Raw genomic sequence first — 235,824 nt, 5'->3', positions numbered from 1 at the left:
CTGCAGGTTGACGATGACATGATCAAAACGAAAGGGCCAATTTTCCTGGAGATGACTACAGTACAAATACGGACGACAATAAGAAAGGGAAATCTCCCCAGGAAATTTTAAAAAAGGAACATGGAGGAGGAGAAAGTAGAAACCTGAGTAATGCCTTGTTTATGTAATATAATGTATGGGGATGAGTAACAGGTACAACTAATAAATTCATGGTCCACACAAGCTTAATTTTGGACTTATGCATCTACTATTATTTATGTTAGTTATATAAGTGTTAAAAAACAGTCCACATAATAATATCTACGAGTTGCTCTGTTGACTTTTAGAGGACGTTTTTTTTTTTTTTGAAATTGTTCTTCAAGAATGAAGTTTGATAATTAATTTCCCATAAAATGTATTTTTAATGGATATAGACTACATTGTGTGAAAGCACTTTGAAGTATAAATCTATCGGTGCAGGTCTATGCACTAAACACATTTGTAATTGAGCTATTTGTCGATCAAAATCCACAGAGTTTGACTTTTCAAAATTAAAATGTCTTAACAAAATTCAATACAGGGAGAATATATATTAGAAAAATATTGAGAGCATTATATATCGTATTGAAGCACAGTGGCAGTCGTTTTACTTTTATAGAGAAAAACCGACACATGGATATATACCACGGCCATTGGTAAGTGTAGGCTAATCTCACACGTTATTTTTGTTCTATGATAGTGTATATCCATTCCCGGGTACTTGTCACCACATACTATTTATACTCAAATTTTGACCACAACTATTCTAGCAGCTAAATTGTAAATATTTGAAATTATACCATAGTATTGAAGCATGTTGCATGCTAAATATATAATCATCTAACTTCCACGCATAAAATTTGACATTTGAGAAATATTTGAGAACGAAGCGAACATTAGAGTGCGGTGAAAACGACTTGTAAGAAAAAGTATGGTAAAAAGACCTGGTTCAATCCTATGTCCTAAGTACCATGTTAATGAGAGAAGAATATACGGTTTGACACATGTGGAAATTTTAAAAGTATGGCGGGGGATTAAATTATAATGGTGTAAATTAAAACAAAAGACACATGTGGAAATACAATTTAGAAAAAAAAGGTGATACTGTTTAAAAAATAATCTTGACTATACACCTAGACAATATAATTAATAAATATACCATAGAGGAGTTCATGTCAAAACAACGCATCAACAATGGAATTTTTGTTTGGATTATTGGAAGATAAAGATAGAACTAGTAGTTTGCTCACTGGATAAATTCCAAAGTAAATAAAATACTTTTGATTCTTGAAATACAAATATACTTTAAATCAAAACCAGCTGCCCAAACGTTGGCCACTAAAAGCTGAAGCAAATAGCATACCCTTCCATTTGGCAAACGTCCAGATCATGATCTGATTATTAGCCTATAGGCAACCAATTGAACCAAAGATGCCCCGTAATATCACCCCCTAATTCTCAGATCGAGCACCGGGACGACACTTAACTGACGTAATCGGTAGAAAAATAAACTATTACAACTATAGCAACCCAACTAACTACAAACACAGGTGAGGTGATCACCGGCATGAGAAATTTGAAATGGAAAATAAAAATAGTGCCATGTGTTGATCCGTCCCAGTACACCAATTTCAGAAGCTTGGGTGTTATGCCCCCAAATCGTCACTTCCCCCTGATTCACAAGCAAGCCCCAAATCATCAGTGTGTGACAGAAAGAAAAACCCCCCTTAAAAACGTCCGTGCGGTGGGCGTAGGTTAAGAGAGACCGTGCGCGCGCGAAATCTCTCACACGCCCACAGCTCAAACGCGCGCGCGAGAGGAGGGGAGGGGTTTGGTTTGCTTGGACACTTTGGTTTGGTCGGGTAGCTCACCTCACTCTCATCCGACCAGCGACTCTCTCCCTCCTCCTCGCTTGCACACTTCGTACTCTCTCTAGTCCCCCGCATACATGTCGTCCGCGGCCGTGGCGTCTCCGAGGGAGACGGTGTCGCCGCCCATGTCGCTGGGGAAGGTTGGTGTCGCCGTCGTCGGCGGCGGGAGGAGGAGGTCGAGGTACCGCCTCGAGACGAGGGGGTTGTCGTACGTGCTCCCGGCGAGGGGGGCGGCGGCGAGGTTGTTTCTTGGAGGCGGTGGGGAGGAGAGGTTGCTGCTGAGGGGCGTGACGTGCGAGGCGCCGCCCGGGGAGGTGGTGGCGATCGTCGGGCCGAGCGGGGCCGGGAAGACGACGCTGCTGTCCGTGCTGGCCGGGTCGGCCGACCCGGCGAGGGTGGTCGCCGGCGAGGTGCTGGTGAACGGGCGCGCCATGGACGCTGCGAGGTTCCGGCGGGTGTCCGGGCACGTCCCGCAGGACGACGCGCTGTTCCCGATGCTCACCGTGGAGGAGTCGCTGGTGTACAGCGCGCGGCTGAGGCTGCGCGGGGCGGGCGGCGGGAATGGCGGGGCGGCGGTGGCGAGGGCGAGGGAGCTGATGGCGGAGCTCGGGCTGCGGCACGTGGCCGGGTCGAGGGTGGGGAGGGTGTCCGGCGGCGAGCGGCGGCGGGTGTCGATCGGCGTCGACCTCGTGCACGACCCGGCCGTGCTGCTGCTCGACGAGCCCACCTCGGGCCTCGACTCCGGCTCCGCGCTCCACATTGTCAAGATGCTCAGGGACATGGCCGCCGCGCACGGCAAGACCGTCGTGCTCACCATCCACCAGCCCGGGTTCCGCATCCTCGAGCTGCTCGACCGCGTCGTCCTCCTCGCCGACGGCGCCGTCCGCCACCACGGCTCCCTCGGCTTCCTCGAGGCTCGCCTCGCCGCCTCCGGCCACGGCATCCCTCCCCACGTCAACGTCCTCGAGTACGCCATGGAGTGCATCGACTCCCTCAAGCCCGACGTCACCACGGCGGACGCGAGCCACGCGGACGCCGCGTCGGGGTCGTCACGGCGGCGCGCGAGCTCCGCGCCGTACGCGAACTCGGCGGCGGCGGAGGTGTGCATCCTGTCGGCGCGGTTCGCGAAGACGGTGCTGCGGACGCCGCAGCTGTTCGCGGCGCGGATGGCGCAGTCGCTCCTCGCCGGCGCGTTCCTCGGCACCGTCTTCCTGGGCGCCGGCGACCTCCAGTCGAGGCTGGGCTTCTTCGCCTTCACCCTCACCTACGTCCTCTCCTCCACCACCGAGGGCCTCCCAGTGTTCCTCCAGGAGCGGCGCATCCTGGAGCGCGAGACGTCCCGCGGCGCGCACCGCGTCGCCTCCTACGTCGCCTCCAACGCCGCCGTGTTCCTCCCGCTCCTCCTCGCGTCGGCGCTGCTGTACGCCGCGCCGGTGTACTGGCTCGCCGGCCTCGCCAGGGAGCCCGGCCGGTTCGCCTACTTCTCCCTCGTCGTCTGGCTCGTCATGCTCACCGCCAACTCGTTCGTCGCGTGCTTCAGCGCGCTGGCGCCCAGCTACATCGTCGCCAACTCCCTCATCGCGGGCCTCATCGGCTGCTTCTTCCTCTTCTCCGGCTACTTCGTGGCGAGCAAGAACATCCCCAGGTACTGGGTGTTCATGCACTACGCCAGCCTGTTCAAGTACCCGTTCGAGGCGTTCCTCGTCAACGAGTACGGCGGCGCGCGCGGCGGCGCCGAGTGCCTCGCCGAGGTCGGCGGGGGGCTCTGCGTGCTCGACGGCGCCACGCTGCTGCGGCAGCAGGGGATGCGGGCGAGCATGCGGTGGAGCAACGTCGCCGTCATGCTCGGCTTCGTCGTCGGCTACAGGCTGCTCTGCTTCGTCTTCCTCTGGTTCAGATGCCACCGCATGAGGAGGTGAAGCGCGCCAAAAAAAAATGCAAATAGTAATTGCTCAACCTGAATTCGACATTTTTTTTCTTCTCTTTTTTTGCTGTGCTTTTTTTTTCTCTGAGACATTTTCATCTTGGGTTCGAGTAGGATAATACGAATATATATATATATGTAATTAAATTGTATGTATGGGAGATATTGATCAAATTCTGGTGGAATTGGATGTTCTTATGTATGAAAAATTGGGAGAAATAATTTGATGGTCAGGTGGTTTTTTGTTTGCTTGTTACTTTATGATTGTGTTTTTCAAGTATTATTAATTTATTTATCATTGCCCTTTTTGTTTGTGTCCTTTTCCAAGTATAGGGAAGAAACTGTCGCATTCGTGTTAGATTTGCCATTTTGATGGTCTCTTCTAGAGGTAGATGGGAAAAGCAAGATTAAGATGCTAATCATATGAGGTGAGACAGTGATGACAAAGGTCAAAGTACATGCAGCAGGTTGGAGGCATGCCTAATTTGCACCTGTTTTATTGAAACAAAAAGGGTAGCTCTGCTAGAAAATCAAGTGCTAATCAATTGTCAGGACGCAGCCATTTTCCTGTTTCTTACCCAAAAATCTTCCATTTCTGCATTCAAAACAAAATAAGCTAATCATATTGTATTCGTTAAGTGGAGGAAATGAATAATGTACTCCTATCAAGGTTTGAGATTCTTGATGTCTTGAGATGTTCTTTTTTTTTTTCAGCTGACGAATTGTTTTCAACTGGGTTTAGTTTTGTGAAGTTGAATTTTGCTCGGTACAATGAAGAACAAGGTGGTGGAAGCTAAAAGCGATGTATGCATAATACGCAACTCCACATTTTATGATAGAGCAACCTTTTAACATAGTACAGCTTTACAAGTTTTACCAAACCTTTGTTAACTTGCACACTCGAATTTAATTACCTTTTGTCCCTACCGTTCCACCAACTACTTTTCTCCCCCACAATCTAAAACCTCATAGCTGGCAATCTAGCATTTTTTTTAACATTATGGATGTAAGCCAACAATTTGACTTAAATTAGATCCATCTACTCCTCCCGATCATGGTAATATGTCATTTAAATATGAAACATTGGTACAATCTTCGAAATTAATTGTAACCATCAATTTCCTATAAAATGTATTTCAAAAATCCATAAAATTACAATATTGTAAGAGTGTATATTTTGAGAAATATATGACCGTATGAGCTTCATGTATCAAATCAAAATATTTTAAGAGAAATATAAGAAATGTTATTGATAAACGTCCAATTCTAAGAAATGCTATCGATAAGTACGAGTTTCATGAAATGCCATCATTCAAGCGACTATGATCTAGAAATATCATCGTTAAGTGCTATAGAATGAACAGTGTATTTAACAATGTGGAATAGACGGAACCCTAACGATGATGATATCTTCGGGACAAAATCGATTGTACTATAACATTTTATGAAACTCACACTCGTCGATACAACTCTTAGATTTGGGTGTTTGTCAATGGCAATTTTTAGATTTTTCTCATGTTTTAAACGATAATTGCTGTCAAATTTTAAAGTTTAACTAAAAACATACAAACGACACGTTCTCAAGGCTAGTGAAAGTAGCTCTTGTGAATCTCAAAGAATTTTCATTCCGAGATACATACGAGAGCCAACAGCCCAATATTAACCAAATAAAAAGGAGGTGTCACTGATGTAGTGATAAAGTTGTATGTAGGTGATTATAGCTTCGTTTATTATTGTTTAAATCTGGATGCTCATAAATATTACGCACATACCGGTGAAGTTTTATTAGAATTTTAGTGATACTAGGTAGTTGCCATAGGTCTCCATCTCTATAAGCGTGTATTACTATATTATGAATGTATTCGTGGGTGCGTGAGTATGGTGTTACGTCTAGTGGTGTGTACGTGCATATGTTTCTTTTGCGCGATCTATGTATTCTATATCGTTGAAATAAAAAACTAAATATGCATTAAGCCACACCACCTAAAAAATCTTGACCTTTGGATCATCAATTAGAGAGCTAGGAGGAATAAGATGATGTGAAACTAAAGAGTTATAAAAGAGTTATAAAGACATTTAGTTCTCTTCGGTTAACATTCATTTTATTGTTGTAATTACGGTACGTTCGTGTAGCTTCAACTTTCAATTGAAAAACTATTGGGCATATAAGTGAAGAGCTTTAAGCCATTTATGGTGCTATTCATTGGTAGTAGAAAGAAATATTAACTATTGACCTTATTTGATCGAAGAGTTTAGATCTATATATATCACCTTAGTTAGAAGTAATAGAAACATAAAGAAACATCATTGTTAAAAAAAGTGTGGAGAGGCATAATCATCATTTAGCAGTGACTAAACATTTTTCCATATTTTTTTAGGCTTTTTCGATGGAATATGAGCGATGCTAGGGTAATGGATTACCACATATCGATCTAGCTGAAAAAATAAACATAAACAACATACTTATCCTTAATCATTGAACTAATAAATTACTGATTTACCTTTATAGTATTATATTACCAGTAGAGAGCACAGTAGCATCGCTCATATTTCTGTTCTTTTGTATATTTTCTATGGCTCGTGTATCTTCAAAAATCATTTATCTTTACATAGTAGCAAAGCACAACATACCATCTATCGAAAAGGAAAAAATAAAACATCAACCAGCTGGGAGGCTTTTGATTGACGCTGGCCAAAAGCACAATCTCTTTTTTTCCTCTCTGAAGCAGCAGAAAGTGAAAGGATTCAGAAAACACACCTTATTGTGTCGTGGGCATGGTGGGGCTGTACCGCACATGTCACACCGTCACCGCAAATGGCATGACCACGTTGAGCTTAAAATTTTGCTACACCAAACATGTCTGCATAAAGCTTTCCAAAACAAATTTTATTCCAAACAGTAATTCATGGAGCTAAATTCATACATTTTGACTTTTGAGTATCCCGTTCCAGTATTTACAAACTACAGGAACATGACAAGATTTTTGTAATCACAAACATACATACGCGTGCTATACTGCATGGGTGGCATGCACTGACATCGATCTCACTCTCGTATTCCCATCCATCCCGAGAAAATGGAAGCATAAACTTCACGTGTAACGTAAAACTAGAAACTACTGTTGAATAAAGAGTACTACCTCCGCCCCAAAATAAGTGCGGCCGTGGATATCCATGCCCAACGTTTGACCGTCCGTCTTATTTAAAAAATTTGTGAAAATATTGAAAATATTTAGTCACACATAAAGTACTATTCATGTTTTATCATCTAATAGCAATAAAAATACTGATCATCAAAAGTTTTCAAATAAGACGAACGGTATATTGAACGTGAATAGTACAAAACTGTATTTATTTTAGGACGAAGGGAATAGATGTTTAAGATTTATCTACATCATGTTTTATCACGAGTAAAAATTTTATTTATTATGATGTGGATAATTTTTAGATGTCTTTTTTTTTAATTCAATGGTCCTTTACATGTTTGCGCTAGCTACTTACGCTATACATATTTCTCCATGCATCTCGACCATCCGGTGCACCGTGCACAGCGTACATCCCAAACATAAGCAGCAGCATCTCTTTTCTTTTTTTTTTTTTTGAAGCAGATCAAATTTTCAAGCAGCATCTCATCAGTGCGCGGCAGCAAGAGAGAACGCGGGGTGCTGCTAACTCGCCGGCTAAAATGTGACCCCGGGTCTCCTGTGAGATACTTTATTCGTTTCAAAATGGTTGACGCCGTTAATTTTTTAAGTACGTGTTTGATCATTTGTCTTATTAAAAAAATTAAGTAATTATTTATTCTTTTCATATCGTTTGATTTATTGTTAAATATACTTTCATGTACACATATAGTTTTACATATTTCACAATTTTTTTTAATAAGATGAACGGTCAAACATGTGCTAAAAAGTCAACAGTATCAAAACATTTTAAAACGGAGGCCGTCGCCCGTCGCCATCGTCGTCGCGATGAAGAATGCGGCGCCGTTGGCTTTGCGGCGGTTGCCCGCCACTACGGCGTGCAAGCATGCATGCAGGCTGGTCGATCGATCGCCCGGCACGCGCGGCGGCGGTGCGCAACAGAAGTAATGCTCCATGCCATGCATGATGCATCGATCCTCTGTACATCATCATCCAGCAGCTAGGATTGCATTCAGAGCGTGGATGAGTGGATCGAATCTCCGAAATGGAACGGGCAGGAGGGGTCCGATGAGGTCGGCGACGATGCATGTTGCTGTCGATCGAGCTAATTTTAGCCGATAATTCCATTGGCCAAACTCCTTGTCTGCACAACCAATGAGCGATCAGTCATCAGTTGGCTGTGTTCGTTTTGGTGTATGGCTCTATATCGTTGCGATCAGATCGATCAAATGATGGATGATGTGAGGAGGAGGGAAAAAAATGGAAAAGGGACCCGAGTCGCTGTCGATATACACCATTATCGATCTATATCTATATCCATAGATCGGCGATGATATCGATCCACCATTGGCTAGCTAGCTCCTTTAAACTTGCATTGCGTTGTACGCTTAAATTACCCGTTTGGTTTCCAACCCAATTATGATGGGAGCAGAATAGCCGATCTGCCTCCCTCTGCTGGTGCGTTGCACACACGAAGGTCAAAAGTTTTGAGCCAGATAAATTGACGGAGATTACGCTGCGTGCGCACTGGCGCGAAAAAAAGAACAGATTGGCCAGAGTGCCAGCCCCAGATAAATAATGGCGCGCTTTTGCGCTTTTTGTTGTGAATGTGATCTATCGAGAGCGAGAAGAAAAGGCGCTTCGCCATTGTAGTCGGCTGAGTGGTGTCTCACACACAATGCTTTCATGTTTCATCAACAACTCGGAGGACATCCGTGTGTGATGAGCAAGATTTATTGATATTCCTTTTTTCTAATTAAAGTATGTTGATCAACTGTAGACTTAACCTGCTATTATTGCACCGTTCCACCTTTACTGTACATCCACCTCAGCATTAGTCACGCTCCATATGATAAATTAAATATTTATAAATATGAAATTAAGAAATATTAGCTCCGAATGGTTCAAGCAACACAATAAGAAAATATTTTTTTTAAAAAAAATAATTTAAGAGACTTGAAGCAAATAATCCGTGATGATAATTTTGTGTAGTAGCTAATTAAAAAGAATGAGGTCGACGAGTGAAATGAGCAACTATAATGTTGTACTCGGTGGGTGTCAATGGGTGTAAAATGAGGATGCGCCATCGGAGAAAATTAATTATTTGTCACTATTGGATTTAACAAATCTTCAAATATTCCTCTCTTAATTTTGTCATAACAAAACTGCCAATAGGTAGAGTTGATTTTTTTAACTATTTGCGAATTTTGCATGTGCAGCTTACCAACGTGAAAAATCAATGTGGGATCCACAAGTTAGCTCTCTCCTTCCCTAAAATCACCCCCACCAGCCACACAAGGTAGAGAGGGCAGCAGTGGTGGAGGCTTGACCCAAAGACAGTTGCTAACTCAGTAGGCGTAGGTAGTGGTGTGGCGAGGGAGATAAGGGTGGTGGTTGTTGGGGGGGGGGGGGGGGGAGATTTACTCAGGCCATCTTAGTGGGAGCAATGAAGCGAGGGAGCCCATGATGCTGGCGATCTCCACATCCCAGCCAGGGACCCGTTGTAGTAGTCTCTAGATGACGGGGCAATAGGGAGCAGGTTAGGGGGTCAGCTTCGTGCAAAGGAGGCCCGACGTGGAGGTAGGGGCCTCCCATTCCGCGATCTGGCAGATGACAATGCAAGGCCACCCTTGAGCAGCGAGCTTGGGAGGCCTTTTCATGTCCCAACAGAGATGATTAGGGCTTTGAGTGAAGATCTATGTGGCACGTCGTGAATAACAGAGGAAGCCAGAGGCAGAGCATGAGAGGCTACAACGGTGGTTAGGGAATGTGGGATGGAGCGGGTGACGTTGACCCAGATCCAAGGACGGTAAGACATTATCTTTCTATTGGTAATTTGATAAGTTTAAAATTGAGGGTCACTTAGAAAGTTGCTAAATTTTGATAGTGACATATAGTTAAATTTCCCTTGTCAGCAAAGCTAAGTTGCCCATCGTCAACATCAGAAAATTTGTAAATGGATTAATTATAAATAACTACAGAAAGATAAAGTTTTGAAAAAAAAAGAAAGAGGAAGGTATACTTTTTTTTTAGAAAATTATAAATTTGCCACTGGTTTGAATCGGTATTATAAAACTGATATAAAAAATTAAAAAATATTACTAAAACTGTCATTCGAGTGGCAATGCCTTTTTTTTAAGAGAAAAGGAGGAATAAGGGATCGAGACAAATTACATTTCTTGGCCTCTTGGGCCTTTTCGGCTTTCCCCTCCCATGGTCTTGAGACTTGAGAGGAGAGGGCAAGCGAGGTTGGGCCGGAAGTATTCACACCAGTTTTGGCCCGTTCCAGCTAGGAAAAAAAGGAAAAAGTACACCGAAGGTCCCTCAACTTATCATCGGGATAAAAACGTCCTTGAACCGCAAAACCAGATATACGAGGTCCCTTAAATATACAAAACCGGTCACCCAAGGTCCTTCGGTGGTTTTGACTCCGGTTTTAGTCTACATGGCGGCTGAGTCAGCGTGGGACCCACGTGGGTCCCACATGTCAGGTGTCCACGTCATCTCTCTTTACTCTCTTATCTTTCCCTTCCTCCCCTCTTTCTCTCTCTCGGGCAGGGCCGATGGTGAGCAGGTTGAGCAGCGGCACTGCGACGGTGGTCGGCGGCGACGGCGGCTGCCGCCGCGCACACCACGCCTACCTCGCCGCTGCCGCCACGAGGCCCGAGGCCCCCATCGCGTCGTCCCCCAATGCCAGGCTCCGCCGCCTCATCACCCGCGACAACCTCGCCGAGGCCACGCGCCTCGTCGACCGCTCACGCGGGGAGGCACCCGACACCGCCGTCGTGAAGACCAACGCCGGCGAAGTCCATGAGCCGAAGCACCAGGCGCACACAGCCATGGACAGCATTGAAGTGGTGAGTGCACTTATCGGCCAGTACTATGACTGGCTGGTGCTGGTGCTGCGGAGAGGCGGCGTCGGCGGGAGAGAGCGGTGTACCACGAGCTCCAACACCAGCTCATTGTAGTACTGGCCGATAAGTACGCTCACCACTTCAACGCCGTCCATGGCTGTGTGCACGGCCACCGCCGCCGTCGCAGTGCCGCTGCTCAACCCGTTCACCATCGGCCCTGCCTGCGAGAGAGAGAGAGAGAGAGAGAGAGAGAGCAGAGAGGGGAGAAAGGGAAAGAGAAGAGAGGAAAGAGAGATGACGTGGACACCTGACATGTGGGACCCACGTGGGTCCCACGCTGACTCAGCCGCCCGTAGACCAAAACCGGAGTCAAAACCACCGAAGGACCTCGGGTGATCGGTTTTGTATAGTTAAGGGACCCCGTATATCTGGTTTTGCGGTTCGAGGACGTTTTTTTATCCCGATGACAAGTTGAGGGACCTTCGGTGTACTTTTTCTGGAAAAAAATTCTGCTAGATGGGCCACATTTTCCCAACAAATATCGGGTTCGGCCTCTAGGCTTCCATCCACGAACGGGGGCTCTCACCGGCCCAGCCGCCGCCGACGCGCTCTGCTCCGCTCACTCTCTCCCCACCGCCCACCGCATCCGAAGCGCGCCCCTCCCTCTCGGCCTCGTCGCCGCCGGTGCGACCGCGATTGTCTCCTCCCCGCTCCACCTCCGCAACACAACCGTCTTCGAGCCTCGGCTTCACGTCGACCTCATCGGCAATTCGGCACCGCACCCTCCCCTCCCCATCGCCGGGTTCGCCTTCTCCGCGCGCAACTCGTCGCGTCCTCGAGCTCGGCTAATTAACAATACTTTTACTGATTACTGAAGCGGTTAACGACAAGTCCAACTAACAAAGTCGTCGGGTTGGTGTCAGTGGCCCAGTGTGCCACCTACTCCTCCTACTCAAAGCCTCACCGCCTCAGCATCGCACGACGCCTAATTAATCAATTCCTCTCCCGCGACACGCGCGCGAGCTCAACTGCCTCGCTTCCTCCCTCCTCCCGATCGACCGCGCCATGGCTGCCGCCGCCGTCACCAAGTCGCCGCCGGCGCTGGTGCCCCTGGCGGGGCCCACTCCGGGCGGCTCCCTCCCGCTCTCCTCCATCGACAAGACCGCCGCCGTCCGCGTCTCCGTCGACTTCATCCAGGTCTTCCCCTCCTCCGCCGAAGCCGCCAAGGACCAGGCCGCATCGGTCGCCGCCATGCGGGAGGGTTTCGCCAGGGCGCTCGTCCACTACTACCCCGTCGCCGGCCGCATCGCGGAGCCGGTCCCCGGGGAGCCCGAGATCGACTGCACCGGGGAAGGGGTGTGGTTCATCGAGGCCGAGGCGAGCTGCTCGCTCGAGGAGGCGCGCAACCTCGAGCGCCCCCTGAACATCCCCAAGGAGGAGCTGCTCCCTCGCCCGCCGCCCGAGGTCCGCGTCGAGGACACCGTGCTCCTCGCGCAGGTACGGATTCCATCACCCATTGTTACTTGAGCTAAATTTTCCACTGCAAATTTGGTCTGGATCTGACTCCTGAGAGGTTGGGGGTTGTGGATCTGTGGGGGTGAGGAGGGTTGGTCACCATTGCTATCGTTGACTCGGTAATGTGGGGATGTCAATGGCGGCAATGGTGTGAAAGGAAAAGGTCTAGCTGAATTTCTAGATTGACTTCCTAAATGTCTGGACACCGGAATTTTCATTTTTGCTTGCTGCTGTTAGTGAATTCCATAGTTCCAAGCTTGCATGTGACGAAGAGATGGTCTCATGATGACATGGCATGCCTGGGCTGATCCAATCTGTTAGGTAGTTCATGAGAATTGATATCCAACCTTGCAAATCATTGCCATGCTTTCTCTTCCAAGCTTGTGAGGATGAGGGTTCACATAGTACTGTCCTTTCTACCTACATAGCTTAATTACATTCAAGGCTGCAAGGATGAGGATGAGGGTTCACATACCCCTAATGCTTTTTGGATACTATGATATGATACTCCCTCCGTCCCAAAATATATTTTGGGACAGAGGGAGTACTTAGTTACAAATAGATTTTGGTTTGATTCACATGATGACATTATGCGTGCTTCTCAATAGGTTGAATGTTTTAACTTTCTGTTCTAAGTTCAGTGAAATTTTTTCATGTTGGATGCTAAAGAGGTACTAAGTCGATGACAATTTTCATGTAAATGTTGTTCATGCCACACATCCTTGGTACCACTACCTGTTAAAATAGTCTGACACTAAGTTGACATTGTAACATGGCCTGTATTAGACTAGTTACTGAATTTGCATGTTCTGTGATTTGAATGATTAGTTTTTCAATTTCCTTTCCTTCAGATTACGAAGTTCACATGCGGTGGATTTGCTGTGGGCATTTGCTTCAGTCACTTGGTGTTTGACGGGCAAGGTGCAGCCCAGTTCCTGAAAGCAGTTGGTGAGATGGCAAGAGGGCTCCCTGAGCCATCACTCAAACCAATTTGGGCCAGGGATGCCATTCCCAACCCTCCCAAACCACCTCTAGGACCACCTCCATCGTTTACTGCATTCAACTTTGAGAAATCCGTCATTGAGATCTCGTTGGATAGCATCAAGCGTGTCAAGGACCAGGTCGCAAGTGAGACCAACCAGAAATGCTCCACCTTCGATGTGGTCACTGCCATGATGTTCAAATCCCGTACTTTGGCTATTGACTTTGCACCTGATGCCGATGTTCGTCTGGGTTTTGCTGCTAGCACACGTCACCTGCTGAACAATGTGCTGCCTTCAGTCGACGGCTACTACGGTAACTGTGTCTACCCTGGTGGCCTCGCCAAAACCAGCCAGGAGGTCAAGGATGCGTCGCTCGTAGAGATTGTGACAGCGATCAGGGAAGCCAAGGATGTGCTCTCGACACGGTTCCTCGATTGGATGAGCGGTGGTGCCAAGGAGAACCATTACAATGTGTCGCTGGATTACGGCACACTAGTCGTCACAGATTGGAGCCATGTCGGGTTCAACGAGGTGGACTACGGGTTTGGCGAGCCGAGCTATGTGTTCACCCTGAATGATGATGTGAACATTGTGCCGTCCGTCGTCTACCTGAAGCCGCCCAAGCCGAAGCAGGGAATCAGGTTGGTGCTGCAGTGCGTGGAGGCTCAGCACTCCAAGGTTTTCGGTGAGGAGTTGCAGAAGCTTGCATAGAGGTAACTTCGTGTTTATACGCCTACACTTCGCAGCGTTGAGAGCTGTTGTATTCTGGTGTGTTGAATAGCCGCTTCTTGAACTTGGTTACAAATAAAACAAGGTGGATCGTGTTTGTATTCTGTATTGTTGTTACCATACTACATTATACATTGATTGACATTGTTGAGGCAGTACTGTTACAGTTGAGAACAAATGATTCCATTGATTTCAAGAATTTGTACAATATAGTCCTACATGAACATTATCTTTCATTTTCCACCTATATGGTCAAGCCTGAGACGGCCTATTTGTCATTCTGTGGATATACGCAGGAAGATATTTCACATGTCGTAGTAACATCATATGCCTATTTACCACCAATCTGTGAAACCTATTCATAACTCTGTGTGATGAAACATTCTCAGTACAGTGCAGTCAGACTAGCATCATGGCTTTGTCTTTTGGCTTATTAGCCACAACAAAAATATTAAAATTTTAAAACTTAATTTTAAAGTCTACCTTTAGGCTTTTCGATTGTTGTTTATTTTCCAGCATTAGTTTTTAAATCACTAAGGATACAGATACACAAGTTTTTTGGTTTAAAGATACACAAGTTTTTTTTTTTTTTGGGTAACGATGAAATCATTAGAGTTTAGAAGACTAGCCCTTGATCATCCAGCTTCAGTAGTGTTCCAAGTTCGTCAGGGCCCGATGGAGCTCAGCACCTGAGCAGATTCAGAAATGAATCTTAGGGGGGAGAACAGTACGAACACATGTATGGTCATGTGAAGTCCACTAATCTTCCAACCACGAGGAGCTACCAACCCACTGAAACACTGTCCTCAGTTTGTCACAGATCAGATCTAATCATCTATACCTAACAAAAATGCCTGAAAATTCCACACGAGAAAAAGAAAGGCAAAAAAGAAGTCAACCACTCTCACTGAGCATTGAGAGCTCGTGCTCGCCACTTAGCAACAACTACTTCCATTCATTGGGGAGGGAAAGCGGCAAAGCACCAGCCCAGCCAGCGCGGCGCCAAACTCCACCTACCGACGAGAGAGAGAGAGAGAGGGAGGCCATGGCCGCCGTCGCCGCCGTCACCGCCGCGGCCGCGGCCGCGGAGCCCACCGTCTCCAAGTCGGCGCCGGAGCTGGTCCCGCCCGCGGGGCCCACCCCGCGCGGCGCGCTGCCGCTGTCGTCCATCGACAAGACCGCCGCGGTGCGCGTCTCGGTGGACTTCATCCAGGTGTTCCCGCCGGCGACCGGCGGGCCCGCGGCGGACGGCCAGGAGGACGCCGTGGCCAGGATGCGCGACGGGTTCGCGAGGGCGCTCGTGCCGTACTACCCGGTGGCCGGCCGGATCGCGGAGCCGGCCCCCGGGGACGTGGTGGTGGACTGCACCGGCGAGGGGGTGTGGTTCGTGGAGGCCACGGCGAGCTGCGCGCTCGCCGACGTGAACAACCTCGAGCGCCCGCTCCTCATCGCCAAGGAGCACCTCCTCCCTCGCCCTCCGCCCGAGGAGAAGCTCGAGGACCTCATCCTCATGGCTCAGGTTCGCACCATCTCCTCCCCAATTCCCAATTCCCACGATGCAGCTGCTCGATCGATTGATGGTTGAATCCAGCGAGAGAAATTTTAGGCGCTGATTAATTCGAGATCTTGTTGCTTTGCACAGGTGACCAAGTTCACCTGCGGCGGATTCGCGGTGGGGATCTGCTTCAGCCACCTGGTGTTCGACGGGCAGGGCGCGGCGCAGTTTCTCAAGGCGGCGGGCGAGATGGCGCGGGGGCTCCCGGCGCCGTCGGTGCCCCCGGTGTGGGACCGCGACGCGATCCCCGACCCGCCGAAGCCCCCGCCGCGCGGGCCGCCGCCGTCGTTCACGGCGTTCAACTTCGTGACCCAGGTGGTGGACGTCTCGCCGGAGTCCATCGCGCGGATCAAGGAGGACTTCAGCGCCTCCCCGACGGGCGGCGGCCAGGCCTGCTCCACCTTCGACGTCGTGACCGCCGTGGTGTTCAGGTGCCGCGCGCTCGCCGCGTCGTCGCTCCCCGACGACGCCGAGGTCCGCCTCGGGTTCGCCGCCAGCACGCGGCACCTGCTCGCCGGCGTTCTCCCGGCGGTGGACGGGTACTACGGCAACTGCGTGTACCCGGTGGGGATCGCCCGTCACCGCGGCGCGGTGCGGGGCGCGGCGCTGGCGGAGGTGGTGGGCGTGGTGCGGGAGGCGAAGGAGGCGCTCGCGGCGCGGTTCACGGACTGGCTCGGCGGCGGCGGCGGCGGCGACCACTACGACGTGCCGCTGGACTACGGGACGGTGACGGTGTCGGACTGGAGCCGCGTGGGGTTCAACGAGGTGGACTACGGGTTCGGCGAGCCCGGGTACGTGTTCACGCTCAACGACGACGTCAACATCGTCGCGTCGGTGATCTACCTCCGGCCGCCGGCGCCCAAGCGCGGCATCCGCCTCATGCTCCGCTGCGTCGAGGAGCCGCACGCCGCCGCCTTCGCCGACGAGCTCGCCAAGTTCGCCTAGATATACGTGCCATATTGCCATGACGATGTGTGTAAGGATCTCATCTCATCTCATTTGGGTCACAAGTTCACAACCCTGCTGCTGCTGGTTTGTGCATGTAAAATTCGATCAACGTTGGAATTCGTGACGTTTATTCGTGTCTTAACGAGACGTTATGTCGTAACTTTGGCGCGAGAGGGAATAAAATCCAGTGAAGTCTCTGGTTTACATCTAGTCGGACTATCACCGTTTGGTATAACCGATTTGAGATATTTTGGTGTGTGATTATGATCGTTCGGACAGCCTATTCTGCGAAAATGCTCAAAATGGGAACCCCCCCCCCCCCCCCCCCCCCGCGCGCGCCCCTCCCACTCGCCTCCACCATTTGCGTCTATTGCAACAAATCTCCCACATATTATGGAAACACCCTATTAAGGAAAATCCCTTTTTTTTTCACCAACAATGTTTTAGCTAATGTACTCGTGATGTTTCATTGTATATGGATGAAATATTACAGTGGATTTTGATATTGTTTCATATTTTCATCTTAATGTACACGTGGTTTGTTGATGTACACGGGGTTTAAGTGTTGCAGTGGCTTTAAATTATTTGTTGCATACGTTGAACCAAATTCTTTTATCCAGTGATCTTACTGTGTTTCACTACTTTTTTTTTAAGAATTAAAACATTTTTTCGCTATTTACTGAAACATTATTTTTATACAGGGTGAAACAACGCTCGATTTTTTAGAAACTGTTGTTTCATACGTTGTACCAAAATGTTTCATAGGATGATTTGGTAATGTTTCAGCTTTTTACAAAATTGAAACATTTTCGACCTACTTAGTAAAACATGTTCGATCTACTTGATGAAACAGCGACCAATTTTTTTTAAAAAAAGAAAATCGGGCGCCTAATTTGTAGGCGCCTCGCCTATTCTGCAATCGCTTGCAATTTTGGGTGGTTGTCAGTCGATTCTGTGCGCCGTGAATTATGCATCCAACGGCATGCTGAAACACAAAAAGGAAAAAAGAGCTTGCGCAAAAAAAAAAAAAAACGAAAGAAGGTTTTGGGCCCATAGTCTTTTTGTTTTGGACTACTTTGGGCTTTGGGCTTTGTGTAGTGTTTTGGGCTAATATCTGGGCCATGTGAGAGAGATGCCCTGTGATCTTCTCTTTGACTGGTTTGCACGCATGTGCCTTTGGGATTTTGTCAAAATATTTTGGGCTTATAATCGTCGGCAGGCTGCCGTGACTTCCGCTCTGAGTGAACAATATAAATCTTTGGCTGAAAAGAACTTTTAATCCATAAAATCGAATTAGTTTTGTTTCATGCATCTGGGCTTTGGGCTTTATGACATTATGTGTTGCCTCTCAAGACAAAGCAAGACACGTGAAGGGTGAAGAGAGGCAGGACCAAAACTCATACCAAGAGACACACCCATATATTCCAGATCAAATGCACTATATTGGATTAGAGGAAGCAAGAGGATCAGGTCGATCGAAACCACAGGGACAAAATCAGTAGAAAATACAAATCATCAGATGTAATTTCTATTTTTTGGTTGATATGTAGCTGCTTGATCTGTCTGCCACCGCTCTTTTTTCTGTTGTAGTTGAAAAAAGTTCCAGTCCTCTGACACCAAAAAAAAAAAGGGACAAAAAATAGTCTCAGTAGTGTTGTTTTGGATTGGATGTCTGATTCCATCAATATATGAAATGACAATGCTTTAGGATCTCATTTGCACTTAGTGGGTCATAACTTTATAGATTGAAGGGATTATGGCTGAAATGACAATGCTAAATGCAAATGATCGTGAGAGATTCATGAAAATATATCTTACAAATTACAATCTCACATGTGCGCATGTTGGCCATGAAACTGTCATACGTACATGCACATACTATCTTCTTTATTTATACCTTCTTTATTTATCACATTACAACATGCATCAGATATATATAAAAAGCAAGGACCTTTCATTATTGTATCATTACACTTATAGCTAGACACAGCTTAAAACTAATTAGCCAATCTTGGGAATCTCGGCCACAGTGTCGACCCAGAGGATGACACGGTTCGGGACGACCACTCCCAGGATGATGGTTCCTACTGGGAGCACCTCAACTTGGAGGTCTGGACGGTCAGCCTTGATTTTCGCCTTGGCCTGCTCGATGGTGAGGCCAACTAGCTCCGGCCACTCCGTCTTAAGACCACCACATGGCTTGCTGTCTGATGAACTCATTCTGGTCACAGCAAATTAATGAAGCAAAATTCCTGCAAATATAGCTAGGATTAATTTGTTGTTGTGTACACGCAAGGCACTTAATTCGAAACACTCTTTCATCAAATTAAGATCAGAACAGGTACTTACAACCAATTGAAACTGCTTGCTATCGAGACTGAAACGGGTGTTATTGTCCAGCAGAATGATAGATGCTCTATTGATCGATTCTCAAGTTGTGTGTGCGTTTGGTGTATGAGGGATGGAGTTGTGTGGTGTATTTATAAGATGAGAAAAGAAGCAAAACGTGCAATTTTTCGGTGCCGTTAGTGGATAGGCTTCCCAGTTTGCTGAGAAGAGATATACTTGTAGACTTATTAATCCTTCTGGACTCAGAAAATTCACGGATGCAAAGGGTGGCACGTGTGTGTGTGGAGACTCTACTAGTCAGAGAAAGAAAGTGTCAATTTGTTAAGCTAGTAATCTTCTGTATATAAACATTTTACAGGTCAAATATATATACAACGTGCAACGAGGATATAAATATGATTCATTGCAGGATCATGCCATTATAACTTCTTCAATACTAAATTATATACCACTACAATTTAAATTTTAGGTATTTCTAAATCTCTATGTCAATTATTTTTTGTTCTACCATGATTATGGTTTCATTAAACCTCTGCGCCACATAGCTACCATTATTTAGCTCGAAATTAAATAAATCTTCCTAGCTCCAAATGCGTTTAGAAGAATCAATTATACCCAGCTCTATATGTGCAAGGTTCATCGTCAAAATTCAAATCTCCAACCCACAAGTAGCCACGCACCATATGGCCAAATGTCCCCATGTCCAAATCGTTGAATATACGTACATCCAACAACCCCTCTACACGTGGGTGCACATGCATGAAGCCTATCCACTAATCCACGTACCGGCCCGCTTCGAAACTTCGTTAATTACGCACGTTGCTCGATACACTGGTGTGCTGTGTTTTTTTTAGACCAAATTGCTCTGTTCATATGCTCCTATAAATGCACGCATATACGTAGAATCCATCCACACATCGCGGTGCAAAAGCAAAACCCCCTGCAGAGAAGCATCGATCAATTGAAGTTACCAAGTACGTGCTCCTGTCTCTACCGTATGTCCCTTCTGTTTAGGTTCTTTATTATTTGAATCTACACATGAGGAGAGGTTCCGTTTTTGGATTAGTGGCGTTTTGGTGCCAAGCGACTTCATAATTAATTAAGGTCCCATTTGCAACAATTTCAAAGAACAAAATATGATTCAACAAGTAATTAATGGAGAAAGGTGTTTCGTTGATGATCTAAAGATGCAGTAATCATGAATTAACCACTAATAATTTGCAGGCAACTTGGATCTTCTCGATTGTTTCCTTGCGAAGATGAGTTCCTCTGAGACCCCCAAGACGGAGTGGCCCGAGCTAGTTTGCCGAACGATCAAGGAGGCCAAGGAGAAGATCAAAGTAGACCGTCCAGATCTCAAGATTGTGGTGGTTCCGGTAGGCACCATCGTCACTCAAGAGTTCGACGAGAATCGCGTTCGCATCTGGGTCGACAAAGTGGCAGAGACCCCCACAATCGGTTAAGCGGAAAGCCCGGTATAGCTAGCAAGTGTCCGTGCAAGTATTTCTGGATATATGGTCCAGTATGATAAATAAATAAATAAATAAAGCTGTGTATGAGCGTGTGTGTTCACGGTTAGAGCAGGTACAATAGCAGGCTATAAGCCGGCTATAACCATATATCGAGAAGAAAAGAGAAGAGAGAGAAGAAAGTGGGCTACAGATTTATAGCCGGCTGCAACACGGGCTCCAAGATGTTATGTGTGTATAAGAGGTGGGACCAGGTATTAATGGTGTAGTATATTTTTATAGTTAACTATTGTATGAATGAGTTATTAGATTGGCTATAGATGTTTTGGAGCCAGTAGTTGGCTATACTATTGACCTTGCTCTTAGCTTGTTATTTTTTTTTCTTGCATCAATAAAAAGTATGGAGTACGTACGTACTCTTTGAACAATGCGTTATACAACAAATGAGATGTGTGTCGTTAATCGTTGTATCTGAAAAGGTATCAGTACAAGTACAAAATTGCTGCTATTTACAACGTTTCTTCCCATCTTTACCTCTTTTTAACTTGTACCGCCTCCTTTCCCACGCACATGTTTCTCAAACGGTTAAACCGTGTGTTTCTCTAAAGGCAACAATAATATATATAACAAAAGTAGTCCATATAGATAGGCCCCTTTTTTTAACAATTTGGTCCTTTAAGAAAACTTATTTCGAAACTAACCCTCGTCAAAAACTTCAACCAAAAATAGGCCATGGGCTCAGCGCCAGTCCCGTTGGCGCTAAGGTCCAACGTCTTAGCGCCAAATAGTACAGCGCTAAAATTTGCCACGCTAGCAGAGTTGATTGTGAACGTGCATGGGTCAGCGCGCAAAGCTCAAGATTCGAACCCAGGTCACCAACTAGCCAAGGGATGGGCTTCACCACTGCACTACACATCACTACTTGATATCAAAATATACTTCATATACTTAACAGCTATACGGGGTCAGCGCCAAATGCATTGGCACTGACCCTACGCCACGTCGTCAATCGGATCGACTGTTGATCCACGTGGGCAAGGGTTCAGCGCCAAAGTCACCGGCGCTGACCCATTGGACCTCAGCGCAGCGCTGAGCCCACAGCCTATTTTTGGTTGAATTTTTTGGCGAGGGTTAGTTTCAAAATAAGTTTTTTAAAAGGATCAAATTGTCAAAAAAAACGGTAGATAGGCCCCACGTATAGAGCTTTTAACCGTGTCCAACTTTGACTGTCTGTCTTATATGAAATTTTTTTATAATTCGTATTTTCATTGTTGTTAGATGATAAAACATGATTAATATTTTATGCGTGACTTGTCTTTTTAATTTTTTTCGTAATTTTTTCAAATAAGACGGACGGTCAAATATTGGGCACGGAAACCAGGGTTTGTCTTTTTTTTTGATGGAGGGAGTAAAATATAAGATATTTTGGATGGATGGGATGTATCCTAATACTATGAACCTATACATACTCCCTGTCTAAATTTATAGTACTAGAATATGTCACATCCAACCAAAATTCCTTATATTTATGGACAACGGGAGTATATAGATAGCAAATAGTATTAGGAGGAGAGAGAAAATAGAGACAAATAACATACTCTCTCTATTTCAAAATATAAGGCACAACCACCCTTAATCCAAAGACCAAGAAACAATTATTATTATCTCCTAGTTTAGAGCATTCTAATAAATATAATGCAGGCATCCAATAGAATAAGAGATCTTAAGGGTAAAGGATTTTAAAAAATAATAATTTAATGGAGAAGAGGTCATAGTTAATTGTATGCATACATGTATGTTTTATATTATGGAACATTAAAAAAAAGTAGTTGTGCCTTATATTATGGAACGGAGGGAATATTTTATTAAGTAAAGTGCATCAGCGGTCCTCAAACTTGTAAGGGTGTGTCATCTAGGTCCCCAAACTCTCAAATCGCATTTACGGGTCCCTAATCTTGCTTAGCCATACATTGCCTGTCCAAACCCCATTTGTCTCGGTCTGCTCGCTGACGTGGCTTGCCAACATGGAGGGGAGGAGACCGCTGGGGTGGTGCATTATGCATTAAGCCCCTTATGTAAGAAACAAATCCTTCACTCTACGGTACAACATGTAAACTTGCAAAATAAATCCTAGCTTTGCCGCGTACGCCAGTCGCCAAAACATGCATCGAACCGAGCTAGCAAATTCCAAAATTTCTACCAACAACAAGGTACATTACTGCCTATTATCGATCTAAACCTACTAACATACAAGGATTAGGGCTTGATTTTACTCACCGTACACAGGCGCGTCTCCGCCTAGTCGACGCAATCTCGCCACCATTCTCCGCTATCGCATCCGTCAATGGGTGCAGACAGAGTCGCTCCCTCGTCCTCTCTACCACTCCTACGATCGATTGGCGTTGGTCACCAGCGATCACCACCTCCTCTCGCTTGAGTCACCCACTTCGCCCTTCTTGCGCGGAGGATAACGAGGAGTCGGGGATTTCATCCTTCCCGCGCCGAGGAAAAAGAAGAGTGGGGGATTTATCGTGCAAGGGCTGGCGAAAAAAATAAGGGGCTTAATGCATAATGCACCACCCCGGCTGTCTCCTCCCCTCCATGTTGGCAAGCCACGTCAGCGAGCAGACCGAGTCAAATGGGGTTTGGACAGGCAATGTACGGCTAAGCAAGATTAGGGACCCGTAAATACGATTTGAGAGTTTCGGGACCTAGATGACGCACCCTTACAAGTTTGAGGACCGTTGGTGCCCTTTACTCTATTTAGGCCCTCTTTGTTTAGGCTTATAAGCCAACTTATAAGTCGAAAAGTCTAAGTCAAAACAAACAAGCAGCTTTTTCATTTGGTTTTTTTTGAAGCCATAAGTCACTCTAACACTATTAAGCCAAAAGCTAGGTTGGAGAAGCTTTTTTTTTTGCTTATATGAGATAGATGTTTGACTCCACCACTAAACTTAGGACATTAAATCCACTGGCTTATAAATCATATAAGCCAATAAGTTGACTTAAAAGTCTAGGCCAATAAACCTAAGCCTAAACAAAGAGGGCCTTATTCTCTATTGGCAGCCCACATGCTTATGGGTAGCTTTTGTTATTTTTTATACTATGGACTAGTTTCACAATATTGTTAGGTGGCTTAATGTAATATTGTAATATTGTATTGCTTATGTATTACTTTTGCACTATGTCGTGGATGCCCTAATAAAGTTTCTATACTAAAGAACTTTAAAAATTCATATTAATCTATTTTTAGGTTTATTTTAACTAAAGCTTAATTTATTTTGTGCTAATTTATTGGATCGTTACATTTTACATGTCTAAACGCAGCCTAAATATTGTGCTATATGATGCACTAGTTGTGACCGCGCGGCGACACGCTGCGCGTAAATAAGGTTCGGTAGAATCATGAAAAGAAAGTAGCCATTGTCTAATCATTTCTCCACGTCTACGGTTCCATCTAATTAGCTTGAAAGAAAAGCCCATGGAAGCGAATTTTTCAGGATTTAACGGTGTTGTGCTTTCAGTAGTAGGCGACGTACCTGTCGACAGCGAGGCGCCTGTGGTGACTTCGTCAATCTCTCCAGAATTTGCCGGCCCAGTTTTCAAAGATGCTCATAGGGGTAGGGTTTGCGTGCGTGTGTTCATAGGGGTGAGTACGCGTACGTTGTGAGTGTCTGCGTTGTACTGTGTAATTCTAAAAAAAAAAGAAGAAAGAAAAGCCCTTGAAACTTGTATACATAATTAACAGGTTGTCAATACGTAAAAATCCTCCTAAACTTGTGTGGATTGAGACTAAGTAATCTCATATGATTCACTAGTTTTCAATTCTTTATTTCATTGGGCCATGTAGGAAAATAATCCTATAAGATTATAATCTAAAAAATACAAAATACCTATAATTTTCCTTCAAATCAAAGGGCCTAAATGTCTTGTAAAATGCACTTGCAGATTATGTTTGGCAAAATTTTGATTTTTTTTCTTTGGTTTATGCAAAAATGATCTTAAAATTAAGGGGCAATTGCTTATTTGACCATGTTTCGATGTCTAACTACCAAATTGACCATACTTTTTTTTAGTTTGCTTATTTGACCCAACTTTTCAAAAATAAATGTACTATCTGATCATAGTTCGTTAAGGTGAGTTAACAATGTTAAGTTATGGATAAATTGTCCCTCTTGTCTTTACTTATTTGACCCTGTTATCAATTTTAAAGAATTGAAGTGAACAATTCAATTTTACAAATTTGATATCAATTTTGACAGATCGTTGACACAATTATGGAAGATTTTTAAAATATTTCAACAGCGTATTATCGTATTTTGTGCATCTAAAATTGCATTCAAGGAAGCATATACACAGTTAAAGTCCAATGCAACAACAAATTATGTCCACAAATTGAAGGAAGCATATACACAGTTGTAGCCAAATGCGCGCTCCCACCACCGCCGCGCGTACCAGCAACCGCCGACATCCCGCCACCGCCATGCGCCACAGCAGCAGCCGCCTCCCACTGCCGCCATGCGCAGCAGCAGCAGCCGAGTCCCACCGCCGTCGCACTCAGCAGTAGCCACAACCGCCTCCCACTGCCGCTACGCGCAGCAGCCGCGGCCGAGTCTCGCCGCCGCCGTGCTCAGCAACAGCCGCAGCAGCCTCCCACCGCCGCCCCGCGTAGCAGCCGCAACTGACTCCCTCCGCTGCGGCATGTAAGCACCGTCGGCGCGGATCCCCTACCTCCCTCCATGGCCTGCCGCTGCAGCAGATGCGTGCCCCTCCCTTCCTCCACGGTCCGCCGCCGCCGCCGCCGATGCTCCCTTTCTCTACCAGCCGGTGCCGCCGCTTACTACCGTGCATCACCGCCGCCACTCGCCGGGAGAGAGAAGGGATACGAGAGAGAGATCGATATGGGATGGGATACACAGAGATGTGGATAAGGTTGGAGGGTATTTCGGTGATTACAGAAAGTTATTATATTTCTTTTTTACAAAAATGATTCTTAACAGTGTTGTAGAAACATGGTCAGACGGGGTATTCGTTTTAAAAAATAGGGTCAATTTGGTAGTTAAATTTTAAAACAGGATCAAATAAGCAATTACCCATAAAATTAAAATTTAAAACCCAACAAATTGTAAACATACTGCCTCACCAGTCACAAATTGTAAACATACTACTACCTCAGCTTGCTAGGCGTATTATATAGCTGCAATCGAACTCTTCCACGAAACGAAACCTCCAAAGTTTTTATACACACGCCAAAGCAACCATTCGATTACAGTTTACAGATTTTAATTTCGAAGGGGAGAGAGAAAAAAAAAAGAAGGGAGAGCTCGCAGTCGCAGCGCCGGCGGAGAGAGAAGACACGGCGGCGATGGCGGCGCGGGCGGAGGCGCCGGCGGCGGCGCCGCGGCCGCTGCAGGCGGCGGCGATCGGCGTCTGCGCGGAGACGGGCTTCTGGGACGCGCTCCGCCGCCTCAAGCTGGACGTCCTCGGCACCGACGACTCCCCCATCCCCATCACCGGTGCGAACCCCCCCCCCCCCCCCCCCCTCCTCTTCCTCCTCCTCCTCCGCTACCTTGCTCTTGTTCTTAGTTCTGATGTTTTGTGCCTCCGAAAACCTGCCGTCTCGAGCGGGGAACGGGAAGCGTGCGCATCCCCGGGTCTCCCCAGGCTTCCCCGATGGAATTCGGACGCGGTGGTGATTCGTCGGAGCGATTGTTAAGAGCCGTATTGTTTGCTTATGGGTAGCGATGCCGAGCGTGGATGATTGAATTGTGAGTCCTGTGCGGATAGATTAGGGGTTTCGCTCGCCTGAATTGGTTGTTTGCAGGCGAAACGTTGTTTAGGGAGAGGTTGCGGCGATACGAGGTTTTCCTGAATGCCACATTGATGAGTTGGTCTCCGTGCGCGAGTTCATGATTTTGTCGTCGTAATAGGTGTATAGTAATTTGGATTTTAGAACTTCTTTTGTTGTTTAAAGACTAGCCCGAAGCCCTACTGTTTGCTGTCATTACTGATTGCTCTTTCTGCACTATTGCTGTTAGCACCCAAACAGTGATGTATTTCAGATTGTCTGTTGAGAATCCTAAGAGAAGTAGCAATTAGCAAATAGAATTCAAATTTTGCTAGGTCATTTTGGTTCTTTAGTTTGGTCGTCCATGTGTTGTCGTGTGAATGGTTTTGTCATGGTTTGATTTCTCAATCAACTGAACAAGTTTGCTGAACTTAATTTTTAGGTTATTATACTCCACGCCAGTATGAGAAAATTGCAAGCCTCTTTAGGATATGCCCAGAATCGATACTGCCACCTTCTGCCAATTCCTTTGGAGATAGGAACAATTGTCCAGTCCCAGGGACCCTACTAAACACTAATAATATGCGAGGATTCCAAAACTTGGACAGAGCACTTCTACTGAAAGCTGAAGCAAAGAAGGTACATGCTTGACATGGAATTTTGCTAGCACTACCATTAACACTACTAGTTTCTTAAAAAAAAAATTAAAGCATGTGATATGTGTTGCAGATCTTGCATGATATTAAATCTGGCAAAGTAGAAGAGAATCCTGCTTTGCTACTAAGGTTCCTTGTGATATCATTTGCTGATCTGAAGAATTGGAAAGTATATTACAATGTCGCATTCCCCTCGTTGATTTTTGACTCCAAGATAACTTTGCTCAGCTTGAAACTTGCCTCACAAGTGCTTAAGCAAGAAGAGGTCATGTTCCTTTGAACCTTATAGAATTACAGTTGACAAAAGATTTTTCTTGTTTTACCATTTCCTTGTTGGCACTAAAGATTGTTCTATTTCTGCAGGCAACATCCTTGTCTAATGCATTTACTGAGTGGCGTAAATCAAGTGAAACAACAGGTTTGAGATGAATACCTAATTGGGATTGTTTTACTTGGTTATGTCACTTGATGCCTAAACTGTATTATATTGAAATTTCTGCAGTTGTTCCATTCATTCTGATCAATATATCGCCAGATTCATCTGCTACTATAAGACAGCTGAAGGATTGGAAAGCTTGCCAGGGCAATGGCCAGAAGGTCTGTTTTGTGCAATACATTTTGTCATTTCATGTTTTTTACCAGATGAGTTCTGACAAGTGATTTAGAAGACTCCTTATTTACCTATCATTCTTCATGTATACCTTTAATTTCATGTGCTAATGGTTGAATTTGCTGATGCAGTTGCTATTCGGATTTTATGATCATGGTAATCGAGGTTTTCCTGGATGGGCTCTTAGAAATTATATTGCATTTGTGAGCCTGCGTTGGAAGATTGAGAAAGTTCATTTTTTCTGCTACCGAGAAAAACGAGGACGTCCTGACATACAGCAGTCCCTTGTTGGCGAAGCATCATTTCCGGCACCTCATGGTAATTTCGTACATCTGAGAAAAAAAAAATAGGGGGAGGGGGGATCCTATCAAAATAACTAGTAATTTTGGAAGCTTTTAAAGCTGACACTGGTTATGCTTTGTAATAGCAGGCTGGGATGAACCTGATTATGTGCCTGAAGCAATTGGATGGGAAGGAGAAACGGCCGGGAAGGAATCGAAAGAGATGAAACCGAAAGAAATTGATCTTTCTTCAATTAATCCAGCAAGGTAGATTAACATTTTTTTCTGGGATTTGGAAATAATCAGTAATTGATTGAATTACCTTTGATTGCTTTAATAAGCACAGTCAAGATGAAGAAAAACAGCTGATGCACTTGAAGCTTATGGGATGGCGCCACTTCCCTGTGAATCTTGACAAGTTATCTGGGGTCCGTTGTCTTTTGTTGGGTGCTGGAACTCTTGGATGTGAAGTCGCACGCCTACTTATGGTTAATGCTTTTATCTGACACAAGATTTATGTTCCATTTTAATAAATCATAACAGGGCATTTAAATGTGCGTATCTTTTCTGCTGTTAATTTATGGGTTTTTTTTTTCAGACCTGGGGTGTTCGGAAACTAACATTGGTTGATGATGATTGCGTTTCCATGTCTGATCTAGTCAAACAATCCCTCTACACGGATAAGGATTGTGGTGTCCCAAGAGTGACTGCAATAGTCCCACATCTAAAAGAAAGATGTTCTGCGGTGGTGAGTCTTTGCAGCTTTATCTTAAAATCTATGTTGTTTACATATTTCTCTCATCGGTAACAATTGCTATCATGCAGGAAGTTGAAGGCATCCAAATGGGAATACCAAAGCTTGAGTATAACATTTCTGCCAGCAAAATATCAAGTATTACTGATGATTGCAAGCGTCTCCAAACATTAGTTGATTCCAATGATGTGGTCTTCTTGTTGAATGAAACATGGGAGGGAATGTGGCTTCCAACTCTTTTATGTGCAGACAAAAACAAGGTAAATCGTAGACAACCACTCTGTTATTAAGGACCTTTTGAGTAGTTCTCATAAGAGAGAAGCGAATATCATGCACTTTTAGGAGATCAGGCTTGAGTGGCAAATCTGTCAATAGATTGACCATGCAACTCAGTTTAGTATTCTTCGCCTTCCATTTTTCATCACATAGAGTGCCCTTGGGAGTTGGAACTAATAATGAGTTGGCTCCGCTGCAGATTGCCATTACTGTGTTGTTAGGATATGACAATTACCTTGTCATGCGACATGGTTCTGGTCCAGGAACAAAAAGTGGAGGTATGGATGAAGTGATTGCTCAGATAGAGAATTTGTCCACACAAGACGCTCTCGGTCGGCAAAGATTGGGCTGCTGTTTCTGCAGTGATACTGCTTCCCTTGTTAATGTATAACTGTGGAAAATTACTTTATTTGTGTTTTATCGCGTGATTTTGCATTTATGACATAATTTTGATATGCTTAATCTTATTCTTTGCAGTCAGATCATAATGGAGCACTGGATCAGCAGTTGGCAGTAATATTACCTGGGCTGACCTCAGTTGCATCTGGCAAAGCAGTAGAGCTCTTTGCTAGGATGTTACATCATCCAGATGAGTAAGTATACCTACATGAAAGATAGGTGTAAAGTGCAACATACATTTGTATAGCATTGTCTGTGATAGTTGAATAGTTGGTTGACCTAGTACATGAGAACATAAAAACAAGATGATGCCTTATAGAATTTTACTTCATGTAGAATTCATGCTCCAGGAGATATTGCTGGTACAGACACTGAGCATCAGCTTGGTCTATTGCCACATCAGATGCAAGGATCGCTCTCAAAGTGTGTCTTGTCAACTGTGCTGTGCAATTCCTCAAGCAACTGTATTGCATGTTCCAATGCTGTAAGTAAAGTAGAACATATGCAGGACTAAATTCTCATAATTCTATTTGTTCTAATGTTTCTGCATGCTATTACAGGTTTTATCAGAATATAGAAGAAGAGGATTTGATTTTGTAACGCAGGCCATCACCTGTCCAACATATTTGAAAGACCTTACAGGCATATCTGATTTGAAAAAACCATTTGCTTCTAAAATTTCGGCCAGCATTCCTGTTTCTAAAACTTCGGCCAGCATTCCTGTAAACCTAGAGAAGCTGTCCAGTGCCCGATGTCTACTTTTAGGTGCTGGAACACTTGGATGTGATGTTGCTCGTATTCTTATGGTTAGTCTTTGTCCAGTTCTACTTTTATGTTGAACTACGGACAGACTTAACAAAACATTTCTTTGACTATGGTGGAAACAAAACTTTTCAGGACTGTGGTGTGCGGAAACTAACAGTAGTTGACAGTGGTCGAGTTGTTGTGTCGAATTTGGCAAGACAGTCACTCTACACATCTGATGATCGTGACAGCCCAAAAGCATCAGCAATACTAGGGCGTTTGAAAGAGAGATGTCCTTCAGTGGTAAATTTCAATTCTGTTCCTTCAAAGCAATCTTCATTTTCTCACATTCTTGCTCCCTTTCATGTCTGAGCATATTTCCCTTGTAGGATGCAAAAGGAATTAAAATGGAAATACCAATGCCAGGCCATCCTGTATCACCTAATGAAGCAGTCAGTGTGCTTGAAGATTGCAAACGCCTCCAGGAGTTGGTATCTTCTCATGATGCTGTCTTCTTGCTGACCGACACAAGGGAAAGTAGGTGGCTTCCAACACTTCTCTGCGCAAATGAAAACAAGGTAATTCTTGTGTGTATTCTTCAATAATGTAGACTTGTGAAGTGTTACATGATAATATCCCTCGCACCGCAGATTGCTATTACTGCAGCATTAGGATATGACAGTTACCTTGTCATGCGACATGGGGCTGGTCCAGGCACGAATTGTGGAAGTCCAGATGTGGTTGCTGCTGCTGATACACTGTCTGCAGAAGATGTTCTTGGTCGTCAGAGACTAGGATGTTATTTCTGCAATGACGTCGTTGCTCCTGTTGATGTAATTTTGCCTAAACTTTGGAAATTATACTCTTTTTACTTAACATGCTACATTCTGCAACCGTCACATCATTTTCCTTAACCATCTTGTGATGCAGTCCGTGTCCAACCGAACACTGGATCAACAATGTACAGTAACACGGCCTGGATTGGCCTCCATTGCATCTGGCTGTGCGGCAGACCTCTTCACAAGAATGTTACATCATCCAGATGGGTAAGTGACTGGATACCTGAACATAATATGAACTTGCGCGATATCATTTCCAGGGAAGATGTTAGCGGCATTTGATGATTGAAAAACCAACTGCATCTAGTTGATCTTTACTACATTCTGCAGGATACATGCTCCAGGAGAGATTGCTGGCACAAGCTGTGAGGGTCCACTTGGTCTATTGCCACATCAGATACGAGGATCACTCTCGCAGTACAACTTACTTACCCTATTGGGCTATTCCTCGAGCAATTGTACCGCATGTTCCAATGCAGTAAGTAAACATTTATGATTGCATGATTTGGAACAATTTCTTTAGGACTTTCTTGTATTATATTGCTTCTTCCTCATGCGATTTGGTGCAAAATATTGCAGGTGTTGTCTGAATACCGTAGGAGAGGGATGGATTTTGTGATGCAGGTGATCAACGAACCAACCTATCTCGAAGACCTCACCGGCCTCACTGACTTGATGAAATCAGCGGCCTATTCTCAGGTCGAGTGGATTGATGAAGCTGACGATGACGACGAGATGGATATCTGATGTTTTGGATGTTTTTTTTTTTCATGATGTTAACACGTGTAAATACAATTCATACGCATACTTAGTCCATCGGATGATGAGAATGGCGTTCTTGAATCTCGAATAGCCTCTTCTTAACCAACTAGCAAATCACAGTGTAAACATTACCAATCTCTGGTGCAACAAACAATTGTAACCTAGGGGAAAAAATGTACACTTTGCTAATATTCAATGCTAATGTTGTTCCCATTCTCAATTCCAAAAGAGAACGTTGTTCCCGACCCGTGGATAATCGCATCGTTTTCTATGTTTCTACACTCGCTGGAGCTGCATGCGCCTCGTTGTGCCGCAAGTACTCGGCGAGGCAGAACCCGAATAACGCAGAAACTCCTGCGACGTCGGCGCCCATGACCAGCACGCCGGCGACGGGGGCGACGGCGACGGCGAGCAGCGCGGCCAGGAAGCCGGCGCCGAAGACGAGCGGGAACGCGAACACGAGCGCCTCCACGGGCACGGCGGCGCCGGCCGCGAGGTTCTGCGTGACGTGGTACGCCCAGAGGTAGAGCAGGAGGCAGAGCACGGAGGCCAGCTCCGACGCGAGCCACAGCGGCGAGCCGCCGTGGCTCAGCAGCATGAGCGCCATCGTCGCCGCCAGGAGCAGCGACAGCGAGCACACGAAGGCGTGCGCGTGCGCCCTCTGCCTCTTCCTCTCTTCCGCTGCCTCCTTGCTCCGGTCGCCGCCGGCGATGCCATCGCCGTCGCCGGCCAGCTGCTGCTTCTTCTTCTCCTCCATCTCCGATACAGGTTGGCTTGGCTCGAGTTGTGCTCGTGCACGAGCTCTTTTATTGATCCGAGTCCGGAGCTGGACTCGAGTCGGATTGCATCCCGACTTCTCTCCAGATTCGGAGGCAAAAATAACTTTGAAGCTTTGAGCAGAAGAACTGGACAGCAACAGCAAAAGAGGAGGTATATTGTGTATCCATCTGTTCTTTTATAGATTATAACAAGATAGTTACTAGCTCTCTGTACTGTACAGCAACTCATGTGCCGGCAGAAGTCACAACTGATGGAACATTGAAAATCAAAGGAGCAATCTGAGTAACATGTGGTATGTACAAGATACATGATTCACCCAGCTGCCTGAAAATCTCCGAAGTCGTCGTCCACGCTCTCTTGAGGGGCCTTCTCTGCTACAGTTGCTTGTTCCTGAGGAGCAGCTTCTGCTTTCGGTGGTGGGGAAGAAGCGACGTTATCCGCGGCTGGTTGTTCATGAGAAGAAGGAAATTCTGCTTTGAAAGGAGTGGTATCAGCTCCAGTATTAGCAGCTGGTTGGTCTTGGGAAGGAAACTCCGCTTTAAATGGAGAAGCCGCGATGCCAGAATCTGTAGGAGAGACCGGTGATGGCGGAGGTGGAGGGAGCTTGAGGGAAACTGGGGCCTCCTTGGAGTTGGCTTTTTCGTTAAATGAGAGCTTGTTGAGGCCTTGCTCAAAAAATGCAGATTTTATCTTTGCGCCGGACTCTTTCTGCACAGAACAAAAGCAAACACAAATATTAAGGAGTGTTGCACAAGAAGCATATAACTACAAAAATCAGAAGAAACGTCAAGAGGTTATTTCTCAAATGATGTGTCAAATCTGGCGTAGGGGCAGTGCAAATATCCTTCAATTAAGTTCAATAAGGCTAAGATGGATCCCTACGTAAGAGCAGCTCAAACTGATATATCTACAAATATGCAGTTTTATTTAACACTACATGGAAAATAGTCTAGAGCAAAATAATCTAATATGAATATTACTGAGAAATAGTAGGATCCTGTAAACCATTATATGGTTAGCTTTAATTCAACAAGACAAGAAACTTATTAAACCAAGTTTGTTTGAATACAAAAGTACTTAAGACATGTTCGTCACACATGCCGTATAAGTGTTGATATCTTCGAGCCATGAATAGGCATTGTCATATGCATGGTAAACTTGGTTGTCATGATATTTTTTTTTACAACTGATAATTCTGAGAATTGGCACAGAAAATATTTTCATCTTAATAAATTTCACGGTTTGACAATTTATGCGTGTCAATGCTTGGAGTGGACACAAAAATTAACTTCATAATAATTATGTTTGTGAAACCAAATGTTGAACTACTTCCTACTCAATATATAAGGCATATTATGAGTGAATACACAGATTAAGAATTTAAAATGGTAATACAATCAAGATAATAAGAACAGACAACAATCGTTCTTAAATACCTAGGGAATTGGAGAAAGAATAGTTAATGAGTACTAAGTATACAAGTAGGACAGAAGTGATAAATGGGTGTAAATAAGGTCAAACATCAGAAAATCCCAGCCAGAAAAAACTGGACCTGGTACCTGGGCCAGGCCGTTCTGGCCAATGGGACCGTTAAAATAGCTGACAAGGGAAAATCCCGGTTCAACCGCCGGTTTCTTAGCCCACCAGACCAACCTAGGCAGGTAACGAGCCATTCAAAATTTGCAAAAGTAGCTAGTGACAACTGGAATTCAAACTCAAAAGATGTTGCTAATTGCTTGCATGAGCAAACCAACTCGGCTAACACCACTTGATTGTTTCTACTAGCTGTTAACACGCCTACAATAGCACAAGAAGTAGTACGCTCATGTGGTCTGAGACCCGTTGACCAAGCGATTCGACCTCTTACTTACTGATCCAAGTCCTCGGACAAGTCAATGTCTGGTCTGGATCTAATAACATTGTGCTCTAGTGGCTTTATGTAGGATGCTAATACTCTAGTACTGAGCTAATAAAACAACAATTACATCATGAAGGCCTACAGAAACAATTTCACATCACCAATCTCTAGTTTGACCACCAAAATATGACACATGAAAACTTACATTTTTTAGCTGCAAAACCAAAGTTTCACCTTCTTTGAGGCTGTAATCCACTGACGATGATTTCTCATAGTGTTGTACCATCTCTTCAGCAGTCTTTTTCTTGTTTAGATATCTTTGATGATGTAAGAAATAACAAATCATACCGGAAAATGGTCTGTTATAAAAAGAACTTATTGGATAAAAATATTACCATACACAACTACAACTGCAAAAAGGAAATACAAATTGAATTCATTGTGGCCAAAAACAGAAACATTTCATCTGACTGACCAAAAGAAACATAATTGGCAAGTAAAAAAGTACATCCTATGAATTGATTGTATGGGTAGAGGATCTTTTTGGGTTCATTTAGACCTTTTTAATAATAAAATGGTTGAACATTCAAAATAATAATCTCACACGTACGCGTGTTAACAGGAATCAATGTCATGTTAGACCATTTTAATGATACTGCATTTGAATCAAATTCACATACAGAGTCCCCAGCCATTGAGTGATTACATGGGAGAATATTCGAATACATATCATGCTTCAAGTAATGAACACAAGGATACTTCATATGGTCATGCAGAGCAGCTTGGAAATCATATGCTTGAGGTCTTTCACGGAAGCCTAAACCAATAAAGGCATGACGCTGACGTCCATCTGCAAATATGTGGTAAGATCTTTTTTAGTAACTTAATATATTTCTACGTATGGATCAATGTGATAACTGATAAGCCACTTCAAACACTATGCTTATCACCTCAACACTAAGTATCAACACTATAATCACCAACTCAATGGAAAAAACATTAAGACACAAGAGGGTCATAAAAATCATGAGAAGATCAGCTTATCACCTATATTCTCTTCAACACGGAGTACAAAATATCTGCAAAAACAATGTTGGAGTAGCAACAATCATTTCAGGTTATCTTTATACAGTCTCTACATAGTAACTTATGCAGAATAGAAACACTAAGGACAAAAGTCGCCACAGGATTAAACCACCATGTGGCAGGGAAAAAATGCAGACCTGCTGCTATCAATAACAGGTTCCACCGGATGTGGTTCGTCTTCTCTGAGGAATGCCCTAGCGTACAGCTCCCCTAAAAATGTGTCCGAGGAATCAACATTGGTGATCACACAAGCACTGACCAACAGCACTACCGTGATTTTTTTTGTACCTGTGTTCTTATCTTCCAGTTTGATGATGCACTCTTCTCCTTTGCTGACAACCTTGAGAGTCCCTTCCCAAGCCCACTTGTTGACGTTCCATTCATCAGCCCTGGTTGATACCCACGGTTTAAAAAATGTGACTCGGGCTCTCGGCTCATAAGGTCATACCAAAATCAGAACAGAACAAGTACAACAATGAAGTGAGCTAATCCAAGATTGCCGCATTCGATAGGGCCAATGGAACGAGAGTTCTCGAAACAGCACGGCCTATAGCTAATTCAGATTGTTATCTTTGATCTGTCTAGCCCCTCACACAGTCAAACCTTCAAACTACATAGCCTTGCTCCCACGGACAAATTGAAATGTGAATCCTACTAAGCCCATTTCTATCGGGATTTTTTTGATGAACCAAGACTAGTATATACCTGTAGGAGGCGGCCGTCTTCCTGGGAGGTATCTGCGTAAAGAGAGAGAGGATTAAAAAAAACATTAGCACGTTCACGCACACATAGTGCTCGACGAATTGCGCGCCCCCAAGAGAACACAAGCACGGGGGCACGAAGCGGGTCACTGACTACACACACCCTAAACCGTCAGACAAACCGGAGGAAGAACAAGGCGGCGAGGGGGGGGGGGGTGCACGGGGCGTACCAGGTAGACGTAGCACTCAGCGACCTGGAACAGCACGAGCTCCACCGCCTCCTCGGCCTCCGCCTTCGCCTGCGACTGCTCGCCGGCGCTCGACATGGAACCGGCGCCGGATCTTACCGAGGAGGGGAGCGGCCGGGGAAAGGAGGGGAGGGGGGAAGGCTGGCCGGATCCGGCGGCGGTGGGCGTCCCCGAATGCGGCGACGCGGAGGCGCGTGAGAGAGGAATGGATTTCTTCCTGGGGGGGGGAGACTGAGAGAGAGAGAGCGGTGGGAGAGGAGGAAGGTGGGGAAGGGAAGAGCCGAAGAGGGGAGAGGTTTGCGTCGGGTTCGGGGTCGGCCACGGCTGTTTGGTGTTGGGTTTAGGTGCGGTGTTGCGGTCGTGTTCGACTGACCCGATCGATCGGTGTTGCTTTCGATTTGGGTTTCATTCCACGTATCCGGTCGGTGTGGCGATCAGGGTCAAGGGTATATATCCTTTGCTTAGATTCGGCTCAATTTGAAATATTAGAGATGTCCGGCTCCATTGGCTTATTCCGAGAATAAACCAAACAATATATATACAAATGAAAAATAATTTATAAATAAAATTTATATATATATATGTATATATATATATATATATATATGCTCTTGACGATCTAAAAGCAACGACTGAAAAATAAACTATGATAAAAAAAAACCCTTATAATCAACTCCAAATTTAAGGTTGAAAAAACAAATTTTGTCTTATAAGCATAAGCGAAAATATGAGGCTGGTTTTTGACTCGCATTGCCCATGACTTGTTTAGAATGTGAGATTTTATAGCTATACAACTTTTCAGTTTATAGCGGGTTAATACCGCACGATAATAAGAAATTACTCTTTTATAATACTGTAAATGATCGTTTTCCATTTGTCGTAAAGTTTATTGACACCTAAAATGCTATCAAGTTGGTTCACACCGAGCTCAATCATCACATACCATCAATCTGGTGCTCAATCCTGATAACTATAGTGCAAGCTTTGACCGCTTCACTCAAGCTCCACACTCACACACACGAGTTCTGTCGGTCCGCACTCACCACTCGAGCTCTATGGTCATGTGGCCGGTCTTTAGATCTGCTAATCTATTTCCCCTAAGCCCTATTATTGTGCTCAAGCTTCATAGCTTTGTGCGCGAGCATCATTGCCTAGCCCTAGACTTGAGTTCTGCTATCCAACATAAGCTTTGAAACCACGTCTGTATACTTTGTTGGTCCCACATCTTATGTCCGGTAGCCCCATCCCCAAGTTTTGCCAACCTTGAAAATGGGCTCTACTACACGCTGAGAGATTGATGAGCAATTGGCGGGAGAACAAGGAAGAAAGATATATCCGTCCTTAGTTGTAGAAGTGTTACTTGTGACAAAAAGAAGTGGACATCTTCTCTATTTTTTTTTTTTACATTTTAGAGTCAATAAACTTTAAGATAAACAGAGATGACCCTCAACTATATTATGGCATAAAATCAATTTTCTCCTTACAGCTTGTTAACTGTAAAGATTATAAAATTTAAAACATTATTGTTAGTTCATTATTAGAAAAGAAAAGGACTGAACTACCCCCTAACTATAGGGACCACACGATTTACCCCACGAAACCACAAAACCAGACACCCTCAAATTTTCCCCCCCAACCCGATTTGATCTAGAGCGGTTTTGGTCCTACTCCTACGTGACGCGCATGTGGCAATCCCGTCAGCATAAAAAGTTTAAAAAACGATGAGCCAGTTAGAGGGTAATTAGGACTTTTTCTTATTAAAAAAATGAAAACAACATTATTAGTAACAAAAAGAGAGTCGAGATTTATCAGTGTCAGCGACGAAACGAGTCCTAAAATCAGGTAAAACGTCAGAGCGCATAAACTTTGCAACCTTAAAATATAGCCAAATGTTGTGTGCACAGTGCACCGTTGTACTACTTTCTTGGTGCTTGAGATTTAATCTATATATAGTAGTCAAATCTACTACAAATATGCTTTTGGAATGCTTTCCTCGCACCTTCAGGAGCAACTACTCTTGGTTTCTTCAAAACCGTTGCAGTCATGGATCTAGCTTGCTATCTTGTTGGGAAGAGAAAGATTTGATTGCCTTTTATAGTTTCATAGTTAGTCCTAGACGAATTTCAAGAGCTTATGTTAATTTGACCATATTCAAGAGGGCCTTTTGCAAAAGTGCTTGCACTCGCAGTTAACTCCCCTCTAGGGATAAACTTCATATGTGTCTAATTATCTATCAATATGTATCTAATATCTATCAATAAAAATGCATGGGTTTTTTGTAAAAAGAAAGTTTACTAACCCAATCATGAATGAAGTTTCTGGTAATGTCCACCCGGCTACCAGTCCTATATCAAAGGTCACGCAAAAGCAACCATGGAAACATACACGGGGAACTTGTAAAGCGTACACAAGACCATCAAGAAGTGTAAAACTCAACCTGTGGATTATCCGAATTAATATGTCAATTGTCCGAGGTGACAAAGGGACAAAAGCACAAAGCATTGTTCTTGAACCAAGAACAGTGCAAAAGTAAAACTCAAAATCTCAAAAACTAAGATTTTGCACCAGCCGGGAATCGAACCCGGGTCTGTACCGTGGCAGGGTACTATTCTACCACTAGACCACTGGTGCCTCTTGTTGTAAATTTAGAAAACAAAGTTTTCATATATAATCAGGCTAGTAAACGAGATTCAGAAACGCTGTGGTCTTGCTGTTGTAGTTCCACACAAGCTACTTGGGTCTATTCAGTCAGCAAGGTAAATCATGGGGAGAATATCATCGACATGTTTGATCTGAAAACTACTGGAGCATATGTTCCTTATTGTTTTAAGAAATTTTGTTAAGGAGTACGATGGAACAGGCAAATACTAAGTTTCAGTAACTGTATCCTTGGTTTCATTAATATATTTGCTGCTCACCTTGGTCGTGATAGTGTTTAGGTGCAAGTAGAAAATTGAACCATCGTTTTCTTGAAACGTCTTCTTTTTTTTTTTTAATGTAAGTCGACCTGTAAATCCCAACCTAACATCCTGGTTTCCTAGTTAACAATTGCCACAATTCTCACTTTTTTAAAGAACAGTCACAATTCTCACTTCCAATGCTTAATCTTTCAACCCCAAACACAAAGTTTCTTTACTGCAAAGTAGAAGAGTTGAAAATTTTCATTTAATATCTACCTTATAACGTCTCATATCTTATCGATATTTTGCCTAGGATTTACAACACCATGGTGGCCATCTTTCTAAGTTCTATGCACGTGATTAAATTTATACTTTAAAACATACTACGTTCTAGAGTCTCCAGAAAAGACAAGTAAAACAACCATAGAAGAACTCCACTACTTCCATGTATGACAAACCACGATAAAATATAATACTATTTATTTTACTAACATTAATATCAATGTACTATTAGGGACGAAGCTATGAATGCGAGCATCTAAGTTTGAACTACGGTGCATATACGAGAAAATAGATAAACTAAAACTTAAAAAAAAATTATACCGATTTTCTAGAGTTCTCATATTCTCGTATATTCCACCCAGGCACTAAAAAAATTTGAGCCTTTTTCAATATGAAATTCAGATAAACAAACTTTATAAGTCAAATAAGGGTAAGAGCAAGTTTAACAATATAGCCAACTACTAGCTCCAATTCATATATAGCCAATCTAATAGCTTATTCATACAATAGTTACATACTACACTATTAATACCTGGTCTCATCTGTCATATACTCACTGCGTCTTGGAGTCCGTGCTACAGCTGGCTATAAATCTGTAGTCCGCTGCTTTTCTCTCTTCTCATTTATTTTCTTAAAATATGTTTGTAGCTAGCTTATAGTTTAATGTTACCTGCTATAATTCCTTTTTTAGACAAGTCATCGACGCGTTCGGCTTGGACACCACGGATGCCCGTGTCCAGAAATCCTGCGGCTGCCGGCCTGACCCGATAAAATCCCTCGACCGATCCCAACCCAACCCAACCCTTGTCGAATCCGAATCCTTCCCCCCCTCCCTTCTCCTCCTCCTCCTCTTCTCCCCCCGCGCCGCCAAGCCCTAGCTAGGGTTTTGCCCCCCCCCCCCCCCCCACCGTCCCCCCCCCCCCATGGATCCCTACCCCAAGAAGCGCAAGCCCGACGAGAACGGCGCGGCCGTGGCCTCCTCCCCGGCCGCGGGCGCCGCCGCGCTCGGCCTCACCCGCGACGACCTCCTCCGCCTCGTCGAGCCGCTCTCCCGGGACCAGCTCGCCGACATCGCCGCCACCGCCGCGCTCGCCTCGGGGGTGGCCCTCGACGCCGTGCGCGCCGCCGCCGACCGGGACCCGGCCCTCCGCAAGCTCTTCGTGCGGGGGCTCGGCTGGGAGACCAACTCCGACTCGCTCCGGGCCATCTTCTCCGCCTTCGGCGACCTCGAGGAGGCCGTCGTCATCACCGACAAGTCCACCGGCCGCTCCAAGGGCTACGGGTTCGTCACGTTCCGCCACGCCGACTCCGCCGTCCTCGCCCTCAAGGAGCCCTCGAAGAAGATCGACGGCCGCATGACCGTCACGCAGCTCGCCGCCGCCGGCGCGGCCGGGGGGGCGTCGGGCGGGGCCGCCGGCGCCGGTGGCGCCCCCGCGGCCGACGTCTCCCTCCGCAAGATCTTCGTCGGGAACGTCCCCGCCGACATGCCGTCGGAGCGCCTCCTTGCGCATTTCGCAGCCTATGGTGAGATTGAGGAGGGGCCTCTAGGGTTCGACAAGCAGACGGGCAAGTTCCGGGGCTTTGCCCTCTTTGTGTACAAGACACCCGAGGGTGCGCAGGCCTCGTTAGTGGACTCGGTGAAGGTGATTGACGGGCACCAGCTTGTCTGCAAGCTAGCGATCGAAGGGAAAAAGGGGAAGCAATCGCAGCAGCAGCAGCAGCAATCTGGACCTGGTGGGGCTCAGCCGCCCCAAATGCTCCAAGGCGGGCCGCCGGACATGCCGGGTTCAGGGCTTGGGCTTGGTGGACCACAAATGGGTGCGCAGTATGGTGGCCCTGGGAGTCTGTCTTCGTATGGTGCATTTGGGGGTGTAGGCGCTGGGCTAGGTGGTCCCAATCCGTATGCGAATTTGCCATCTTCCATGGGTGGCGGCGGAGCTGGGTTGGGTTCATTGGGCAATCAGATGCCTTCTGGGATGGGTGGTGCTGGGGCTGGTGCGTACGGGCCTGGGGGATTGGGTGGTGGTTCATTTGGGGGCTCATCCCAGTTTGGTGCTGGTGGGATGGGGGCTTATGGGGGTCTAGGCATGGGTGGAGCCTCATCACTGTACCGCATGCAACAGGGTTCGGGTGGGCTTCCTTCTGGCGGGTATGGTGAGGGTAATTACCCTCTTCCAGGGCCTGGTTTCCGGGGTCAGGAGGGTGGAATGTCACCTGGACCAGGTGGTAGAGCTCCTATGTACCCCAATATGCCTCCTTATTTCTGAGGTAATTTTTTGCAACCCTTCCGTGTCTTGAATTTTGTACCTGATTCCCTTAGGCTTTTTACACCCAAATGCTTGATAATTGTCTTGTTATGTGGTTATGCCTGAACATTAACTTAATTTGTGTTTGAATTGTGATTGCTGCATGCTGTGTTTGCATTTATGTGAATGTGTATGTGACTGAAATAGTGATATGTAAGAAACTCTCACTGGTTACACACTGACAGTCTGTAGAGATATGGGGCAATAGAGTAGTGCAGAATTTATAGGATGCTACTTCTGACAATATAGGTTTAGTATGTTAATGTGCTCTAGTTGCTGATTACTTCGTTCTGTATATTTTTATGCTGAGAAATCTCTTTGGGTGTTCCTTGTTTTGGTAGCATCAAGGTTCAGTATAGTACATTCATAGTAATATTACACACTCTTGATTGGTAAAATGTTGCTCTTGTTTGTTGTTGCAATAGTTGATTTCAGTGCCTGTGTTGCTTTTATTTGTTCATGTGTTTTTTGTAGTGTTGGACTCTAATTTGCATCCAAAGTGGACTGTCTTGTAATATTCAAGGTATTTGATTTCTTATAATGGTATATCATGCGTACCTGTGTGGTAATTTGCTTGGTCGGACAATGCTGCATTATATACTTGACCACATTTCTTCGAAAGGTTAAAGTGAAGGCAACTGTCTGAAATTTGAGGTTGATCTGCTATTTGAGTATATATAATAAAGTATGATCCTTTTGGCTTAAAACTGTTAATCCTGCCTGTTTGCAGTACATCATATGATTGTTCGTTCTTGGGTACTCTGGCCTGTGGATATTTTTTGTAGGTTACTCCTGAATATGTTTTCGCAATACAAGCACATTTAAAAATCCATTTGCCTGGTTTGCTGTTTGATGATATTCTACCTGTTTCATTTTTTGCCTTCTTTTTTGCTTCATAATTGGCATGCAGCTTATTGTTTTACTCAAAACATTTGCAATTTTGAAGTTGCCATATTTTTATACAAGATAATAAGACTAATCAATATTCTCTATCATGAATCATTTTTTTTGTTATTTCTTTGTTATTTCTTTTTTTTTTTGTTATCAATATTCATGCATCTTTACTTCACTTGATATTTCTTCTCAAGTTTCAAAGTTGTGCTTGATGGCATTCCCCTTTAGGATTAGGCTTGTGATATTTGAGCTTGATGTATTAAACGATACTATATCTTTTATTTTACTTTAAAGTTATATTATCTTAATTTTGTTTGTATATTTGTGAATTGGTGAACTATTGATTGAATTCCAGTGAATGTGTGAATCAGGTGTGTGACAACTCTTGGGAGCATATGCTTTGAATGGTTGTGCTGAATTCAGAAGTTGTCTACTTACATGGATGTCTTGCATATTCTGGCTGCCTCTGATATGGAAATCAGTTTTTTGCTCTCAATTTTTCTGTTACAAGATAATTCAAGCTAGCTTAGTGTTTTCTGAGATCTCTTCATTAGACATGTACTTTCTCATAAATATGTGAGGTGTCGTTTCACATTGTTGTGTAATGCTCATTGTCTTATGATATCCAGTTACTTATGATTACATCTGGTGCTTGGTTTATTTGCGTGCCATGTTATTTGGTGGCAACTTGATTGGCGAACCATTTGTTATCAATATGTGTCTGATGTTTTGTAATAGCTATATATAACAGCAGTTTTACTGAATGACATCAGTATTTTTTTTTATGGTTACCATCTGCAGATACGTGCAGATTTATTAGAAAACCTCCTATATTTTGATATGACTATCTGCTGAGTTGGATCTTTAGTAAGAAAGAATCCATGTTGTACTTTGATCTGTCTTCAGGTTATAATAGTCAGTGGGATATGTATATTGTTTGATTAGAGGACTTACCCACTTCCATCCCCAACTCTTGTACCTAGCATTTGTAGTTTCATCGAGCCATCCTTGTTGCTAGATACTTCATTTTGCTTGGAGTGAGAATTTCCTATATGGTCAGACGCTATATGGTTCTGTTGTGCTCTTGTGATTTGGTTTTCAACATTTCTTGTGTATGTACATCTACATCATTACACGTTTTGCTTCTAGTGATTCTTTCTTAGATAGTTTGACTGTACTACGTTCTTTTGTTGTGCTCCTGCATCATTACACATTTTGCTTCAACTGATAATTTCTCATTTTGTCAGACTGTACTATATATGCTTGTACTGTGCTTTTGTGAGTTAGTTTTCAACATATGTTGTGTACTCCTACATAATTATACATTGCATGCGTTTGTTAGGAGTATTTTCAAGTGTACAATCACATGACTTGTTGCTGTTATGTGAGAGTTTGAACATTTTCTGCCATTGAGCTGAGGGGCATCTTTCTTAGGTCCTTTTCTTGGAGTGTAGCAGCTTGTTCCCCTATTTTTGGGGGTCAAATTTGTGCTTTTGCATTCACTGAAATTATTTTGGCTTGCACTACTGCCTTTGCTATTCGCAATTGCAACTTCTGTATGCAATTCAATCTCCATGATTTTGTTTAGATTCAAAAATTTTTCTTCAAACTTCTAACTTTTCTATCACATCAAATGTTTGTGCACATGCATAGAGCATTAAATGTGGACGAAAAAAAACAATTGCACAGTTTGTATGTAAATCGTGAGACGAATCTTTTGAGCCTAATTACGCCATGATTTTACAATGTGATGCTACAGTAAACATTTGCTAAGGACGGATTAATTAGGCTTAATAAATTCGACTCGTAGTTTATAGGCGGAATCTGTAATTTGTTTTGTTATTAGTTTACGTTTGATACTTCAAATGTGTGTTCGTATACTTCAAAAAAAAATTGGCACACGAACTAAATAATACTCATCGTATGAGAATGCTGCTCCATGTATTCATTGATTCTTGAATTTTGATTCTGTGATAATTAAATAATTGTAATGTGCTAGTTATCTATCATTGTGGCGCTGGTTTGTTTTGTCCACGATTTTGGTGTACCTGTTTGCCGCTACAAACTTACGCAGTGTTGATTCCTGACACACTGACGGGCTTGTTTATTTCTCGTCGTATGAACTTACATGCGAGATGCTGCCTATGCTGTGCTTGTTTAGTTTATCCTCAGCTGTGCCATTCATTACCAGGAATTGCAAAGCTGCAAAACTGTGTATTATCTCTTTTATCCTAAGCTAGTGTACATTAACTGGAGACCTCGCCAAGGAGGCAAGCAAGAGCAGGTTCCAGGTATCAGGCAGCCCCGGTAAGCACCAGTGGCTACAGTCAGCGTACACCAGCGGCTGTTGCCGCTGCTCCGTGCTCAGGGGCTTCCCTTCCCTGGTGATGGTGTACACCGACGGATGCGCGTCGACCCGGAGCTCGGAGAGGCGGGTGATGTTGAGGTACGTGACGGGCGTCCTCGTGCTCCGGATGTTCCTCTCGACGATGGACACCAGGCTCCTCGGGAACCATGGGACGATCTTCGTCTCGTCCGTGATTGGGGACGTCTGGTTGTAGCACCAGTTTTCGCTGCATTTGCAGGTGTTAGATCAGTCATCAGAGGTGTCCATTGTGGCTGGGTGCCGCGGGTGGTGCAAGTTAACTTTTACCTCTTGTGTTCTGGGGAGATGCTTCGGAAGAAGACCCTGGTCCTGGCCGAGTCCACGTTTTGGTCGACCCAGCTCGCCCATGTTCCAAGTGCCTGGTTGAACGCCTCCTCGCCTCCCATCTCGACCGGCTTCCCGTCCGCCTCCAGATGGTCCCACCTGCAGTAACACACTCGGCTTCACTGCCCTGCTGGAGAGAGAGAGAGCCAGAGAGGAGACGCTCTGGAGCGGAGTGGCTTACGCTCTGAGGTTGCCGGTGTGGGTCCACCAGTGGCCGGTGTTGAAGACGAGGACGTCGGCGCCGCGCAGCTTCTCCAGCGTAGCCGGGAGCTGGTCAAGCTTGAGCGCCCTCGTCCGGTCCTGCTTCGTCTCGAGCGTCACCAGGAACGGGCTCCAGAAGAACTCCACCGAGCAGTTGTAGTCCTGTGCATGTTTGAGTCACATATGTAATCAGAACTTTAGAAAGGTCCTGCTTGTCATTCGATGTACGGATTGATAAATAAACGAACACTGGTTAGTTGATACATAGCCTAAGGCCCTAAGGCCCTGTTTAGTTCCAAAGTTTTTTTTTTTCAAACTTTCAACTTTCCATCACATTAAACCTTTCATACACACACAACTTTTCAGTCACATCGTCTCTAATTTTAACCAAATTCTAAACTTTGGGCCGAACTAAACACAGTCTAACTCAAATATATAGCTTTTAAATTGCCACCTAAAAGTTAGGGCCAGTTTGGTTTGGTGCCATACCAAAATCTTGGTAGTGCCAAAGTTTAGGCAACTTTTGGCACTACCAAATTTGGATGGCCAAAACTTTTACTATCTAAAAGATGTGTTGTTAAAATTTGGCACCAAACCAAACAAATAGAAACACTATTGAAAATTGCCAATGAATTGGTAGGGCACAATTTGGAACCAAACCAAACTAGCCCTTAGTACATAACCTGACTTCCCAATTCACACACTAGTAGTTCAATCCGCTAATTTGATACTATTAACTTTCTCCCATCATGTCTCTCACTTTCATCTCCTTTCCTTGTTACTAATATGGTGTCAGTCTCAAAATAAGCGTAGTTTTGCATTCTTCATGTTCAACGTTTAACCGTTAGTCTTATTTGAAATTTTTTTATAATTAATATTTTTATTGTTATTAGATGATAAAACATGAATAATACTTTGTGTAAATAATTTTTTTTAACTTTTATAAATTTTTCTTATTTTTTTAAATAAAATGGATGGTCAAACATTGGACACGGATACCTATAGCTATACTTCTTTGACCGTTCATCACTGTTCATGTCCAACGTTTGACCGTTCGTCTTATTTGAAATTTTTTTTATAATTAATATTTTTATTGTTACTAGATGATAAAACATGAATAATACTTTATATGTGATTATTTTTTTATTTTTTTATAAATTTTTTAAATAAGACGAGCAGCCAAATGTTAGATACGGATTCCCACGGCTGCACTAATTTTGGGACGGAGGGAGTACTTGGCAATTGGCATGCTATTCAACGTCAAGTGTCATCTTAGTTGGAGCATCAGAATTTTCCTAAGCATGTCCAGAATTTGTCTTATTTTCGGTTATTCACTTATGTCTATTTGATACCCGAGGGGGGTCGTAGACTGGTAGCGGATCGAAAATGATAATATAGAGGACATTAATACATGTTTCATACTATTGTTTCAACTTAAGTTGGGCTTCCCTTATCGCAAAGTGTAAACTATTTAACATTTACTGATAAGGCAACATATCATATGCACACAGGCCCTCACGTGTACACACGTGCACACCAACTAAAAAATGTCATAAAAAAATCTAGAAAAAATCATACACATACTTTCAATTGTATTACACCTAGGGTTAAAATCTTAACGTCAAATTCATTATATTTTAGCCGTAACAAAAAAAACAAAAAATCTGACAGTTTTAAGGTTGCAATTTTGTCAGAATTTTATCTTTTTTATTATTCTCTATGTAGAATGAATTTGAAGATGTGACTTTGCACGTAGATGTAATACTATTGAAAGTACATGTATGAATTTTCCTAGAATTTTTTGTGATAATTTTTAGTTGGTGTACACGGTGTGTACACGCGAGGGCTTGTGTGCATAGGATATGCTCCCTACTGATAAAGTAAGGAAAATATGAAGGCCGTTGCATCTCATGGTTTAGTTTTGGATAGTGTTGCGTGTCATGCCTTGTAATAAGAAAACTCGGCCTGTACATATGCACTAACTCTGGGACGTTGTCCAAAGAAAAAACACCCCCGTAATTTCGCATGTACAGCCGACAGAGCATTCTTCCGGTCCACGTGATTTGACTGATTTGTCCCGTAGGTCAACACTACCTCAACTCTGGCGACACAATTGCCAAAACTCATCGGCGGATTAAATCAATCGTGTAATATTCTCCCTCTAGTTTGTGTCTATTTCATACTACAAGTCGTTGGTTTTTTAAGTAAGTTTAATCAATTTTTTTTTAAAAAATATAGCAACACTTTAAAACAAAATAAACATATTATCGAAATATAGTAAAAGTTAATTTTAGTGAAACTAATTTAGTTGTATAAATGTTGCTAAATTTATCAAAAACTTAATTAAATTTTAAAATGTTAAAAAATTAAAATGATTTGTAATATAAAACCGAGTAAATAATATGAAATGGAGGGGTAGTAATTTGTTTGGCGTGCACGTACCATGGCGCGAAAGATCCTGTAGTCGGAGGCGACGTCGAGGACGCGCGACCGCGAGCGGTCGGGCACGGCGGTGTAGAGGAGGCAGGCGAGCGACTCCCACATGTTGCGGTTCAGCGAGTCGCCGACGAACACCACCCTCCGGTTCCGGCACTGCTCCAGCGCCAGCGCCAGCGCCGCCTCCCTACTCCCGCCGCCGCCGCCGCCGCCGCCGCCGCCGCACCCCCGCGGCTCCCACCGCCACTGCTCGTACTCGGCGTCCGGCCGCCCGTTCCGCCGGCACGTCACCTGGTCGCTCAGGAACGGGCACTCCGCCGCCTCGTACAGCGGGTAGCCCCCCGCCGCCGCGCCGTCGCGCACCCACCGCCCCTGGAACAGGTCGCAGCTCTCCTCATCTCCTCCCTCCTCGGCGGTCGGCGAAGGCGCCGGCGCCGGTGCGGTGCTGATGGCATCATCGTCGTCCCCCTCCGCCCCCTCATCCCCGCCAAGATCAGGCGCGCGATCACGGGCACCGCCCGGCGACGCCGCTTGCGCCAGCTTGACGTACCTCTCCCACGGCGCCTCCCCGACCACCTCCCGCTGCTGCTGCTGCTGCTGCGGCGCCGCGAAGAGCGGCCGGCGGAACGGGCGCGTCGAGCCGAGGAGGAGGAGGCCGGCGGAGACGACGAGGGAGAGGCAGAGGAGCGCGCAGAGCGAGGTGGCCAGCGCCCACCTCTGCCGCGACGCCGCCGCGACGGCGAGCGACGGCTTGTTCGCCATGGCGGCGGCGGAATGATCCATCGCTAACGACGAGAGTTTAATCCACAAAGAAGCACACAGGTCAACTGCTCAAAGCGAGGTAGTAATTATTAATTTGTAGGGTTAATTAGCTCGCCGGAGCACGGGATTAATCAAGGCGAGGAAAGCATGGAGGAGGAGGGGTTTTTGGTTTGGTTGCTTTCGGTGAGGAGAGGTTGGGTTTTTGGTTGGGTGTACACACTACACTTCACTTGGGACGCTGCTGTTTTCATGTGCACTTGAAAAAAGTCACTGACTCGCTTCCTCTCCATGTACGCCGTGTTTAGTTTTAAAGTTTTTCTTCAAACTTCTAATTTTTCTATCACATCAAAACTTTTCTACACATATAAACTTTTAACTTTTCCGTCACATCGTTCCAATTTCAACTAAACTTCTATTTTTGATGTGAACTAAACACAGCCCTACTCATGTGAGTGGCAATTATACTGCCGCTGATGCTTAGTGGCAAGCAGTACAGTTTCACCAACTGTAATCATGAAGAACGTTATGTTTATGCCTTCCAGAGTGAAAACGAAGCAATTTTGATGCTAAAATTCCTACTATCAAATACGTGGAGTACTTTTAGGAAAAAAAAGGAGTATATATTTTTACCAGAATATTTATATCTTTCTCGTGTATCCAAATCAGTAATTATGGAGAGTTGGTGATGGATGATAATTGGATAGTTCAATTTGTATTCAAAGTTCGTGATCAAGTTGATGTGGCACGTGAATGCTTCTTGATTCGTTATTCTTCCGATCGATACGACCAAAGTACATACACATAACATAAGCCTTGTGGTAGTACGTATGTAGGTGGACCTGCATCCATGAGTAGTAGTAGGGTAGTAGATGAGCTGTTGTTAGAGTAAAAATTAGAAAAAGCACACGCTTTTAGCCGTCAGCTGAATGGGCACAAGCCTTGTTAATCTTCACAACCTCCTTTTGCCATGGGCATTTTTCTCAATCATCATGAGACTCAGATCGACCACACTACTACCTCCGTCCCACAGTAGATATCGTTTTTAACTTTTTCTTGTAACGTTTGACCATTCGTTTTATTTAAAAAGTTAGTGCAAATATAAAAAAAAGATAATCATACATAAAATATTTTTGATAATAAAGCAAATCACAAACAAAATAAATAATAATTCTAAATTTTTTTAATAAGATATATGATTAAATATTATAAATAGAACTCAAAACGATAAGTAATATGGGACAGAGACAGTAGTAATTATCAGCGTGCCACGGTGTCGGTCTTTTTTCCGGGAGAGACAGAGGCCATCATCTGCATGTTTATAGCAATTAGCAAAGTCGAATGGTGAGAACAAACATAGTAACGGAGTCACGCGACGTGCACGTTGCACGCACGTACGGCGCGCGCGGCCATGGTCAGCGAGCGATCGAGCGTGGCCATCGCGTAAAGAATCGGTGAGATTTGCCGGCCTGGTTGCCTCGTCGATCTCGTCTGCGTACGCGCGTAACGTCGGGCAAAGCGAAGCTCGCGCTCGAGTAGTGGCTGCCCGGCCATCATGTCGGTCGATCATTCCATCGCCTTTGCCGCTTTGCGTAACTTATGTCTATTTAGCACAGCTGTAACTCCACCTTTATTTCTCCCGGAGTTGAAGTCCAGACGCTCCGGACAAAAAAGAGCGGAGCTAGATAGAGCGACTTCCACAACTTCATTACAGACATAACTTCTGGAACTCTTTACTGTGCTGGGCTTTCGAGTCATGGGGAGTTGGAATAAGTTCATATGAGGTCCCTTAACTTTACACCGAGTCCGATTTTCGTCCCTGAATCACAATACCAGATACCATGGGTCCCTCAACTGTCAAAACCGGTGTAGATGAGGTCCTTCAGCGGTTTAGATGGCGGTTTTGACTGATGTGGTGCTGATGTGGCTAGTTTGACTTAGTCCTCATCGTATGTGGCGGTGATGTGGCACTTGGAAGCAAAATAAAAGGTCGGACCCCACGTGTCAGTCATTAAAAATAGTGGGACCCACCCTGCTCTCTATCTCCCCAGCGCCGTCGTCCTTGTCCCTTCTCCCTCCCGGCCATTCTTCATCCTTCCTCGAGCTCCCTAGCCGGCCGGTGAGCGCGCGCGGAGAGGGAGAAGGGCGCCAGCCATCGGGTGGGGAGGCCGGCGAGCGTGCATAGAGAGGGAGTAAGCGGGGAGGCCAACGAGCGGAACGGGTAGGCCGGCGAGCGCGCGGCGGCAGGCGAGAGAGCGGTGGCCGGAGTTGCACGACCTCGCCCCCCCTCCCCCCTCCTCCGGCGCCGCCGCATCGATCTGCACGAGTTGCGGCGACGGCGAGCTCACAGCCGCAGGACACAGTCAGCGTGGCGCTGACGGGGCCCGGGACTCGAGCTCGCAGTCGCAGCCGCCGCTGCCCACTTCCCCAATCCCCTCCATATGCGTCAAAGTTTTTGATATTCATGGCGTTCTGCTCTTGTTCTGGTGGATTGATTGATTGGTGTGCTTGTGCGGATGATTTGTGCGAAGGCGACGCGAAGAACACCCACCTGATGTCTCTGGACGTCGCCGCGGAGAGGCTGCGGCTGTTCAAGGCCGACCTGCTCGACTACGGTAGCGTGGCGGCGGCCATCGCCGGCTGCGACGACGTCTTCCATGTGGCCTGCCCTGTGCTCCTCTCCGCCCCTAACCCAGGGGCACACATCTCTCTTTTTTCAGTAAAATAATTCCTTTTCTTCTCCATTGACTGGTTCAAACTGTAGACTGCGGTTACTGAAAATCGACAAAAATCAACAGTTTCTACTAAAAATGATTTGTCGAAACTGTTGATTTCTCAACAACCAGTAGCAGCTGAAGTCTGTAGAGTTGTAATTAAATCGTCATGTTCTTGTAGCTAAATGAATTGATGTTGCTATAGGTTCATACACTTGCTGCTGCTGTAACGGGCACGACGAATGTGCGGAAGGCTTGTTCAGAAGCAAGGTTGGGACTTGGGAGGGTTGTGGTGGTGTCATATGTCACTGCTGTGATGGTAAATCCTAACTGGCCTGAAGGCAAGGCTGTAGATGAAGATTGCAACTCGTGCAGATCGATGCGGCGGCGCAGCAGGAGTCTTCGTCGGCGGCGGGGCCGAGGTCGTGCAGCTCTGGCCGCCGCTCCTTCCTCTCCCGTCATGCGCACGCCGGCCTACCCTCCCCGCCCGATGGCTGGTGCCCTCCGCACTTCTCCCCACCGGCGCCCTTCTCCCTCTCCGCGCGCTCGCCGGCCGGCGAGGGAGCTCGAGGAAGGATGAAGAATGGCTGGGAGGGAGAAGGGAAAGGACGACGGCACGGTGGAGATAGAGAGCATGGTGGGACCCACTGACATGTGGGTCCACTATTTTTTAGACTGACACATGGGTCCCACCTTTTATTTCGCTTCCAAGTACCACGTCACCGCCACATAGGACTAGGACTAAGTCAAACTAGCCACGTCAGCGCCACATCAGTTAAAACCGCCATCTAAACCGCTGAGGGACCTCATCTACACCGGTTTTGACAGTTGAGGGACCCATTGTATCTGGTATTGTGATTCAGGGACGAATATCGAACTCAGTGTAAAGTTAAGGGACCTTATATGAACTTATTCCTGGGGAGTTTGCCCGCACGGGCCCGAAGCTGGTTGGAAAAAGCAGCATCGCCGACCGGCCCACAACATGTGACGCGACGGCGGCCCATGAGAGAAGCCGGAGCCCAAGCAAAAACCGCTTCTGCTCACTGGGTCCATGTTGTCAGCGACGCATGGGGCCCTCCGGCCTCCGCTGCCACGTGAGGTGCGCCCAATCCCCGGGGAGCTAGGAGCAAGGAGGCGCGCGGCGTTGGGGCAGTGGTACTCGGTGTGACCTGGTGGAGGCCGTGCTCTCCGCCTTTTGGCTGCTTGATGCGTCGCAGCCATCCGATGGCGCAATTGCTCGCCGCCACCACCACCACCACCACGCCACCCTGCGGCGGCCTCCTAACCGCGCGGGCCTCCGCGTCCTCTCGCGGCTGCTTCCTCCGCGCGCTGCCGAGATCCCGCGCCATGGCCTCCGCCTCCGGAGCCGACGCTGCCGCTGCGGCGGTTGCTCCCCCGTCGCTGCTCGTCTTCTCAGGTGCGTCTTGCTCTCTCCCGCTCTCGCCAATTTGGATCGCTTGGAGCGTATGATAGTGCGTGCGCGGGCGCCGGGGGGTCTCGGTGATTTGCTGGGGATTCGATGCGTGCCCATACATTGCTGCGAGTATGGGCACGCGTGATGGATTGGTCGAATTGGCGAGAGGAAGTTCCTGTGATTTGTGATTGGCTGTGATTTGGGCGATTCTGTGCATAATATTTTGTGTGTGACTGAGTATGCGAGTTTGGGAACAAAAATTGTCGAAATTACATTTGTGCATTTTTTTTCCTTACTCAAGCCATGGATCCTTCAGTACTATCTTACTATCTTACCCCTCCTTGGGATATGTATTTTGACGCAATGTGGCAATTTATGATTTGGTATGCTCAACTAGGATGATGGAAAGTGTCCAGTGCTTTATGTGCTCCTTTCTAGCTCACGTTTGGATGTTGAACTAATATGACAATTATGGCATGGATACATATGAACGCTGCTCCGATAGCCCTGGTTTATGTGTTGATAATTGGCACATCTTAAATTCTTGTGATAGCCATGTCTGAAATCCTGGATATTCTACCTGCGAAACGGAACACTCAATGGTGTTTGTCTTGGTGACACTAGGTTCTGCGAAAGCATATCTCCATGCAGCGCTGGATGAAAATAATGAAATGTCATTTAATTTCCATGTCAAAATTTTTTGTTTCATATATCCTGCTTGAATGATGGATTGCACAAACTATACCATGCTCCTAGAGTAGCTGTTTAAACAGTTCTATTTTCTTTCTTATGGATTATGCATTTTGCGACTTTGCGGGATTTCATAAATTGAAATTCGCTTGGCACTTGCAACCTTACCCTATCTGTGTAATGAACAGGTTTCCTTTTTTCCTTTTCTGGTTGGCACAGGAAGGGATGCACTAATGTCATTTACTTCTGTGTTCTAATATTTAACGCTATCCAGGAGGAACCGCTTTTAATGGTGTTGTAGAAGAGCTGAAGAAAGTGACGACTCGAGTTGCACATGTTCTTCCTGTTTCCGATGATGGTGGAAGCACAGCTGAGATTGTGCGAGTGCTTGGTAGGTTGAAATCTCTTGCCACACCACCTGCTACCTGAGATAACAATTTGTATAGTAATTGAAAATCCAACCTGTTCTTAAATGTTAGGTGGACCTGCTGTGGGTGACATTAGATCAAGATGCTTGAGATTGTCTGATGAAAGCACTTCAGAAGCCCTTTCTGTTCGGACATTGCTTGGGCACCGTTTGCCTCTTGATCCTTCAGAAGCAAAGCTTGAGTGGTAGCAATTAGTCTGTCTATTGCATATCAAAACTCACCTTTGTTCATTCAAACTGGATCAAGTAACTGGCTGATGTTTTTTATGTATGAAAAAAGATGTGTGATGTTAGGTTGTGTACTTGACAGGTACCAGATTGTAGAAGGAGAGCACGCTTTGTGGGATGGTGTCTCACAGCCATACAGAGAAACAATACGTGCCTTTTTAGTCTACTTCCATAATGAGGTCAGTTCCTCTGTAGTATTTTCTTTTCATAGCATATTTTTAATTTGCTTAAAGATTTTGCTTTGAGAATTTCAAATGAACAGTTTTCTGACTGGAGAACAGAAGAGAATATGATTTTTCGCCTCCCCCCCCTTCTGTTTTCTTTTTTGCCAAGATTTATTTTCCTGGTATAGAGGGCAGTCTGATGATCAAGCAGTCGTTCCTTGCCCTGACATATAATTGCAGTCGTTTCGTTTGTGCAGATGCTTCGACGGTCAGCTGAAATGTTTTGCTTCACCAATGGCAGGTGATTCTTTTAAGGTGAAATTTGCAGTAAATCATATTCTTGTGATTGCTTTTAACATGACACCCGTTGGTCTCTTGCCACTCCACTTCTTAATTCGATGGCGTGACAGGGATGTCCTTTGTGGCAATACTTATTTCTTGGTATTGGGGCATTTTTTGTGGTCACAACTCATAATAACAATACTCCCATCTTGCCTACATCTGTTATTGACTACAGCTTTTTATTCTTGCAGCATTGGGAATTTCTTTTTTGCTGGGGCACGCATATTCTTCCAGTCTCTGGATGCTGCGATTTTCTTGTTCTCACGTGTGTCACAGATCCCTGCTGAAAGTCTTGTTCTTCCAGTGATATCCACAAATGACAGGCTTACACTGGGATGCGAACTATGGGTAACATCACTTATCAGTATTTTAGTTGCACAATAAAAAAACCAGTAGATTCATTTTTCGGACTGCTCTGGTGATCTGGTCTTCTTGTTCTTATGTTGGTTAATTTTATTGCTTCCATTTATTTATTTATTTTGTTATTTCACTGATAGTTTAATTAGCCCCCCTTATAAACTTTCTTTAATTATTCCAACTTGCTTCTGAAAACTGGCATGATTGTCTTTGTTTTACAATGTTACTCCTATTATTACAAACATTCCCTTACTACAAAATCACATATAATCATCTTGGACATTATTCCATTTTCAGGATGGAACTATCATCCGAGGTCAAAATGAAATATCACATCCAAGCAATGGACGTAAAGAAGTTGTTAACAAGGTACTCCAGTCTATAAATCATTTCAGCATACTCCCAATAGTAGTTAATATGATCTATGTAACATCATTGCAATGAAGGCTCCAAAGCATTTCTGGGGCCACTTCAATATGTTCTATGGAACAACTTTTTTATGTTTTATCTTATAAAAGAAGCTATAGAAGAAAAAAATTTTTTTACTCCTACCTTTAAAATTGTGTTGCCATATCCTTCTCTGGTGGACTGATATTTACAATTGTGCAAACTCCATTTCGTTATGACAATATCGGCTATTTTTGCTTCATTTCCGTTTGTGTTCATGGCATGGTTGTCATTGATTCACATGTTATCTCGAATCTATGTTTTTCTCCTTTTTACCTGGGCATGCTTGTTGATTTCTTATAATATTTGTTTATCTGTCACTGATTTATTTTTTATTTTGCTTTTTATTTTTGGAAAAGGATTGTAATTCATGTAGTGCACTTCCTTCAAGGATTAAGCGTGTCTTTTACATGTCAAGTGAAGGCAGCAACCTGTTGCATGAGGTTAGTACATTCATTTTATCGTAACCACCTAGACTGAACCTTTCATTGCACATCTATCATGAATTCTTGGTTGGGTAAGACTTTGATTTTTGTTAAAACAAAAGCTACTAGTCCCTCTAAGAATTGATTCAGCCTTTCTACTTTAATTTCTCAGCGTAAAATTTTTTTTTCTTGAATACCACACATCTTCATGTTCTTAATAATGATCATGATATGATAATCAGAAAATGTAGTCTATATTTCCATTTATCATGCTTATCTAATCAGTCTCATGGTGTTACTTACAACATTGTGAACTATACCATTCATCAATAGTGGGTTTTTAGCTCTTGGTTAACTTAATTCTTTAAAGAGTACGCTTACTCCTTCTAAGCTTAGTAGGCATGAGAAGGGACAACTCCTTCATATAGTAGGCTGTTATGTTTTGTGAATATCATGGGCTTAAAAGGGTGTGCACTTATAACCATGTAAGCATATTGGGATGACATGTATCAAATTAGCCACTTCACAACAGTATATATGTAAACAACCCTTTTTTATGTTTTAAAACTCCTAACTGTTCCTACTAACCTTGCAATGCAGGTATTTCCTGAAGCTAACCGTACAGTTTTGGAGCAGTTAAGTAAGGTGGACTGCATTGTATATGCTATGGGATCACTCTTTACATCAGTCTGTCCATCATTGGTAACCATGCTGCTCTATTTTTTGTTTGTACATAATTGTATTGACTTGATGGTCTTAAGTCTTAACATGATATCAGATATGTTCATTTTTATACTACATGCAGTACTAAGCAAACATGGGTGCCGTGCACATCTGATTACTGATACTGACTTTAAGCTTTTTTACCTGTGCCTGTTTTCCACATCAGCTTGTCTTCTTCTGAAATTTAAGGCTGTGCAGGTATTGCGTGGCATTGGTGAAACTATAGCATCAAGATCCATTCCGAAGGTAGTCATGTTAAAAAAATATTGTCTTGTTTTCATATGCTTTAATACAATGTTCTGTATTTGTGTTGATTCATTTTTTCTTGATTCCATCATGTAAATAAAAGCATTACTAAGACCTGACATTCTTGTTAAACCATATTGACTTGCTTCATGCTCTTGATTTCATTATGCTAGAATGGGTTTAATAGCAACCTAGAATAGTGGATTCACCTCCATAGTAGTGGACTCATGGGGTTATTTGATGTGTGAAGGGAGTTTTTCTTCACATAAAATGTTGTTTTTCTTGGTTTTTAGCCCCTTGGTTGATCATGCTTGTGGCTATTGGTGCTTTTGTCTAAAATTATTTATTCTGAATCTAGGTACTTCTTTTGAATGGGTCGCATGACAGAGAAACAACTGGGTTGCCTGCTTCTGGCTTTGTGACTGCCATTACTGATTCTCTAAACCGTACATATGGATATCCTGACAAAAGTCTAAAGAATCTTGTAAGTTCGGTGACTGTGCCTTTGAACAGATTTTCAGCTAATGATTGGAGGAATTATGCATCATATCATTTACTAGCTTTAGAGGATGGGAATATCCCACAGATCAGCGTCCCCTGGTCCACATCTTGAATGATTCAGTTAAAGATGTACATATGCCCCTGCCCCTTAACATTATCTGTGTGAAGATTTTCCATCTGACAGCTTCTTTTTCATTTTGTGCAGCCCAAAGACTATGTGAATGCTTTATTGGTACCAAAAGGAGGCCAAATTCCTTTGGATATAAAAAACTTGTCTTCTAAAGGAATCTTTCATGTGGTAAGTGTTTGTGTTTGCTAAAACAGTGATCATTAAGTGTAAAATGTGTGGAAAAATGTTATAGTTATCCATCGAGTCCTTAACTGTGTAATATTTTCGAGAATGGATAGAAAATCCAGCCTCTATATCCATGAATGGATATATACAGCCAAAGGTTACATGAATACTTAGATTCTAGGTCTTTTACTGAGAAACAATCACGAAAAAGAAAATGAATGGTCGAGATGCTCCGAAATTTTAACGCTTCTTTCCTAGTTGGCTTTTCTGTGTGCGATACCATGTTACTTCCGTCATTTCATCCCCAATGAAAGAGGATATCTAGCATCAGCTTATTAATTACTACTACCTCCGTTTCAGGTTATAAGACGTTTTGACTTTGGTCAAAGTACTGTTTCAAGTTTAACTAAATTTGTAGAAAAAAATAAAAATATTTTCAACCCAAGACAAATTTGTTATGAAAATATATTCAATTATTGATTTAATAAAACTAATTTGGTACTATAAATATTACTAATTTTGTCTATAAACTTAGTTAAACTTGAAGTAGTTTGACTTCGACCAAAGTCAAAACGTCTTATAACCTGAAACGGAGGGAGTACATGATAAAACTACAATAATTGCAGATTTTGCACGGTGGGTCACATTGAGCTCTGTAGCCTTGGTTAAACAAGCTTACTTTTGCATACTTAGGCATTTATCCATTACATGTTAGAAAAAAGGCACACTGTTATTTACACAAGATAAATATGAAAACTCAATGTGTAGGTCGGTATTCCAGAAGTACGCGATACTGGTCCACGTTCTTCTGTATTGTAGCTTGTGCATAAACAGTATTGAGATTGTCGTTTTAATGTGCTAACTTATGAAGTATATTGCAGGTTACTGTGGACTCTATACACGATGGAAAGACGGGCATTATTTTTGATCCGCATTCATTGATTCAAGCCCTGACCAGTCTAATATCGGATAGGCGTTTCGTGGAACCTGATCTTCTAACGGAAAATGTAGAGTCTGTATGCTGAAATCTCAGTTCTCAAATGTTAGGTATATATCTCGCTCCTATTTTTTCCCTGTTCAATACATTGTATGGGGAAACTGTAGCATCAGTTGCCCACTTGCACTTCGTCAGCTAGCTTCATTGCTGCATTCATTGAAAACAAAATATACAAAAACAATTGTGCTTATAGTTTAATTTCACCATCGAATCAGATTTCAGTTCTTTTATTTCTTGTGTTATTCAAGGCGATGATAATCTCCCCTGTTCTTTTGTGCTGAGTGGCTGAATGAATAACTAAATGATCTGTGATAATTATTTGAAGGTACGTACGAAAGAATTAAATATTATAAAGTTGATAAAAATAAATTGTAGTATTCTAAGAAATCTATATATAGATTTATTATTATTATTTTGTGTGTGTGTGTAAAAATCGTACCCTTCGGGAGCTCGGGAAGCCCGGGTATTCTTTATTCCATTTCTCTCTAAAAAAACAGGGCCTTACAGTTGAACAAGTAAAACCGGAGGGGTCAAACGACGTCAATGGAGGAGCGATGCGAGACGGGAACCCCACGCGTACGCAGCAGTCGGGGATACGGCCGGCACTAGTCGCTTCCGTCCATTGGCGCTACCCTACCGGGACGGAAACGGCATGGAGCTCGAGAATCAAGATGGCTACAAAGAAGAAAAAAAGAGGAAAAAAACAGAGAGATCGATCGGGCCAGCCAGCAACGTTCCCTCGGTCATCGGTACGATTCAGAGCGTGTGTGTTCAGTTCGGCTTCATCTTCAATTTTGTATGTACCAGTTTGGTCCGGCTCAATTGGCCACAAATTATGAAATTGGTTAATGCACAACACACGAGTACGGTACACACGCACACACCAATTAAATCGAGCAAGGCTTTACCATTACGACCTTGACCATGATGGACAGCGAGAGGCGACGACCTTTGCTTGACTTCTTCACTGACCCATGGTTGGAGCTCGCCTACCCAATCTCCTATATATAAAAAGCTAGAGCTACCCTGCATGCATGCACAGCACAGCCCAAGCGAACCAGCAGTCCAGTCCAGCACGGGCGCACGCTCAAGGACACCCAGTGCACGACGAGAGATGGCCTCTGCTCGCCGCTGGCTCTGCCTGATACTCGCCGCCGCGGCGGCGGCGGCGGCGTCGGGTGCTCCAGCTCCGGAGGACGACCCGGGCATGCCGATGGCGGCGCGGCACCGGTGCTGGATGGCGAGGGTGGGGCGCACGTACGCGGACGCCGCGGAGAAGGCGCGCCGCTTCGAGGTGTTCCGCGCCAACGCGGAGCGGATCGACGCCGCCAACCGCGCCGGCGACCTCACCTACACCCTGGGGCTCACCCCGTTCGCCGACCTCACCGCCGACGAGTTCCGCGCCAGGCACCTCATGCCCGACGCTGACGTCGACGAGCCGGCGACCGCGAGGGTGTTGTTCGAGCAGGAGGAGAAGGCGGCGAAGCAGCATCTCCCTCCCTCACGCCCGCCTGCTGTGTGGGGCAGCAAGGACTGGCGTGACCTCGGCGCCGTCACCCCTGTCCAGGATCAAGACAAGAATAATTGCAGTAAGCACCAATTAAACTGTTTTATTAATAATGAAAATGGATTATATCTTCTGTCTCAGTGAGTACGCAGCCAAAAAAAAGTCGTAGAAACCAAAAAAAAAGTCTTTGAAGTAAAAAGAAAGGAATAAACAAAATGATGTATAGAAAAGATCCCCAACTTTTGCAATGAAAATATTAACTGAAAGGGAAACTCTTTTAAGCATTTAGGTGGACGTCTACTGGTTTCTTACATCCCAACTAAATGTTAGTATGATTTTTTTTAAAAAAAAACTGATAAGACATATTAATAATATATCGCTCCATAAACATGTAAGTTAGAATTAAATTTTTATAAATTATAAAAAAATAAGAAATTTGACTATTGGATGTACATATACTGGAGTTTAATTTGTTATTTTTATTATAATTTGTAGAAGTCGAATTTAAATTTGCATGTTTGTAAAGTGATATACTACCTATTAATCTATTTTATTATTTTTTAATTTTTTTTTAATAATCATTTGATTGGCATGCATGAATCACCCAAGAGATTTACAACCCATCTTCCAACCGAATTACGTTTCCAGAATCACATAAATCTTGCATCTTCATCATGTCGTTCATGGCGGCCGGGGTGATATGAATCTATGATGTGTCGTGTGTGTGTGTGTGTGGTGCAGACAGCTGCTGGGCGTTCGCGGCGGTGGCGGCGACGGAGGGGCTGATCAAGATCGAGACCGGCAACGTGACGCCGTTGTCGGCGCAGCAGGTGCTGGACTGCACCGGCGGGGACAACACGTGCAAGGGAGGCCACATCCACGAGGCCCTGCGCTACATCGCCACCGCCAGCGCCGGCGGCCGGCTGAGCACGGACACGAGCTACCGGCCGTACGACGGGGAGAAGGGCACCTGCGCCGCCGGCTCCGGCTCCGCGTCGTCCTCGTCCGTCGCCGTCGTCATCCGCGGCGTGCAGAAGGTGACGCCGCACGACAAGGACGCGCTGCGCGCCGCCGTGGAGAGGCAGCCCGTGGCGGCGGACATGGACTCGAGCGACCCAGAGTTCAGGGGATTCAAGGGAGGACGCGTGTACCGCGGCAGCGCTGGCTGCGGGAAGAAGCGGAACCACGCGGTGGCGGTGGTCGGGTACGGGACGGCGAGCGACGGCACGCCGTACTGGCTGCTCAAGAACTCGTGGGGCACCGACTGGGGGGAGAACGGCTACATGCGCATCGCCGTCGACGCCGACTGCGGCGTCTCCAGCCGCCCCGCCTACCCCTTCGTCTAATAACTAAGGATACCGTGCGTCGATCGCTGTCGCGTTTCCTTCCTCGTTTCGTACTAAGTTACCGTAATTTCGTCCATTATATTCGTATACATGCTTGAAATTCGGAAGCATGTATATAAGAGTATATCGTAGAGTCAATAACCCATTTGTACTAAGCAAGTGTATGTATATGCATGCGTTGTATCCTTCTTTTTTCCTTGAATACATATCACAGACATTCATGATGCGTAGTGGTAGTAGATTATGCCGCGCTTCTTGCATGTGTACAAAACTGTAACGTGTTAGCCCCAACAGACATTCCAACTCATCTGGACCGTCCCGTCCGTCCCGTGTGGCGTGTGCTCCTGAACGACTGCAACCTTAATTGCCGGCCACAGACGGCCGGGGCTCATTGGAGGAGGATCAGGGGCCAAAAATTAGCGAGGCCCACTACTATTGGAAAAGGCTAAGTACATTTTACGTTCCTCAACTATGGGCTGCGTTATTTGTGACCCTCAACTGTAAAACCGGCTATTGAGTGTTCCCTGTCTTCTAAACTAATGCAAATTGAGTCATTCAATAGTATTGATGGCGGTTTTGGTTGACGTGACATCCTAGATAGAAAAAGAAGAAAATAAGAAACGCATTAGAACCCATGTGGAAACCAAATGTAAGTGGCTACCCCACCTTCCTCTTATCTTCACCCCCCTCTCTCTCTCTCTCTCTCACATTGTGGCTCGCCAGCGGTTGCACCCATGGGAGCTCGATTGAGGAGGGCTGCACCAAATGGAGGAAGGCTGCGAAGACATAGGAGCTCAAAGAGGCTAGCGAGAAGGGAGCTCGATTGAGTAGACACTCACCATGCCATCCCTCGTCTCCCCCATCTCCATCGCCATGTGCGCAAGGAACTTGAAGCTCCTGATAGCCACATCCCATCAGCACGATGACGGACTTCAAGTGGCCACTTGCCCTCTCATGATGTTGACGTCGAAGGCAAAGAGGTTGAAGAGGATGAGAAGGGTGTAGTGCTTGCTGAAGCTAGACGAAGTTAGAGGTAAAGAGGAAAGCAAGGAGCAGCAGAAGAAGCTTAGCCTCCAATTTAGAGAAGCAGCCATGTGCGCCGCCGCATTCGTAGGGAGTGGAACAGGAGACCAAGAAGCAACATGACGGCAATCAAAAAGCAGCCACATCCACCACACCATATCGTTGGCTACCACGAAGCATGATCTACGTGTCGTCCAGATCAGGGTCTGCATCCATGGCTTGCTTGAGGATGCCACCGCCGCTCCATGTAGGCAACCACTTGCATAGGAGAAGCTCGTCGGTAGTTGGGATTGGGAATGTAGAGTCGTGGGGTGAAGCAGCAACACCTATGGAGGCCATGATAGGGAGCTTCTACCTGCTGATGGGAGGTGGCTAGCGGCTAAGGAGCTCAAGCACCCAAAAGCCGCCACCACCACCGGCGCCACGCAAGAGTACTAGACGACTGGTGTAGGAGAGGGTGGTGGTCTTCGGCTGGTGAGGCGGTGGAATTGAGGACGGGTGAGATGGTGGAATTGAGGGGATGTGCGGTGGTCCAAACAACTGGCGGAGAGAGGAGGGGACATCTGCATGTAAATGGAGAAAGAGGGGAAGAGAGGAGAGGGAGAAGGGAAGAGAGATGGGTATGCCACTGATAGATGGGACCCACTAACTATTTTAAATTCTAGGCAAATTTTGCTATACGACACCGTGACTTCGCGTTTTAGCTGTCGGACACAGCACGAAGTAACTTTTGGGGGAAAACACTCCGAAAAGTTGGATATTTGCTGACGGACACCGCATGCATTAAAGTAATAATTTCCGGTTGAAGAGGAGAGAGAAATCGTGTGAAATGTCAAAAATGCCCTTGGGCCCACATGTCAACTTTCCTATCTATCCTCTCTCTATCACTCCTCTTCTCTCTCTATCCCACATGTTAGCGACGATGGTAGGCAGGCGAGGTCCAGTGGCGGTGGTGGCAGAGGCGGAGGCGTGAGGGCAAGGGCAGAGCGGACGCAACCAGCGACGTGCGGAGGAGCGCCGGCGCTGGCCGGACAGCGGGCGAGGTTCGGCGGTGGCATCTGCATGTGGAGGAGCGGCGTCGTGGTTGGACGGCAACGGCTGCAGCGCGCGGAGTGAGGAGCCGTCGCCCACGTAGAGTGAGGAGGGAGGGGCGCCGTCGATGGTCGACGCCGCTGTCTGGGCGTGCCGCTGGCCGGAGCCGTCGTCCTCCCGTCGCCACGGCCACTCCTCCCTCGCCCTCACGCCGCCGCCAGACCTTGCCTGCCCGCCGTCGTCACTGACATGTGGGATAGAGAGAGAAGTGAAGGAGGGGATATAAAGAGAAGAGAGATAGGAGAGCTGATATATATGGGCCCTATTACTGACATTTCATGTGATTTCTCTCTCCTCCCTAACCGGAAATTATTACTTTAATACGTGCGGTGTCGACCAGCAAATATTCAACTTTTGAGAATATCTTCCCCAAAAATCACTTCATGCGGTATCTTATAACTAAAACCGTAAATTCACGACGTACTTTAGCAAAATTTGCCTAAATTTTATAATGGTAATGCTACGTAAGCGTCCCGTAGACACCATGTTAGATGAAAAATCAGATTAACATGCCACGTAGGACGAATCATCCAATTCCAAACCATCGAGACTCGAGAGATTCAATTTATACTGGTGTGATAGTCGGGGACGTAAAGTGGATATACCCTCGTCCCCTGTCATTTGCCTATTTTGATCCGCTCAGCCACTTCTCCATCACCCGCGCCACGCATGTGCCACATGTGCCACTCGCGCATGCAAGTGGCGCTGCTCCTTTGCACCCATGCATGCAGGCCGGAGCGAGCAGTAGTAGTAGTTAGTTATTGCAAGCAACCTCAGCGATCGCATTCGCACGCCGAGTTTTCTTCCAATATCAGGACAACAACTCGTCCACCCTGCCCATTCGCTCGCTCGCTCGCTCGCCGTGCGTAGCTAGCTGCTAGTAGCTCGTTTCATCACGTTGCATTCGCGCCCGATCGAGCGGGCCGGAGCGCGCGTGCCGCCGGTGCCGGCGTGCGCGCCGTCGTCGCGACGGGCCGTGGTTCGATGCACGCCGCCGTGCCGTCACTTGCGAGAGTGGCAGACAGGGACGGCCGGGGCATGCGCAGCGGCAGCTAGCCCATATATGAACGGAGCCCACAACCCAGCATAGTAGTATAATGTAATGTGCCCGCCGCCAAGGAGGAGTGTCATCAGGATTGATCAGGCTAGCAATAATAATGTACAAATGGACTACGCGCGCGCATGCTTAGTCAGGATGGGGATGCATCGATCTGGTGCAAGCAAACGCTGAAACGCAGGAGTGCATCTTCCTATCACCTTAATTGATTGTTACTCCTTTGCTATTCGTCAGGTGACATCGTTTTCAAATTTCTATACTGGGGGAGGCGGGAATATAGGGCAGAGGGAGGGGTATTGCGGACTCGGTGCCGGTGAACCGGCTGGCTTATTTTTATTAGGGTTTTAGGATTGAAGGTGGGAGGGCGTTTGGGAGGCGGAGAGGGCGATTTTAAATAAGTGTTAAGGGTGGTGAAAACCAGCGGCGGACATTAAGGTGCCGGGGCCATGAGAATAGAGGAGGGTGATGAGCGGGGTTTACAGCGGATCTAGCAGTGTGAGCCGCCGGAGCCAGGGATGAGAGGCATGGCCGGAGAAAGGCACCATAGTTGAAAAAAAATGATGAACATACAGTGTTTACGGATCTAATCTTGGGGGAAGGGGGAAAGGAGGAGGGAAGTGCCAAGGAAGTGCGACTGATTGGCCTTGCCGCTAATGTCGATAAGGTGGACGGAGGTGGCGACGGTTGGGTATGGAGGAAACGATGAGAGAGGTGGAGTTTTGGTAATAACGCTTAACATGAATGTTGAATCAATTTGAATTGTTAAAAAATTGATTTATGTTGAAGGAAGAAATTCGTCGGCTGATATATAGTATCCCTTTGTACTAAAATATAGTTAACTTCATATAAAAAAATATAGTTAAATATATGTTTTTTTAAAGTAGCTATTTACTACTCCACCTTCGTCCCAAAATATATTTTTTTCTATGAATGTTTATGTTTTAGGACGGATGAAGTATATCTTTTATAGAAAGGGGTAAGCCTCTAATTGTTGTTATCAGTGTAATAGCCATATAGGGATGGGATGGAATAATCGTGCTGAGCCTGAGATTGAAACCGGCCGTCCACATCAATGGGATCACATCTGTCACCATCGACGGCCGATATATTGTTGCTTCTTCCATCCTCATGGTGACAATAACATGCACTGTGTAGTTTGCCACTCATGGTGATAACGAGATACATTGTTTAGATCGCTGGCTAAAAAAAATCTACGCCGATTTTTGGAATCGGTAATGATCTTGGCCGTGCAGGTTACTGGACTGATTGACGGCTGTGTGCATGCCACCTAAATGATTATGAGGATGGATTCTAATCTCTCGGTGGACGTCCACCCGTTTTTTTGCATGCCACCTAAATGATTATGAAAAAAATCCAAAAAAATTCACAAGATAGGTTAATACGTAATATATCACTTCACAAACATGCAAGTTTAAATTCGACTTTTACAAGTTGTAACAAAAATAACAAATCAAACTCTAACTAGTATACGTATATTCACAGTCAAATTTGTTATTTTTGTTACAATTCGTAGAAGTCGAATTTGAACTTGCATGTTTGTGAAGTGATATATTACATATTAACCTATTATGTCAATTTTTTTGAAAATTTTTCATAACCATTTAGATGACATGCAACAAACGGGTGAACGTCCACCCGAGTGTTTAAAAGAGTTTCCCCAGTGTGCATGTATGGTTGAAGTTGGAGTATTGTGCGTCGGGATAATGGGATTTTTTCGATCGGTTGATTGGCTCCGGCGCTGGTCGGCTTTGTTGCTCCGCTGCCTGCTTGCTTACGGTATGCGTCCCACTTCCTAAGATAGAATCAACTAATCCTTTCTGATAATATATATTAATACTTCTTTTTTTGCAATTGGAGACACTTCGTCAGATGCACGGTGTTTCTTCCTTGCCGAGAATCAATGATCATTTGAGATGTTCCATCACTAATTGCAACATTTGATATGCTTTAACCAGATGCAAAACTCAAAAATATACTAATGCAACATTAAAAAAACCAATACGTACGAGAAACAATCAACAACATGAAGAAAAAGAATTATTGACAATCAACTTCAATATGGTGAGCGCACGCCTTCAATGCGACAATACATATTATTTGCAAGTACAACAATATGTAAAAAAAAAGAGAATATAATAAGATGAAACAAGATAAACAATGAATTATTAGCCTTCTTCCTCTACTCGAGTGGCCGGATCCGCTTTCTTCCTCTACTCTCTAGTGGCTAGATCTAGGCTCCTCATGAAAAACAAGCAGGATTCCTCACTTTGGGTAACCACTCCACTCTCGGACAAACATAGTGAGGGCCGAGGACTTGGAAGATTTGGAAGGCGGAGGTGCAGCCCACCTATGAGTAAGCAAAAGTGTGCGGCCCTCCTATGAGACATATTAATTTATAAATATGCAAAGTTAAATTCACTGTCTACAAGTTATAACAAAAAGAACAATGGTTGGTTTGGTTTGTGGCCTAGATAGGCCTTAACAAATTTTGTCAATGCCAAATTTTGGTAAGTTTTGGCATGACTAATTTTGATAAGGTAAAATTGTGTCTGGATTGAAGCCAAAATAGTCTAAGTTCACTATTGAAATGGCCTATTTTCTTAGGGGGCTTTTAACTATTTGCCACTTTTAGATTTGGCAAATAACTATTTGCCACCTCTATCTCAATGACATGTGAGTCTACATGTGTCTATGACATGTGGGCCTAGTGGCAAAAAGTTAATTGCCACATCTAAATATGGCAAATGGTTAAATATCTCATTTTCTTAGGTATGTCAAAATTTAGCTTTAAACCAAATAGATACTAAACACTATTAAAATTGACAAATATTGGTAAGCCTAATTTAGGCCCTAAACCAAACCTGCCCCAAATCAAAGTGAAACTAATTAATATACATTCACATTTATATTTATTAGTTTAGGTACGACTCGTAAAAGTCGAATGACTCGCATGTACATGTTTGTACAGTGATATAACTCATTAATCTTACTTATTAATTTTTTTTAAATATTTTAATAACTTTTTAGATGATATGTAATAAACCTCTCGAGGATGAAAACTCTTTCCCGGATGCACGCCAATCCACCGGACAGTCAATTCAATGAACCATCCCACTGGACACTGGCGCATCCGCGCATGCACACCAGAGTGCAATATGGACTGACCCGACCATGCATCAACCGTGCGTCGTCTATAAATACGAGGCAAATGCGCCACGATCCTCAGCTCACAAGTCACAAGCAACACAGAGTGAAAAAAAATGGCACGGGTTCCCGTCTATCGCCACCTTCGCGTCGCGCTGCTTGCTCTCCTCGTGGTCGCCGTCGCCGCCGCGGCGGCGGCGCGCGGGGATCAGCCGCGTCGCGGGCATAGCATGGCCGCGCGGCACGAGCGGTGGATGGCCAGGTTCGGGCGCGCGTACGCGGACGCCGCCGAGAAGGCGCGGCGGATGGAGGTGTTCGCGGCCAACGCGGAGCGCGTCGACGCCGCCAACCGCGCGGGCGGCGACCGCACCTACACGCTCGGCCTCAACCAGTTCTCCGACCTCACCGACGACGAGTTCGCGCGGGCGCACCTCGGGTACAGCTGGGCGCCGCCGCCGCCGTCGCACCGGCATGGCCACCGCGCCGAGAATGGCACCGCCGCGGCGGCGGCGGATGACACGGACGTGCCGGACAGCCTCGACTGGAGGGTTCGCGGCGCCGTCACGGAGGTCAAGAACCAACGCAGCTGCGGTGAGAACCACTCCCGAACACAAACACGTCAATGGCATAGCTCACGCAGTGGCGTATGTCGAAAATTGATTCATTGGTATCATAACGTATCTACTAATATCATAATATGCTAATTATATTTAGATCATGGTGTTATAATACATGGATAAACAATTTACCTATAGGTTTTCCGAAAGTCGTCGGTGTCGCCTGGACATCGGCCGTTACACCGTAGATCAGCTCATGTGTACTGTACGGCGTTCGTTGCAGGGAGTTGCTGGGCGTTCGCGGCGGTGGCGGCGACGGAGGGGCTCGTCCAGCTCGCCACGGGCAACCTCGTGTCGCTCTCGGAGCAGCAGGTGCTCGACTGCACCGGCGGCGCCAACACCTGCAGCGGTGGCGACGTGTCCGCGGCGCTCCACTACATCGCCGCGAGCGGCGGGCTGCAGACGGAGGCGGCCTACGCGTACGGCGGGCAGCAGGGCGCGTGCCGCGCCGGCGGGTTCGTCGCGCCGAACTCGGCGGCCGCCGTCGGCGGCGCCCGGTGGGCGCGGCTGTACGGCGACGAGGGCGCGCTGCAGGCGCTCGCCGCCGGCCAGCCGGTGGTCGTGGTCGTGGAGGCCTCCGAGCCGGACTTCCGGCACTACAGGAGCGGGGTCTACGCCGGGAGCGCCGCGTGCGGGCGGCGGCTCAACCACGCCGTCACGGTGGTGGGCTACGGCGCGGCGGCGGACGGCGGCGGGGAGTACTGGCTGGTGAAGAACCAGTGGGGGACGTGGTGGGGCGAGGGCGGCTACATGCGCGTCGCGCGCGGCGGCGCCGGCGGCGGCAACTGCGGCATCGCCACCTACGCCTTCTACCCGACCATGGACAGCTAGCTCAACTGAGCACTGGACAGTGAACACTAGACTGATGCAAATATGTACTAATATTGATAAGAATGTTACGCCTAATGCAAATATGTAATATGTGTGGGCGTCTGGCTTCTAAGTGATAAGCTATTAAGCCATAGTTAAGGAGTATATAGTAGATAAAATGATTATGAAACCAGAACTGTATCGACATATGCAGTTAAAGAAACTGATGTCGGTAATGGATGGAGCAAATAAGCACTTGTACACATTAAGAAAAGATGATTCAGAAAATTCAGGACATGCTTATTGCACACAACATTTTTCTGTCTTTTTACTGTTCCAACGAAGAGGAACTATTCATCGAGATAATATTAGTAACCAACATAAACTGCTGCGTTCACTATATAGCAATCATCGTTTTTATCTCCCATTGCTTCTAGGCATACGCCACTTGAACAGATCATCCCACCGTCCACAACCTCAAAGCTGATAATTTTACCACTGCAAACAATGAGAAAATAGCATAAGGCGGCGCTTTTGCTACGTCATATGTAAACCAAATCAAGATGCACACTATCAGTATCATCAGATTAAGGCTATAAACACGCTGCTAATGATCATTCTGGACAAATGAGATCCATTGAGTATCTCAGACATTGTTTGATTACGAGTTGTTGTTAGCAAAGAAATGCTTTACATCCAAGCAGCTGAGTCCAGGCCATTAATAATTCTGGTGTGTTCTTCCTTTTATATATTTGATCATGCTTACTGCCACATCTAAATATCTAATATTACTGTAAAATGCAACCATGAATACGAGTTCATGGAAACTGTCTGCGCACTCTAAATATTTCTCTTGCTGATATTTCATTTTCAGTAAGTCGTGAAAATCGTATGAGTCCATATGGCTTTCTTTTGTATGGCTGCTTTCTATCTCAGCAAACATCACACAGTACAGTATTGCAACTATTAAACATTCCTACAACGCTAATGTGAATCAATTTGTCATGGCAACATGGATTTACCTGCTTGTTATGCACACTAGTTAGCACAAAATGTTATAGTTTGCCACTTTGGCTTTTGTCTGAGATACTGTAAGCTGAAACCATGTAATACTTTCACATCTGAAGGACATTCTGGAGCACTGGTGTTGAACATTCAAAACCCTCTTATGTAGTAAGTATAGTGCTGACCACACTGTATTGTGTACTTGATAAAAGATGGTATTTATTTGCCTAAGACGCTGTGATGACTTTAAGGATGAAGTTTTTATAGAAATATGATCAAAAGGAAAAGCAGGTGGTGATAGAAAAAATAATCAAATATGCTAAAAGGTGAGACTGTATTGATCGAGGGTCACTGAACTACCCGGTTCTACTTTATTATATACATAAAAAATCTTAGTTAGAGATCACAGCTACACTCAATAAGCATTCAATTTGAAGGTAAACACATTGGATAACCACATCTATCTTTTGTAGTTATGGGAAACTGGTTACAATTTTGAAAGAACTAGAACACATTAAACTTTTTTTTTTCAAATCTAAGCCCTTGACTGCCTCAGATTTTGTTATTAAAGAGCTAAGGGCTCTTTTCAATACAATTAGCTTATGAAAATCATTAGTGTTGGAAATAGTGAGCAACTGAGCAATGTTGGGTAATGAAGAGGATCCGTACTTGATCTTGCCATATGGTTATGAACATAATCACAAGGAACAATTGTACTGAACAAATAAACATGATAGCTCATGTTCCTCTACACCACATTTGTTCACCATGTCCATGAGTTACCTAACCTAGATATTGCCAATCATACCAAGGTTCAAACTTACTACTATAATGCGAGCTAGTATGGTACACAACCGACCAAAACATGCTCAATAAACTTGTAGGGGTACTCATTGCATCCATTTCTGATTCAGCGTTCCAACAAGAAGATCCCAATTTTACTAATAAGCACGAAGAGAACACAGAAAGAGTGCTCACTAGGGGAAGACGGCCTTGACTCTCTCAACGTCCAGCAAGTGCTGCGTTGGCCTCGGCACCCCGAGCTTGATCTGCAGCTTCATCTGCTCCGTGTTCACCCCAGGAATGGATCCTTCATACACCAAAACAGCTCAGTTAATCAACGATAGGAAACAAAAAGAACAGGTGAAGAATTTGGCGTGCGGATGAGGTGTTCGACGGAATGTCTCAGAGACAGGGGAGGCGAGCTGTGGGGGAGGCTACCGCTGCGGAAGGCCGGGATGGAGTTGGAGGTGATGGCGTCCCTGCAGGCGCGCACGGCGGCGGCGGTGACGTCCTGCCCGTGCTGGTCGTACCCGACGCCCATCTCCACGAACAGCAGCCTCATGGCCTCCTGCTGCCCCTCCCCGCCACCGCACGCCTGGGTCTGCGCCGCCTCCATCTCCATGGGAGACGACGAGGAGGCGACCGCTCTCGCTACTCCTGCGGCGGGCGGCGCCGGGTTCTCCGGCCTAAGGGATCTGATCCGGCAGCGAGGCGGCCGGCGGCAGGAGGAGGTGGAGGGGAGCAGCGGTGGTGTTGGTTTGGTCGGGCGGGGGAGGAGGAGGAGGCAGCTGGGGGATGATGCTGCTGACATCATCATCATCATCATCCTTCCGCTGTTTCAATAAGCCGACGAAATATAGCCATCGTGTGACCATTATGATTGTTGATCAAGGTCAAATGGAGTTGCAGAATACACCCTCTGTTTTCAAATTAAGTTCCATCTTATAGTTTTAAAACGAAGGGTGTAGTTGGATCTGCTAAAACATCACTGCTATACTACTTCCGTTTTAAATTACTTGTTATTTTAATTTTTTTTCTTAGCTAAAGTTATGATTTATGACCACTAATTTTTAAAAATTCATATAGTTTAACTATATGTGAAATATGTATTATAAAATTATTTCTCATGACGGATCTTAAAATATAAATCATCTAAATTAAACTATATGTCTTCTAAAAAAATATTAAACTATATGAGTTTATAAAAATTACTAGTTAAAAAATAAAATATTTGATTTAGGACATATCTTAAATGACTGAATACGAAAGTCGCGACAACATGGTATCCAGAAAATTAAGTCACCGATTATGTGCTTACCCGTGTCATGTTAATCATATTGTTATCTCCTACGTACGATTAATAACGAACTAGTGTTGTGGCCTATGCAAACTGCGCGGCTAGCTTCCTTATTTTCTATTCCAAATTTTCATTTATTTCTAAATTGTATTTTTATATAGATTGTAAACTCTTATTTTAGTATTTTTTAATTTTTATTTTTATAAATTAAAGTTATAAATTGTATTTCTATATGGACTCATACGTCTACTTCTATTTTCTTTTTTTAATTTCAAATTTTAGTTAGTTCTAAATTGTATACTGATATGGATTGTTTTTTCTTTCAATATTTTTTTAATTTCGAATTTTGGCTATTTAAAATTGTATTTCTATATTGTCTCTATTATTCTTTTTCTCTGATTCCATATTTTAATTAATTATAAATTGACACCAGTATGAACTCTAGCCTTCTCTTCCAATATTCATTATTTTTTAATTATCTATGTAAATTGTTTTTCTATATGGACTTTAATTAATATGAGAATTTCTAGGGCCAGCAAACGTGGAGTCTAATTTTCTTAGGCTGTGTTTAGATCCAGGGTGAAAATTTTTGCCCTATCACATCGGATATACTGAAACACATTTGAAGTATTAAATGTAGTCTAATAACAAAACAAATTACAGAATCCGCCTATAAAATGCGAGACGAATTTATTAAGCCTAAATAATCCGTCATTAGCAAATGTTTACTCTAGCACCACATTATCAAATCATGTAGCAATTAGGCTTAAAAATTCGCCTCGCAAATTAGTCACAATCTGTGCAATTAGTTATTTTTTTCGCCTATATTTAATATTTCATACATGTGTTAAAACGTTCGATGTGACAGGATGAAAAAACTTGTTAGCGGATCTAAACATGTCCTTATTACTTAAATAAGTTAATGCATTAGTTCTTAATCCAATTGGTTAAATTAGAAATAAACTTTGTGAATGTGGTTTGTTTGGTCATGTCCATCTCAAGCTTTTTTTACTCCGATTCCTATAGTTAGTTTAAGCTTCCGTAAAAAAAATTATATAACTATATAACTATTATGGCCGTGTTTAGTTGTTTAGGTGTAAAAATTTTGAAGTATACGGACACACATTTGAAGTATTAAATATAGACTAACAACAAAACAAATTATAGATTCCGCTTGTAAACTGCAAGACGAATTTATTAAGCCTAATTAATCTGTCATTAGCAAATGTTTACTGTAGCATCACATTATCAAATCATGTTATAATTAGGCTTAAAAGATTCGTCTCGCAATTTACATGCAAATTGTGCAATTGATTTTTTTCATCCGCATTTAATGCTCTATACATGTGTCCAAACATTTGATGTGACGTTTTTGGCAAACAAATTTTGGAATCTAAACACACCCTATATTAAATCTAAACTGTTATAATCTGGATCTACTATGACCCAATGGTTATTTTTTTCTCTTTTTTCTTGATTAAAATTAGAATTTCTATTTTTCTTGTCCGTTTTCACTATTTTCTATCTTTCTTGTTCAATTGGAATTTTTTTTGTCCGTTTCCAAGTTTTTTTTTTGGTCCGTTTCAGCTCTTAGGTTTATCTTTTTTGTCCGTTTCTAAGTTTTTTTGTCCGATTGGAATTTTTTTTTTGTCCGTTTCTAAGTTTGTTTTTTTTGCAAAGTACTCCTTCTATTTTTCTTTTTTTCTTTAAATTAACGTGGGATTTTCTAGACCGTGAGAGCGAATGTGGAGGCTCCTTTTTCTATTACTATATAGATATAATAGATTTAGCTACCTACATCCTCTAAAAAAAGCTACCTACATCAGATCCATGTCATCTAATCCCAGCCTTACCAAATAATTTGGTACTACTAGACTAGTAGTAGAGTTTTAAGTAGGACAATATATTCTATGTGCACACATCCTAATGCAGTTACTACGTTATACACTCACTCACTGGGCACTGGCGACCATAGGATCTCAATCGGATGGATTGGATCCAAACGGGACAATTTCGTAGTAAACTGCCCGCTTCTTCACCTGTCGTTTGTTCCCGAAGCAATCGATTGTTGATGACCTCGGGATGGCAAGCAGCCAGCCAGCCACATTTCACGGCAGACGGCATCCTGCGTCACCGACGCCGTGGTCGGTGGAAAATGGCCGTGGCCGTGGTCGGTGGAAAGCGGCGGCGGATCCCTCTGGCATTTGGATACAAGCGGCAGCGGACAGGCAGACGACGCCCAGCAGCGGACGAGAGAGGCGATAGCTAGCGGGATCGCAAAACAGGAATAGGGGAACGACGGAAAAGAACTGCTAAGAAGAATTGCTTGATTGACAGTTCGTGGATCGATCCAGATCGAGCCGAACCTGGAGCGAGCGCCGCGCATTGACATCTCTCGCGTGAGCCGAGCCGAGCGGGGTGCGGATGGAGCCGTGGGGGCTGGCCGTCGGATGGGCGACTCATCCACGCGTACGTCATGCATCTGCGTAGGGCCGGGTTGAACGGAATGAGGTTTGCACCTCGTATGCACATAATTTTTTTCCGACCATGCAATAGGCCGGAGAGGTCATCACGACGAACCCACTCTGATCCCGCCGATGCCGTCGCCACCGCCGCCGCTGCCACCAGCATCGATCGACAAGAGGAGGCGTGCAACACCTTCGATGAGGACGACACTGACTTCAATCTTCCATTGATTGTGAGCATAGACACCTTCTAACAGGGATTTTGATTGCGGGAGGCATCTTGATTTCTCATTTCATCTTCTTCAAGCAATCTCCCGTGAGCATGGTCTACCGAGAAGATTCAATCCGCCGCCGGCGTCCTGCCGCACGTACGGGGAAGGAGACAATTAAGGTGGGGGAGAAGTAGCAGGAGCCTAGATAAAGAGAAGAGATAAATCTAAGGGTTATTTGCGAAACCACTGGTGAAAAAGCGGGGCGTTTTCTACAAATTGCCCTGATTATATCCTATCCATCCATCCGATTGAGATCCTAGCTACGACTGACAGCGAGTGAGTGCACGAGGCAATGAGACATTTACAGTTTGAAGATGACGATATGCTGTGTGGTAGAACTTCTATAGTGAGGGGGCGAAGGACTTTAAGAGATGCTACGGCGTCCTGATTGTTTGCTTCCGTAGATTTATTCGCATACGCGAATACGGAACAATATATAAATGCATACATTCTTGGTCAATGATAGGAGAGGACGACGGAAGAGGACAGGACGTAGCTCCACTTAGGTAGCAAACACTTCCTCCATTTCTCATTTACTTGAAACATTTGATTGATGCTGTTTTAATAACCTGATCACACTTTCAAATTGTTCTACAGATTCTGATGAACAAAAAAATGTATGATTGTATTACCAATTTACCATGCAATATATTTTGGTTGCATGGTATATTATTTTATATATTTGTAAATTAATTATCGAGATAAGGGGTGATCATTATTTTAATTAATAAGAGAAAACATAGGTGGTGTGATTTTTAGATAATCGATTAAAAATTACACCCTTCACTCACGTAGCTACAACCAATTATTAAAAAAAATCACTCAACGATGAGCACACACCAACAAGTGGTATGGCTAAGATTAGTAGGTTTCTTATGAGGTTAGGGAGTTACTGTTATTTCGTTTTCTTTTTTTCGAGGGATTAGGGCAAAAGCTCTACAAATTTTATTATAGAAGAAGAGAGAATCACAAGGTTCACCTCTTAGAAAGGTGTCACAGCGAAGGACATAAGGGATTACAAGAATTGAGCTTGTCATACGCTTTTCATACATGGCGATGATAGAGTCAACCACCTGCAGAACCGTACTATATGCACCATTGAAAATTCTATCGTTTCTTTGAAGCCAAATACCCCAAGTCATGTAGATGATTAAGCCATTGAAATTTCGTCTTTATTCTTTGATCAGTTCTCTTCGGCAAGCTTCCCACCAGTCCAGCATGTCCCCATTGAAGAGGATGCATTCACGAGATGGCGGGAGTGCGATGCGCATCCACATGCGTGTAATGAGAGAAGAATGGAAGTGAATTTTTTTCCTCGAGGGGACATCCCCTCGTTTTGTGCATGTCATTCAAAAAGTTATCAAAATTCGAAACAAAAATAACAAATTTGACCGTGAATTACGCGTTCTATTCATAGTCAAAATTTTTTATTTTTATTTCTACTTGTATAAGTTGAATTTTAATTGGCATGTTGTAAAGTGACATATCACATATTGATCTATCCTACTAAATTTTTTTAATTTTTTTTATGACTTTTTAAGTGACATGCAAAAATGAGGGGATATCCTCTTATGTCATGATTTGAGTTTTCCGAGAAAAATGAATTAAGATAATACATGATCTCTATTTCTATGGCCCTTTGATGGTACCAGGGTTACCACGCATTTTTTAGCGCTAATTAATTAACCACCATCTGAATAGAAACTGCCAAGTGTTACTTATATATATGTACAATATATAAATATATAATTATTTGAATTTGACACACAAAGGGTAAAAACAAACACAACCTTAATTTTCTCGGTTCTTTTCTCCCTCCTTTTGAACGCTTTTGCCCTTCGTTTTCTCGTTCCAAACGCATGCAAATTCATGAATCCCATATAGGCCCGAACGCCGGGATGCCGGCCTTCCTGCACCCGCTCACCACGTCCCTGCTCCCCTCCGGGTTGCTCGTCACCACCACCACCTCCGCGCCCCACCGCCGCGCCGCCGCCACGGCGAGCTCCCGCACGTCCGGCCGCCCCATCACCGCCGTGTCGTGCACCACCACCCGCCCCGCCATGCTCTTGCCGCCCGCCGCCGCCGCCACCGCCGCCCTGATCTCCTCGCCGTAGTTCGCCTCGACGCCCTTCGCCACCCACACCAGCGACAGCTCCGTCGCCGTCGTCGTGCTCGGCTGCATCAGCAGCGACAGGAACACGCAGATGCCCGACCCCGTCGCCACCATGGTCGCCCGCCGGTACATGCCGATGAGGTACGGGAGGCCGGCGAAGTGGACGCCGCGAACCCAGAGGTGGGTCGGCGGGTCGGCGACGAGGCCACGGGTGAAGTCGCCGACGGCGCCGGCGAGCATCGCGTGGGTGCGCCGCCCGTCGGAGATGATGCCGAAGGCGTGCCACTCGGAGAGCGGCGAGCGGCTGATGCGGCCGAGGAGGCCCGCCCTGACGCCGCCCTGGAAGGTCAGGATCGCCGCGTGGGTGGACGGCGCGGTCACCGTCACCGGCACGCGGCGCACGGTGAGCCACGGGAGGGCGGTGAAGAAGGTGATGGCGGCCGCGAGCCTGAGGTCCTCGCGCCCCGCGAGGACGGCGCCGGCGAGCGGGACGTAGGACCTGGCCTCCCGGTCGTAGCCGGCGGAGAGCACGACGAACGTCCAGAGCAGGGCGAGCGCGCCCCAGCCGGCGAACCGGTGCGTCCGCTCGAACACGTTGTGGTGGAGGTGGCGCACGAGCGGGAACGCCGCCGCGCAGGAGAGCGCGAGCAGGAAGAGGATGGCCGACGCGACGGCGACGATCTCCGGCGGCATCTCGTCGCGGCGCCGGAGCGCCTGGACGAGCGCGTAGGCCAGCCACGCGACGGAGGACACGCCGCAGCCGCTGTGGACGCCGCCGAGGGACTGGAGGATCGCCGTGACGCCCGTCTTGGCGACGACCGGCACCCACGGCCGGCCGAGGAGCGCGACGGCGAGCCAGAACACGACGCGGAGCGCCGCCTCGGAGCGGCACAGCGTGAGCGCCAGGATGTTGCCCATGGCGAAGACGGCGGCGCGCCGCTCCGCGTACGGGAAATGGCCGGACGCCGCGAGCGCGACCGCCGCCGCGTTCAGCGCGACGCAGAGCACGAAGAGGCGCTTGTACACGGTGAACAGTCCCTGGTCGAACAGTATGACGGCGAGCCTCGATCGCCTGGCGGTGGCCGGCGCCGCCGCCGCCGACACGCTCGGCTTCTTCTTCCCTTTCAAATCATCCTCGACGTCGGCAGCTGCGGCCGCGGCGACAGCCATCTCCTCGTCGTGGCCGTCAAAGACGGACACGCCATCATCCTCCTCCTCGTCGCCGGAGACGTCGAGGTCGCAGAAGTGGCTGCTGGCGCGGCTCTGCGACCGTCCAACGCCGCCGTCCGGCTTCGCCGGAATGATCCTAGAGAAGGAGGAGTAACGGCTCGACGACAGTAGAGGCAGCCAGATCCACCTTCCGGTGCTCGGCGCCGCCGGTGGCGGCTTGGCAGGGCATGCGGCGGCGGCGGCGGCGGCGATGGCGAAGGGGCTCGCCGGCGAGGGCTTGGGCTCGAAGGTGACGCCACGGCAGCTCGAGAACTTGATCTCGATGGGCTTCGTTGTCAGCTCGTCTCGCCCATCCATGGCGCGAGGCAGTAAGCCTAAGAAACTGACTTGAATTAACTAGGGTTTGGTTTGAAATCGCCAGTGGTTGTAGAATTGCATGTGTATTTATAAGCAGCTGAAGCAAGCAAGCATCAGCATGAATGCATGGGTAGATAGGCTTGATGAAAGTGTTTTCAACTCTATGTCAAGGGGATATACCAGTATTTTTCGTGCAACTCAAATAGTCATCAAAATATTTTTTAAAAAATAATAAGATAAATTACTATGAGATATGCTCCAAACATACACGTTTAAATTCGACCCATGTAAGTTCAAACAAAAAGAACAAAGCGGACCTCTAAAAATATTATTTTTTAGTTATATTTATTATTTTTATTCTAATATAACTTGTATAGTTCGAATGTAAACTTGCGTATTTATGGAATAATTTATCTCATGGTGATCTATCACATTATATTTTTTTAAAAAAAATAATGACTATTTAGGTGGCATATACAATAAAATATATTCTCCTAAGGAATGAAGATCCATCTGAGCTTGATATTACAAGTTGGCATGAAGGTTGTAAAATATATGGGGAGTCTTTGTACTATATTTTGTACTTTGGACTTTCAACGTACTTTCCAAACGTATACAACTATACTTCAATAACCGTGCGGAGTCTTTTGATAAGGAGTACTACTATCTGTCTATCTTTATCCAATTAGTACTACTGTATTCTCACAGCATTATCAAGCTAGTTCTACTCCCCCATTCCATAATATAAGTCACAACCACTTTTTTAGATGTTCTATAATATAAGGGCACCCGTAATGGTTATCTATAGGCTCTCTACAAGAGATCCATGTCAGCATATTTTCCTACTTGGAAGATTAAATAAAGAGAGAGTAAAACTATCTACTAACCTGGAGATAGGCTATAGTGAAAAAGATGCAATGTATTAGAGAGCTATAGATACCCATGTAGACATACTATTGAGGTGGTTTACTATTAATCTAGTCTATTGCTGAGATGCACATGTTTTATAGAGAGCACCTTACTTTACCATTGTGGGTGCTCTAAGGTATGCATGCATGTAGACAATTAACTATGGCCCCTTCTCCATTAAATTATTACTTTTTTAAATCCTCCACTCTCATGTTCTCTAATTCTATGGGATGCATGAATTGTATTTATTATGATAATCCAAATTACAAGATGATAATAATTATTTCTTGGTCTTTGAGTTAAAGGTGATTATGCCTTATATTTTGGAATGGAGGGAGTATTTTTATTTTTATGAAACGCAATACACAAGCAATGCTCATATAAACATGCTCACGTTTACCTTATCCCTATAAATACCTCCGAAAACTAAACCAACGTATCTTGAGAATCATAAAGTCACCGCAGACGCCTCGCGCTCACCCTATACATATAGACACCTCGGAATGCTGAACCAACATATTTTTGAGATTCATGAATTCATTGCAGACGTCTCGCTGTCGACAAATATGTCACTTACCCCTGAAAGAATAATTAGCCATAAGTGTGGGCATCGTACCAAGTCTTAGAACTTAAACCCGGATGAGTAGATTCCACTACCAGAAACTTAATCAGTTGAGCTAAGTTCACTTTGCGTATTTCATTTATATCTCTTAGCACAAGAGAATGTGTGCAACTGTATGCACAGTTCAATTAAGAAATGATGACATAAACATGAAATGCTTTTGGAAATATTCATTTTTTATTTCACTGAATTAAAAAGGTGATGGACAAATAGTTGCAAGTAGATATAAATATAAAGTATATTTAGGCCTTAAAAGCCCATATGCCCTTGTCTCTCGTAGCATGTCATGCAAAAGGTATTAAAAATATTAAAACCTTTTACAACATAGGTTATATATGATAGTGTACCTTCACAAACATACAAGATTCACTATAAAAAAACCCTAATAGGCATAGTAGAGGACACCTTTATATGTGCCAGTAGCCCGAGACATCTAAAATTGGCACATATGAGGGTTTTTTTTTTCATTCCTCTAACTCCTCATATGGACCTAGAATTTAAAACTAGCACACATAACCCCTTGTAAGTACGTATTAATTAAAAAACCGGCACCAATAATATTTGTACCTGTTTTTTTTTAAAAAATTACACTCATATGAAGGACATTGATGCCGGTTTTTTAAATAAACTGACACCCTCAGTAGGAGTCAAGCTGATGAGCCAACCAACTGCCACGTTTTTAATTTGGCTTGTTGCTCGCTGCTCTCTCGCTCTCTCGAAGAGCGCTGCTATGAGTGTCTCATCCTCCTCGCATCCACCACCGCGCCATGAGCATCGCCACAAGCTTGGAGTCGCTAGATCCGGCCGCCACAAGCTCAAGGGTGGCTACATCCACCGTCGTGAGCTTGGGGACGACACCATCCCCTTCTCCCATTCGGCGGCAGAGCATTGCACTCCCTCGGCCTCCACCTCACCATGGCCTACTAACCACCACGAGCTTGGGGCTGGATCCTTTAAACAGTGGGTGGGACCATGAGACGGAGGCAACCACTAACAGAAGCGACGGCTGATCTTGGGGATTTGGGATTTTTGATGGATCCGGTTCTCTTATATGTTGGATTATTTCCTCTACCTCCCTTGTCGATTCCCTAATTAATGTTGTTTTTCCCTTTGTTGTTGTAGTGGATAGTTAGGTACGAATTGGGTAGTAGATGGATTCTGATTTGAGAAATAATGCATTTGTGCCAAAATTTGTGTTTCACTTGATTTTTTATGTTGAAAATAATTTGTGTTTGATGAAGAACAATTTGGAGAACTTTTGTGGGCAACACATCGGCCTGAATTGAGCCAATCCACTTTTTTTTTAAAATCGTGCACCTCATCGGTGTCGATTCTCAATTAGACACTGATGAGGCCGTCATCAACGCCGCCTTCATGGCGTTGGTTGAGGAATCTGGCACCTATGTAAGGTTTCCACCAGCACCAAAGTGAGGTTTTGTAGTAATGATTAATTTGACTTACACATTTACCAAAAAAAAAACATTGAGTATATGTAAGAGTGCATGTAAACACTCACTGCACCATGCCCCAAAATTCTTTAACTTATTTTCCCACTAGTCAGCAAAGAGGACTTATATGCTGCCAAACTATATGTCGGGAAAGCTTTGGCGATAGATGAAGTCTGTCAGGGTAAGTACGTACTATACTGCTCATCATGTCAAATTTATCCTTTTCTCTCTCTCTTTTTTTTCTCTCTCGATATGCCGATTGGGTTTGGACTTTCAATTCTGTTACTAGATATTATATGTCTGTTGTATCTAGATATTATGAAATAAATTTAGAGATTTTAATATTAATTTGGTTCACACAGAACCATGCGAGAGCACATCTGCACATGCCCTTATATACATAAAAGATATTAAGACGTGAAAATGTAATCAGAAAAAAAAGAAGAAAATATATGTCCAGTATAAAAAAAGACCAACGTACCATGCATGGCCGTTTGCACTTTATGAAGATGATGAATTACAGATTTAATAATTTATGACGTTCATAATTCATACAACTAGACGATCGACACACTTGTTTCACTTGTAAAAAATAATCGGAATAAAATGTTTCCAAACATATTAGTGAGAATAATTAGCAATAACTATACTGAGTGGGTACTTTTTTTTTTACGTCTACGCAAGGGAGAGGGGGATTATTAGCAACAATTAGCAATGTACAAACTATTTTGTACTACGATACATCTAATGTGTGTATGCAGTTTTTCGTAATAACTAGGTTTAAATAAGTTAACCTATTATAAGATGTGACACATCCTAATACTATTTATCTGTATAGAAGCATGTCCATGTTTATAGTACTAGAATATCTCATAGTAGATTAACTTATTTTGAAACAAATGGATCATATAGTAGTTATTAATTAGTGGAGTACAAAATAAGCTAGATACGAGGGATTTATAGTAATAAATAGGGAACAATAATTGCACATAACATATCAATGGTTGAGATCGAGCCTAACTATACATTCGGTCATGAACCTAACAACAATAGGGAACTATAAGCTAGATATGAGATCCAATGTACTCGGCTTCACCCATGTTGAGCTTTCAGTCCCAACTATTTAAAAATAATAATTCATCAAGTAATTGGTTTGTACAAATTAAAGTACTAAGTGTACATCTAAAATAATTCAATCAAAGGCCCACTGCAGCCAAATACAGTTTTGTGGCCTGTCGATGGCACTGCACTGTACTACATGATTACAATGTATAGACGGTTGAAATAATGTGAATTCTATTCCAAGTACTTGAATAAGGACTTAGTTGTAGTGTGCCTAACGATAGAAGGAGATATTATCCATTTCCATTACATTAAAAATGTATTTGAAGAAAAAACATAGAATCCTCTCATCTGCCTTGCCACCGCCGAGCTAACTGCTGGGCGCAACACCAGGGATGGTGGGGGCGGGGTTTTAAGAGATGAACTATGAATAGGCGATGGCATCTGCAAGTGGTGGAGGGTGGCAGCGGCTGAAGCGCCGCCTCAATCGGATGTGGTGCCGCTATGCCAGATCTAGCCAGCTACGACCGAAGCACAACTTCAGAGACCCGATGGTCTTGAGGCTCCATCCCTACGTGCCTCCAGAGGCACTTGTTGAATGTGCATGTGGTGGTGGCTGGTGGTTGACAACATCTTCTGTGCAGTGGCTTCACCACATTCCTCTCATGCTTAGCTTCCTCCAGGGCATGGTCGCGGGGAGCTTCGGGTAGGCAATGTCCAGGCTAGTTATAGATGTGGGGTTGGTAGGGAATTGCTAACGAAAGCCTTGCTATGCTATTGGCCCGCTTCAACGATGGCGACACCCTTAAGTGTCGTTCCCCTCCTTGGAGGCGTCATTAATGTGTTTCTCTCCTCTTCCATACACTTTTGCTTATTACCAAAGAAAAGAAGCTTGTTGAAAGTGCCTGCTTTGTAAAAACAATGCAGAAGGAAGCGGGGAATGTCCTGTCCAATTTTAAGGTGAAAACCTCGCTCCAGCTTTCGGATGAGAGGTGGTGGCGAATCATGTTGTATCTCCCATGGGGGCGTTGCTTTAGAGAACCTTCCTCGTGTAGCGGAGACCGTTAGTGGAATTTTGTGTTGGCCTGGGACTTAGCAGCTGGTTTGCAATTCAGTTACTCTTCGGTGATACCATTCGCTTTAGTTCTTGGTGCTGGCAGTGATGTGTATGGGTTCCGATAGGCAGAACAGTCGGACGCTATTTTAGGGAGTCTATTTTCAGTTTTGAGGAGGATGAGGATTACATACAACCTGCAATCCATTTCTCAAAACAATGGTTATGCAAACTTTTATCATTTGTAGATAGTGTTATATCTGCGTAGGCTGATGATGTTCTAATTAGTTTTCTTGTTACCTATCAAGCTATGATACATAAATTGTGGTTGTTCGAGCTACAATATCTATAATAATTGGTTGTAGCTTATTTGGATCAATAGTTGGAATGAGTTCCATTATCTAAAAATGCAACCATTAATATTGTCATATCTTTTTTAACAACAAGTGGCATATTATGACATGTTTTCACACTTTACTTGATTTGGGCCAAATTAACTAGAATTACACGGACAAAAAGGGTAAGACGAGACTGGATATATTATTGGCTTGTATTTCTGGTCAAGTTTAGCATAATCTACAATCAAAGGATTAGTCGGTTTCATAAAATTAGTAGGTTATTTTAATTAAACTATAGCATTAACAAAACCATTTACTTTACCTCCTAGGTGGTTTTGGCACAGTGCCCCCACCCCACTCTCAAACTAGGTATTCTACCCCTAACCTTTCCAATACCGTGTACTCAACCCCTAAGGTGGTTTCTGAAAGGACCTTGATATCACCTAGAGTGTGTGAATAGGTGTTCCTAAAATTTACTTAAAAATTCCAGCAGTTAAAAACATGGTCCGAAACTTCATGACAGCTTTTCTTGCCGAGCAGAGAAAGCTATCCGAAACTTCTGTGGTTCTTCCTATGAAGTTTCGGGCAATTGTAAGTTACTCTTTCAAGCACCTCACAACGAGTAAATTGATTCAGAAGGAAGCCTAAACCACAAAGATATACAACATGTATCAAACAAGAGTTCGTACTAGATGAGAGTTCCCAACCAGCACATAAGGCATATTTTGTAGTTGTGACAAAATCAGATGACAGATGCGTACTACTATATTCACAAAAAAATAGAATGCATCTTCAGTAAAACGAAATATTCAGGAGCTGAAGTGAAAACAAAATCATTTATTGAAAACACACCTCAATTTACTGAATTAGTATCATAACACGGTACTGTTGCAGAAAATTCAATCCATTTTGTTGTTTCAACTTAGAATTATGTTGAATTAATGACAGCTGTGGCTTGAGTATATTTCTCAAACTCTTTAATATAGCTCCGAAATTGCATAGAAAGACTGCAGCAAGGTACGTATCCATGCATGCGTGCCTGATGGCCCGCCAGATATGACAACGGCGCCAGATCGAGAAGCTTGTGACGGCATGTCGGCATGCTTGTAAACTTGTCCTAGATGGAGCTGTGTAGAAGTTCTAATGTAATCTACAAGTACACAATACATCCAAATGGACATCAATCCAGACTGTACATATCAAAGATGTATCCAGTAAACGTATGAAAGATGCATAAAAACATTCCGTGTATTGTGTATGAACAAGTGGATTAACCCGGACCATAGATCTCGATAAAAGTACAATTGAATTTGGTATACAAGCCTTAAAAATATGTTTACAACTCTCTATTTTTTTACTTAAAAAATAAGAGGTGCTTCCATCGTTCGTCAAAAAAACCGGACGAAAAAACCAAATTTATCAGATAAAAAAACCGGGCGAAGAAAGTGCAAAAAAAAACCAAATCTGTCCGATCCAGAAAAAAGAGGCGAAAAAACAACCAAAATTGTCCCATCTAAAAAACCGGGCGAAAGAAAACGTCAAGAAAAAAGAGGCGGAAAAAACCAGCGGAAAAAAAAAACTAAAATAGTCCGATCAAAAAAACCGGCGGGCGAAAGAAAAAAAGCGAAAATAATAATAATAAAAAAAGTCCGACTCCTATCCGATTCCCTCTCAGAAACGAAAAAAAAGTCTAACTATAGATCCGATTCCCCCTTAAAAACTAAAAATCAATCTATACCGTGATATCTCACACATCTCGGTGAAACAAAATGATGCGCCGGATTGAAGATCTGTTTACAAAAACGGAACCTACAAGTGGAGAGCATTCTATTTTTATATGATTTTAATTTTTGGATTTGTACTTTTACATTTGAGTCCCTATAATTTTTATATTTACATTTGAGTCCATATAATCTTGCAATAAGGTACTTGAGGTTGTTTTTGTTAAAAGTAATAATAAAAGAGAGAGAACAAAAGCAGAAAGGTGCATAAAAAGAAAAAGGAAAGCTGCAAATAAAACAGAAAACAACAACAAAAGTTCTGTTTCCCCTAAGTGGCGGAAAAAAACCGTAGATCCGAACGGAAAAAAATACAATTCCTATAAAAGGCAAAAAAAAAGTGGTGAAAAAAATACTAGATTCGATTCCTTTAAAAACGGGAAAAAAGTCTGGTTCCTATAAAGGCGAAAAAAACCGAAAAAACATCTTAAAAAGTTCGTCCGATTCCCCAAGAAAGTGGCGAAAAAATGGTTCGTAAAAAAAAAATAAAAAGCTGGTTCATATAAAATAAATAATGCACACGAGAAAAAAATGGAAAGGACGAAACAAAGTCTGATTTCTAATCAATATATATCTCTTCTCTATCTCTAATATAATCTAACTATTTAAAAAGAGAGAATGCACGAAAAAATAAAAACGATTCAAAAAAAAACACGTGAGAAAAAAGTCAGAAAAAAGCGCAAAAAAAACATGCTAAAAATGCTTTCCATCTTCCATAAAAAAATAAAAAAAACACGCAAGAAAAATTATTTCCACCGTCGGTGATTTTTTTAAAAAAACATGCGAGGAAAAAACTGTCAGAAAAAAGGCGCCATTTTAAAAAATGGTTTTAAAAAACCGTGCAAGAAAAAAACACAGTCTATTAAAAAATCGCTCTGAGTCGGATAGGATCCATCGATTTTTTGCCACCTACTACATGGCTTTTATTTCATCATATATTCTCCTGTATTGATAAAAGCAAAAAAAAAGAACATTTGAAAAAAAAAACAAGCAAAAAACACGCGAGAAAATAATTGTAAAAAAAGGCAAAAAACACACGAGAAAAGAAAAGCAAAAACGGGAGAAAAATATGGTTTTCGTTGTAAATAAAAAAGAAAAAAAAACATGCTAGAAAAAAAACTTTAGAAAGAAATGCGCCATTTCTGAATGGTTTGAGAAAATCGTGCAAGAAAAAAACATTATTTATAAAAAAACAAGCTGCTCATTAAAATACAAACATTGTCATTGAAATGATTATTCATGAAAAACATATATTATCATTAGAATTTTTTCACCCGTGGCAACGCGCGGGCATTTTTGCTAGTGATGTACAATAGATAAAGTTATAAATTGGATTCCATATACAACTCTTATCATATTGTTCCCATAGATAATTGTATACACTAGTAGGTACTAAAGTTGAATGGATTCCATATTTCATACGTAAATCTTAGCTTCTATTTTATTAGAAAAAATGCCCATGCGTTGTAACGGGTGAAGGCTATTTTAACTTATTATTGTTATACGGTTTAGCTAGGGTGAAATTTACTCTGGAAATTCGCTTGATTTTTTTTTTAGAAAATCATGAGCTGCAATTAGGAGTCTAGACTTTCGTGTCAAGTTAGCATGCAAGTTGACTCCTTTTGTATTCCAAAAACGAACAAATATGAAAACTGACTCAAACATAAATCTATATTTTTAAAATCGAACAAAACTAAAAACCAACTCAAATAAGGATGACATATCCAAGTACCGGCAAAAGCATATATAATTTTTATAATAGTAGAGTTAAATCTAATTGTATTTTCAGTACAAATATATTAATAACCGATCTAATACGAGAACTTACCTATCATGATCAGACAATCAATATATGTATCTGTATTTTTAAAATAAAAGTGAGAATTTCAAGATTCTGAAGTGATCGTGGTGTCGCTTTTTGATATATCTTTATAAGATAATAGATAGATAGACAAGAATAGGTAACATATATTTTCTTATAAAGTTATTTTCCACTAGCTAGGGGGGTGGCCTGGCTTGTGAAACAACACTATTCCTAGCATGTATTATCAAGTTGAGCAGGTTGCCCTAGCGATTTTTCTCTTTTAGGAATTGAACTTCAAACCAAAAGTCTATAGTGTTTTTCTTTCCAGAAAAACATTTGAAATTTCTTCGAAAATCCATCGACACAGCTGAAAAGTCTTTGCTGTGTTGGAAGTGTTGGGACTTATTCCATATACTGGTAAAATGCCATATTTTGCTAGGAACATGAGACAAAGGTATTATAATATTTCATAACAAACTATTTTTTTATCAAATATTTTAGTATCCCTTGTAACCAAATGTTGGAGTAACTCACAATATTAAAATATAGGGAAATTTTGCTACAATACACTGCTTATTTGTGGTTTTAGCCCTAGGACACTGCCCAAACTCATTTTTGGGAGAAAACACTCCATAAATATGGAAATTTGCTAGTGGACACCGCGCTGATTAAAATAATAATTTCCGGATGAAGAGGAGAGAGAAATTGCGTGAAATGTCAAAAATACCTTGGGCCCACATGTCAGCTCTCTTATCTCTCTTCTCTCTCTGTTCCCTCCTCCATGACACCACCGCGCGGGCCTTCTCCCTCGACTAACGCCGCGCGCCGACGCCGCCTGACGAAGCATCGCCACGGCCGCGCCACGCCATCGCCGCCCATCACCTGTGCGTCGTCGCGCCGGCCCCAGCGCGACACCACTCTGCCACACCCACGCTGTGGCGGGGCTCCTCGGCGGCATCCTCACGGGCCTCCTGGCCACCCCGGAGCTCTTCTCCCTCGAGGCCTCGAGTCCATGGTTCCGGGACTCCGCGGCGCGTTCTACGGCGGCGGCATCAAGCAGATCGGCAAGCAGCTCGGCGGCGCTGCGTTTGTGATCGCGTGGAACCTCGTGGTCACCACGGCCATCCTCCTTGGCATCGGCCTGTTCATCCCGCTGCGGATGCCCGACGAGCAGCTCATGATCGGCGACGACGCGGCGCACGGCGAGGAGGCCTACGCGTTGTGGGGCGACGGCGAGAAGTTCAACGCGACACAGCATGACCTATCGAGGGGTGGCGGCGGCGGCGACAGGGACGGCCCCGAGCGGCTCTCCATCCTAGGCGCCAGGGGCGTCACCATCTAGCTCTAGGCGTGCTGCGGCGTTGGTCGGGGGAGAAGGCCCGCACGGTGATGCTCGTCGTGGAGGGAATAGAAAGAGAAGAGAGCTGACATGTGGGCCAAGGGCATTTTAGACATTTCACATAATTTCTCTCTCCTCTCCAATCAGAAATTATTATTTTAATCGGCACGATATCCACTGGCAAATTACCACGTTTATGGAGTGTTTTCCCCCAAAAGTGAGTTTGGGCAGTGTCCTAGGGCTAAAATCACACGTAAACAGTGTCCACAACTAGAGACTTTTAAAGAAACTAGTTGAATGCTTATGCATTGCAATAGGAATTAAATGAGAAGAAAATTCCCTGTGTACCCCTAAAACTTCACCCAATCCCTTTTATGCCCCTAAGATTTGCTCATTCCCTTTCATACCCCTAAATTTCAGTTTGGATCTCTTCTATACCCCTTCTATTAGTTGACCATTAAATTTCTATCATAAAGTCCATTTTACCCTTTGCTATCAACAAAATATAAATTTATGAAGTATATTGATGAATTGTATAAATTTATTGTGTGCGACTATTATATGTATCAGTTTATTTTGTGAGATAATATTTACCAAAAAAATATTTTAGTTTCGCCTTGCGAAGGGAAAACAAAAATAATTTTTATCTATGACAACTCTTTGGTATCAAGAACTATAAATTTATGAAGTATATTGATGGAGTATATAAATTTATTGTATATAATTATTATATTTATGAGTTTATTTTGTGAGATATTTTTAACTAGAGTAATATTTTAGTTTCGCCTCGCGAAAGGAAAACAAAACTATTTTTTATCTATGACAAAATTTATTTTAGATAAAACAAAAAAATATTTTTTTTACCATTAGAAACTGTATATATAGCATAGTTTGTTATAGTAATACGGAATTTTTTATAATATAAATCTTGTTACGTGAGATAAAAGTTATTTTTGTTAAATAATATCTCACAAAATAAACTCATAAATATAATAGTTGTATACAATAAATTTATCCACTCCATCAACATACTTCATAAATTTATATTTTCTTGATACTAAAAGGTAAAATGGACTTTATGATATGAATATAACGGTCAACTAACAGTCAACTGATGAAAGGGGTATAGAAGGGATCCAAATTAAAATTTAGGGGTATAGAAGGGAATGCGCAAATCTTAGGAATATAAAAGGGATTGAGCAAACTTTCAGGGGTATACAAGGAATTTTCTCTTAAATGAGAGAACCCCACCATACACTTTAAAGCCTCAAAAATTAAAATAAAATTTTATTGTAAAATATTGAGGTTATATTATTTGTCATCATTTTTACTCCACGTCAAAAGAAAATTTTTCATGTTTGATGGCTCGAGGCTAGGAAAGGGATAAAATCCACCAACCTTGTTGGGTAATGGGTGGTGACAGACCTACCGATCATCATTATTAGGGTCTTTAAAGGAGTATAGGTATAGAAATTCAGAGGAGACCAAGCTCGTGATCATCTTGAAATCATTCGCTCAAGATCTAGTCGTCTACTCCCTCTGTCCTAAAATATAACAACTTTTATACCTTAGGATTTGTTCCAAAATATAACAACTTCTCCACCAACATTCTCTTCCTAACCAATCACAATCTTCCACCATTCACTTTTCCCATCTACCTCCACTACACATCCAATCACAACCCTCCAACATTTACTTCTACCTACTTTTTTAATAACTGTGTTCAACTATAAAACTTATATTATGGGACGGAGAGAGCAGTTGTGTTGTCAACTCTCAACTGAAATGTAGTAATGTGTTGTTTGCTGCCATTCACTCGTTCAGGACATATGGCTGGCAGAAGTTCTTTGCTGCAAGGAAGCAGCAACTGCAATTTTAATGGTTAATAGGAGTATTTCTACGACGGAGTACATGTATGTGCTTCAGACTTCAGAGCGTACGTTGCAGAACATGAATGCGTGAACGAGCGTGTGATTGACTTCTACATGTAAGAAGTAATCGACGGCGCATCTTTGAAACACGGTTGCTGTCGACCGTTTCAGCTGATGAAACGATGATCTCACACTGACACACACATAATTTATCTCAGCATATCAGTGATATCCCATTTTCTATACATAGAATAATTAATAATCCCTTTAATAATTAAATAAGTGGTGATTAGGATCTAGGAATTAAAAAAATGGGAAGGACGAGGTGAAAAAGAACGTCCCAGATATGGACGCAGTTAAGAGCAGCGTCCAACGCCACGGATCATCTCCGTTTCAGGTTATAAGACGTTTTGACTTTGGTTAAAGTCAAACTGCTTCAAGTTTAACTAAGTTTGTAGAAAAAATAAAAATATTTTCAATTCAAGACAAATTTATTATAAAAATATATTGAATTATTGATTTAATAAAACTAATTTGGTACTATAAATATTACTATTTTTGTCTATAAACTTAGTCAAACTTGAAGTAGTTTGACTTTGACCAAAGTCAAAACGTCTTATAACCTGAAACAGTCAAAACGTCTTATAACCTAAAACAGAGGGAGTAGTATTTAAATTGGCTTGATGGACTAAACAACTAGAAAGAAAAAAAAAGGAATTGCTAAAAAAAACTATTGACATTCTTCCAAAACATATAATTTCATGAACCATCATATTGCATTGAGATTCGCGCAAGAAAGCGGGAAAAAAATGGTGCGACGTTACAAGCGCGGAGCTAGCTATCTGAACAAGTTTTCTATTGACGATTTCTTATTACTTACATATATAAGTTACAATTATAGTATAATTACAGTAGATTTAAAATGTAATTATACTTTAATTACACTATAGTTACATTTAAAAGTTTTCTATCAAAAAGGTTATTATCAAAACTTATGTAGCTCTACAATGTACAATGTAGTTATAATGTAGTTATAGTATAATTATAACAGAGTTACGATGTAATTACACTTTAATTAAAATATAGTTATATTTGAATTTTTTTCATAAAAAATACTACGTACTCCCATTTATCGACATGACTATACATCTGTAATGATAAAACATTCAAAGTTAGTCAAATCTTATGCTATAGGAAGTACTCTCCCCAAGCTGATAATACTCATCGTTTTGGATAAGATTATTATCAAATTTTAAAAACTTTAATTATAAATAACATCTAAATCATTTGTCTTAAAATGCATTTCAAAATAATCATAGATTTATTGATATTTCTATATATATTTTAATAAAAGAATAGTGGTTAAAATTGTTTTTTAAGACCGTGTTCTTTTCAAAAGGACCAGTATTATTAATCTATAGAGCGAGTACCATGTTGTGTCAAACACAACCTTGTCATAATGATCATGGAATCCGGTAGGTCTTTATTTGTAGAGCTTCAGAGACAGTTGGATATTTGCCTCACATGTTAGCACATAAATGGATGAGATATTTGATGTTCTGTAGGCATAAACATATAAGTTATAATAAATTGCGCTGTAGCAAGACAGAAAAACAATGAAATGTAAACGACCACAATACGTTTGGGTTAAGCAAAAAAACATGGGAATATTTTCTCAACTAATGAGTATGGATACACACTCGTTGCCACAATCATGATTCAGAAGAGCAGCAGTACGGCAGAACATTTCACAGGAGAAATATTGGATGTTTACCTTCTTTCTAAGATAGAATTTCAGGATCAAGAATAAATTTCGGGACACGCCTATGGATCGGTCGCCCGATCGATTTGGAGAAAAATCAGGCGCACTAATTTTTCTCTTAAATTATTTATCTAAATCATGATCCGATTGCACCATTAAATTTGTTGCAATTAAATCTTCAAAACAAGACCACACATGAATATATTCCGACAAAAAAAATTAGCTTATTATTGAATTATTTTTAAATGTTGCACGATGTTCCACCAAGCATATCAGAATTGTTTCACTAAGTAGATCGAAAATGTTTCACTCGTTTAAATTGGGTGTTGTTTCACCTTATATAAAAACAATGTTTCAGCAAATAGCGAAAGAATGTTTCAGTTCACTACAACATTAAATCTATACATAGTGAAACATTGTGAGTACACTAGGTGAAACATTTTTTGGTGGAACAAAAAATAAACCAAATTCCCTTAATAGGGGGTTTCCAAAATATGTGGGTTTTTTTTGTTGCAATGGAATGTTTCGTTCACTGTATTAGATCTATAAATAGTGAAACATTGTGAGTACACTAGGTGAAACATTTTTGGTGGAATAAAAAATAAACCAAATTCCCTTAATAGAGAGTTTCCAAAATATGTGGGTTTTTTTGTTAAAAAAGAGTATTTTAATTCACTGCAACATTATATCTATAAATAGTGAAACATTGTAATTACACTATATGAAACATCTTTTGTGGAAAAAAGGAGAGAGAAGTGGGTGGGCCCACACGTGGGGGGAGGAGCGCGCAAGGGGAGCACCCAATCCGGCTCCCCCCGCGCCGGGCGACCGACGTGAATCATTTTCGTAAATTTCGGTTGTCTTCACAAAAAGTCCACGTGTCAAGAAACAAGCCAGTGCAAAAATTAACTTATGCTTTGCATCAATATCGATGAACTAAATACAATGTGAGCGTAGCTTAACTTGTTAGGTTTCTTGTGGTGGAATCAGCTCATGAACTTAACATGGATGTTCACATTTATGACTAATTATTTTTTCATTGATAGACAACATACTCGTCGATAGCGAGACAATTACAGTGACGTTGGCCAGTTTTTTGGAGGTGCTAATAGGGACGAGTGTGCGCGTATTGAGAGTATATGCGTTTGTGCTATGTCTCTAAAAAATTCAAGGAACTAAATGTCAACGTAATCATTCGACAAAGTTTGTCATTCTATATGAAAACCTAAATGGATTGACTATACAACATGTGAGAAAATCCACCCCACAATTTTCGTTTTTTTATCGTTACATCTGCTTTAATATTCGTGTAATTCTTTGACCATAACTCTCTCCTATTCCTCCTATTTCCCTTCATGCACCACCACTTCTCTTTAATCGATCAGTCAGCCTCATCCTCCTCCCAATCCGCCACTGCCCACCACGTCACTACCCAGCCTTGCTAGCATCGGAAACGAGTCAATCGTGCCAACGAGGTCCACCATACCTTCCCCTTCCCCTCCCCTCCCCCCCCCCCCCCCCAAGTTAAGCCATCGGCAGAGAGTACCTACCCGTCATCTTTTCCATCTCCGATAGTCCCCCACCAAAGGCGCCACCTCTGCCCCCTCCTAGCTTTGCTCCCGCTACCAACACCAGTCAACCGCCCTCTCCTGCCCCCGTGGCTTCAGCGGCAACGCTGACGCCACCTCCCCGCTCACCCATTCCACCGCCCACTGTTGGGATGTTGCCTCCACGGGCCACGGTCATCCCTCTAAGACCGGGGAACTCTCCCCCTCTCCCTCCCCCCTTCCAACCCAAACCTCAATCCCGAAACTCTAACTAGTCAGGTTGTGGCCATCTCATCGGAGTTGTGCTAGAGCTAGAGAAGAAGGATTGGAACACGAATCATGGTGTGGATCCAATGATGGAGAATTAGACAGAAAATTCACCCTAAAATTCTACCGAATGATGGTTAGCAATTCCGAAACATAAATGTATCATAGTAAACGGTAAAGACTAAACCGGCTCAGATCAACAATCCGAACGAGTTTTATAACAGAACGAATTTTCTACCTAAAAACCATAGTTGCGAGACATTACGATCTACGACAAAGACATTGTATATGAAGACGGACATATAAGGATTCTAGAAATCCCAATGAAGCACAAAAGTAGCTGAATTTAAATTGCAGACGAGGGATCTGCCAATCTGAATGAAGGCGACCCCCTCGCCTAACCCTGTCAGTCAGTGGGAAAAATATATAGTGGACCATAGGATGTAAAATTAGATGAGATTTATCCACGTCAGTATGAGTAAACTTTTACTTCATGTATGAGGAAAACTTATAATGAAACTTTATTACTATTGTAAAAGTTTTATTTACGGTGACATTGATATGCAGCAAACGTACATTTCCATTACATATGTGGCATTATACATGTTTCCATAGTAAAGCTGGTCTGTTGATGACGATAGGTGGACACGCGTGGACGCGCCTCGCGGCGGCGGAGGATAGATGAGGGGAAAAAATTAGAAATAATACAACTTTAATAGAAAATTACAAAATAAATGTTGGTTGACTGAAATCACAAATTTAGCACCCTGCCAAACAGCCGTAGCTTGACATATCCTATCAAAAAGAGCATGCATGGGAATTGACTTGATTAAAAAAAACGAAAAGAGCAAGCATGCAGGTGGACTATCGAAACCCCAAAGTTCCATAAATCGAACTCCCAAAATTCGATAGGTGTTGCTCACATGTAGCAGTCTACTCAGGGCGTGGCTAATGGGCGGATGATTGCCCACAGTGATCACCCCCCATCCCCCCCCCCCCCCCCCCCCCAAAACGCTCCTCTCCTTCTCTCTCTGCTACACCATAAATTTAAAAAAAATAAAAAAACAAAGCTGAAAAAATTTATGTATAGAAATACTATATAAAAAAAATATTTGAATTTAAATTCAAATTTAAAACGGGTATGTAAATTCTTGACTTATAAACTTTGGGTCTATAAACTAATATTTGAATTCAAATTTAAATTTGAATCGGGTATGTAAACTTTTGACTTACAAATTTTAGATCTATAAACTTTAGGTGTATAAACGTACTATATATAAAAAATATTTGAATTTAAATTCAAATTTGAATCAGATATATAAACTTTTGACTTATAAACTTTGGGTCTCTAAACTTTAGATGTTTAAACTTGAGGTGTACAAACTTTAGGTGTATAAATTTACTAAAATAGAAAAGTAATCGGTGCCAAAAAAAAAAAAGAAACCACGTGGAGAAGGGGACGTGATCGCTAGGGGCAATCGATCGCCTATTAGCCTTTTCGGTCTACTCATATGTATACGCACGCATCCCAATTTCTCCTTTTTTTTAACCGTGCTAACCCTATCAAACAACCGTTGTTCGATAGGTAATTTCAGTCAACCGACATCTATTTTGCCAATTTTTCATTGAAGTTGTATTTATTTCTGAAAAAAAAAGAAATCATCCACGGGAGCTGTCGTGAGGAGCAGCTGAGAGCGGCGGCCCGTGGGCCGCAGCCATGAGGAGATTGGCGCGGTGGACCAGAGACAAGGCTTCCAATTCCGTTTGTGAAACCAGAAAGTGGACGCTGACCAGACCTTGGACGCCGTCGACAATACCAGAAAGTGGTATCGTCCTGCCCATTTTCCTAATTTGTTGCCTCTAATTACTATTCATTTAATTGAAGGATTATTGATTACTATAAATAAAAGAAGTCGGGTGTCAGGGTGAATCATGTAATGACATGTCAGGAACGAAGTATCTGAACAATACCAGGTGCCACCTGACCTGGTTGTGTGAAGTTTGGAACTGCATGTTCATTGGTTTGGCCGACATGGATCCTCTTGAATGGTTCATTCTGTTGCTAGGTAGTACGAGTATGAGACAGTTTCCTGTTCCTGATCAACATGACACCAACAGATGAACCTACTCGGAATATTTGGCAACTAATTGGTCAAAATGATGAAATTAACCGTGCCAGAATTGCTCCATGGAGCCTGACTTTGGACATTGTTAGTTGCCAAACATTCAGAGTTGATTCATGTGCTCGTCTGACAGCTTTAGCTTCTCTCGGAATCAGAACTTCTTCAAACAGTCTACTTCTCATTCAGATTCTGAGAAGTTAAGCTTATAGAATCTAGAAAATGAATTAGAAGACAGAATCCAATTTTCCCAATTTCTACAGATTCACTAGCTGCTTATCATTTTACCATAATCTAAAATTCCTCCGAACAGGCCCAATCTCTTAGAAGACAGGAGGACCAATTTCAGAAATGGAACTGAACATTGCAGGGTGATCATATACAGCAGACTGCTGAACAAGCAAGCATCAAGTATACGCTTTTGTTGTAAGGAAATTAGGCCTACAGTACTGAATACATTGTCCTTTTGGAGATGAATCATGAACCTTGTTTCCTATATAGAGTATACTATATAGCATGGCAACCTGACCATACTAAAAGATAAACTATACGGTGTACTTTCTGTTTCCCGTTGCAGTAAATTTCTGAGAAACTAAATGGGTTGGGCAAAGCCATGGACATGGCAATTGCAAATTTCTGCTCTACAAAATCTCTTTTCTACCTGTAGCAGAAAAATGGATTTGAGAAGTACAAAGATCCCCAACCAATGCTCTTCTCACCTTTGAGAAGTGTCCAAGGGGATGGGGCCTGTTATATCTATATTGCTCCTTAATACTCTACATGCCCTAGAGCTCAGAGGATCAAATAAAAGAGCTCATAGAATCATACGTTACAGTGTTTGTTGGGTTATCTGTACATTGATGAAGTTGTGAGACTTTGTATGCTCCACCCCGACAAGTTTCTGAAAGAGGAGGGTTGGCATATGACCCTAGCACCCCTTGAATGATAATCTTGTAGGTTGCCTCGGTGAAGTGGAGACCATCCCATGAAGTGTACTTTGATGGGTCAGAGCAGACCACAGACCCAGGGTGCCCGCACAATATTGACGGAGAACAATTGTATGGAGCATCACTTCCACAACACGAGTTCAGCGGGACAGTGAAACCTGCAATAGCACAAAACCTTTCTTAGCCCCATTTTTGTCAATAAGAACCAAAAGTTTTATGCGGAATACATAGTTTCCTGTGTTTCTATTTCTGCTTATACTTCTCTTCCATCTGGTAAAAGTGGTCAGTTTGAAAATAGAGAAAAGGGGGGGGGGGGGGGGGGGGGGGGGCGCCGACGAGTTTGTTGACTTTGTATCAAATGCTGGGCCTTATGCTATGAATGCGACTAGTGAACCTTATGTTGTAAACATTGGCTTCTGTATGTGTTACGTGGATAGGTTAAGCATCTTCAAGCTCTGATTTCGATTAATCGCCAGTAGTTATTTAACACTTCAGATGATTAAAAACTACCTCGACCATGTTTAAGAATGCCTATGCATATGAAGATAAGTGCAAGGCTAGTTTAGATCCCTGCTGGTGGGGTGCAGACTGTGCTGCATCATCAAGGTCACAATAAGATCAAGAACAGTGGAGCACGAAATAGGTTTCTGCAACTTATTCAGTAGCATAGGTAAAAGAATACCTATTTTCGCCTATCTGAATTATCTAAGATCATATAGTGTTACTAATAAAAAATATAGCACAAGAATATACCAACTTTACAGACCATTAGTTACTTATACCTAAAGTCAACAAGTTACTCCATCTGTCACCAAAACATGTCTTTGTGGACATGAGGTAACTTTTAGAACATTGAGAATCAATATGGATACATAAAGTTCATATGATATATGCTAGCCATGTTAACAGTTTTAGCAAAATTTAATAGAATAAATTTTAATTGGCTCATGGACTCATCAAGTCTATAGAAGCTCATCGAAGTCAGAAAGCTTTGTATATCATGGAGGGCCAATACAGGCTATATCCAGTAAATACTGACAGGTTTTAGCATATACTATCAGATCCATGTTGACTATAACCATCAGCTTCTTCCTAATTGAAGTTTATTCACGAAATGAATGTAATGCAGGCCAGGTACGCTTGGAAGTTTTGAAGGCTCATGTAAATTGACTAAGGTATGCTTGACCTATAACTAAATCTCAAATATTCTTACCACTTATAAAATGTGCTCTCTGTGTTAATAATTTTTTAGTTGGAAGGTGGAACTCACCAAACTGGAGTGGGGCAAGGAATATATTCAATGCAGCACCATAATAATCAGCATAAATGATGGATATATCGGGGTAAAGATTCCTGAGCTTCTCCAGCTCCTCCTGAAGCAATCGATTATGGTACTCGGTGAATTCATTTAACCATTTAATGCACCCTGTTTTCTCATCATAGTAGTCTTCCTTTTGGCTTGGAAAGATTGAGAGATACAATGGTACACAGCCTATTGGAAAGTTTCCTGGAACAACTAGTTTCTTTGCTCCAAGGTTTATGAGCTCCTGCAAAACTGTAAACTATGAACACGGCTTCATAAAAATTCACCATCGCACATAAATGTAAAGGCAGGTGATATGCATACCGTGATAGCTGAGGTTATGGTACCGACAACCTTAGGAACAAGCTCGTGTAGCTCATCTAGAGATTTCCCCCTGACAATTAGATGGTTGTAATCATTTCCGCCTACCTCTCCCACAAGGAAAAGTGACTTGGTCATGATATCATTGAGTTCTGCACAGAGATAGACAATAATTTAGCGGGCATGTAGCTCGAGATTTAGGTTTTTAAACTTGTGACATCAGAAAAATGAAACGCACAGGTATTTTGGAATCAACTTGTGACTTGTGAGGAGAAACCAAAAATGAAACCCCCCGTATGTTGTTGTAAGGTGGTTCGTTCATAATATTTTGTATGCATAGTATCAAGATGCTGAGAAAGTATTATAATTGGCTTTTGAGTTCCACTATGTGTACTTCATCGATTTTGGAATTATGGACTTGGCTTTTATGTCTCAACCATGCATGTAATTCAGTGCCACTCTAGAACAGTTAGACGAGATGATTTTGCTTTGACAACCCAGTAAAGATTTTCTAACATGTTGCTGCTGGTTAAAACCTGTCAAACCAGCCTGCTGGTTAAACATGGTTCCACAAATATCCTACAATATTTGCACAGCCGGCTATCTCATCACATATAAGGACACAGAATGTTTTCACCTAATCAGAAGGCTCCAAGTAGCAGTTTTGCGGTGCCATTTAACTAGTGAACTTTAGCTTACAAGTCAACTAAAAACAAAGTGCTTGCTTGCAAGTTGCAAACAGGGAAAGGAGCCACTCTACTAAATGCAGCAATTTGCTCGTACTGAACAACCATTCTGGCCAGTAGGTGGCCAGCTCATCTGCACGGTTTTCAGCATGTTTGGACACTATTTACTGTATCCACTGGCATGCTGTGATGCCACGCTCACATGTTTCCTTGGCGTCTACTAACACGGTTAATAACGGCTCATGCATCGATCAGCTTATCCGACATACTAGTAGCAACAGCAAAGAACTCCAGGTCTCAGGAGGGTGACGTACCGGACTCTGACGAGGAGACGGTAGTGAGTAGCTTCTTGAACCACTGCATCTGCTCATCGAGGGAGTGCGGCGTCCATGTCGGCTCCACGCCGCGGTCCCGGAAGAATGATCCGTTGAGGGCGGTGGCGCCGCCGACCGCGAAATTTGCGCCTTGCCGGAAGTCGCCGCCAGCCAGGTACGGCGGCACGAACGGCAGACCAAATGCTTCCGCTGGTCACGCAAAGAAAAAAAAAAAAAGAATGTTAGTGCACGTCATCTCTAAGGACAATGAAGCTAGCGACAGCAGCTGCTAAGATGCAAGAACATGAGGAAGCCAACCCCATGGAACAGATACTATTAGCAAAGGACACAAAATTTGGGAAGACTGCAATAAAAGTGTTGACCACGTGAGTGATGTGAATGCTGATTCAGTGGTGGTTGGAGCTACCGATTTGTGTGCTTGTTCAAGAAGACGATGCCATCATGGTCTGTTGGTTGGGGGAAACTGGGGAAGGTAAGCAGATTTTGCGGATACGCCCTGTATAAGTTGGGTATTTTGCAGTGAAATTTGCTATAACTAGTTCACATCTCTGAACCACACGCGCATTTCAAATTGTTATGATCAGTGAGGCCAATTGATAAATTTGCAGATACAAGTAAATTTGTGGCTTATTCTTGTTCGATGCATTGCAGGCATACAAAAACAGTGGAAATTATCATACTATATCATCGCCACACCGCTTATGCCGGCTCACAAGAAGAAACGATGATGAATTTATTACTTGAAGAAAAATCAAACGCGTGGAGTATTCATCAAGGAGAGAAACCAAGAACCAAAAAGTAGTAACTAATCAATCCAATTACCCGGCTACTACTAATCTTCAAGTAGATTGCTGCATCGATTGATCCATTCATACCACCAAAACGTAGGAGATTTTACCAGAGAGGGACCCGACACCAACAGAATAAACAAAACAAACAGGGAAGCCGAAGGGGGTCCCGGTCCCGGATGGCAGGATGAGAGAAAAAAAATCTGAAGAAAAATGAAATGAAGAGGAGGAGGAGGAGGGGGGTGATACCGAAGAAGTCGAGGAGGTTGCGGCCGTCGGAGTAGCGGCCGGAGGGGCGGCCGAAGAAGGTCTGGCCGTAGGGGAGGCTGCGGGCGGGGTCCGGGAAGTCCTCCGGCACGGAGAGCAGGAAGTTGCCGGTGTCCGTCAGCGAGTCCCCGAAGCTGAATATCCTCTCGAAGCACACCCCCACCCCTCCTCCTCCTCCCCCCTCCCCCTTCCCCTCCGCCGCCACGCCAACGAGGACGAACGCCGCCACCGCCACGACGACGATCCGCGCGTCCCCCGCGAATGCCATCGCCAGCCACCCAAACTCACCGACCAAACCGAGCACCACAATCCGCAGAAGAAGAAGACGACGACGACGAAGAACACGGCGGCGGCGGCCGAGGGCTTTCTCTCTCTAGAGGTGGAGGTGGAGGAGGAGGGGGGTGGCCGCCGTTGACATGGGAGGAGGGAGGAGAGAGAAGGGGAGAAGCAGAGGTGGTCGCGGTTTTAAAGCGGATCCGGACGACTCGCTTTGCTCCGTCCGTCGACTGGGAAACGTTTCGTGTCCTTTAATTTTTTATTCTTTTTTTCCCCCGGGAGATCGGCCCCACCTGGCATACGGCGAGAATGGCCTCTCCGACCGCGCGCGGGTTGTGTCGTGTGTGTGTGGCGGGAGGCGGTTGGGCGGGCGGCCGCGACGTGGTGGATGGAAGAAACCGATCGGTGGGGTTCGGTTCGGGGGGGCTCTCCGCCCATCGTCGTCGACAGCGATTTCCGCCGTGCTCCCGCGTCGTTTTTACGGGTGAGGCCGCGCGCGCGTGCGGCCATGCGCCGCGGCTGGCTGCTGCTCGGCGAGAGGAGAATGCGCGGCGGTTTGGTTTGGCGCCTTGTTCTCTGTTGGTTCCGGGTGTTGTGTTGTGTTGTGTGATGTGTACCAAAGTCGGGAGGTCCAAAACCAAGTGAGATTTGGGGTGTGGGAGACGCGGATCGGCGAGCGTCACACACCACTCGATGACACGAGATGAGATACGCGACGGCGGCTTGTCTCGTTGTCTGTATCGGCGCGCTCCTACGCGAAGGTCCAGTCCAATCCAACAGGAACGGGGACGGCCTCGTCGTTAGTTCGGTGCTCCGCCACCTCCATCTGGCAGTGGTATGGCAGCAGCTTCGTCCGGTGCGGCGGCGTCCCTTTCCCCTGGGTAAACTACTCCATCTGGGACACGTGTACCGTGCACACGTGCTTTAAATATTGTTTGAGACATCGGTAATGTCAAAACATGCCCTATTAATATTTGGGTAGTCTGGATAATGGTTTTTGTTTCAAGTCGAATCATTGGTGTTGTTAATGTCCAATTTAAATTCGGAAACGCTAAAAAAGTGGCGACAGTTTTTCCCTTAAAAATATGTCGGTTTGTGGTGCATTGAATTGACGTCAAAATTGGTGCTAAAACAGCAGTATGCTAAGGCCGGGAGTACAGCATAGCACGCTCATACCAGCTTAGCAAACATCTTTTCTTGAAAAAAAAGACACTTCTCATATATTTATACAAATTTACATAGTAATTACATCCCACTTACACACCACTTACATATGTAATTTTGGAATTTACATATATAATTTTAGGACTTACATATGTAATTTTGAGACTTACATTGTAAATACACTAAAATTACATATGTAATTTAGGGACTTACAATGTAAACACATGCCGACTATTTTTTGATGAAAAATATGGCGTCATAAATATAGCTACTCCCCAAAAATTTTTGATTCTACTCAAAGTTTGACTCTAAATTGACATCAAACCAAATACAATTGCACCCTACTTTAAAAAAGTAGTAATGCTAAATCTTAGCACTACCAATATTGGTATGGTACTGAACTAAACAAGCTCATCATGCTTTAAGAGCATTGATACACGTATCATTACATACATGTATATACATGCATATAAAGTTATAAAATATAATCGGCCACAGGTGTTAAACCTAGAATTTTGAACTTCTTTTCCACCTAATGGAATTGGATATAATAATAAGTACACATGCTTCTTGAGCTTTCAGAAAACTTTCTACATATAATTTTCTCAAAATATTATTCTATATCCTTTCTTTAACTTTATACTAAATACTTCATTTTGTCATGCCCTTGAATCATTTTATTCAGCATTGCATTTTATTTCCTTCAGCCCAGAAGAACACACCCAAGTGTCAACGAATGCACAACCACATTTTCTTTACGTTTTTCTTACCGTGCACGTGCGATCTAACCAATGAGAAAAATCACAGTATCAACTAATTGCACGTCACTATCATTTACGTGCCAGGTGACAGAGCTAGTAGTATAATTTTTTTTTACGTGGATGAGAGGGCTCGTAAATTTGTAATACAGCATTTCCCTTTCTAACTTATCTAATTCTTTACATCGCTCCGTCGTCCCAATTCATACACCGCACACACCTTACCTACTACACTCACATCTGTTCCAAAACTGGACAAAATTATTTGACAATTACATCCGGGGAAATCAAATCTCATACTTATCTTTAGAAGTATTATAATTAATCATTCTTACTACTTAATTTTCGTGCTGTATGAGTGAATCCATCCAGATAGGGATCGAATGGTGTCAAGTGCCATGGATTAAATCGGGTTCGTTAATTAATTATTTCGTGCTGTGCTAATTTTGAGATGAACGGAACATAATAAATGCATAATACTCCACAGCCTATCTGCAGTGTCACGCTACCGAGAATCACTGAATCTTATTTTACAAGCTCACGAAACGTATTGATTTTGTTTATTGACGCACAAGCATACACAACTAGCAACAATAACGCTCCCTCTATTTTTGCAATATTCAACTACAGTTTGTCTGCCTCCGTTTTTTTGGGGGAAAGATTCTAACTATATAATGATGAATATGACTTTTCCAACTTGTGAAGCATATATAGTTTTCCATTAATATTTTTCGTACTACCCATTCCGGTGTTCTTTTGGGCTGAATGATTAATTCGATGGAAGATTTGTACAAAAGTTATTCAATAGCACAAATGAATAAATCAATCATTTTAAAGTTTAAAAATGGATTTGAAACAATATTACAACAAATCATATATGGAAAAAGTTTGCAACAATCGCATGGTTTAGGAGTTCAGGTTACACGCACATTCATCCATTTAGCAGAAAATAACTTTTTTTTTTGGCATTAATACCTGGTTGAGCCAGGTGTATATCTGGGTAAAGGTTAGCTCCACAATTAAGTCCAGAGATCAAGACGACCTCTTGAACAATCTACTCTCTCATACAAAAAATAAATTAGAAATTAAAAACTAATATTACACTATACTATCATGAAAAATATGTTCTGAGAAAAAAATATATAAATATTCTTTTCGAGTACAAGTTAGGCAAACTCAAGGACGCACACATCCACGTGCGTGGCTAACACTCGTCTAGAGAGATATTGGAGGCCTAGGTAGCCTCACGCGTACAACTATCTAAATATGATTACAAAGTTTTAAAGAATTTCATCACATGCTTATGCAATATGTCGAGTATTTTTTGTGACCAATGGAAGCATCACGGAACCGGCAAATAAAGTACGAGTACTAGCTAGTACTCGTAGCAAGGGAGAAAGGTAGAAGGGCATGTTTAGTTCGCTAAAAGAAAATTTTTAGGTGTCACATCGGATATTTAATCGGATGTCGAAAGGAGATTTCGGACATGAATGAAAAAACTAATTTTATAAATCGCCTGGAAACCGTGAGACGAACCTTTTGAGCCTAATTAATCTATCATTAGCACATGTAAGTTACTGTAGCACTTACGACTAATCATGGACTAATTAGACTCAAAAGATTCGTCTCGCGATTTTCTCCCTAACTATGCAATTAGTTTTTGTTTTTATCTATATTTAATACTCCATGCATGTGTTTAAAGATTCGATGTGGTATTTTGAGAAAAAAAGTGGGGAACTAAACCGGGCCGAAGCATCAGGCTGTGTTTTTCGACTGGCTCGTTTTCTGCGCACACGTTTTTGGACGATATGTTTTTTTATAAAATTTTTCTATAGAAAAGTTGCTTTAAAAATTTATATTAATCCACTTCAAAGTTTTTTAAGCTAATATTTATTTAATCATGCGATAATAAGTTTGTTTCGTTTTACATTTCTGGGGAAGAAGTTCCAATCATAACGCAAGAACACAGCCTAAGAGCAGCTCTTCCATCTGGCCATCCATCCCATTTTTAGCGTATGGAGATGAAAAAACACGCTCCAGCAAAGCCTCCATCACACACACCATTTTTAGAGGTCCTTCAAACTGAGCCCTCCCCATGCCAAATTTGGTGTTTCTCTCTCCTCACGCTATCCCCCAACTACTCAGCTCAGATGAACTCGTGCCACCATCTGGATTGTACCATGGGGAATAGAGAGGATGGACATACCGGGTCTGTCGTTGGAGTTCGTCGGAGTGGAGGCCCCGCTATCCGTGCCACCCCCATCGGGATTGCGCCCGCGCTGCTGCTCCTTGCTCGCGTCGCCCGCGCTGCTGCTCCTTGCTCGCGTCGCCTGCCGCCGTCACGATGCGCGGCCTCCTCCGCCCCTCGCCCGCCTGCCGCCGGCTGCCTCCTCCCCGACCATCCACGGCCCTCACCTGCCTGGTCGCTTGCCTCCGCGGCCGCCCCCGCCCCTCGCTCGCCCGGCCGCTCGCCTCCGCCTCCGCCGCCGCCCCCGCCACTCGCCCGCCCGGCCGCCGCCGCCCCTAGGCTGCACGCCTGCCGCCGCTTTCTGCCAGCTCGGCTGCCCCGCTGCCGCCGTCTCCCACGCCGAGAGGAGAGGAGAGGAGAGTTGCGGCAGTCGGCAGAAGAGAGAAGGGGAAAGAATGGAGAAGAGTGTAGAAAGAAGCAGAGAGAAGGAGGAATAGAAAAGGAGAGAAAAAGAGAAATATAGTCTGGGAGAAAGTCACAATTTAATGCATTAAATTATCCATTAAAAATATATAGGTTAAAATACACTTATTTACATTATCGTGATAAATAACACCGTTAAAATTTAGTTGTTCAAGATATAGCCCTTAAAAAATAACACAAATATATGGTTAGTTGGAAGATATTAGTAAAATATAGGAGGTTGTGATATGGAGGATGTAATATGAATGATCTATTGGAATAGGAAGGTATATGAAGAAGGAATCTTTTTTGGATGGCCATCCATATAAGGATATGGAGGATTAAATTTAGATGAGCTGCTGGGATGGGATGCTCTAACTAGTCTAATACCTCGAGTTGTCAAAAGGTTAGAAAAGGGCATCATGCCTTGCCGAAGCTGTCAAGGTTACGGGTAAGGGATACCCTCTACCCTTCGATATACGTCACATATCGATATGGTACCTTTGCACGTATATGGACGTTTTCGGCATACGTTAAGGAAATTTATCATGGAGTTCACAGATGAAAGGAGTCCTACTCGGACGGAACTGGGTCGTCATTGTATCGTGCCGGGTCTGATGTCTCCGTGTCCTACTTGGAGACCAGTTGGCCTGCGATATAAAAGGGACCCCCGGGAGGACCTAAGGCATCGAATCTCATAGCCAACACATCCACCACCACCTACGGAGTTGAAGCCTGCAGGAGCCAAGTCACCGGGAGATTTAATCGAACCTGCTCGATTACGATCTCGGCGGTATCATCAAGTTCCACTTTCCCTTTGTAATCTGTGGTTTCCATCATATAATCCCATATCAACTGGATTAGTGCTATTACCTATCAAGGGATTTTAACCAGTATAATCTTTGTTTTCTGCTTGCTTGATATCGTATTATGTAGATCCTCGTACCAGTGTATCCAAATATCCTCTATATCCGGTCTACGGGTATCCCCGTCGACAGAAGCATGACGTGATCCAAACTGCAAAATACAGGAAATCATCGTATAATCACTTCCGTGGAGATGCAAAAACAGCTAGCCTGACAACATAAACAAATTGTTCCAAGGACTAGGTTTCAACGCTAGAGAGATAAATATATTGCGCCTCATGTTCCTCTCCAGAAAAGAAGAAAAATAAGAGATTACTTCTCATGTTTCTTTCTTTTTTTTTTCAACCGCATGACCGGTTTGAGGCTTTGAGCCTTTTGAGGCAACGGGTGATAGTGGTCTTTTGGTAGTCAACTATAGTATTTGTATTTCAAATTCAGTTTGTTAATTACAATTTTGAAAAGATGTATGAATTCTAGGTGCGAACAAATATTAGAGCAAGTATAATAGAGGGCTATAAAAAGGCTAAATGCTGAGGTGGATAAGAGAGGAAAGGAGAGAGATAAGAAGCAGGATATAAGTTTATAGCTGGCTTAGGCACAGGAACAAAAAAAAATCTGTGAGACAGACAGGTAAACCATATATTCATAGTAAAGAGTTAGCCACTGTATGAGTGAGCTGAGAGATAGGCTATAAGGATCTATACAGTAAGCAGCTGGCTGTATTATTAGTCTTGCTTTTAATCATCTCCATCAGCATAATTGTCTAAGGGTATGCCCAAGGTACAAGTCTCAATGAATTATAGGTGAGCCCAACTTTATATGGAGACGCACAACTTGCAGATACCGGTAGACCATCGCCCATTTGCCCACATGCCACCGAGAAAGCCACTAATCGACAGGCTGCGTCGCTCATCGCCACACGCTCCGCCCCGCCCCTGCGAGGATGCGACGCACGCGCTTTTGTAGGATCATGCACGCGGCATTTCGGACCAACAGCACGGGGTGCACCTACTTGGAATCTCTACCTCCCAATGTTGTGGGGGCAACTGCTCATCGATCGAGAGAGAGACCAGAGAGACTGGTCTTCTGTGCTCTTCTTTTTTTTTCGCCTCTGGCGTCCACGAACTTGAGTGGACGGTGATGGCGATGATACGCAGCATGCGCGCGCGCGCGCGCACACACACAAGAAGAGACGATATGAGATTGGACTTTTGAGAATCGCAGCGGCCGCTCCGGTCGCCGTCGGGGATCAGCGTGAGGCTGCCGCCCCACGCCCAGGCGCGCCGTGCGACGGAAACGTGCGAGACGCGCGCGGCGCACGGGCGGGCGGCTTTGGGTGGGCGACGACGAGACGCGGCAGAGACCGTCACGCCGACGCGGGCGCGCACCGTAGGATGCGTGGGATCGTTGACCGGGCGAACGGAAGCGGAGAGCATCCACATCCACCGTACTTGCCCACCAGAGGGGATATGGGGGGATATTGGGGATGGCGTTTCTGCCGTTGTCCGCCGGCCGGTCCCCACCAACGCGACGATGTGATGTGATCGCGAGAATATCCTTGTGGTGGTAGCGTCAGCCAGCGTGCCGTCCGGTCAGAGCGAGTACAGTAGCAAAGCTATACTCCCTCCGTAAAAGAAAAAAACACTTATAGGGCTGTGTTTAGATTCAAACTTCCAACTTTTTCCATAACATCAACCTGTCATACACACAACTTTCAGTCATATCGTACCAATTTCAACCCAAACTTCCAACTTTTGAAGTAACTAAACACGGCCTGGGTTTAAATCTAAACATAACCAATTTTGCCAAATATAGATATAGTGTATATCCATATTTGAATATAAAAAATAAGTGTTTTAGAACAGAGGGAGTAAGCCATAAAAACTTATTACTTTTATCCTAAAATATAAAAATCTAGGATTGGATAAGCCATTTTCCAGTACAACATATTTAGATAAGAAGTCTATCAAGATACATTATACTAAGAAACGTTTTATCCATCCAGTTATAGGTTATTATCTTTAGGGACGGAGGAAGTATGTAAAAAAAAGGAAAAGAGAAGAGTCAGCTTCCATGCAAAAATTAACTCTTAACATGTTCCAATAAAGATATACTACGTATATTATATAATAAGAGAAAACAATCAGAGATAACCTTATAATTTACTCTCTCCGTTCTAAAATAGTGACCCATCCAGTACAAGGTTGCTATATTTTAGGACGGATGGAGTATCAATTATATATTAGTTCTAATATAAGCTTATAGATAGCTCTTATAACGAGAGCAGTTGTCTCTATTATTAAACTTGCTCTTATAACAGGCAGAGCTCCTCCACAAATTGATTCGTGACAAACTTAACAGCGAGAACGTTTCATGTGACTAAATTTTACTACATTTATTTCAAAATATAAGAAATTTTAAGGTAAGAAATGAGTATTGAGAAGTATTACCTCCGTCCTAGAATATAAAAAGTTTCAGAGTTGGATACGGTTATTAAGAAAGTAGGGAGAATTAAATACGAAGATATTATGATTGGTTGAGAAGTGGAAGTAGTTAAAAAAAGTGAATTGTGGAGGGTTGTGATTGGTTAAGAAGAAAATGTTGTTGAAGAAGTTGTTATATTTTGAGACAAATGTTGAATGCTAAAAGTTGTTACTCCCTCCGTTTCATAATGTAAGTCATTCTAGTATTTTTCACATCCATATTGATGCTAATGAATCTAGATAGGTATATATGTCTAGATTCATTGGCATCGATATGAATATGGAAAATGCTAGAATGACTTACATTATGAAACGGAGGGAGTATATTTTAGGACAGATGGAATAGGTGGGACTAATAAAAAATGTTGTGATTAGTTGGTAAGAGAAAGTAGAGGGGAAATATGAATGGCAAATGGTTGTTATTGATTAAGAAGAGAAAGTAGATAAGAAATGCTATATTTTGAAACAAATTTTAAATGCTGGAGTTGTTTATATATTGGGACAGAGTGAGTATTTGTTAGTAGTGCGTTTTTAATATGTTACTGTTCCCTCTAACCATGAATAAGCACAAAGTTTGAAATTTGTTTGACAATTCTTTATCTATTTTCTAATCTTAACCAATCACAACCTTCTTTTATTTATTTTTCTTTCTTATCGACTTCCACATTTTAATCATTGTAAGCATCCCTCATCTCAACCTAATGGTTTATCTGGATAACGGCACAAGAGGAGTGAGATTGGGGTAGGGGAATCAAGGAATGGGTTGAGGGTTACCATGAAATGAGAGAGGGATAATGGATGACTACGATTTAAACATACTCTTTGATCAGCGCAATATCATTTCCCTAATCCATTAATAAACCTATGTGCTTCCTATGTGCTTCCCCTGTGCAATGGATTCTGTTGGCCCTTCTTCAGACGGCGACGTGCCCTACCTCCACTCCATCGAGGGTGATGCTTTCCATCATAGTCTCATCACTCCAAACGGTGCCTATATGTTGTTGAAACACGCAGAATTTTATTTAAATCTTTTTTGGGCATTTCTATCTAAACCATTTGTGCAATATCGCCATTAGATTGTGTTTAGTCCACGCCAAAATTAAAAGTTTGTTTAAAATTAAAATGATGTGATGGAAAAGTTAAAAGTTTATGTGTGTAGGAAAATTTTGATATGATGAAAAAATTAGAAGTTTAAAAAAAAATTGGAACTAAACACGGTCTAGAACGCTCTTCAAGTTTTTAATGATGCCCGTGAGATTCTTTGTTCCCTAGACTCCAGGAGCCTCGTTGCACACATCATGCACGCGCTGGCACCAATTCGGCTTTCACTTCGTCGTCTCTGAAGGTCGACTTCTGTGTCTCTTACTGGGGTGGAAAGATGCAAATGTTCCTCCGGCGCACCATTTTCTCGACGAAGGGGAAAAAAAAAAGTCCGAATGCCACAAGCAGAAGATCCGACTAACCTGACGCCATGAAAAGAGCGGCAAAATAAAGATAAGACTTTGGGATCACAGGAGCTGATCTTTCTTTTTCTTCTCAATTATGGGGGTTCCTTTCAAGCCTTGGGATAGTGAAGGGTGCAGTCCATTTGTTGTTCTCTTCAGTCTTCAGCTAGTGACAGGAACTTGGCCACCTCATGGAGGAGGTAGGAGAGCCTGTCTCCCTAAACAATACTAGTAGTAGTAGTACCTACCACTACCAATGGCGATGCTCCTTGCCATATCTCACAAGGAATTGAAAATGCTGGCCTGTTCCCTTTCCTCTAGCTTAGTTTATGGGGTTCACAGGGCAAGTAGATAAAAAAGAAGAGAAGAGGAACTTTCTGCAACTGCAAACCACATTCGGTTGAGATCAGGTGTACTTATTTAAATGGCATGGTCCTTGTTTCAAAATTATAATACTTAAAGGATAGAAAAACTAGGGCAGTTTGGGGAAATGATGAGATATGCACATTTGGCAGATGCTAACATAGTTGACTGACGATTCTTATGAGGTTATATCCAATGATCATTGTGTTTGCTTGCAAAGATAGGGCAACTTGTGGCAATATCATACAAGATGTGGGGGGGGGGGGGGGGGGGGGGGCGCAATAATTAGGAGGTTAAAATGAACAAGCAAAGCATAAGTTTTCGTGTCATTAGTTGTTAGGTCAACTGCTTAATTGAACTATACAGATCCCTACTACCCAACTTAAGTTAATAAAACTGTATATGATTGAATAAGTCAAAGCAAGTGCCGAACTATATCAGCGTGTACATATTGGTGCCCTTTATGCACACGCGATTTTCTGCACATATAGAAAGGACGAAATCATCAAAATATATACCTCAGGAATAAAGAATAATATGTGTGTTAAAAATTACCTTGGCTGATCTGAACACGATTTTTCCAATGACAAAGACCAAAACAAAAGCTAAAATGTGTTTATAACCCTTCCAGCATTCTTAGAGTAGATTATCACTACACAACATCCACAGTTGTTTAACAATTACTCCCTCCGTTTCATATTGTAAGATTTTTTGGACTTACCTAGATTCATCCATTGATTAATATATATGTTTTCTACATGTGTCTAGATTCATTAACATTTATATAAATTTGGGTAATGCTAGAAAGTCTTACATTGTGGAACGGAGGAAGTATATAAGAAACAAACATATTTCATAGTCGTAAGAGGTCATCTCTCACTATTGTCATACATACTTTGAAAGTTACAGATTAGAGGCTGATGTGATTTTTCCTGTGACAACGCTGAAATTCGCCTCAAATGGCTGTCAAATAATAAAGAAAAGCGAGGGAGGGGGGGGGGGGGGCAATAACAGATTGATTTATTGACCTCTATGTTTATTTGCTCAAGGTTCATGGCATAATTATACACGACCGTGATTTTGTTATATTATACTCCTTGTGTCCCAAAATAAGCTCATTTTTCACCCATCCCACACATAACAATACAAATTCAGAAATACTATAATACCCACACTTTATAAAATACCAATGCAATTATTCATCTCCTTATCTACTCCCAATGCATTTATCCCTTTTCAAACTCCGATGCAATGATTGCTTAAAAATGAACTTATTTTGGGACAAACGGCAGGGGCAAAAAATAATCTTATGTAGACAGCTATGTTCAAAAACCAACACATTACTGTCTATACCTAAAAGTCCAAGATTTTCAAAACTTGAGAACATGGTAATTAAAGTATTAGTGGTAGTTGGATGACTGTAGAGAATTTTTTTTTACTTTCACCCTGCCAGTTATAATTATGATATACTATCTATTTCAGGGATGGGGCCCTTAAGGATTCACATCAGAACACAGACTTAAGTGACTAATTTGTTACACCATCAGACCTTTTTTTATGTGAATGGAAGTAGTCATGACACAGTGCAGTTTTTATTTCATCAACTAGATGACTGTTGAGCCGATAAGAGTGAACGATGACCGTTCTTGTCCTCACAGGCTCACAGCCACATGATCTGGGGCTCAAAACATTTAATGGAGTGATCCTTCTCAAACCAAATACTGGACTCATGTTAAAGGTTTTAAGGGGTTTCTATCATGTTTTTGATTGTTAGTTGAGCAACACTACTACCTAAAATAATATGCTGAGAAATTAGCTGTCATGACAGTTGATACTGAAAAGCAAAAACAACTAATACTTAGCCATTCTTGTAGCAAAATCTCATTACATATTTACAAGAAAACCCAATGGATCAAAAGAGAATCTCAAGCATCTTATGTCTATCATCTGAATATTCTGCATACATTCAGAAAGCATAATTATATTTCTTCTATACAAACAAAAATGGTAGGGAAAATCAAAGTCCACATTTTATTATACACGTTGGTCTTTGGTTTTAGTTTTTGGCCAGAAATTCCTCCTTACAAGCCTAATTTCTCAACTTCCCCTAAAAAGGCCTAATTCCTCGACACAAACTATCCAATTCAATCACCTATCATTTGCATTTCATCAGCACAAGACCAAGCCACATCTGTAAACACTTGAAACGTCCTCACCAAACTTTAGCAAGAACAGAGACTGACCGTGCGGAAATCCCAGTGGCCAACGATAAGCCAAACGCAAGGACGCATTGCCCCTTCAAGCGTAGCCTTTTCCAAGGCAGTTCAAGCAGCGCTGCACCCTGAAAACATGTTTAAAAAAAAATCAACAAACATCCATAGCAGCATGGTCACAGCAGCACAGCAATTCAAAGGGGCGTGACCAAAGGTCAAGGAAATCTCCGCAAAGGACGGCCAACCTAGTCCCGTCACAGGTAGGGCAGAGGCACGGGTTGACGAACACCGGGTCGTGGAGCGGAGACCACTCGATCGTCGAGCTGCCCCTGCAGAGCCTGCACGCGTAGGTCCCCTTCCCCTCGCAGGCGCCACACGGCGCCGCGAATTTCCTCTGCGCGCAACAGCAGCGCAGCCCAGTTCAGGTCAGGGCAGCGACGGCGGCGGAGGCGGAGGCGGCAAACTGAGCGACAAGGGTTTGGGTGTGTTGTAGTGTGGTACCTGGTTGGCGTCGGAGAGGGAGCGGAGGGAACGGACGGCGGCGGAGGACGCGGCGGAGAGGAGGAGGAAGCCGCCGCCGAGGTACGCCGCGGCGCGCCCGGCCGCCTGCAGCTGCCGCCGCGCGCGGGCGTCGCGTCCGCCGCTGCCGAACTCCATGGGCGAGCCGAGAGGGGGTCTCCGCTCGCTCGCTCGCTTCCCGGCCGCACGTCGTCGGGACGAGACGTGAGCCTTCGTTTTCCTTAGCCGATTGCGCAATCGGCCCATTTAGTTAGGCCCAGTAAAGAATTCGGCCCACATGTTGAGAACTGAGGAGCCATAGTCTTCTCAATCTAATTCTCTGATTACCGATTTTATCTTGGTTTGTGTTAGCAAGTTTTTCAAGCTGCTAAACTGATGGAGGTTGCTTTAAAATATCATATAAATCTATTTTTTTAAGTTTAAAATAATTAAAACTCAATTAATTATGCTCGCATGGTTTTCGCGTTTAGCTAGAGTATGCGATAAACTACTTTGTTTTATGCTAAACTAAAAAAAGCTTAACCGAGGACAAAATTACTGTTTAGATGAGATTTTACCTTAATATCAAGTCAGAAACTATGAGGGTTGTGCCCATTTGCAGGAATCAAATAAAATATCAAATTGTTCTAAAGAGAGCTTTGGTTAAGCTGAAACTTTCCATTATCCACATTGAGTATATTTCCAGATGTTTTCAAAAAAAATTTCGCAGCTCAATTCTTGCCCATACCACAGACCGGACTCTGAAACTAAGTCTGAGCAATCCCTGCAAAAGTGTCTACAGCAATGATGGCCTAAAGCACGATTAGCAGCATGGCTAATTCTCAAGCCTCAACACGTCAGGGGGCAACATGATGGTCACCGCGAAAGAACCATCTGAAAACTACTCTGTTATCATTCATATGACATACGCATATCACCTCCAGATTGAATCGAACTATTTTTCTTTTATTTTCCCTTTCAAAGGAGATCTAGTCGTACTAACAAGGTCACCTTTCCTGTCTACATCAATGAAAAAAAAAACGCTATCTTTGTACACTTTGGCTTGTCCATACCATCTTGAACTTTCATGCCCACACCTCATGACGAAGGGCGAACATTCTGTTCCTTTCATCCACATTAGCATTTGAAGCTTTCTTGGAATCCGATGGGTACATGGGACCAGAACTGATCAGGCTTCAGCTAGCCCTGATGAGTTAGTTCTTGTGGGTTGCTCGATTGATAACCGACGGCGAACATTCCGCTCCTGGAACAAAAGGAACAAAGAATTGAAGGAGATCAATGTATTGGCAAATAGCTGAACAATTATGCACTGCAACGACAGTCTAAGTATCAAGAAATCTACTGAATGAAAGCGTGGGAACAGCAAAGGATTGCAGGCAACCAAAGCTGAAGGCATCAAAGTGGAGTCACAGTCAAAGACAGTTCGTAGTGCTTCAGATCTATCATAGTGCACGGCATGATTATCTGAGACAAGGAGGAAGATAAAAGCTTCATGTGTTGACTGGGATTCAGATAAAGCAAACCATGTCTATTATATATGAAGCACCTGAGCCACGACATTTTATTAAAGGAGCATATTGAGTCATGCTCAGAACATGCTTCAGACTTCAGATCCCTCCTTTCCATCTACCATATATCTATCTGGTTAACCTCCCTCCCTCTATCTGATTAATATGGGGATTTCTAGCCTTTTAGAGCAAATATTGAAGTTTATGTAGTATCACCTTAATATTTGATAAACAATAGGTCTCAGTACAACATGCTTACATAGCAAATAATGCCTGTCAGGATTAGTGATTTAGCTCATATAGCCAACCGGATGCATGGGAAATCTAGAATCTAAGGCAGTCATATTCATTAGAAAGTAAACCAACTCGACCAACATGCACAGTACATAATCAGTTCTCTCTCTCTTTTTTTCAATGTAGCATTACCTTCTTTTTCAACATATTTATCACAAATAAGCACATAAAGCAAGTAAATTTATCACAAGCCATAGTTCACTTACTCCAATTTCAGTGACAAAGAGGCACAACGAGCACTTAACAGCAGGCGCACCAAAAGGATACATCAATAATGTCGCACAGTGTCCACAATGCACCTTACCAACTTCATGAGCTGCAACAAACATAGGGGGAAAACCCATGCAAGGGTAAGAAGATGCATATATACACACATCGGTACATCAGTATTTGGTAAAAGCTATAATACATGGAAATATTAAGGACAGCCGTGCTTCAAAAGGAAAGACAAAGACGAGATAAATTTTGCGCAAATGGCATCCATATTTTGCAGAAGTGTTGCATGAAAAAGCTTTAGAGGGTGTGCATGAACAAATAGTATTATAAAGGCAAGGGCAAAATTCTCCAGTTCTCTATTGAGTGGTCCAATGTTGAAATATGTAACCAACCATACTTCTTACACATAATTTAGACAGTAGCAGAAGGCAAATTTTTGAGAAAAAGCATGCTCAGTATTCAGTAAGTATTTCCACAGAAGTAAGATACAAGATGGCTGATATCTATAGGTGTTGAAAGACAAAATAAAAATTATATGGGGCATAACAAAAGTAAAACACTGTTGGGCAAATGAGAAATAGTACGCACCTTCCAATACATAGTTCATTGTCTGGCAACAAGTACAGTGAACATAACCAGCACCTCTAAAATAAGCAAGAAGAATACGGCAGCTTCCACATACCATTTGACCTACTTCTGTACAAGTTAGCAACAGAGGTTACTTATGCTCAGAGAGAGAGAGAGAGAATTACACCGGATTACTTATATACTAGCCCCAGATTTATTTATGGGTGAAAAGCTGACTTCTTTGGTTCACAACTATGTATGAATTGATATTGAGGGATTGGATAACATCCAAAGAGAAGGTACACAGAAGCATAGTATATTCCTTTCATCTATTGCTCTAAAAAAAAGTTAGTACTATATTTCACAATTGCGATCAAACTTCATCATTTTGGCTGAAACTGTCTTAAGAGGGACCAGGTATACACAAATAGGGGATCAATGGAGATATAAGTGAGCATATTACATGCTTTTTTGAATGAATGAAAGCACATTACATGCTTGGTAAACTTTAAGGACTTAATGCTGATTCCCGCAACTAGTTCATTAAATTTATATCTGCTAACCACAGTTTGCATGAGCATTCTTCTTTCAAAATCATATCAAAGACTGAGAATCACAAAAAACAAGCCAACTTTTTTCACAAATTATAGGAAACTTATATAGTCTAAGATGGGCATATGATTGGTACATGATTAATCAATGGAAAGAAAACTGTTCGTAGAACTCCAAACACGACCCAGTAGCATGAGCACGCAAGGCTGGCCAGGTTGTCCAGTTGTCCTTGAACATCAAGGAAGCCAAGTTAAGAGGTTAGAATAGATAAGATAGAAATGTGTTTCCTGTTAGTGGTAAGAGAATCATATTTAGGATAAGATGTTTCTTTAGCTTAGTGAGCCATGTACGTGGACGTCCTATGTACTCAAGTCAGGGTATCAATGAAATAGACCTTCCTGAGAAACTTGGTCATCTCAGAGCCTCTGCATGGTGTTTGATCCAATCTCACACTGACTCATTTTCACCTTCCAAAGACCCCCAAACTCATCACAAACAATAGCAGTTATATAGACATGGAATTAGAGGAAATGAGATGCAATATACTAACCTTTATTTAGGTAAGGGGAAGGTGGTGGTGGCACCAATGGCACAGAGTCCTGTAAACAAGGTGAATCATGTGCGGTAGAAGAGGGTGGATGCTGAGGCTGCAATGACTCATCCACTATACCCTCAGATTGTGGCTGCATTGCAGTTGTACTGACAAGGTCTGTAGTAGTTGCCTGCGATGCAAGTGGTAGCTGAGACATCTCCTCTGAGGCCACAGCCACAGACTTTGAGTCAGATGCATCTAGTAAGCTATCTGCAGCCTGTGATGTAGGAGAATGTGACTCTGATTCTAGTTGTGGCAGTGACCCCTCAGAAATATTCTTCAGTGGTGATGACCGAATGGGCACTGTGCCAGCTTCCATTTCCCCTGATACAAGCGGTCGCTGAGGCGATTCTTCCAATGCCACTGCAACCCTGTCAATGGCAGGAACATCAGCCAAGCCATCTGGGGTCTGAACTGGAGAAATAACAGCAGGCAGTGACAGAAGCTGAGAGGGCTCTGAATTGTCACATCCTGAATGCACCATATCTGGCAAACAGGTTGTTGTATCCTTTTCTGCAGGAGGAGGTTGCGCAAATTGCTGCGGAGATAGCCCATCTGCTCCACTTTCAGATGATGGTAGCAATGGAGGTACTGCATCCATATGTACACCCATTACCTCCACTGAGTGCAGTAGCTGAGGGGCTTCCTCTATCACAGACACAGGTTCAGTTACCGATTGATCTTGTCGCACATTTGTGGTTTGTGCCAGAGATGGAGATGGTAGCAGTAACTGTGATGACTTATAGGTTTCAAACCCTGGCGGTGCCCTATCTGGTGAACAGGGCGCTTCTTGCATTATGGGAGAAGGTGCTCTTGGCAGTGGCTTTTGCGATGACTCCACTCCACTGTCAAAAGGCAGCGGTGGTGGATGTATGGCATCCATGTCCACATCCATTGCCTCCAACTCCAATGCAGGTGGTGGCCCAGCTGCTTCTTCCACTGTTGCTGCCAAAGCATCCGCTGCGGCTGCATCTGGTACAGTTTGGGGCAGAGTGGGAAGTGGTGGCCATGATGACTTAAAATTCTCAAACCCTGGAGGTGCCATCTCCTCTTGTGAACATGGTTCAGATGATGACTTAAAATTTTCAAACCCTGGAGGTGCCATCTCCTCTGGTAAACATGGTTCAGATGATGATTTGAAATTATCGGACCCTGGAGGTGCTATCTCCTCTGCTGAACATGGTTCAGATGATGACTTAAAATTCTCGAACCCTGGAGGTGCCATCTCATTTTGCAAACATGGTTCAGATTGCACCACTGGAGAAGGGGGTCTCAATAGTGGTTGTTGCAGTAGTCCCTCAGTCCCTTCTGTTGGCAAGACTGTTGTTGGCAAGATACTGAGGACAGTGTCTGACTCCATGTTTGTCACCTCCAAAGCTGGCAATGGCCTAGACACCTCCTCAATGGGTGCTTCCACTGCCTTGGTAACCACCACATCTGGCAAGACATCAGTGGTTTCAACTGGGGGAGGAGTCGTGGGTAGCGGCAACCATGACGACTTAAAATTCTCAAATCCTGGCGGTGGCGTATTAGGTGAGCTGGGCTCAGCCTGTGTGATGGAGGCAGGTTTTTCAGCATCCAGAGCTTCCGATGAAGGGACTGACTCAACTGCTTCCTCCGGCATCACCAATAAAACCTTGGGGGCAGCTGCGACTGGCAAGGAGGGCATTGATTCGCCAAGTGGTGTAGGAGGGGGCAACGGCAACCATGATACTTTACAGTTCTCAGATCCAGCAGGAGCCATCTCTGGCGAACTTGTCTCAGTGCCAATTGTGGGAGAAAATGGTCTCTGCATTGACTCTTGCTCAATGTTCATTGTGGGAGAAGATGGTCTCTGCATTGATTCTTGAAGTGACCCCTCTTCCCTACTCTCCAATACCAGAGGCACACTGACTGCTGCGGTACCAGTCTCCCCGTACATTACCTCCATGGCAAGCTTTGAACCAGGAGCTTCTTCTTGCATCCTTGCTACTACATCGATCTTGGCTGCATCTGGCTCCACACTCTCCAATACCGGAGACACACTGACTGTTGCAGCATCAACCTCCCTGTACGTTACCTCCATGGCCAACATTGAAGCAGGAGCTTCTTCTTGCATCCCTGCTACTACATCAATCTGGGCTGCATCTGGCTCCCCACTCTCCAGTACTGGAGATACACTGACTGCTGAGGTATCAGTCTCCCCGTAAGTTACCAACATGGCAAGCGCTGAACCAGCAGCTTGTTCTTGCATCCCTACTACTACATCAACCTCAGCTGCATCTGGATCCCCACTGTCCAATACCGGAGACACACTGGCTGCTGTGGCATCAGTCTCCCTGTACGTTACTTCCATGGCAAGCGTTGAACCAGGAGCTTCTTCTTGCATCCCTGCTACTACATCTATCTCGGCTGCATCTGGATCCACACCCTCCAATACCGGAGACACACTAACTGCTGCCGTATCAGTCTCCCCAGACGTTACCTCTATGGCAAGCATTGAATCAGGTGCTTCTTCTTCTTGCATCCCTGCTACTACATTTTTCTCAGCTGCATCTGGATCCCCACCATCCAATACCGGAAACGTGCTAACTGCTGCGGTATCAGTCTCTCCAGACGTTACCTCCATGGCAAGCGTTGAATCAGGAGCTTCTTCTTGTATCTCTGATACTACATCAATCTCAGTTACATCTGGCTCCACACTCTCCAATACTGGAGACACACTAACTGCTGAGGCATCAGGCTCCCCGTACGTTGCCTCCATGGCAAACCTTGAACCATGAGCTTCTTCTTGCATCTCTTCTACTGCATCGTTCTCGGCTTTATCTGGTTCCCCACTCTCTAATACAGGAGACACACTGACTGCTGCGGCATCAGTTTCCCTGTACATGACCTCCATGGAAAACTTTGAACCATGAGCTTCTTGCACACCTGCTACTACATCGCCCTCGGCCACATCTGGTTCCCTACTCTCCAATACCGGAGACACGCTGACTGCTGCGGTATCATTCTCCCTGTACATAACCTCCATTGCAACCGTTGAACCAGGAGCTTCTTCTTGCATCCCTGCTATTACATCGATCTCGGCCGCATCTGTCTCCGCACTCCCCAATACCGGAGACACACTGACAGCTGAGGTATCAGTCTCCCCGTACATTACCTCCATTGCAACCGTTGAACCAGGAGCTTCCTCTGGCAACACCGCTACTACATCGACCTCGACTGAATCTGGCGATGTGTATGCGATTTCAGCCGGACTAGTGGGAGGAAGCGGCAGCTCCGCAGGCTCCGAGCTATCACACTCCGGATGAGTTGTAGGCGGTGGATGCGGCTGCTGCTGCTGAAACCCCTCCTGCCCGCTCTCCAATGGCGGCGTCGGCGGTTCAGGTGCGGTGCGCGAGCCCATGGGTTCGCGCGCACGGGACGCCATTGCCGCGGGCTCGGCGGAGGATGCATCTGGCCCGCCCTCCAATGGCGTCGGCGGCGGCGGCAGCTCGGGCGCGGCGTGCGAGCCCTCCTCGTCGCCGAAGCGATCGCGCGCAGGGGAGGACTCGGTGTAGGATGAATCCGGCGAGGCGCATAAGACCAGTGGCGGAGGAGTGGGCGGCGGCGACGCCGGCGAGTCATCCTCCGCGGTTTCGTACGAGGAGGAAGAAGGGGATGACGCCGCCGACCCGGGGTAGAACTCGGCCGCCGGCTCAGCGGGAGGACACGGCGAAGGGGAGCCGGGCTGCCCCGCCCCCGCCGCCGCGGCTTCGAGCGCAGGTGGCGCCGCCGAGGTACCCAGCTCCAGCGAGGGGAAGAACGAAGGCGGCGCCGGCGGGCCCGCCGCACCGGGGGTCCCACCGATCGGAGGTTGCGGTTCTTCCGCCCTGGGCCACCCCTCGGTGGCCTGACCTGGAGACGGCGGCGGGATCGGGGTGGCATGGTGGGGTTGGGGGGATGGCTCCGGTGGAGGAGCGTCGGTTGGTAGGGAGGGGTCTCCTTGGAGAGGAGGAGAAGGGGAATGGGATGGCGGGGGTGAACCCATGCGTGCGCTCTCCGGTGGTACGGGTGCCTCCGGCGAGCTCGCCATGGGTGAGGGGGTGGCGCCGCGACGGCGGCGGTCACCGGGAAAGGGAAAACGGTAGCGGAGCAAAGAGAGAAGCAATAAAATGGGGGTGTTTCTACTGGGGTTTAGCCCAAGTCAAATCTCGGCCGTTCATCCTTTGCGCTGAAGTTTTTTTTTTTTTTTTTTTTTTGTTGCTCACATGGACAGGACGGCTGATCTTTTTAATAAAAAAAAATAGATATGTCATATAACTTTTAAAATCTATGCTATTCACATAATTAAAACCGTACCACCGTGACAAATCTAAAATTAGATCCACGTCACATTATACGTATGAGATACGCTTTGAATCGTCTTTTCTACCGTATATTTTTATGGATTAAAATACCCCTAATCATGATCCCCATTTCTTTAGACGTTCTCCTCTTCAATAGAAGTAGCTAAGCTAGCCACCACCATGATGAAGATGACTCGGATCACTTGGATATGGCCTCCATGGTGACAGACCATGGGAGGTCGACAACACCGGCGCTTCCATCGCCAGGGTTATAGGCAAAGTGGTTAGATAATGGAATTTGTCGCAAAAAGATCACCTCGAGCACGGAATCGATAGACCCTCCTCTCCTCTCCATGTAAGTTCGGGCTAGGGAGCAAGGGTGCAGAACAAGAGTAATCACGTGCGTAAATGAGGTGAAAAGCAGTTATACATGTCCGGGTCATACTGAGCGTAATACCCTACTCCTATGGGGTTCTTTCATTGCTCAGCGGTTTAGAAGCTAAGTTACTATGGAGTTGCGAATGTGTTTAAAAGTTTCTAAGGTTGGATCCGATCCCTCTTTTCGGTGGCTTTGGATCTTCTCTTGTAGTCAATGGAGGAATACCACAGTGGTCGAGTTCTTTAAAAAAAGGCCTTAGTACACAGGGGTTAGGTATGGGAAGTTTTGTCACTTACCGACATGTCGATGCAGGCCATCCAATCTTGATAGTGTGTCGATGGGCGTCCCGAGCAGCAGATATTGGGGATCATGCTTTGTAATTCACCAATAGAATCCATTCCGGTCTTTACTTCAAAGAAGTTACAACCAATTATTATAGATGTTGCAGTTCAAACTACTATGAATACAAAATCATAACTCGATTGAAACCAACAAAACTACTTAGACCAATAGCCTGAAGGTAGAGATCGCACATATTGCTAAACTTCCAACTATAGTTAACGAAAATATGCATAACTGTTGTTTCTACGCAACAGTTTGCAAGTTGTATGTAATCATTGTCCTCCTCGAGCCAGGAAGCAAACTCTCCGAAGAAACAAAATCTCTGAAAGCAGCGATTGTGTCGCTTGATTTTTGCGCACATCATCATTGGCGACTTACATTGAACTAAAGTGGAAGATGATGTCAAAGAGTAACTAAGTTGTAATAAATCTGTCATTTCCCTAATCTTTCCACTCTCATTGAATCCAATTCATTAGGGACACCATCACCAACCGACGGTGGCCATGAGCAGTGCTAACGACCGAGAAGTTTGTTGACTGGCCTGTGGTGCATGGAGGAAAAGGTTCAGCGGCACGCCAAAGTCTCAACATCATGGAAGGCTTGCAATACTCTTGGGAACTAATGCACATCCTCGTCAACCCCACCATTACCGTGTGCATCACTAACCCCTTGGCGTAAGCGGCCACCTCATCGTCGCCATGGTTTACGATAAGATCCGTCTGTACTCTCACTCAACGCTGGTGAGATGTGCCTCCTCGAGTGCTCCCATAGGCCCATGGCAGTTGGTGGCAGCAAAAGATAAAGGAGAGGATGTGTTGGTGGACATTTTTTGAGTTTCGACACTATCTCCCTCTGGTGGCGGCAAGGAAAAAAAATCAGTTTCTCATTCACTTATTATGATATCCTCTTTTCTTGCTCTATCCTCACTAGGTTAGTAGTAATTTTTTTCAGCTTAAAAGAAGTGTCTTTGATACTTGTCACCCATGTCTTCGTTTCAATAGTAAAAATGTAAAAAAAGGCCATGTTTCCTTCCACAACAAATTGCCAGGGCCGTCCCTAGGCTGGTGCGGGGCATGCAACCATATAAGGCCCCTAAATCCAAGGGGCCCCAAGTGGTATTAAATACCCTAAGTATATAATGTTATAGTGGGCTTTGTTTTTATTATTCTTGTTGTTCAAATGAGTTTTTTAGCTCATAGTTGGCACAATCTCTCTTCAACTCTCCGTATCTCCTAATTTGTGGGTTCTCCTGTCTCACTCGCTTGTAGTTGTCTCTAGGGTCGCTTCACATTTGCTCTTTGTGTCATGCCAATCAGTATCGCATCATGGAAAGGATGCAGTGGCAGCAACAACACTGAGCGCTCATGGTCGCCGTCATTGCTCTTAATTATTTTGGAGCCTATAGACTACAGCTGATGCATATACAAGCAAAAGCATGTTACTTCTGTTGTGGCCATAGGAGATGGTTACGGCGATTGACAGTGACAACGACAAGCTCCAGCCTTGCGGTATACTCCCTCCATCCCAATAAAAACCAACCTAGCATTGGATTTGACATAATCTACGTCTAGATTCATTGTACTAGATTATGTCAAATCCAATGCTAAGTTGGTTTTTATTGGGATGGAGGGAGTAAATTCCAAGTCCAAGCCTTATTTTTCCTCTTTTCTTTTTTTTTCTATATTTTGTATATAGAAATCAGTTGATTTGGTGTTTCATTGTTTCAACTTACAAGCCAACTTAAGTTTAGGTCCCATTTAGCGTTCCATATAGGGCCAATGAATTTTTCTGGGATGGCCCTGCAAATTGTACGTGTTTTACTACTACAATGGCGCAAAAATATTTATATTTTTTTGTCTACAATATTGTACTCAGTAAAAAAAAAGACATTAATGAATTTTGTAGAGAGGTGAGGATGATATTGGGTACTGAATAGAGGTTATGATATACCATTACACTCGCTATATGGAAAGATAGCTGACGGCGGGAACCCCCCATGATAAAATAAGCACAAAAGGGTATAGTTTTTGTTGTCGAGACAATTGTGGTCTATGTAATCATTCCATCCCATATACGGACAATATACATATAACTCATAAAATAGGTTGTCCGTAGTATAATTAATTATTTATTTAGTTTTGTAGATGGTATATAAAACATATATATGGTATTAAGTTGTCTATTAGGCTTCTTTATCTCACCTCCCCTTATTAAAAAAAATCTATGTGACATCTACTCTAGACACTGACATCGCGCTAGTATTCGTGCCTTAAGGATAAAGTAAGAAATGTGTGGTATGCCGATTTTTGTTTAAATACAAGAAAGAAGCATGTACCTTATGGCAGAAATAAAAATAGAGAATGCTGATATATTTCAAAGATATATATACCTTATGTACCTTATGTACTTCTTTAAAAGACTCCAATGATAATGGTGAATCTGCCACCACTTCATCGACTGCAATCTTACAGATAGGACCACTATCCTTCATCCATTTTCATACTGACTAGTTAATTAACACATGAGAGAGTTGCAGATGAGAGCATATAGTAGTCGGAAATTCGGAATGGCATGGGTAGATTAGATGGTGACATTGGCATTATTGTATGCTGTGTGCTCCAAACCCATAACAGAAGTACGTGTATTCTGCTAGTAGAAAATGATGTTGACAAGAGCCCATAGAAGAGATGAAAAGCCCAAGGTACATACAATCAGTACGGACAAAACTCACTTGATGTTCCTCTTTGTATTTTTGCTATTTCTTCTAGCTTTTATATCATCTAACTATTTTTTGTTAGAGAAGAAAATGTATTTTTCCATCACTTGGCGGTTGCATTCTCATTCTATCATTTCGATACGACTTATCCCACATTTAGTCAAAGCTGTCCTAAAGTTTCATCTCACATTCAATCATAATTAAATAGAAATGTTATTTTCTTCAGAGAACAACATTCAAAACAACCCTCCTCCGAAAATACCACAATGCCTAAGAAACGCCCAGGGGCTCCACAAGGTGTGAGCTGGACGATGTGGGTTTGAAGTTTCGCTCCTTCTAATTATTTGATATTAGATCATTGCCTAATATTCGCATCTTTATTGACATGGTATTTCGGCAGTAAAACATGCATCCTAAATCAAACAAGAACAGAGGGCACACTTGGCAACTCTATGGGGGAAAATGATATTTACACATGTACAATAACAATGAACGAAAGCAACTTACAGGCTACAGCATGGAAATTCATCAGCACCAGCTTTCCGGTGAAGCATGATTACAGTATAGGAAAAACTGAAAAGATTTCCTTTAAAAACAAGAAACCAAAAACACAATTAAAGAAAGAAGGAAAGCCCATTGGATGGTTGCAAGTTGCTGTCAACTGGCAGTGACTCTGTACTTATAGTGTCCTTTCATTGCTTAATGAATACTTGTTATAGTCAAGCCAGATTAAGCAAAGCGAGCTTAAATACCAAGATATTATTTTCAATGGAGTAACTAAGAACTTTTTAAAATTTTAATTGCAAGAGAATGCTTGTGCCGTATGAAAGTCCCAAGAATTTTACGTCACACCTGTATAAAAATTCCAGCTCTCTATACCTTCTATATATATATGCAACCCACTAAACACCTAAACCTCAACATATAACCATAGTAATTATTAGTACACCCTAATGCCTAACATATAATCATGTTATATCCACCAGTAAACACCCAAAACTTAACATACAAATATAGTAATATATGATTTTTATGACATTCTAAAAGTCAACATAAATGCATGCTAAATCATCATTTTGATGCATGATGAGAATAGTCTCATGTTTGTCTGGTTTCCATGGTTCTTCCAAATCGGATTATCCTCTAGTATTTCATAGTAGGAAGGATAGAGGACAAACGTTACAACATGTTGATCATGCAGTTAAGTCAATTTTACATTTATATGCTTCCATATGTGCAGCTATAGTATTCTTACAATAGCCACAAATTTTAGAATTGTACCCATCAATTCACCGTATACACAACACGGAGTTAAAGTTTCTAGCATTGTCAGGTAAAAATTGGATGGAACATCCCCAACAACTCATCCAAATTTGATCCTCCATATTCCCATTTGGAAGACCATACAAAAAAATATTCCCTCTCCGTATCCCTTTTCGCTCTAATAGATTATCCAAATTACATCCTCCATATTACACCATTCTATATTTTAGTAATACATTTCAATATTATTTTTATTGGCTATATTTTAAATGATTAAATTCTAACGCTATTATTTGTAACGGATAGATTTTTTAAATGATTATGTTTGAATGGATATATTTGTAATGGACTAATGGGTATTTTTTTAATGGCTATATTTTCAACGGATGGATATTTTTTTTAGCGGCTAGTTGTAACGGCTACTATATTAGAATTGATAGCTTTCCAACGGCTAGATTTCAACATATACCATTACATTGTTTGTTATCTTTTTCCTCCATCCACATTGTTGTGCATCCTCTTTCATCACTCAATGAGCTACATTTTGAGGCATCTTCTCTTGGATGATTCATTGTTGGACAATGAACTCATCGTTGCTGTAGCAATAGTCGCACAAAATAAATATGAGCAGTCGGATCCTCCACTACGATGTGATTTTGTTCCTGTTCAAATGCTCCACAGCGGGGGGCGAGTGTGGGCACGGGGCGACGCTTGGCTGCCGTAGCAGCCTAGGGAATCGGTGGCGCAGCGGGTGCCAACCCAAAACCCATCCCCACCTCCTAATCTGGTACACTCCTTCCTCTCTACCTCCACTCCTCCACGGCTCCACCAGCCAGTGTCCCACTACTGCCACCATCATTGTAAAAAAAGAATGACAACAATGACAACAATGGACGAGGGGTTGCTCCGTCAATCTGAATCGGGATAGCTCGGTCTAGAGGTGGCGGTTGCGATATGGCATGAGGGGAGAGGAACGCTACAATTTAACGTTTCTCTTTGGGATAGCACACACGTGCCCACATAGCGTATCTGACGCTATCTGCTGGAGCTGGTTTTTTTTCCCTATGCTATTTCATCGATGAAGGACTGGATATAGTATCCGTTCGAATTGCTCTTAGGTCCAGTTCTATTCAACAACTGAAACTTTAACTTACTTGTTATCCGATACGACGCTTTTCAAACTATTAAATGATGCAATTTTTGCAAAAAAAAATTATATATAAAAGTTGTTTAAAAAATTTAAATAAATATATTTTTCAAGTTTATAATTATTAATATTTAATTAATTATGTGCTAATGAGATTTCTCGTTTTACGTGTGGTGCAAATCTTCCTCCTCCACCTGTAATCGAACGAATTCCTAGATATTCTAGTGTAAATCAAGTATGTTGACTTGGAAGGAAGTTCCAACACTTTTTCGTAAGAAATAACATGATCTCCGACGGAAAGGAAATGTCTTTGCATCCAATAAATTCTAATGAGCTAAAACTTTCCTGTAGTCGAACCACCCAATTTTTCATCATTCCTTTTATGCACTTTTTAAAGTTTTTTTTCATTTACAGTTCATCTCATTCATGTGTTTGTTTTCCATTTCTGTACTTTCCATCCCTGTGCGGCCTAATTCTGCCCAAATTAATGGCAATGCCTTTTTTTTCCCTACTGAGAGAGATTTTTTTTTTCCGTGGAATAAGGGAGCTCTATTTTTCAATGCCATTTTCTTTTCAATGTCAAATTAATGGTATTGAAAAAAAAATGCTGGATCCTCGAGCAATCACTGCTCCGTGCCAAGTCCAAGCTTAGTTTTTGCCCCATACCTCGTGCGCGATTCGAAACTTTTTGAATTTTGAATTTTGAACCTTGAAGGCGAGTAGAGTTCAAATTCCAACGTAGTACTACTGGTAGTATCCGCCGCGGTACACAGCACGAGGACGAGGGGGGGTTAAAGCTCAAATCAAATGAGCATCCAAAGAACCACACCAGGGGGGAGCACTACTGCCGTGGGCCCCACCTACGCGCTCCCGGCCCTATGGCCCACCCGAATACATCGCACTCGGGCGGGGGGACACGCCAGGACGAGTCCACACCGCACCGGGGCCCCACCTGTCACTGACGAGCAGCTCGTGCTGGGGGTGCTCCAGCAGCCTCCCGCTGACGTGGCGTCCGGGTTTACCATACCACTCGCACCAACAGGAAGGCTGCCTGGTGGTCCCCACCCGTCATCCCACCGACAGGGCGGTGCACCGGGGAGACACCGACATGTGGGCCCCACTGACCGGCCGTGGTGTCCGGCTCACGGCGAGGTCGGTCCACGCGGGTGCGGGCCGGGCCGCGGGCGAGAGAACCCTAGCCAACCACGTCACTGTCCACGTCACGCCGACCTAATAATATAAAGCGGCACCCATCGCCTCACCGCCTCCCTCTCTCTCGAGTCTCCCGTCTCCTTTCCCCTCCTTCCTCCTCCCCTTTCGTCTTAGCCTCAGCTCGCCGCGAGACGAATCCTCCCCTCGCCGCCGCCGGGTCCGATCGACGGCGGTCTCGAGGGACGGAGGGGGCGCGCCCGTTCTCTCGCCGTACACCGTCGTCGCCGACCGGCTCCCTCGACGGCACGGTAAAATAAAAAATAAAAAGCCTCCTCCTCCTCCTCCTCCTCCCCTATGATGGCGGATGCGGCGGCGAGGGGGCGGGCCGATCTGGACGCCGTTGACCCCGCCCGATTCGGCTCGGTCGCATCCCCCCGTGCGCGCGTTTACTGGGAGGATCTGTTGTATTTGGACGTTTTAGACTGGATCGAGTGAGGGGGATTTTGCGGTGTTCTTGCTGTGACGGGATTCAGCTATGTAGGTGTAGGAATCTTATGTTAACTTGTTGGGTGGCTCTGCTGCTTCTGATTCTTTCTGTGAATCTGGAGTAACAAATTCTTTCTGTGAATCTGGAGTAACAAGGACTTGTGCTATGGCCGATCTCTACTTTTAGTACTTCGTTATGTTCTATACGGCATAGGAGTCCATCTCTCGATAGATAAGAGTTCTCTGATTTTGGATGGGGATTTGCTTGATGGATCCGGAGTCATATAACATGTTTGCAAAAAAAGAAAAAGGAAAAATGATTTAGTTTGTGTTCTGTCATGTATAACCCTTGTTTCTACAAAGATGTACTAGTTGTTTGCGATCTGATTAAGCATCTCATGCTTTCTCGCTTTGATTCTCTTTCAGAGTTTGAAGTTGGAAATCAACCTTGTTGTTCTCTGTAGCGCTTTCCTTTGGATTGCAGAGAATTTCAAACAAAACCAACAAACCTTTGCATCTGACTGACTTGAGGTAACTATGCCAAAGGACAGGAGCACCCGTGCCGTGTCATACGAGCGCCGCCGGTCTCGTGTTTCGCCGTACCCCTCCAATGGGAAGGGCTGTGCTCGCAGGTCAGAGGAGTCTGCTGCTGCTGCCGCTGCCGCTGCCGCGAAGCAGGCTGCGGAATGGGAGGATGTCCGCTGCCCGGTCTGCATGGATCACCCACACAACGCTGTTCTGCTCGTCTGCTCGTCGCATGAGAAGGGCTGCCGCCCTTTCATGTGCGACACAAGCTACCGACACTCCAATTGCTTTGATCAGTACAGCAAGGCCTCTAAGGAGTCCTCAAAGGATTCTGGTGCCAGTGCTGCTGCTGCGCCAGAATGCAGCGAGTGCCAGCAGCCCATAAAACTGTCTTGCCCATTGTGTCGTGGGCCAGTCAGCCATTGGACAAAGGATTATGATGCACGGAAGTACTTGAACGCGAAGGTTCGAGCATGTACCAAAGAGTCCTGCGAGTTCAGGGGGGCATACGGTCAACTGAGGAGACACGCCAGGGAGAACCATCCTACTGTTAGACCAACTCAGGTGGATCCTGAACGGCAGCGAGACTGGCACAGAATGGAGCAGCAGCGTGATCTTGGGGACTTGTTCAGCATGCTTCGTTCAGGCTTAAGTGCCAGGGAGGACGGGATCGGAGTCAGTGAAGGGGAAGAGGATATCAACGAGAGGACTCTACATAGCCCATCTATAACAATGGTCTTCATTGTGCGCACTGGCAGGTCGATACTCCACTACAGGGAAGCATTCCCAGGCCACCACAGAAGAAGAACAATTCTTCTGCTTGGGGAGGCTTTTGGTCGTGAATCCTCCCCATTAGGGGGAGCAAGTGGCAGTGGTGATGGTGACACCACAGCTCGTGAAAATGATGAAGGTGATGACGACGTCACGCTATCAACAGAGGCATCGGCTGGTTCTCAGCATGATGGTGAAGTCGATGGTGATCCTGCACATTGATGCAGCTGGTAGGGAGTGCCAAGGCGTGCACCTGGACTGAAAAGCTCTACAAGCAAGCAATCTTTCGGGTTCACCAGGCATCCAAGACCACATGTTGGGAAGAAACATGGGGGTGTTCCATTTGGCTTTAGGCGTAGTCAGGACATTCTGCCTACGTGCAAGAAGAACTGAGATGAAATTGCAATGCAGGGATAGGCTCAAAACCGCTGTGGAGTTGTCTTAGTGTCATTTTTAATATATTTGCTGGAAGGTCTGTAGCAAACAGAAACATCAATGGTGGTGGTGTATTTATCATGTCCACGGCTAGGACTTGGGTGGATTCAATTCGCTGCGTTGTAATTTGATCTCTGAAATATATTCTTTCTGCGTTGATGAATCTGATCATGTTAAAGCAGAAATTTGATGTATATTTATGTATATAGGTGCACTTTGGTTCCTTCTACATTGAAGAATTCGGTCATATGCTCCTGAAAGTTGTGCTGTGTTCGTCATAGACCATATTGTTTGGACATGAGCTGCTCTTTGTGGGCTTAGGCGCGTAGCCTTAACTTGTCTTCTTGTTGATTAGAAAAATTGGATGGACACTTCTATCATATGTATAATACAATCGATAGACTCTACTTTGTGCATTAATAGACATACAGCAAAAAACAATATTTGAAGCTGTGTCAGTTTCTGTATTCGATGGCAGGCTGCATCTGCGTCTAATCCTCTTCAACGGTTCAGTATGGGCTAATCCTCTTCAACGGTTCAGTATGGGCCAAGAGGAACCGCCATCTTTGCCGTTGCAACAAGAGTAGTTACTGCCTCCAATGGTATGGAAGGAAACTGACGCCCATTGATCCACCATCTGAGCACACTGAATTTCATTTCCTTCTTTTTCTGTGAAAAATCCTACGAATAGAATTAACTCTCTAAAAACTACTGAAAATTTTTCTATGTTTGACCTGTAGGCATACAGCTTTCTCTTCTCCCCCCATTTCTTGAACTGCAGATACTGTGAGTGCTTCAGCAACATGTGGTTTTGCTCCAAGCTGATACTGAAGAAGCCTTAGGCATTCAGACCAAAGATCGTCGATGTCAGTGCAAATGGCTTAGCCGATTCGGCTGTGGTAAGTGCCAATACCTGATTCTACACTGTGTTTTCTTGTTCAGTTAGGCTCAGGTTATTGTTCTGAATCTTTGGATGAACAGGATGGTGGCGAGCGTGAGGAACCAAGTGAAGGGATGCGCTTGCTGTAAGTCTGGATGCAGGAAGCTTTACTGTGAGTGCCTTCAAGGTAAACGGAATTACGTACGGATGCACTACTGTCCTTTGATGCTTATTTTGTGATGATCATGTCGTGCAAATCTTACGTTCGCTTTGTGATTTGAAAAACAAAGTTGCGTGTACCGCGAGATGCCATTGCAGAGGGTGTGGCAGAATGCAAAAGATGGTGAGTGCTGCATCAGACGTTCATTCATGTTCCTTAGCATATTTTCTTTCTTTCTTTCTTAGTTTCTTTCTCCTTTTTTTTTGGGTTTTCTAATGGTTAAGTTTTTTCTTTAATGTCAGTGACTGACACAGATATACAACGATTTGATGACAATGGCGATTCTAGTGGGACATCTGGCTATTCCAGTGGAACAATAATGGGACAGTACAAGTTGTAGACGACAAGAGGCATTGGCCAACACAATCAAGTATGATGGAAAAAAATATTATAGTTGGCTGTCCTTGGAATGTTGATCCATATAATTCGTAACTGTCCTTGTGTGTTGAACTTCAACTAGTAAAGTTTGATAACTAGAAAAGGCGGTGGTTTGATTCTTTGATGTGATAATCATCTTGGTGATCTATTTATGCACCTGTTCTACTGTTTAGCCTATTTTCATTTAGTTGCTTGAAATTCTATGGTTGTACGATATACAGTATTTTTATGATGTGTAATGTGTTCACGATTAGTCAATATTTTTATGATTTGTTCCTTTGTGCAGTGATGATGGCCTTGAGATCAGAAGGTTTCTCAAACATATTGGTGATGGAGATTACTTTCAGCAAAATGGTCACCCCCTAAACAAACCACCTTCAAGAACATAGGTATGTCTGCTGCTGAAAGATTATCTATACTTTAGACAGCTCATAGTAACACCTTATCATCTTATCTTGTTATGATTTATGAATTATGATACCTTGAAATTGTGATAAAATCGTACGGTTAATTTTTAAATCTCTCATCTTTTGTTGGTCCAGGGGACTATGATATCATGTAACGAAGTACACTAACATGATCTAGAGCACAAATATATTATGACTGCAAGATTAGTGAGGCTCGATAGCATTAGTAACGAAAGTATCAAACAAGCAATACAATACTACATTATACGCATCCCTCTTTAGCGGTAACAAAGTACATCAGTAGAAAACTACAACTGTAACGTGGTATGCAGTTGTTTGGAAAACACATAGTGTTACATATGCTACCAAAGCCATGACTGTCACAATTCACATATCCTAATCAACCTTCTCCTGTATATTGTCAATACCTTCTTCTCTTATACATCACTACCAAAGCCACTGAACCGGGTTCATATTTTCGAATTAGCCGCGGGATCGGTCAAGTCCCAGCCTTGAACTGAGCCACTTGCAGACATCGTCCATTTCTTCTGGGATGGTATAATGCCCCAGGCTGTGTAAATGGCATCATGTTAGTTATTCTAGTTTTCAGAGAAAAAAAATGAAGATGGGGAAAATTAAGTAAGTGTGTCTATACCCGTTGTAGGGTTTAAAATTCAGATACTGAAAACCCGAGCCTCGCAGGAAATCGGCTGATTTCTCACCATTTCTGTAGGTGACAACCTCATCAGCTGCAAAGGCAAAAATAAGTAGAACATTTTTAGCATCATTACATTTTATACACATCTAGTTCAAAACGATTGCATTGCTCACCTCTTCCATGGCTGAGCAGGATTGGTAAGGCACCAGCCCTTCTCAGTGCAGTCTGAGAGCTGTCCATCTTGCTCTTCAGAGTCCTAAATAAGAACACATGAAGAACATCACTTGTAAGGAAATCATTGCAAATTAAATTATTATTATCATTTTCCAAAACGATCGAAGAATAGAATCAGACCTTGAACAGGGAAGCCAACCGCTCAAACCGATGACGGCGCTGAGGGTGACCGGGTAGGCAACGCCGTTTGTGAATCTTCCATGAGCATAGCATGCAGCAGAGTGGAGGGCAGCGGCAGCACCCATGCTGAAACCACCTATCCCAAGCTTCACTGAAATTTGAAATTCCACCAAAGATCAGTAAGACATACAGAGTATTCTAAAGCTTATTTAATATTTTCACATTTTTTTCCTTTTGTTCTGTAATTATGGTACAATTCTGAAAATGTACCATCAGATGGCTCGGATGACAGTAGGTTTGCAACGTGTGCAGCTGAAGCATCAAGCCCTTCAATATCATCACGGCCATCCACGGAAGTGTCCTCCACATCAAACCCTGTTTCAATTTCAGTAAAAAGGAGAACGGCAATATCAGAATCTGTAGCCAGGTTGCAGCAAAAGAAATGGCCTAGAAAATTAGGAAAGCAAAGCTGCATGCTTCTTTTTTTCTTTTTTTTTCTTTTTTTTCTTTTTGGCCAAGTCATAAATGGTTCAGAAACCCACATGCTGTGCAAGGGAATCCACCGAAAGCAGCAACAGCGCGTGTTGGTGCAGTAGGGCAAATCCATTTGATCTGCATAAGGATGGTATAAGCTTGAGAGTTAATAAACTTAGAACTAGCATGAACAATGCTATTGCTAAAAATCTTTTTAAAAAATTGCTATGGCTAACCTAGTGATTCAGATAAGTTACATTAATTTGAAGAGATAACAGAATGAACAAGTCTATACATGCATTATTGTGCCCATTTGGAATAGGGATAGGAATAGAAATAGGATTGTAGGTGAAGATGGTTGTGTGCATGATTGATTCAACTGCAAAGTGAGAGTGCAGTATGGTATCTTACATTAGGCAGAGGAAGAGAATCCAGTAGCTGGGACCAGCTGCAGAAGATAAAATTATGAAAAAGAAACAAGAAACAAGATTAGGCCAGTGTTTCAAGAAAAAGTACATGTTACAGCTAGTCAGCAACTTGTGTAGAGATATTTCAGTGCTGTGCTGGCTTTCTATCAAAACTATAGCTTCATCTAATGACATTAACATGTCAACAAAAGAAGTGTTATCAGAAAGTAATGGAGAATAAAAGAAGTAAAGAGTGAGGAAAGAATAAAACATGACATAGCACAACACTGGATCAAACTAAGGCAGCTAATGAGCTGGCTAGAGCACATATGTATATATAATTAAGTTTTTTCTTGTGTTCTCCTGAAAGTTTCAGGTAGTAGTACAATCGTCTTATTAATGAAATATGCCATTGTAACTCAGTACTGATGGGAAAAGCAAAGAAGTGGGAAGAGAACATTTGAAGCAGACACTTGACAGTTGACACATGCATATTGAACTCAGAAAAAGAAAATTAATGGCTAGCATATTCTATGCTTTTGCTGCCAAAACCCATAGAAGAGAAACAATGCCAAAAAAACTTATGTTATTTAATGCAACATCACAAAACTGAGGTGCTCCATGCATCCTTGTTGGCAGACAGAACCTTGCATGAAGCATGAGGTAATTAATCCACATCTATCTCTTCTATATTTAATCAACATATTGGTCCTTCAACAATGGATTCTTGCATTCGTGTTTCTACAACCTTTCGTGGTCAGAGAAACCAAAGAAACTATTTTAATCCCTCAAGGTTCTATGCTATTATTATTTTTTGCATGTGGTTCAGATAGAAACAAGATATTTTGAAATAAAAAAAAGAGAGAATATAACCGATCATCTTACACACCCTTCACAAACATGCAAGTTCAAATGTTTATATCTACATCGTTTAATTTTCTAAAGAATACAATGTTTCATAACTGTTAATTTGAACGGTGTGTACCACCCCCTTGAGGGATTAATTAAAAACAAGCCTCTTAACGAACCACACAAATAATAACTCACACTCCAACTACAGTTATAGTTTTGTGTTTAATTTAAGATACGTGGATTATTTGTCGTAAGACACATAGATGGCAATTAAAACCATCAAGTGTAACTCTAAACAAGTAGTGAGTGGCAGATGGCCAATATATATTCCAACTGGTTAATTTTCTTTTCGCAAACATCGGCATCGTCTAGCTACCTCCATCCTTCTCGATCTACAGGAAATTTTTGTGAGGTCGGGGAGCAGAGACAGAGAGAGAATAGGACAATTGGAGATGATGCATGATCAGGCTTTAATTCGGAGGTAAAAAGCAATCCTAGGAATATATGCATGGACAGAAATGGCGAGGCCGAATCCATCGTTTCTAGCAAAAAATAAAGGGGCATCGATCGAGTTACAGTACAACGTCGGGGGAGAGAGAATAAAGCGATTAATTGGGTGCAGATATCAACATCTTGACAGCCTAACCTAAGCTAGTTCATTCGTTCGTGTTCCCCATGTCAATCTAGATCGTCCCATCCATCTCTGTTTGTTGCATTCATACTAAACACTTGCAGCTATAGCTAGTGAAGCTACCACCAATCTTTCTGAACCACTCCCTCCTTTTTACTTTTATAATATACATGTATATGACCTTTGGTGAATTCAGGTCATATATAAGTATATAAAAAAGGAGTGAGTATAGTAGTAGCTGTGATAAAATCTGTGTACTACTAGGACATTTAAAAATTAAAAACTGGGAGCGTGTAGTAGTAGTACAAGTTTGCATATTTTTGGTCGTGTGTAATATAATTAAGCTGTGGAAGAAAGAAGAGATGATGATCATCATCATCTCGAGATCGAGAGAGAGAACTCTAGAGAAGTGATGGTGGGTTACCTTGCGCCATTGTCGCCGAGGCCATGGAGCCACACAATGGTGGCCTGGTGCCTCCCCTTGGGCCTCACCACGTACGTCCTCCCGTACTCCACCCGCCGCCCGCCTCGCCCCCCTGCACGCATTCCATTCGATCGTTCGTCAGCACACGCCGGCGGCGGAGAAGAAGACACGAAGAAGCAAAGAAAGAAAAAAGAGAGGAAGTGAGAGAGAGACCAGAAGAGCTGCTCCCGTAGCTCATGGCCGGCGACCAAGAAGCTTGAGAGAATTAGTACTGCAGGTGATCGATCGATCGCTGGAGGATGGTGAATTTGGCTGCTGCTGCTGCTGATGGATATGTACAGCTCTGGATCGAGGAGAAAGCGGTGGAAGTACGAAGAGCACAGGCGGCCCGTATTTATAGAGCGGCGACGACGAGGAAGACGACGTGGTGAATATGTGAATCGCGCGGGCGCGCACCCGGTAATCAACAGTTGGCGGCGGCTGGTAGGTTGGCTCGCTAGCTGTCTGTCGCTGGGAGAGGGGGGAATAATAATCCATGACCTCTAGCATACGTAATGCGTGCCGGAATGAGATAAACGTTCATGCAGTTATTTGCCAACTTAGGATGGAGATTTTACAAACATACCTGAATAAAATGTCTTTTCTAACTTGTGTTGGTATTAGTATTAGTTATTGTCTAGTCATTTCCTGGTTTTTATGCGCTGTCTATTGAGCGCATCATAAGTGGTAGTAGCTTCTTTGAAGTAAAGGCCGGGATTCTTTGCATTATTAAAGGGAGTAGATATATTTATGGCGCCATATTTTTCAACAAAAAATAGTCGGCATGTATTTACATTGTAAGTATCTAAATTACATATGTAATTTTATTGTATTTAGTATGTAAGTCCCAAAATTACATATGTAAGTGCCTAAATTACATATGTAATTTTAGTGTATTTAGGATGTAAGTCCTAAAATTAGATATGTAAGTGCCTAAATTACATATGCAATATAATCGCAACAAAAAGAAGAGGGAAGCTCACAAATCATAGGTCCATTTGGAGAAAAGAAAGAAGCTAGCAAAGTAGAAAATAATTACTCACAAAATCACATGTCCCTTTGAGTATTTGTAACAAAGTAATCAAGTGATGAAGTCATCCTTGATATACACCTCGACAAAATCAATCAGCATGGGAAGCTAAGCACGAACATCAAGGGAGATCCTACCGCCAGAAAAAACGACTGTTTTTTCCTCAAAAAAAACATGCGCCATAAATATAGCAATACCGTTATTAAAAAGTTAGCACACGTACACACACGAGGGAGGGCAAAAAATTTTTTTAAAAAGAAAGATCGGGGGCTTTTGCCTTTTGCTACCTCAGGATGGGGATGGGGGAGGTGGCAGCCTGCAGGCATTGGCAGTGGAGGGTCTCTTGATGTATTTAAATTCATTGGTGTAATGGTGTGTGGGTGGCGTGTAAGTAGGGATGAAAAACGGTGCCGGAAATTCCCGACTGAGCGGCTATTATTCCCAATTTTGTTTTGCTGATCAAACCATCTTGAAATCAAATGGCTACCAATCAACAAAAATAGAAATGCAAGTGGTAAAAATGAAATGTGCAAACTGAAATGGTTTTGATGTTTGACCAACCATTTACTTGGTTTACCGTATTTTTCACAGATATTGTTACCGTGTTTATAATATGGAAATTGTCATATTTCTAAATAAATCAGTTCATGTAGTTCAAGGCCTATAGGTTTTACTCTAACTCCCCCACTAAACCCTATATATTTTTAGCACACGGTTAAAAGCGAGGCAACTCACAATTAGTGTTGTAAGCATGAACTAACGTGGTATATAGTCATTCTAAATTACATATGTGATTTTGTACTTCAGAATTTCTTCTGATTGATTTTCCGTTTTTGATTTCCTGATTTTTCTATATCATTTTCATTTCTAGCTCTACTGTTTTCAATTATGTTTCTAAGAAGAAAATGTTACGGAAATGGGTAAGGCTGTTTTTCGACTATTTTCATCCCTGAGTGTAAGGATTGTAAAAGCACAAGAATTAACAGAAAAATAAGGAACAATCCTTAGGAACAAAATGGCCTCATGGGATTTCAAGACACATAAGTTAAGTTTAGGGCCGGTATGTTTTTGGAAATCAATGTTTCTCCGAAGGGTCTTTCTAAAAATATAGTGGTAGATTTTTTAGGTAAAAATATGTCAAATGTAATTATAGTATAAATCTAATGTAATTACATATGTGAATTAGTGTAATTACATATGTAATTTTGGAACTTACATTGTAAATACACTAAATACATGCTGATTATTTTTTCATGAAAAATATGGCGACACATTTATAGCAAATCCGTTCTCCGAAATAGGGTGTGAGAGAGAAACATAACTCATGTTTCTTTTGAGCATAGGAATACACGACATATGAATTTGACAACACATTCATACATTTCAAACTTTCTTGTGGGAAAAGAAATCCAAAATTCCCAACAAAAACCTTACAAATCTGGGCCTCGTTTGGAATGCAGATTTTTTTTCTCGAATCATGTTAGATTCAAAAAGATTCTTGTGGAAACCCTGTGAATTTCCTATAAAGTCCCTACAAATTCTTATGTCCAAAGGTGGCCCAAAGAGACCCTGGGGTGAGCTTTCTCCTGTGCAAAGGATAAGCATGGGAAAATAGTCCTGTAGTTCATGGGTCCTATGCACAAAATGGTTAGGAGGTTAATTGTCAGCACCACACTATGCAGCCCATCTGAGTAGGCCCCAAACCCTGCAAGATTATTTTCCATGAGCATGGCATGTATTTAGGCAGGGAGAATAGATTCAATCCTTGGCAGTGGAGAGAGAACCGAAATATATAAATACTACTTAGTACCCCTTTTATAACCACCCAATTTCTCATCTTGGTGTCTTGATAAGATACTAATGCCCACTAATTTAGCATCACAAGTCCTAAATAGTATTATATACAACATAAATACAAATGCTAAGGAATAAGCATAAGTGTTTTTTTTTTCTATCCCTTTGTCTCTCTAGAGAAAGAAAAAGAAAATAAAGGTACATAGTGAATGTCTCACTCTCAGTACCTAAGGAAGGTTCTTGTTAACACAAATGCTCCATATCTAGTAGGAAAAGGCATCTTTTGTTGTAGAATGTTTGTGCACAGGAGGAGGCTTGTTGTTCATGCTCCTTCCTAGTTCCTATCATAATGTGATAAAAAATTCAAAATTACTGCTGCACAAGGAAGCAAGTACTGTGCAGGTAAAAATACAGAACAACTGTAGATTTTCAGAAGCAATTTCGGTAATATATATATATACAGAACTCCCTGTAGAGTTTCAGGAGCAATTTTCAGTAGAGTACTCCACATAGAGTTTCAGGAGTACTAGACAGATAAAGTGAAGAATGCCATAGCAAGGAAGATTCCAGAAATATCTCGAATGTGTCGACACTAAAACAGCACTTATATGATATATCACCCCCAACTTGGCACAATTGCAGGCATAATCATATCATTGACATGGCGGCGCTGATCCTCAAGGTATTGATACTGAACGAAGAACAGCAAAATGAACTGCTCACCACAAAGCATGCACAGGTATGTGATAACTGACAGGAACACTTAACTGTAAATTGCCCATCAAGAGAAACTACAAGGACCTATTCTTTCGTTATAAATCTCATCAAGTTTTACATCGACGATCTGCCAAAAAAATATTCCTCAGCAGCATACCTGCTTCTCCTTTGAGGCAAGCTTTTCTAACAAACTGCTATTCTTAGGTTCGGCTTGCGAAAAAAGTGACGTAACTTTGGCCAGGGTTGCTTTCAGTGTAGAGAGGTAGGCAGTAGGCTTTGATCCCCTCTCGACGATGGAAATTTAAAAGGGATTAAACAAAGAGTTAAGTCAAATCTAAACAAAACCCCTGGGGAATTTGTGATAGAAGAATGATGCAAAGCTCTGCACATTTGCACCTAGTTTTTCCCTCCCGTGTAAGCTCCACTACACACAGGAAGAATCATATGCACTTCACCTCTGTATTTTCTATGCATTGAGATTAGCAGTGTGGGAGGCAGCTTGAGGCTAAACTATGTGGGCTATGTGAGATTTTTGTCCCTATATGTTATTTTTTTTATTCTTTTTAGTGTAGTCCCTATCTGAGCTTGAGAGATTAGAGTCTACATAGATTAGGGACTAGGTGAAGTTTCTCACTGAAACACTTGCTTATTAACTACCTAATCCTTTCTCCATGCTAGAGATTATAGGCCATGATTGTGTTCTGTCAGAAGGCTTGGGGCCTGCATATTCCATATGTAGCATACCTTTCTTCTAATTGCATATGCTCCTATGAAACGTGAGGCATCTATAAAGTTTAATACAATTATATTCTGAAAAGGTCGTAGCTAGCACAGAAATTTCAGACAATTGTCGTTGCTGATAATATTACAGTTTGTCGGTTACGGGGAACAGCATACGCAACTAGCACAAATATTCTATAATTATCTCTTTTCTTGTATACATTTCATGGATGGTTAAGCACATGAGATCCATGATTTTACTCTATATAAAAAAATCCCCCCTTTTAGTAAAACCTAATTCATATGTACAAAACGAGGGCCAGAGGTTCCTTTAGAAAAAGAAGAAGAATCCAACGTTGTATTTAGATGTCATAGCTAGCTCCGGTTTACTTTTCAAGCATCCCCTTTGTTACAGAAATACAGTATTGTTATGTATATGTTTCTTTCAAAATATTACTTTCACATATTTTAACAAGATTCGAAGTAAAGCACACCCTGTTTTGCATTTTTTGCTGAAACCAGGATGGTCTGGCTCTGAAGATTCTGTCCTGAGCACGTAAATACTGAAGGTTATTTTTTTTCCCCAACGGCGCCGTGTTCTTACAGTTGTCAAAATGGGTTTGAAATGAATGGTCGTGCTCATACATAAAACACGGTTTCATGTAAAGAAATGCTCATGTCCGTCTCATCAGAAATACTTTTGAAATCTGACAGCAATATTCTCTGGGTTCTGATTGCCTGTGTCGTTAGGTACGGTTCCCTGGTTCATCATCTCGCACTGAACAACACAACGGAAAGATAATTTACTGTATGAATTGAGTCCACGTCAAGGGCCTAATTAACACAAGTCAGCGGCCAGAACGCAACTTGGAATGATGCAGAAATAAAGAGAGATATTTGAGGCCAGCATTGTGTCAAGAAGGAATAATGCCACCAGAAAAGACTCCAAATCTTCCTGCCGGTTGCAATTGCACGATCACACCTGAAAAACTCGAGAGAGAAAACTTTGCTTCCGTACTCTCTTCCACTTATTAATCATATATGTGATTTTATTTTATGTGTACAATTTGTCCTCTTTTATTCAGTTTATGCACCTTGAGGCTAATGAAAAAAAAAAGGTTTTTTTGAAGGAAAAGGTATTTAAAGGTGAAGTTTAGTGCAGAACCTATCCTCTGATCAACATTTAATATATAATCCAGAATAAAGACAATTCTGTTTATCTTGGCGCTTCTGAGTTGTTTAATAAATGTTCGTGCGTGTGAAGGAGGGGAAAAGAAATATGAGATGAAAAGTTACAAAAATAGTAGCATTTGTCAACTTTAATCCATCTTTTCACATGAGCACACATGCTAAATTTTTTTCTTTATAAAAATCCGATTTTATTCCAATCCATTGGTGCAGCCACTCTGTCAGAATTCCATGGGTTTCAAGGTGCAAAAACCCACCATTACAAGTCCTATTCGCGCTTGCGGTAACTCCGTGCCTGGGTGCGCCGAATTCCTGAAAGAGATGAAACAGAATATGATGATCTGTTTGCAACAATTCTTTTACACTTTTTTCTACTTTTTTCACTTGTAAGAAACCATGCGTAGGGCACACTTCCATTAACTACAATATCATCCAAAGAAGGAGGGAATGTTATCTGATTTTACCACTTAAGTTTCTGGCATGGCTTCTTCTCTCAAAAGTAAAAAAAAAAAAAGAAAGGCTCCCAAGTGTCTGAAATGACATGATAGATTTCATATGAATTCCTTGGCGGTGTGAAGCTCTCAAAGAAACTACAGGAGCACAAGTTTTCTCCTGTCCATTCACCAATTGATGCGTGTCAACATCGGCCAATTAAACCATGTCACGCGAGATGCTGCGGGAATTCCTCGTGTTCTTGGAGCCCTTCTTTTTCGCGATCAATTTGCGACTGTTCTGAATCACCAGAGGCATTATCTTGAAGCTTATGGAGAAGGGGAATCCAAGCATAATAATATGTTCTTGCCTTTTTCTTACTTTTTTTTTCTTTCTAAAATGTCAATGCTTGCATGTACATGGTATTGCATTTACATCTTGGCATGATGCCACAAAAGTTGAATGCAACTGAAAAGGGAGGGTAGGGGTATGTAGAAAGAAGAACATCAAACAGCTACGCAGCACTACCTTTTCCTTTTCATTTGCAACGAACGAAGTACAAGCTCTTGAGACTACCTAGGCAAGAATCCAGTTTCCTTTATGCTGAAATCTTCAGAGTGAGCGGATTAACGGAGCAACGCTGCTCTTTTGTTCCGAAAACGAAAAAAAGAAAAGGAACAGGGCTCTAACATTCGCCAGATCACCCTAGCTAGCTAGGTGAGTGGAGCAGGGAGTTCAAAACAACAACGGAAATGCACTTCGTTCACACCAAAATGTACGTCTAGACACACAGCCAAGATCTCTTATATTTTAGGACGGATGCAGTATTTGGTAGAGCCAACCAAAACAACGGAAACAAAATTTGTTGGTCGAGTTTAAATTTTTGCAATGTTTGAATTCAAATTTGTTTCAAAAGGGTTCATCTGGATTTTCTGAAATGATTCTGAAATTTGTGAAGAGGCTTAAAAGGTTTTTCAATGGCTAATTAATCTCTTGCATTCAGGGAGGGAATGTGAAGCGGGGCTAATTAAGCCTATGAAATGGCGCCACTGGTCACCTCACCGGTTAGGGCATCGATCGCCTCGTCATAGTGGGGATTCTTGCTCCCTTTTTTCTGAGATTTTCCGCGGCACAGAGAATAATATCGTGGTGTCATCGCCACCATCAGCGATTGAATTGAACGCCCCTGGAAACCCCTGGCCCTTCCTATTGTTAGCCGGTGACGGATTTGATGTTTCCTAGCCAGCATTTTCCATGCAAATTGTGTGTACAAGTATAACGAACAATATATATGCATGTTCATGAATTGTAATATTGATCTGATCTCAAAAAAAATATATGGTTCATGAATTGACGTGTTGTGCTGCACGCTGAATCAAAAGAGCTCCTTTTTCACGAGGTTCCTTAGAGAGAAAGCGATGGCGTATCATATCGCATTTTCTAGTGTTAATTTTCTAATATCTCAACCATAGAAAAAAGTACTTCCTCTGTTTCACAATATAAGTCATTCTAGTATTTCCCACATTAATACTGATGTTAATAAATCTAGATACATATATATGTCTAAATTCATAATATCAGTATAAATGTGGGAAATACTAGAATGACTTACATTGTGAAACGGAGGTAGTATTTATTAGATGGACTCGTGCCCTTTACCGTCACGACAAGTGCCATTGAGACACTAACATATGAACCTGATGGTATTAGATGATCTAAAAGCTAACGTTGAAATAGCGATACGTGCAATACCATCTCACTTGTTAGAAACCATGCATATATAAAATACTACCTTAAATATGAAATAGGAGTAGATGCCGGTGCTATGAAAATGCAGAGAACTACAAGAAGCATTTCTCCTCCGACCCTCTTTTTTTTTTGCTCTGTTGAAAACAGCAAAGCATGTCCTCTTTGTTGCCCTTTTGGAATAATGGCGAGGGAGATATAGCTGTGACAAATTGAGCAGGCAGTGACAGATCATAAAGATAATATATAAACCGTGTCACCGTTCACACAATAAAGAAAAAAAAACGACATTATTATAAAAAAGTATATTATTGCTTTTCTCTTCGCACTACTGCAGGACATTGGAAAAGGCATGCATTTGGCTCAAAACCGATGTAAGTTATAGGCCTATAATTTTTTCTCAGGGTAAACTTAAAACGTTGCTTGGATGGGCCATAACCTATTAAATTTACCAGTGTTTTTGGCCCATTCCGACATTTTGATTGTTTTGTTCTCTGATGAGATCATGAGAGAAAAGCAGCAGCAGCTTCGTTTTTTCCTGCACGGTCAAGAGCAGGTTTCCCAATTCATGTTCTTCATGAGCATTGCTATCTAGAATCAGAGCAGAACAATGTAATGGTCCCAAGACACAGGTGATTCTTCAGTTCCCTACAGTTCTTCAGGATTTCAGATCTTGCATGGTCAAGAAGAGCAGGACAAGTGATTATATTCTAGCAATCCGATGGATTAAAAAAATCGTTTTTTTTCCTTTTTGTGATTATGATTGAGTATCGACTATCAAGGACATGTGTTTATATGCTGCCTGTCACTCTTAACTTAATTACAAGGGTATTCGTAAGGCAACCAGAAAAGATTACAAGTGTGTTCTTGGTGACCTAAAATTACAAGGTGCCTTTACAAGTGTTAAAAAATACTATACTCCCAAGCAGGCCCCCGCACAGGGTTCGACATTTCGGACCCTTCCGATACGATATTATTTCAGCCGAAATTTTTAATTTTTTTAAAATTTTACGTGAATTTTGGTATTATTTATTCAAAATTGACTAAATTTTGTTCTAAATTTCGGACCAAAGTTTTCGAAATTTCGTCATATGGGCACCGCCAGATACAAACACCCAAAACGAAAAGTTGAACCTGGCCGTGCACGCATTGCTGAAGAGATCACCGATGGATGGCACATGCGAGCCATCAGCCATGCGTGCATGGCTGGCTGAGCGACAGGTAACCTACGGGGAATGAAACTTTTTTCCGATGAATAGTGTGGCTACTGTCCTCTTTAGTCAGTGCCGGAATCCTATTCCTATCCGATCCGAGCGTCGAGCGATGGATCGAGCCGTGTTTTTGTCATGTTGGTAGAGAGGGGTGCTTGTGCGTGTACGGGCACGGGCTGGACCCGGCCTGACTTTCAAGTTTGTGAGACACTTCATCCGTAGGGAAAACCCATCTGGCCTTGTTCGTTTAATTCCTCCCATAAAAGAATTAAGAGGGATTCGAAGCCTTGGAGGGGATTTATTCCATATAATATATTATGGTGTGGAATTATTCCTCTCTCTTGAGAATTAAAGGACAAAATCTCAGGAATATTGGTGTCTTGATGGCCACCCGTCACAATAAAGGCCCCATTCCTAACACTCCATTCCTGTCGGTTTCCGTGAGGATCGGTTTCAGACGTCAGGAGAAGACTGCTTTCTGGTGCGCATGATCCCTCAAGGTGGATCAACCGTACATGTGTTGCTTGTGTATTTGTGTATGGTATGGTCATATATTCTAAGCTATATGGGCATAAGACCATGAACAATATATAGGCTTTTCATTCGGTCTCCTTGATTTGAATGATGATTTCTTTAGATAACATACAATATCTGGCCTTTACTTCAACTGAAGCTATAGCCACTTAGTACATAATTTTTGGTTGAAAACCAAGTATAATAATTTCTAACAAAGGATAGAGAGACGACACAAGAATAAATGTCATCATCAAAGAAGAGAAAAACTTATTTAAAGAATAATCCTACTGTTAAATCTCCATTTGAAGTTGACAGAAATTTGCATGGCGGTTGTCTCCAAGTTCCAACATGCAACGTGAATAATCACCATTTTCTCTTCACACCTTTGTAGTTATACCCAAAACCGAAACCAGTATGTTACTTTGAAGAGTACCTACATATAAGATTTAGTTGGCGTTTTGTCAAAAACTATTTCATTTCTACTCAACGATAGAGCTCAATATAAAGTAGATCTATAACTAAAATATGTTTTTTTATCCTTAAACGGTGATTAATTGCATATAAGAACAACAATCGATAATTCAAACAAAGATAGTGTCTAATGCTTGTTATGTGGTCATAAAATGCATGCTGGGAAGGGGAGGGGGTGCACAGGATCAAGGAAAATATTGGCCACATTTCAAGGAATCTACATTAGTGAAAAGGGAATCCCTAGATGTCACCAAGATGAGCCACATCATCAAACAAATATCAACCGTTGAATGAATGATTTGGATAAGGAGAACCGTTGGATTAGTACAGAAAAAATCAGTAAAAAAAAAGACAAACAATTTTATTGGGTGTTTTAGAAGCACCTCCCATGAGATGTGTGCTAACAAAGATATGAAAATGAAAAAAAGAATACCTTAAACATTGACCGTATAAAAGAATATCAATGAGTATTCAGTACTAGTTCTATTGTATCAATAATAATGAGTATCGGTGTATATATGAATAGCTAATTAACCTGATGCTATCGACTACTTCATCACACCTTAAAACTAAAAATCATGTGTCATGATGGGAGATAGTAAATTTAGTAAACTTGATTTAACATATGATTATAAGATTTACGATAATAAAATGTATATATATACTTTTTAACTGGTCATGACATAATTGTAGCATGTAACAGATGTGGCTATTTATATTATTATTGCTACAGATAATGCATTTAAAGATAATGGCTACAGTAATATACAACAGATTTTTTTTGTTGCGATAAAATTCTTAATCATGAATCAAGATATATAAACTCATTAATGTTATAGTTACACATCAAAATATGTTAAAAATATATTTCCTGTTTGTAGGGATACCTAGGCTAGATATTGAGTTTAGCATGACAACCAGTGGCGTAGCTAGGATTTTAGATTAGGGTGGTCCAACTTAACATAAATTTTCTAAACACTACAATAGGATTATGCATTGTTTTAATTTATCAATCCAATTCTAATCGGAATTTCTAAAATCGAACCGAAACTGACATAGTGACATAGCTGCTTGCTGAACGCTGCTCTTGATCCTAGTCGCCAGACGCCGGTTGCCCCCGTTGGACACGGGTCCCCAATCCCAATCGTTGAGTCGTCGAGTTACGAAAGAAGCACTCGCACAATCAATGGTGTAGTCAGGATGGGAACTGGGAAGGACGGAAGCTGAAACAACAACTCGATAAGGCAAATCAACTGATGAAACAAAAGCATCGTTCTTTCCTATGTTTGCATCAGAACAGGGGTAATAGGCATTTGGGCTAGATTTTACTGTGGTCCATGGCCCACACGGACCACCATGTGGCTCCGCCCCTGTACCACAGGGGCCAGGGCACAACTCCGCCATCACCTACCATGTTACCACTAACTTCGTTCATCTCACAGTGAGGCAGGTTCGTTCGAATGAGTGAATTGTTAGCCCTTCCAACTTTCTTATTCCACTTTTCTGTTTTTTAAGTGCAAGTGCATGCTATGTAGTTTAGAGCTAATGAATTTTGTAATAGCTCATGTGCTAATGCATCTAACACTCCAAAGAGCTACCACGGCTAATATGTAGTTGCAAATTCACACAAGAAGTGGACCAGCGAAGCCATGGCAAACTAACATGCCATCCAGTGGGTTGTAGAGGTAATTAAGATAGAGAGAAATGGAAGACATGATTAACTGTTTATTACTAGTGCTACTGATTTCCTATGCATAAATTCATATTATTTTATATATACATATATATGACATATCCCCGTATGCGTGTTTTTCAAAAAATGCCGTACTCCCCGTATCTGGGTAACATAGACTGTAACCATCCAACCTCGTTGTTGCCTTGGCATGCCAAATAAGAAATCCAACATAAAACCCAAAGCACCGAGTAGGGAACAAAGGAGATCTTCGATGGAATAGTTTGCCAGTCAACTTCAACCTAAGATGTACCTGCCAGACCGCACGAAGGCGGCGACTAAATGTGTTACACATCTCAGGGGACTTGACTGAAAGTGCTAAATTCCACGATCATCGCAATTGCTCAAAACTCTTACTCGTGATCAGCTAGCCTCAGGAAGTTGCTAGCTTCACACTTTCATCTTAGCTAGACCACCAAAACACAAAGGCCTAAGTTAAAATTAGGAACAATTAAAGACATAGAACTAAATCAAAAATATAAGGCCGACCAGCCAATAGTAGAAGTTTAGCAGAAAGCTTGTCTACCCTTCCACACAAGCAAACCGACTAGGGGTAGGCCCCTAGTTAGAATCATGCTGAAACCCTCAACCTAAGCAACAAAATAATCAACAAGCAAGAGTCGGTACATTATATAAATAATGTATTGGCAAAGCCACGATCAAACCTATGCGAGCTCTAAATCAAAGGAGGGCTATTTTTGGTTTCATTTTCAGCACAAAGCAAATTTTGTTTCATAAACATTTTGCAACAGAACTTATAACACAAGTTAAAGCATGTACATGATATAAAACATTGTGATCCACTTAAGTAATTTCATCAATATAAATATCATATCCACACTTGCACCATCATGCCATCATAATCATCATAAGTATCATAAACTCCCAATCCCATGGCCTATTTCACACATTTAAAAGAACAAAACTATACTTATGGCGCACACACTATGTCGCTCATGACCATGAGCATGGCTAATCGATTATTTTAGACTCTCGAGAGTTTGTAAAAAACCACATGATGTGAATCGCTCTAATTTATCTGGTACCCGTCGGTATCACCACACCTTGCCTATTGAATGTGGCCTAGAGGTCACAATGAGGGCATTACATTTCCCACCAGCACAGATCCTGGTCTTCACCCGCGGCATGACGGATTCGCAACCAGTTAGTGCCCCAGATCAAGCCGCCATCATACTTGCACAGCTCAGCTGCCACTGGACGAGGGATCGGCAGATCTGCAGAGCCATCATTTTCATCTTCTAGTGAAGTCATCCCTCCAAGGTGTTAGAACCCTAGCTCACGATTCACACAAGCACACAAGAACAAGATGATACAAGGAACTCGATTGATAGATTTCTCTCTCGCGTCCAACCGGACCGAGCCACCGCCGCCAACGCCGCCGCCGAGTTCCAAGCCGAGTTATTACAGCTGTTGTTTTGCGTATTTATAGGATGTTCTCTCCTCACCAACTCTCTCTCTCTCTCTCTCTCTCTCTCTATCTATCTCTCTCTTACATGGCCAAGATGGGCCGATACACAGAGATGGTTCATACAGCCCAGTCAGGTCCCGTGTACTTCTTGTTCCTTCGCCGGATGCGTTCTCCCCTTGGTAAGGCATCTTCCTCCAACCCGCCTTCAGACTGTACGTCGTCAGCCTTGTTGTCGTCTTCCTCTTCAGGTCCTTCCTTCTCTTGGGACTTCCAGCTGGTACTTCCTTGAACTCTAACATCCTCCCTTCCTTGAAAGCCGACTTGCCCCCAAGCCGGCGCCTGTGGAAAGCGATTCTTGAGGTCGTCCATGTCCTCCCAAGATGCATCCTCAATTGCAGTACCTGACCAATGAGTCAGCAACTGGATTATTACAGAGTTACCTTTCTTGGCCACCCTTCGGTCCAAGAACAGCTGGGGAACTTGCAGGGAGCCCAGTGATGAGGGAAGACTATGATGTACTGCAGGGGCAAAGCCAGTAGCTGCTCGAAGCTGTGAGACATGGACTACTGGATGGATGTGACAGTTGTCAGGCAGCTTCAACTTGTAAGCCACTTGCCCAACCTTGTACAATATCTCAAAGGGCCCATAGTACTTAAAAGATAGCTTGTGGTTGGCTCTCCGAGCCACAGAAGATTGCACATATGGTTGAAGCTTCAAATAGACCCAATCACCTTGCTGAAACTCTCTGAAGCTTCTATTTCTGTCAGCATAAAACTTCATTTGCTGTTGAGCTCTGTGAAGATGTTGCTGGATCAATTGATGCATGAAGTTCCTGTCCCTGAGCCACTCCTGTAAGTCTGGTACAGAACAATCCTCCATTGTGATCCCAAAGTGTGATGGCTGATGCCCATAAATGACTTCAAATGGACTTTGTTTCACTAAAGAATGAAATGCATTGTCTTCCCCTTCAGGTCCTTCCTTCTCTTGGGACTTCCAGCTTGTACTTCCTTGAGCTCTAACACAAGGTGAGCCGGACAACGAACTGAAACTCTGATCCATTGTTGTTGCGGCGGCACAGTAGTATCCCAGCGTTCCTGCTCCCGTGGATGTTGATGATGACGCCATGAGAGCAGGCGGGGAGCCTCCTGAGATCAGCCGCGGCGGCGCCAGCAGCTGCTGCAGGGTGGTTGTAGCGGTAGACGAACAGCTCTTCGCAGAGGAGGCAATGTATGGCCTTATTGGCCGGAAACTCGCCCCCCCCCCCCCTTCCTTCACCTGTTTTTCTTTTTTGGCACCGCATTACTTTTCTATTTTAGTAAATTTATGCACCTAAAGTTTATACACCTCAAGTTTACACATCTAAAGTTTAGAGACCAAAAGTTTACAAGTCAAAAGTTTATATATCCGATCAAATTTGAATTTGAATTCAAATATTTTTTATATATAGTATTTCTATACATCTAAAGTTTATACACCTAAAGTTTATAGACCTAAAGTTTATATACCCGTTTCAAATTTGAATCTGAATTATATCTGATTCAAATTTGAATTTGAATTCAAATATTTTCTATATATAGTATTTCTATGCATCTAAAGTTTATACACCTAAAGTTTATAGACCCAAAGTTTATAAGTCAAAAGTTTACATACCCGTTTCAAATTTGATTGAATTCAAATATTTTTTATATATAGTATTTCTATACATAAATTTTTTTCAAACTTTTTTTAATTTTGTGGTGTACTGTAGTAGGAAGAGAAGGAAGGGAGGAGGAAAGGGAGATCCGAGTGTACAGGGGAAGGTTGGGAATTGGGATCGGACGATTTCTTAGAGCAAGTTTAATAAGAGAGCCAAGTATGAGCTTATAACTTATATTAGAGTTAACATGTATAGTAAATGGGCTATAAGGTTATCTCTTTTTTTTCTTCTCCTCTCTCTATCTCTCACCTATATATTTAATGTATCTATCTTAAAGTATGTGAATAGCTAGCTCTTGCATGAGAGCCAACCCTCTCCATTTTTCAAATTCTCTTTCCTCCACATAAGCTTATAGTTGGCTTATAGCCTACTATTATACTTTATTTTAAACTAAACCGGCAGGAGAACTGCCAATTATATTTTCAATAAGCAGGAGTAAAAACCCTAGACGGGTTACAAGAAAAGAAAAAACAACCACCGGCTGGCTGAACAGCTGCACAGCACACGCCAGAACTCACTAGCAACTGAAACCATTGACGGAGCCCAACATAGAACGTCGTTACCAAGCTTGACCAAGACAGCAAAGGGGTTCCGACCTTGCAACCGTGTCATCGTTGCCGAGCTTGCCACCTAGCGACACAACAGCTCCGACTTCAAACTAGTTGCATCATCCATACCTAACTCGCTGTCAATGGTCAAGTGGCTTCAACTTCCCACGAAGAACTTCAGCCAAAGCCATCTAAACGCCACATCCTATCCACGGCCAACAGCAAAACCCCTAGAAAGAGAATGCAACGTGTCATCGTTGCCTAGCTTCGTCACCCTACGAAGCAGCTCCGACTTCACCTAGCAAACACAAACAAGGAGCGAAGGTCGCCCGCCGCAAAACAAAAAGTGGGACTAGACAGCGAAGGCCTCGTCAAAACCAAGTACTGAAAAGCTTCGAAGCCAATGCATAGACCATTAACGACATCCTTGCACGAAAAAGTTTCTCCAAAGCGGTGCCTCCAAGGAGGACACGACGTGGATCGCCGCCACCGCTCATCCGGAAGCCGGAGCCAGGTTTTCACCCGGAGAACGGTAGGGAAAGGAGAGGGATCAACGCCAAAACGACGCCTCCAAGGAGGTGAACGACGCCAAAAGGCGCCGCCGTCGACAGCCGGCCAATTGCACAGCGAGGCTTTCGCCAGCGATTTCCCGTCCAAACCCACACAACCAGTCCGTGCAAGATGATCGTCGCCGGTCGGCTACATCGTCCCTTTAGCAATCAGTCCTAGGCCACCGCCCACAGCTCCGGCAGACTCGCCAGACCAGCCGCAGCACTGGCCCTCCTGCCGCGGCCACCCACGCCTCCTGCTGCCCTCTGACTGCCGCCCTTGTCGACGCGTCGTCCACCGCCGAGCCACCGGAGGGGATCCGGTCTCCCTCGCCGGAGAGGCCAAATCCGGACAGGGGTGCCGGTGCCGAACTAGAGGGAACCATAGCCGGCGGCGCCGTGCGCAGCTAGGCCCATGCCTCTCCCACCGTTAACGCCACCCCCGCCGTCCCGTCGCCGCCGCCGCCGCCTCCTCTGCCCTGCCACCCCGGAGCCGGCCTCCTTCGCTGCGGGCGTTGGATCCGGCCTGGAGGGAGCCAGATCCGGCGGCGCCCAGGCTCTCTGCCTCGTCCCTGCCGCCAGCGACGTCGCCTCCTCCGCCCGCGCCGCGACTGCCGCAGCCGGCGGCCTTCTCCGCCGGCGCCTCGCTGATGCGGCGCGGCCGACGCCGCTTCGTCTCGATCTGGCCGCGGGGGGGCCAGATCCGCTAACGGCGACGCCGGCACTACTGCCTCTGGCCGTCGGCGTCGCCGGAGCCGCCTCAACGCGTCGCCGCCCCTCCACCTGTTTCCCGTCGGGGCCCCAACTGCCGGGTGTTGGAGAGGGTAGAATGCCCCGCCGCCACCGTCCTTGCCGCTGCCCGGCTTTGCCGGCGGCTGCTCAGGCGGCAGCGAGGTGGGGGAGGCGAGGGAGAGAAGGCCGGCGGCGGGGCGGCTTCGGGTCGCCTCCCGTGTCGCCCTGGAGCGGAGCGACACGGGGGTCCTCTCTCAAAGAGAGACTATTATACTTGCTCTTAGGGTTTGCCAAGGCAGGCGCTTCGGGTGGTGAAAGGAATTGAATTTTAAATATATATTTTTTATTTATTTATTTTTTTCCCAGAAAAATCCGGGATGTAATTTTTTGGCATAAATATATCATCGTCGCTGAGTGGGAGTTGCACAATGATGGTTGCGCAGGAGCTGCTCGAGGACCGTGCTGAGGAATCTCTATGTAAAAAGAATCGATGTTGCTAATAAGCTACAAGTTTACTTGTAACTTTGTTTATGATACCCTTAATTTTTTTTATTTAACAAAATGAAGTGTGCATTTGCTTGCAGGCTAAAATATGGCCTTCTTCGCCAATACCGATGGGTGGAGTGGCAATTAGCTTCAATATCTGATTTGAGATCTCACATGGCAATATAATAGATGTGCTTTGTGCTATATTTTGGGTTTGAGACATGGTGATAGATGTGCTGACGTGCTGTGAGTGTGAGGTATATTTTGGGTTCAATATCTGAGTTGAGACATAGCAATAGAGGTGTTTCTGTGGTATATATTTGGGTTGCAATGTTTCAGGGCCATTGTAACGGTATATTTGGAAAAAAAATAATTTGTGAATAAAATTTTTATATACATGTTCTTAGCAATCTAAAGGCTAAAAAATAAACTATGATAAAAACCAAATCAACTTTAAATTTAAAGTTGAAAATTCAAATTTTAGCTTATTAGCGTATAAGCGAAAAGATGAGACCGTTTGATAGCTGCTAGGTTGCATCTGTAGCCTATTGTTTTGGGTTGTGCTATTCTAACACTGTCAATCTTGGGTTGAAATGTTTGATATATACTCACTCGATCTTGACATTGGAATGAAATATGCGACTCCACTGCATCTTCTTTGTGAGCTATTCAATGCATCAAATTTATAATTGTGTTTTACATTGCTCGTACACGATATCTCAATTTTGTGTTTTTTTTAATGTTTGTACATATGTCTAAAACTCTTCCCCTGTCCTTAAAAAAAAGCCTAGAGAAAGATGAGACATAACATAAAACAATGAATCTAAACCAGATTTGTTCCGTCCTTGCCTAGTTTAGCTTAGGGAATATTTTTTTCAAAAGATCCTTGAAATAAATCATAAGGTTTCAGCATTTTCTGTACTTTTCAGTGTCGGCGCTGTGAAATGTAAGGGTAAAAAGTCTAAAAAGTAGGTTAATTGTACACATGCTCCAGTAGTCTTTCCGGTGAAATTTGGCATGTTATCTTACTGTTTATCGTCGCTGTGCTGACATCTGTAAGTAAGTTCATGAAGACATGACAAGCACTTCCATAACTGTCACATTATGAGGAAATTGGGGACTATGAGACGATCGTTAAAGATTTAGTGGCTGCTTGCAAACAGGGACTCACTGAGCACTGAAAATAAACTGTTGCATGATCTGAATAGAACAGGTCCATCACACCAGATGGCCATTAGGATACACAAGAAAAACGCAGCTGATGCAGTCATCTTTTATTCGATGATGCTCCGAAGGAAATGCACAGGTCAAGCCTCGATGAGTTTTTTGTTTGGACAAAATCCCTAAGGAAAAAACTACCACCTGCTTGATGGCCAAATGTGTGTATTCATAAACAAGGACGCCGTAGAGCAGTCTGGTGCTAAAAAGGTTTAAATGAAATCATCTGCCTCATCAAATTCTTATTATCAGAACCACGAGGCATGGGCGTCCTTAGTGGTGATGCTCGTCGTCATCATCATGTCCATCTGGATCACCACCATCACCAATGACCTTAAGCTGCAAAAGGCGAGCAACAAAGATCCATTAAAGAACAATCGAACATTACAGAATCAAAACAGCTTGGAACTGTGAGCTACATTCAATAAAAACAGTTACTAAATACATAAATTAAAGTAATATGTCAAACAACGAATTCCAATTACCACAAAATATTGTGAACAGACTGGGCACTCATGCGGTTCATCTTTTTTCAACCAGAACCATACAACATCATGCTCATCCTCTGTAAATGAAAGAAGTGAAAAAATGTTGATACCAGTATTGCATAATATTTGGCAGTTTAGAGTTTTCGCTGAGCCAAGTCAACACTGACTGACCTCCTTCACCACCAGGACAACCAACTATCCTCTTGTTATAGTAGGATTCAATGACAGCTGGGGCCTCCTGCAGGTAACACCATAGCAAATTGATGAATAACATGACATGGTGCTCAAATGATGCTGCAAGATAATAAATGAAGAGACTAATGTGCCATGGTTCAGATCCAGCATCATCCTTACAGCCAATTTAAAAGAATAGCTCCAAAGTTGAAATTTCATCACTTTAAAGCAATCGCAAATCACAATCAGTGCAAATCATCCCCCTCAGGCCCTCACTCTAAACCACCCATGTTTAATCAACAAGACATCAACATGGATAGGCTACCCCCCAACCCACACACACACAAACAAAAAGGTGTAACATGCTGCAACAGATTCAAAAGACTTAATCGTAGCAGAAGTTGAAGTACAGGAAAGGTCATGGTGAGCCAGGACAGGCTAAAATCAGCAGGGAATACTTGGGATTGTGCAATCTATCGCCACCTCTTGCAGCACCCTGCTGCCCATTGTGGCTGTGTTTGCAGAGGTCAAAGGACCATGTTCACACACAGCGTCAAGGAAATTAAGGAAAGGACTTAAGGCTTGATGTACAGGCAAGAATGAAACCGTCAATAAGAATAAATCAAGGTCCCGCCTCTAATGTTCTTCATTACTCTCCTGTCTCCTCTGCATCTGTATCTCAACAAAAAGAAATCCAGGTTCTCATCGGCAATAATTTTCTCACTACCATATTCTACGTCTTAGAATTGAAAAAAAAAATAATTTTCAGTTGCACTTCCATTGCACGCTGCTAAACCAGAGTCTCTGTCATCATGGCTTGCCTCCTGACTCCTACATTTGGGATGTGGAGCGTGGCAGGTGATCAGGATTGGGCATGATGCAGGTGGCTACTACTTTGTACACAGAAGAGATTGAGTAACTGATAGGATATAAACTGGGCTGGATTGATTGAAGCGGTGGACTGGTATTGCTAGCTGAAGGGCATAAAACAAAGTTCTAAGAGTTGAGTAGTTAGATTTTGACTCCGCGGAAAGCCAACAGGGGGTAAAATGGGTTCAGTTCAAAATAAGAATTGTGGACAAGTAACATAGAAACCTGTTTCTAACAGGAAAAGCAAACAGCAATGGGGAAAATGAATGACAGGTAAATTCAAATAAGTAACAGTACGATGTGTCACAAGGATATAAGGGAGTGTAACACAGAAGGGAGCAAACTAGGGGAAACTGGACGAGTCCCTCAAACACAGACATTTGTTTATTGTACAAATACATGAAGGTGTATAAATATGCTCATTTACAAATATTTGATGACCTCTTTACAGATGAAATACAGATTTCGGATTAAAAACGCAAATTGATATTTAATGATCACATCACTGTCTATAAATTGACCAAGCTTGTGTGGTCTGCTGTGATAATACTAGGCATTGAGAAATCAGAATTAGAGAAAAAAAACATGCTGTGATAATAATAGGCATTCAGAAATCAGAATTCGAGAAAAAAAACATACATAGTACTAATGTTAAAAGACTTGGCTACAGGAAGAGGAAAATCATCCAAAGAACAGGTGGGTGTGGTGAGGGCACAGCAGCGGATGTATGCTGGTTCTTGTTGAGCCACTTCACACATTAGTGTGTCGTTATTTTTTTTCTGGTATACATCAAGAGGTAAGCGAAACACCTTTGCAGGAACAGAAGGGCACAGTTCACCACCTAGTGGTTACCCTAATAAATTTGGCACGAACACTAATGTTCTTGGGATAGTCAAAAAAAAATTTTAAAAAAAGATCTCACCACTCTTAGAACAGAATAGTCAATCAGGTGATTTGCAGTTAGGTGATGTACAAAGACATTCTACAACAGGTCACCAAATATCCCTGCTGACATCAAGAGGTAAGTGAAACACCTTTGCAGGAACACAAGGGCACAGTTCACCACCTAGCGGTTACCGTAATAACCTACTAAATTTGGCACGAACACTAATGTTTTTGGGATAGTCCAAATTTAAAAAAAAACGATCTCACCACTCTTAGAACAGAATAATCAATCAGGTGATTTGCAGTTAGGTGATGTACAAAGACATTCTACAACAGGTCACCAAATACCCCTGCTTCAAAAACAGGTTTTCATAGTTCCTATTCAATCTGAGACATAGATTGCCAACTTAACAAAAAATCTAAGTATCAGGACTAAAAGTCCTTGCATTGCATAGCTCAAGCATTTAACCACAGTAAGTTTGTAGTCCACTACTATATCACAAATGCAACAACAAAATGAAGTTAACATACTCTCACCGCCAAACAATACTTATAAACAGTTCCCAGTTACAGGTACCGGTTTGCTAGATAGCTATAGAAAAACAGATTAATGCAACATTCCCAAGATAATGTTCACCATTCAGTCTCTAATTTCGACTTCGACAATTGTTTCAACACAAAAAAAATGCATATTAAACTTGATATTTCTCAGCAACTAATGTTTATTTAGGTGTTCCAGCTAGTCAAAAGAATGTAACTTAATGGCATATCCAAAAAACAGTTTCAATGAAGAAAAGGCACCCCACCAATATGCATATTAATCAATAGGATTGGGTCAGCCATATTAGTTTATATGAAAGGAGCGCTGCGTTTCTGATCAAATAAGATATCACACACTGTGTAAACATTATTGTGTATCCTGCACCAACTACTCATAGAAGTTTAAAGAAAGCATCCCTACAATATATGACAAGAACTTATCATAAGTAGCATTAGTCATAACATCGCAAACTGCCAACGGGGGAAGAATAGTTTGCACCAATATATTAACTAGTAACAATCATTTGCTCAATAATGTGGAACAACTATTGATGCTTTAGTAGACAGGCAAAGGCAATGAACATGGAGATCAAACACATTGCCCGTCATAGAGTGAACAAGTTTTACAACAATGGCGCATTGAAGAATAGCACACAAAAACAATTCCCGAAACGCATTAGTGTACAGAACCAGGCAATATAGCATGACTACTGGCAAAAAATGCAGTTTCTCCCTCCCAGCACAACGCGAATCAAGTCGAAGGTAATCTAGCAAAGCATTCGCAATTCATAGTTTCATTAAATTCAGCTCTAATAAACCTAAAGCTAAGGAATAGAACCACCATGTATGGTGAAGATCGCAGATTCAGAATTTCAGATCAACAGAATCAATAGAAAATATCCTACAACTACGACCAGCGAACGCCTCACCTTGGTACCAAATGGGCCTACGGGAGGATCCATGTCGAACCGCTTCTCCCCCTGCGAAACCACAGACAGATCGGCAAATCACGAAACCCATTTCCAGAACAGACAAAAAGGAGCAATACTCCAACCCGAAGAAGCAAAAAAAAAACGAAAAAAAAAGAAGGCATAGGCATCTCCACCTTGAGCTCCGCCGCGAGCTCCTCGCGCTCCAGCCCCGTGGCGATGGGCATGACGTCCTCCACCGTCGCCGGCTTGTCCCCTGCAGCGCGACCCCCAACCACCGACCGATCAGCGCCGCCCCCACCACCCCACGGAAGCACATCCAAACACGCGAGATCCGAGGAGGAGAGCCCTTACCGGACAGGAGAGGGCTGGTGCGGCGGAAGGCGGCGGCGGCCGCCGTGGAGAGCGGCGCGGCGCGGGCGAGGGAGGCGGGGCCCGCGGCGCCCGATGCCGCCGCGGAGGCGGAGGCGGAGGCGGCGCGGCGCAGGGCCGGGGCCAGGGTTTGGAGGCGGCGCCACATGGCGGGCGTGCGTGTGCTCTCAGGTCGCGGCGCCCTCGGCGGGGGAATGGGGAGGAGGGAGGAGGAGGCGAGGCGAGATGGGGCTCTCTCTCGATTTGATTTGACCCGGATGCGGACGAAGACGGCGGGGTGGGATGGGGAGGAGGAAATAGGAGGGAGAGGGGGGGAGGTGTTCAGGCGCCGCGCCAGGGGGGGGGGGGGGGGGGGGGGGGGGGGGGGGGGCGCGCCGCACGTGATGAGGGCGTGCTTTGCGCCAGAGGGGTGTGTGGCCTGTGGCGCCGCCAGACCAGTGTAAATTCGGCTCTGCCAGCGTGTCAATAGCAACCAGGAGGACACGCTATTGTTTGGAAGAAAATTGGGTTAATTCTATTTATGCCATTGCAAATATGGTTATTAAAAAATACTATTACAATTCATATATTTATAAATGTGTCATTCAAATTTTATAAAATTAAAACCATGCCATCACCATCACATTTTTCATCTTCATCCCCATCTACACGTGGGGCCTACGCTTTAGATTGATCTTCCTCCTTCATCCTCCCCTCTTCTCTTTTTTCCTTCTTTCTTCCCATATAGAGCAGAAGGAAGAGATGAGTGGGGCGCCGGTGCTCCGGTGGCTGGGAGGTGGCGACACCGGCGGCCAAATGTGTTCTCGAGCTTGGCTCACTCGAGGAATGTGTTGCCCGATACAAGGAGCTAGAGAAATGGCCAGAATAGCAGATGGAAGGGCTTGGCTCTGGCGGCAAAGAAGGTGATGGTGGTGGCGGGATGGGGTGGCTAAAAGAGAGGGGAAACTAGGAGAATGGGTTCTCCTCGGCGGGACAAAGCCGGTGGTGCGAGGATTTGGTGTGAGGGGAGCGAGTCATTAAGATTAAACACAATCACTAAGAAAATAGATAGAATATAAATATGGAAAATATTATGATTGGACGAGAAATGGAGATAGGTGGGGAAATTAAACGGCGAAAGATTGAGATTGATGATAAGAAAATGTTAGTGAAGAAGTTGTTATATTTTAAGATAAATTTTGAAGGCTAGAAGTTATTATATTTTATTTTGAGACGAAGAAAATATGATAATATGTATAAAATCTAAACACAAATGTACTCGAGTCCTTCACAATTCACAAATAAATTTAGACGTAGCTTTTGTTCAGATTTGTTTAGACGTAGCTTTTGTTCAGATTTGTTGTATTATAATATGTAATAGATTAGTTTTCTATAGAACAAGAGGACTATTCCATCCGTCCCATTTTAAATGTAGCCATGTATGATTTTCCGCGACCAACTTTGATCGTCCGTCATATTTGAAAAATTTTTGAAAAGAAAATTAAAAACGTAAGTCACGAGTAAAGTACTATTTATGTTTTATCATCTTATAACAACAAAAATACTAATTATAAAAATTTTCAAATAAAACAAATAATTAAAGTTAGACATAGAAATTCACGTTTACACTTAAAAATGGAACTGAGGGAGTACGCGTGTGTGTGCAGGCCGTACAGCTTTGCCTGCAAATATCTTTTCGTTCTATAGCTTTCTCCGAGAAGGGACAAGGAAGTGATGCCAGGCCGGCTGTGGTAGAAGCAGCCCAATACACAAAGAAGAGGTACGTAATCTCGACAGGCCGCCATATCGGTTCGATTTACGGTCTATAGGAATATCCACATGGGCAATGCATTCTAAAATCTCTTATTTCTATAAAGCTAATACTCACTAAACATGTAAAATTCAACATGAAAACATAATATTTATTATTACTCCTATAGCCTACATATAAGCATGTTATATCAACCCATTAAACACGTAAAGCTCACCAAGTAAGTATATAGTAATTATATCTATAAATTATTTCATTTTAAAACTAGACATACTTATACTAAATCATCATTCTCAAATCATTTTTATAATATTTTAATCCAAATCATTTCATCATTTCTCCAATATGTAATATATATATCCCATAGCAAAGTGTGGGCCATCATCTGGTAGTAGGAATACCGAAGTACAGATTAACCGTGAACAAACACCTTTTGATTTGGAGGAAAAACATTGAAAAATTTTCTATAAATATCTTTGAAACAAATAATTGAATCATATCCTATCATTTGAAATTCCTATGGAATAAACAATCCTAAAAGAGATTTTAAAGAGAATTTAGCAATAACTTCAACATCTTGGAAAATTTTCTTTTAGTTTATCTCTTTCATCCGATTCATATGTTTTTCATGTGGTCCAATCAAACGGTCATTCTTTGTGTGTTTCTGTGTTTTACAATATTTCTGTTTTGCACTTATATTCCTATTAAAATTCTATGTTTTCCCTAGTTCTTCGTTTTTCAATTCCTGCCATTTAGAGTGACGGTTCTCTCCGTTTTTCAATTCCTGCGATTCAAAGTGACGCCATCAGTGAATTGTCACGGATGCACCCGCTCCGACGGTGAATAGGTTCGGCTCGATCAACATGGGCGTCACCCATTGCCTCCTCAAGTTGGTAGGTTATTCTCGTTGGACTGATGTTGGAGGTGGCGATATGGTGCCGACGGAGGAGTTAGAACCAAAGTACGATCAAATCCCCACCGCTTCAACACGGATATAAGAAATACAGAAAGTGATCCCAAGCAAAAGAGAAGAGACATTCTCAATGGTGTCCGTAGTAAGTATTCTCAAATTATCGGAACTGATGCAAATAGAAATAGGGGTATCAGATGCAAAGGTGAAATGAGATGAGCTACTAGTAGTAACACATCCCGGTTAGTTAGTTACAAGCTGATACTTCTACGATCTAGCACCAAGGCAGTAAACTACAGCTAGCATGTTATCAGACTTACGTAGCTGGGCGTTTAAGCCTCCTTGAGTTGTGATTTTTATCTTTTGTAATCAAGGATCTGTTTGTATTCTGTTTTCCTTCTTAATCAAATTCCGGCTGAGCTCTTGCTGTCGTCTTCAAAAAAAAATGGAGAGTAATTGAAGTCATGACTGGTGCTATTAAGCTTTAACACCACAAATCATACATGGCATATATGGCTTCTTTTAAAGAATATGTTTCGGTACTGAACTGACTACAAGGTTACAATTCCACTGCTCACCACTAAATTCAGAGGAGTCACTACAGATAAATTCTCAAGCGCTGTGCATAGAATATGTGTAAGGTACAGCAAATGCTACAGAAAAAAAAAAGATTAGGAAAAACAACATCTCTACCATTAAATCATACAGGATGCAATGAATACATGTTATAAATCTATTATGATGGCGTTGCGATAAATTATGTTTATGCAGTTCCATCAATTTATTTTAAACCTAGCGACTACAGGTACCATTGGCAAATGAAGGCCAATGGAACGCCATCTTGCATAAAACTTTCATCATCCAATGAGCGCAGGTCCATCAGCATTAAAATGGCATCCTAATTTAGACCTCTAGCAGTTCAAAACACATAGTACCTACAACAATAGTAAAGAAATGGATCTTTAAAGAGTAAAGTGCATTGCGATACTTAAACTTGTAGGGTTGTGTCATATAGGTCCCTAAACTCTCAAAATACATATCCAGGTAGCATAACTTTTCAAAGTGTATCATCTAGGTCCCAAATTAGCACATCCCCTCTAAGATCCTACGTGGCGCTGATGTGACAATGCCACATGGACATGACATGTCCGTTTCTCTTTTTTTTTTTCTTTTTTTTCGTTTTCTTGTCATTCTTCTTTTTTTTCCTTTTTTTCTGCACAGGTCACTAATAAAGGAGAAGAAAGGGGAAAAAGTTAAAGAAAAAGAAAAAGGGAAAAAATTTAAATGGATCCTATTTGTCAGTCAAAATAATGCCATGTCATGTCCGTGAGACATGGCACATCAACGCCACGTAGGATCCTGAAGAGGTTTTAGCGATTTGGGACCTAGATGACACACTATGAAAACAAGTTCTGGGACTTAGATATGCATTTTGAAAGTTTAGGGACCTAAATGACATATCCCTACAAGTTTAAGGACCGCCCGTACACTTTACTCATCTTTAAATCTCACGGGTTCAGTGGTTTCCTAATTTCACCCCTTCTTAGAGCTCTTACCACTACACACAAAATGGACAACTCAGTGGAAGTAACAAGTCTATTGACATCAGCACAGCGAATACCATACCACCTCCGTAGAGTGCACAACACTAAAAAAAAATAACATGAAGCAGCTGATCTAAACACCATGAGGGCTAAAACATAAAAAGGGTAGCGCGGCAATGCCACCCTGCAATTCTAGTTGCTCAAGCTAAAAATGGGCAAGTGCAAACTGTTTCAAGAAAAAGGGCGAGGGCTTTGCTATTTATTGAAGGAGAATCAAACATATGTTCCTCATACTCCCTCCGTCCCAGAATATAAGTTTTAGAGTTGGGACACTGTTATTAAGAAAATAAAGTTGGGACACTGTTATTAAGAAAATAGATAGAAGTGAATGGCGGAGGGTTGTGATTGGATGAGTAGTGGAGGTAGGTGGGAAAAGTGAATGGTGAAGGATTGTGATAGTTGGGAAGAGAATGTTGGTGGAGAAGTGGTTATATTTTGGGAATCCCGAGGGCTAAAAATTGTTATATTTTGGGACGGAGGAAGTAAGTCATAACATACCATACAACGGTTGGGGTTTTAGTTCCTATATGCAATTTGATCAAAAAGAGTAAGATAAGTCATGCCGAAACCAACCAACATCATGCAGCTTAAAAAGAGCTTCCACAGATCACCTCGAATGCTTCGACTCCTCTCAACTCTATAGGTTCAATTCCAGCTCGCCGAGACCTAAACCAGGCGTTGTTTCGGGAGCCGGCATCCGTTGTGTGGAAGCTGGGTCACATCATGGATAAACACCACAGGAGATTGCTCCCTTACTCTTTCACCCCGAAAGCCTTCTCTGAAGCTCAGGATCACTTTCTTCTTCTTATTGAAGAACACAGTTCCTTTCACTTTCATCACCACGGATTTCAAACCCATCTTCCTCGCGGCTCGCCCGACATGTTCTGCGGTTGCTTCAGTAGCATATTTGGAGAGACGAGAGCGCCCTTTCCTGTCCTCCAAACAACCAGCGGATGCCCCGGTCTTTCTGTTCCCCCGAACGTCTGTCACGGTCACAAAGGTCTTGTTTCTCTTGAGCAAGACATGGACAAAATCTCTCTTCCCTTTCACCAGAGATTGCTTGTGTTCGTCAAAGATGCGTGATGGGGTCCCGAAGTAGGAGGGATTCTCGCCACCAGCTATCCTGGACCTTAACTCGGGATTAGGAGGAATGAGCAAAATCATCATCAACAGAACAATGCAGAAATCATATGGGCGCATGGAAATTACCATTTGCCTACTCACATCGTGTCACCAGAACGCGGCACATTGGCACGGTAGTCTTGAGGCAGCTGCTGTGACTCCATGAGACGGTCTCCATACGAAGGTTGGCGTGTGTCGCCGCCGGGCATGGAGAACAAACCCAGACGTGAAGCGGTTTCAGACTGAGGAGGTGGGAAGGCGGCGGAGGCCGCCGTGGAGAGCGGCGCGGCGCCGGCGAGGGAGGCGGGGCCCGCGGCAGAGGCGGAGGCGGGGCCCGTGGCGGAGGCGGAGGCGGCGCGGCGCAGGGCCGGGGCCATGGTTTGGAGGTGTGCTCTCATGTCGCGGCGCCCGCAGCAGCGACGGCGGGGGAATGGGGGGAGGGAGGAGGCGGCGAGGCGAGGCGAGATGGGGGCTCTCTCTCGATTTGATTTGACCCGGATGCGCGCGAACGGAGACGACGGGGTAGGGTGGGGAGGGGAAATAGGAGGAAGACGGGTAGGGGGGCGCCTCGGGGTTCGTGTGGGCGTGATGGACGGTCTGGATTGGGTCACGTGATGAGGGCGTGCTGTGGGCCAGAGGGGTGTGGCTAGTGGTGCCGCAGACCAGTGTAATTCGGCTCTGCCAGCGTGTCAAAATCAACCAGGAGGACTTGCGGGCCCCATCGTTTCGCCAAAATGGTTTATTAGAAAATAAATAAATTTATTGGTAAAACTTTTATATATGTGTTCTTGGTAACTTAAAAACCAATGCTGAAAAAGAAATTACGTTAAAAAAAAATCTCAAAATCAATCCTAAAATTAAGTTTAAAAATTTAAAATTTGACTTTTTTTTTTTCTTAATGGGATGGGAGCCGCAGTTTAGTTGGGGGGCCGAAAAGCCTTTCAGAAGTCCAGCAAAAGCCGGCAAGGCGCCGCCAACGCCGCCGCCATCATCGCCGGAGACGATGGAGACCGCGGCGCCATGGAAAGTCCTCGAGTTCTATAGCGGCATCGGCGGGATGGTACTAACACCCAACCCACCCTCTCCACCTTCCCCACTGCGAACTTGCCCGCACCTGTTTAACGGCGGCTAGGGTTTTTGCGCCACCTGCCCTCCCCCTCAGAGGTACTCGCTGGCGGCGTCGGGCGCGCGGGCCGAGGTGGTGGAGGCCTTCGACATCAACGACGTTGCCAACGATGTCTACGAGCTCAACTTCGGCCACCGCCCATACCAGGTGCGCTCGGTTTCTTCCCCAAATCCATCTGTGGTATCCCAAATTGGAACCTAGGAGAAAAAGCTTCTGGTTAGATTCCGCAGTTTTGATTTGGTTCGGCTCAGATTTAGGAGTAGCACATAGAACATGGTATTATTGTGCCAACTGCAAAGGTGATGAGAAGTGAGATTCAGAACTTAAGCTGCTCGACCAGATGTTTAGGCTGAGATTCAGAACTTAAACTGCTTGATCAGATGTTTAGGCACTTCTTAGGGAGTATGCTTACAAGTTTTCCACAGAATTTATGTTCTGCCTAGAATTTCTCAATTAGTAGACTGTCTTGATGTATTTGTTTAAACTGTCCACAGAATTGCTTACAATCTGGTTGATTTCTTTTGAGTATGTTGTGTTGTTTTCTATAACCATTTCACATGGCAAGGGAACAGTTGGTCATTTGCCTTCCTCATGTTCATGTAGTCATTCTCCTGGCTCATCTACCCTGTCCTGCAGATTAAGCATATCATTCTACCTGCATGATGATTCTTGTATTGCATTGTCTAAGTCTTTAACAATTTCATTATCTGAACTGTATCACTGTTATCTAAATACAGGGAAACATTCAAACACTCACTGCTAGTGACCTAGATAAGTATAAGGCACAAGCATGGCTTCTTTCTCCTCCATGCCAACCATACACACGGCAAGGTTTTCTTCTGGAGCTTTCTTTCAACATTATCTGACCACTTTTCAAATTTCACTAATGGATGGAGTATCGTGTAGGACTACAGAAGCATTCAGCTGATGCTCGAGCATTTTCATTCATAAAGATTCTTAACCTAATGAAAAACATGTGCTTTCCTCCACAAATGTTGTTTGTGGAAAACGTAGTCGGATTTGAGGTTGGTGTAATCTTTGGTTTCTTTAAAGCACTATTCTTGACCACAGTATTTTATCAAGTTGTGACCCCTATTTGTTTGTGACAGGTGTCTGATACACATGACCAGTTGATAGAGGTTCTTTCAGATCTCAATTTCAACACACAAGAATTTATCCTAAGCCCCTTGCAGTTTGGTATCCCATATTCTAGACCTCGCTACTTTTGTCTGGTAAGATTTCTGGAGGATCTTTCCTGTTGTTTCAATGTGATCTGTCACTTGACGTTATAAGACATGACATGGCACAAATCTTATTGTTACTATTACATATGTGCATAGCTTCCAAAGTTCACAAATTGTGGAAATCAGCAAGGGATGACTTGGGGGTTTGTTGCTTAAGATTGGTAAAAAGATTGTATTTGCCCAAGTGCTTATTAAAAGAAAAACCATAGGAAATTAGTCTGGTGTCACTACAAAACTGAGAAATCATGCAATAAAGTTCCTGATAAAAAGTTGCTGGATAATAAACTCTAGGTTCTTCAATAGTTCATTTTTGTTCAGCTAAGCAACTCTTCATTTATTTAACAGTACCTTGTCTATAGGCGAAACGAGAACCTGTGAGTTTTCAAAATCCATCAGACAACAGCAAGCTGCTCCGGACACCTACATTCCTAACATTGGTAAGGGCAGGTCACAACAGATGTAACCCAGATGAAGATGAGCTGGAACTAGTATGCAAACCAATAAGTGACTTCCTTGAAACAAGAAGTCTGAATGTCGCTGATCAGGATTCTTCAGGTACAATCTCTGACAGTAAGTTCAATAAGCCTATAATAATTACCAGTATCTCATTTGAACATGCAGGTTAAAAATATTTTTTAATGCCACTCTATATTTTGTAGTTAATGGGTCTGATGGATGCACCCCAAGTGGAATAATTTCTCAAGATTATGTAGTCCCGCTAAACTTGATTGAGCGGTGGGGGAGTGCTATGGGTATCTTTTTTTTTTCTTAGTTTAAGACTCCTGAATCAATCATTTAATGATAGATTATTATGTTTTACTGATGCTTGGCTGTGGTGTCTCCTCTACTGTTTGCAAGATATTGTATGCCCTGAATCAAAACGATGCTGTTGTTTTACCAAAAGTTATTATCGCTATGTCAAGGGGACAGGCTCCTTACTAGCTACGTCCAATGTAAGGCTCATTATATTCAATCTTTCATCTGCTTTGTTTTCAGGCATCCCTGGTGTTGCCTCTTAATCTGAACATTCATGATTCCTTTTCCTTTTATGATTACCTACTTAAATTACAGAACCTCAAACGAATTTCCAAAGAGGACCTTGAAATTTCTTCACTGAAGGAGTTAGGCTTACGATTTTTCACCCCTCGTGAGGTATGTGCTTATTGACAACTTCACATAGGTCCACACCCTTCCGTATCTATGTTTTGTCTCATAGCATGCAATATTCATGATTTTTCAGGTTGCTAATCTGCATTCTTTTCCATTGAGTTTCCACTTTCCGAATCACATAAGCCTTAGGCAACAGTAAGTTTTAATCCCTACCTTTTACTCTGTTGGAACTCAATGAACTTCAGGAACATCATAATCGCAATATATATAAGAACATGAATGTGACTTTCTAGTTTTGAAAACCAGACCGCACTGCCTGAATTGTTTGTTATCGCTAACTTACCTATGGTGGCAGGTATGCTATGCTGGGCAATAGCCTGAGTGTAGCAGTTGTGGGGCCTTTGCTGCGTTATCTGTTTGCTGAGACATAGTGATGTTCAATCAGTTGGCACATGATGCTACACAGGACAAACACATTGACCTTCCTTTGCCCGTGTTATCACCCTAAAGCCAGGTTGGTTCGTGGGTATGATTCGTGTACTCCCCGAAGCTGATGGTTGTGGTTCAAACCTTGCAACCCAATTGGAGTGAATTTCCCACAGTGGTGCAACTTCAACTTCATAGGGCTTGGGGACTTGTCGATTCATCGGTGGGAAGAAGACAGCGTGCATGATGGCCCGGCATGTATCGGTGAAACTCTGACGCGAATCTTACCTAGTAGAGTAGAGAAGCTTCCTCAGCATTTTCCCTTTGCCCCAGGCATAAGTTTTAATAATAATGTTGAATGTTTGAGGTGTTACAGCATTTGACTCATGCGCATTGTGAAACGAGGCTATTATGGTTTAGAACTGGACTCATGCGCATTGTGAAACGAGGCTATTATGGTTTAGAACTGAACTTCAACTTCATGAGCTCACCATTCGACTGTCTCAAATCAGTTTGCTTTCTTGATCTTTCTGCAAAGAGGCAATATTTTGACGACACATTTGCCCCGTGTACCTCAGTTAAACAGTAGATCTGCATTCGTTTAGCTATAGCCGATTCTTGTGAAAAGGAAGTTTGAACATTTTTTTCGTGAGAAGTTTCTACCCTTAAATTGATAAATTGAAGTTTCTCAATCCCTTTATTTTGTTCTACAATATGAACAAAATGTTTTGACAAAGGGTCAGTACTGCTCGTTAACACGTGGATCCTCAGTTCCACATGTCAATGTGCAGTGTGTGTACAGCACCGTTCGCTAACACAGGTCCCACAGACACTCGGGCCTACATGTCAGCGAAGTGAAATGTTTCACGATGATCGATGTTAAATTGTTAATCTACCAGCAGCTCCAAATTCAAGAATGTTTGAGTTAGAAAAACACAACTATCTTTTATTTTCAACCTTAAATTTAGAGCTGATTTTAAGATTTTTTTCATCAAAATTTAATTTTTTAGCCTTTACTTTCAATTGCTACGAACACTTATATAAAAATTTTATTTATAAATTACTTTTTATTTACAAATACGCCGTTCACATGTTCTCTGCTGCTGAGAAGTGAGAATTGAGAACTGAGAAGACAGTCTCCAAGATATGCATTGCACAGCGCGTATTCGTCGCAGGAAACGGCGGCATATGCAAGCGAGAGCAGAGCAGATCTAAACCCAAAACAACGCAAAGCCCTCTCTCCTCCTCCTCCCCCGCGACACGACACTGTCGACACACCATGCGCCAGCCACGGCTCCGCGCCGCCACCTCGCGCCCGCTCTCATGGCGCTCCAACTGCACGGCTGCTGCGGCGTCCGCCTCCCAGCCGAGCGAGCCGCTCTCCGCCCACTTCACCAACGGCCGGCCCCTCTCGCGCGCCCCGGCCGTGGTGAGGGACCTCTCCTCGGTGCTCCGCGCGATCCTCGCCGCCTCCCCGTCCTCCCACAGCCGCGCGTACCCGCTCCTCAAGTCCGCCGCCTTCGACGCCCGCCTCGCGCCGGACGCGCTCGTCGACGCCGTCCTCTCCGCCGTGGGCGGCCCGGGGTCACGGCAGGCCACCGCGCTCCTCAGCCGCCTCCTCGCCTCCCTGTGCCGCGCCGGCCGCGCTGGCGCGGCCGCCGCCGCCTACGCCAGCATGGAGGCGCGCGGGGTCACCCCGGACGCCAAGTCCCGCACCGACCTCCTCGCCGTCACGGCGCGGAGCGCGTCGGCCGCGGACGCCCTCGCGCTGCTCGCCGAGATGCGGGGGAAGGGGCGCCCCTTGGACGCGTGGATGTTCGACGTGGTGATGCGCGCTTGCTTCAAGGAAGGGATGTACGACGACGCGGTCAGGCTGTTCGACGAAATGCCTGCCTCTGAGATCGAGCCCGACCAGCGCGTGTGCTCTGTCGCTATCGCGTCCCTATGCAAGCTGCGTGACGCCAACCGTGCTCTGCTGGTGCTGAGGAAGATGCAGGATGCGGGGTTCGTGCCGTGGGACTTCACGTTCAACTCCGTGGTGGATGTGCTCGTGAAGGGAGGGAGGATGGAGGAGGCGCTGCACATAAAGGATGAGTTGCTTGCTACGGGGAAGAAAATGAGTGTGGTTCTCGCAACAACGTTGATGCACGGCTATTGCTTGCAACGGGAGGTTAGGAAAGCGCTGGATATATTCGAGGAGACACTAAGGGACGGTCTGGTACCAACCGATGTAACATATACGGTGCTGATCAGAGGTTGTACTGAAGAGGGGATGCCAGAGAAGGCCTATGAGCTGTGCCGCCAGATGAGAGATCATGGATTGTTGCCGAACACAAATGAGTTCAATATGGTTATCAAGGGCCTTTTGAATGATAAATTGTGGAAGGATGCTGTAAGCTTGTTCAAGGAGATGGCTGATTCTGGGATACCAGATGCCTTCACATACAATATACTAATTCACTGGCTCTGTCAGCGTCGCAAAATTCGCGAAGCGCTTAACTTGTGGGAAAAGATGAATGAAACAGGAGTGAAACCATATATCGTGACATACCACAGCTTGTTGTTGTGTTATTGTGTGAATGGGTGCATGGATGAAGCAGTCAAGCTGTACACTGAGATGCCTGGAAAAGGGTTCACACCTAATGTTGTCACTTACACAACGCTGATGAAAGGGCACATCAATAAGGCTGCTTTTGACAAGGCTTATGCCCTCCTTGCTGAAATGAAACAGAATGGAGTCTCTTGCAATGATTATACATACAACACTCTCATAAATGGCCTTTGTGTGGTTGGCCGAGTTTGTGAAGTTGGTGAAATGCTGAAGAGATTTGAAACTGAAGGTTTTGTTCCAACTGCAATGACATACAATAGTATCATCAATGGATTTATAAAAGCTGGCATGATGGGCTCAGCATTTGCTGTGTATCAGCAGATGTGTGCAAAAGGCATACCTCCCAACATAGTAACATATACCAGTTTCATTGATGGATACTGTAAGACTAGTTGCTGTGACCTGGCACTGAAGATGCTAAATGATGTCAGGTGCAAAGGCCTTCGACCTGATATCGCTGCATATAATTCCTTAATATATGGGTTTTGCCAAGAGGGGAATATGTCTCATGCACTGCAAGTTCTTGTCCTTATGCTGAAAGATGGTCTTTTACCAAATATTTCAGTCTACAACAGTTTCATTACAGGGTACAAGAATTTGAAAATGATGGAAGAAGCTTTGAGATTCTACGAGAAAATGATTAAAGAAGGAATTGATCTTGATACAGCAACCTACACTACCTTAATTGATGGGTTCTCAAAAGATGGCAATGTAACCTTTGCATTGAAACTATACTCAGAGATGGTGGCTAAGGGTAATATTCCTGATCATATTACTTTCACAGCATTAACACATGGTCTTTGCCGCAACGGAGATATCGATGATGCTAGAAAATTATTGGATGAAATGAATAGGTTAGATATACGCCCTAATGTTTTGATGTACAACATGTTGATAAACGGATACCTCCGTAATGGAAAGCTGCAAGAAGCGTTCCGGTTGCATGATGAAATGCTTGAAAGGAAAATTATGCCAGATGATACAACATATGACATACTAGTTGGCATGAAATCTTTGGGAAGTGACAGTCCCATTGACACGGAGAATCCTAATTTAAGTTCCACAGGATAAGGATCAAGAGCTGGCTTGAGAAGATTAAACTTTCCATTGTATGGCCAGTGTCAGATTATGAGTTTTGCTATATATAAAGTGAAATCTTAGCTATGGCAAATAGAAGCAAAGGTAAGCATTGAGATTCAGTTACTAACAAGAATTCACCTTTTATTATTATGTAATCTCTATTTTACCATTGGCACTTTGTGATTACTTCTGTACTATACATTAATTTGTGTCCAATCAATGTACATGATTTTCCCTTTTTGGTATTATTGTTGAACTTCGCAAAAAAAAAACATTTAGAGCTTGATTATAAACTGCAACTGATAAATTTATCTTTTATGTGACCATGCCCAACACATCTCAAGTAATGGCGTCTGGTTGGGCCTGCCTTGAATGGTCAATAACTCAATATATCCTCTGTAAAGAAATAAGTTTGATTGCTATTCATGACCTTGGTAATTTTGACATGTTTAATATCTGCATGAGTTGTTTCTAGTTGTACTTTCTGATCTATTACCTATTTACTTGCTGCATTCACAAGATAAGAGAAATGGCATTATTGTCGGACCTCAAAGATCCATAATGATTAATATAGGGTACTAACTAGACTGGAGACTTATGAGGAATCCTAATCTTGCATAGATAAAGGGATGAACCTTGTTTCCTCATAGAATTAGCAGAATGGATCAATGCTCTTCTGGGCTGTAGAACCCGACAATAGAGGAAAGATCACCTAGAAAGTTTGCTTAACACCAATAGAGCAATGAACAGGACATCGATCTAACTTCTATGCCAAATAAATTTAAAAAATACTAGGTTTTGTACTGTCATTGACTTCTGGTGTTTCAGAAAGGTCAATTCGTCAGGTAAATTGTATTGAGACTTTCAAATTTCTGCCATTTTCCTAAGGTAAAACACGATGTGTGTCCTCAGGTTTTTGTTGTGAACAAATGCTTACAGTTAACCAGCCAATGATGAAATCTTTCTAAAAGCATGCATGATTTGTGCTTACAATTAGCAGAATGGATTTATCTGTGCAGTCTGCATAACTCAGGCTGTTGTATCGGCACTGTCAACCTTGAGGGGAGGGCAAGCGTTGATTGAGCTGAGGATGGTGAGGGGCGTGTTGCTGTGGTGCGCGAGTCTGTTGATCATGTGGTAGAACATCACCCTTGCCTGCAGTGAGCTCCCTCACCAAATCCAGAAATTCATCATAAAAGAGGATGGAGATGGAGACAGATGGAGCAGCTCATGTCTTGATTCACCTGATGCTCACTACACTCACATTACCTCCTCTACTGGTTGTTCGGAGAGGCAAGGGGCGGCTGCCAAGAGAAGTAACTAGTAGAGGATGATCAATGAACATCTAAGGTATTTCTACCTTGCCTTGCATTATATTCCATAAAAGAAAGTGTCATCTATTGGACTCAGATTTTCTACAGGAAAAATTCCATAAACAAACTGTGCAGTACAACTCTCTGTCTGGTAGCAGGTATAATAACAATATGGTAACATGTACATGAAAATAGACATGACCTATTAAGGATTTTCTCACCTATATAGATTGAGGGAAGGACACAGTGGCTGAGAGAATATTACAGTTTCTTAAAAGTCAACATCACCCTCATCCTGGTTAACTTCACTGCCGTTCCTACACATGACTCATATTGCGTCCTCTTTTTTCCTGATTAATCCTGTGTTACTGTGGGTTATTACTTTCTTCTGTTTTCTCTAACCCCGTCTGCCAGTGAGCATATGTGCTTGTTTTTATGTTTATGTTTGCGTTGTGCTATCTTCGGCATGCTCCACCTGTGGAGCTGAGCTGCCAACGGATGCATGTGAGTAGCAAGGTGTCGCTGCGCTGGGCGTTGCGGACGAGCCTGCAAGGCTTGTCCTGCATGCCATTTGTTTTGTCGTGATGGTTTCTCTCAATTCGCCAAAGAGTAGTCCTTTTTCTTTTTTTTCTTTTTTTTTTTTGTGTGTGCTCCCTTACCTGTGCCAACTTAAACTCCTTCATTGCTGTCTTTTTTGTCAGTAACTACATATCATGTTAACTTGCTTATGCCAGATGCTCAATGAACGCTAATCAAAGGAGGATATGTTTGACAATGGGACAAAGTCTTAAAACGCTGTACTGGCTAAAGAAGAACAAATATATGGAATATTGGAATCATCTGCCAGGCTTCTCTGGGAGGTACCTCCAATTGAACTTATTTATCTGTTTGCAAATTAAATGGTCTTCTCTTATATTTGACACCGCAGAAGAAATTAGGCATCCAGAATTTTGTTGTGATTCTAAAATCTTGCTATACCATTTTGTTATGCAGCACATCTCCATTCTTGACAGCTTTTCACTCATGTGTCCAAATCATAACGATTTTACCTAATATAAGGATTCTAGAAAGCTTCAAAGGTTATGGTTTGTCGTTGCAATTGCCAATGTCTATACTATCGTTCACCTGCCTACTGTTGCCTACAAATCAATAGAATTATTCACAACAATCGTCTGAGGTTTGTGACTGTACAGTTCACCTGGATGTTTGCACATAACCCAGGTAATGCCATTTATCTGCTTTGGACGCAGTATACGCTGATAAACCCATTACTGAGAAAAGCACTCCTTTTGGGCTGTTGCATGCATGCTGAGTTATTTGATGATCTGGCCCTTGTTTAGATCAGTGCTGCTGCTTAAAAAAAATATCTGCTCTAGAGACCAGGAAATTCAAGTAGGCTCATGACCATCTGCAGTTTGGTTGTTGTAAAAATGGTTTTTGTTTCTTGCATAATTGACACCTATTAAGTATTTAAATTACATCCTCAACAATATATTCTACGGATGGTTCATGGTGCTTTTAAATCTTCAATACTGTTCATGTATATATTGTACTCCCTCCCTCCATCCCAGTTTGATCATCACATAAGATTTTTTTAGGTTTTCTCAAAATGATCATCATAACAAAAAATATTTTGTTTATTTGTGCAAAGAGTAAATCCGCATCGTGAAATGCCATGCAACAAACATTCTATTGGTTCAATGCATATAACGTTTAAAGTGTGAATTAATTTTTGTTGGACATGAAATGACAAAGCACCTTAATCAATGAGGATTAATTTCACAATGATGATCGATGAGGATTAATTTCACAATGATGAATGTTTTGGTGTCTTTGTCTTGGTGTTCTTTGCTTATAAGATGATCATATTGGGATAGTAAGAGTATTGCTTTAAGTTTGTTGCATAGTAGTACAACTTAAGGAATATTCCCAACAAGCTACTACTTTCTTGTAAGTGAATCTCAATAAGCTGCTACTTGGCCATACTATTTTCGTATCCCCTTTGTCCCTTACTGGTATGCTGCCCGTGGGTTAAATCTTAAGACTAGCAAAGCTGTAAGGCTAAATATAAATGTGTGTTTAGCTCCACATGTCAGCACACACGGTCCTCCATGTGGGAAATGGGGATAATTGGTGGAATGGCCTTTCCCGCTTTACATAATTTGAGTGGTTCTTCCCTTTTGTCTCCGAGTATGCATAAGTTTTCCATGTTAGATGTAGAGACCAGTTTAATTCATTGTTAGAAAAAAAATGTATTGAATCGGTACCTCAAATCTAAAGGATTTTTTTTTCATGTGTGCAAATGAGCCGTCTAATATGCACAAGCAGAGGGATATACAGATAATTCTCCAATGTACGTGTGATTTGATTACATCCATGTCCTGTACCTGTACGCCTGTCTTAACATATATATGGCCATTTTCCGTGCCACTTCAGCACCAAGTTTACATATCTTCAATTGTATCTAAATGATCAAGGGGAATAGGGTTGACGAAATGACTCTCGAATATGTCCTTCAACTCGTGGCTATTGGTGTAGCCGTCCCTCTTGCCATGGAAGAGGAGGGCGATGGACATGGACACATTGGCGATCCGCTGCACGAACGGGAGGTACACGCGGTCCTCAAAGCGCGCCTGGTTTAGGGTTCTCATGCGCCTTCCACCATTTCACTTATCTCCGCCTCCGCGACATCGCTTGTCACGCCATGCTCCTTCATGTAACACTCCACGGCATTGCCCACGTCCATCTTCTCCCTCCCATTCTGCGTGCCACATATTATAAGTATGCTATAGGGTAATGGCGAACACAAGATTTTAGCTATAGGGTACACCACTACTAAAACATATAGTTAAATAGAAAAAGAAAATATAGTTTCATATATTTAAATAGAAAAAGAAAATATAGTTTCCTTGCCGAGAAAATCAAGTGATAATTTTGACACTAGTGCAAATAAAGATCAATCATGAAAAAAAAACTCTATAAAACAACTAAGAAAAAAATTATTACAAGTTTTAAAAAGAGGTTTATTTGATTTTTTTAAAAAATAAAAAGTTCTAGAAAAAACACAATTTAACAATTTAAAAATCATAATAATAGAAAACGAGTAAGTTATATTTTGGAGTAGAGAAAATAACAATGCATTATTAGTTCACCATGAATTGGCTTATATTTTTTTTATTCAAAATAACCACATTGCCCCTGGCATCTAAACTGAAAACTTTCCATATGGGAAGTTCATCAAGGAAAAAAAATTACTTAAATGTTTTTTTCCTAAATAAGATGAACTCTGACCAATGGAATTTCAACACTCAACCAAATATGAAAACCAAAATTTATAACATTCATATATAAAGTTATAAACCCAAGAGTGAGCGATCTAGCTAGCATACATGCATGCATATTAGTACTAGTAAGTATTAATTAATTAGTACCTGTGATACAGCCAAATCATCCATGAAACGTGACACCTCTCCAAAGGCCCTGCCAGCATCAGCGCAAGACAAGGCCCAATCAAAGGCATCCTTGGTGGCTATGTCACCCATGCCTACGATTATACTGACAGGTAATTCTATAGCACCTCCGGTTACGAGGGACACGGCCGCATGCTCTGTAAAGCTTGGAATGTATTTTTGATGGAACCACTCAGCTTCCTGGAGGTAATTGTTGGATAATATTTGAAACTGCATGTGGCAAAAAAAAACAGAGTATAATTAAGATAAATACTTATTTTTGAAGATGTATGTATTAATTCTTAAAGTTGCTAGTTCAGATTTTTATACGTAGGAGTTGATTGAAAAGACAATTTCTTTTTTGTCCATTTCTGTTATGGACGATTATCTATTTATCCATTTCTAAATTATAAGCTGTACATAACTTTGTTGAAAAGTTGTATACGACGCTTCGAACCGCTTTAATGCTGTAAGCATTACGATATTTCTCATGTGGTTCCAACTCATCTTCAAAGTCCCTAAAGTTGCTCATAATACTGAGAAAGAACCTCTTCAGCCCCTCCGGTACAAGTGAAACAGCATTCTTATCCCATCTGCATTGTCAATTTGAGAAAATATGAGGAAACCATGATGATTTTATCAAAACTATTGGTTATTTGCTACTACTTTGGGTAGTATCTTAGAAAACTATAACGATAGTTGATGATTTTCTTATACAATGGGAAAAAAAACTGATTTGCCCCTCTAAACTATTGTGTTCATCGGATTTAGCGCCCTCCTCCCACTCCTAGAAAAAAAAAAACTATAAACCCTATGGTACATAGGAGGGGGTCAAAGTGGGCCAAAAATGGAGGAGACGAATCTGATTGCTGCTGCTCTTCATCCCCTCCTCCCTCACCTTCCATCATGGTCTACTGGCTAGCTACATGGGTGCCAGATTGCATGTTTGATGAGCTCATGCTCATGAACAACAGAACAAGATCCTTTGGTTGTCCCCCTTAGAACAGGTATAATAGCAAGCTATAACCTCATATCGAGAAGAAAAGAGAAGGGAGAGAAGAAAGCGGACTACAGATTTGTAGCCGGCTGCAACATGAACTCTAAGACGTTATGCGTGGATGAGAGGTGTGACCGAGTATTAATGATATAGTATATTTTTATAGTTAACTATTGTATGAATGGCTATTAAATTAGCTATAGTTGTTTTGGAGCCAACAGTTGGCTATACTATTAAACTTGAGGTTTAGTGGCATCAGTGCCGAGGATGCTAGTCATTGGCTGACACGCTTTGGTCGGTAGCCTCCTAGAGCCTATTGCATTGGTTGACATGGAGAGCAAAATCAGAAGGAATTGAAGAAGGTGGAGGTGATACGTGGGGATCGGATGCCATGCAGGACCAAAATTGTCTTGTATTGGACTCATGGTGTATTTTATCTGATATTAGGAGTTTAGGAGGATCAAGCTTGTGGTATCATAGGTAGAGTAGGTGTAAATAGGACTTTTCCCTTCCAAACTAAAGTAGAGATGCAAATGGGTAATCCCGCTACCCACGTAAAAATCCGCTTACTCATTTTATATATGCTAGTACAAAATTTGAAAGAAAAAATAAACTACAAGTGGGATAAGCAGGTAAAAAAAAAATACCGCTAGCCCGTTCCACTTACATCCCTATTCCAAACTAGGCATCTCAACATCCTTATACATGCATGTATTAGTTCTCAAAATGAAGGGAATAAGAAGTTGACCTTTGCAGTGCTTCATTGAACTTCCGAGCCTCTTCCAATGTCGCATGCACATCATAGGTATCATCAAGCAGAGAAATTAGCATAATTTTCTTGGCGAGCATCATGCGTGCACGTGCGTACTCTTTCTCATAGTACACAACGTAAGCACAAAAGTAACACTCAACCACACGATCGCGGGTGTAGTCTAGGTTAATGTCACTGAAACATCCTTCCACCACCTAAAAAATATATTAAATATAAATTAATTCTTTTTCTCAATATTATGATTAGTAATGACATTATAGAGTGATTAGAAGACTTGCCGACAAATATGCTTGAGTTCCTTCTGGTGAAGTTTTTGTAAAATGTTAAAATCAAGCTTGGCTAGCTCTGAAATGGATGGGTTAAATGTATGCTCTTGTGTAGTATACTCGAAGATAAAATTTAGCGCCTCTACTCTCTTCAAGGTCCTTGGTAATGGTATTTGGAGGGCACGCTTTACTTGTTCAGCCAGCGGGAACTCAAGGCTACCACTTAATAATTCCAGGTGATGGGTTGCAAATAAGATAGCTTCTTTGAGTGCCCTCTCATTATGAGTTAGAAGGTAATCTGCATGGTACAAACTTAACAAGCCCTTCGGGTCATTATTTATGTCACTCTTGAAGCTCCCATCTTCACATTTGAATTTGTTGAATTCGTCTGTGTATAGCATAAACCATAAAAATTCAAATACGAGTACTTTAGAATAATTAATTTTATATCTTGATTTATATATTTCTTCTTGCTAATCCCTGAATCTATAGGAGACCATATTCAAGGTTTGTATGGAAAACAATAACTTCAAAGAATTTTTCCATTAAGAATAAAAAAGATCCCCAAGTTTTAAATAAGTCGTAGTCAAAGTGTTATGTATGCTAGTTATTTCATTCCCGAACATAAATACATACCTGGTGAAACCCAATACTCTTGTTGCCTCAGCAAGCGAAACCGAAGAGCAACCTCATGGAGGTTAGAGCTATAGAATTCAACGCTGTGAATATTTCTTAGAGTGGTGTTAATCTGCTCCTCAAAATGATGTTCTATTCCCAAACGTTGGAGTACATCGACCAGGTTCATTTGTTTCACCACATCATCCCTGCAAGCTTCAAACATTCTACCTATCTGCTCTACTAACTGTTCTGCTCTCTCTTCCATCCATTCATTTGACTCCTGCTAGACACATGGAAGCATATATAACAAACATGACATAGAGTGGATTTCATAAAACTATTATTATTTCGTTAAAATTGTTACTTTGATATAACTTCAGCACGACACATATTTTGTTATGAAAAAGATTATAACAAGACCGAACTATCTAGCACGGATTAAATAACGTGTGTGCACATATATGTATACATGTCCATGCCTTGAGTGGTTGGTTGTATTCGATGAAGAAGTCGCCGAATATCGTTGGGTGGAAAGTCGGTGCCATCTTACTAGCAATGGGAGATGACGGGGCTGTGCACTTGCAAGGCATGAGGCGGGCGGCGTGCAGCGTGCAGGGAGGACAGCAGTGGATGACGTATCATCATCCGATGAGGAAACGAAGGGCCAGGATGAACCCACATGCGCTGCCAGCTGGAGGCGGTAGGCCACGCTGGAGCTGCAGTGGGCAGCAGCAAGAGGGAAGCCATGTGGCTCTTCATCCCGTTTAGAGCAAAAGTGTACACTGTAGAGTATTGTGCCTTAGTGTACCTAGCTAGTGCTGGCTGATTTGGCAGATGCAATTTCAAAGGAGATGTCTTTTTATAGGGCTTCAAAACCGGACGCTTGTTAACTGAACCCGACCAAAGATATTTCAAAATCGCTTTTGTTGTACTAAACCCTTGCTTGTTGGATCCAGCCACAATTTTCTAATTGGCTTTTAAAGGATGAAGAGAATACGATTTGTAGCCGTCAAGAAAGTTCTCAAAGAAAAAGGCATCGATCGAGAAAATACACTCCATTTATCCTAGTTTGATCATCACCTACGGTTTTTGAAGTCTTTCACAAATATCTCTTTACTTATTTATATGTAAAAAGTAAATGAGCATCATTGAATATACTGCATGCAACCAACCAAGATTAATTCCTATTGGTATAACTACATGCAATATTTAAAACTTGATGCAATCCACGTGATACGAACCAACATATTACCTTAATCGATGAGAATTAATTATAGAATGATAAAGGTTTAGTTGTCCTTGGTCTCTACGCTATTTGCTTAGGTGATGATGAAAATAGGACGAAGGGAGTATGGTGCACTTATCTATAATTATATAAATACAGATCCGTTTTTGTTAGAATTTTAGTGTGGGCATTGATTAATCGACGCTTTTAATTACTAGGATTTTGATATGGTCACAGATAAATGGTTGGTGTTCATCCTTCAGTGTATGGTAATTAAGGAATGTGTAAGAGTGTGTATTTCTTTGTAATAAGATATAGGGTATGTATATAGATAATAATAAATAAGCTAGTCCAGACAACACCATATAAGCTAGGAACTATGGAAATGGTAGGAAGGGAGGAAGGGAGGAAGGGATGAAGAGAGAGAGGAAACCAAATAAAAGAAGTATTATTCCCCTTTTATCTATCCTAAAGTTTTCTTGCTACTGTACTTCATCCGTTCATATTGTAAGTCGATTTAATATTTCTTTCTAGTCAAACTTTTTTAATTTGATCAAGTCTATGGAGTTTAACAATATCTACAACATCAAATTAACTTAATTAAATGTAACATTGAATAATTTTGATAATAGTATGTTTTGTGTTGAAATGTTATTTTATCTCTGTACAAACTTGATTAAACTCTACAAAGTTTGATTTAAAAAAAATCAAAACTATTTATAATGCATCAGTGAGGGCCCAAACTCTGCCCCACCAGAGATGAAGAGCTTGTTCACTTTGCTACCATTTTTAACCTTACCAAATTTTGGTATTGCCAAATTTTAGTAATGTTGCCAAAATTTTGGCAAGGTTATCAAATTTTGGCAAGATTTTATATGTGCTTATTAAAATTTGGCAACAAACTAAACGTAGCCAAAATTTTAGCAACTTTACCAAAAAAAATGGTATAATTGAAAATAGCATCAAAGTGAATAGACCCCAAAATCCGTTTTGGGGAAAAACGGCAGTCAAAGAATAATTTTCACTGTAAGTCGGTGGTGGCAACATTTCTACCATGCATGGACCATTATTCATCCAGTCAGAGACTTTCTACTAATTTTCACTGTCAGTCAGTGGTGGCAACATTTCTACCATGCATGGACTATTATTCATCCAGTCAGAGACTTTCCACTAATTTTCACTGTCTGTCTCAATTGTTTTGAGTCAATATTGACTCAACAATTGTCCTTCGAAAACGTAGAAAGCCTGACTGCGTCGAAAATTCGATCTCTACCACTGATCTTGTACTTGGAGCTATTGACTATTCACTACTCAATTGTTGGCTCTTTCCATGAGCATGAACTATTTATTATTCATCCGGTCAGACTTTCTAATTGATCAGTTTCTTGCTCTTGCCGACTATTCATCCAGTCAAGAAAACGTGAAAGACCCGAGACTTTATATATACAGAATATGTGACAAATCGTTAGGCACACATCCTTGTATGATCAAATACTGTTATATTTATATAAATAGATTCCTACAAACCAAAAACTGGGTATTACGAAAATTAGCACCACATAATTTTACTACATATGGTCGATTATAGGGTCAAATGAACATCGACTGGTATATATCCAAAATTGTTGGGAAAATTGTGGGCTTTAACATGTCAGTTTTATGCGGCTCCTGCGGTATTGTACCGTTCGTACTCGTGAGCTTTTTTTTTGATGTGTAGGTTGTTTCTATCGTTAGTACAGTGAATTTCGGTTACAGGCTTATACTACTGTGGTGCAGTAACGAATTCTATCTGGTATATCAACCAGGTAATAAAGAAAATATATTTTTAGTAAAAAATATTGGTTCTTCTTAAGGCGCGTTCTTTGGTTCAGTAACGTTTCACATCTAGGTCCCATGTAAAAAAAATAGTATTTCAATCACCCGTGTTATCCTCCCGTGTAACATACTAAAAATTTATTACTAACAAAAATCTCAACTGTTTGATTAAGTTAATTGAAAATTATAAAAAGTTAAGATCCAACCACAATATGACTCATACGTGTTTGTAAAAAGTTCGTAAAACAAATTAGTATGCATATCGTTCTCCTTTTTGGAGTTTGATTTTTTTTTTCTCTAGTGTGCTGTGTTCGGTTTTTTCGCCCACGGTTCGATTTTAGCTCAGGAAAATTCTGGTGTTACATAATCATGGACCTACTTTTGTTCTAATTATGAAAACACGTCGTTTTGGATATTGGAAAATCTAACTTTGATCACTAATTTTTATTATAAGGATTTTTAGAAAACCTGATAAATTAATGATTCTAATGTCATATTTTTGATAATTTGACTTGAAAATTCTTGAAGATGACATTATCCTTCGTTTTCTGGAGCGCTTGCGTGTGTGTTTCTTTTTGGGTCCAAACAGAGATTGTTGATGTCCCCAATGTAGCCGGATCCGATAGCAACAGAAGCTTTCGTTTGTAACTGTGGAAACACACCTCTGGTATACTTGACCGACGACTTATGCCGGCCAGCTTCAGCTTGGATTCTTGTTTGTTGAAACGCACAAATGTGATTAACACAAAGTACACGTGCTTCTACACTTCGCTGATCATATTCATACAACTAGTGGTAATTAAGTCCTAAGATAGCTGACAACTTTTCTTTGTTTAACAGGCCACTGCACACTGATCAGATCAAGATATATACTGTGCAGTACAATACATACATACTCAGGAAAAATGCTCGCTCAGTCACTCCGTCCTATAAAAAACGAATCTAGAATCGGATATGACGCATCCTACTACTACGAATATGAACAAATGTACTCTCTCCGTTCTACAGAAAACCAATCTAGTACCGGATATGTCTAGATTCATCGTACTAGGATGTGTCACATCTGGTCCTAGATTCGTTTTTTATGAGACGGAGGGAGTATGTCCAGATTCATAGTACCAACTTATGTCACATTAGATTATTAGATTTGGTTTTTATAGGACGGAGGGAGTACATAACTGCTCCATTAATTTTGAGCTCTAATATATGTTCTTAAATTTTGAGTTTAAATTTCAAATTGATTTTAATGTAGTTTATTTTCTAGCATTTACTTTTATGTTACTAAGAGAACAAATATAAAAGTTTTTATCTATTTCTTTTATCATTAACAAGCATTACATTTTATAATCCGTTGTTGTAGGTGAGTAGTCGCTTTTCTTCATCTCGTCAGCTTCACTTCGGAGAGGCGTCTATGGCTGAGTTTTTCGTGTACACGTTTTTCAAATTACTAGGCGGTGTGTTATTTATAAAATTTGTCTATAGGGAAGTTGCTTTAAAAAATAATACTAATCCATTTTTTTAAGTTTTGTTTAACTAATACTTACTAAATCCGTCCCAAAATATAATAACTTAGAACTGAATGAGACATTTCCTATCTATCTAGATTCATAGTACTGCAAAATATCTTCTCTGATTCTGGGTTCTTATATTTTGGGACGGAGAGAATTAATCTCCTAATCCTTTGCTTTGTTCTCCGTGTGAGAGGACTAAGCCTATGTCGAGCATCTGCCGACCAATGTGTGTACGGTGTACTGGATTCTTGGAATGATCATTTTTAGATAATAGATTTTCATTAATCCGGTCTCTATATTCACGAAGGATATACACAGCTAAAAGGATACACGAGTACTTACACTCACACCTCAACAAAGAGGAAAACACACAACCAAAAAACAAAAAGAAAACCAAACAACCTCGCGACATCCCTGCTTCTATGCGTCCTGCCATATTCTCCTGAAACGGCCAGATATTACAAGTGGAAGTTGTCTAGTCGCCGCCGCCCCTAGTGTGCCGTCGATGCAAACCTCCGTTGGTGCCATCTTTATCTGTTTCAGGTAAGCTGACGCCACACGCCGCCAGTTAGCCTACTTTCAACTGTCGGCATTCGCCGTTTAGCCGGAAATAGCCAACCACACACGAACCGACGGGATCGGCTTCTACTTCATCGGATTCACAGTGCTCAGACTACCGCTGTCCTAGGCCGCCGCAGCCCCTAGGGCCGTCGGCATCGGTAGGAGCCGTCGTCCTCCTGGACCGCCGCAGCCCCTAGGGCCACTGGCGCCGACGGGAGCCGCCGTCCTCCGCCGCATCCCCTAGTGCCGCCAGCGCCGATGAGAACTGCCGCCGCCCCAAGGGTTGCCAATGCCGACGGGAGCCGCCGGGCCACCGCCGTGCTTCACCGCCCCTACCGCCATCCGGAGGGACTCCATCGCTGACGCCTTGCCGCTCCCCACCACCCTCCCGACCACCTCCAGCCATCCCTAACCCACACGGCCAGGGCAGGCCCGGCTGCCTCTGGCCGCCACTTCCGCACCTCCGCCTCCCACCTCCCCACTGCCGCCGTCCTAGCCGCTGCGCAGACGCCGGTCAGCTCTGGCGGCGGCGGGGCTATATCTGGCTGGGAGAGAGGAAGAGATGCATGAGGGAGAGGAAGAGACGCACGCGTGGGGGAAAGGAAGCACCCCCTCTCACCTGGAATGATTATAGCACTAGAAAATATCTTATTTGATTCTGGGCTCTTATATTTTGAGATGGAGAGAATAATTAATCTCACGCTAATCCTTTGCTTCGTTCTCAGTGTGAGAGGACTAAGCTTATGTCGAGCACCTGCCGACCAGCGTGTGTATACCTGGATTCCTGGAATGGTCGTACGTGCTTCTCGATCGCTGCGGTCATCCCCCACAGATCGATCTCAAAGAGTCGATGAGAGACCAAGTGAAAAAAAAAAGAATGACCTAATATTAAATAATTAGAAGAGGTAAGACTTCGAACCAGATCGTCTAGCTCGCTACTTTGTAAAGTTAGCCGGAAGACTTCTGGTGTTTCTCGAACAAGTGAAACGAATTGATATGATATATTCGGCTGGCTAGTGCGCGTGTGGAGGGATCCGTCGGACTCGGAAATAAAAGTATTTAAATCGCGCATTGAAGCTTCTTGTTTTATTCATCTCACAATCATCAGGATAAAGGCCCGCGCGGCGTCGTTAACATTGAGTGCAAAAGTAATTTCATTTAGCGCTTAGTTTACATAGGTCAAGTGTTTTTCATTAGTTTAATTACTTCAAAAGGAAGCATTGGAAAGGTAGTTATATCATGACCGTGTGTCTTAAACATTAAAAAACATAGGATCACACGTATAAATACTATGACAACAATTGGTCTATAAATAATTAGCAGTCAATTAATATATTATCAGTTTATTTAAATTGAGAAAAATTGAAGCATATAAAATTCGACCAAAATTTATCAACAGAAATGAACTGATATTTTTTTTTGGGGGGGGGGGGGGGGGGGGTGGGGGAAGACCCAACGTGAATGAAATGAAACGTCTTGTGAGCAAGTTCCCTTCTTTGCTTCTTGCCTCAACTAATGTATTGTGTTTATTTCCTTGCAAGTCGAACGCACAACAGATTAGCGGCCCCATTGTTTTACATATTCGTGGAATAAGGAGAACGGCATATTTGCAAATAAAAAATAATTTGTGAATAAAACTTTTATATACGTGTTCTTATCGATCTCAAAGTAAGGCTGGAAAACAAACTTTGATGAAAATACCCTAAATCATCTTTAAATTTAAGATTGAAAATTTAAATTTTGGCTGATAAGCATAAGTATAAGTGAAAATTCTATAATAAGGTACATCGAAGTTATCATATAAACCGTAAACAGTCTTAACTGCATGCTTCATGGTATGAACGCTACATTTAAAGACAACTTCTATGATGTAAAAATTTCACAGAATGGCAAAGTCAATCAACTGTGTTAGATCTGGTAGACAGCATCCGGACATCTGGAGTGCATTAAAACTGACAGTAGGTGTTAAAAGCATTAAATTTGTCGCTAACATGCACAAGATAATCGGTCTCATCTTTTCGTTTATGCTTATATTTATCAACCAAAATTTAAATTTTCAACTTTAAATTTGAAACTGATTTTGCGATTTTTTTCCCATCAAAATTTATTTTTCAGCCTTTACTTTTATATCGCTAAGAACACGTACATAAAAGTTTTATTTACAAATTACTTTTCATTTGCAAATATACCATTCTACGAATAAACCAAACAATGTGGGCCGTTTCGGTTCCAGAAAAGGCGAAAAATCATGCACTAGAATTTTGGATGGAGGGTCTTCTGAGATTTTGAAAAGCTTCCCATGGTGATTTGTCAGCAAGATTTTCCGCCAGCCCGAGAAGTAGACAGTTTATGTTAATTATTATATGAGTTCTATATGCATGGTCACTAGGAAAGATGCAATTCCGTAATAAGGTACATTGAACTTATCATATAAACCGAAAACAGTCTTAACTGCATATGGCTCATTGTATGATTTGTATCAACGCTACGTTTAAAAAAGAAAACTTGTATGATGTAAATTTCACACAGAATGGCAAGATCAATTAACTGTGACATCCAAACTGAAAGTAGGTAAGCATCACCAACAGTCTATCTATTCCATCCCCAATCCTATTTTTTTTGGATTTTGGTTAAAAAAACTGATCCAACAGATTCCCAAAAGAGCTCTGGACGTTTTGGAGTTCCGAAAAAAATTTGAAAATATATTTTTATTTTTCATATTTTGCATTTATATACATGTCCGAGATTAATTTGCAAAAATATACCCAATCCGCAGATTAGATGCACGGGAGCGACCGGTCCCATAGGCTGGGGATGCGGTATCGCACCGGTCCCGCAGGAAGTTTGCATGCCGAGCGCTCCCGCATATTGGATGTGCGGGACCGCGGCTCCCACACGCGTCTTCTCCCAAATTGTGAATACATATGCCGTAGGGAAAACGGAGCAGTAGATTGGCACGTGATTAATGAATTATTAGTTTTTTTTTCAAAAATGGATCAATATAATTATTTTAAGCAACTTTCGTATAAAAACTTTTTGCAAAAAATGCACCGTTTAGTAGTTTGAAAAACGTGCGCGTGGAAAAGGAAGGAGATGAGTTGGAAAAATTAGCGGAATAATACGGAACCGGATCGCTCCGCATATTGGATGCGTGGGACCGGCCCCTCTCTCCCACATGGCGGATGCGCGGGACTGCCACTCCGTCCTTTCCAAATTGTGAATACATGTCCCGCACGGAAAACGGAGCAGTACATTAGCACGTGATAAATTAATTATTAGTTTTTTTTTCAAAAATGGATTAATATGATTTTTTCGAGCAACTTTAGTATAGAAACTTTTTGCAAAAAATACACCGTTTAGCAGTTTGAAAAGCGTGCGCGTGGAAAATGAAGAAGATGAGTTGGAAAAAATTGGGGGATTAACACCGAATAACACAAGACTCGCTCGGTACCGCGCGCTAGAACCGCGGGACCGCGCAGGTCCCGTGCCGCTGTTATGCGGTACCGCCGCGCTCACCTGCGGAGCTGACGTCCCCATCGCTCCCGCGTATCGGCGCCGCGGTACTGACTCGGTCCCGCAGTTTGGCCGTGCGGGACCGGTTCGGTCGCGCATCTCGGTTCCGCGTGACCGACTCGGGTTCCGCGTGACCGACTCGAATTCTGCGGTTCGTCCTTGCTCCCGCACAACCATTCTGCGGATCAGATATATTTTTGCAAATTAATCTCAGACAGGTATATAAATGCAAAATATGAAAAATAAAAGTATATTTTCAATTTTTTTGCTTGGAGTTCCCATCTCCAATTTTCTCGGTACTTGTATTTGAGGGCGAGAGAACGACTCCCAATCCCCTCCTTCCGCGCGTTTCTCCCCTCCTTCCGCGTTTCTCCTCTCCTTCCCGCGTAAGGGATCTCCTTTTGCGCACGGGAAAGGAAAAAAAATAGAATTTCTGTTGGTAGTTTAACAGAAGGTCCCACTTTTAGTTTTTGGGGATTGAATTTAGGCTATCTCTTGGAGGGGGTTTTTTCACCATCTATTTTCAGTTTAGGAAACCACCAAAAATTAAATTTTAGGGATAGATTATTGGTAAACTGTTGGTGATGCTCATTAAATTTTGTTGCTAATATGCACGGGATAAACCTCAGTGGCAACATCTGACTGCATACTCCCTCCCTCCCAAAATAAGTACAACTATTAATTTCCGTATACAACTTTAATCGTCCATCTTATTTTAAAATTTTTTAATGATTAGTATTTTTATTGATATTAGATTATAAAATATGAATAGTATGCGTGACTTATGTTTTTCAATTGAGCACGGAAACTTATGGGTTGCGCTTATTTTGGGACGGAGGGAGTATTTTTGGTGAGATTATGGCCCTATTTAGTTTCCAAGACAAAAATTTTCACGCTGTAACATCGAATGTTTGGACACATGCATTGAGTATTAAATGCATGAAAAAAAATCAATTACACATATTGCGTGTAAATTGCGTGACGAATTTTTTAAGCCTAAATTGCACCATAATTTGACAATGTGGTGCTACAGTGAACATTTGCTAATAGCGGATTAATTAGGATTAATAAATTCATCTCGCAGTTTCCTGACAGAATCTATAATTTATTTTGTTATTAGACTATGTTTAATACTTCAAATATATATCCGTATATCCGATATAACAATCAAATCTAAAGTTTTTCTCAATGTCTATTTACGTGTACTAGAGAAAAACAAGGGAACATGAGTCACATGACTTCAGCTAAGGCGATGGATAAAGCAGCCACCTGGGCAACGTGGGAGGCCCTACCATCGTGGCGAAGCCACCGTGGATCTTCGACTAGGCCTGAGGCCAGGCCCATGAGTTGCATCGATCGAATCGAACCGTACGGGTTAGTGGTAAGCGAAAACTAATTGGTACTCCCCGTATTAAAAAAAAAATCCAATTCCAGAGATAAATCTAAACATATACCATATCTAGATTCATCTCTAGAATTAAATTTTTTTATAAGACAGAAGAAGTACACACTAACATACGTGGTGCAAAGTAAAATGGTTCAACGTATACATGATGCAAAGTAAAACTGTTGAATATACCCTGTGCAAAATAAAATTTACTCACTTTTTTAAATATATACCAGTGCAAAACTCAAGAAATCCATAGTACTATTTTGCAACTGAGGGAGCACTAACTAAGAGCATCCCTAGAAGATCCTCCATTCAGAACTCCATCCGAGATTTAGCGTACGAAAGTGAAAAACGGGGCTCCAGCGGACATGCCATCGAGCCATCCAAAAATAGAGGATGCGCCAAAACGGAGAGAGTAAGGCCAAATATAGCGTTTCTCTCTCTAAAAGCCATATCACAACGGCTGCAGCTCCCACCCTCATCCAGAGTTCCACGACCTCCCCTCTGTCGTCGTCGTCACCGGACGGAAGGGGAGGATGGAGAGAAAGAGGCATACCAAATCCAGAAGGACAGTATCACCAGTGGCAATCATGCTCCCTTCCACCCCTCTGTGCCAGTCGCCTACCTCCGCCCCTCGGCCGCCGCCACTACTTCCGCGCCCGCTGGCCTCCTCCTCCGCCTCCGCCTCTGTGCCCCTCGGCTGTTACCTCCACGTCCGCGCCTGCTGATCACCGCCTCTACTTCAACATGCGCTTTCCACCGCCGCTTCCCCTCCATGCCATGCTGCTTCGCTATGCCCGCGCTCTTTGCCCACCCGACCGCATCGTTTATCTGTTCGGCTGGGGTTGGGGTCTCGGGGAACGATGTTTATTTGTTCTTTTCTTTTTTTTTTAATTTTAGTTTTTTCTTCTTTGATTTAATAATAAAGGTGGTAGTTTTATATTAACCACCCATTGATATACGTGAGAGATTAATTAGTAACTATCAGGTGAAACATGTCTAGCGATTAACAATATTTCTTTTAACTAATCCAGGCTAAAAAAACGTACACATAGCAAAGTTGGTTAAAAAATATTTTTAAATATATGAGAGGTGATATAGAGAATGTAATATGGATGATCTGTTGGAAAGGAACAGAATCTAGAGAATTTTTTTTTAGATGGCCATCCGAACCGAGATATGGAGTACCAAATTTAGAGAGCTGCTGGGCATGCTCTAATGTCCTCACTCATCCACAACAAACCCCGCATGGCAGTCCAACCTGGTTTTCGGAGTCCACCAGGGAGGCCTAATTTCAGAGTCCACCGACTGAGTTGCAGCACGAAATTAAAACACTTTAACTGGATTGTTGGCGTGGTGAAAAGAAATTTGTGGGATAGAGGGACTTTTGGAAGGCAAAATTTGCAGGCATTACCTCCAATTTACAAGCAACTTTGGTCGGGATATTTAATCAATTCAATTAAAGTCAACAGCAAGGGCAATCCCTTGTGCACCAACAGTATAACAGCAAGAAAAACAAATGAGAAAGAGGATTTGACCATGTAATTTGCAGTCTTTTGTCAAGATGATGGCAGGGATTCTTCTTCCATTCTGTCCACATCAGGAAGAGACAAACCGCAGCTTTTGCAGGGATTAAAAACTACTTGTATCTTGCAGCTTTGTGCAGGATTTAGGCTGTGTTTAAATTAGGGTGAAAAGTTTTGGCGTGTCACATCGGATATATACATATATCTAAAGTATTAAATATAGATTAATAAAAAAACAAATTACAGATTCCGCCTGTAAACTGCGAAACGAATTTATTAAGCCTAATTAATCCGTCATTAGCAAATATTTACTGTAGCACCACATTGTTAAATCATAGAACAATTAGGCTATTTGTCTCACAATTTACACGTAATCGGTATAATTAGTTATTTTTTTGTTCCAGAATATAAACATTTTTAGTATAGTGACAAGTCAAATATTTTTTAACTTTGACCAATAATAAAAAAATAAAAAAGATCAATCATGTGAAATTGATGTTACTCCCTCCGTCCCACAATATAAGGGATTTTAAGTTTTTGCTTGCAACGTTTGACCACTCGTCTTATTCAAATTGTGCTTAAAGTACTGTAGATAATAAAGTAAGTCACAAATAAAATAATTAATAATTTCAAAAAATTTTAAATAAGACGAGTGGTCAAACATTGCAAGCAAAAACTCAAAATCCCTTATATTATGGGACGGAGGGAGTACTATATTTATCATTAAACAAACTATCATAATATATAACTCTTTTTATTTAAAACATCTTACTTTTATACATATTGTTGATCAAATTAGTATCTCGGAGACCGTGTCAGGGTAGAAAAAATGCTTATATTTTGGGACGGAGGACGGAGGGAGTAACAATTAGCACCTTCTTCACCACCGACTGACAAGAGGAGAAGAAATACAGCAGCCAGCTGCAGCTTTGTGCACGAGTTAAAAATGTTTCAACCTGCATAACGCAAATAAGAGGTAACACATAGAGCAAACAAATATAGAAGATAATTTTGCTCAGTTTGAGGAGAAGGGGATAGAGAAGAATGGGAAGATATGCAAAACGAAGTGAGCTATTAGTGTATGATTAATTGAGTATTAATTATTTTAAATTTTAAAAAAGGATTAATATGTTTTTTAAAGCAACTTTCCTATAGAAATTTTTTTGAAAAAACACACCGTTTAGTAGTTCGAGAAGCGTGCGTGCGGAAAATGAAACAAACTTTCTCACACTGTCATGCTACCGAACGCAGAAAATCGCAGATGGCATACTGACAATTAGGGCTATCAAAAAAGCTCGGGGCTCATGAGTTGCTTGAGCTCGACTTGTCCAAGGCTCGATTCGAGCTCGGCTCGAGCTCCAAACGAGCTGAGCCCGAGCCTATCCCAAAGCTCGCGAGCCGAGCTTGAGCTTCTATCGAGTCTGGTAATATATGATATTTTTTGTTGCTATTTAATAAATTGAGAGATCAAATATGTTATTTGTATGTCCTGTATTGGCATCATATATTTATTTTATTCTTTACAATAAGATATCACATGATTATATTCTTATGAAATAAAAATATATGTTTCAAACAATAAAAACATAATGTTTCATACATGATAGCAATATGTCTCACCATGTGTTTTTATTGTGTTTCGCATATTTTTTATATGTTCCCGAGGCAGATTTCTCTGTTACATCATGTATTGCACCAATAGTCAACTGAAACATTTGACCTCTATTTTTTTTACAACATCGAACGTCCGTTTTGTAGCTTCCACAAATTTTATATCTATATCTATATCTATATTATACCTATCTCTACTACGTAAAAAAATTGTTTTTGTGGCCAGTACAAAATAAATAAACAGCGAAAAAAAGTCCGATTATATGGTAAAAAATGCGAGAGAAAAAGAAAGAAAAAAGAAAACACGGGAGGAAAAAAAAGCAGAGGGGCCTACGCGTCAGCGCCACACATGCGTGCAAAACCACTTTAAACTGATTTTTCTCTTAAATTATTTATCCAAATCATGATCCAATTACACCATTAAATTCGTTACAATTAAATTTTTAAAACAAGTCCACACATGGATATGTTACACGATGTTCCACCAAGTATATCAGAATTGTTTCACTAATTAGATCGAAAATGTTTCAGTCGTTTAAATCGGACGTTGTTTCACCTTATATAAAAACAATGTTTCAGCAAATAGCGAAAGAAATGAAACATTGTGAGTAAGCTAGGTAAAACATTTTTAGTGGAATAAAAAAAATGAAACGAATTCCATTATAGATGGTTTCCAAAATATGTGGACGATTTGTTTCAATGGAGTATATGGTGAAGATACGTGGCAGGTGGTGGCAGAGACCATTGTAGGGCCAGGCTCCTGCATGCACGCGCGTGGGGGCGGGGCCGCGGGGGGAGCGCCTGATTTTGCTCCCCCCCCCCCCTCGTTGGGCGCCGGCCAGGAGCATTTTCAAAAAAAAAAAGCACGGCAAATAAAATCTGATAGAGAATCCGATTTCTATCTGTTTCTATATATCTCTTTATCTCAATCTTATCTACATCTCTATCTCTATCTCTATCTTTCTCTACTACTTTCATAAAAAAACATCCGACTTCCGTAAAAAAGGAAAAAAGAATCACCAATAAAAGAAAACGAAAAAAAAGTCCGACTCCGTAAAAAGGAAAAAAAATTCTCACACCCGACTCCGTAAATAAAGGGAAAAAATGTCTCATACGTAAAAAAGAAAATTTCTAACTCCCGTACAAAAGGGGAAAAAAACTTGTCTGTACAAAAAAAATAGGGAAGATTGTAACCGTGACATTATAATTTTACAAAATTTGAGATATGTCATCCTGACCCATATGTCATTGACTCACGTGGGTCCTACATGTCATTGAAATACTGATGGCATATCTCAAACTTTGAAAAATTATAATGGCATGGTTCCAAATTACCCAAAAAAAATAACATCCAATTTCTATGGAAAGTTTTTTTAAAAAAAGTATCATCAGTAAAGAAAACAAAAAAAAGTCCGACTCCCGCGGAAAAGAAAAAAAATACTTCTCACGTCCGACTCCCGTAAATAAAGGAAAAAAGTCTCATCCGTAAAAAAAGCAAGTCTGACTCCCAAAAAAAGGAAGAAAAACGTCTTGTCAAAAAAAAAAGAAAAATTGTCCGACCCAAAATCAAGAAAAACGCAGTTTATAAAAAAATCCCGTTTATAAAAGAAACCGTTCGAAAAAAACCACTCGACTCAACAAGAGAAAAAACATAGTTTACAAAAAATGTTTTAAAAGAATATTCGACTCAATGCGAGATAAAAAAAACCGCTCCAAAATAAACCGTCTGAAAAAAACATTGTTTTTTTTTAAAAAAAAAGATCCAAGAAACCATCCGAATTCATGCGAGAAAAAAAGATATAAAAAATTGTCTGACTCCACGCGAGAAAAAGCCACCATATATATAAAAAAATACTGGTCTGAAAAAAAACCCGCGTTTATAAAAAATTCCGGTTCAGTACTGTGTAATGCGAAAAAACTATATGATTTTAGAAACAAAAAACATCCGATTTCATGAAAAATGATTCGTATTGTTTGTATCATCCATGTCATTTTGGTTTTTCCAAAGTGTCATCGAAAGTTCAGGTATGCGGATCTAAAACAAGTCTTGGTTTTTGGTTTTTCCAAAGTGTCATCGAAAGTTCAGGTATGCGGATCTAAAACAAGTCTTGCTTAGGCTTGGTTTTCTCGGAACGAGATCAAATTGATCGAGGTTTTGAGTCAGATACGATCCTCGATTTTTCCATCTTCTACATGGTTTGTGTTCCATGATTATATTCTTATGTATTGGAAACCCTGCATATTTATGTATGTAATTATCATACTACTGGATAGTATAGCTAATTCTTGATAGCTTATCATATAAAAACAACAATAATAAATAAACAATTGTTACTAAGAAATAGTGCAGTGAGGCTCTATTTGTCTAGACTTACCATACGAGACAATGTAGGATTTTATTGATCCTATTATTAATTGCAAGAATGAGATTAAAAGAGTATTTTAGATTATATGTGTACAGCATACATAAATAATCCACTTCATTTGGGCAAAACATGTGTTAGAAAGGTTGTCATCGTCGAGATCGGGTCATTATATTGAAGATGTTTCAATTTTTCTTATAATATGTCTTAGCTACAACAACGATCGATACGATTATTATCATTGACACAATTATGCGTGGAAAGCGTATATTGTCATCGAAATGTTTTCACCCGTTGCAATGCACGGCATTTTTTTTTCTAATATATACCAAATTAGAAAATAAGGCTTCTGGTAGTTTTCTTTTTTGGTCCATCGTTTTTTTCGCACGCGCGGTTTTTTCGTACGTTTTTTGGGCCCGGTTTTTTCCCGTCCGATTGTTTTTTTTTCGCACGCGCTTCTAATAGTTTTTTTCGACCGTCGTCATTTTTTTTCCACACGTGGTTTTATTTGTGGGGCCGGTTTTTCCCATCGCCACCTGTCCCTTTTTTTGTCAGTCCAATTATTTTCCTAGTGGGTGGCAATTTTTTTTTGTCGCGATTTTTTTTTGGGTGGGCCAGGTTTTTTTCCACCACTGTTTCCGATCAGTTCTTTTGCGAGCGCACGTGGAAGGACTGAAAGCCCAAATAGTCAGATACAATTACAATTACATGGCTCAGGAATTACATACAGAATCCAAGAATAGGAATTACATGGCCAAGGCCCAAGTAGGATAAAAAATCTTCTCAACCTATATCGTACTTTGGTACGTCATGAGTCGATTTTTTAATTTTATGTTATCTTTACTACTTAAATTTCTGTTGTCTGTTAAAAAAAAAGTCCGACCCAAAGAGGTAAAAAAATAATAATAAAAAGGTCCGACTTAAAAACGATAAAAAAAATCTGTCGTCAGTAAAAATCTTTACCTATAGTAAAAATCTTTATCTTTATCTTTCCCTATTATAAAAGTTTAAGATATTTTTGTCAAATAATTTCGTACGTCGCCCGCTGTAGGCTTGGGTCTCGAGTTTGTATCGCGTTACTCCGTAACTCATCTGATCGGTTGATCCACAGCGGAATCGGGTTTCGATTTTTTTTTTCTTCCATCGTCCGAACAGCTAGCAAGCCCGCACAAACAATTTCGTTCACGTTTCACCCAAGCTTTCTTTCTTTCTTTTTTTTTTCGAGGTCACCCAAGCTTTCTGTCTCTATTCCAACCTCCCACATGCGCCAGCACGATTGATTAATTAAGCATGCAACCAAAGAACGTGGGAGACAAAGGCAAGGTCCAGTATTGTTGTAGCCGAAGTCCTCGAGGTAGCCAACGATGCATGCAGCCTTGGTATATATGGCGCCCACCTGTTGTCCCTTTTCACCATGTCCACTCTTAACACACAATATGGAACATATATACAAGGTTGGAAAACGTATGAATTAGCTCCGAACTATTACGATAGTATGAATTAGTCTACTGAACCATAAAACCAGACATATTAAACCTCGAATTATTGATACCGGATGAATTACCCCCTCCCTCCTGCCCCCCCCCCCCCCCCCCGACTCAATTCAAAGTGGTTTTGATCCTACGTGGCATTTTGGTACATCATCTGTGTATGAGTCGATTTTTAAGTTCGTTTGTTTTTTAAATACATATCCGTTTTTGAGTCGGTTTTAAATTTGTTCGTTTGCTTTTGGTAATACAGAAGGAATCATATAAGAAATTTGTTTTAAAAAAAAATCGCATGTTAACTTGAGACGATCAGACTTCTAACTACAGCTCATAATTTTCTAAAAATATATATATCCAAACGATTTTTCACAGTGAGGTTCATCTTAACTAAACCATATAACAATAATAAGTTTAAAATAGACTTCACTCGTTGCAACGCACGGACATTTTTATCTAGTAGGAAAAAAAAACATCTCGTCGTAAAAATTTGTCCGTCTTAAAAAAGAAGAAAAAGAGTCTCACCAGTAAAAAACCAAAAAGAAAGTCCGTTTGGTTTTTAATTTGGCACAGGTATTTTTTTCTAATCTTTTTGCACGCGAAAGAGTTTTTTTTCGCACGCGCTTAGGCTCTTGGTTCCGTCCGGTTTTTAATCTGATCGCGCCTCCTGTCAATTATTTTGACGCCGGTTTTTTACCCGTGCGCTTTTGGTTTTTCTCATCTGGTTTTTTAATTCGTTCTATTCGCCGCACGTCGCGCCGCCGCCATATCGATTGTGTGTTTTTTACTCCAATTTGATTGCAAAAATCGATTCCCCACTCCTCCCTCATCAGTTGCTAATGATGACGGCGATCTTCCCGGTTGGTTGTTTTTATCTCGAGCTGATTTTGGAAAAAAAAATAGAAAGAGGAGATCGAGTGGATAAAAACCATCAACCAATTTTGGTGATCGAGAAAGATTCGGATTTGATTGGGAACAAAGAGTTTTACACTCTGATTTTGGAGAAAACGAGAAGAGAAGATCGACTGGATAAAAACCATCGACCAATTTTGGGTGATCGAGAAAGATTCGACCATATTTGATAGGGAGATTTGCTCCGGCAGCCGTACGTCCACGTGGCCACGGGACAGACAACCGTACGGCCACGGGACTATCTTCGGGAGGTTGAAGATGATAGTAGACTGTGCGAGCTATGCTTATGGCTGTAGGATCGAGATGTCCCCTAGAGGGGGGTGAATAGGCGATTTAAAATTAAATAACACCTAATCAAAACTAACCTAAGTTGCTAGGCTTGGCGAGAGACAAGTCTAACTAAGCAACTAAGTTATGTTTTATAATCCTAGGGTGAAAGGGTCTCAAGTATGTCTCTAGGAATATAAATTGCACAAATGTAAATGCGACAAATAAATGAGACAAGTTGACAAGAGATTTTTCACCGAGGTTCGGAAACTCGCCGGTTTCCTACTCCCCGTTGAGGCGAGCCCAACTCCACCGCTCAACCATGAAGACACCGCACGCCCCCTTCGTCAAGGGGTGTATGCAATTGAAATAGGTGCCAAGAGAGACCCCTTGCTGCTGGTGGGAGAGTATTTATACTCCCACCAACCAAAACTAGCCGTTAGGGGCGAAATCCCCCAATTTTGTGTACTGCCGGTCTGACCGGAGGTATGTGGCCGGTCAGACCGTGCTACTCTGCAACGGCTAGTTTTCTAGCCGTTGTAGCCTTGTCAAAGGGCCCATCGGCCTGGCCGGTCAGACCGACGTTGAGTGGCCGGTCAGACCGGCCTCGGCTTGGTCAGACCGCCCTTAGCTCGGTCTGACCGTATACGGCTCCGTCGGCTCTGTATCGGCCAACCCCGAGCACTCCATCCCGGCCTCTAGGGGGCCGGTCAGACCGCCCCTAGTCAGGCCGAACACAGTGAATGCAAGTGTGTGTGAAAAGTATTAAAACAAATGTGAGCACAAGTGAATATGCAAATGACCTAATGTGGCAATTAAGATCATCTCTATGCTAGGTCATTACCCCTCTTAATAGTACGACGAAGCTAAAATTAAACTAGCAAATTTGATCGCCCTACACCTCGATCAATTTAAATATAAAGCCCTAGTTTACCATCTTCTTTTCCTTCACTTTGCGCCGTCAAATTTTAATCCATCGATAATAATCCATGCGCACATATGACGTGGTACTAACACAAAATAATTAACTCAAAGAGAAACGGTTAGTCCATAATTAGCGCTTGTCATTAATTATCAAAATCAATCTCCCCCTTTTTGGTAATTGATGACAAATACTTCAACTATATAACATCAAACATGAAACACATGGACATTTTGCAATGAAATGAAAATGATCCCCCTAAACATGTGCATATCAATCACAAATAGCAAATATGAAACAAATGCACTTTCATTCACATTTCAACATAGTACAACCACATATGGAACATACAATGTGAACTTCACATAGGGATCAACCAATTGCATAAGATGGTCATAAATATATCAATGTTAGATCAACCAGCCATCATAGCACAAGTTCATCCATAGATCATAAACATCCAACTTACAAGAGTTTATCCATATAGGGCTCACAAATAAACATAGGCTATTACAAGACCACGAAGGGTCCAAATGACATAGAGTTTAACAAAACAAAAAATAACACACAAGATAAGGTAATAGCCCATACCCATACATAATTATAGCCCATCCGCCTTAACCTATTAGATAGGAGGTAGCTAACCTCACTACTCCTAGTCCCATCCCACAAAATAAAATGCAAGCCTAGAGTTCTTCTCCCCCTTTTGGCATCAAGGACAAAAAAGGCTTCACTCTTGTGGAGGAGAAGGAGGACGGGTCGAAGATGAAGGGCGGGTAGCATCACGGCTGAAGCATCTTGGCCCCCGGTGTTAATTTTAGTAATTAATGATAAGCGCTAATTGTGGACTAACCGTTTCTTTGAGCTATATATTTTAAGTTAGGTTCACATTATGTATGCACATGGATGTCTACCGATGGATTAAAATTGACAGTGCAAAGCAAAAGGAAGAGGAGTCGGTAAACTAGTGTTTTCATTTAAAATTGATCGAGGCGTTGGGCGATCAAAATTGTGCTAGTTTATTTATAGCTTTGCCGTACTATTAAGAGGGGTAATGACCTAGCAAAGAGATGATTTTAATTGTCACATTAGGTCATTATGCATCTAGGCTTGTGCTCACATTTCACAACACACACCTTTTCATTGAGTTCGGCCTGACAAGGGCCGGTCTGACCGCTTGCTCCAAGCTGGTCTGACCGCAGGTCAGAGGCCGGTCTGACCAGCCACCTAGTGGCGGTCTGACCGACGTGACTGGTCGGTCTGACTGGCGGCACTTGTGCGGTCAGACCGCCCCCTGGAGGCCGGGATGGTGTTGCTCTGGTTTGGGCGATACAGAGCCGACGGAGCCGTATTCGATCAGACTGAGCTGAGGGTGGTCTGACCGAGCCGAGGCCGGTCTGACCGGCCACTCAACGTCGGTTTGACCGGCCAGGGCAATGGGGCCCAATGTCAGGCCTACAACGGCTAGAAAACTAGCCGTAGAGTAGCACGGTCTGACCGGCCATACACCTCAGGTCAGACCGGCAGTGCACTGAGTTGGGGGATGTCGCCCCCAACAGCTAGTTTTGGTGGGTGAGAGTATAAATACTCCCCCACTAGCAGCAAGGGGCCTCTCTTGGCACCCAATTCAATTGTATACACCCCTTGCACCTCTCTCACACACATTTGAGCTTAGTGTTCATCCATTGTAGTGGTTGAGGTTGTTATAGCCAAGAGTCAAGTGCATTGCTTTCCACATTTCTCATGAGAAGCTTAAGAAAGCTCATGACAACCTCCTTTCCACTACTCAACATGGAGCTCACATTGATGTTGGCATATCTTGTGATTTGCTTGATGATAGTGCTTCTTGTCATATTCCTCATGTTGCATCATCTAGCATTTCTACCTCTTGTGATGATCTTATGGATATGCCTAGCTCTAGCTCTAGCTCTTATGTTTCTATTTGTGATGTCTCACTTGTTGAGAACAATGAGCTTAAGGAGCAAGTGGCCAAGCTCAACAAGAGTTTGGAGAGATGCTTCAAGGATAAGAACACTCTTGACAAGATTTTGAGTGAACAACGGTGCATCCTTAACAAGGAGGGACTTGGATTCATTTCAAAGAAGGGTAAGAAACCTTCTCACCATGCCACTCGTTTTGTCAAGAGCAATGGTAAGTATTGCTCCAAGTGTCGTGAGGTTGGGCATTTGATGAATGATGGCCCCGGTGGTAAGCCTTCTAAGACATGCATGTTTGATTCTCATTATATATTTAGGAAGACTCATGATGGTAGTATTGTTGCTAGATATGTGGGTTCCCCTATACTTGGTGGTAAAAAGAATGCCATTTGGGTGCCCAAAGCTTTGGTCTCCAACCTCCAAGGACCCAAACAAGTTTAAGTACCTAAAAGAGTTTGATCTTCTTTTGTAGGTGAACTACCGCACCGGTGGGAGCTATTGGATGCTTAATAGTGGATGCACTCAACACATGACTGGTGATAGGGCTATGTCCACCACATTGGAAGTAGGAGGGAAAGAACAAGAGAAAGTGACATTTGGAGACAATAGCAACGGAAAGGTAATTGGGTTAGGTAAAATTGCTATCTCCAATGATTTGTCAATTGAAAATGTCTCTCTTGTTGAATATCTAAATTTCAATTTGCTTTCGGTTGCTCAAATTTGTGATCTTGGCTAGTCATGTGCTTTCTTCCCCTAAGAGGTTATTATTTCTAGTCTTCATGACAAGTCTTGTGTGTTCAAAGGTTTTTGATATGGAAATCTTTATTTGGTTGATTTCAATTCTAGTGAAGCAAATTTGAAAACTTGTTTAGTTGCAAAAACATCATTGGGTTGGCATTGGCATAGGAGGCTAGCCCATGTTGGCATGAATCAATTGAGCAAACTTTCAAAACGTGATCTAGTTGTGGGCTTGAAAGATGTGAAGTTTGAGAAGGATAAGCTTTGTAGTGCTCGTCAAGTCGGCAAGCAAGTTGTATGCTCTCATCCTACTAAGAGTATCATGTCCATATCTAGACCATTGGAGCTCTTGCATATGGATTTGTTTGGCCTAACAACCTATAAGAGCATTGGTGGTAATAGTCATTGTCTCGTGATTGTTGATAATTATTCTCATTATATTTGTGTGTTCTTTTTGCATGATAAGCCTATTGTTGCCGAGCTTTTCAAAAAGTTTGCAAAAAGGGCCCAAAATGAATTTAGTTGCACTCTTGTGAAAATTAGAAGTGACAATGGTTCCGAGTTTAAGAATGCCAATATCGAGGACTATTGTGATGATCATGTATTAAGCACGAGCTTTCCGCTACCTACTTACCTCGACAAAATGGTGTAGTGGAGAGGAAAAATCGTACATTGATTGAGATGGCAAGGACTATGCTTGTTGAATATGATGTTTCTGATTCCTTTTGGACGGAAGCCATAAACATCACTTGCCATGCAACCAATAGGCTTTATTTGCATCGTCTCTTGAAAAAGACTTCCTATGAGCTAATTGTTGGGAGGAAGTCAAATGTTGCCTATTTTCGAGTTTTTGGTTGCAAGTGTTATATTTACCGAAAGGGTGTTAGACTAACCAAATTTGAAAGTCAATGTGATGAAGGGTTTCTTCTAGGTTATGCCTCAAATAGCAAGGCATACCGGGTCTACAACAAGAACAAAGGTATTGTGTAAGAAACTACCGATGTTCAATTTGATGAGACTAATAGCTCCCAAGAGGGACACGAGAATTTGGATGATGTAGGTGATGAAGGCTTGATGAGAGCTATGAAGAACATGTCTATTGGAAATGTCAAGCCTATTGAAGTGTCAATCCACCTCCACTCAAGATGAGCCATCTACTTCCGCTACGCCAAGTCAAGCTCAAGTTGAAGTGGAGGAGGAGAAGGCACAAGATCCACCTATGCCACCAAGAATACACATCGTTCTTTCCAAGGATCATCCAATTGACCAAGTTTTGGATGACATTAGTAAGGGTGTTCAAACTCGATCTCGTGTCGCTTCAATTTGTGAACATTACTCGTTTGTTTCTTGTCTTGAGCCAAAACAATGATAGTGCCATAAAGATAGCCAATAACCCGGTCCAACATTCTAGAACCAAGCATATTGACATTCACCATCACTTCCTAAAAGACCATGTTGCCAAGTGTGACATAGTCATTAGCCACATAAGAACCGAGGATCAACTAGCCGACATCTTTACCAAGCCTCTTAATGAAACCCGCTTTTGCAAATTGAGGAATGAGTTAAATGTCATAGATTTCTCTAATGTCGCTTGACATTGTGCACCATGGTTGCCTCTTGTTCATCTTGTAGATTTGCTCTCATTTGCTCTTATGCTTTGGATTTATTGCCATTTGGTTCCTCTTTGCGAAAATGGAGCATGTCACATTAAGAGGGAGCTTTGCACTCTTGCATGTGCTCTACTTCCTTTTATGTGTGGGCAAATCAACTAGAAGTGCTAGTAGTGCTTTCAAAATGCCCAAGTCAACATAAGTCAAAACTTTTGCAAAATAAATATAATTTGAAAACTATCTCTTGGAAAATGTTTCAAAAGGTTCCCTATATGATTTCCAAGCCTCACATTGCAAAAAAAATGGTGTTTGAATGAAAATGTCGTTTTGGCCCTCTTTTGAATAATTTAGATTCTTATTTTTGGCCAAAATGGGATTATCTCCAAAATGAGATTGAGAGAGAATTTTAAAAAAGTTTGAAAACAAAGTTTGTAGAGAAGAAGATTTGAAATATTTTTGGTATTCAAACCTATTTCAAAAACAAATATTTCAAAAGTTGTTTGAAAATCAAATTGGCCCAAAAACCCCTATAGACCATAAAAGGTCACCTCCTAGCAATTAAGTGAGTTTAGTCATCATAATCTTCAAATATTATGGATGGCTAGCAATTTTTAAACTCACACATTTCAAAAATTGCTCCAAAAATCAAATTTTTATTGGATTTTATTGTGTGGGGGTTGCCGGCTTGTGCAAGGGCTGTGCACAGCCGGTAGGGGCCCGACGGTCTGACCGGCACTATATGTGCGGTCTGACCGACCGGGTGGGGCAGTCTGACCGGCCGCATAGGGCTGGTCTGACTGGCCAAGGTGGGCCCAGGGATTTATTCCCCCCTTCTTCTCCAACCCGACCCCTACTCTCTCCTTCTCATCTCCATTCTTCCCCAACTCGAAATTTCCTTCTCTCTCACCTCCCCTCAAACCCTAACTCATCCCTCCATCAAATCCCCTCCGCTTACACCGTAAGTGATTCTCCTCCGCTTCCTCTCTCTATTCCATGAATTACTTTGCGTTTTTATTGATTTTTTTTATCCATGGCATGGAACCCTAGGTGAAGCACGAGGTGTTCTTCTATTTGCACCAATAGAGGGTAGTTTCTTGGTGTGATTCAACTCCTTCAACCGGTAAATCACACTCCCTCTTGTGCATTACTTCAAATCGATCTATTTCAATCTTAGGGTTAATGGTAGTTTCCCCATTGTTCCAATCTTGATGAAATAGTTCCTACCCTTTGTTGCTCTTGTTCCAACCTTGTGCTATATTGTTCTCGCAAATTTTAGACTCAAATTTGTAGTTGTGAAAATTTTTGTATGCTTGAACTTGTGGGAGGTGGTCTGCCCGGAGCCACAGGCCGTCTGACCGTGTGTCAGCCGCCGGTCTAACCGACTTGTGCTCTCGGTCTGACCGGCCGGCACCAGTCGGTCTGACCGGCCTGATGCCGTCGGTCTGACCGCCCTACAGGCTGCGGTCTGACCACCCCTCCGCAGGATATAGACAAAATTTTCACCGCTTCCAAAATTACTTCTAAAATTCTTGCTAATATCCTATCCTCTTTGCTCTTTGTCATCTATGCCTCCCCACACTCGCCATGGTCGTCATGCGCCCACTCTGAATCCCGTGAGTGAGCATGAGGAGTCGAGCGGAGAGGAATATGCTCAAAGTGATGAAGAAGTCGAGGAACATGTTGAGGGGGCCAGTGAGGAGGAAAGTGGAGATGATGACAGTGGTAGTGGGAGGATGAGGAGGAAGAAAATGATGAGATGCAAGTTGATCCCTCTATTCAGTTTGTGGTCAACATGAGAAATCCTGCTCAGTATACCATATTACGGCATAATGATCAGTTCTTGGGACCTAGAGACACCACGGATCCCCGGTTCCACACCGCTTTTCAGAAGACAGTGTATGAGTAGATTTATGTGGGGAAAGCTTTTGCGGATCACAAGTGGATCTCTTGGAGGGATATCAATGGAGACCCCAGAATTTCAACGTTTGCATGATCTCTTCAAGATAGTTGGCATTGACCGGATTATGACCCTCAAGCAAGATTACAATGAAGACTTGATCCGCCAATTCTACGCTATAGTGTGGGTGGCTGGAGATTTCAGTGAGATGAAGTGGATGTCTGACACCCTCCAGTGCTCTATCTCTCGGAGGCAGTTCCGGAGGCTGCTCAACATTCGCTTTGATTTTGAAGATGATTTGCATGAGGAGCACACTCACAACCCGCTCTCCATTGACTATCTCTCTTAGTTCTCTGAGGATGGAGTGCGGTACACCCATGGGAAGGTTGCCGGCTTGAGGACTATCCCCATTGTGGTAAACAGAATTGTAAGAGCCACCATCCTCCCTCGCCTTAGCAACAATGATAACAATAGGGGGTGGCTTGGCACGTCATTGATGCTATCATTCAAGGTCGTCAGTTTGACGTGGTGAATCACATGATGCAAGAAATTGCTATCTCCAATGGCACATTCACTCAAGGCATCTACTATGCGCCATATATCATGAGATTGATACTAGACAAGCTTGGGGGTGCCGGGAACAATTTGAAGAAGCACAAGCAGTACAAGCCCTGCCTTCAGCTTGGAACTCCCCGTGCTCCTAGGACGATGCCCTCTTCTCACCCTGGAGCTAGCTCAAGCACGGCACCTCCTCGTCCTCATGGGTTTGTTTATCCTAATGCTTTCTTTAATCCTCAATACGCTTACTTCGGGTTGCAACCAAATGAGTACTTCAACCCGGTACTCGGGGCTATCAATACCCTTAGTGAGAGCATTCAACGCTTAACCATCGGGCATGAAGCGATGCATGAGGATGTTCGCGGTTTGCGAACGGATGTTGGAAATTTGAATGCATCCGTGGGAAGATTGCACACTAGGGTGGGTGTATTGGATTTACGGGTCCAAGTGTTGGATGCACACTACGGCGATGGTACACAAAAGCTTGGGTGCTCTCCAACACTTGGATGTGAAAAGTGCTTTTCTAAATGGTGAAATTGCCGAACTCGTCTTTGTTAAACAACCTCCCGGTTTTGAAGATCCTAAAAATCCTAACCATGTTTATAAACTTTCAAAAGCTCTTTATGGTTTAAAACAAGCTCCTAAGGCTTGGTATGAAAGATTGAGATATTTTCTTTTATCAAAGGATTTCAAAATTGGAAAAGTTGAAACCACCCTTTTCACAAAAATGATTGGTGATGATTTCTTTGTGTGTCAAATTTATGTTGATGATATCATATTCGGTTCTACTAATGAGGTATTTTGCAAGGAATTTGGTGATATGATGTCTAGGGAATTTGAGATGTCCATGATTGGAGAGTTGAGCTTCTTCATTGGACTTCAAATCAAGCTACTCAAGGATGGGACGTTCGTGGGCCAAACCAAATACATCAAGGATCTACTCAAGAGGTTTGGCTTGGAGGATGCGAAGCCCATCAAGACACCTATGGCAACCAACGGGCATCTCGACCTTGATGAGAGAGGTAAACCGGTAGATTTAAAGCTTTATCGTTCCATGATTGGTAGCTTGCTTTACCTTACCGCATCTAGGCCCGATATCATGTTTAGTGTTTGCATGTGTGCACGGTTTCAAGCCGCTCCTAAGGAGTGTCACTTAGTGGCCATGAAAAGGATTCTAAGATATTTAAAGCATTCCTCTACTATTGGCTTGTGGTACCCAAAAGGTGCTAAGTTTAAGCTTGTTGGCTATTCCAATTCGGATTATGCTGGTTGCAAAGTGGATAGAAAGAGCACATCCGGTAGTTGCCAAATGCTTGGTAGATCCCTTGTGTCATGGTCATCAAAGAAACAAAACTCCGTAGCCCTCTCTACCGCCGAGGCGGAATATGTTTCAGCGGATAGTTGTTGTGCCCAATTGCTTTGGATGAAACAAACCTTGTTGGACTATGGCATATCCTTTACCAAAACCCCACTCCTATGTGACAATGATAGTGCCATAAAAATAGCCAATAACCTGGTCCAACATTCTAGAACCAAGCATATTGACATTCGCCATCACTTCCTAAGAGACCATGTTGCCAAGTGTGACATAGTCATTAGCCACATAAGAACCGAGGACCAACTAGCCAACATCTTTACCAAGCCTCTTGATAAAACCCGCTTTTGCAAGTTGAGGAATGAGTTAAATGTCATAGATTTCTCTAATGTGGCTTAAGATGGTGCACCATGGTTGCTTCTTTTGCATTGTGTATATTTGCTCCTATTTGCTCTTATGCTTTAGATTTATTGTCATTTTGTTCTTCATTGCGAAAATGGAGCATATCACATTACGGGGAGGTTTGCACTCTTGCATGTGCTCTACTTCCTTTTATATGTGAGCAAATCAACTAAAAGTGCTAGTAGTGTATTCAAAATGCCCAAGTCAACATAAGTCAAAACATTTGCACGTTAAATGTAATTTGAAAACTATCTCTTGGAAAATGTTTCAAAAGGTTCCCTATATGTTTTCCAAGCCTCACATTGCAAGCAAAATGATTTTTAAATGAAAATGCCCTTTTGGCCCTCTTTTGAAGAAACTAGATTCTTAGTTTTGGCCAAAATGAAATTTATCCCCAAATTGAGATTGAGAAGGAATTTGAGAAAAGTTTCAAAACAAAATTGGTAGAGAGGAGGATTTGAAATGTTTTTGGTATTCAAACCTATTTCAAAAACCAAATATTTCAAAAGTTATTTGAAAATCAAATTCGCCCAAAAACCCCTTTAGACCATAAAAGGTCACCTCCTAGCAGTTATGTGAGTTTTGTTGCAAATCATCATAGTCTTCAAATATTATGGATGGTTAGCAATATTAAACCCATATATTTTAAAATTGCCCCAAAAATCAAATTTTTATTGAATTTTATTGTGAGGGGGTTGCCGGCTTATGCAAGGGCTGTACACAGCCGGCAGGGGGCCTGGCGGTCTGACCGACCACATAGGGCCGGTCTGACCGGCCGGCAGGTGGTCCCAGGACTTTTATCCTTTTTCTTTTCCCTTCTTCCCCTACCCGACTCCATCTCCTCCTATTCAGTTTTTTCCTTCCCCAACTCGAAAACTCTCTCTCTCACCTCTCCTCAAACCCTAACTCCTTCCTCCACCAAATCCCCTCGGTTTGATCGCGGATGTCTCTCCGGTTACACCGTAAGTGATTCTCCTCCGCTTCCTCTCTCTATTCCATGGATTGGTTTGTGTTTTTGTTGAGTTTTTGATCCATGGCATGGAACCCTAGATGAAGCAGTTCTTTGATTTACACCAAAAGAGGGTAGTTTCTTGGTGTGATTCATCTCCTCCAACCGGTAAATCACTCTCCCTCTTGTGCATTCTCTCAAATCGATCTATTTCAACCTCTAGGGTCAAGGGTAGTTTCCTCTTTTGTTCCAATCTTGATGAAATAGGTCCAACCCTTTGATATTCATGTTCCAATCTTGTCCAATATTGCTCTAGCAATTTTTTAGACTCATTTGAGTAGTTGTGAAATTGTTGTGGATGCTTGGGCCAATGTCAGTAGTGGTCTAACCGGAGCCAACCGACGGTCTGATCGCGGCCTTGCCGTCGGTCTAACCGGCCGATGCGCGCGGTCCGACCGCCGCATGCGCGCGGTCTGACCGGACGTTGGCCGTCGGTCTGACCGGCAGGTGTAGGCGGTCTGATGGGCCTGATGCCGTCGGTCTGACCGGCCTGCAGTCTGCGGTCTGACCACCCCTGACACTGGATGTGAGCACAATTTCACTTCAACCAAGTGGCTTCTAAAATTCTTGTAATATCCTTTCATCCTTTGCTCTTTGACAGTGATGCCTCCCCGCACTCGCCATGGTCGTCGTGCGCCCACTCCGGATCCCGTGAGTGAGCCTGAGGAGTAAAGCGGAGAGGATTATGCTCAGAGTGATGAAGAGGTTGAGGCAAATGTTGAGGGGGCTAGTGAGAAGGCAAGTGGAGATGATGTCAGTCGTAGTGGGGAGGATGAGGATGAAGAAAGTGATGATATACACTTTGATCCCTCCATCCAGTTTGTGGTGAACATGAGGAATCCAGCACAGTATACCATCTTGAGGTATCATGATCAGTTCTTGAGGCTTTGAGACACCCCGGATCCCCGTTTTCACACCGCTTTCCAAAAGACTGTGTATGAGCAGGTTTATGCAGGGAAAGCATTTGCAGAGCATAAGTGGATTTCTTGGAGAGACATCAACGAGACTCCAGAGTTTGAGAGCTTGTATGATCTCTTCAAGACTATTGGCATTGACCGGATTGTGACCCTCAAGCAACACTACAATGAAGATTTGATCCGGTAGTTCTATGCTACAGTCTGGGTAGCTAGAGACTATAGTGAGATGAAGTGGATGTCTGACACCCTTTAGTGTTCTATCTCTCGGAGGCAGTTCCGGCGGCTCCTCAATATTCGCTTAGATTCTGGAGATGATTTGCATGAGGAGCACACTTACAATCCGCTCTCCATACACTATCTCTCTCAGTTCTATGAAGATGGAGTGCGATACACACATGGGAAGGTTGTCCGCTTGAGGACTATCCCCAGTGTGGTTAATAGTATTGTGAGAGCTACTATGCTCCCTCGCCTTGGCAACAATGATGACATTAGGGGGGTGGCTTGGCACGTCATCGATGCAATCATTCAGGGTCGTCAGTTCGACATTGTGTCTCTCATGATGCAAGATATTGCTATCACCAAGGGGACATTCACTCAGGGAATCTATTATGCCCCTTACATCATGAGGTTGATTCAAGACAAGCTTGGAGCTGCTGGGTAAAATTTGAAGAAGCAAGCAGTAAAAGCCCCGCCTTCAGCTTGGAGCTCCCCGTGCTCCTAGGACGGTGCCCTCTTCTTACCCTGGAGCTAGCTCAAGCTCAGCACCTCCTCCTCCTCATGGGTATGATCCAAATGCTTTCTTCCATCCACAGTATGCTTACTTTGGAATGCAACCCAATGAATACTTCTACCCGGTACTTGGGGCTATTAATACCCTAAGTGAAAGCATTCAACGCTTGCATGAGGATGTTCGTGGCTTGTGCACCGATGTTGGAGACTTAAATGCTTCCGTGGGAAGATTGCACACTAGAGTGGGTGCATTGGATTCTCGAGTCCAAATGTTGGAGAGCACCCAAGCTTTTGTATATCATCGCCGCCGTGATGCTCCTCAGCCTTCATCTTCGGCACGTCCTCCTTCTCCTCCACAAGAATGAAGACATTTTTGGTACTTGATGCCAAAAGGGGGAGAAAAATGTCCTTAGGTGTGCTTTATGTCTTGTGGGTTGGTACTAGTGGTAGTGAGGTTAGTCACCTCAAATCTAATAGGTTAAGGTGCTTTGGGCTATATTTTGTATGGGTATGGGCTATTACTCTATATTGTGTGTTCTTTATCGTTTTGTTGAACTCTATGTCATTTGGACCATTCGTGGTCTTGTTAGCCTATGTTTATTTATGAGCCCTTTTAGGATGATTTGTGACTTATATGATTTGGATGGTTAAGTGATGTGAACTTGTGCGATGATGGATGGTGTATGTGATATTGATATATGTGACCATCTTATGCTTATGGATGAATATTTCTTGAAATTCAAATTGAAATATTGGTTATGTGTTTGTGCTTGTTGAAATGTGAAATTAAAATGTGCATTGGCTTTATTTTTGTTGTCTATGATTGATATGCACATGTTTAGGGGGAGCTTTTGATTTCCTTTGCAATATATGTCCATATGTTCCATGTTTGTTTATATATGTTTGAGTGTTTGTCATCAATTACCAAAAATGGGGAGATTGAAGCATCAAGGCCCCTTTGTTAATTTTGTTAATGACAAGTGCTAATTGTGGACTAACCGTTGCTATTGAGATATATTTTAAGTTAGGTCCACGTCATGTGTGCGCATGGATGACTATCGATGGATTAAAATTTGATGGCGCGAAGCGAAGAAAAGAGAACGGTAAAACTAGTGCTTTAGTTTTAAAATTGGTCGAGGTGAAGGGCGATCAAATTTGCTAGTTTTTTTTAGTTTCGCCGTACTATCAAGGGGGTAATGACCTAGCAATGGATTTTAATTGCCACATTAGATCATTATGCATTTAGACTTGTGCTCACATTTCATCTCACACACACAATCACTTTGTATTTCACTGGGTTCGGCCTGACCAGGGGCGGTCAGACCGGCCACAAAGTAGCGGTCTGACTGGCGTGCCCTGGCCGGTCTGGCCGGCCACAAGACGGCGGTCTGAACGGCACATAAGGCCGGTCTGACCGGCCCTCTAGTGGCCGGGATGGTGCTGGCCGATACAGAGCCGACGGAGCCGTATTCGGTCGGACTGAGCTGATGGTGGTCTGACCGAGCCGAGGCAGATCTGACCGGCCACTCAACGTCGGTCTGACCGGCTAGGCTGATGGGGCCCTCTGACAGGGCTACAACGGCTAGTTTTCTAGCAGTTGCAGAGTAGCACGGTCTGACCATCCACATACCTCTGGTCAGACCGGCAGAGCATAGAGTTGGGGGATTTCGCCCCTAACGGCTAGTTTTGGTTGGTGGGAGTATAAATACTCCTCCTCCAGCAGCAAGGGTGCTCTGTTGGCACCCAATTCTATTGCATACACCCCTTGCTCTCACACACCTTTGAGCTTAGTGTTCATCTATGGTACTGGTTGAGGTTATTCTAGCCAAGAGTCAAGTGCATTTGCTTCCATTGTAGAGCTAATGTAGCACTTGATTGATCATCTATACGCCGGGTCATTGCTTGTTACTCTTGGAGGGTGCCGCCTCCTAGACGACTTGTGGAGGAGTTGCCCGGTGACCTCTCCGAGAAGATTGTGGAGGAGGCCCGGTGCCGGTTTGTGAGTGGTTTGGAGTTCACCACCTTCGGAGTGAAGGAAGAACTACCCCGAGTGATCGATATTTGGGTAGTCCTCTCCGTGGGCCGGCTCCCGCCTTGCCCACCCCTTAACGAAGGGGGCGTGCGGTGGCTTCGTGGTTGAGCGGTGGAGTTGGGCTCGCCTCAATGGGGAGTAGGAAACCACCGAGTTTCCAAACCTCGGTGAAAAATCTCTTTTCTTCTTGTTTCATTTGATTGTCGCATTTACATTTATGCAATTTACATTCCTAGAGACATACTTGAGATCATATCACCCTAGAATTACTAAACATTGACAAAGGAGTGTGATTTACTTTCCTAGAGATATAATTGAGCCACTCACCCTAGGTTTGCAAAACATAACTTAGTTGCTTAGTTAGACTCCCTCACCGAGCCTAGCAACTTAGGTTAGTTTTGATTAGGTGTTATCTAGTTTTTAAATCGCCTATTCACCTCCCCCTCTAGTCGACATCTCGATCCTACACCTCATTCGATATCTTCTCTCTAGGCGGTGAAGCCCAATCAAGAGAGACCAAGCTATGGTACTACTTGTAGGATCGAGATGTCGACTAGAGGGGGTGAATAGGTGATTTAAAATTAAATAACACAAAATCAAAACTAATCTAAGTTGCAAGGCTCGGTGAGGGACAAGTCTAACTAAGCAACTCAGTTATGTTTTGCAATCCTATGGTGAAAGGGTCTCAAGTATGTCTCTAGGAATGTAAATTGCACAAATGTAAATGCGACAAATAAATAAGACAAGGAGACAAAAGATTTTTCACCGAGGTTCGGAAAACTCGCCAGTTTTCTACTCCCCGTTGAGGCGAGCCCAACTCCACCGCTCAACCACGAAGCCACCGCACGCCCCCTTCGTCAAGGGGTGGGCAAGGCAGAAGCCGCCCACGGAGAGGACTACCCAAGCCTCGATCACTCGGGGTAGTTCTTCCTTCACTCCGAACGTGGTGAACTCCAAACCACTCACAATCGACACCGGGCCTCCTCCACAATCTTCTCGGAGAGGTCACCGAGCAACTCTGTAGAATCGAGATGTCGACTAGAGGGGGGATAAATAGACGATTTAAAACTAAATGACGCCTAATCAAAACTAAACTAAGTTGCTAGGCTTCATGAGGGTCAACTCTAACTAAGCAACTAAGTTATGTTTTGCAAACCTAGGGTGATAGTGGCTCAATTATATCTCTAAGAAAGTAAATCACACTCCTATGTCAATGTTTAGCAATCTTAGGGTGAAATGATCTCTAGTATGTCTCTAGAAATGTAAATTGCACAAATGTAGATGCAACAAGTAAATGAGACAAGGAGACAAGAGATTTTTCACCGAGGTTCAGAAACTCGCCGGTTTCCTACTCCCCGTTGAGGCGAGCCTAACTCCACCGCTCAACCACGAAGCCACCGCACGACCCCTACGTCAAGGGGTGGGCAAGGCGGGAGCCGGCCCACGGAGAGGACTACCCAAGCCTCGATCACTAGGGTAGTTCTTCCTTCACTCCGAAGGTGGTGAATTCCAAACCACTCACAACCGGCGCCGGGCCTCCTCCATAATCTTCTCGGAGAGGTCACCGGGCAACTTCTCCACAAGCCGTCTAGGAGGCGGCAACCTCCAAGAGTAACAAGCAATGACCCGGCGTGGAGATGATCAATCAAGTGCCACACTAGCTCTACAAATGGAAGCAATGCACTTGACTCTTGGCTAATTAACCCTCTAACACACTAGATGGATGAACACAAAGCTCAAGTGGGTGTGAGAGAGGTGCAAGGGGTGTATGCAGGTGCCAAGAGAGCCCCCTTGCTGCTGGAGGGCGAAATACACCACCTCTGTGCTCTGCCGGTCTGACCGGAGGTATGTGGCCAGTCAGACCGTGCTACTTTGCAACGGCTAGAAAACTAGCCCTTGTAGCTCTGTCAGAGGGCCTCATAGGCCTGGCCGGTCAGACCGACGTTGAGTGGCCGGTCAGACCGGCCTCGGCTCGGTCTAACCGAATACGGCTCCGTCGGCTCTGTATCGGCCACCCCGAGCAGCACCATCCCGGCCTCCAGGGGGCCGGTCTGACCGCGCATGTGCCGCCGGTCAGACCAGCCTTATGCGCCGGTCAGACCGCCGTTTTGTGGCAGTCAGACCGACCGGGGCATGCCGGTCAGACCGCCACTATGTGCTTAGACAGTGGCCGGTCTGACCGCCCCTGGTCAGGCCGAACCCAGTAAAATACAAAGTGAGTGTGTGTGTGAGATAAAATGTGAGCACAAGTCTAAATGCATAATGACCTAATGTGGCAATTAAAATCATCTCATTGCTAGGTCATTACCCCCTTGATAGTATGGCGAAACTAAAAAATAAACTAGCAAATTTGATCGCCCTTCACCTCGATCAATTTTAAAACTAAAGCACTAGTTTTACCGTTTTCTTTTTTACGCTTCGCGCCATCAAATTTTAATCCATCGATAGTCATCCATGCGCACACATGACATGGACCTAACTTAAAATATATCTCAATAGCAACGGTTAGTCCACAATTAGCACTTGTCATTAATTACCAAAATTAACAACGGGGGCCTAGATGCTTCAATCTCCCCCTTTTTGTAATTGATGACAAACACAACAAATATATATAAACAAAGAAGGAACATATGGACATATATTGCAAAGAAAATCAAAAGCTCCCCTAAACATGTGCATATCAATCATAGACAACAAATATGGAGCCAATGCAAATTTCAATTTCACATTTCAACAAGCACAAACACATAAGCAATATTTCAATGTGAACTTCAAGAAATATTCATCCATAAGCATAAGATGGTCACATATATCAATATCACATACACCATCCATCATCGCACAAGTTCACATCACTTAACCATTCAAATTACATAAGTCACAAATCATCCTAAAAGGGCTCACAAATAAACATACGCTATTACAAGACCACGAAGGGTCCAAATGACACAGAGTCCAACAAAACGATAAAGAACACACAATATAGAGTAATAGTCCATACCCATACAAAATATAGCTCAAACCACCTTAACCTATTAGATATGAGGACACTAACCTCACTACTACTAGTCCCGACCCACAAAACATAAAGCACACCTAAGGACATTTTTTTCCCCTTTTGGCATCAAGTACCAAAAAGGTCTTCATTCTTATGGAGGAGAAGAAGGACGCGCCGAAGAAGAAGGATGAGGAGCATCACGACGACGATGATATACAAAAGCTTGGGTGCTCTCCAACATTTGGACTCGAGAATCCAATGCACCCACTCTAGTGTACAATCTTCCCACGGAAGCATTCAAGTCTCCAACATCGGTGCGCAAGCCACGAACATCCTCATGCAATGCTTCATGCCCGGTAGACAAGCGTTGAATGCTCACTTAGGGTATTAATAGCCCCAAGTACCGGGTAGAAGTATTCATTGGGTTGCATTCCAAAGTAAGCATACTGTGGATGGAAGAAAGCATTTGGATCATACTCATGAGGAGGAGGTGCTGAGCTTGAGCTAGCTCCAGGGTGAGAAGAGGGCACCGTCCTAGGAGCACGGGGAGCTCCAAGATGAAGACAAGGCTTGTACTGCTTGTGCTTCTTCAAATTTTGCCCAGTAGCCCCAAGCTTGTCTTGAATCAACCTCATGATGTAAGGGGCATAATACATTCCCTGAGTGAATGTCCCTTTGGAGATAGCAATCTCTCGCATCATGAGAGACAATGTCGAACTGACGACCCTGAATGATTGCATCAATGACGTGCCAAGCCACCCCCCCTAATGTCATCATTGTTGCCAAGGCAAGGGAGGATAGTGGCTCTCACAATCATGTTAACCACACTGGGGATAGTCCTCAAGCCGGCAACCTTCCCATGTGTGTACCACGCTCCATTTTCATAGCACTGAGAGAGATAGTCTATGGAGAGCGAATTGTGAGTGTGCTCCTCATGCAAATCATCTCCAAAATCCAAGCGAATATTGAGGAGCCGCCGGAACTACCTCCGAGAGATAGAACACTAGAGGGTGTCAGACATCCACTTCATCTTACTATAGTCTCCAGCCACCCACACTGTAGCAAAAAACTGTCGAATCAATTCTTCATTGTAGTCTTGCTTAAGGGTCACAATCCGGTCAATGCCAATAGTCTTGAAGAGATAATGCAAGCTCTCAAACTCTGGAGTCTCATTGATGTCTCTCCAAGAAATCCACTTATGCTCTGCAAATGCTTTCCCTGCATAAACCTGCTCATACACAGTCTTCTGGAAAGCGGTGTGAAAACGGGGATCCGGGGTGTCCCGAAGCCTCAAGAACTAATCATGATGCCTCAAGATGGTATACTGTGCTGGATTTCTCATGTTCACCACAAACTGGATGGAGGGATCAAAGTGTATATCATCACTTTCTTCATCCTCATCCTCCCCACTACGACTGACATCATCTCCACTTGCCACCTCACTAGCCCCCTCAACATTTGCCTCAACCTCTTCATCATTGTGAGCATAATCCTCTCCTCTCGATTCCTTAGGCTCACTCACGGGATCCGGAGTGGGCGCACCACGACCATGGCGAGTGCGGGGAGGCATCATTGTCAAAGATTAAAGGATGATAGGATATTAGCAATAATTCTAGAAACAATTTGGAGAGGTGAAAATTTGCCTATATCCAGTGGAGGGGTGGTCAGACCGCAGCCAGTAGGTCAGACCGCCCATGGTGGCCGGTCAGACCGACGACATCAGACCGGTCAGACCGCCCATGGTGGCCGGTCAGACCGGCGGCTGACCCACGGTCAGAAGGCCTGTGGCTCCGGGCAGACCTCCTCCCACAAGTTCAAGCATCCAAAAATTTTCACATCTACACATTAGAGTCTAAAATTTGCTAGAACAATACAGCACAGGATTGGAACATGAACATCAAAGGGTTGAACCTATTTAATCAAGATTGGAACAACTACCCATAGCCCTAGGGTGAAATAGATCGATTTGAGTGAATGCACAAGAGGGAGAGTGATTTACCGATTGGAGGAGATGAATCACACCAAGAAACTACCATCTATTGGTGCAAATCGAATAACACCTCGTGCTTCACCTAGGGTTCCAAGCCATGGATCAAAAACTCAACAAAAACACAAACCAATCCATGGAATAGAGAGAGGAAGCGGAGGAGAATCACTTACGGTGTAACCGAAGAGAAATCCGCGGTCAAACCGAGGGGATTTGGTGGAGGAAGGAGTTAGGGTTTGAGGGGAGGTGAGAGAGAGAGTTTTCGAGTTGGGGAAGGAAAAAACTGAATGGGAGGAGATGGAGTCGGGTAGGGGAAGAAGGGAGAAGAAAAAGGACAAGAAAAAGGACAAAGCTGCCTAGGCCCACCTCGGCCGGTCAGACCGGACCTATGTGGCCGGTCAGACTGCCGTACCTGGCCGGTCAGACCGCGCATATAGCGCCGGTTAGACCGCCAGGCCCCCTGCCGGCTGTGCACAGCCCTTGCACAAGCCGGCAACCCCCACACAATAAAATTCAATAAAAACTTCATTTTTGGAGCAGTTTTTGAAATGTGTGAGTTTTTAAATATTGCTAACCACCCATAATATTTGAAGATTATGATGATTTGCAACAAAACTCACTCAAGTGCTAGGAGGTGACCTTTTATGGTCTATAGGGGTTTTTGGGCGAATTTGATTTTTAAACAACTTTTGAAACATTTGATTTTTGAAATAGGTTTGAATACCAAAAACATTACAAATTTTCTTCTCTACCAACTTTGTTTTGAAACTTTTCTCAAATTCCTTCTCAATCTCATTTTGGGGATAAATCTCATTTTGGCCAAAACTAAGAATCTAGTTTCTTCAAAAGAGAGCCAAAAGGGCATTTTCATTCAAAAATATCATTTTTCTTGCAATGTGAGGCTTGGAAAACATATAGGAAACCTTTCGAAACATTTTCCAAGTGATAGTTTTCAAATTACATTGATTTTACAAAAGTTTTGGTGAAGGATATGCCATAGTCCAACAAGGTTTGTTTCATCCAAAGCAATTAGACACAACAACTACCCACCAAAACATATTCCGCCTCGGCGGTAGAGAGGGCTACGGAGTTTTGTTTCTTGGATGACCATGACACAAAGGATCTACCAAGCATTTGGCAACTACCGGATGTGCTCTTTCTATCCACTTTGCAACCGACATAATCCGAGTCGGAATAGCCAACTAGCTTAAACTTAGCACCTTTTGGTAACACAAGCCAATAGTTGAGGAATGCTTTAAATATCTTAGAATCCTTTTCACGGCCACTAAGTGACACTCCTTAGGAGTGGCTTGAAACCGTGCACACATGCAAACACTAAACATGATATCGGGCCTAGATGCGGTAAGATAAAGCAAGCTACCTATCATGGAACGATAAAGCTTTAAATCTACCAGTTTACCTCCCTCATCAAGGTCGAGATGCCCGTTGGTTGCCGCAGGTGTCTTGATGGGCTTTGCATCCTCCAAGCCAAGCCTCTTGAGTAGATCCTTGATGTACTTGGTTTGGCTCACGAACATCCCAAGCTTTGATACCACTTGTAGGATCGAGATGTCGACTAGAAGGGGGTGAATAGACGATTTAAAACTAAATGACACCTAATCAAAACTAACCTAAGTTGCTAGGCTTGGTGAGGGTCAACTCTAATTAAGCAACTAAGTTATGTTTTGTAAACCTAGGGTGATAGTGACTCAAATATATCTCTAGGAAAGTAAATCACACTCCTATGTCAATGTTTAGCAATCCTAGGGTGAAATTATCTCTAGTATGTCTCTAGAAATGTAAATTGCACAAATGTAGATGCAACAAGTAAATGAGACAAGGAGACAAGAGATTTTTCACCGAGGTTCGGAAACTCGCCGGTTTCCTACTCCCCGTTGAGGCGAGCCCAACTCCACCACTCAACCACGAAGCCACCGCACGCCTCCTTCGTCAAGGGGTGGGCAAGGCGGGAGCCGGCCCACGGAGAGGACTACCCAAGCCTTGATCACTAGAGTAGTTCTTCCTTCACTCCGAAGGTGGTGAACTCAAAACTACTCACAACCGGCGCCGGGCCTCCTCCACAATCTTCTCGGAGAGGTCACTGGGCAACTTCTCCACAAGCCGTCTAGGAGGCGGCAACCTCCAAGAGTAACAAGCAATGACCCGGCATAGAGATGATCAATCAAGTGCCACACTAGCTCTACAAATAGAAATAATGCACTTGACTCTTGGCTAATTAACCCTCTAACACACTAGATGGATGAACACAATTGAATTGGGTGCCTAGAGAGCCCCCTTGCTGCTGGAGGGCGAAATCCCCCACCTCTGTGCTCTGCTGGTCTGACCGGAGGTATGTGGCCAGTCAGACCGTGCTACTCTGCAACGGCTAGAAAATTAGTCGTTGTAGCGCTGTCAGAGAACCCCATCGGCCTAGCCGGTCAGACCGACGTTGAGTGGCCGGTCAGACTAGCCTCGGCTTGGTCAGACTGCCATCAGCTCGGTCTGACCGTATATGGCTCCGTCGGCTCTGTATCAGCCACCCCGAGCAGCACCATCCCGGCCTCCAAGGGGCCGATCTGACCGCGCATGTGCCGCCGGTCAGACCGGCCTTATACGCCGGTCAGACCGCCGTTTTGTGGCCGGTCAGACCGGCCGGGGCACGCCGGTCAGACCGCCACTATGTGGCCGGTCTGACCGCCCCTGGTTAGGCCGAACCCAGTGAAATACAAAGTGATTGTGTGTGAGAGATGAAATGTGAGCACAAGTCTAAAAGCATAATGATCTAATGTGGCAATTAAAATCATCTCATTACTAGGTCATTACCCCCTTGATAGTACGGCGAAACTAAAAAATAAACTAGCAAATTTGATCGCCCTTCACCTCGATCAATTTTAAAACTAAAGCACTAGTTTTACCGTTTTCTTTTCTTCGCTTCGCGCCATCAAATTTTAATCCATCGATAGTCATCCATGCGCACACATGACATGGACCTAACTTAAAATATATCTCAATAGCAAAGTCCACAATTAGCGCTTGTCATTAATTACCAAAATTAACAACGGGGGCCTAGATGCTTCAAACTCCTCAACAAGCCGTCTAGGAGGCGGCAACCTCCAAGAGTAACAAGCAATGGCGTGGCTCGAAGATGATCAAGTGCCACACTAGCTCTACAATGAAGCAATGCACTTGACTCTTGGCTAAATCAACCCTCAACCACTACAATGGATGAACACTAAGCTCAAATGTGTGTGAGGAGGTGCAAGGGGTGTATGCAATTGAATTGGGTGCCAAGAGAGACCCCTTGCTACTGGTGGGGGAGTATTTATACTCCCACCAACCAAAACTAGCCGTTGGGGGCGAAATCCTCCAATTTTGTGTACTATCGGTCTGACCGGAGGTATGTGACCGGTAAGACCGTGCTACTCTGCAACAGCTAGAAAACTAGCTGTTGTAGCCCAGTCAGAGGGCCCTATCGGCCTGGCCGGTCAGACCGACGTTGAGTGGCCGGTCAGACCAGCCTCGGCTCGGTCAGACCGCCCTCAGCTCGGTCTGACCGAATACAGCTCCGTCGGCTCTGTATCGCCCAACCCCGAGCACTCCATCCCGGCCTCTAGGGGGCCGGTCAGACCGCCCCTGGTCAGGCCGAACACAGTGAATGCAAGTGTGTGTGAAAAGTATTAAAACAAATGTGAGCACAAGTGAATATGCAAATGACCTAATGTGGCAATTAAGATCATCTCTATGCTAGGTCATTACCCCTCTTAATAGTACGGCGAAGCTAAAATTAAACTAGCAAATTTGATTGCCCTACACCTCGATCAATTTAAATATAAAGCCCTAGTTTACCATCTTCTTTTCCTTCACTTTGCGCCGTCAAATTTTAATCCATCGATAATAATCCATGCGCACATATGACGTGGTACTAACACGAAATAATTAACTCAAAGAGAAACGGTTAGACCACAATTAGCGCTTGTCATTAATTAACAAAATTAACAACGGGGGCTTAGATACTTCAATGGCTCCACTTGTGGCTGGGTCGAAGGGAAGTAGGCCAAATTAGCCACGGGACTATCTTTGGGATGTTGAAGATGATAGTAGACTGTGCGAGCTACGCTTATGGCTCTATCGACCCTAAACCCAAGAAAGATTTTCATTAACTTTTTTAATTATAATCTATAGCGATCCGAATGTTAGGATTCTCATTAACTTTTGCAATTATAATGTATATAGCGATTCCAATATTTCAATTTATTGCTCAGCTCTTAATATATAGGTGAAAAAACGTCTTTACCCGTCGCAACGCACGGGCATTTTTTCTAGTTATATTTAAAAAACAGAAAACACAAACAAGACTCATATATGCACCGAATATTTGGTGTGGATACTGAGCAATCTCTCACTCGACGCTACTCATATCATATGCACCCAGATTTTCTAAAAAAAACTGAGCAATTTCCTGTTGGACGTGATACATTTGCACTTATTGCATTTACGACGATGGAAGATAATTCTTTAACCCTTAACAAAATTATTACCACCATCAAAGCATAGGCAGATACTTATGTTTTGGTGGTAATATAATTATTGTTGGCGCCATGTATATCAATAATGGAAAATTGCAGGTCTACTCATTTGATTGTGCAACATATCAATGCAACTAAAATGCAAACCAGAGCGAAATATTTTTTTTTTACTTCCATAATTCACCCATGCTGTCTATTTTAGTTAGCAGGTTCAGTCCTAATCAGTTTTAAGGTGCTGATTCATATTCAAGTATAGGCAAGCAGACTGAACTCACTTTGAAGCAGCCCAATAAACTAATTACACTAAAAACAAGGACTTGATATATGTGAAATATGGACAAGCCCTCTGTTATATGAGATAATGGTATTAATATAAACCAACTAAATAGGTTCACTCCAAGAATAGGTTGTCCTGGAACCGCTGAAGGAATTACTGTGATTTGAAGAATGAAAATTGTGTGCAGGTGGGAGAAATTACCAAAATTACCTGCACAGTTGAGCCCTTTTCATCAGTTGGACCCTTCCATTCAACAAGATCATAGTACTTCAGGCCGTCAGCTGTGCCCAAACATTTTATCGATCAAACCACTCGGAAAAAACTAAATTCAGATGAATTGGTGTTTACAATGAGAATTCAGGAATGATATTAATCTGAAAGCACACTGCATTTACATAATAAAATCCTGTCACCAGATTATCTAGAAAAAAAGAAATTTCTTGGATAACCAAGATCCTTTTACAGCCATTTTTATATATATCCTAACATGCAGAATTTTTGTTTAGTGACGACCTTAATGTGCAGTGAGCTAATCATACTGGTTTTGGTAGTAATTGAAGAATTGTTTTATCATAACCACAACAGGTCTTAAATACTATAAGGTTAAAAGCTAAAAAAATACAAAATCTAGATAATGAAATGGACAGTGGCAGGAATCACCTCAGGAATGTTTCAGGCCTCTGTCGTGAAGGCTTTGGCCAAGTAGCGTTTGTCCCCCACGGCAAGTATTGAAGGATGGTTCTCCACAGCCTCCCCTCTCCTGCAAGTTTAATCATTTTAGTATTGATCAATTGCCTAGGTGCTGCAATTGATAAACACAAGCCATTTTTAGGTACCAATTCAGATGTTTGCCTCTTGAATTATCTTAAAAATCGTTCGAAGTAATGGCACATGAACCTTGTTCAGTACACTGCAACAACAGAACAAGAACATAATTCTGTCAGTTTCTTCACCCTTTTTTCCTGCCCTAAATGTAACATTGTTCGCTTCTGTAAAATGTTCACATGTATAGGTAATCATGGTTTATACAACTGGGTAACCCAAACAGCAGGTTCAATTTTATCAGACACTGAAAAATCTAAAATTAGTTACTTAATGAGCAGCATATATACCTTGTAGAGGTGATGTTGCAGCCTAGATCCAAGGCAGTTTCTTCCCTTCTATTTTACAGGCAAAACATAGTTTGATGCATCCATTTTGTAATATGGTACATTTTCTAAAACTAATTTGTAATGCAGTACATTTTCTGAAACTAATTTGTAATGGAGTAACCAAAGTCAGTTCACCATGGAGGCACACACCTTGCACTTTATAATATAAACAACCTCATGTGAGCAAATTATTTTTTACTAAAGTAACAAAGGTACAATTCAAGAACTATAACTCTACATAAGTCATAAGAGGAGCTACTCTGAATTACTCAGCAAGTGAAAAACCGAATACTGATGGAGCACATCTCCACACAAACAAGGTTCAGGAAATGCTCCTGATTTCCAAGAACGGAGACAGAATAATGCTAACATTTTGTCGCATAACAATCAGGTTACAATCAATGCGGTATTCTCCAGGACATGGCATAGTACAAACATACAGGCACAATATGCAGTACCTGATTATGTAGTCCCTCCTCGAATCTGTGAGGTAGATTTTCCTTGCCCCACGAACCTATTATAGAGAAAAAGTTTGAAAAAAATTAGCAAGCTTAAGAGTTGGAAATGACCAAGATCATCGTAATGATAAAATGAGATTAATTCTACAGTTAAATAATCATGGCATAATTAATGTCCTAAATCGAAAGCTAGGTAATTAACCATATATTCAAAACCTAAATACTCACCAAGTATTTAGTTGATATCAAGTATTATCTATATCTATACTAATATAAAAAGGAGAAGTTGTGTGTAGCAATCCTATGGTCGAATCAGAGAAAAGGTGGCCCACACACAGAATCCCCATCCCCGCCCCCACCACAGCAAATTCCTTTGAGCTATGCCGCTATCAATCACATCGCCCTCAATCACGCCACGCCACCCTAACGCTAACATGCCCTCCTCTGCGCCTCAATCACGCCAATCCTCTACTACTCACCTCGCCCTCCTCTACCCTGCCCCCACTCTCCGCCTCGATGGCCGCTTCCATGCCGCCATCGATCTCCACCACCGGATCAACGTCGCTCGCCTGGCCGGTCTCCTCCACGCTCAGCCCTCCCATCGCCAATAAATCTGGAAGATTACAAAGTATTGTGCACTACGGCATCTCAACAATACTGCAGCTGCAGTTAGGCCTTCATTATGTTTAATATATATAATGCTAAGTATGCTCAAGCTTGTGTAGCAGTGAGGCTTGTGTAGCAGAAACTGTTAGGTGCTCTTGGACTTGGTGAGGCATTAAGACTTGTTCTTTTCTCTGTTTAAAGATGAAAATATTAGAACATGATGTGGAGTTCCAAAAGAGTATATTGTATTGTCCGAATCATATGCTTCAAACCTGAAAGTTGCTTTGTGATGGAATTTGAATAACTGAATTATAGAATCTATCCAGGAAAACCAAACAAGAAAAAAGGACCATGTCATTAATCTGTTTGTTTTCACTTAGGTACTTAAAAAGTTCATAAGAGCATGAACGTGAATAATACATGTAGTAATTAGTACTTGACAGATTTCGAAAACTTGTGATGGCTTTCATAAGGAAATGAAGATTGATACTCGAATTGTTGTTTTCGAATGAAGACCCTTATTATTTCTCATTTATTTATCATGTAAACTTCAGTTGTTTAGGAGGAATTTGTCACTTTGGTAACTATCATTCTCAATAGAGGTAGAAATGAACCAACAATAATTTTTATTTTGTAACAACATATATTAAAAAAAACGTTAATTGCACGTGCATGATCACTAGTACCTAAATATTTTTAACTGATTTATTTGTTGTAATGAAAATATACTATGATTTTAACGAAGAAATTATATCTATAACTTCTAGCTCATTACAAAGAATAGCTCATTATATAAGAATGCTGACCAAGTTAGATCATACTGTACTTGCATCAAATACCCAGTATAACTAATGTGCACTAGCATCAATACCCAAATTGTTTTCTAAAAAAGAAGAAAACTTTGAGTTATGATAAAACCAAAACACATTACATTCTGGAACGGTGGGACTATCACAGTGCAAGTGTAATGCTGACAATCAAAAAAGAATATTACTTGAAACAAATAAATGGCAGTGGATTCCACTCTCAATTTAGTTTTAGCAAAGGAAAAAATGTAACATGGGATGTAATGGATATTATAAACAACATAAAAACATGATCGCAAAAGTGGTGTCCAGCAATTTCACATTTCAAAACACAAGCTCGGACAAGAACTGTATTCTAAGCAACAACATTACTACTATGCAAGATGACCCCAAGATTTCACATGAAAAATAAAGTGCCTGGGCGGCAGTGGCTTGAACTTACGGCGAGTCAAGGTCGTCGGTCGCTGGCGAGCACGGCGCAGGCGAGCTCTCCTCGAACTTGGCCGGCCGCAGCCCGACGTCGAGCGCCGACTCGACGAGGTACGCGCCGACTCCTCAAAGGCGAGCTCTCCTTGAGGAAGCCGCGCACCAGGCGCATCACCAGCGACACGTCGAGCAGCGTCCTGCACGGTATCATCACGGCGCCCAGCGTGGCCTGGTCCAAACGCCGCGCCGCCCCGCCGGAAGCTGGGTCAGCCCACGTCCACCCATCGCCGTCGTCGATGTAGGGGAGGTCCGCCCCTCCGGCGTCGTCGCTGGCGGCGGATCCGCACGAGCGGCGCGAGGTCGCCGGATCCACCACCCTTCCCGTCGACGCCAACGGCGGCGGATCCGTGCGAGAGGAGGGCGGAGAGTGTTGGAATTAATGAATGGGCCTTAGCCCACTCAAAGATTAATTCTTTGAAAAATCACAAAAGCCCACCTCATGGGATGGCATGCATGTGGAGTTTAGTACCACCTTGCTTATTCTAGGAGAGGGGGACCTCCTTAAAAGGGAGGATGCACTCCTAGCCATTTGAAGCATGTGTGGTGGAGAGAAGAGGGGAAACACACGCGCGTGCTCGCTCGCCGGGCCGGGCCGGGCCGGGCCTGCCTGGCGGCGCGCGTGCACGACGTACGCGTCGAATGGTCCGAAAAATTTGGCTCCTCATCCTTGCGCAGATGCAGCCTCCTTTTGCAGTTTTGTTTTGCTGCAAATTCGGATTCGTTTTTGTTTTGGAAACGTTCCGAAAAATCCGGTGCGTGCAAACGGCATGGAGTCCGGATAAGTTACGCGCGACTTATCCGGTTCGGTTACGCGCAGTAGAGATCGTGCGGGCGCCCTGATCAAGCGACCCTTCTCTATATAAATCGATCCGCTGTCTTCACGCAACACACGCGAAATCAATCTAGGGTTTGCCTCCTACTCTGTACTGCGCCGTCGCTCGTAGACTACTCCATCTCGCTCGCCGGCGTGCACCGGCGATCGGGAGAGCAGGTCTCCGGAACCTCTGTCTTCGACGTCCTGCACAGGGAGAAGGCGGCAATAAGGTTTTTGGGAAGCGCTTCGCGCGACTGCTCCCTGTTCGTTCGCGACGGCTCGTCTTCCTCTTCGCTCGCGTGTTTCGTGCCTTCGTAGACGCCTGCGAAAAGTTTCGACCAAGCAGCCGGTCTTTCCGTCAACTCGGTACGTGTTCAATATGTTGCACATATTTGATCTTTTCATGTTATACTGTGTAGTTTACATGTGTAGATTTAATGATGCGTTCATGCTAGTTTTCATCTGTAATGTCATGATTTGTTTATGGAATAGATTAAATCATTATATGCCTATAATCTCAACAATCCAAAAACCTTATTGTAGGCAATGTGATTTTACTATGGCTGGTTTTGCCGATGCACTGAGGCCGGATAAATTCACCGGTGTGCATTTTAAGAGATGGCAGATCAGGGTCACTCTGTGGCTGACAGCTATGAAATGCTTCTGGGTGAGTACTGGCAAACCTGAAGGAATTCTTACTGCTGAACAGCAGAAGCAATTCGAGGAAGCCACTACTCTCTTTGTGGGATGCATTCTTAGCGTTCTTGGCGATCGTCTGGTCGAGGTGTATATGCATATGACCGACGCTAAGGAGTTGTGGGATGCACTGAATACTAAATTCGGTGCAACTGATGCTAGCAATGATCTGTATATCATGGAGCAGTTTCATGACTACAAGATGGCTGACAACCGTTCTGTAGTCGAACAGGCTCATGAGATACAAACCATGGCTAAGGAACTCGAACTCCTTAAGTGTGTCTTACCCGACAAATTTGTGGCCGGGTGCATTATTGCGAAATTACCTCCATCTTGGAGAAGTTTCGGTACTGCACTCAAACACAAGAGACAGGAATACTCCGTTGAGGGGTTGATAGCATCTCTTGATGTTGAGGAGAAAGCTCGGGAAAAGGATGCCGCGTCTAAGGGCAATGGTGGGCAGTCTAGTGCCAATGTTGTGCACAAGGCCCAGAACAAGAGCAAGGGGAAATACAAAGCTCAGCAGACCACCAACTTCAAGAAGCAGAAGAAGAACAACAACAATCCTAATCAGGATGAGAGGACTTGCTTTGTGTGTGGCCAAGTTGGTCATCTGGCTAGGAAGTGTCCACAACGCAAGGGGATGAAGGCACCTGCAGGGCAGACTTCTTAGTCTGCTAATGTGACTATTGGCAACACTGGAGATGGAAGCGGGTATGGTAATTTACCTACTGTTTTTTCAGTTAATCAGTCTACTAATTGGTGGGTTGACACTGGGGCCAATGTACATGTTTGTGCTGACATCTCATTGTTTTCTTCTTATCAGGTCGCACGGGGTTCCACCGTCCTAATGGGGAATGGGTCACATGCTTCTGTTCATGGTGTTGGCACGGTAGATCTGAAGTTTACTTCGGGAAAGATCGTGCAGCTGAAGAACGTGCAGCATGTCCCTTCTATCGACAGGAATCTTGTTAGTGGCTCCCGTCTGACTAGAGACGGATTTAAGTTGGTTTTTGAGTCTAATAAAGTAGTCGTGTCTAAACATGGATATTTTATTGGTAAAGGTTATGAGTGCGGAGGCCTGTTCCGCTTTTCCCTTTCTGATTTCTGCAATAAGTCTGTGAACCATATTTGTGGCAATGTGGATGATGAGGCTAATGTTTGGCACTCACGTTTATGTCATATTAATTTTGGCTTGATGTCTCGGCTTTCCAGCATGTGTTTAATTCCTAAGTTTTCCGTTGTTAAAGGTTCTAAGTGCCATAGTTGTGTGCAATCAAAGCAACCTCGCAAGCCTCACAAGGCTGCCGAGGAGAGAAACTTGGCACCACTAGAACTCCTACATTCAGATCTTTGTGAAATGAATGGGGTGTTGACGAAGGGTGGAAAACGATATTTCATGACGTTGATTGATGATGCTACTAGATTTTGCTATGTGTACTTGTTGAAAACGAAAGACGAGGCTCTAGACTATTTTAAAATTTATAAGGCAGAAGTTGAAAATCAACTTGACAGAAAGATAAAAAGGCTTAGGTCTGATCGTGGTGGAGAGTTTTTCTCGAACGAGTTTGACTTATTCTGTGAGGAACATGGCATCATACATGAGAGGACGCCTCCCTATTCTCCCGAGTCTAATGGGATTGCTGAAAGGAAGAACCGCACACTGACTGACTTGGTGAATGCCATGTTGGACACCGCAGGACTGCCTAAGGCATGGTGGGGGGAGGCATTGTTGACCTCAAATCATGTGTTAAACAGAGTTCCTAACAGAAATAAGGACAAAACACCATATGAGATATGGATTGGGAGAAAACCATCACTTTCTTATTTGCGCACGTGGGGGTGCTTGGCGAAAGTCAATATACCAATAACGAAGAAGCGTAAACTTGGACCTAAGACTGTGGACTGTGTCTTTCTGGGATATGCTCATCATAGCATTGCCTATAGATTTTTAATAGTTAAATCCGAGGTACCGGACATGCATGTTGGTACAATTATGGAGTCTCGTGATGCTACCTTCTTTGAGAGCTTTTTCCCAATGAAGGATACACATAGTGGTTCGAACCAACCCTCTGAAATAATTCCCAGTTCAATCACACCACCAGAACAAACTGAACATACACATGAACATGTCTCTGAGGAGGATGTCAGTGAAGCTCCTCGAAGGAGTAAGAGACAAAGGACGGCTAAGTCTTTTGGTGATGATTTCACTGTGTACCTCGTGGATGACACTCCTAAGTCAATTTCAGAAGCATATGCATCTCCTGATGCAGACTACTGGAAGGAGGCTGTCCGTAGTGAAATGGATTCCATTATCGCTAACGGGACTTGGGAGGTGACAGAGCGACCCTATGGGTGTAAACCTGTGGGGTGCAAGTGGGTGTTCAAGAAGAAGCTTAGGCCTGACGGTACTATTGAAAAGTACAAGGCTCGGCTTGTTGCTAAGGGCTATACTCAGAAAGAAGGCGAAGATTTCTTTGACACTTACTCACCTGTTGCTAGATTGACCACAATTCGTGTGCTACTTTCCCTAGCAGCCTCACATGGTCTTCTCGTTCATCAAATGGATGTAAAGACAGCTTTTCTTAATGGAGAGCTGGATGAGGAGATCTATATGGATCAACCTGATGGGTTTGTAGTTGAAGGTCAAGAAGGCAAAGTGTGCAAATTGTTGAAGTCTTTGTATGGTCTGAAACAAGCTCCTAAACAATGGCACGAGAAATTTGACAAAACATTGACATCTGTAGGCTTTGCAGTCAATGAGGCAGATAAATGTGTGTACTATCGCCATGGTGGGGGTGAGAGAGTTATTTTGTGCTTGTATGTTGACGACATACTGATATTTGGGACAAACCTTGATGTGATAAATGAGGTTAAATCATTCTTGTCTCAAAATTTTGATATGAAGGATTTGGGAGTAGCTGATGTTATCTTAAACATTAAGCTAATTAGAGGTGATAATGGGATTACACTCTTGCAGTCCCATTATGTGGAGAAGATTTTGAATCGCTTTGGCTACATTGATAGTAAGCCTTCTACAACACCTTATGATCCTAGCTTGTTGCTTCGCAAGAACAAGAGAATTGCTAGGAATCAACTGGAATACTCCCAAATTATTGGCTCGTTGATGTACCTGGCTAGTGCAACTAGGCCTGATATCTCCTTTGCTGTGAGCAAGTTGAGCCGATTTACCACTAATCCGGGAGATGATCACTGGCGTGCGCTTGAGCGAGTAATGCGCTATCTGAAAGGTACTGTGGAATTGGGGCTTCACTATACTGGGTATCCTGCGGTACTGGAGGGTTATAGTGATTCTAACTGGATCTCTGATGTGGATGAGATCAAAGCCACTAGTGGATATATCTTCACACTGGGTGGTGGTGATGTTTCATGGAGGTCTTGCAAACAGACCATTTTGACGAGGTCAACCATGGAAGCAGAGCTGATGGCACTGGATACTGTTACTGTTGAGGCAGAATGGCTGCGTGATCTATTAATGGATCTGCCTATTGTTGAAAAACCGGTGCCGGCTATCCTTATGAACTGTGACAATCAAACGGTAATTGTCAAAGTGAATAGTTCTAAGGATAATATGAAATCGTCTAGACATGTGAAAAGACGATTGAAATCTGTCAGAAAATTAAGAAACTCCGGAGTTATAACGTTGGATTACATCCAAACAGCGAGAAACCTGGCAGATCCCTTCACGAAGGGATTATCACGAAATGTGATAGACAATGCATCGAAGGAGATGGGTTTGAGACCTATGTGAGTTATACTATGGTGGTAACCCAGTCTATGTGATCGGAGATCCCGTGAATTAGATCCTGGGAAGAACAAATCATTAGTAAACTAGAGGAGAGTACCAATATATACCCTCTCCAAGTGAAGATGCATGTACTCTCGTGAGCTGCAAGGCAGGTTGGCTATGCCTTAATGAGTTCTGTTGGCTTTAATTAGCGAAGATGTTGTCCTGCAGAACATTCTTGAAAGAACTCACCTTTGTGAGCTTGACTGTTGGTCGCAGTCTATGAAGATTTTGGGTGAATCTTCTAGGAAGCTTACTAAAGACCTAGGAGTATGACTTATACGCTCCACCCGAGGGGTAGTCTACAGACGGTCTAGTACCAGATAAGACTTTGAGTGAAACTTGCTTACACAAGACTTGCAATTCAAGGCGTAGTCCATTGTTCAAGTTGTGAGTAAGTGTAGCTTGGAGTTCTAGGTGGATGTTCAACCTTAATCGGTCTCCATCGAATCGTTGGTATATAAACAGTACATTGGAAAAGGCAAATCTCAGTGGGATTTTGAGATTTGGTGGGGGATTGTTGGAATTAATGAATGGGCCTTAGCCCACTCAAAGATTAATTCTTTGGAAAATCACAAAAGCCCACCTCATGGGATGGCATGCATGTGGAGTTTAGTACCACCTTGCTTATTCTAGGAGAGGGGGACCTCCTTAAAAGGGAGGATGCACTCCTAGCCATTTGAAGCATGTGTGGTGGAGAGAAGAGGGGAAACACACGCGCGCGCTCACTCGCCGGGCCGGGCCGGGCAGGCGGCGCGCATGCACGACGTACGCGTCGAATGGTCCGAAAAATTTGGCTCCTCATCCTTGCGCAGATGCAGCCTCCTTTTGCAGTTTTGTTTTGCTGCAAATTCGAATTCGTTTTTGTTTTGGAAACGTTCCGAAAAATCCGGTGCGTGCAAACGGCATGGAGTCCGGATAAGTTACGCGCGACTTATCCGGTTCGGTTACGCGCAGTAGAGATCGTGCGGGCGCCCTGATCAAGCGACCCTTCTCTATATAAATCGACCCGCTGTCTTCACGCAACACACGCGAAATCAATCTAGGGTTTGCCTCCTACTCTGTACTGCGCCGTCGCTCGTAGACTACTTCATCTCGCTCGCCGGCGTGCACCGGCGATCGGGAGAGCAGGTCTCCGGAACCTCTGTCTTCGACGTCCTGCACAGGGAGAAGGCGGCAATAAGGTTTTTGGGAAGCGCTTCGCGCGACTGCTCCCTGTTCGTTCGCGACGGCTCGTCTTCCTCTTCGCTCGCGTGTTTCGTGCCTTCGTAGACGCCTGCGAAAAGTTTCGACCAAGCAGCCAGTCTTTCCGTCAACTCGGTACGTGTTCAATATGTTGCGCATATTTGATCTTTTCATGTTATACTGTGTAGTTTACATGTGTAGATTTAATGATGCGTTCATGCTAGTTTTCATCTGTAATGTCATGATTTGTTTATGGAATAGATTAAATCATTATATGCCTATAATCTCAACAGAGAGATCTAGGCGCGGGCGACGGATCCGCACGAGAGGAAAGCGGGGAGACCACGGGATGCGTGCGGGATGGGAGGAGGTCGCCGCCGCTTCGCTCCGCCCGTGGCCCTCCTCGCCGGCTGCCACGTGCTGGCTTGGAGAGAGGGGAGTCGGCGGCGGCGTTCCAACTCGAGGAGGGAGGCGTGGTCTGGACTGGACTGGAGGCCGCCGGATCCGCCCGAGAAGCAAAGACGGCTGCGAGCGAGAGTAACGGTCAGTTTAACGGTCAGGGAGAGCGAGGTTGTGCGTGACCAGGCCCGATGTCAACGAGGCCCATAGATCCATGTTAATTTATCATTCCAATTAACCCTTTTTCGTTTTTTTCCATTCTAGCCAGATCATGCAGGTTAAGGCTGGAAAACATGGGCTGTGTTTAGGCTGTGTTTAGTTGGATCCAAAGTTTGGATTTTGGTTGAAATTGAAGATGATGTGATTGAAAAGTTGTGTGTGTATGACAGGTTGATATGATAAAAAAGGACTGAAGTTTGGATCCAAACTTTGGATCTAAACACAACCTTAGTTCCACGTCAAAATTGGAACGATGTGACGGAAAAGTTGGAGGTTTGTGTGTGTAGAAAAGTTCGATGTAACGGAAAAGTTGAAAGTTTGAAGACAAAAGTTAGAATCTAAACAGGGCCATGGTTTTCCAACAGTCAAATCAGGATCTTTGTGGGCAATGAGGAAAACAAGCCACAAATAAATCCTAAAAAAGCAGAGTAGCAAAGGGTTTTACATAACCTGTATATATACTCAGAGGTTAAAAAATATTCAGAAATATAATTGTCGTTGACAAACACAGGATAGCATTAACGGTACTTATTCTTGATTAAATTCTCAAAGTTACCCAAAGTTGTCGTATTCGTGAATTTGGGATTTGTAGTGTGTAACATATGAGTTTCTTCATTGCTACTTTAGGGTTACCGGCATGCAACATACTATTATGCCCTGAAAATTTCAGGTTATTCAGTTAGCCCTATAGTTATCATGCAAGAGTGAGAACATAGTTTTATCCAGTTAAGACTGAGTTATTACTATTGGCTGAATTCGTCAAGAAACATATGGATAGCTATACTTATTGGGTTTTCTCGTAGCATGTGCAGTAAACCAGAATATGAAAAACCTATAGAAAAGATCCAACAAGCAGTCTAGTGTCGAGGCCATAACGGCCAATCATAAACTTTCAACTGAAGTAACAACTTTCCTTATGAAAAGAATCAAATTAATGATATTTGACGTATTGATGGCCAATTTTTCGCCCTTTGCCATTTGCCTCTATTCCTCCCCAAGAAACAAGATGAGGGCATACCTCATTTCAATACTTGTATATAATACAACATCGAATTTATAGCTACAAATTTGATAGCTGCATAATACGTTGTGGAAAGGCTGTAACAAAATTTACGTCAGAAGGAGCAATCTGATATAAGCAACCAAAGCTCATTCATGGTTCCCCTCTCGTTGAAACCCTTCATGAAACCTTCCTGCTTTTAGTATTTAACTATTCTTTTTGAAAAGAAGTATTTAACGATTCTTCATTGTTCCCTGAACTTGTTGACCTCAAACAATAAGGGCTTCAGGTTGGATCCAGAAGTCTTTGAAGCATTCAAGCAACTGCTGTCAGGAATAATTGACCTGTATAAAGTAAACAGATCGGAATCACACAGAGCGTATAATTTAGAGGAAGGATTCAATGTGTACTGCATGTCTGCATGGTCAGGTGAGAGAACCACCTCCCGACATACCAATTTCCTAAAAGTAACACTGTCTTGATCCATAGTAATATACTATGTCGATCAGTTAAGGTGTTTGTGTCAATGTTGAATGTGACCAGCTGAACATGGACTGATATAGATGGAGAAACTGAATGAGATGGATGAAAAATGAATCTGATGAATGAATGAAAAACTAAAAGTGACAGTATGCTCACCATAGGGAGAGGTGGTGGCGGTGTGAGCCGACCCCAGCTCTCCTTCCTGTTCATCGCGGCGCGAGCAGGGAAGCAGGGCGGCTCCGGCGGGAGACAACGGCGGGAAACGGCGGGCGACAACGTTCAAGAGGATCATTCTGCAGCGAGACGGGCGATATTCACGCGATTTGAGGTGCGGTTAGGGTTAGGGGGAGGAGGGGAGAGGCGGCGGCGCGATGGCGATGGGCAAAGCGGGCGACGAGGCGGAGGTTTGAGCCGGCGGTGAGGGCGAGGGTGCGGTGGAGACGGCGGTAGCGATGCGATTGTTCCACAGCAGCGATGGGGAGCCGACGGGAGTTAGCGCGATGGAAAAGGAGTGGCCCCAAAAAATATCGAACTTGCCTGGACCGTGGGAGATTGGGACATGGGTGTGGGGGACGGCGTGCGCTAATCCAATCTATCTATTAATCCAAGTGCTAATCCAACTTACAACGTGAGACGTTAGATCGAGGGATCCAATGGTTAGGAAACTTCTGGGTACACTTTTCTGGGTGGATGTAGAAAAGAAACAACTGGTGTTTTTTTATATTAGTATAGACTACTAGCATTGGTGTGCTTGTTGAAGATCCGGTGGTTGAGCTAGTGGGTGAAGGCGTATAAGACAATGCTGATGTAGATCAACATGGCGGTGGGCACGAGCGTAAAGAGAGGCACGACGGCGCCCCACGCGGCGGTGTTGCCGGCACCGTAGCCGACGCGGACGAGCTTGACCTACACAACACCGACGAGTGTCATCATCAGGAACCCGCACACAGAGCCCACCGCCAACGCAAAGCACCATCCGGTTCATCATCGTCGGGAGGAAGAAGATGACGGGGCAGCCTAGTTGGTGCACCATGTATACAAAAGTGGTAAAAAGTGGAGAAGTTCTCTCTACGGAAATATAAGAAGTCATTTAAATAATTAACAAATCTAATAGTGGCGAATAGTTAAATTCCCCGTAAACAGATAAAATGGGAGAGAGACCGAGAGAGCGAGAGGATAAGGATCTCAACCACCACATAGGTCCCGTAATGTACAACAGTACAATCTTTTTTGTTTCTTTTTTGAAAAAAAATAGGAGCTTCAGACTGGAATTAACTACTGTCAAGTGCCACTGTGATCTAGAATGTGCTAATCAATGGGATTCAGTTCCGCTCAAAAATATTTTCTTTTATTAAGACTTTTTATTGTTGGCATCAAAATAGCCTAAACTTCTACTTTAATATTTATTTAAAATAAAGAATAATAATGTGAACAAAAATAGAATTTTTTCACGAGACATGTTATATTAGAGTCCGCACGCTATATATTATCCACACATCACACGACCAGTCAAACTCTACACGTATACTGTATACACGTGTTGGTTCTTATACATGCATGCGAAATGGTTTACTCAACATAGATGACATTTTTATTATAGACTAAAGCTTAAATAGGAGGTCACATACAGGGATCAGATAAAAGTAGACGCTATTCACCGACAAAATGAATTACTTTTTCAAAAAATAAAACAAGCATGCTTTTCTTTTTTAAAGAAAAATACAATCATCAACAAAACGAATTGTGTTTGCATCAAGATTGTTTTCCTCGTTAATTTCTCATTTGTGGTAGGACACCTAACCTGATCACCTTTTTTTTCTATTCATCATACAATTTACTTCTGATATTTTTTA

At 43.0% G+C, this 235,824-nt stretch overlaps 21 protein-coding genes, 1 non-coding gene and 1 pseudogene across 30 annotated transcripts; 11 read left to right on the top strand and 12 right to left on the bottom strand.

The window, feature by feature from the left end:
• Positions 1-1,795: 1,795 nt before the first annotated feature.
• Positions 1,796-4,153, top strand: LOC127770940 (ABC transporter G family member 10). The gene has a single exon (XM_052296710.1). The coding sequence runs from the start codon at positions 1,967-1,969 to the stop codon at positions 3,806-3,808; it is 1,842 nt and encodes a 613-aa protein (XP_052152670.1). The 5' UTR covers positions 1,796-1,966; the 3' UTR covers positions 3,809-4,153.
• Positions 4,154-11,754: 7,601 nt separating this feature from the next.
• On the top strand, positions 11,755-14,192 carry LOC127781220 (acyl transferase 9-like). Its single transcript, XM_052308150.1, has 2 exons — positions 11,755-12,307; positions 13,177-14,192. The coding sequence occupies exons 1-2, from the start codon at positions 11,876-11,878 to the stop codon at positions 14,017-14,019; spliced, it is 1,275 nt and encodes a 424-aa protein (XP_052164110.1). The 5' UTR covers positions 11,755-11,875; the 3' UTR covers positions 14,020-14,192.
• Positions 14,193-15,082: 890 nt separating this feature from the next.
• Positions 15,083-16,750, top strand: LOC127781226 (acyl transferase 5-like). The gene is made up of 2 exons (XM_052308160.1): positions 15,083-15,556; positions 15,680-16,750. The coding sequence occupies exons 1-2, from the start codon at positions 15,083-15,085 to the stop codon at positions 16,535-16,537; spliced, it is 1,332 nt and encodes a 443-aa protein (XP_052164120.1). The 3' UTR covers positions 16,538-16,750.
• An 8,879-nt stretch (positions 16,751-25,629) lies between these two features.
• Positions 25,630-31,687, top strand: LOC127775083 (ubiquitin-like modifier-activating enzyme atg7). Of its 2 annotated transcripts, none has more exons than XM_052301396.1 (20): positions 25,630-25,874; positions 26,589-26,785; positions 26,876-27,067; positions 27,166-27,220; positions 27,305-27,399; positions 27,544-27,730; positions 27,840-27,960; positions 28,040-28,181; positions 28,292-28,441; positions 28,519-28,707; positions 28,923-29,108; positions 29,201-29,316; positions 29,459-29,606; positions 29,683-29,928; positions 30,020-30,169; positions 30,256-30,444; positions 30,517-30,699; positions 30,797-30,912; positions 31,036-31,183; positions 31,285-31,687. In XM_052301396.1, exons 1-20 carry the CDS (start codon positions 25,724-25,726, stop codon positions 31,450-31,452), a joined length of 3,129 nt encoding a protein of 1,042 aa, XP_052157356.1. In that variant the 5' UTR covers positions 25,630-25,723; the 3' UTR covers positions 31,453-31,687. The 2 variants fall into 2 exon arrangements, with proteins under 2 accessions (XP_052157356.1, XP_052157363.1); XM_052301403.1 differs by having other exon boundaries at positions 25,631-25,874; positions 27,843-27,960.
• A 692-nt stretch (positions 31,688-32,379) lies between these two features.
• LOC127775097 (uncharacterized protein At1g03900) lies at positions 32,380-36,424 on the bottom strand. The gene is made up of 8 exons (XM_052301408.1): positions 36,123-36,424; positions 35,897-35,928; positions 35,480-35,580; positions 35,329-35,401; positions 35,153-35,184; positions 34,865-34,955; positions 34,311-34,422; positions 32,380-32,955 (listed from the first exon to the last, which is right to left on the bottom strand). The coding sequence occupies exons 1-8, from the start codon at positions 36,216-36,218 to the stop codon at positions 32,560-32,562; spliced, it is 933 nt and encodes a 310-aa protein (XP_052157368.1). The 5' UTR covers positions 36,219-36,424; the 3' UTR covers positions 32,380-32,559.
• Positions 36,425-38,700: 2,276 nt separating this feature from the next.
• Positions 38,701-38,771, bottom strand: TRNAG-GCC (transfer RNA glycine (anticodon GCC)). The gene has a single exon. It is a non-coding gene; the product is annotated as a tRNA-Gly (tRNA).
• Positions 38,772-40,245: 1,474 nt separating this feature from the next.
• On the top strand, positions 40,246-43,169 carry LOC127779405 (UBP1-associated protein 2C). Its single transcript, XM_052306169.1, has 2 exons — positions 40,246-41,590; positions 42,894-43,169. The coding sequence occupies exon 1, from the start codon at positions 40,246-40,248 to the stop codon at positions 41,587-41,589; it is 1,344 nt and encodes a 447-aa protein (XP_052162129.1). The 3' UTR covers position 41,590; positions 42,894-43,169.
• Positions 43,170-44,751: 1,582 nt separating this feature from the next.
• Positions 44,752-48,830, bottom strand: LOC127779403 (protein trichome birefringence-like 1). Its single transcript, XM_052306153.1, has 4 exons — positions 47,876-48,830; positions 45,414-45,595; positions 45,176-45,331; positions 44,752-45,095 (listed from the first exon to the last, which is right to left on the bottom strand). Exons 1-4 carry the CDS (start codon positions 48,650-48,652, stop codon positions 44,759-44,761), a joined length of 1,452 nt encoding a protein of 483 aa, XP_052162113.1. The 5' UTR covers positions 48,653-48,830; the 3' UTR covers positions 44,752-44,758.
• Positions 48,831-52,490: 3,660 nt separating this feature from the next.
• LOC127760227 (uncharacterized protein YNL011C) lies at positions 52,491-59,454 on the top strand. 2 transcript variants are annotated; one of them, XR_008015055.1, is made up of 14 exons: positions 52,491-52,759; positions 53,721-53,837; positions 53,926-54,058; positions 54,184-54,280; positions 54,523-54,566; positions 54,799-54,955; positions 55,262-55,333; positions 55,771-55,854; positions 56,437-56,538; positions 56,758-56,805; positions 57,164-57,289; positions 57,512-57,604; positions 58,483-58,923; positions 59,106-59,454. XR_008015055.1 is itself a non-coding variant. In XM_052284450.1 (13 exons), exons 1-13 carry the CDS (start codon positions 52,549-52,551, stop codon positions 58,624-58,626), a joined length of 1,428 nt encoding a protein of 475 aa, XP_052140410.1. In that variant the 5' UTR covers positions 52,491-52,548; the 3' UTR covers positions 58,627-59,454. The 2 variants fall into 2 exon arrangements, 1 of the variants encoding a protein (XP_052140410.1); XM_052284450.1 differs by having other exon boundaries at positions 58,483-59,454.
• A 101-nt stretch (positions 59,455-59,555) lies between these two features.
• LOC127760228 (senescence-specific cysteine protease SAG39-like) lies at positions 59,556-61,565 on the top strand. Its single transcript, XM_052284451.1, has 2 exons — positions 59,556-60,187; positions 60,847-61,565. The coding sequence occupies exons 1-2, from the start codon at positions 59,629-59,631 to the stop codon at positions 61,449-61,451; spliced, it is 1,164 nt and encodes a 387-aa protein (XP_052140411.1). The 5' UTR covers positions 59,556-59,628; the 3' UTR covers positions 61,452-61,565.
• A 6,329-nt stretch (positions 61,566-67,894) lies between these two features.
• LOC127763095 (ervatamin-C-like) lies at positions 67,895-69,528 on the top strand. Its single transcript, XM_052287696.1, has 2 exons — positions 67,895-68,379; positions 68,629-69,528. The coding sequence occupies exons 1-2, from the start codon at positions 67,905-67,907 to the stop codon at positions 69,234-69,236; spliced, it is 1,083 nt and encodes a 360-aa protein (XP_052143656.1). The 5' UTR covers positions 67,895-67,904; the 3' UTR covers positions 69,237-69,528.
• On the bottom strand, positions 69,430-71,857 carry LOC127763099 (uncharacterized). The gene is made up of 3 exons (XM_052287710.1): positions 71,442-71,857; positions 71,199-71,310; positions 69,430-69,713 (listed from the first exon to the last, which is right to left on the bottom strand). The coding sequence occupies exons 1-3, from the start codon at positions 71,827-71,829 to the stop codon at positions 69,584-69,586; spliced, it is 630 nt and encodes a 209-aa protein (XP_052143670.1). The 5' UTR covers positions 71,830-71,857; the 3' UTR covers positions 69,430-69,583.
• Positions 71,858-76,668: 4,811 nt separating this feature from the next.
• LOC127759977 (adenylate-forming reductase 06235) lies at positions 76,669-78,712 on the bottom strand. Its single transcript, XM_052284186.1, has one exon. The coding sequence runs from the start codon at positions 78,675-78,677 to the stop codon at positions 76,905-76,907; it is 1,773 nt and encodes a 590-aa protein (XP_052140146.1). The 5' UTR covers positions 78,678-78,712; the 3' UTR covers positions 76,669-76,904.
• Positions 78,713-96,941: 18,229 nt separating this feature from the next.
• On the bottom strand, positions 96,942-101,687 carry LOC127757778 (GDSL esterase/lipase At1g28570-like). The gene is made up of 5 exons (XM_052283355.1): positions 101,228-101,687; positions 100,170-100,379; positions 99,173-99,321; positions 98,816-99,092; positions 96,942-97,703 (listed from the first exon to the last, which is right to left on the bottom strand). The coding sequence occupies exons 1-5, from the start codon at positions 101,511-101,513 to the stop codon at positions 97,399-97,401; spliced, it is 1,227 nt and encodes a 408-aa protein (XP_052139315.1). The 5' UTR covers positions 101,514-101,687; the 3' UTR covers positions 96,942-97,398.
• Positions 101,688-113,085: 11,398 nt separating this feature from the next.
• Positions 113,086-114,185, bottom strand: LOC127754304 (uncharacterized). Of its 3 annotated transcripts, XR_008012803.1 has the most exons (4): positions 113,965-114,185; positions 113,709-113,857; positions 113,494-113,591; positions 113,086-113,402 (listed from the first exon to the last, which is right to left on the bottom strand). XR_008012803.1 is itself a non-coding variant. In XM_052279784.1 (3 exons), the coding sequence occupies exons 1-3, from the start codon at positions 114,118-114,120 to the stop codon at positions 113,549-113,551; spliced, it is 348 nt and encodes a 115-aa protein (XP_052135744.1). In that variant the 5' UTR covers positions 114,121-114,185; the 3' UTR covers positions 113,086-113,548. The 3 variants fall into 3 exon arrangements, 2 of the variants coding, with proteins under 2 accessions (XP_052135744.1, XP_052135754.1); XM_052279784.1 differs by having other exon boundaries at positions 113,086-113,591; XM_052279794.1 differs by lacking the exon at positions 113,709-113,857 and having other exon boundaries at positions 113,086-113,591.
• Positions 114,186-114,906: 721 nt separating this feature from the next.
• On the bottom strand, positions 114,907-121,831 carry LOC127776210 (uncharacterized). Its single transcript, XM_052302575.1, has 4 exons — positions 117,670-121,831; positions 116,589-116,696; positions 115,991-116,100; positions 114,907-115,225 (listed from the first exon to the last, which is right to left on the bottom strand). Exons 1-4 carry the CDS (start codon positions 121,763-121,765, stop codon positions 115,151-115,153), a joined length of 4,389 nt encoding a protein of 1,462 aa, XP_052158535.1. The 5' UTR covers positions 121,766-121,831; the 3' UTR covers positions 114,907-115,150.
• Positions 121,832-129,135: 7,304 nt separating this feature from the next.
• Positions 129,136-131,463, top strand: LOC127777880 (uncharacterized). The gene is made up of 2 exons (XM_052304501.1): positions 129,136-129,325; positions 129,930-131,463. The coding sequence occupies exon 2, from the start codon at positions 130,041-130,043 to the stop codon at positions 131,019-131,021; it is 981 nt and encodes a 326-aa protein (XP_052160461.1). The 5' UTR covers positions 129,136-129,325; positions 129,930-130,040; the 3' UTR covers positions 131,022-131,463.
• Positions 131,464-133,296: 1,833 nt separating this feature from the next.
• Positions 133,297-137,350, bottom strand: LOC127777887 (uncharacterized). Its single transcript, XM_052304511.1, has 9 exons — positions 137,133-137,350; positions 136,920-137,031; positions 135,017-135,053; positions 134,674-134,743; positions 134,402-134,506; positions 134,132-134,282; positions 133,951-134,033; positions 133,775-133,868; positions 133,297-133,690 (listed from the first exon to the last, which is right to left on the bottom strand). Exons 1-9 carry the CDS (start codon positions 137,155-137,157, stop codon positions 133,603-133,605), a joined length of 765 nt encoding a protein of 254 aa, XP_052160471.1. The 5' UTR covers positions 137,158-137,350; the 3' UTR covers positions 133,297-133,602.
• A 17,754-nt stretch (positions 137,351-155,104) lies between these two features.
• LOC127760462 (putative cytochrome c oxidase subunit 5b-like) lies at positions 155,105-159,737 on the bottom strand. The gene is made up of 6 exons (XM_052284726.1): positions 159,413-159,737; positions 159,235-159,314; positions 159,059-159,109; positions 155,832-155,898; positions 155,658-155,737; positions 155,105-155,511 (listed from the first exon to the last, which is right to left on the bottom strand). Exons 1-6 carry the CDS (start codon positions 159,576-159,578, stop codon positions 155,446-155,448), a joined length of 510 nt encoding a protein of 169 aa, XP_052140686.1. The 5' UTR covers positions 159,579-159,737; the 3' UTR covers positions 155,105-155,445.
• Positions 159,738-164,360: 4,623 nt separating this feature from the next.
• LOC127780979 (probable ribosomal protein S11, mitochondrial) lies at positions 164,361-165,094 on the bottom strand (the record flags this gene model as incomplete). Its single annotated transcript, XM_052307957.1, has 2 exons — positions 164,361-164,823; positions 164,919-165,094. Coding segments are annotated over 2 exons (639 nt in total), but the record flags the coding sequence as incomplete, so codon positions are not given.
• A 639-nt stretch (positions 165,095-165,733) lies between these two features.
• On the top strand, positions 165,734-169,364 carry LOC127762126 (tRNA (cytosine(38)-C(5))-methyltransferase 2). 3 transcript variants are annotated; one of them, XM_052286515.1, is made up of 11 exons: positions 165,734-165,876; positions 165,979-166,089; positions 166,680-166,773; positions 166,849-166,967; positions 167,052-167,174; positions 167,546-167,756; positions 167,846-167,938; positions 168,045-168,139; positions 168,258-168,338; positions 168,427-168,491; positions 168,652-169,364. In XM_052286515.1, exons 1-11 carry the CDS (start codon positions 165,820-165,822, stop codon positions 168,725-168,727), a joined length of 1,125 nt encoding a protein of 374 aa, XP_052142475.1. In that variant the 5' UTR covers positions 165,734-165,819; the 3' UTR covers positions 168,728-169,364. The 3 variants fall into 3 exon arrangements, with proteins under 3 accessions (XP_052142475.1, XP_052142460.1, XP_052142468.1); XM_052286500.1 differs by having other exon boundaries at positions 165,949-166,089; XM_052286508.1 differs by having other exon boundaries at positions 165,949-166,089; positions 167,546-167,741; positions 168,652-169,363.
• Positions 169,365-169,889: 525 nt separating this feature from the next.
• LOC127753690 (pentatricopeptide repeat-containing protein At3g54980, mitochondrial-like) lies at positions 169,890-176,115 on the top strand. 3 transcript variants are annotated; one of them, XM_052279119.1, is made up of 4 exons: positions 169,890-172,515; positions 173,447-173,763; positions 174,461-174,586; positions 174,720-176,115. In XM_052279119.1, exon 1 carries the CDS (start codon positions 170,002-170,004, stop codon positions 172,402-172,404), a length of 2,403 nt encoding a protein of 800 aa, XP_052135079.1. In that variant the 5' UTR covers positions 169,890-170,001; the 3' UTR covers positions 172,405-172,515; positions 173,447-173,763; positions 174,461-174,586; positions 174,720-176,115. The 3 variants fall into 3 exon arrangements, with proteins under 3 accessions (XP_052135079.1, XP_052135072.1, XP_052135064.1); XM_052279112.1 differs by having other exon boundaries at positions 173,414-173,763; XM_052279104.1 differs by having other exon boundaries at positions 173,433-173,763; positions 174,720-176,114.
• A 41-nt stretch (positions 176,116-176,156) lies between these two features.
• Positions 176,157-180,584, bottom strand: LOC127753708 (tau-cadinol synthase-like; annotated as a pseudogene).
• Between the last annotated feature and the right edge of the window lie 55,240 nt (positions 180,585-235,824).

Source organism: Oryza glaberrima, chromosome 1, assembly GCF_000147395.1.
Source record: "Oryza glaberrima chromosome 1, OglaRS2, whole genome shotgun sequence".
NCBI classification, from domain to species: domain Eukaryota; kingdom Viridiplantae; phylum Streptophyta; class Magnoliopsida; order Poales; family Poaceae; genus Oryza; species Oryza glaberrima.
This window is presented reverse-complemented; position numbering and strand designations above follow the sequence as displayed.

Coding starts and splice junctions, on each gene's coding strand:
- LOC127777880 (XM_052304501.1), top strand. CDS start 130,041: ATGCCAAAGGACAGGAGCACCCGTGCCGTGTCATACGAGCGCCGCCGG.
- LOC127760462 (XM_052284726.1), bottom strand. CDS start 159,578: ATGTGGCGCCGCCTCCAAACCCTGGCCCCGGCCCTGCGCCGCGCCGCC. Junction 159,110..159,234: donor AGCTCGCGGCGGAGCTCAAG/GTGGAGATGCCT, acceptor GTGGTTTCGCAG/GGGGAGAAGCGGTTCGACAT. Junction 155,738..155,831: donor TTGTCCTGGTGGTGAAGGAG/GTCAGTCAGTGT, acceptor TTTCATTTACAG/AGGATGAGCATGATGTTGTA.
- LOC127762126 (XM_052286500.1), top strand. CDS start 165,820: ATGGAGACCGCGGCGCCATGGAAAGTCCTCGAGTTCTATAGCGGCATC. Junction 166,090..166,679: donor TCGGCCACCGCCCATACCAG/GTGCGCTCGGTT, acceptor ATCTAAATACAG/GGAAACATTCAAACACTCAC. Junction 168,339..168,426: donor GATTTTTCACCCCTCGTGAG/GTATGTGCTTAT, acceptor ATGATTTTTCAG/GTTGCTAATCTGCATTCTTT.
- LOC127781220 (XM_052308150.1), top strand. CDS start 11,876: ATGGCTGCCGCCGCCGTCACCAAGTCGCCGCCGGCGCTGGTGCCCCTG. Junction 12,308..13,176: donor ACACCGTGCTCCTCGCGCAG/GTACGGATTCCA, acceptor CCTTTCCTTCAG/ATTACGAAGTTCACATGCGG.
- LOC127757778 (XM_052283355.1), bottom strand. CDS start 101,513: ATGGCATTCGCGGGGGACGCGCGGATCGTCGTCGTGGCGGTGGCGGCG. Junction 100,380..101,227: donor CAACCTCCTCGACTTCTTCG/GTATCACCCCCC, acceptor TTGCGTGACCAG/CGGAAGCATTTGGTCTGCCG. Junction 97,704..98,815: donor CCTTGCCCCACTCCAGTTTG/GTGAGTTCCACC, acceptor GTGCTATTGCAG/GTTTCACTGTCCCGCTGAAC.
- LOC127763095 (XM_052287696.1), top strand. CDS start 67,905: ATGGCACGGGTTCCCGTCTATCGCCACCTTCGCGTCGCGCTGCTTGCT. Junction 68,380..68,628: donor CAAGAACCAACGCAGCTGCG/GTGAGAACCACT, acceptor CGTTCGTTGCAG/GGAGTTGCTGGGCGTTCGCG.
- LOC127753690 (XM_052279119.1), top strand. CDS start 170,002: ATGCGCCAGCCACGGCTCCGCGCCGCCACCTCGCGCCCGCTCTCATGG.
- LOC127776210 (XM_052302575.1), bottom strand. CDS start 121,765: ATGGCGAGCTCGCCGGAGGCACCCGTACCACCGGAGAGCGCACGCATG. Junction 116,101..116,588: donor AATGAACTATGTATTGGAAG/GTGCGTACTATT, acceptor TGTTTGTTGCAG/CTCATGAAGTTGGTAAGGTG. Junction 115,226..115,990: donor TCTTTGTCACTGAAATTGGA/GTAAGTGAACTA, acceptor CTTTTGTTCCAG/GAGCGGAATGTTCGCCGTCG.
- LOC127754304 (XM_052279784.1), bottom strand. CDS start 114,120: ATGGAGTTCGGCAGCGGCGGACGCGACGCCCGCGCGCGGCGGCAGCTG. Junction 113,858..113,964: donor CCCTCTCCGACGCCAACCAG/GTACCACACTAC, acceptor TGTTGCGCGCAG/AGGAAATTCGCGGCGCCGTG. Junction 113,592..113,708: donor CCTACCTGTGACGGGACTAG/GTTGGCCGTCCT, acceptor ACATGTTTTCAG/GGTGCAGCGCTGCTTGAACT.
- LOC127763099 (XM_052287710.1), bottom strand. CDS start 71,829: ATGATGATGATGATGATGTCAGCAGCATCATCCCCCAGCTGCCTCCTC. Junction 71,311..71,441: donor CATCCCGGCCTTCCGCAGCG/GTAGCCTCCCCC, acceptor TGGTGTATGAAG/GATCCATTCCTGGGGTGAAC. Junction 69,714..71,198: donor GTCAAGGCCGTCTTCCCCTA/GTGAGCACTCTT, acceptor CATTGTTTGCAG/TGGTAAAATTATCAGCTTTG.
- LOC127760227 (XM_052284450.1), top strand. CDS start 52,549: ATGCGTCGCAGCCATCCGATGGCGCAATTGCTCGCCGCCACCACCACC. Junction 54,059..54,183: donor TCAGAAGCAAAGCTTGAGTG/GTAGCAATTAGT, acceptor TGTACTTGACAG/GTACCAGATTGTAGAAGGAG. Junction 54,567..54,798: donor TTTTGCTTCACCAATGGCAG/GTGATTCTTTTA, acceptor TTATTCTTGCAG/CATTGGGAATTTCTTTTTTG.
- LOC127775083 (XM_052301396.1), top strand. CDS start 25,724: ATGGCGGCGCGGGCGGAGGCGCCGGCGGCGGCGCCGCGGCCGCTGCAG. Junction 28,708..28,922: donor TATGTGCAGACAAAAACAAG/GTAAATCGTAGA, acceptor GCTCCGCTGCAG/ATTGCCATTACTGTGTTGTT. Junction 29,929..30,019: donor ATGTTGCTCGTATTCTTATG/GTTAGTCTTTGT, acceptor AAAACTTTTCAG/GACTGTGGTGTGCGGAAACT.
- LOC127777887 (XM_052304511.1), bottom strand. CDS start 137,157: ATGAGCTACGGGAGCAGCTCTTCTG. Junction 134,034..134,131: donor GGTTGGCTTCCCTGTTCAAG/GTCTGATTCTAT, acceptor GTTCTTATTTAG/GACTCTGAAGAGCAAGATGG. Junction 133,691..133,774: donor AATTTTAAACCCTACAACGG/GTATAGACACAC, acceptor CCATTTACACAG/CCTGGGGCATTATACCATCC.
- LOC127770940 (XM_052296710.1), top strand. CDS start 1,967: ATGTCGTCCGCGGCCGTGGCGTCTCCGAGGGAGACGGTGTCGCCGCCC.
- LOC127781226 (XM_052308160.1), top strand. CDS start 15,083: ATGGCCGCCGTCGCCGCCGTCACCGCCGCGGCCGCGGCCGCGGAGCCC. Junction 15,557..15,679: donor ACCTCATCCTCATGGCTCAG/GTTCGCACCATC, acceptor TGCTTTGCACAG/GTGACCAAGTTCACCTGCGG.
- LOC127775097 (XM_052301408.1), bottom strand. CDS start 36,218: ATGTCGAGCGCCGGCGAGCAGTCGCAGGCGAAGGCGGAGGCCGAGGAG. Junction 35,929..36,122: donor CTGAGTGCTACGTCTACCTG/GTACGCCCCGTG, acceptor CTCTTTACGCAG/ATACCTCCCAGGAAGACGGC. Junction 35,185..35,328: donor CCTGTTATTGATAGCAGCAG/GTCTGCATTTTT, acceptor TTGTTTTTGCAG/ATATTTTGTACTCCGTGTTG.
- LOC127759977 (XM_052284186.1), bottom strand. CDS start 78,677: ATGGATGGGCGAGACGAGCTGACAACGAAGCCCATCGAGATCAAGTTC.
- LOC127779403 (XM_052306153.1), bottom strand. CDS start 48,652: ATGGATCATTCCGCCGCCGCCATGGCGAACAAGCCGTCGCTCGCCGTC. Junction 45,596..47,875: donor ACAGGATCTTTCGCGCCATG/GTACGTGCACGC, acceptor AAACATGCACAG/GACTACAACTGCTCGGTGGA. Junction 45,332..45,413: donor CACACCGGCAACCTCAGAGC/GTAAGCCACTCC, acceptor GTGTTACTGCAG/GTGGGACCATCTGGAGGCGG.
- LOC127760228 (XM_052284451.1), top strand. CDS start 59,629: ATGCATGCACAGCACAGCCCAAGCGAACCAGCAGTCCAGTCCAGCACG. Junction 60,188..60,846: donor TCAAGACAAGAATAATTGCA/GTAAGCACCAAT, acceptor TGTGTGGTGCAG/ACAGCTGCTGGGCGTTCGCG.
- LOC127779405 (XM_052306169.1), top strand. CDS start 40,246: ATGGATCCCTACCCCAAGAAGCGCAAGCCCGACGAGAACGGCGCGGCC.